A 276076-nucleotide genomic window follows, 5' to 3' on the forward strand; every position below is an offset into this window, starting at 1 on the left:
TCTTTGCCCAAAAAAAACAGACTTCTTCAGCAAAAATTTCTTTTAATGATTGAGAAATATGCTTTTTAATACTCTTTGCATTTATTGTCTTTTTATCACACATTCATATGCGTGTATTTTATATACCAGCGTTTGTAGCCGGGTCCCGGTTTCTTATTTTCTAATTTTAGACTTACCTTTTGCAGGGAAATTTATATTAAGACATACGTCTCATATGACATAGATAGAAATAAATTTGCTAAACATTTATCGAATGAGCACTTAAAGAAGCGACTTGCCAAATTCGTTTATAATTCCTGAAGATAACATATAATTCAAGCCAATCGACTGAAATTTAAAATTTCAACCACACGCCCTTATTTCACAATTTTCCACCCAACGAGCTATACATACATTAATTTTGAGTTAGCCGACAATCAATTATCCTAACAGGCAGTCCAATCAGTCGGGGCATACGCCTAGTACACAGTTCAAATCTTTAACTTGCTGAGAGTTGCAAGCGTCATTTTTATATATATTCTTGCTCAGTATCAACAGCCGAGTGAATGCAGCTTTTTGAATCTGTTCGTCTGTCTGTTTCCTTAGGTTAAGTTCGTCTCTTCTCTGTTTGTTATCCAAGATATGATATAGCGCAACAACAAGCTCAGCTTTTACGAGCTCTTAACATAGCTGCTAAGCCGTGTCGACCCGGACTTACTATATAATTTAACACCTATAGGAACAATATGTTGGAACTAAAGCTTATGTATGAAAGTACTTCCAAGCATCATGTTTGCAAGGGTATTTAATTTTCACAATAATTTAAGAGCTTTTCTCTCTGGTTTTGCTAGACTTGAAGCATCATATAAACTAGATTTATTTAAAATTTGCATGGACACAAGGCCTGGCCACGCCTGCAACAGCTACTCTTCAACCAAATGCAACACAAAATGCTGTGTGCGTATGCGTGTGCGTGTCTGTGTGTGTGTGTGTATGTATGCACTTGACATTTTCAATTTGCTGGCCATCAAGCGGCAACTATGGATTGCAACGTTAACGCGCCCAACAAACTCGGCAATGGACTTTTTGACCTGCCAAAAAAATACACATTGAAATCACTTTTGTTCCCTTTTACCATTTGTCAGCGCAGAACGAATGGAATGGGCAAGCGGCGAGCTCATATTATTAATGGCCATTTGTGTTAGCTGCATTTAAAGCTCACTTTCTGAGCTGGTTGTTGCCTTAAAGCAGGCACAATTGGATTTTTGCAAAAGGAGTTAGGCATAATGGCCGCTGGGCTGCAGCGTATCAACCAATACACACACACACACACACACACACACACACACACACACGCACACACACACGGCGCAAACAAACAAATAAATAAATAAACTGGCTTTGTGCACATTGTGCGCATTGTTGTTGCTGTTTGTTGCATATTCATGTGCGCTAAAAAGTATGCAGCATTTGTGTGCCGCACGCGTCGCATTCATATTTCTGCAGCACACACACACACAAACACACACACACATATATATACAATATATGTATATATAAATAAATAAGCAAATGCCGCATTCGGCCGACAAGCAGCAATGGAATTTTGCTGCGGATTTAACTGGGCGTATGAGTAATATTTTTTTTGTTTTTGTTATTTATTTATTTTTCATTTTTATTTTGTTATTGTGCCTCCCGGCCCGCTGGCGTCTGCCACAAAACTTGTGCAGCCACAACATGTGGCAAGCTTAGAGACGGTTTTGCGCCTTGAAAACTTCACAGTTTTCGTGCATTGCAATTTTCTAGTGGCCATTTGGCAACTTCAGTGTTGGCTGTTGCTACTTTTGTTGTTGTTGTTGTTGTTGTTGTTGTTAACGCCTACGCAACCGAAAGCTGCATTTGAATGTTGCAGTTGCAGCATTTTTATTGCCTCTACTGCTGCTGCTGCTGCCAGTCACGCTTATTGCAGCTAAAGCGCAAGACGTGCGAGCCCCAAAAAGCAGACAACGCAAATTCCCATTAGCGCTTTGCCATTTGACTGCCGCAGCTACCTTAAGCACCCTTACCAACTGCAACCACCCTGCCCCACCCCTCTGCACATACACACACACACACACGAATACACGCACACAGCATGCAACCATGGCAGCGCCGTCGACTACTTTGTGGGATAAAGTTGAGGCGAACATATGGCAAACTTCGACTTTGACTATTCATATTTTCACAACTATCGCTGAGTGTCTGCGAGCGTGTGTGTGTGTGCGCGTGTGTGTGCCCGTGTGTGTGTGTGTTATTGCCTGGTTAAGTCTGTCTGTGTACGTGTTTGCATAACAAAACTAACATTTAACAATAACATTTCCTACGCAGCGATGTCGACGCCAAAGCTGAAAGGATAAACATTTTGCGCTCATCGCCTGTTATGCGCTTACCAACACTGGCCGGCCTTGTTTGTTTTGTCTAGCTCTTTGTGCACACTGTGCACTTAACTAAACTCCCATTATACTAAACTTGTTATTTGATATGATTAACTAATATATGTGCTTCAAATTTTAGACTTCAGTTTTCCACCCATTTTCCGCACGTGAATAACTTAAATCTTCCATATACTATCTAGAATTGCAAGATAAAGCCGAGATTAATCCATCGGACTTACTGCCGAATGTTAGAATCAACATTATCCGGAAAACAAACTTTCGCTCATACAACCTTTTTCACTTATTTTCCAGCCAGAAGGCGTGGATTTTGCAAAAAGTATGAAACCGTCTCAAATGAACTTTTTCAAAAATCTCTCAAAACAAATTTACAACCGAATCCCACCATATTTTCACAGTTGCATGTGGAATTTCCAAAATCGCTGAAATACGTAATCATTAACCTCTTATGTAGAGTTTTAATAAAAAATTTCCCTACGAAGGAGGATATTTCGAAAAGTATGAAACATATCTCAAATAGATATTCATAAAGATCATTGGATATACGTTCACCCAGTTACACCAAGAAGGGGTGAATTTTACGAAAAGGGGGAAACAACAGTGAAATCAATTTGAACACAAATCTTTGAAAATTATATTGCCCTTCTATAGCTTTGATAATAGCTAAGTTTGACATTCCGGATCAAAATATTGCGATTTAGATTCTCTAGTTTAGCTGTTTAGAGTGTATTTAAGCTTCGGTGTGACGCCCAATTGACATGCTACTCTTGTTATTTGCTTTCTGGGTGAGCTTTGATTATCATATTTCTTGCTACGCTTCTGCATTCCACACAGCCCGCATACCCTGGCCGCAAACTCTTACAATCCGGCAATTCCTTGGAGTTTTGCGCTACTTGAAATGCATTTTCTATATTTTATTTCATTTTTTTTTTTTTTATTTCAATGCCTGCGGCTGTGGCAGCCTGTGAATAAAGTTTAGCGCAACATTTTGATGCGTTTTGATATCTGTCTGTGCAACTCTGCTGGTTGCTTTCTATGAGTGTGTGTGCGTGTGTATGAGGGGATGGGGATGTGTGTGTGAGTGGCTCGACTGGCGCTTACGGTGGCGTATGCGTAATATGATTTTTATTGGCTTAGAAATAGTGCAAAGCGGTATTCGGCATCTGAAGAGTGGCTGCTGCAGCGGAATGCATATTTGGCAATTTACTAGCGAGACGCGCACAAATTACCAAGGCAAGGAGAGAGAGAGAGAGAAGGGGGGAGAGTAAGGAAACAAACTAAGCTTGATTGAATTGGGTCTTTGTTGCACAACTGTCCATCGCCCGACAGGACAAAGCATCTTGCATGAGAAGGATATTCAAGTATATGAGGTATATATAATTATCGAACAAATAATCTCAATTATGAATTCAATACGGGAAGTAGTTTGAATAGTAAAGCATGCGATTTATCCCTTTTCATTTGTTGTGGCAACAATTGAATACGAAGCTGAGTGAGTACTTGAGCCCATCGATTCGAGTTGTAAATAACACAAGTAACTTTATTTATCGATTTAACAAGTATTGAGGATATTGTTGGAGTCTATATCAATTGTTCACCTATATAGAACACATGTAGCTTACAAAATTTAAATCGATTGAATACCGAAAGTTAGTAATTTATTTTTATTAATTTATTTATTGGCAACTCTCTGATAAGCAGGAGCTATACCTTGTCAGTCGTATATGTGACCTTTCATTTTAAGTTCAAGCAGCCCTCGTCCCGAGACCAACTTTCCCCCTTCTGAGACCAACTTAACTTATGAATGTTTCATTAAAATTGCCAAAATATATTTTATGTGCAACTCAAACAAGGAAAACGAGTGGAAATGTTGGCTACGAGTGAAGCTGGGACGGCGGAGGGCGACGCTAAGGTCGGCAGCTGTCAAATTATGACCAAGAGGAGATAGAGAGTGGCGTTCAGATAGAGAGAGAGAGAGAGCATCATAAAAAACATATTGTTCTGGGATCCAAAAGTGACGTCCATTCGCCCTCTCGACGTTCACGCCCATTGTCCGGTGCCGAAGGCTGCTGCTTCTGCTGCTTGTCAATAATGTCAACAATGTTGCTTGTTGGTCCATAAATTACAAACTCTCTACCTTCTGTTCACGCTTTTCCCCATGAACTTCGTTTTGGCAGCGTGTCCAGCGTTTTATGAGTTCAGCTGGTGCCGCCACTGAAGCTGAAGTAACAGCATGAATCGAATAACAATTTATGGCTAGCCGATGTGTTAATACCCTAACTAACTTAGTTAACTAAAGCTTAGGCTGAAGCTGAAGTAACAACCTAATGCAACCGAATGCTAGCAGTACATGTTAAAGTTCATGTTAGTTACAGACCATCACATTTGTCTAGGTAGCATGTAAAATATATTAGCCTGCAGTTAAATTTGCCTGAATTAACAGATATAGGCTTTATCCTCTTCACATTAATTTGTAATATATTAACTTCAATCGTTTCTTTCCGGATTTTTAATAGAACATCATATCTAGATACTACATATATGTATTCATTTTAAACTTTAAGCTTATATCTTTATTTGTTTGCCATTATTTTGAATGCCCAATTTGGGAAGAGTAATACTTAGAATCCATACAAAATATGTGAACTCTAGCCGCACATTTTATACGTGTTTTTAGCCCTATAACTATGCAATGGAAAAATTGTTGTTAACTTTATTTGTGCGCTCTACAAAGCTCTACAAACCATTTGCAAACGAATTCAATACCTTACCAAATTATGTTATACTAGAAAAATATAATATATAGTCAAAGCAGAAGAAGAAAAAGCGGCAATTATTTTTGAGTCAACTTTTGGCAACTTTGTTAAGTTTGTCGTCATTGTGTGCTTGGGACTGGCATAAAATGTTTATGATGCGCCTAATTAGAAGCGAAAACTTTCCTTGGAGTCGGTGCCAAGTCATAAAAAAACGAGCTCAACCAAATGCTCGGGCGGCATATTGAATTAAATATTCAATCATAAGAACAAAAGGCAAAAGTTGCTACGCAGCTGGAAATCCGCCCCCGCCCTCCTCCCCTCCATCAAATCCACTCATACCCCCAACCACCATCGAACATTCGCCCCATCCAGCTGCTCCACTTGCTTCAAGTGACATTTTATGGCCTGTTCCGACAGCGACGTCGCGACATCTCCAGCTGAACTTGATAGACAATTTTGAGTACGTCATAAACATTTACCGTTCGACGTGAGCCCAGGCCCAAGTGGGGCAGGAGGCAGGCTCGAGTAACATTTCCATGGCAATCAGAGTGCGTCTATCGCGGCATGTGAGTTCAGCATGAATAAGCCGACAACCGCCTGTATGTATATCTCTAAAGAAAACAGTTTTTGCTCACTGATTGACTGACTGAATGATTGAGTTACAGAATTACTGATTGACTAACAGACTGCCTGACTGAGTGACTGACATATACATACATACACATATATATAACACTGATTGTCTTGACTGATTAACTGACTGACGTTATACATATATATAAACCACCCTGTCCTGACTAATTGACTGATTGATGATCAACACGCTTTCTTTTATATACATATACGAAATACATAAAATATATATATAGATATATATGCTTGTCCTGACTGATTGATTGACTAATTGACTGACTGAAAGAATAACAGAATGACTGACTGATTAACTGACTGACTGATTGAGTGACTGATTGATAATCATGACTGTTTGATTACTGACTGATGGAGTGATTGACTGACTAACTGAATGACTTACTCAACACACATCTTTATATATATATATATATATATATATATATATATTTAAACCTGCATGTCCTGACTGATTGATTAAGTGATTGGCTGAGTGAAAGAATAGCTGAATGATTGACTGACTGACTTAATGCGAGATTGATGATCAACACGCATCTGTATTCATACATATATAGAACTGTTTCCCTTGACTGATTGACTGACTGACCTAATAACTGATTGGATATCATCTATATATAAATACACATTCAAAACTTCTGATCTCGACTGATTCAGTGACTATATGTGACTATATATATATATATATATATATATATATATATATATATATATTTAAACCTGCATGTCCTGACTGATTGATTGAGTGATTGGCTGAGTGAAAGAATAGCTGAATGATTGACTGACTGACTTAATGCGAGATTGATGATCAACACGCATCTGTATTCATACATATATAGAACTGTTTCCCTTGACTGATTGACTGACTGACCTAATAACTGATTGGATATCATCTATATATAAATACACATTCAAAACTTCTGATCTCGACTGATTCAGTGACTATATGTGACTATATATATATATATATATATATATATATATATATATATTTAAACATGCATGTCCTGACTGATTGATTGAGTGATTGGCTGAGTGAAAGAATAGCTGAATGATTGACTGACTGACTTAATGCGAGATTGATGATCAACACGCATCTGTATTCATACATATATTGAACTGTTTCCCTTGACTGATTGACTGACTGACCTAATAACTGATTGGATATCATCTATATATAAATACACATTCGAAACTTCTGATCTCGACTGATTCAGTGACTGATTAATAACTGACTGATTGACTGAATTATTGATTAATAATCAGCACGCATTTGTATACATTCATAAATAAAACTGTTTGCCTTGACTGATTGATGATCAACAGGCATCTTTGTACTTCCTTATACATAAAGGAGTTTATTCTTGACTGACTGGCGTTTTATTAAATTAAAGTATACCCCTTATTATGTTCCCAAAATCGATTCTTAGACCATGCCCACCGCATCGGTCGCAAATGCAGTTGATATTCGTATGCTTTTGTTTACTGCTTTGAACAGGCAAATCCCTTTGAAGCCCTTAAGCTGCTTTTCCGCTAATACCAGGAGGTGGCTGGTGGGTGCGGCATAGATGGAGGCTTTTCTATATTTTGTGTATTGGCCTTATGCCATGCCATAGTATGTGCATTATGGTTGCAATTTGGAAAGTGCCTGCAACGCACTCGCAGTTTAGTGAAACGGAAATCTTGCGGCACTCGAGCGACTATTCTCGACTCCCAACGCCCCACATCCAATCCGGCCGGCATCCTGTGCATATGCATGGCATGTAATTATTATTTTATGGCATACAATTAGTCGCTGGGCGGAAATGCTGCCAGCCACGTGGCACGGCACGGTGCGAGCTACGTGAGCCGAGCTAACAGCCAGCTTTACCGCTTGTCCCGCCGTTCTCGCTACAGCCGGGCTCTGAGTGGCTTTGTGAGCTTTGCTCCTGCTGTTGCAGTTGTTATTAGTTATGTCAGAGGCAATTAGCCAAAATAATTTGTAATCTTATTAGGCGCGCACACACACACACTCGAGCACTCGCACACACTCGAAGAGTTTGCTTGAAGCTACACACCTCACACAACTGGTTGAGTGTGTGTGTGTGGTTGTGCGATAATTACATGCATGAAAATTACGGTTTAATTTTGTGCTTTGTGCACATCATGCATGTATTTGCAATTGAGTTGGGGCAAAAGAAACTATTGCATAACCAAAGGCGCACATTTGCCTCACCCACACACACACACACACACACACACACACACACACACACACACGCCCACACCTGCGGCCACAGACAGTTTTATTTGATAGCTTAACATTATTAATTTAGAATCAATTGACAAACAGGACACACATCAAATTTCGTATGTGCTTAAGTAAATATTTATGCTGCTCACAATTGACATGCCATAACATGCATACACACACACACACACGCACACATAAGCACACACACGAGCACACTCAACACTTAATGCATTCTGTTAATCCGATGGACAGGAATGTTTTACATTTGCCGAAACATTTAATTGAATTTAATTTATTGCTTACTCCGAATCAACTGTGCATTTTACACATGATTAATGCTCGTATCTTATGTGCTTCATTGGAGGACTTACACACTTTTTAAAGCCGAGAAATCGTTTGGTTAAGGTAACCATAATAACAAAACATAACACATAAGACTCGAGGTTTGGTCGTCAAATGTTTTCATCTTTGACAGCTAATCTGCTAAACTGTATTTCTCGTTAACTTTCAATTCTTTCGACTTCTTCCAAAATCTTTCTAATTTTTTCTGAATTTTTACATGTTTTCTTTTCAATTGTTCAAATTGTATCCCCAAAGTGCGCAGGTTTTCTGTATATCTCACATTTGGACTTTGGTTTTGTTCTCTTTGTTGTTTTTCTTGTAATTCTCAAAGAGTTATAACGGCGACTAGATGGAAAGGTGGTTAATAAGCTAGAACCCTAACTCTAGCTACACAGACAACCTACTAGAGCCAGTCAACCTTAATATATATTAAAAGTTTATATTTTTATTATATTTTATTTTAACAACAACAAAAAAACACAAATTTAAAGCTAAACAAAGTTCCTTTCATATAGAACATATTATTATATTTTATTATATATTATTTTAACAAAAACCCACAAATTGAGAGGAAAATCAATCGTTTTTCGCATAGAACAAAAAGTCTTTAGTTAATTTTCTCACAACGGCAATGGTAAGGAGCAACTTGGGTGCTCAAGAGGCTCAATTAGTCGCACCTAACCTAACATTATGTATAAAGTTGAAAGCCGAGTTGATAAAAGCATGTTACAAGCGCACATCGTATATATATATACATATATATACAATACGTGGCAGCCAGCCGAAAGCCTACCCGAGAGCCCTACTTATTAGCAAGAGTATCTCATATATGAGTCCCTTACACACACACACACACGCACACACACATACACGTATATCTATTTAGATGGAAAGAGAGCTCGTGTTTTTACCGTTAGCTGTCATCGTCATGCGGAATCCACTGAGCCCCTGAGCAGGCAATCATTTGGTCCATAAAGCACACGATGCGCCCAAATGTCATGTGCCAAACGGATTACATGTTACAACACGTGGGAGCCGGTGGTGCGGGGGGGGGGGGGGGGGGGGGTATGTGGGGGTGGACGAAAGGTGGCTAGATCTCATATAAAAGTTAAACGGCAGAAAAGGAAGCGTTGACGTCGCGTCCGGAAATCAGTTGAGGCATAGAGCGCAAATTCAGGAGCACTCTGCCTCAAGCCTGGCCTGGCTACGGTAATCGTACTTATGTGTGCGTAATAGTAGAACCTTAACCTTTTGAAACACACACACATACAACACTCTCGTTGTGTGCGCTATAAACTAAATGAAAACTATCGCTGGCCATAAAGCTGATAGGAGCGGTTCGCACAATACCAAACCCGAGCAGCCTGCCGCGATAGATGCCAAATATCCTTCAGCGAATGTCACAGCATTTACTTAACCTGCAAATGGGCCGTTCAATGTTTTGCGCCTGACTGTACCCCGCTCCGCGGTCACGCTGTCACGGGCGCGACTGTACCCTGTTATCGGGCATTGGATAACGGTTAAGGCCTTGCCGTGGCTGCATGCAAAACGTAATTACTTTATATTGCATTTCTCTCTGTGTCTGCCCAATTAAACTTCAATTGCCAGGTGTTGTTTTAATGCACCTACGCAGCCTTTGCTGGGGTATCTTAGTTGAGAGCAACAGTTTGTAACGTGTCCAAGCACGGCTGCTAAATGTTTGTTTAGTTTCTTTGAAAAACATATATAATACTCTTCTCACAAAGCGAAACGGGGCATATTGGCTTAAGCTAATTTTGTTTGCCACCTTTCAAGTTAATGACCTCAAACTTAAACATGAACTCAGACAAGATTTAGCCCTTTTTTTAGATGATGGGTAAACCAAGGATATCTTTATCACTCACAATTTCAGAGCTGCAGGTGGAATACAGATGTTGTCACGCCCCCAAAATAATCGATATTTCTATAAGTTACAGATTTCAGTCGTCTTTTAATTAAAGTTAACACTCGTAGAGCCAGCAACCTAATTATCATAAAGACTCTGTTAGTCTGATTGCAGTTACAGGATCTACAAAGTATTGCCCAGTCCGTTGCACCCTTACATGCTTAACAGCTGTTAAATAATTAACATATATTTGACATACATAACATTACACTGTTAAAATGTTAAAATATTTAAATGTAAATAAAATTAAACAAGTTTTAAATCTATTTCGCAAATTATTCTTTCATTTTCCTATTTTATTCGATACAAGAAATCGCATCAACAGAATTTTTCAAACCAAAATCTCTCACTGAAAAGCTGCAAAAGTGTTTTTGATTGACCCATATATATAATAAATGCAGAATTATAGCATCAAATTAAAAGATTCGATTCAAATAGAAGTAGAACAAATCTAGATATATTCTCAACAAGTCCCCAACAAAACGCTTTCGTAATGCGGTGGGCTCTGCGACAGCACACAGAGCAGGTATCGAACACCTTATACATATATTTTCTAATAGAGACGATTGAGTTTTGGTACCACTTGCATGTTAGGTCTTATTCATTTGACCCGGGCGACGCCGAGTAATTTCTTCGAGTACAATATACAGCTATTAGGTATTTATGTTATTAAGCAGCCAGGTGTCCGCCACGAATTACTCTTTTGAAACCTCGTGCAGGGTATTTTATAGATGCTCTCATGTGCACATACAGTGGCGGATGGGGGTTTGGGGGCATGCCTGGGGCGCAGTTTTTTAATTAAACTTCTCTCTGGGAATACGATGCAATGGCAAATGGTAGAATTGAGTTGTGCCGGAATGGCCCCAAAATTGATGCCTTTAATCAGGCAGCCACTTTAATGACACTTTATGAGACCCATACCATGGGGGGGGGGATGCGACGGCGCAAATCCTTATCCCAATAAATTAATCGAAGTTGGTCAGCGGAATAATGTGGAGGGGCAGCAAAAAGAGAAAAACTTTGAAAAATGCCACAAGTCAATTTAAGTTAAGTTCCCGCAGCCTCACAGCCGGCAACCATTACAAGTTAACCCTTTGTCAGCTATGGGGATTGGGGACAAGAGATTGGGTATTCGGACGTCGGACGTCGGAGGTCGGGGGGCTGCTGTTGCTGTAGTTCTTTTTGGCGTGCTTCAATTGCCATGAAATTTATGTGTTGGCGCTCAGCGTGAACTTGAAGCGCATAAATCCACATGAAACGGATATTAAAAAGCATCATGAAACGAGAGCCGAAGCAAACCCAACCCCAAAAACCTCATCCGTTTCGGGCCTATTACCAAAATGCCTGCATATAGACATATTATATAGCTGATTGACTTCGATCGCATTGGCTTTGTTGCCTTTGAATTATGAACATAGAAATTGACAGGCGGCAAACGGAATTTCTTTTCATTTTTCTTTCCTGCGTTCGCCGAGGGGAAAGTGTTCAACAGCCGGGCATAGCTGACAGTGGCAGGGTATTAGATAGATGATATGAGATTGGCTAAAACTAAATGGATGTACACGTTGTGAGTTTCAAGGACAGGAGTTAAGGGTGCACTTGAGCTGATTTTGTTAGTATATTTTTCAGATTAATTGAAATCTTACAGCAAGCATTTGAAGAGCTGTTAAGTTCCTTTTTTGTTTCTCACTTGCAATATTTGTAATTTATTGAATAAAAACTTAAGTCGGAATTTTTCCACCCTCAGGGGTGAAACATGTGTGGAAAACTGTTTGCTAGCTAGTTTGATTGCTTTCTCAGCTTCAAACTCTCTTTAAAACTGCAACAAACTAATGAAATCGCCACAAATTACAACGTCTTTCCAAAATTCACGCACAAATGCGGAAAGTGCTTGAATGTATCTCGAGTTGTAAATTGGCCACGCAACTAATTCATTCCGATCAAGTAAACAAGCGCACTAAAACAAGGCGACACCCATAAATATTTACGGGGAAAACTTCCACAAAATTGTGAAAACACAGCTCAGAGATTTAAATATATAAATTTGCCCATAAGCCGTTGCAATCGCATCGTTGTCGCACTTGCCCTAGAGTCCCTCAATTCAGATGATAGTTTTCAAATAATTTAGCATGTTTCCATGCCAGCAAATTGAATTGAAGTGCATGCAATTGTATACCTCCATCTGTAGCTGTAGCTGTAACTGTATTTGTATCTCTATCTGCATAGCTGTATCTATATCTGAAAGTTTGACATGCACAAGGCCAAAGCATATTCATTCTTCTACTCGACAGAGATGAGCGCGTGTCGAGTTTCTTAACACGATTCATCGCTTTCGGAATTTAATTTAAGAGACATTTTTGACAGAACGAGTGTTGCCTGAATGCGGGTTTGTATGGAATATGTATCGCCTAGGGGACAAATTCACGTTACGAACAAATATTCAATGCATATAATCAAAGCATAAAATAATATATTTTTACTTTTTAGTTTAATACAAAAACAAACTGTTTACAAGAATGACTTGTGTTTTCTTCTGGGCCGCATAAATAACTGTAGATGGTTGACGGCTCGAATCCACTTTATGTCAGGTTTGGTTCACAATTCAAATCCGCCAGCTACCTTTTTATTGGCCCTATTACAATTACATTTGTCTTTTCACTTCCACGGCTCGAATTGACGACCTGACTTTGATTTCGGTTTGTAAAGCTGGCATTCTATATATATATATATTTTACAAATTTCAAATTTCAGTTAAACAATTTAATATATTTTTTTAAATACTATCCGTAGTACTGATAATATTGCAAGCCTTACACATTTTCATATTCAAAATGCGGGCCACATTTGATCTTAGTCCAAAATTTTCAACTATCAAATATGGAACCCAAGTTAAGGCTGAATCATACGTAAAAGTTTTCTAAATTTTGATTTGGTTCAGATTTGGAATTGGCTTATTTTTGGTAAGTTCATGGTAAACATCAATTGGAATTCAGAGCATGAACCGCATCGGCTCAAGCCCAGGTTGCAGGCTTGTTTAACGTAATGTACATTAGCTTAATTTTAAATATCTTCCTATTGACAATATTTGCCGGGCATGCATAATAGATCGTGTTAGTTTATTTGTCAAGCTTTTGTCACGACACGCAGCCAGCTCTGCGATATTCGTACTGTTGCCAAAAAATGTCTGCCTGCTTGCTTCAGTCAGCTCCAGGCCTGGAGGCAGCTCCGACTCTCTGGTCCTGGCATATTTGATTTTGTAATTTGCATTTGATAAGCAAGCAGCTAACCGAGCCAAGGCGAGTCGAGTCGAGTCGAGTCGAGTCGAGGCGTAGCTCAGCACGATTTGGCTCTGTCCTTGGCAGCCTTTTGTTTTGTTTTAATTCCATTGAGCTATGCTATCTAACATTATCCATCTGAGAAGCTGCCATCATCTCTAGCTCAATGTGCTGCCGCCAGTTTGTTTATCTACAATTTTATTAGGTATTTGTATTTCCATTCTCGTTCTCATTTTTGTTGTCACTTCAGCTTTGCCCCGGCCAATGCCAACTTACATTAGCACATACTCTCTGCCGAGTGTGTGTGTGTAGATGGGTGTCAAAGTTTCCTTTGGCAAATTGTGCAGCTTTTGAACTGACAAAAATTAAAAATACCCAGGGGCGTCGTTTGACAATTGTATCCATATTATGCCCAGGGATTCCCTGCGGACACGTTCCCAGCCGCTAGTTGCCCAAAAATTCCAATTTATTGAAAAACATCATTTGTTTTTGTTTTGGCTTTTATTTTGAATACCAATTGTATATTTGACTTGTTTATTGTATATAAACTACGCTTAGTCAATAATATTTATTCGTGTTAATACTTTAATTTTGAGATTTTTCCTGATTTTTCCTATTCCATTTAAGATGCAATTTTAGACAAGAATGAAAATGAATGAGCTTACCGAGATATTGAGTAATTTTATATATGTAAAGGCATGAAATGGTAATTATGTGATAGAAAAATAAGAAGGGAATTTATTGAAATATATTTGAAAATAGCAAAATGCCAAATTTCCTCAACAAAAATACAAATTCTGAACAAGTACTGAGACATGAGCTAAGAAAGTATAAAAAGCTCAAGAGTGTAAATAATGAATTATTTGTTTAATAAAATAAATCGCCATTGAAACATATATTAACGCATATTTAAAATACAATCTTTGTGAGTTTTATTTTTGTTAATCAGAAAAGAACACATTTATCTGTGAGCCAATATAGAAAATCGAAAAATAATCATAAAGAGGTTATATTAATAAAAAATCAATAAGTAGGGCATGATAAAAGAATGATGACGATTCCTGAGAAATGTGTATGCCGAAAAGTGATTAGGGACAGGATGAGATAATGTTACGACAGGACTGTCTTAGCAAGTATTATATAGTTCAAATATATGAGACACTTGTTTGTTCACACAGGTGTCATTTATATGGTAACTAACGATACTCGCTGCAAGTCTAACTTATACAAAGCTTATACTGTCAAAAAGTAAAAGCAAAAATAATGAATGTATTTGTTGAACAAGAGCTTCATTTGAGTAAATGATGAATGCATTTGGTAAACAAGAGCTTCAATTGAATAAATTTAGAATGCATTAGTTAAACAAGAGCTTCAATTGTTTGATGAGTGAATGTTGTTTGCATTGAATGAAATACAACCACTGCAGATCAAAAAACATTGGTCAACAAATTGCACGTTATAATGCACACAAGTGTTGTATAATCTTAGTCAACACTGGTAATCTAAAGTCTAACTAACAACGGTATATCCATTAATAATATCTAGTTATGTTATATCCTTAATACATATTTGTCCAAAATGAACAACAAATTTATTTTCAAGAATAAATCATATAAATAATAGCACATACACATCAAATAGACAAAGTTAAAAGAAAAATAAGAAATAAAATATTGCTTATTTAAGAATACATAAAACTGAAGCATAATTACAAATTACTTATACTCCATAAACATTACAAACTAAACATTTAAACAGAAACAGCTATCACAACTCTGTCCTAATATACTTTTCTGGCAAGACTGAAGCAAATCAAATTTCTTACAATTAACAATAACATAAAAAACGTTATAAAAAAAAAAAAAGGATTAAATATAACGTTGCAATTGACATTCAAAATTTGATTTTCAATTTCTTTATAAATATTTGTAAAACGTTAACTGTTTGTTATTTTGTTCTTTCTCATCTATTGCTTATGTTGACTTGAGTGCATTGAAAATTGTTTGTTCATAGACCCAATTGAAAAAGGTTAGATCGGATAGGTAGAGTATGTGCTATATAGACGAGAGGCTGGAATTCAATGCGAACATAACTTTGTTGGTTAGTTTTAAACGGCATTTGTAAACAATTACGCACGCAGTTTACAAATGCTTTGTATTTGTGTTGTTGTTGTATATATATGTATATCTTAGTATGTATTTATATTTGTTTGTTTGTGTTAGCTTTGAGCTTGGACATTAAGTTAAAACTAGTTAAGATATTGTTAAATCGAATTGCAGCGTCAAGTATGTAAGTATAGTAAGTAAACGATAAACCATATACCCATTAAACATGCATGAGGACCTTTAACTTCTAGGTACATATTGTGTGTATCCATATACATATATAGATGTACATATCTATATATACATATTTATAGTGGCTATAGCATAGAGTTTGTGTATATATATAGATACATTAAAAATTATATCAAACAATATTTATATTTTTATACTCATTCAGCACATAAATAATACGACTATTTACTGTCTCCTTAAGCACAATTCGAATTACCAAAATTGCATTTTATAGCCTTCAATTCAACGATTTCCATGGTGCATGTATTGATGCCTCCAAGAATCCAATATATATGCGTCTGTTCTTTATAAATAAATCTTGGCCGTGTCAATTATATCTTTGTTTCCAGCTTGTACTGTAATGACTTTAAACCGAATTGATCAGCATTTGATATCTATTTCCTAGAATAAAGAAATCTCAGATCTCAGATCAATTCATCTATGTTCCTTACAGAATCCTACTAACATATTTTGGCTCATACATTAACAATTGATTGTTTATTTTTTGTATATTCCCCCGATTGGGTTTGTCACATCCGAAAAGTACATCAAGTCAATTAAATATTCATATAGTCCAGATTTGGTTTGATAGGTATTAAAAGACCACATTTGAAACTTAACCTTCCCGTTCTTTGAAAGACTGGGGAATGCGCACAGTTTTTATATGATGCTATAGCATCCTTATAAGTAGAATTTGAAATATGAAAAGGTACCAATATCAAGGTACCAAGGTATCAATAGACTTGGAGTTCGGTTATCAGGTTTAAATATTGCAATAGTTTCATTCGAATTTAATCTGGACAATTCATTGTCTTGCCAAGCATTTATATTCTGAATCGACAATTTCGACTCAGCAATTTCTTGCTGAGAACACGTTGAGGAAGTTCTTGAGTTTATTCCAGACGAAATTGATGACAAGACAAATGCTAATATAACGATTTTTGGAGCAATCAACACAACATAGAACTCATGAGCTCTTGACTATCAATTATCGAACCCCTTGCGACTAACTTTTATCTGGAACTGACATCCCAACGACCCTATTTAATCTAACTTCTGAAGGTTTCAACCGTTGACCAACAACGATTAGTATTCAATATACATATCAACACATAGATACAGCGAATATGTTTTTACACATAGATATATATGGATATTTTGAGATATATATAAATAGAGATTAGACAACTGTTCAACATACTGTATAGATACTATTGTGCTATGGTATAGATACTGTGGTAATTAGAATTCTTTGTATTGGAAGATATTGATATTGAAATTGCCTTTATTTCAGTTTACCCCAATAATATTGGAGCAAAACACTAAAGTACCTTCAGTTCCAGGAGCACTAAACATATAGATTATATGCATACCTATAAACCATCCTTATCATAGCAATATTAACTTACAGCTCCGCTTACAACCTACACAAAAGACGATCTAAGATATCAAGATTTCTGACTCTCTCTCTCTCTCTCTCTCGCTCTTTCTGTATCTCTCTGTCTCTATCTATATTGTGCTTACATCGCTGTCTCCATCATATTCATTTCTTTGGATTTTTGATTATCGTGAGTATATGGGCGTGTTTGTATGTTTTGTATACGTTTGTTTTGTTTTTGTTTTAAATTATGCAAAAGCATTATAGTTTGAGATTATTATGTCAGTTAGAGATTAGGTTAGGGTTTAGGAACAGAAGGGAAGCAAGGTGTGGCTTGGGTGGATTCGTTGCGCTACCAACCGCTACTGCTGCTCTACGTGCTACGTCCGATTTGCAACCAGGCGAGCAACAACTGCAAAGCCGGCTGTAGCAGCACTATTTTTCAGATATCGGTATTGATATTGATGCGGGTCAGAAACTCGCCTTGCGAATCGGCCACAGCGCGTATTATCTCCAGCAACAGTTCGCGCGACAAACCTCCAAGTTTGGGCAGCCTGGCCACTTTGGCAAAATCTTTGACAATTAATTTCAATGCATAATCCTTTATGTCATAGATTTTTGTTATATCGGACGCCTCCAATGTCTGCAGCACATTCTCTGATGTTATATTATGCTCCAATGAGTATTTGCAGAAGGCATGCAAACGATTGTTGGACAGGCCATAAAAACAGGGTGCCTGAAACAAGTAGAGTGCATCCTGTGGCGGCATCTTGGTCTCCCCATAATATATATAGCGTAACAGCGAGTGGAAAGCCTCCAGCGAGGGTGAAATTTCGCCAATTTGTATCTGATGGATTAATAGATTAACAGACTGATATATAATTGATAACAATCGATGGCATTTACATTGACGGTATTATCCGGTGGCATGAACGAGCGAAACATGCCCTGGAAATAGGTACAACGTGCTGATAACACAGATTTATGGGCCGGTATCACATGATCCTCCAGTATGAGGCTTATATCGCAAAAGTCCTTGCCCGTTGTCTCCAAGAACATGGACAAATCCAGCTCCAACGTGGTGCCTAAATGCATGCATGGATATGGATTTGTTAATATATATAGATATATCTGTATTGGCGTTAGCCGGCCATTTCCGTGCCGAGTACTTTACTTCCGTCGCGCTGGATTATTCAAATTAAGGAAAACGAGCATCGATTCTAAGTTTTATGCGGAGCTTAATGAGCTTAACTCCAGACAGACGGAAACTAACATTCGACTATTGGCCTCTTATTTGCCAAACGAGGAGCAAATTAATTTTCACGTTTTCTTAATAAGAAAGAATACCATTATATATTATACCTATTATGAACGCCTTCTTTGGTACGGCTTTGCACAGGCTTGTGACTGCTGAGTTTGGTAAAGATTATTTGAAAAACGGAAAACTTTTCCCTACAAAAACCCAGTTTACGACCAATTCTTCCCGTAGAGCTATATAGTATAATACTCCATAGCTTGGTCAAGAAATCTTGAAAATCAAAATGTTTTTCATACCAGAACTAAAAATTGGACTTATTCCTATGGCATATTTACATGGACACATGTACTGCCTGCTATACACTGAGCGAATAGCTTGCATTGGTTCGGAAACGTCTTTTTCAATGCGTTACAAGGGTATTTAAATAAGTTTGAGGCTTAAAAAAAGGTTGAAAACAGAAGAAACTACATTCCATGCATGTGGGTGGAGTTTTTGCTTATACATACATATATAATATTTCAAATAAGTACTCACCAATATTGGACTCAAAGCTGATGTCCAAGACCAGTTTGCTGGGATGCAAACGTTTGCGTATAATCTCGACAAGCAACGGCTTGTCAAGATCGCTGAACTCACTGGACATGACCACTTCGGTGAAGTTCTCCTCCTTGATAATGAATTGCATGCAGTGATCCTTAATGATTTTGATGCTGAGACGTAAATCAACGAAATTGAATTGAATTGAAGTGGATTGTAGACGGCCAGAAACTCACTTGTTTTTGTCCGCATTGTAGAGGGCTTCGAGCACATTTATCTTGTTGATCTTATAGTCCAGATACTGTATGCAGCCGTGCGCCAGGCGCGGCATGGTGAACAGACCAGCCAGCTGATAGATGTCCGTGATGAGTATGATTATGTTCTTGCTGTAGGAGTCCTTCAAATCAATGCGATCCGTATAAATGTAGTTAAGTATGATCTCGAACGCTTCGGGTGAGGCATGCGACAGTCGCACCTCCAGCATGGGCACACGATCCGCACCGACTCCCGTATTTAATACCAATGCATCGACCTGACCAACACCGTAGACCTTCTCCATTTGCTGTTGGCGCGCCTCACGCGCCGACAAGATCTTGTTGCGCAAATACTTGGAGCGTGCCGCTACAAAGGCAATGTGCGCCAGAATGCGTATCTCTTCAGCGCCCACCACAAACTGAATGTCACAGAATTCCTTCTCGTGAATGAAATTGCCAAAGTCGTCGCGCAGCGTACACTTGGGATAGCTGGAGAACTGAAAGCGATACGTATCGCCACGTCGGACGCTGTTGTCAACGGTGCCGCCAAAGATATACATTGCATCGCTAATTACGGCCGATGCATGGAACACACGACCGGATGGCACATCTGAGTTCTGTTCCGGATGTATTACAGACCACACCTGCGAGTCCAGATCGTAACAGTGCAAATCATTCGGCAGCGTGGAATCTGCCGAGCCGCCAAACACATACAGGAAACGATCATGATGCACCATGGTGTGACCATAGCGGCGTGATGGTGGCGCCGACGTAGCGCCACGCAGCACCGGCTCATTGGAGATGCGACGCCAGGTGCGCGTCTTAAAGTGAAACTCAAACAGCGAATTTGTTATCTGCAAGCCACTCTGGCCAGAGAAGACATACATGGCATCGCGTGCAACGGCAACGGGAAAATTGCAGCAAGTGGGCGGACGATCACCCTGCTGTTCAACCTCCTCCCATTGATGATTCTCGCCGGTCAAATTCAGCGTCCACATATCATTAAGTCGTGCATTGCCATCGTAGCCAGCATAAATCCACATTTTGTTATCATAAACTGCAGCACCATGCGCCGAGCGTGGCACGGGTTGCCTGTGAAATTTACAGGGAGAGAGAGGAGCAGTTTTTAGTTGTGATTCCGGCCTCACGACTGGTGATTCGTATTACCTGCCCGAGAATTTCCACTCCACCCACATGGCGCTGAGAAATTTGTACTCAAACAAATCATTCTTATTGGTCAGATTCGAGTTGGAATGTATGTCGCCCGTATAGCCGCCAAAGATGAACATTGAGCTGCCCGCGACAACAGCCGAATGATGATAGCGCGGTGCTGGTGGTGTGCCCGTCGCGCATGCCCGTCCCCATGACTTGTCCTTGACCCCAAACCTAATCAGATCGTTGAGCATGTTCTTGCCATTGTCCCCGCCGAACACAAACATGGCATCCTTGTAGGCAACCACCGTGTGCTTGCTGCGCCTGTAAGAAAAACAACAAGAACCACGTTTAAACATGCTGCTGCTTTGCGCACCAGGCTGTACTTACTTGGCGCCCACAAACTCGGCACACTCCAGCATGCGTGTCCATTGATGCGTAGCCGTATAGGAGGTGAAGTCCACATTGAGCGCATTGCAGCTGTAGCTGCCCGGCGAGTTGTCTTTGCCATTGACGCTGCTGCTGCAGCTGCCATTGCTGCTGCCATCGTATGGCACCACAGCGGAAGCCGTGCTGCTACTGCTGCTGCTGCCAGCGCCATTGCCGCGTGTGCTCCGCATTGAGCTCGATGTGGACATCTTCAGGTTGTTGCGTATATGCTGTGCGTCTAAGCAGCCAGCCGTTGATGCACTTTTACGCGCCTTAATCCGTTTGCCCGATTTTGATTCTCGCAACTGGATCGCCTCAGTCCCAGAGGCAAATGCCAACTGCTGCTGCTGTGAGCTGTTTGCTACGCATGCGGGGCAAAAGACGGAGGCTGGTGTGCTGCCACCGCTTGTACTCCTACTCGCACTCCCACTCCCACTTGCGACCAGGCCACAGACAGCACTTAGGCCACTGGATATTGAGCTGGAGCCAAGGCCGTAACTGGCTCGGCTTAGTGCTCCACCGCTGGTGCTGCTACCACTGCCACTCCCGCCACTGCTGCCGTTGGCCACGCCAACGCCTCCGCTTGGTATATCTTCCGCAGAACCATTCGTGTCCGCGCCAAGTATGGACTTTAGCATTAAAGCATTACAGGTGTAGAATCTCCTTCGTTGGCTTATCTTGATGGAAATTACGCTGCAGGGCCAATGCCTTGCTCAACTCTGACGCTATTTTCAAGATCACTTTTCACAACCCCTGCAGGTCAAGAACTAGCGATGGACAAGCAAAGAATTTCCCTGTATCGATATTTAAAACGAATCAATCGATAGTTTATATCGGTAAAATATGACTGAACCATCCCAGGAATAGTGCGTTACAAGAGATTACGCCATAAATAGCAAACGATTGTTTCCATATATGGTGACGTCAACGCTTACTGTATTCTTGACTAAGCAATGCGAATGTGGGTCTCAATATTTTGAATGCGTAGCATCTATATAAATCTATATGGGGTCAAATGATAAATGCAATTACCGAATTAATAATTCTAATGGACTTGAACTTCGTTAGCAATCATGACGTCAGACATGCCAAATGAAATAATAAATCAAAAACCGCGGCGTTATCTTGTACTTGCCATAATTTCTGGCACCATGCTTGCGTATGAGCAACCCTGCTTGGTAGCCAAAACCGCGGCAAAGACCACAAATAAATTATAAATAAAGCGAAATAAATTTAATAACAAACTGTTAATTAAAAAAAAACTATAGCCCTGCAGCAGCCGTGTGGTTGATTGCTGCGCTCACCAAATGGCAAGCAGCTCACGGACCACTATACTGCCGCAATCGAAAGAGGCGCTGCTGAAGTCCTACAATGCGCGCCTCAAAGATGATGTGCGCAGCATGTTGGAAAACTTTGAAGGTAATAACATATACATTTATGCTACATATATATGTATATAAGCTGGGAGCTGGAAATGGCGCGAACGCTGAAGCTGGATCTGCCAATGGGGCTAGAAAAATGATTTGAAACGACGCTCGGTACGGACACGTTGACGACGCTGTCGTATCATGCGATAGAGCAGTTCCATGCCCTCAAGAACGCCATGCCCGTTGGCGGCGCTGACGCCGTGCACCTTCCAGCGCTGGTGTAGCTCATCCAAGCGCAATCGCAAGGCTAGATCAGCCGGTGCAATGGCATGCGGCAGATCCTGCTTGTTGGCGAAAACCAGTACGACACTGTCCTTTAGCTCGTTCACTCGCAGAACCGAATGCAGCTCGGTCATGGCCTCTGGAAAACGTTCAACATCGGCGGCATCCACCACAAATATAACGCCAGCTGCATTATTGTAGTAATAGCGCCACATGGAGCGCACACGCTTCTGGCCGCCAATATCCCAAACAGTTAGACGGAGGCGCTTGTATTCCAATAATTCCACATTGAATCCAATGGTCGGTATGTTGGTTAGAGTGGCGCCCAGCTTAAGTTGATACAGAGTTGTGGTCTTGCCGGCTGCGTCCAGTCCAATCATCAACACACGCACATCCTCCTTGGCAGCAAACCGATCGAAGAAAAATGAAAATGATGTGCCCATTGCGTATGCGAATGCGAATTTTGTTGTATTTTATAAATGAGAACTGAGCAAATATTTTTGCATGTAACTGTATGTAAATGACAAGATCCACACGCGTTCTGGCTCCAACTGTAGCGCTGCCTGGCTGCCACAAGGCAACCATAGCCTCTCTTTAGGCCCAGAGGCATTTGTTTATGCCACCCGATACGAGCAGAGTGTGTGTTCTGTGTGTTTTCTCTCTTTTGCACTCCGCTCTCACACAATAACTGACTCCGTTGTTTATGCATTTGTTTACAGAAATACTGAAGCTGGCGCGGCGCGAAAGTCACAGTCAAATTTCAAAGATAACACAGTGCGAGCAGGATGCACTAGAGATGCAAGTGAGAGCCGCCAATATGGGTAAGCGGACAACTAAATACATATAGAGGCCACAGATATCAGTTAGCTTTTTATGGTGGCGATTAAATACCCTGCCAAACATACCATGACAGTTGTACGATATACTATCCTGATCTTAGCCATACAACATCGTTGTTTATATGACAAACAACAAATACACACGTATTATACAGGATATCGATATCAACGGATAGTTCCCATGGCAGCTTAATTATATTGTAATACTATGTTGATAAGTTTTATCTAGAACTATTTGGGATATTTTAAAAATCTTACAAGATAAATTGAACCCTAAAGCAAATATTTCTTCATCTTTACAAACTAAGAATGTTTTCTTTGAATAACTCTATTACTACTTATAGTGCCGATATATATATATATACATATATATATATATATATATATATATATATATATATATATCGACGACAAATACCCTACCTACAACAAAGCGTATTTGGGGCTGGCTCCTTAAATGACTGAACGCCCATTTTAGGACCCATTTAAAATACCTTCGAAGAGAGTATGTTGACAGCCCTTTCTCTGTCTTGCAGTACGAGCTGGTGAATCGCTGATGAAGCTAGTTGCAGATCTCAAGCAATATCTTATACTCAATGACTTTCATTCGGTGAATGAGGCAATCACAAACAACTCACAGCTGTTTCGGGCCACGCAAATTGAGTGCGACAAAAAGTTGATGAAGCTGCGCGACGAGATGGCCATGGACCTGTACGATCTGGAGGAGGAGTACTACACTAGCATATTTAAATAGCTCTTAATTAGAATATAGTTAGCTACACATCTTTATATATATATATGTATATATATTATACATGTATGTATATGTATATGTATATGTGTATACCTTGTGTATATGTATGTAGAGATTATGAAAGAATGAAAATGCATGCATGATTAATGAAAATCTTAAAACTTCTATTTAGGATTAACACTGCTAATGCTGGGGCGTTCCTTTGAGTTCCTTTGATTATCTTGATCACCATGCGACAGAGAGGACAACGATGCCGATGTATTGTCCGCTGTGCAGAGCTCATCGTTGACGTTATCCACAATGTCGCCGGTATAGAAGAGTATCGCCTTGGGCACAATTTGGGTGCGCAGCAAATAGCCCACCTCAAAGTCGGCGCCAAGTACCATTTTTGTCTTCTCATCGGCCAAAGATAGATCCATCGCCTGCGGCGGTGAGAAGAATCGAAAGAATGACTCACGTGGCATCACCTTTGGTATATTGCGTGCACCTTTTCGGGGACGTTTCTGTTTGACCGTCTGTAAAGTCAAATTAGAGCCATCCCGCCAGTGGATGTGACAGCCCTCGCAGCGCACAATTTCCGGACCCTCGAACATAAATGGATAGTCCTTGTCCGCCTCGTGGCGCAGTATATATTTTTTGGTTAGCTGCAGAGAGGATGTGTGCAAATACCCATTGGGCCGAAACTGAAAATGAACTGTATAACTATCTGGCTCGTAACTAATGCGCACATCGATCAGGCACTCGAGCAATGGCTCATCGTGGTCCTGCACCAGATCTGAGATAAGGGCCACATTGCGGAAGACCGTTAACCAGAAACTAGGCACGCCCATCGCATTGGATGGCAAGTGATGCAGCTGTTCGGTCAGCTGCTTAAATTCCTCCGTGGTCTTAATCTCCTCGAGCAATTCATCGGGCTCCTCGCGCCAATAGCGCTCTATCACCGGCGGCTCCACATCACCGGCGACAATATCACGCCGGACATCAAAGAGCGTACAGCTCTGCAAATAGAAACGCTTCTCCAGATCATAGACCTCGCGAAAGAACTGCTCCGATATCTTAATCTGCTGCAATTGATTGTGCTTCAGCGCCAACACACGATTGCGCACCGTCTTTGGCAAATTATCAACCATGTGCTGTAGAAAGGCTCTGCGACTGTTCGACGGCATCTCCGCCGGGCTCAACTTAAAGCTGTCGGAGATGGCACCGGGACTCCGACTGCGACTGCGACTGCGACTACGACTACGACTCCTACTACGATGGCAATTACGAATTGGGGCAGTTGGCGTATTCATCGCATCCTTCACATTTACAATTGTCGCCGTTGAGCTGACTTCCGAGCTGGTGCCAATGTTGAACATCTTAAAACCTATGAATTTTGATATTGAATTTTGAATGGAAGCCTGACAAAATTCTTTTATATTTCTTTTTTTACTTCTATATATTTTGAAAGCAAAATGAAAACTGTTTCTATAAACAGCAAAAAAAAATGTCAGACAAAAATTCAAGTCGTCAACTCGCAAATCAAAATCATGTCAAGCAACAAAGTGCAGTAGGGCTTAAAGCACATTATAATCTACAAGAAAATACAAATAAGAAATAATTTAAGAACAAGACAATGCGACCGATAATTAGATAACCTTATAGGCCTTATGGCAAACGTTTTTTGCATAACTCTATTTCCGATTGTAGTCCGAAAACAACTTAAGATTGTGAAATATTCTATACATGTCGAGTTTGTTTTATCAAGCTCTTTGCAATTAAGAATTTAATACTAGAGCGCATTGACTGTTCGTTTTTTTTGGTCAAGAATATATGTATACATATTCTTCACTATAATATCCGTTAGCTTTATCATCGTCTTCTAACTATTGCATATGAACAGAAATGCGAACGTGGCTATATCTTCACGTCTGTTGATACTGATCCTTATGGGATCCCTTTAAGCGTTACACACTTCTTGATATAATCATAATACGCTCTACGAGGGTGTTAATTATATACCCTAGGGTATACAACGCCGCCAAGATAGAGCTTTCAGGAATTCTACGAATAAGCACTTCAAGCGATATGCTCGGCAATCTAAATACTGCAATGATGACAGTTCTGTCAATGTTTAAACAAAAACCAAACCCTAAATGTGGACTTAGTAATCTCTAATTGATTGATTTAGAGGGACATTCGCTCTGGAATTTGAACTTCGTTAGTATCATTGATATAGCCATAGAGCGCTGCCCTATTGAAATATGAATTCGATGAAATGTCCAGAACCGTACTTATAGAATGTTATCCAATTTAATGCTTCCATGGTTGGGTAATCGTGGGCGTAAACCGATATTTGTCGTAGGTCAGTCAATCATAAAACAGCATGAATACTGATTACCTTCCCCCGTCCCTTCCCCCGCATAACCAATTTACAAAGGTCTTAATAGTTCTTGAGTTTTACCTTATCGCTGGAACACGGTTCGACGCAGCTGCACTGGATCGTTACTAATCCCAGGCATAAGACCGCGTTCGATAACACAAGTCATTGTCTTTGCCTTCATAAATCAGGGGTATATAAAATACGTAACCGCCTTCCTTGTTTTATTTATTGATAGAAAATCCCAAATAATTTCTTATCTTATCCCAGATTGCTTACGGCTGTGGCTCGGTTAGTTGATGTATTTTTAAATATTTAAAGTACTTGTCGGTGATCCAAATTTAATATATGTTATTTGCTATAATTCGATGCCATTTAATGGGTAAAAGAAGACGAAGTTTCTTCTCGCTAAAGTCAAGCAAATGTTTTTTAATTTCGGATATACCTTTTACACGCCAAGTTTTTATATTCTTGTTATATATGTTATACCATATGCATTTTATATACATATATACCATATGCATATATTCTTGATCAGCATCAACAGGCGAGTAGATATAGCCATGCCCGGCTCTTCGTTTATCTATTTCCATGCCAAACTAGTTTCTCAGACATATGTAAGAATCGGCCAGATCGGAGCGATTCTTCGAAAATTAAGTTCTTGTATGAACAAGTTTTTTGTTTCAATCGATATCTTGACCAAACTTGGGATTTAAGGACTTCTATATGCTTCCTACATATGAACAATCTAATCCATTTATTATATTACTAGCGGGTATAACCCGGCCTTGCCCGTGGCACGTATGTTATAAAATCAAAAAAGCTTTGAAAATGATTTTGAAACTGATCGGACGGGAATCAAACGAACTCTTAAAATTCACCAAAAAAATCTTAAAAATGCATTTTCCACCGAAGGAGTTTAGATTTTGCGAGAAATGTGAAACACGTCTCTAATGATTTTTCTTATAGATCTTTGGAAATAAATTTGAACACAAAACGTCATCCACCAAATCTTCGACCCCCATTTGCACCAAGGAGGGATGGATTTTTCAAAAAGTGTGAAACACCCCTCAAATGAATTTGAATATAGATCTTTGAAAATGAGTTTGGGGCCGATCGGATGGTAAACAAAAAACTTTCATACAACCGTTTTCCGCCAATTTACCACTGTTGCGGGTGGAATTTTCCAAATCGCTGAAATACGTACTTCTTAAGTTCTTATGAAGAGCTTTGAAAATAAGTTTGAAGCAAATCGGACACAACTTAAAACTTCGCACAAAAAATCTTTAAATCGCATTCCCCACGAAGAAGTTTGAATTCTGCGAAAAGTGTGAAACACGTCTCAAATGATTTTTCTAATAGATCTCTGAAAATGAATTTGAGTGCGAAACGTCACCCACCAAATCTTTGACCTCCATTTCCACCAAGGAGGAATGGATTTTTCAAAAAGTGTGAAACACCCCTCAAATGAATTTGAATATAGATCTTTGAAAATGAGTTTGGGGCCGATCGGATGGTAAACAAAAAACTTTCATACAACCGTTTTCCGCCAATTTACCACTGTTGCGGGTGGAATTTTCCAAATCGCTGAAATACGTACTTTTTAAGTTCTTATGAAGAGCTTTAAAAATAAGTTTGAAGCAAATCGGACACAACTTAAAACGCCGCCCAAAAAATCTTTAAATCGCATTCCCCCCGAAGAAGTTTGAATTCTGCGAAAAGTGAGAAACACGTCTCAAATGATTTTTCATATGGATCACTGGAAATGAATTTGAGCGCGAAACGTCACCCACCAAATCTTTGACCTCCATTTCCACCAAGGAGGGATGGGTTTTCCGAAAAGTGCGAAACACCCCTCAAATGAATTTGAACAAAGATCTTTGCTATTTTCGCTTCGCTATTTTTCCACACTTGCGAGTGGAATTTCCCGAAACCCCGTCTTAACGTGCACCTACATCACATAAGGTAACTACAGTGAAAATTTCAGCTTCCTAGCTCTTACGGTTTGGGCTGTGCGCTGATCACCAATCAGTCAGTCAGTCAGGACAAACAGTTTTATATATAGAGATATAGCAGCTATATTATAGTATACTACATCATATATCTGTATATCGCAGTTATATTATAGTATATATATCTGTATATATTAGCTCTATTATAGTATAGTATACTATATCATATATCTGTCTTTGAAACAATAGGTGGGTAATAAAACTTTCGTTTTATGGCTCTTAATAAAGAGTTTTCCAAAAATCCAAGAACACTAGGTCTTAGCTTCCTTAAGGGCTAAGAGCTGTTAAAAGAAAGTCGTCGAAGACGTCTTGAATTAAGTTTTAGAGCGTCTCTTTTTAGTGTTTGTCTTCCAGCGTTGTCTTATTTTAGACATAAGCATTGATTTGTTCTAACATGTATTATACTTATATCATAAAGCACGACATACCTGAGGACATGTCCTTGAGTATGTCATCGAGCAAGACAAAATTGCTGGCCTAAAAAATCCTTTGAGTTTTGATAACTATATACTTTTATTTACTCACTACTGTCAAAGAATAACATTATTTATCACATAGGTATGCATCAAGTTGTATATATATGTATCCAATTTAGGATGTCCTAGAATATAAAATCCTCATCGCAGACAAGCTCCATATTGCTCAGACTGCGCTCGAAGCACTTAATGCGCTGATACCACTGCGGATCCTGGGAGTTGATCGACTCGGGCCGCCCCATGTTGTGCCTGTAGAGATATTCGGCATGTCCCTGGCCGCTGATGCCATTAACGGTACAGGCCACAAACTGATTGTACACCTTGGACTCCCAGTCGCCGCCCACATAGCGTACAGCGCTGTGTTCCACACGTATTTGGACCAGATAGGCGCGCTCCGCGGTATGCACTATGAAATTCTGATGCTGGGGCGGCGTGCCCTTCTCCCCGTAGGAGTACAGCTCAAAATTGCTAGCGGTGATCGGCTGATAGACTCCTTGGGGCGTGCACACATAGCCCACCTTGAGCGAGGATAGAAAGAAGGAGGGCTGGCTAAGATTGCCAACGACCATGCTGCTGCCATCGTCTAGCAGCAGGGCAAAGTAGACATAGCGATTGATGGAGCTGAGGCAGCGTTCAGTGCCAAAGCTATGATCCCGAAAGCCGCGCAGCTCCAGCTGCAGCCGGCTCTGGCCGAGCACAATGCTGCCGGAAAGCTGGCCATTCTGCTCATAGTGCGTACGCTTCTCCACAATGTGACCGACGCTCTTGAGCATGCCGTAGAAGCTATCGTTCCAGGCCTCGCGCGCTATAGAGTCGGCAATCAGCGATGAGCTAAGATCCCGATTGTAGTTAAAATGTTCCGCCGTGCTTGTGAATTTCATATCCAGCTGCACATCCACCAGCTGCTCATCGTTCGTCTCCGGCTCGTTGATCATGGAGCGTCGCAGCTGTCCCACATATTCGAGTCGCCAGAAGCGCATCGATTCCTCCGGATAGAGATGGAAGCCGGCACCACGAAATTCGGTGCTCTCCTCGTTGCCATCGCTGGTAAAGTGCACCATGTCCGGCAGCTTGGGCAGCGAGTACAAATGGCCATCGGGCAGCCATAGATATAGGGCCGCCTTCAGCACGCCGCGTCTGCGACGCTCCAGCGACACCATCAGCTTCTGGCCAGCTGCATTGGCAGCCATAAAGCTAACCACATCATAGCTTTTCGGATCGTTGGTCAGCGGCTGCGGACGGTCCAGCGTGGCCAGATGCGCCGCCGAGCTGAGCTGCTCCTCGTTGCGTTTGTAGATGCGATAGCGCAGCTGGCGCAGCACAAGCAACGCAATGCCATACTTGATCCTGTAGAATATGCCCTTGCACGGATATTTGCCAAAGATTAGCGCCGACTTGCGGCTGAGCAGCAGCAGCGACAGGCCAAGCAGCACCGCCAATAAGCCAAGCAGGGGCAGCACCACCATTAAGCCAAGGCTAAGTAGCGCCGCCATCAAGCCAAGGCCAAGACAGATTATCAGGAGCATGTTGCTCGCACTCGACTAGCGTTTACGTGACTGAGCTGTTTCAGGCGACGGCAGGCCAATGCATTCAAAAATTGTCGGCGATAAGCAGTCAACTTCCCCCCACAACTCCCTTCAGCCTGTGCACGCAATCAAGCCACTTGGTCAGGGCTCTTATCAAAATGGGCCTTATCAGTCGGCCACATTCAGGCAACCTTTCCCTTACTATGCCAGCAAAACTGTTAGCCATTGAAACCGATCGATTGCTCAATTAATGCTGCATTTGCTTTTGGCCATAAATCAGTTAACAATTTGTTTGTTTAATTTATGTGTGTATCATAAACCCAACCCGTCCGTCGTCAACGATAAACACTAAATTCTTTTCCCGCTTCTTTTGTCAGCGCAGCCAGAGACCTAGGCACAGTTATGCTATTCTTGTATACACACATATTATTGTTGTATATCAACGAGCTTTTGCCATGGGCAGCAACAATATCCTTGCTTATACTCGTTCACAATTTGAAATGAGTATATTCGTTCTGCCCGTCTCTCTGCTTCAGCGCGTTTCTACGTCGCAATTAACGTTAGAGACTTAAAATTTGGAATATATATAGTCGTGTATGTACTCGTGTCAGATAATGTCCAGATTATATGGTGCCGTCCAATAGGGAGTGTCAGAGGTACAATAACTCAATTTAGAACGCAGGCTACTGATATGGTGCTTTAAAGATCGATCCAAACAAATTTGTAAAAGCACAAGGAACTTTAAGGAACTTTAAACTTTACGCTCTATACATGTGCATATTGTATGATTGTATTCGAATAAATTTAAATTAATTTCTAATATTAAATCAAAAATTCGATAGACTTGTTTCGCATTTATTCACTACTCCTTGAAGTATACACATGAATAGATGCGTGCATGGATTGCGTTTTCCAGCACTGCCAATAATTATTATTAACCGTTAAGAGCGTTGCCAACAGCAAAGCCGTATGCGATTTGCGACTGCGCCAAAACTTTTGCAGTTTTTCGAGCTGCTGTTGCCTGCGCTCGTCTCTCTTCGACTGGCAAAACAACCAAGCTAAATCAATAAAAACATAAAATTAGTGTGTAAGGGGCATGCAACAGCAACAGCAACAGCAACAACAACAACAACAATTGGCACAACAGCGTTTGGCGTGAAGCACAATTTAGAAGCAGGAAGCGCGGAGCTCAAAGCAGCAAAAGTGTCCCGTAGTGTCCTTGCTTCCCGTTACAGATTCGCAACATTTACAGTTACACACAAAAAACGAGAGCAAAGGGCAAAGGAAGAAAACGGAAAACCAAAAACAACAACAACAGCAAAGAAAGTTATCTGAAAGTAAGTTACAAAAGCAAAAGAACGAAATTAAAATGTACAAAACAATACGGCACGGCGAGAACAGTTTGCAATATACAATTTTGCCGCAAAACGACGATTTTCGGATTGAGGGCAAACTGACAAACGCCAGCTGCTTGGCAGCAACTACTTCCGCATCCACGTCGAATACGTCCGCCACGTCCTGCACGTCCGGGTCGGGCGCCAAGCGCAGCTCGTCGGCGGCGCCGCGCAGACGTCGCACATTCTTTGCATATCTGGGCCTGATCTTTGTCTGCACGGTCATCATTGGCGCCGTGCTAATACCGTTTCTGGTGTCCGCCGAGTGCTTGCCCAGTCCCGCGGAATGGTTCCTCAAGACGAAGGCGGCGTTCACGCACAGCGCCAGCGGCGGCGAGAGGCAGCTGCCACATATTGCTGCCGGAAAAGGAGCAACAGCTGCGGCTCCAGCTCCGCCAGTGGCTGCCATGTTGGGCCAGAATGTGGGCAAAACTGTGCAGATTGTCAATCACAATGGCATTGAGCAGTTCGTATTGAAGCTTGACAAAACTCAGCCAGCAACAACAACAACAACAACAACCACAACAACGGCAGCAACAACAACAACAACAACTCCTAGCATGCAGACAACTGAACAACAGCTTCCGGCCAGCACCGTACGCTCAGCCTTGCCAGCAACATATTCAACACTGGCAACAGTTGCCACCAGCACCGCCGCCGTTGCCGCCGCCGCCGCCGCCGTCCCACCGCTTAGCAATCGCCTGGCCGCAACAATAACCACGCGCATTATACAAGTACCGCTGCTCAAGTCGGCAGCCAAGAAGCCCATCATGCCGCCCGTGCTGGCCAAGACGCAGAGCACACAGCTGCAGCAGCAGCTGCAGCAGCAACAGCAGCAGCAGCAGCAGACACAACAACAACAATCTCAAGAGGAAGAACAACAACAGAACAGAAGCAACATCGCTTGGATGAACACACGCTGGGCCTACATAGATCCATCCACATACGTCCAGTGGTCGGTAAGTATCCAGCCTGTGTGTGGTTGGCACCTGTGGCCTCGGCCTGACACCCACTCCTCACTCACTTTCATTCGCAGGGCTACAAGGCTGAGGATAGCGTGCTGCTGCCCGCATTACTTGGATTTGCACTTATTGGCATGATTTTAATTATAACGGTCTGCCTGGTGGCACGCAACAAGCGCACCATTGTGTCCTCTGTGCGCAAGCGGAATCGTAACGTGAGTACAAATGCATTTAATTACCATTAAATGCTTTTAAAATTCGACACAATTGACCAATATTTGTAATCCATCCCTCAGACTACACACTTTGTTAGGGGGAGCTCTAATCCCAGGCTACCTGTTCGCAGGCTATAATTGCTTAGTCAAAGGCCATTAAAGGCAGTAGTTTTTTTAAATAATGTCGATTTGATAGATTAAAACCAATGTGGTCTCTGTCTCTTCTTAAAGTTTAGTTCGCAAGCCTGGTTCGAGCCGAGAATAAACCATTTTATTATAAAATAAATTTGTTACATCTCCAGGCTGGCCTTTATCGACATTAGTCAATTTTTCATTTTCAGAAAACATAAAACTTAGATTTTAAATATAAAATATTTCATCTTGAACCATATAGTCGTAACAAATTTATTAAATTACGTTAAAAATGACATGATCTTAGAAAAATTATTGAAAAGAAGCCCGATTTGGTCACGTTGTGGGCATGGAAAATCGAGCATATGTTTTGGACAATCATAAACATCCATTTTAATTATTATTAACGTTAGACTTGCTACAACTTTAACATTAACACAACGAAATAAATTTCCTCAAAGGTTAAATAATGAATAAAAAATACGCCCAACTGCTGTCTTAAGTAATAGTAATTAACTCATAATTGTCGTTAAGGATATAGATACAATTTTAGTATCAATTTCCCTGTTAAATATAGCATTAGTTTATCAATACCCTACGTGCGCGTTTAGTGAATTAAAATATATTTGAATTTCAACCGTTATGTTCGAGTAGTGCAATGAGCGCGTATTAATGTGAATGGCAAAAATGAAAGAGAACATTCGGTTAGACATTTGTCTTCTCTGCGCATGACGTCAACATGAAAGCGTGAATAGGTTGTGCTAACAAAAATGTGTATTTCAAGTTACATAGATGGCGTATCCTAGCATAAGCCTTGCCGTACATCCGAGTATGTGACATCACGCGTGTAACGTCGCCGTGGCCGACCTTTTTTTTCGTGCTTGTTGGCAGAGTTGCAAAATCGGTTATGACGCCTTTTGTGTCTATCGATAAGCCAAACAGACAACGAATTCCACGTCACTGTCGGCTGGCACACGAAGCAAACAAAAATCAAAAACGGACATCGTGGCCAAACATCGTGACATCGACGATTGGGTGCCCCAACATAATATTGTGGCGCTCTGGGCGTGTGGAAGCGAGAGAGCATATCATTAGCCGGCAATACGTAAGCGCTACGCTCTGTGTGCGCAAGTGAGCAGGCAATAAATAACAACGTGAACAAGTGGTAGTGAGCAGAAACAACAACAACAATACGACGGATACACTATTGCCCGTTGGAGCCGAGAGTCGTTTGCGTGGCAGTTTTTTTTTCTGTGTTGCTGTTGTTGCTACCGCTGGCTGTATGTTTTGTTGTACTGCTGCGGCTGGTGGCAGCGCCGTTGTTGTTGCTTCTTGGCTCTGTTTGCCAGTAGGCCGCCTTGGCATTCACACACACAGCGTTTTCGGTGAAACGTAGCCACACATTCATTCAGTCAGTCAGTCAGTCAGTTAGTCAGTCACTCACTTACAGGTGAGCAGCAGCAGCAGAAGCAGCAGCAGCAGCAGCAGCAGCAGCTAAACTAAAAGCAGGCAGGCAGCAGAGGCGGCTGGACCACAGGCGCACTGGAATAAAAAAATAAATAAATTTAAATTAAATTAAAAAATAAAAGTGTTTAACAAGAATAACAAAAAGAAGAAGAAAGACAATCACTAGAAATACACAACTGGAAGACGCCTACGTCAGCAAATTGCAGCACAAATTCCAATCCTGTAAGCAACAACAATAACAACAACAAACTCGCTTGTCTAGTGAAAAGCAAAAAGAAATTTGCTTGCGTGTGGCGCTAGCAGCGCTGCCTCTCTCTTGTGTATGTGTGTGCCAACAGGGCAAATTTGTATTGTGTGTTTTGTTAGTGTGTGTGCATGTGTGTGCGTGTGCGTGTGTGTGTGCTGCTGTTGCATGGGCTGCACAGGCTACACAATTGGCATTTGCATGCACATGGCCATAATTCCGCGGCCGATGTCAGCTGCTGCTGACGTTGCAACAGCCACGCGCACACACCCGCACCGATAGCGTGTGTGCGAGAGAGACAGGGCGAGTGAACAAGCGAGAGAGAGGCAGTCCGTTGATTGCATTCACCGAACACTAATTCAACTTGCAACATTGCAGCAACTAGCCAGAAGAAACAACAACAACAACAACAAGAATAACTATGGCCATCAAACCGGGAATCGGCCGCAAGACGAGCAACAAAAATCCACCGATATTGAGCCATGAGTTTGTCATACAAAACCATGCGGACATCATCTCCTGTGTGGCAATGGTATTTGTTGTCGGACTGATGAACGAATCGACGGCATCGTTTGCCAGCGCCTTCATATCGCTGCACCACAATGTGAGTGGCGAGGAGGCTAGCCGGGAGCAGCCGTATGGCAAGCCGTACACGTATATGGCCGGCATTAAGGACTATTGTGCGATATTCTTTTATACGCTCACCTGCATCATTATGCACGCCATCATACAGGAGTTTGTGCTGGACAAGATTAGCAAGAAGCTGCACTTGTCGAAATTCAAGCTGGCACGTTTCAACGAATCCGGCCAGCTGGTCGCCTTCTATCTGCTCTCATTCGTTTGGGGCACGCAGGTGGCGCTGCGCGAGGGCTACCTGGGCCAAGTGGCCCAACTGTGGGAGGGCTATCCGGCGCATCCGATGAGTTTCCTGCACAAATTCTACTTTATCATCCAGCTGGCATACTATCTGCACATGCTGCCCGAACTCTATTTCCAAAAGGTGCGCGCCAAGGAGGAGCAACAGCCCAAGATCATACATTCCATAAGCGGATTCACGCTCATTGTATTGGCCTATACGCTCAGCTTCCAGCGTCTGGCGCTTGTGCTGCTCACGCTGCACTACTTCAGCGAGCTGCTCGCCCACATATTCCAGCTGATTGGCGTCTTTGATCGCGAGGAGCGTCTGGCACGTGCCAACATTGTGAACAATGTATGCTTTGTCCTGGTGCGCTTTGCCACCTCGGTGATTGGTGTGCTGACGCTCTACTATGGCATTGGCAGATCTGGCGGCAGCTATAAGGCGCGTGCGGTAATTGCCATGATTGGCCTGATCGCCCTGCAGGGCTATCTGGTGTACTCGTTTATCACCGAACAGTTGCGCGCCAAGCGGGAGGCGAAGCGTGAGGCTAAGCTGCTGGCGGCGCAGACCAAGAAGGCGAAGGCCCCCAACAAGGACAAGGTGAAGCGCAAGAAGGAGAGCGATCTGCCCGAGGCCGACCAGGCGTCGCCCAGTCCCGTCAAGCAGAAGCTCAAGTGAATCCAGCTATGCACAGCTGCAGCTGTGCAACAACAAAATCTTCCGCACACTTCCAGACGCTCAAGCAACAAACAACAACAACAAACACAAACGAACCGAACGGACTTTCAGCGAACTCCAGCATTTGCTACACTAGACAACACAACACATGAAACATTTTTATACTGTCGCGCTGCATTTACAATATTCTCTCAGAGCGGAAGCTATTTGTAAACCTAAATGTTTTGTTTCATTTTAAGTTTATTTTTTTTTTTAAAACATTATTATTACAAATTACAAATATTTTTTATTTGAAATAAACAAATTTTTTATTTTTATACATGAATGCGAAAAAGAAATCAAAATTATATGAACAAATGTGTTTTCCGTCTCTCTCTCTCTCTCTCTCTGTGTGTGTGTGCGTGTAAATGTAAATGAGAACTACAAAAGCAATGTAACATATATGTATGCATATGTATGTGCGCATTGCTTATATGTATGTATGTATGTGCATATGTTTGTGTGTACATATATCAAATACTTTTAATGTTAGTTTATCATTTTGATCGTGTGGTTTTATACGTCCTAATGAATGTAACGAAAAAAAAAGAAAACAAAAACAAATTGCTAAATATATTTTGTATAAGAAAAATAACAAAGATTACAACTTTTTTATCCAGGCTTGCGGGGTAGGGGTTGACATAAAACTTGAGTTTTATTACTCGAAACAATGAAACTCGGATTCTATTGAATACAACACTAAGATTTACTTAAGAACGCTTCTCTCTCCTTTTCTCATGCAGGATATTGAAGAGCAAGGCGCCGAAGATAATGCCACGCTGCTAACAACAACAAATCTGTCCGACGATGATTAATTTAAATGTATATTCCAAAACAAAAGCAGAAAGTAAAAACCAAAACTTCATCCGTACGTGTGCCCCTTTTTTTCGGTCGCTTATTCATGTCTTTTTGTTTTTCTTATTTTTATTTAATATTTGTATCTACATATTTTTATGATATATACATATATATATATACAAGAACATACAGGCATATTAAGATAACAAATTTTTGATCAAAACAAAAATTTAATTATTAAAGAAAAAGAAAAACAAAGGAAAGCTTGATACCAACACAAAAGTAAAGTTATATACAGCGTATTTTAATCAAATGTACCTTCTACAAATAAACAAGTATGTGCGCCATTTATGCAGCTTAAATTCTTAAGCAACAAATAGAATTTCCTTGAAATATATACACACATATATAGATATAAACTGTTTGAAATGGGCGCACATAGTTGTCTATTTGTATTTGGGCTATACCTAAGAGCATATTTAGTCTATTAAGTATTTAAAAAACTTTTCAAAAAAAAAACTGCTGTCCAAGCTAAGCTATGCATAAGAAACGCAGCTCGCATAATGTAATGCAAAGTTGACAAATTTATTGGCACTCAAGCAATTTTCATTGTTATGTTTCCAAAGTAAACAAAAACCCGAACAAAAATCCAAAAAAAAAAAAAAAAACCTAGAAGACTGTTTCTTGAAAACACATATTAAGGATTCTTTAAATAAGCTGTTACCATATATCATATTATTATTTTTTATTTTTTGCACTGAACTCTCCGTTTTGAAATAATATTTTTTCATTTATGCTCGATTGTATGTGTGTGCGTGTATGCCTGTTTACATAAACAATTTGCATACACTTATTAACTTATACAAATATTTATATGTATACATAATTTTTAGCACAAATATTAAACGATCTTTAAGCTTAAAATGCATTTAAGATGGCAAATTTTGAGTGTTGCAAAAAAAAAACAAACTTATCAAAAACCTTTGTCACGCACATTTCGGAAAGGGTGGTGGTTGCTAGAGGGTGGGGCAGGGGTAGGGGCATGAGATGGACGTAATTCTGTAATCATTAAGTCGCAGTCTATATAACTCTCGAGCACAAATATATTGCAGCAAATGTTTTTGAAACATAAGTATTAAGTTTTCTTCTCGGATCGGAGCAGAAATTAGATGTGGGAAAATTAGAAATGGGTTAGCTTCTAGATCATAGTTCGATTGATAAGAAAAGTAATACTATGTACACTGTATACACTGTATACACTATATATATTTATGAATATGTATGTATAACTGTATAACTTATATGTCGATCTATATAACTGTGTATAACTATGTAAAAATCATTGAGAGCTGTAATTTGAGATGATCTGTATTTTTGTAAGCATAATATTTAACAAAAACAAAAGAAAAACCTGTGTGCTATAAGGCGAGCTGGGCGTGGCATGGCGCACTCACAATTGATTTGCTCATTATACCATGTACTATATACATATATATATATATTTGTGTGGTACATATAAAGAGTATTTGCTATAATATAGGACAATTCCACGACGGCTTGCATTTACATATATACACAAGCACGCATGCATAGGTGCATATGTGCATTATCCAATAAATCAAATCAAAGATTCCAAAATGGATAATATATCCTTCATATATCACTGTAATTGTTATCAATAATTTGCAAAGCTAAACAATTAAGTCCATATATACCAGAGAACTACGCAAACATTATATACATACACACACAATTATAAATATACACACATACATATACAAAAAATATATTAAACAAAAAAAAAAAGAAACACAAACACTATATTGAATGTTTTTGCTTGTTAAAGTGAATAAAATAATAAAGAACAAACTAACTGCATAAAGTATAAAGATTTCATTACGAATTTCAAAGAGTTACATACGTGTGTATATCTATATATATATATATATAAATATAGCTACAAACTTTGTTTTTCTTTCAGCTTAAAAACTAGAATTACTGACGAGCTTAATCTATCGCTTAAGATTTCTGTTCCTGCTGCGCCCGCTGCTGTTTGTCGCGTTTGTTTTGCTGCGCCGTCAAATGATCTTGAACGAAACTCTGAAAATTTTGCTCCTCTGTTGTATTCTTGGCATCGGCTTCTGACTCCTCTGTATCTGCATCCATTTGTACCGGCACCAGACTGGGCGCCATGAGGAATACACTGTTGTCCGCATTGGTTGTAGGATCCTGCAAATAGGTATGTACAAGTAATTAGGTAGGTCTTTCTTATATTATTTATAACTAACGCTCAGATTTAGGCCCATGGGCACTGCTGTGCCCGCCCCATCGACGACTGTCGCTGGGAATGCAATGGCCTGTTGGTCGGCCAGGCGCTGTAGACGCATCTTCTCATACACCGGCTTGTAATCGCGCTCGTATTCGTTAACACAGTCGAGGATGTGCTTTATCAAGGTGGCAAAGCCAATGCCCGTTTTGGCTGAGACACCGCATGAGATTAGATTCTCGTAAAATGTGTCAAGTGTAAGCGACATAGTGCGCGTCAGATTGTTGACGTAGCTGTGCTCCTGTTCCAGTGCATCCTGGAACACCTCGAAGTCGGTCATCCATTCCTGCACAAAGCTGCAGTCCTTCAGGTCAATCTGTTTCAACGACAACATTATTAGCCTTTTAAGAATCTGTTTTACTCATTTCTATTGCACTCACCTTGTTGAGCGCTATCAGAAAGGGCAGCCGCGTCTTGTACAATATGGAACAGGCGTACAGCATATTCGACATGAATGTGGTGGGGCAACTGGAGCGCACAACATCCATAACATAGACAACTATTGTGGGAAACATGGTGGCCAGGCCCTCAGTGATAATGCTGCCCGATGCCGACCAGGTGAACACCTCAATTTGACCGGGCGTATCGATGATGCACCATTTGTGGCCACGCTCGCCGGCGCGACGCACTAGCTCCGCAAATTTGGGCATCTTGGTGGTGAACATGTTCAGCGCAGTCACAATGCCGCCATTGGGGCCCAGCTGATATTGTTTCATCACCTCTCTGTAGTTCACCGTGTCGCGTATGTCAATATGCGCTGCATAAGGAACTTCACGGCATGCGGGATCGAGGTTGACCACATACGGATTAAACTGCGCCTGGGCGTGCTGGATGAGACTGCGCGTAAACGTTGTCTTGCCGGAACCGGCCATGCCAAGCACAATAATGCAAACGGGCGAGTCCCGTATGCCCTCGCTGAGTGTCAGCGCCTCCAGATTGATGTCATCAATGCCAGGATTAGCATTGCCACGACTGGTGCTGCCATTGCTGCTGCTGCTGGATGGTTTCGTAGTCATTCTTACTGCAGCTTGCGGCAAAACAAAGTTGCACGTTTAAGAATTTGTAAACATTCACACTGCGACGTAATTTTGCAAAGGCTGGCAGCACTGCCATGTATCATTTTCGTCGATGTGGTGGCTCAGAGCAACCAGTTGACAATAGATAACGGACCATTAAGTGCTGATGCACATGCGCTTTTTAACACGAAAGGCTTCATTAAAAGTGTGCTCGCCGAAAATATATAACTGAGTAGCTACCTGACAATAGATGGTGACACATTCTTCACATGCGCACAAATCTCACATAAACTTTTTTAAGATATCTGGCATTTAAAATTCAAGTAATGACAACAGATGGCGGCACACAAACCAGGTCAATTTTAAAAAAAAAAGTGGGCATTAAAAGTTTTTACGCCAAAAATATAATATGTTTTATAACATCGGCTTTACTGCAAAAATTAGTTGCAGTGCTGCCAATGGACAATAGATGGCGGCACAATGCTTGGCAAGCGCATGCGCTCTATACTCATCAATATTTTCTAAATGTCTGGCACTTTAAACGTAAATATGGACTATAGATGGCGGCGCACAGCTTTTTCAAGAAAAGTCAGCTTGCGCGAGAATTTAAATTTAATTTATTTAGATAAATAATATTAATTTTAAGATCAGCTGTTACTACAGAAATTATCTAGTTGCTTTTGCCATTCACACTAAGACGTCCATTGTTTCAACTATGTGGCAGCCTCTCTTTGCTTTTTTCCGCGATTATAGAAGCACGTTTCGCAATTAGGCTGCAGAAAAAATATCAAATTTTCACGCGCTAGCTCTATGAACCCGAGCGGCGCAATCGCAAGTCGCAGCACAGGCTGTGGCAGGCGCTACATGCATTGTGCAACTATTCGCTGCCACTCCCCAGCGGTCCCGAGTGTGCCGATCATGAGCTGTGGCAGCACCGGGTGCTGGAGAGTCAAGGAACGCTGCCAATGGCTGCCACTGTAACACAGGAGCAGGTTCAACAGGTAGTCAAAGTGGTGCAAAAGAAACACTAAGAACCGCATTATATGCACATGGCCAAGTCACTGCACAGCTTCGGCAAGGCGCAGCGGGAGGCACAGTCTGCCGACAGCTCCCGTGTGGGTTTGTTCAAGTGCTGCTGCGCTCACTTGGCCAAAAGGTAAGCCAGTGCATCCATCAATTTTATATGGCATTAATGCCAGGATTAGCATCCCCACGACTGATACCGCAATTGCTGCTACTGGGTAGGGATCCGTAGTCATTCTTACTACAGCGTGCGCCAAAGCAAAGTTGCACGTTTAAGAATATTCGCATTGGTAAAGGCTGGCCACTCTGCCATGTACCGTTTGAAGCGATGTAGTAGCTCAGGGCTACGCATTATGCAAGTCATGTCAACAGATGGAGGCACAAAAACATAGTCAGTTTTTAAAACAATAAATGTGCACGCTGAAAGAATAATATGTGCAAAACACCGGCCTCATTGCACAAATTAGTTGGTTGCAGTGTGGCCATCTGACAAAAACATGACATGCGCATGCGCGCAATACTCCCCAATCTTTTTCAATGTATCGACAATAGATGGCAGCACACAAACCTAGTCAGCTAAAATATGCATGCAGAACAATAATATGACATCAGCTGTTACTGCAAAAATCATCAAGTTGCCTTTGCCATTCACACTTAGGCGCAAATTTTGTTCAACTAGGTGGCATCCTCTATTTGCATCATTTTGGCGGGGTTATGGAAGCACGTTTAGAAATAAAGCTGCTGGAACCAAATCCACTGTTTACGCGCTGGCTGGAACGCTGGCTCCACGAGGCCGAGCGTCGTAATCGCAAGTCCCAGCACAAGGTGCGGCAGGCGCTGGAGGCGTTGCGCAACTACCCGCTGCCACTCTACAGCGGGCGCGAGTGCGCCGTTCTGCGTGGATTTGGCTCAACGCTCTGTCAGCTTATCGATGATGAGCTGCGGCAGCACCAGATGCTGGCAGGCAAAGGAACGCTGCCAATGGCTGCCACTGCAACACAGTACCAGGATCAGGTTCAACAGGTGGTTAAAGTGGTGCAAAAGAAACAACAAAAACAGCAGCAACTGCTGAAGCAGCCCAAGAAATTGACAAAAAAAGCACAACTGGAGCTGGCAGCAGCTGAAGAACGGGAGCGCATCGTCCACATGAGCGCGGGCAGCTATCGCATTGTGCTGCTCGTCGACACGCAAGAGACAAGCGGCAAAAACAAGCGCATATTAGACCAAACGCGCAGCTATCTGCAGACTCTGAACGTGGAGCACGAAGTGCGCCGCCTAACCGTCGGCGACTTCCTGTGGATAGCACGCGATGCCGCCGGCAATGAGCTGGTGCTGCCCTTCATCGTGGAGCGCAAGCGCATGGACGATTTGGCCAGCAGCATACGCGATGGCCGATTTCACGAGCAGAAGCATCGCTTGGGCCAGTGCGGTCTGCCGCACATTATCTACCTGATCGAGGACTATGGCGACAATGAGCAGCTCGGTCTGCCGCTAGACTCCTTGCAGCAGGCGCTGACCAACGCGCGCGTCCAGTCCGTAAACATCCAAGTTGTACGTTCTGACAATCACTATCGCTCCATGTGCTATCTGAGAGGCGTGAGTAGCGCCTTGGAGCAGCTCTATGTGCACGCAGCCAAGTCGCTGCACAGCGTCGACAAGACGCAGCTGGAGGCACAGTCTGCCGACAGCTCCAGGAGCAAAAGTCATGTGGGTTTGCTCAAGTTTCGTGCCCTCTATGAGGATTCTGCGCGCAATGCGCAGCTAACGGTGCGCGAGGTGTTTGTGCAGCAGCTGCTCCAGCTGCACTCTCTCTCCCTCGATCGTGCCTTAGCAATTGTGGAGCGCTATGCTACGCCGCGCCAGCTGCTGGATGCCTACGGGAAGTGCCAAAACGAGGCCGAGGCACGTCTACTGCTGGCCGGTCTGTGCTGTGGTCCGCTACAGCGTCCATTGGGTAAAAAGGTGAGCCAGTGTATCCATCAGTTTTATATGAGCGAATTTTAGGGATTAGGTTTAGTAATTGTATTTAGTAGGTATTAGTTAATTGGACATATCTAAAGTTATATACACATATTTATACATTAAGATTTATGACTTGGACTAGCTTTGAAGGGAGAACAAAAATTACGAGTTGCCATAGTCGATCGATCGATCCAATCAGTTTAGATATTGCGAAAATGCCGTATGGCCAGATCCACGGGCAAATCGAAATCAAACTTGGACAGCGCATCAATAGAGCGCAGCGAGTCGCGGAATCCCGTGCATGCCACATAGCTATTCGACGTATAGTATGTATCAATAAGCTCGTTGCAGCTGAGTATCAGATTGAGCCACTCCACCAGAAGATGTGCGCTGCGAACAAGAAACATAGATGTGAATATATTTTTATATAAGTTAAACAAAAATAAGTTAAATGCTTAAGCAAGAGGGGTTCTAGGCGGGAGTGTCCGTCTGTTCCAAATTGCCTTACTTATCGATCTCCTTAAAATTTGGTTTATTTTCTATTTATTGAAACACACTTGATCTATTTTGATCTATATATTGCCTCTACAATATATCAATATATATCTATTCTGTACTATAAGCTTCAAAAGCGTTCGCTCTTGATCGATATTTATCGATTCGGAATAATTTGTTTATCATATGGCATGCGGGAGCCCAGACTAGAATCTAATCGGGAATATAAGCTTCATGGAGCGGAAGGTGCTGCATTCTGTCTGCAACTGTGCACAACTGCAATATACCCCGATTGCAAAGTCTAGAGGGTATTCAAATGTAAGATTGCGCACTCACTTAAGTCCGGCACAGATTAATGCTTTGAAATGGGCGTTGTAGCTGCGTTTGTAGGGCCGATGCATGGCCAGGATCATGCCAATGGCGCTCAGCAGGCTCTGCTTGGCCGTTACCACTTGTGCATCCACAATATCCAATTGGAAGCTTTGGGATAGCTTTCGGGCCGGAGTATTGTTGTACTCCTCGCCATGCTTTAGATTATAGTACTCGAGTATCAGCTCCCAGGCGTGCATGTCACGACCTATGCCAAGAAATTGCATCTCTGGCGCCGCGCCCGCCGCCACACGCTGTGCGCCCGGCTGCAGGCAGCGCATGAAGGGCACCATCAGGCTGGTGGCCGCCGATTCGGCCGGTATGCGCAGTCCGTGCTGGATGAGCTGCTGCAATGTGCGCGCAAAGTTCTTGCGCACCACGCTGGTCAGTTCGCGTCCGATGGTGGCTATGGAATCGCCGCGCATATGCACAATGCGTCGGCCCATAGACTTGTCCTTGTCCCAGTCATACCGATCGTAAATATCCTCATCCGAGTCAGATGAGGCGGCAGCCGCTGCGCTTGCCGCATAAGGCGCCAGCTCGTGGCCGGCGGCGTTGGCAACTGCACGCCTGCATCGCGGCGGCAAAGTGGTTAATGCCCCATTTTGTGCATTAATCGAACCGCTTGCATTGTTGGCATTGGTCGCCGCCAGCTGCTGTTGCTGGCGCAGCGCACGCTTGATATTGGCCAACTTCTGGCGATCGCAGCTTAGTGTGGCGGCCAATGCGGCTACCTCCTGGATGTCCACCTCCAGCTGTGCGCGCAGATCCCTAAAAAACAAATATCTATTAGAAAGTTCATTGATTCGATTTGTTTCTCTGTTTTTTTTTTTTTCATCATAGAATATTGTCAGTTAAATTTGATTTCAATAGCTTATCGATCTGTGCTGCCAGCTTGTCGTTGAGCGATATTGCCAGCTTTTGCAACATGGCGTTGCCACAGTCGAACGATAAATTCTAGTATATTACAATTAATCGATTAGGCATTTTCGGCGACGTTGCCACCGTGGCATGCAACAGTAACGCATTTTCGAATGATCTCGCAACTGTTCCAATTCCCATTATATATGTATTACAATATAATTGCCCATTATTGGATAGGTACTCACCCCCAGTGGTTGCCCTTGTGCGTTTTCTTCAGCGAGTTCTGCTGAAAGTGCGCTTGTCGCTTGGCGAAATGGGTTGTGGCAAACATTTGCATCAGCAGCGATGCCTTGTCAAGCAGTCCGTGCGCCTTGCTGTGCAGGCTTTCGCGTCGAGGTTCATGCTCCGTGCCGGATGCTCCGGCTGCTGCAGTCATGCGGCTGCTGCTGTTGGCTGCCGCTGCTGTTGCTGCGGATGTGGTCGCCATCACGGGCAGCTGGGCGGGGATCTGGCGGGCTGTCTGCTTGGCCGCATAGCTATTGTAGGCACCACTAAGTAGCTTTAGCTTGTCGCTGGCGCTGGTGGTGCCGCTGCCGCCGGCGGTGTCGCACTGCAGAAAGGCAATGAAACGCTCCAGATCGGTGATTTGCGTTTTGAGCTGTGCCACCAGCTGTTCCTTCATTTTGAGCGGGCCCACAAACTCGCCAATGGCATTGTCCACCTGATGGCGCAGCTGTTCGGTGCTTAGTGCGGGCAGCTGATGCTGCTCCACCTGCAAATTGAGCTTGGTGCGCAGCTCGTCCAGTATGAACTTTTGCTTCTCGAGCAGCACATGCTGCGGCAATACGCCCGGCGCACCAGAATCATACGCCAATTGCTCCAGCTCCGTTAGCTGTGACTTTAGCTGCTCGATCAGCTGGCCATCGGGTGGTGCCGTCTTCCCCTGCATTTCATCAGTGCCATTGTCGTTATTGGGCTGCGCCACCTCCGGTATGCCCTGAAAGGCGAAATCCTCTAGATCACGCAACAATTGATCTCGCTCATCTGTGGGCGCCTCAACAATTTGTCGCACGCGCAGCTGGACGTGCGCAAACTGTGAGGTCAATGCCAACAGTGAGCTGGTTAGCAGCTCCTGCTCCTCCTCAATGCTGCGCAAACGTGCCAATTCGCTGGCATTATCCGCGCCAGCTGTGACCACTGTCGCCATCGGCGGCGGCGGCGGCTTGTCCAGTGTCTGGCATCCAAGCAACTGTGGCTCATCCAGCTCGGCACAGTCGCCGCCACTCGTCATCAGCTCTGAGCTGGCGGTGTTGGCATCATCATAGTTGGCGCCCAATGGTGACCAGCGTTCGCTCAATGGCTGCGCCTCATCCTCGGCGTCCGCCTCCGGATCTGTTTCTGGATATGCTTGACTCTCAACGATTGCTTCCTTCACATTGACAACGACAATTGTTGATGCTGTTGTTGTTGTTGTTGTTGTTTGTTGCACATTGTCACAGCTGTTGCCACTGGCACTGCTGCTGCTGCTGCTGGTGCTGGTGCTGGTGCTCGCTGGCTGCTGACCTTCGGCCAGCGTGTCATTCATTTCCATATGTGTGCCACTTGCCACACTTTCACCACCCAACTGCAACTTTCGCCTCAAGATTCAATTGCGAAAAATCAATCGGTCGCTACTTCAATTCCAACAGCTGTGCAATCCTCACGCATATATGTATGTGGGCGGGTGTGGGTGGGTCTCTCGAGTGCTCAGTTATGGCCACAATATAACCAGGCGAACCAGACTGTTGGGTATTGCAGTCACGATGCGCACGCTGCGACTGCTTTTGACGCACTGACAATTTTCACACCAACATTTTCCATGGCAGAGCTTTTATCAATGGGGTTGCTTTCAGCTTTAAGCTCGACACTTTTAGGGGTTGCAAGGTGCACGTCATGTCAAAAGCTCGCCACATTTCGCTACCTTCTGGCTATCAAGCTTTTATAACACAAAACTTTGCCCACGGGTTGATTGTCTACCATCAGCTGGGCTAGTTAGTTAAAAATAGACGCTAGCTTTAAGTGTTAACTGAACTTACCCTGCCGAAAGTTTGACAATTACTAGAATCCGAACTTGCAAATTGTCGAAGCTTAGCCAAAGCTGGCTATGTGTACTCTTCTTGCTCAAGATATCAGTGCTGCTCCAACAGTGCTTCTTTGTACTGGACTTTGTTGAAACTAAGGTAAGGTTGTAAGCAAATTGTTCAAAAATCAACTTCAATTCGAGAATTGCGGAACAAATTAACAAATCAACAAACTAATAAATTGCAGCAAATTTGAAAGAACAAACATGAAATTATAAAAAATAATGTGGCACATTTTGAAAAAATCTTTGAAATTAAAACTTGAATCAAATGCCACAGTAAAAAAAAAGAACATTAATATTTCAAACAAATATTTCAAATTGTGAAAGTTGTGAAAAAAATTAACTATATAATTCAAATTTCGTTTATCTACTAGAAAAAATATTAAATAATGCAGTAAGGTGTAACCGACTGCGCAATACTCTATTCACATTGTAATTGTAAGTGTTTAAATGCATTTATTTATTATTGTAACTTGTGGAGGTGGCCATAAAAACTTAGCTTCATCTTAAGAGAAGCTCCTCAGTTAACTGCTTGCTAGTAATCTGGCTTTAGAACGTGGTATGTATGTATCAGTTGTGAGGCGTTAAAATTCGCAACAAGTTCAAGCTTCGAAAGAGTGACAAAGTGTTTCACAAAAAAGTCAGCTGTTGAGCCGGAAGGTTCTTAAATTAGCTATGTTTATTATATATATACAATAACCAGTCTATTATTGGGCTTAGATCAGTTAAGGCAAGTGTCATAATTGTCATAACAATAGTTATAGCTATTTACCTGTATCATATTTTCTACTCAAAAAGGAACCATACATTTATTGAGCTCCCTGAGCTCACTTCAATATGGTGCCCCGCTCCGAAAACTTGTTGAATAATGCTTAGTATATCGAGCATTCAGAAGCACTGTTGGAGCAGCTCTAATATCTTTTAAAAGGCAAATTGAATTTCGTTTCTTACTCTGTTTTGTAATTTAGACACGTGCAGTGAACATTTTTCTAAAAGTTTAGAATGTTGTGTCAGCAATTTAAAAGATTGCTTTGCATTTCAGCATTTTGCATAGAATTTCTGTACCATTAGCCTACTTATAAACCAGTTAGATTGTTTACGTCGGGAGTGTACGACACGAAGATGGAAAGTGCTTATGGTGTGTGCATTTGCCAAGGGCTGAGGTTAATTTCCCAAATTTGGTACTCATTGAAGATGTTTTTCGGAAAGGAAACTTAGCTTTAGCTGGTCTAAGTGGCAGCTCCAGAAGCTGAAGGCCTTATAGTCTGCGGATATCCTGAGCATATCGCCGATGGTTTTTCTTTTGCTTTGGATGGTTGAAAAGCTTAGAAACTGCTGATTAGAATCTCCTTTCACCATATTTTTCAAATATCCATTTAAAATTATGACTTAGCGAGCGCGAACAATTCACGCGACTGGGTGAAAATGGGGTTTAAAGATAGTACGTGTGAATTTAAACATTCTCATGGATAAAAAATGGGTGGAAAAGTAAATCGATGGAAAAAACATTGACTGAGCCGTGAAGTAACCGCTATTCTTAAATATTGACCAAATAAGTTTGAATACAATTACGTAAAACGCAACCGATTTTATGTTAAAACTTTATTTGTGCCCATGCATAAACTGACAGCTTTCAAGCTTGGTTCAGTGCACGGCTAAAGCTTTACGCGAGCTTTCCCAACTCTTAAATCCACCATAGCTTGGCGTAAGTGTATCCCAAAGTTGTCCCAAAGGCAAATTCCCGACATTGTTTACCCATTTTACCCAGGGAAATAATGACCTACACATTGCGAGTTTCTCCTTCAAAGAAAAAGAAGCTAAAAAAAACCCAATATTTGTGAGTGGCTGATAAGTGCAGACTTAAGATTAGGAAAGCCCAAACGCATGTACGTATGAGGTCTGAGATAACCAATGTGTCAGCTGTGTCTGGAGGCATTACATATATGATGGACATGGTCTGGTCGGCGGTTAGGTTAACTTAACTGAAATGCTTGTGTGCGGCTGCTCGTGATAAGCTGATAAGCTCGAGGCGAGTCCGAGTGGAGGGCAAACCATGACGGTCATTTTGGGGTCGTTTGGTCTGGAGACACGACGACCCACAAATTGAAGCCACACGTTTTAAATTTCGAATAGAATTCGCTTTTAGCATGTATTTTCGCTTAAAAATAGGAAAAAAACAAAATTATAATAATAATATTGAAAGTGTGACCTCGGGGCAACTGGGAATACTTGGTGTCACTTAACGTGGCGTAAAATTATGCTTGCCACCATCGACGGGCAGCAGGGCGCCGGTGGTGAAGCTGGCCTTCGAGCTGGCCAGAAACGCAACGGCCTCGGCCACTTCAAAGACATCGCCGACACGGCCCAATGGATGGGAATTGACGGCACGTTCATGCACCTTTTTATATTCCTCATCCACAATGCCAATGCGATTGTGTATATTGGTGACCACAAAACCGGGATTTACCGAATTCACACGCACACCCTGCGGCGCCAGCTCCAATGAGACAATTTTTGTAAATTGATCCAGTGCCGCCTTCGATATGCCATAGGTGAGTGAGTCAGCGAAGTGACAAATGCCAGCACAGCTGCTCACATTGACCACAGCGCCCTTCGTCTTGAGCAGATGCGGCACTGCCGCCTTGGTTAGCAGCACAATGGCGCGCAGATTCGTATTGAGTACCGTATCGAATTCATCAATGTCCAGATCGATGAGCGGACCGGTGCTCAGGATGCCAGCATTATTGACCAGGACATCGATGCGTCCGAATTGCTTCAGTGTCTGCTGTATAATCGCATCCGTATCCTTGGTAACATCAGCGACGACAGTCAGTGCCTGGATGCCCTTGTGCTGCTGCTGCAGTGTGGCGCGCGTTGCCTCCAAATTGGTCACGTTGCGTCCAACCAGCGACAGATGCGCTCTCTCACGGGCCATCACCTGTGCAATGGCCGCACCAATGCCACTGCTGGCGCCCGTCACAATCACCACCTTGTCGCTGAGGCTCATCTTCTCGACTGTGCCCGTCGTGCGCTGCCCTCCGCTCATTTATGGCTGGCTCAACTACTACCTGGCCCAGCTGTGCGCTCCCATTCCTCATGCTCGCTGATAAGATTAAACTGACGACGGCGAACGTGACGCAAATCGCTGCATTTTGTGCTCGAGTGCAACCTGTTGCGTTAATGCATGTCCCGGGTTCAGCTGATGCACACGGATTGACAGTTCTATTGGTGAACTGCTTCAATCTGTCCCAACCCCCTCCGGACCACTCAAAATACCCCTTCTATTTTTTTGCGCAAGTCAAGCGACAAGTTTTTAATTAAAAGTTTGTTGCGGCTTCTCTGAATTCAAACATTTGTGAAATCACGCTCCAAGCTGACGTCGTATCCGTCGCACATCTAGAAGCTCCTCCCGTTTCATGCAGCTGGAATCTTTGGTTTGGAGCTCGCCGCCAGACAGGGGCCTTCTAAATGCCAGCGGCCTGCTGCCAGCTCACATTAACTTAAAGCGTTTCCGTTGTCAGATAATTAACATTTCCATTTAGCTAGCGTTGCGCTGGCGAGCTGGCGGGCTGACGTCCACGAATCGGCTCATATATCACCCAAAGCAGCCAAGAGAGCGTGCTCAAGATATATGAGCAGGGAGAGAGAGCGAGAGCGAGAGCGAGAGAGAGAGACAGAGACAGACATAAAGGGAGAGAGAGTGAGACAGCTGATGACGATAACAATAGTTGCAAATTATCGCAGCACTTATTATGTGGAATGTAGAGCAAGCGGTTGGAATCTGTTGGATTTACTAAAAATATTCCATTCGTTAACTAGCCAACTACTTATCTGACCGAGACCGTTATAAATTGCAACAGTTGCTTTGAGCATCTCATAAATTTTAAAATTTTAAAAAGTTACGGAGTCATTAGGGCTACCGAGCAATGGGAATTGCGGGTTCAAATCCCACTCGAATGTAACAGTAGTGTATTTTGTTTGACTGACTGACTGATTGATTGTTGATCAATTACCTTATGTGAAATATTCCATCATCGAATTCAAATGCATTTTCCAAGGCTTTCATACTCAAAACTTTAGAGCTCCACATAAAAAATGATTAAAGACGTTTTTTAAAGATTTTTGAAACAGCTTTATGAAAATATATCGTTTTATTCTATTCTAAGGTCTGCATGAAAATATCTTGCATTTAATATTAACGGAAAATTCAGCTACCTGGCTGGCAAATTGTAGGGGAAAGTAGGGGAAAAACTGTTTAGAATTTACAGATGAAAGCTTGACCTGTGCAGACCAAATTTAATCAACTTGTTTGATAACTTCATTTTGAATAGAACTCTTCTATGCGATTCTCATAAACTAAATATTTACAGATTTTCATGCTTTGATTAGAAGTGTTAAAATAATATGCTATGCTGGCAATCAGAGAAACTGTTTTTTTGTTTCCATGTGTAAATCTATGTCTACATGCATGTATGTATGTAATATGCACATCTGCATGTATGTATGTATATATGTATGTAGGTATGTATGTATGTATGTATGTATGTATGTATGTATGTATGTATGTATGTATGTATGTATGTATGTATGTATGCATGTATGCATGTATGTATGTATGTATGTACGAATGTATGTATATTTTGTATATATATTTATGGATGTGTATACACATACGTATAGTGTATGTATGTTCCCCTTTATCAGACGCAAACCTAGTTTACTGTTCACTGACCTACTATGCGATTCTCATGACTTGTAGTAAGACTTACAGCTGTTCATGCTTTGATTATAAGCGTTACATTAAGTTGTGTTGCCAATTTAAAAAAAAATTAAAAAAAATGATATCTTTGCGAAACCGGTTCGTAGCCTTGTTTGTTTTTTGCTCAGATTAATGCCCTCTCATTCGTTGTATAAATTACAAATGTGTATTACATTGTATTCAAAAAAGCACTTAAGCTAGAGAGGGATCTAACAGATACGAGTCGAAAATGTTTTCACAAAAGCTGATTAAAATTCTTTGCTAGTCGCAGTTATCAACTCAATTACACGGCTATCGTCGTTTTTTGCCATTTCTTGAACAACGTTGGAAAACTTTCTTTTTCCTGTTTGTTTTCGTTTCACCAGTCTCCTGGCTTGCCGCCTGTTCACACTAATGTATGCGTAGCATAACAGGAATTAATAAGTGACTGCAATTAAGGAGTGTCAGGCACAAAGTTTATGGAAATTGACAAGCAGTTGCAAGATTCATTTTGTAATAAATTAAGTTTTAATAAGAGCAGGACAAAAAACAAAAAAAAAAATTTAGGAGAAAAACTCTGAAATAAGACTAAAAACTAACTATATATATAGAGCAATCCGTTAGCAAATTGATTGTGGGACATTGTGTTAATGAATATGGATATCGGGTTACTTCAGTACGGCTTTGTTTTTCACGGGCAGAAATGAGGCCAAGAGGCAGGCACCTGAAAGACAAGTGTGAGAATTAATGGAATTGGAGCAACAACAATTAACAACTTACAGAACATAAAGGCGCTGACCATGAGGAATGGCGGCAAGCAGCCCATCGACATCAATGCCGGAAAAAAGATGTTGCCCGCCAAGGAGCCCATGCGACCTACCATCATGCTCAGCGATACGATCATTGTGCTGTCGGAAGATAAATTTCTAGGTCAGAAAAGGTGGGGAAAACGAGAGGAAAGATAGCATGAGAGGGAATGAGAGAGAGAATGCGGGAGAGAGAGTGAGGACGTGAATGGGAAAGATTAAGAGAAAATAGGAAAGCGGAGAGAGGTTGAATGAGGAAGAGAGAGAAACTGAATGAGAGAGAGAGAATAAAAGAGAGAATGACACAGAGCTAGAAAGTAGCAGAGAGAGGAGGGGGAGAGAGCATTTAAGACAATGAGAAGAAGAATGGGAAAGTTAGCATGAAAGAGAATGAGAAAGAAAATGAGAAAGAAAATGAGAAAACGAATGAGAGAGAAAAAAAAATGAAAGAGATAGGATGAGAATGAGAGAGTCTCTCTATTTATTGAGAGAAAGATAGAATAAGAGAGATGGATAGAATGAGATAGAGATAGAACGAGAAAGCGAGAATGAGAGAGATAGAATGAGAGACGGAGAATGGTTAAGAACATATTAAAGTAAGAATGAAAAATCCGAGAAGGAGAGAATGAACGTGATAGAACGAGAATGAGTGAGGGATATAGAATGAGAGAGAATAGATAGAATGAGATAGAGATAGAGTGTGTAAAAGAGCATAAGAGAGACAGGGAGAATGAGGGACAGCGAGAGAGCGAGAGAATGGCGATCTTACACCTACCGCAATGAGGTGGGAAACATGCTGAGGGAGGCGCTTATAATTGATGTGGCCGAAATGCTGCCCATGCTAACAAACACAGAGGCAAGCGCCACGGTGGTCACAGATGAGCTCGACCAGTACATGCCCAGGGCACAGGAGCCGGCGGCAAAGAGACACATGGCTACAAATAAAAGTTAAATAAATAACTAGAGAAAAATCGAGATGATTTTGCTACGCACACATGATCCGCTTGAAGCCCACCAGATTGACCAGGACACCGGCCAGGGTATAGGATACCAAGCCAGCGGCGGCCACAATTAAATTGTTGGTGTAACTGGCGGCGCTTACATTGACCGTGCACACGGCCAATGGATCATCATCAAGGGCAGCTGCCGCCAGTTGTCGCTGTGTGCGATTCACGCTGTACTCAACAATGTTGCAGATGCTTGTGCCACCGGACTCCGGCTGCTGGCTGCTGGCCAGCTGCTCGTACTCGTTGATGGAGGCAAACAGCTGTGGGAGCCACAAGCGCATCGTGTTCTGGCTGCCAATTGGTTGGGATTAGCTAAGTTCATGTGAAATTGTCTGACGCTTACCCCAGGAGAACGCAAAAATTCAACAGATACACCCAAAGGGAGAGACCCAAATAGGGCTTGACAAACAGCGGTCGCAGCTGCAGTAGACCCGAATGCAGCGAACTCCTTGGCCGGCTGGCCAGCTCTGCGTCTGCTTCGGCAGCGACTTCCTTGGGCTGCGATTTATCGACAACGTCTAGCTTCGGTTCTAATTTAGCGGGCACTTCATTGGCCAGCTGTTTGATCTGCAAACAGTTGTTTAGTTTTTATTATATTTGAGGTTTTCCATTCGATTCACTCACGGGAAACGCGTCGCGCGGCTGACGTGTGTTCAAGGCATAGATGAACTTGAAGGCTTCCAGTGCCTCCTTGTTGCGTCCACGTGACATCAAAAACTTGGGACTCTCGGGAAAGAAGGGGAACAGTGCACAGCTCAAAATGCTGGGCAATGCACTGACAGCCACAAATACCTGCCAAGCATGCACTGCAAGCGGAAAATTAAAGTTCTTGTTAAATATTTAATTATATTTGGCGTAGAGAAAGCAACTCAATTGTTACTTTAAATGATTTTCTTATCATTTAGTATATAAGATAAAATCTTGTTTTTTTTTTCTTCATGTGAACCTGTTATTTATTTAACATGCGTGCTGCTGCCTTACATGAGCGTTAATATAAGTGCTGCCACCTAGAAATGCTTATCACACTGAGAATAATATTCATGACTAACAAATATAACTTTAATATGTCACTAAGTTGATTTAGTTTTTGCACATCTTTTGACAAGAAGATGACGAATATGCTGGATAAATTTGATCTCTACCCGAAATTGGCATTTACCAAATATGCTTAAACAAATAGAATGATTAGGGCTGAGAATATTTATGCTTCAAGATTTTACTTTAAAAGCCTTAAGCAAAACATTTGGTATAGAATTGTTGGGTTCGGCTTTGGTTCGACTGCCTTTTAGGCATATACATATGAGATTCGATGTTAAAAGTAGCTAAAAATGGCTGAATAAGCTATATGAACACAATTTGGCAATAAGCATGTCATTGAGATGCTTAAAAATAGCTGAAACAGTTTGCAATTTTAGCTGCTAAGTCAACATAAGCTAGAAATTTTAGCTTTTATTCAATCTTGAGATAACTTATTTTCAAATAGGTTATAAATTTGTTATGAATGTTTATTATGCTACCGCTTTATGGGATTTGTAAAGTGTGTAAACAAACCACTTGCTAACCCAACCAAAACAAGCAGCTGTAGCTATATCAGCTGTTTGGGTTATGTACGTCCAGTTATATCAGATAAAAGTGGCTGCTATCAGTAGCATTATCAGATAGTATGTAAGTACATACAACTATACTGTGTGCAACTAGCTTAGCTGACAAAACAAGGTGAAATGCCCTCAACGGATATTCGTCAAGGGCAGGCATGGGGGGGTTAAATTTACTTACATGACAGGCCCAAAATGTTAATATCCCAGGATTGGGGCAATATGCCCATGGCCAGGCCGGGCAAGCTGAGCGTTGCTATCGAAAACATAATGCCAACTGCCATCATAATCCGCTGACGATATTGTCGTCCATGCAGCTCCGTTAAATAGGTCATCAGCACCGCAAAGGGTCCGCTCATACTAGGAGGATGTACATCAAAGTACATCGTATTTGGGGCGTATTTAGTTAATTGGCACTTACATGAAGCCGCCCAAATACTTGAAGATCATTAGCTGCACCACATTCTGGCTGATGGCACCGCCCAGCACACAAATCGTATCCGCCAAATAGCCATAGACGAGCAGCTTTTTGCGTCCCTTCGTATCGGCCACATAGCCCCAAAAGATGGCCGATGATATCATGCCCGCATATGTGATCGCATTCAGTACACCCTTATCGATGAGACTCAAATGCAGATCACATTCGGCACTGGGCAGTATATACGACATGGTCGATGTTTCATAAACTGTGCCCATGGCAGCCGGCACGGCCACCAGGAGCAGCAATATATTGAACATGCCAAAGCCGGCCGCATCGATGGCTGTCTCAAAGTCCGCTGGTTGATCTGTTGCTTTTGTGGGGGGTGTGTCTGCGGATGATTTAACACTTTCCTGCTCTTCCTCTGGCTTGGTCATTTTGTTTGCTGTTGTTGTTGTTGTTATTGTTGTTGAGATTGCTGTTGTTATTGTTGTTGCCACTGGCAGGCCTCCAAGCTGTCCTCCAGTTTGGCTTATACCGTGTGCTCTCGCAGTCGTTGGCCTACTAAACGTCTACGTCGCAGTTACGCCGTATCTTGTAGATGCGTTCATCTTAAATCCGTCCAAGTGCGAAAGTTTACATAGCGCCTACTTTTGTTTAACCAGTGCTCGTGGCCCCCAACGTCTCCCCGCTTCAGCGACCATCTTGATGGACGGGTAAGCTAAGCAAAGCTAAGATCACGCCTGTTCACACGGCCGGGTCTGGCACGATCACGGCACTGATTGTACGGCCATCATAAATCCGATGACGACATGGTTGTTTTGGCGCCACATTTTGATTGAGGGGAGTGTCCACAATTGGCAACGCACCTGGCAACCCAACAGAGAGCTGACGAATTCTCTGCGTAAATAAACGCTAAGCGGACTAATTTGCCATGATTACATGCCGGTTCCCAGGGCAATTGAAACCATTTGGGATTAGTCATGGACATGGCATTACTGAATGGATGCGGCACCTGTGTGTGGCGTGTGCTCGTGTTTGTTTCGATTAGCTGCTTTACAGTGGGCCAAATGCGCCCAATACTGGGCATAATTAAGTAGTTATGCTGAAGAGGGAGAAGCTAAAAATTCAGCTAAAATATACCATAAAATTTGGCGTCTCATGTGAGAAGCGATGACAGAAGTGAATGCTAAAAATTGGAAAAGTTCTCGAAAGCCATATGAGAAGCTAGAAATTGAAAAAAAAAAAAAGTAACTCTCGACGCGTGTCCAGAGCGAAAAATGATGAGAGTGTGAGAAAAAAAAATGCTAAACATTTTCTCAAACGCTTTCTTATGCAACTGCCTGACATGTGTCCAAAGTGAGAAGCGTTGAAGGGAGCGCAAAAAGTGCTGTAAATGTTTTCCATGTGAGAGGCGAAGCGAGAAACGAGCAAAATAAAAATAGAAAGAACAAAAAAAAAAATGGAATTCCTGTCGCATGAATTTGGTATCTTTTGTGCTTTTGAGTTGATTATATTTCTGCAGGTGTCTAAAAATTTGATTTGATTGCGACACTTTTCGCCTTGCAACTTCACAGTGAGTCGGTTCGGTGCCAAAGAGTCGCGAATAATTTAATGCAAATCAGACAGGGTTCTATTAAAGGCTGCCGCTCCTTTCAAATGGGCTTAAAGGCAGACACAGGCACACAATGCCCAATCCTGTGTGTGTGTGTGAATATTGTCACAGGATTGTTGTTATCTAGTGGGCTGGTAATTGTTATAATTTCAAGCGCTTTTATTCCTAATCTGCCCAAAAGTGGCTGGGATTAGTGATGGAGCCGCATAATTTGCCTGCTGCCGCATGCGCCACAGCTTTGTGCTTGCCGCACTGTGGCACTGTGGCACCCTGGCAACCGAGGGGCAACTACATTTACGTCATTTAATATGGCTTAAATGTGTATCATTCAATGGGTTAGTTTGAATATAAAATGGCTTTCAATATTCTGGCTTGAATACCGATGTGTTGCAATCAAAATTCCAAACACTCGACAAAATGTTGTTGCATATGCGTTAGAATTTTATTTATTTTGTTGACAAGCCACCAATTAAATGCATATTATAAAAAAGAGGAATGCTTTAATCGGGTTTGAACGAGTAGCAAATACCCAGCTTTAAATTGTCGCCATACTGATTTCATTGCCCGAGCGTTGGTAGAAATTAGAGGGTTTATATGTATATCTGACAATCAAATGAGTACATCTACTAAAAATTTAGCCCAAAAAAGAAATTTGTGTTTTGGGAAAGTGTTAAAGTCCTCAAAGGGCGATATATTTGTATACTTGACGAGCATCTAAATAGATTGATATTTCTCTTTATGCTCGACATATGCCGTTTGAGCCAATCTCCATGGCTACAGGTTATATAAAAAGTCATATTCGATTTTTTTTATGAGTGGAGCACACAAACATTTATACTCGAATAACAAATAGACAAAACAACATTTATTTAGTTAATTGATAGCTAACGACGGTTTTATTTGCTTAATGTACTGAGTTAGTAGTTGCTGTATATATATATATAAATTTATTTTTTTCTTATTTTCTTTGTGCTTCTCATCTAAAATGCGTCTTAACTAGTTTTGGTTGTCGCTGTTGCTGGTTGGGCGTTGTTTGGTCTGGCCAAAAGCCAGCCATAAAATATATGACGTAGCTAAATCTTAAATGAAATTTTTCCACGCTTCAAATTTGTAAAATTTCATCAGCATCAGCAAAAATCTAGCGCCTTCCGTTATCAAAGTCAAACAGAGCACGAATGAATGGCTAACTTTCGCGCGCCGAAAATTAACTACTCTTCTTTGGTCAAAGTTTCTTGAAAACAAAAATTCTTTTCCTTATAAAATCTGATTATACGAGGGATTCTGTCTATGGAGCCATATGATATGGTAATCCGATGTTGTTAAGATCCTGCTGATATCTAAGCAGATTGAAAAACTCATAAATACCAGCTTGTATCAAGCTATGTATCTTGAAAAACAAAAGAGTTTTTCATACAAGAACATAATTTAAATCGATATTTTCTATAAAAGAGATCGAGCTATTTCAAAGTTTCATGACTGAATGAATAGTTGCCGTACGGACATATCTTTATAGACTTATTTTCTGATCAGGAATATATATGCATTGCGGAGACGTTCCCTTCTACGCGTTACACATTTCACGGGCAATGTTTTATACACTTTAGAAGGGTATAACGAGCTACTGCAGAGGTAGAGACAGTGGCTAAAAGCAATATATATAGATATACATATATAGTAGTTATATAGGGATACATAGACAGTGGTGGCGTTGCTTCTTGGAAACTTTTGGCAAGCCGAAAAGTGTCAAGTTGTGGACGGAGACGAGGGGTGAGGGGTTAGCGCTAAAAGGCGTGGAATGCGCGAGCACTTCTGAAGGCGTTGGCCAGTTAACGGCTTTGGCATTTTGGACAGCATCGCAACTTGGCAACAAATTGGACTTTTGTTTGTGTTTGCTAAAAGGCTTAATTTGTTGTGCTACGGGCCCCACGCAGCGCAAACATTATGAAAGAGGCTAAAACCCAAACCAACCACTCGAGACTGCACGCACCTAAGCCAAGCATGGAAGCAGGTTTGTGCCATCTTAGGATGCAAACCAGGCAAAAGTGCTTCAAATAACTTGTCGCCACCACGGCTAGCTAAATATGCTTGAGGTACATATATGTGTGCGTGCGTGTGTGTGTGTGTGCGTGTGAGTGTGTGTGTGTGTGTGCGTGCGTGTGTGTGTCTAGCAAAGTATGTGCTGCTCGCCTAAATCAAGCTTAAACAATTTCAACTATTTGAATTGCCGAGCAGGCACTCTAATGTGCCACAAACGCACACACACACACGCACACGCACACATTGACAGTGGGTGGAGTGAAATGGTGAAATGGTGGGCTGGTGACTCGCACATGCCACTCGGCTAACGACGTGCCAAAGTAAATGTCAAACTAATGCCAACAACCAAAGTGCCACCACAATGCGGCCACCAAATGGAGCTGGAACGGAAGTCAATGCAGGACACAATCAGGTGCAGCATGGAGCATGGAATGATGGGAGTGCAGGCAGCTGGGCGGTCAGCTGCTAGTCAGCCGTCAACGGCCAGCAATGGCCCCTCATTGACGTTTAAGGTTGATTTATGCATTGGGCTGTGCCGTGGGCAGAGTATTGAGGCGACGGAAGCCGTCAAGTTAAACGCCGTTTATTGCACTTAGCTGCTCAGCGGATCGGGGCAAAAAAAAAAAAAACGACAAAAACAGACGTCTGTCACACACATTTGACCGCGGGTTGCCGCTTTTGCTTATTAGTTAAGAGTTCTAGTCAAGGGCTGGCTGTTGCAAGCTCAACTTAACGCACTAAAACGTGATCGAGCTGTAAATGGGCATTAAATTGTTGCCCGCATGCATCTCAGTTATTCAATCAATCAATCAGTCAGTCAGCCAGGCAGTCAGCCAGGCAGTCAATCAAGGCAGTCCATCAAGCCATTTATTATGCCGCTTAATGCATCAGTGTGGCGGCAGCTGTTGCTACGTGATGCTGAATTATGTGTAGCAATAATATATTGACTCGAAATTCAATTAATTACACATTATTATCGATAATCATTGCTATCGATAACAATGGACAGCAGCAGTAATGCGTCAATGTGTACAAGCTGAATGTTTGTTGTCATTTAAATATTGTTTAAATCTCTAGAAATCTTAAGCCTCTAGCATTGGCACATAGCGCCAGCTTTTATAAAATTTATGTACAGGGCTTTTCATAAATATATTTGCGATTCGAATTTATGAATCGAGCAGAGCTTACAAACATGTCATCAATTTCAGCGTTTATTTAAAGCATCTTTTCAATATGTGACCGCTCGCTGAGCTTCAATACAGACGCTCAATCTTTAAGGACAAATAGTTGGCCATCGCCACATGTCCTTACGTTGGCTGGCAGCTGAGTTGAACGATGGCATTTGGAAAATTTGAAAATGCGCACAATTTGAGAGTAAGTGCTGCACAACGATTTCTCTGAATGCATTTAAATAACTTAAAATTCTTGAATTTAATTTATCGATCCCCCCCGCCGACACGTCACAAAGATGGGGGAAACAATTTTTGAATTTTGTTAAGAATAACGAAACACAATTTCGTTGACAGGGATTTGAGCAAACCCGATTTACAATTTAACTTCTGGTCAACTAACATGAACTTTGACCGGAGCACGAGTAAACTGGTCTTATAGTTGAGTAATTACACTGCCTTAAAGTTTGACAAATGAGTTGCTCCTCCACCTAAACTTTCAGTTACTCTAGGTGTGTGCATGTATGTGCGTATACCCTGTATACACTGAAAAAGGGTATGACAGCTTGCATGTAACAGGCAGAGGGAGGGATATCCCCATTGGGTATAATGCGTGTTCTTGATCAGGACGACGAGATGAGTCTATCTAGGCGTGTCCGTCCGACTGTACGACTGTTTGTCTATCCGTCTGTCTATCCGTCTGTCTATCCGTCTCTCTATCCGTCTGTCTGCCCGTCCGCCTGCCCGTCTGTGTGTCCGTCTATCAACCTGTCCTGTCTGTTTAATCGAGTCTCTCTCGAAACTGCAACTTCTAGACCTCAAATTTATCATATCTTATATGCAGAATGCGTTAATTATTTCTCGTTTCGATGTCTTCTCGCATTTCCATAATATCGATAAATATCGATTTTGAGAGTTGGTTTTTAGGCACAGCTAGAGAATTAGAAGCTTATGAGCATTTCAATTGTTTTGGAAATTCCCTCTTTCTCCAAAAAAAAACACATTCTTAATATAATAAAGTTCAAAAACTCGCATGTTTGGTGACGTCAGCTCGGCGCTGAATACACGGTACCTTATTATCGAGCACACCCCGACTGCTCTACTCGTACTTGCTGTATATGTAGGTATTATCCTTGGGAGTAGCAACCCAGCTCGTTCAGTCCATTGCCACCTTGGACTTTCGTTTAATTTTCACAGTGTGTACGCTGTCATCGCTGTTGCTTTTGTTATTGCCGCTCTGCTCGTAACTTTCCGCTTAAAGAAGCTTAGGAAATTTGCGCGCGCTGGGGATGCGAAAGCGTTTTGGACTCCCACACACATATGTATATACACATACGTATTCCCAACGACCTAGAGGCACATGGCTAGATCCAAACCCAAAGCCTGACCCAGACCCATATACCGCTCCATTGTAACTCTTCCGGCTAGTGCTTGTTTTTGCTCAGCAACTAACGGGGTAATAGCGGGTAATGCCCGCTTTAAGTTGAATACTTGGGAGAGGCTATGCTTCGCTGTGTTGCACGCAGTTCCGGGCCTGGGACGCAATTTGCACGCATAAACAACAGCAACAACGCGTCCAGCGAGGGAATGATAAGCACCGGGAAGGGGGGGGGGGCGGGGTCAGTTAAGGGGGGTTAAATGGAGTTCGGGTAGGGACTTGGTTGGAGCGTTGCCTGCAGGCACAACCGCAGAGCTAAGCCATGGCACATGCTAAATCCTTTGTGCCTCTAATTTGTTATTGTATTTGCGTGCCAGAGCTTTCTGTATGTGTGTGTGTCTGTGTGTTCAGCACACTCAAATTTGAATGCTGTTGTTGTCGTACGGCCAACCACACGCGACGCTGCGCTGGTCACCCATCCAAAACAAGAAACTGTGAAATTTTTTAGAGGGCTGCAAAACACAAAATGCAACAACAAGAACAGCGCGAACAATAACAAAACAACAAACAGTAACAAAAACAGAAACAAAAACAGAAACAAAAACAAAAACCACGCAAACTGCCAACGACAAAACAGCAATTGCTAACACACACACAGACACTCTCACGCGCGAGATCGCGCACACACACCACACGCAACATTTACATTTACACATGTAAGCACAAATGCATGCACATACACACACAAACATGCACGCATTTAAATGGTTTTGTGTGTGTGTGTGTGTGTACAGGACAGCTCTGGGCAGGCGACAAGCGACGGCAGCTCCTTTTTGGCGATTCAAAAAAGAAACAACGAAAATAAAACGAAAAAGAAAAAATAAAGAAAAGATACCAACAAAATGTACAAAGGCTGCTGCAATCATGAATTTTACTTTAAGCCGACACACACACACTCATGATAATTACAATCAGCTCTGTCCCCTGCTCTAGGCATATATATATATGTATATGTATGTGTGTGTGTATAAAATGTAACAATGCATCAATTCAGCTCCAAGGCAGATGTCATTTGCAGTGTTACCGTTTCCTTTTTTTGTACTTAATATGCTTGTTTTGTGCATATTCTCTTTGGTCATGTTTTAATTATAAAAAAAATGAATAAATGTTTATATTCATGGATAAATTTCAAATGCAGCATACGACATGTTTTTCGTTAAGACCATATTCTCATGTTTTATGATTTTTTTATGTAATAAATTACAACATTTTTTTATTATTATTAAAAAACAGTGCTGCAAGCCCAAAATTATGGCTAGTTAGTTAGTTTTCCAGGTCCAAGAAACCCAGTTTTGGGCTTTAATCTTGTTTTGTTTCATTCTCAAAACTGTAATAAAAGAACTGAATACTATATATATTTTATATTATATTTTGTTTTTATATTATATTTATATATATATTTTGAATTACCCGATCTACTGAAAATATATATTTTCATATCTTATTCGGGGGCTACATATGATCTTTCCCCAAAGTTGGCTTCTATCGAATATGGTTAGATTAAGATATCAAGATATTAAAACTTTGGGACTGAGTCTCTATCAAAGATATTTTCTATTTAAAGCCAAACCATTTTTGAAAATAGTCATGTTAAAGTTTCGATTTGGATAGCAGTAAATACATTAGAATTCCAAGCTGCAATAAGATTGACTATGAACAGCTATTCGCGTCATCTTACTAGCCAAACAACTGTTATCAAAATCGTATCAAAATGATATTAAAATCAAATCAAGACATGCTTTTAGCTTATTTTCTACTTAACTAGTGACGTGCTTATCTATAATAAAAATTAAATTAAATGTGGGAGTACCCGTATTGTGTCAGCGCAATATTAAAAAAAAGTGTGTTGTGCTATTCTCAAATCTATTAACGTTCAGTGTTGAGTAACTTACAAATGTGTAAATAATTATATGGTAGAATTTAATCTATAATGAAAACTAAGTCAAATTTGGCTCTTATTGTAAACGCAATTTGCTATGCTTTTTTTTTTAAAAATTTTGTACTAGTGTTGTATAACTCACAAATGAGTTAAAAATCTTTTTTTTTTTTACTCTATTTTAAAATTCAATAAAATGTGGTAAATGAGCTTTGTTAGTGCAATTTTGAAATGTTATACAGTTTAGTGTTGTGTAACTCGCCAATGAGTAAATATATAGTTAGAAAATATTCAATACAAATTACATATATACAATGCAGGGAGTCTCCATATTATATGTATGTTATGTGCAATATTTAGAAATTGGGATGAGTGTTTTTTTAATCTATTACCATTTAGTGTTGAGTAACTCACAAATGTATTTGATTTATTTTTGTCGCCTGACTGCTGTGGTTGGCTGGCTGTTGTCCTAGCCACTCCTTCTGCTGGATGCATGTTTATCAGCTCATCTCTAATGGAACGTTATGTTTTGGCGTTGGCTTCGACGTCGGCGTCGCTCTGCTTGGCTAACTTTTGCGACGCGACGGCAGCCACAGCCACAGAAGCAGCCACAGTCGTTAACCGCCCACGCACATTTGCAGCGCTCAGCTTCATTAGATGCGCAAATGAACAGCAGCATTCACACAAACACAAACACACACACACACACACATACACAAACCCAGCCACACTGATAGACACATGCATGCAGTGGAGGGGATGGCTAAAAAGCTGTGTGTGTGAACTTTAACAGCTGGCAGCAGTTGCGCTCTGCTCCAGCATTACCAACAATGTTGCTGATACCTCCCACACATCCGATGACTCCACAGCCAGCCTCGGGCGCCCGCTGCAGTCCTTCCATTTTGGCTGACAGCATTTGGTGTTTGGTGGTTTCAACGTTTTGTTTTTGTTGCAATTGCAGCTGCAGCTGCACAGAGTCCGGCAGGGTTCCGTAGGAACTGGGCACAGCTCAGCGATGCTTAGCCAGTTACCACAACAAGCAGCTGGCCACGGCATGGGGCATGCGGCATTAGGAATGATGCACGGGGCTTGGCTAAATCGTGTGGCCTGGTGTGGGCGTCAGCAGCCACAGCTCATAGGCTTAAAAACAACTTTGCGCCATTTCGCCATTGGGCAATAAGGCTGCCGTTTTGTGGTATTTTCTAGCCGGCTTACTTCCCATCAATTTTTAGCTTTTAATCTTAAAAACAAGTGCATCGAAGTTAACACTCAGCTGATTAGTTTGCCGTTGGAGTTTCTAATTGGTTTGCGCAACAACCAGAGCCCATCGGCCAAATACCTAATTTATACTCGGTCTACATGTACAGCCCCATCAGGTATGCTTAGCGAGCATGCTCTAGTATATTCTTGTATTCTTAACGTTTAATTTGTGTAGATAGCGCAATGAAGCTTAAGACGATTGCAGCTTTTCTTAATTGCGTTTATAATTGGGATAGTTCCGAAAGCAAAGGCATCCTTTTATACGCCGAATCCATTGAATACGCTTAGAAATGTGGAAATGTTTGTGCAAATCCAAATGAAAGATGGAAGGAAGCAACCCCGGTTCCATAAAGTATATACTATATTTTGGACTCTTCTTGAGTTAAATCGATCTAGTTCTCCTGATGTCGTTTTGCCTTATCTTTACCCCTTTTTGGTGATTCGATAAAAATCGATTTTGTGGTATGGTTTTTTAAGCATATCTCGAAAACTATAAATGCTGCGTGCCCCACATTTGGCATGTGGGTAGATATATAGTATATACATTTACTTTTAAGATACGCTTGCCAAAATTTAAAAATCTCATTCCGAAAAATAGACCCTTGTGCTTTTGGTAGACACTTCTGATGCCATATTATGGCCTGCGTTCTTGTAGAAAATAGCTGTAATGTTTGTAAGGGTTAAGGTATCTTCTAGTCGAGCACTTTCGACTAGAGCACTCCCACTTGTTCTTTATGACTTTTATGTTCAAGTTTTGTGTATATTAATTGTAGTAGCATTATTATTTTGGTCTGATACCATTTGTTCGATTATGGTATCAAGCTTTTGACAGCCTCTGTGTGGTGTATGTTCAGATGGTAATACCCTTGGCAAGGGTATACAGAAAAACTGTAGCACAAATGTTTTCAATGTGTTGTTGTTGACGTCATCAAACTCAATTGTATTTTATTTATTTTTTTTGTTACCTTCCGAGTGATGAATCGTTCTGCGTATTGATAAAAATATTCGCAATTTATTTCAATAAAAATTTAAATGTTCTAACATACTGTCGAATTTAGGATCTTAAATCGACATGTGAAATGCTTGGATTTTGTTATTCTTGTGGATGTGCCAAACGCTGCCAAACGCTGCCAAACGCCAAACGCCATGTGGCATCTGGCATGTGGCATGCGGCGTGTAGCATGTAGCATGTGGCATTAGCCCTCACAGCGGCAGTCTGGCCATACAAAATTTCAATGCGGATACGTTTTGTTTGCATTCTTTAAAATTGAAATTTGACGCTTGCTGTTTTCGGATTTTTCGCTTTTTGACCATTTGGCTAAAGCAATAAAATATTTGATTTGTTATGGTAATTGCATTTGCTGCGATGCCATTTTTGCCGAATTGTTTTTTTTTTTCTTTGGGGTTTCGAGCTCGTATGTTTGTATGTACATATATTTGGAATTCGCGCGCATTGCACAATGCAATCAATGTGCACAAGCGTAGATGGGAGCAGGGAACTGCAGCGGCATGTCCGGTCGCTAGGCAATGGGTTTCAATAAAATTACAATCCATCTGAAAAACGTAGCTCAAACATTTGCGCACCGCATTGCAAAATGCTGTTTGTTGGTTTTTGGGCAAAATGACCCATCAGAATTTCACATTTTATGCGAAATAGTTTCATGAAAACGCAACCGAAATTGCAGAAAAACTCTATGCCAATAGTTTCTTTACCTAGTTCTAAATAGGTATGTTCGCGGGGCAACACAATTTTTAATACACTAAACCCTTTGAAAAGGTGTAAGAAGGGAATCATGAAAATTTTGGAGGTTGCTTTGAAAGATTTTTAATTTGAAATATGTAAATAATCTCGTATTCCTTATGTAGAACGAGCTTCCATTTTATTAAATTATTATTAAATATTATTAAATATTATTAAATATTATTAAATATTATTAAATATTATTAAATATTATTAAATATTATTAAATATTATTAAATATTATTAAATATTATAAAATATTAATTTACAAGTGTAGATTTTTTAGCATTACTCGAAAACTACAGGGGTTATTTACACCAGATTTGGTGTGTAGATTTTCGAATAGTTTATATAGATGGAAAATATTTGACTTTTGGTATATCTGCCTCCCATTTCTCCAAAATTTTAAACAGCTTATTCTTAAAGGTAGTCTTGCGCTAAGGTATTTAAACATATCTTTTATGCCATATTTATGCGCAACAAATGTCACTAAGATCGGACTATAAATACCGAAGTTAATCGGGAATCGAAAGAAAGACGAAATTCTTGTAACGACCGCTTTCTTCAGGGTATCTCCTAGTCGGAAACTTTCGACTTGTTTACTTCACAATATTCGATACAAATGTACACAAGGTCCTGCGCGTGGCCAGCTCAAGGTGAATATTATTATACCAAAATACTAAAATAAGGACTTAAGGAGGTCTCAACTCGATAAGCTTTAAAAGGCAACATATAATCTTGTTACTACAAAATACTGAGCACATATATCGGTAAAAATGTGATAAAAATGTTGAAAGGTCTTTTGTTTTTTTCTTCTTCTTTCCTCTTTTGTTTTTTTTTTTTTTTGCTTGGAATTGTTATTTTTATAAGGGTCACGCACGAAACTAAATTTTGTTTTTGATTAACATTGTGTTGAGGTAATGTTGTAAAAAAATAAACGACACGTGCTCACAGCTAGCTCCCAACTGCTGTGCTTGAGTATGAGTGTGTGTGTGTGTGCGTTTGTGTATGGGCGTGTGTGTTTGTGTTAGTGTGAGCAGCAATTGCATATGTTCCGTGCTGGTCAAGTTCAACATTCAATTAGAATACATTACAGGCTCGGTGACATGGGAACCCAGGCCCAGGCCCAGGCACAGGCTCAGTCCCGCAACCTAGTCCGTAAATAGAAACCCCAACATGGTAACTGAAACTAAAACTGGTGTGCCCTGCCCTTGGCACATGACCTGCTGGTCGGGTGCTGCTAAAAGATTGGCCAGTAAACCTGCTGCTGCAGTCAGTCCGGTGTTCGACCCTGTCCGGCCCACTATCTATGTGTTTTGGGAAAGTTTTTCTCTGCTCTGGCAAATGCCCGAATAGTTTTATATTCATATGCATATTTGGGCAGCAGCATATGAACGAGTGAGCAATCGCCGGATGTGGAATATGGTCAACAAATGTAGGCGGTCGGACGTGCAACGTGCGCGGCAATATGCACTTGTTTAAAGAGACGGCAATTCCACCTACCTATCACCTAGTTACTTGGCTTTCCATTTTTGCTTTTAGCCAGGCACTTTGCTGCCATTTTCCGGTTTCGTTTGCCGCCTGTGAAGCTTATGTACATTTTTATGGCCTATGTGGATATTGTAGTGGAGGCTGTGTATGTGTGTGTGTGTGTGTGTGTGGGGTCTGAAGGGTTTTTATGACTTTGTTATGAAGTTTGTTAGGTGTAAATTTGATGTGGCAAGCGGCTGTTACCCCTCCATAACCCAGTATTAGTAACCTCGGCCTTTTTCGGCACGCTTCTGTCGAGTAGATGATGATGATGATGTCCAGTGGCCACCCTCCCCCCCCCCCCACCCCCCTTCCCAGCCTGTCAGCCAAGAGTCCGGGCGAGCACGTTGCTTGCCTGGCAGCATAATTTATGGCCTGACCATGACATGTTATGAAATGGAAAATGCTGCCAACGGTTGCCAGCGCAATTGAATACAAATTCGCTTGCAACTAATTAAACAGATGGCCTGGGAAAGCAAGGGGCAGCACGCAGAGAGAGAGAGAGCGTGTGGCGTGTGGCATGTGGCAGCAAACTCTAGCACACATTATATGATTTGATTTGGTTACAAACTAAGCTTCGACTCAGTTTGCAATTGCAGTTGCCGTGCATGCCGCTCAAGTTGGTAACCCCCAAAAGGCATGTGGCACGCAACGCGAGTGCGTGTATAACAAGCTGCCACAAAGCGTTGCATACATTTTGGGGCCCGTCTTGTGTTGCCTGCAACTAATGCCCTGCACATAGTCTGTTGACGACTATTCACCGAGCCGGCAACACACCCATATCCAATGCACGCCGAATGTCCAATCCAGCTTAGACTCGGCCATATGTACACATACATATGCAAATGCAGGTGCCTCGCACAGTGCCTCAATGGCAAAAACTGACAGCAATCAACATCCAATAGCCCGCAACGTCAACTTCCAAGTCCAACTTTCAGCCCTCAACGCATCAACTCGAGATTTGGCAATGGGCCTTCTTTTTTTTTTGCGTGAAAGGGATTTTGTTTCTATTTATAACCCAGGTGTGGATTTACTTGTTTAATGAAATGTTTTTTCGTTTTATTAATTTTTTTTGTAGTTTTGATACATTTTGAATAGGTTAAATATTTATTAATAAGGAATAAAAAAAAAGTACATTTATGAAGGTTCTCAGAAAAACAAAGTTTCGCGAACTTTGGCAGAGCTCAAATATTGCCTCAAAAAAGTATATTTCAACTATTATGATTATTATTATTTATTTTCCAATCAGTTGAACATCTGTTTTTTTTTCAAAAATAGTTTGTTTTTAAGGTTTCGCCACAATAAACCGCTTTCAATGCCAATTCACATCAGTCGAATTGTGGTAAATAATACCAATGCCACAATCCACAATTTTTATTGATTTCTGATGATTTCCATAAAACCTTGTACAGCATCCAGCAGGCCAGCTGTGACTGTCAATGTTAAGCGGTCAATTAAAAGGGTTTTGATACCCATTGGCAATGGGTAGACTAGGGTATAGTAGGGTTGGGCACATGTATGTAACAGGCAGAAGGCAGAGTCTTCGAGTCAATCTAGCCGTGTCCGTCTCGGATATTTAAAGAGCTAAAGAAATGAAAAATATTTCTTTTGCAATTGACATAATATCGATAAATATCGATTTTTAAATATGAGTTTTTTTAGCATTACTCGAAAACTATAAGAGCTGTTTACAGCATCTGCAAGTTTGCCATTATCTCGATATATTTTCCAATTTTCATATTATCGATTAATATCGATATTGAGATATGGGCTTTTTTGCATAGCTCGAAAACTATAAGAGCTATTTAGCTATTAATTATTAACGGTCGAGTTTCGTATGGAAAATATAGAACTCCCTCATTCCCTCCAAAATTGAAAAAAACAAGTTCATTTTTAAAGGTACCTGTCATATGTACAGATTGAGGCGAGCGTGCTTGTGCATCTGTCTGTGAGTTTTTGTGTGTTTGTGTATGTATAGAAGGAAGCTAGAACTTTGGTAACGATAGCTTGGCGCAAGGCTTAGGGTATCTCGCCAGGCACTCCCAACTGGAGAACTGTTACTAGTTGTGACTAAAACTATGCCACTAAAGCGAACGTCCACTAAGAGATACTCTGTAAAGTTGTAGAGCTTTAACTTGTGCTGAAATTTAACTGTGCTTATAAAAACGTGGTCTTATCACTCTACCTGCTTCTTTCTTAACAACTCTCTCTCTCTATTTTTTGCCTTTTCCCCTTTCTTTTGTAATACTTTGTCAGTCAGCTATTTCTATAAAGTTTCAGATCCTTTAATACTCTCCCTCGTAATCTGCTTACCCCTTACTCCCTCTCCATCTCCCTCCCTCTCTCTCTCTCTCTCTCTCTGTCTCACTCTCTCTCTCTCTTTATCGATTGGGTAATCTAGTATCTGCTTTTAGCATACATTACTTTTTGTCAAACATTTTTTTTTTTTTGCTATTTTAAAGCCATTTTAGTGTTATAGGGTATTAAAACTCGGTGTTGTCGTGAGTGCTAAGCTCGTAAGCTCCACTATATACAGGAATAGTATGTGCTGTAAATGCGCATGTATGTATGTGTACACATGTTTGCCACAAGCGTCGCGACGTTACGTTCAATTTTTAAGCTGTTTGTAAACGTTTCGACTTTTGTGCCCCATAAGAGCGGGTGTGGCTTATCATTTGTTGTTGTTGGCAGCGTGTTGCATGCATCGCTTTTATGGCCGCTTTACCGTGTGTCTCCAATAATAATGACAAATCGGTTCACACGGCTACAACAGCATGCCAGTGTCCGGGTGCCATATAGTTGGCCGTAGCTTTCATGTCACGTTCTGGCACGGAATGGACTCCATAAAGTCAAAGGCCCAGCCACAAACGTGAATCCCGGCGAGGCTATAAAATCAACAGATTTATTGGGTCTTATCATATACTATATATATGTATACATATATATCTTTATTTATATATATATATGTTCTTGTATTTATTTATTATATATATAAGGAAATTAGGTGTATGTTGTTGTGTATAGAAATTGCCATGTGACAAACATTTGTTTAACTGAAAAGTGTCCATGGTTACGCCTTTGTCCGCTTTAGCATAAGTTTTGGAAAAACAAGTGAAATTGTTTGATCTGTGAATACCCTGTAGAACAGTCACTTTTTGTGGGTGGGTGCTAAAGGTCGTGAGTGTGAGAACTTCTGGTGAATGATTCAAGCTACAAGATATTTATGTTTATATTGCTTAACAAAAAAAAAGTATCGTTGATTGGGTTCACGATTTGAAACAACGCCCTATCTATAGGTTCGGCTCGTCAGCCTGGTTTGCCACATCCATGAAAAGGGTTAAGCTGAATTATGATTTGGTTCTGGTTTCGATTTGCTTGAAAGATTTTGTTCCGAGGTGGTAACAAACTGAAATTAATGCCTCGAACCAGTTCAGTTCTTGAAATTAATACAAGATAATTTAATTTTATTTGTATTGTCTAAATTGTGCAAAATCCACTCGACTTGAGCCCACAGACAACATACAAACACATACAATAAATTAGCTTTTGCTTATCACTGAGGTCAAAGGTTGTCAGCCTTTTGCCCATTTGTTGCGGAATACAGGGTATTCCGAGACTCGTAACGTAAGCATGAGGCGCAACTATTCATGCATTTGTCGCAATGAGCAGATAACGTTTATGGCTGGCTGGACAAGCCGTGAGCGGCAAACAAAGCTGACACACACACACACGTACACACACATGCGCACACACAGCATGGAGTGGGTGTGCGTGGCCGAGGCAGTCAGGCAGTCAAGCATTAGCATGTGTCTTGGGCCCTGACAATGTCAAAAACTGTTTATGCTCCAACGCCTTCACACTGTTTGCCATGTGCGTACACAATGGCCAAAAGCCGCACCCCCTGTTACCCTGGCCCACTGTCCGGGGCCGCAACGCCCATGCCGAACCGATTGGCCCGACTGTGTTGCTGTGTTATTTTCGCATCACTTTGTTTGGGTGTTGGCTTAAACACGATATTTATTGGCTCACCACATGGATGTTGCCGGGACCCGGTCGCACTTTTCACAGTTGACATCTCAATGACGCTTTTTTACGCTTGACAACAGCATCAGCAGCCACAGTCACAGTCCCAGTCCCAGTCCACAGTCCACAGTGCCCCCTTCCGTTGTATCCAATTCGGCCCAGTCTCCTGCTACATGGTCTCACTAGACAGCACCAGTATTCGCACGATGGGAATACCAATTGACAAAAGCCACCGATTTCTTTTTTTTTCTTGTTGTTTTTTTGTTTACATACACATACATACTCGAGCGTACACACGCATGTATGTGTGTTTGTGTATGTAGCATACGAGTAGGTATTTGCAAATGGGTTCTGTGTCGCCATATTTGTATCTGACTCTGTTTTTTGGATGATGAATGCCAAGCATGTAGATTGATGGCCAACACCCACCAGCTAGCACCACTAATGGCAGACCTAGCACCACTAGACCAGCTGCGACATATGTATGTACAGACATGCATATATACTTACATACTTACGTAACTACATACATATGTGCGTATGCCCAGGCAGCTGTCACATAGTATAGTGCAGTTTGTCATTCGCTTGATGCGCGGACCAATCTGTATTGGCAGTCAGCTTAAATCAAGTTATCGATAAATGTGTCCAAAAAAGGAAAAGAAAGCTGGAATAAATTCAATTATTACGGCTATTGGATGCTGCTCCATGATGATGGGATGTGCTTGCCTGAGCCTTGGATAATTGATGGGCTTATCATGATAATATATCGATAAGTCAATTTGATATGTCGATATCCGGCTCAAATATAGCTATTGAGAAATGTGTCAACAAACTGTTATCAATAGATGTGGCTCAAAAGATATTCCTACTGCTTAGATAAGCGATTTGTTAATTGTGTTCTTATATCGATAAATAAAAGCGGCAATAAATGTACTCAAATGGAAAGAGATATAGTATATAAATCAGTTAATCATAAAGGCGACGAAGAGCAGTTGAATCTTTCTAATTTTGGTATAATTGACCGATATATATCGATAACATAGGAGAGTTATTTATAGGAATGCATCAATAGTTTAAATATAAGTATTATTTTATAATTTATTAAGGGCAGTCCATTTTTTAAACCAATCAATCATGTGGGCAATAAATTGCAGTTTAATCTTTTGGCATTAGTAGATGGGATCATATTATTCAATTGTGGTTAGCAGACTTCTGGTCTCGCCCATCGTGAGGAAAGCCCCTACCCATACACGCACAAATATATATACGCATATACCCCATTCCAGATGCCGTAACCGTTCATCATTCCCCTTGAACTTTTGTCGCCTGCTTTTCACAGTATTTATGCGTTTTGCTCTTTAGTCATGGCTCGGAAAATATGGCGATAAACATGTCACTCGTTTGCCGTTACTTCTGACTTGTTCTGGCTGCTTGTTGTTGTTGCTCAGTCATGGGACTAGCAACAGAAACTGAATGGGGATTGGGGACTGGGAACTTGGAGCTGAAACTGGCAACAGGATCAGTAGAAATCAGACTAGAACAGGACCAAAACCTGGTACCAGCCACAGGACCACAGCACGCACTTCGGTTGCCCTACCACGACTGGAGCGGTAGAGGGATGGGGGTGGGTTTGTGGGACACAATATGGCGATGCTGATAATACATACTCGTAGTTACTAACATAATACATACTTGTCATACTTGCACTCGCATATCATTTGATTTACGCTTTGTGTCGCACTTGTGATATATGCGTTGGCACGCCCCCGCTCCTAAAGGGCCCCAAGCCCCTCATCATTCCTTTGCAGCTGCCCCTGTCGTGGACTAAATGGCAATGTATTCAAACATTTCAGTTTCGGGCTTGATGGCAGCCATAATTGAAAGCACAGCGCGCGCTCAGCAGGACCGGGAATCCAATAGACCCACACCCACACACACGCACGCATACGCAAACACATTCAAACAAAGCGACATGTGTAGCCAGCCATTTTGAGTTTAAGTGGCAATACGATTTGAATTCTTTATGTGGACGATTGGGCGTGGCAGCGGGAGCGGTGTGGGCTAGCTGTTAGTTAGTGTGTCCTCGTGTTGAGAGCCTGGGCGCGCGCCATGTACAGCCCCAAGTTCTGTTTTTTTTTTTTTTGGGGTCCAAGTTCGGGAGCTGATACGCCAGTCCCTTGGGTTGTATTGGATTTGCTTGTTGATTGGTTTGCATATATATATGTATATATATATATATATATTTGTTGTTTTATTTATTTATTTTATTTTTTGTTGGAAACGCGCTGATTATTCATGTCTTCGACCCGGCTCAGCCACGAGCTGCTCCGCCCCGCCCCGCCCCGCCCAACCACCTACCCCCAACCTACGCACTTTTCAATGACACTCGTTTTGGCCAGCTGGCATTTAAGTGTAGTTTTTATTTTATTGCATATTTCGAGGAGCAGGCACATGAATGTTATGGCCATGGCTCTAATTTGTGTGTCAGGAACAGCAACAGCAGCAGTCGAGCAGCAAATTATGTAACTACATTTGAGCACAACAACACAATTCCCAGATACATATACATACATATACATATATATAAATATATATCTACACTATTTGCACAAAAGTGTATGTGTATATATGTATATGTGTATATATCAGTTATGTGTACATTATGGCCAACAATGAATGGCTCTAGTTTCAATGTGTGTGTGTGTGTGTGTTGGTGTGTGTGTATTGCATGCACATTATATTACTTATACGCGCCTTTGTTGCTTAAACACAACAGCACAAAGCAGAAAACCAAACAAAGAGTTATCTTAGGATAACCGAAGATTTAACACACTTGCCGACAGTTGCCAATGTGCAATAAATTCAATAGTTTTTTAAAATATAATATAATAATATATAATACATATATGCGATTCCATCGAAAACTTTGAAAGAGAAATGAGTTGAAAAACTCAAGACTGCAAACCCAAAAATACATTTTGTGCTCAAGGTTCGTTTTGTACAGCTTTTCACATATTTGATTAGAGGTTTAATTTTGAACCTAGGTTCGCATATTTTTTAAAGTTTTGATTAAAATATCTGCATATATTTCTTTAGCGAAATGAGTTTATTTTTCATACTCCTAAAACTGACCTTAGCTTTATTTCAAAAACTACAAAATAAACTTATTTTACTTATTTTAAATGGATCGGTTCAGGCCCAGAGATTCGGTCTTAGATTCAGTTTAAAGTTTGGACTAATGTTACATCAAAATATTGGATTTAAGTCTTGGATACCATAGAAACAGATAGATAGATAGACAAACGGATATGTTCCAAGCAAACGAAAGGAGTAAAGAATAATCCCATATATGTTCATCAAGTCCTAACGCATTTCGTGATTAAGGAATTGGACTGCCCGCTGATAGGGTATAAAGCAGACAAGAAATGAAACAGGAAAGAAGAAAAACCAACTGAGAGCTCTGTGAAACCCGCATATGTTTGAGTAGCACATCACAGCGTGAGTGAAGAGACGTTGTGTTGTGGTATGGCGGGAGGTGTCAGAGTAGCGGGTAGATTGTGGGAGTGAGCGGTGCGGGAAAATTGGCCTGCTGGGGCAGAAGCAGGGGCAGCGCAGCGCCAACAGCTTGCATAAATTTGTATATTGAGAGACTATGGAATGGAATAACTGCTTAGTTCCATTCACCACATTCGCTTTCACAAATCGCATTCGTCATTCCGCTTGCCTGATGTCTTTGTCAAATATGCGAGTAACTGTAGCTGTCGAAGGCGACTTCAATCTCAATGGGCCTTCGGGCCACGTGTAAGCCAGCGGCAGAGCCAGAGCCAGCCCAAATGCCTTACTTTCAATACCAATGCCCAAAACTCAAACTCAAACCCAGTCCTAATCCCCAACTCAAGCCCCCAAAACCCAAACCCAAGCCCAATCCCAGTCGCAGCCTTTTTGTCGTTTCGAGCAATGATTTGTCGTCATGCGGCATGTGAAATGGGCGTCAAAAGTGGGCTGGGCAAACCAACGGTTAAATATGCGTAGGTATGCCACAAACTCGACAGTATCTGCCACCTGGCGAGCGCAGGTGATGGAGCGTCTACTTAAACAATTTTCTTCACTGCGCGCAAACCAGGCCAAATCACACGCCTGAGCGGCAATTTTAGTCGCTTGATTGAGTTTTTGCTTGAATTCTATATGACGGACTACCACACATATACACATATACACATGTACACACATATATGCTTGCCAAGCATTTTATAAAAATAATGCCATTTGGCAGATTCACTTGAATATGTTCACTGGTATGCCTTTATGTAAGGCAAAATGAAACAAAATAAGTTGTTTTTATTACAAAAATTTCAAAGCGCTTATTTCTTAGTTTTCTTTTAGGGGAATAGCTCTAACGAAAATGGTTTGCCACACAAATGTTGACAGTTCAGGCAGTGCAGTTGGCAAGAATTTAAGATTCCAAAATGCAATTTTTCCGTTCTTAAATTCAACAATTTATCTTACTAATAAATCAAATAATTTCAAAAAGAAAATATATGTCAAAAAAAAAAAGAAATTGGTTTAATTATATTTAGCAAGAAACACTTTTAATATTTTATCCATGACAGTTTGACAGTATAGCAAATGCAGTTTTATGCTTAAAAGGGTAAAAATGGTATAAGAGTTTTGGGCAAATGCATGTAACAGGCGAAGGCAAGCATCTTTAGTACCATATAGTATATATATTCTCGATCAGGACGATCAGCTGAGTCGATGTAATCATGCCCATCTGCATCCACGTATATCATATTTTCGATATCAGTTTATATCGGGAACACTCCACATCTCCATAATATCGATAAATTTGTATATTTATAGAAGGCACAAGTCGAAGTTTATAAAAGCTTACGACTCCAAATTTGGTATGTGTCTTCTTGTATAGCATATATACATTTGAAAATAATAAACTGTTTGATACTTTTCCCTGTTCGTGCCAAAATGGCAAAAATCTTGTTTTCTAAGCAAAGGCCTTGTAATTTATTTTACAATCGAACATTTTATTAGAATCGAAAACTCCTATAGAACTCATGGCCTGTGTTCAGGGTATCTTCCAGTCGGTTATCATATTTAAAGCCTGTGATTTCCATGCTTTTTTGCAATAAAGATTCAATCTTTGCATTTGCTTAAAGGCATTTCGATATTTATCTTGTACTTTGGGCATGTCAAGATAGATGCCATGCACATGTGCATGTGTCTGCATGCGTATGCGTATCTAATTGGTTAAAAGACTTACGAACCCATAAAGTGATACCATACGTGTGCTAATGATTACTCTGCAGCTTAGCTCGACCTTTTGGTTAGTTGAACTGAATAGCGTGTGTATTGTGTAGTATTTGCCCAGCGTGCAAAAATTTTCCGAGCAAACAATGCGTGCAACTGCTGCTGCTGTTGCTTTTGCTGCTGCTCTAATGTCAGTATTCGCAAAACGCATACGCCACGTTGTATCTGCTGCATGGAGCCCGCACCAATGTAATACAAACGTTGCCAGCTGCCGCATCATTATGGTTAGGCAAACTGAGAGGCAAGTAGAACAGCATACTAAGATGCTTCACAAATATTGTGATTTCATTTAGGGGTCTCTGCGCTTGGCTGGGACAACGCGGCGGATGCGCTACATTTTAAAGAGCCAGGCCATAAAATTAATGCACGCGTGCAAAACTTATTCAAAAATCTATGTTTATATATATACACATACATTTATTTTTTATAGTATAAATCGCGTGTATATATTTCATATTCACTTAACATGCTTAAGTACACAAAGTGAAAAAGGCGAATTTAAACCGATTGCAAATTAAATCCATTGAAATCATTTTTCATAGTTTTCAGGCCGTGAAATCCAAACAAAATGAAGCCTTAAACAGCAGAGCGCGGCTCGCACACAAATCAAAACTACCAAATAGCGAGGGCTGCGGCAGAAAAATGCATAGCTAAAGCTTATGCGGAAGCTCTAGTCGACAATGCTTGACCAGCAGATACCCTATAAACTACAGGCTACACTTGAAGTGCGTAACAACGTAACCAGCTATATTTACGGTAAGTACATTCTTTTGCTACATCAAAGCACTTGTAAACTGTAGGATTTTATTTAAATGTACATGCATACATCATGATGTATGGCTATTGTTTGATTTACGTTGGCAATTGCACAAGAGTGCTTGTCTGTCCCTGCCCTCAAATTATAATGCTTACTTTTTGAATATATTTCAAAAGATTCATTTTAGCCTGTTAGCAAATCTTTGTCTTCAAAAAAATTTTAATTTCAATTGACTGATTGGCTGATTGATCAAACCATAAGTGCTGGGTAGACGACATTTGTCTATATCTAATGCAGGGCTTTTGTTAATTTCACCCGCAAGTGTGAAAAAATTTACTGCAATAAATTCATGGTCATATGAAAATGACATCCAACTCATTTCTCATAGATCAATCTGTAAATTCGTTTGAGATGGGTTTCACTCCTTTCGCAAAATTCCCACTCCAAGGTGGAAAATGTTGGTCAAAGCTTAGGTGGGCGAGGTTACCAGCTTAAACCCATTTCCAAGGACATTTATGACAACTCCTATGAGATATGTTTCCCTTGCGTTTGTTGGGGATGAAAATGTGTCATAAATAAAACAGATTAAAAAACGAAAGTAATAAAAATCATAAAATACAGCAAAGCAACATAAAATATATTTTCAATTATAATTATTCACAAACTAAAATTTAAAAGACTGCCGAGCAGCTATTTAGACAAGCAACTAAATCGAATATATGTATGGCAAAAACTTCTAATTGATCTCCCTATAGAGGGTCAAGTCTGCCGGCAGCTATCTTCTGGCCAAGCCCTCTTTTGACACATTTAATTGTGCACAGGGTGTGCGAATAAATGGATTTATAAAAAAAAAGCGGAAGAAAAATACTTATCAATAATACCAATTTATTTGCATAAATAAAAATTGTTTATTTTTCATAATTTAAATGACAGTTGACCATCAATCGTTGCGCATTGTCTGCTGTATTATTATTATTATTGTACACTCTTGCTGTGCGATTGTGTGTGTGTGTGCGATTGTGTGTGTGTGTGTGTGCGCGTGTTAAATGTAAATGAAAATTCTCAATTGGCCATCCATGCTAAAACAATTACGCGCTTAAATGGCAGAAAATTTCTAAATAAATAAGTTGCTTGCATTGGCACGAGCATTGCATAAATAAATAAGTACGCAGCTCGCGGTGAATCATCGTGTGGAGAGGGGCTAAGGGGGTGTGGTTTGTATGAGCTTCTCTGATCCCAACAAGGCTAAAGCCGCATTCAATGCCAGACCAGAAGTGTTTGCCGCCAAATCGATTGGCGCCCATTCACGAGGCGCACACGCGCCCCTTTGACAGAACACCGTTCGAGTGGGGAGGGTCGTTTTTATTTTCCAGTGCTGTAAAACTAATTTTGTGCATCATAAAGTTTTATGACAAATATTACGGTACTTTTTGACACTGTGTCAAACGCACATTCACACAGATACGCACTCACGCTCTCCCACACACACACACACACACACGCATACACGCATACACGAGCGCATGCACATACAGTTATCAAAATTGCTGTTAAAGCGTATTTTTGTTCGCCACGTACCCCAACCACCTACCCGCCCCTCAGACGACCCTAACCAGCTATCTATCTGACTGCATGCTCGTCTTTTTGTGGCCTTATTTAAAGCGAGTGTGTGTGTGAGCGTGTGCGTTTGTGTGAGAGTGAGCGTGTGTATGCTTTAATAAAGTAGCATTAAGCAGAGCTGACAAACCGAAATTGAAATGCGAGCCAAACAAAACCAATACGAAATGAAAAAAATACCAAACGAATGATATATAAAAATAATGGCCGGAAAATGAAAATATATATTAATATTTGTTCACGCCCACTGGCAAAGTGCCAAAATCGGCTCATTAAATTTAATGCCACAATTGGTAACGCCAAATGGAGTACGCAAGAAGTGCATTCGAAATCGTATTTGCATTAACCCACACATTTTACAATATTCAATTAAGCAGCAATAACACTGGCTGAAGGTGTCAGAGGGAAAGAGAGAGAGAGAGAAAAAGGGAGAGGGAAAGCGGGAGCAGCGAATTGAATACATTTCGATGAGCTTTCCGTTCTAAGTGAGCTTATTAATTTTTATTTATTTTAAAAAGCGTAAGCTTGCACGGAGTTAAGTTCAGTGTGGTAAAACTTGCCAAAAATATCAAATACAATTTTCTTTACGCCTATATAACACTAGTTTTTGATAAAATTTTTTTTTATTATATATATTTTCAAGACAAGTTGAAAAAAGCTTATAATTTTCATTTTAATTTGAAGAAGCTTAAGCTGGCACGCAGTTTAGTTCAGTGTTGTGAAACATGCAAAAACATAAAATTTCAAGTTTTAAAATACCAATTTTTAAATGAGCTTATTTATTTGTAATTTAGCTTGAAAAGTCTTAAGCTTTTACACAGTTAAGTTCAGTGTGGTAAAGTTTGCAAAAAAATCAAATGCAATTTTTTATCTCTACACAACACTTATTTTTGATAAAAAAACTATTTTTTTTATGATTATTGCCGGAAAAAACGACTTTGTTAATTAAGTGTTGAAGTATTTACAAAGAAAACACTTGATTAAAATGTCATATGGAGTGCTTTTTGATATTGTAAAATATTATAAATTGTCTACAAAGCTGAGCCTTGTTGCATTTTTTCGTTAATAACAATAAAGTTTCAGCTGCCCGGCAGTTATTTGATGGTGTTTCTGTAAATTAAATCATGCTGCATACCACAGTAATTAAAATGAAATATTAAATTCGACGTTTGAAGTTAATCAAATTTGAAACAAAAATGTCAAATATTGCAAATATGCGACGCTTGATGAACAAAATAATAAAAAAGGCACAAATAAAACATATTCAAAAAAAATGTATATAAAATAAAACAATCACAATTAACAAAGTAAACAAAGAGAAAAATTGCCGATAACCGCAGAATGTTGCGGCTTGCGATGTTGTTGTATATTTTAATTTCTGTTTCTTTTGTTCACAATACTGAGAATATTTTTTCCGGCTTATTACGCAAACACATAATATGCATTTGCTCTGGCATGGGGGAAGGGGGTCGCGTGGTGGGCGGGTCAATTTGATTGTTCAAGTATCAATGTCTATGGGAATTTAAATGAAGCTACTTGAAGCTATCAGCCCCCATACCCTGGGAGACCTCGTGTCTCAATTCATGCAATTTCCTGTTGCCTTAGCCCAAGTCTGAATGTCACATTTGCATCAGATCGCACAAACTTTACATTACATTTTATTCAATTTGCTGTTTTTCTTTTCAATTTATATTCATCTGTTTTTTCTTCTTTTTTTTTTGAATTTTCTTTCTGGAGTCTTGCTCCTATAATACTTTATGGCCGTGGCGAGGGCGAGCTGGGTGTTGGGCAATTTGCTGGGGACACGCGCACAGTGTTGTGCAGCGCATCTGGCGATTCGAGCTGGCTGAATGCGGCCCTTAATGAATAGCGCAAATAATTGCGAATATATGAGAGTGTCATATTTCACTTGAATAACATCAACTTTTTTTTTTTTTTTATAGTCCGATATAATGTATATAATTTTGTTGTATTTTTTTTTTCACATTATCTGCATGGCATGTATACAGCAGCTGTGCGTATGCATGTGTGTATGTGTGTGTGTGTGTATGTGTGTGAGTGTGTGTCTTGTATGTGCAAATGTAATGAGCGGATGAGCAAAAAGTTTATGGGCGGCAGGAAGCGACAGCCGCGCCGACACTCGCAAGCAGCAGCCAGTAACAGCCAACCGGGAGGGGTAGCCAGGGAGGGCGTGGCACACAGAGACTGAAAGAGAGCAAGAGTGGAAGAGATAGGCGTCGGAAGAGCTGCCGGACAGTCAAACTGGCAGCTATGTGGCAGGGTAAGCAGAACTTGGGTTGGGCGCCGACCAATGTGGTCGGTCAGTTGGTCAGTTCGAGGATGTTGCGACGCTGCAATTCATGTCCGCTAATTAAATTGTAATTATATATGTTAATGTGTGTATGTGTTTATGTGTGTGTGTGGGTGGGTGTGTGTGCAGCATTATATGTATGTATGCCATGTCGACGGCAGCGGCACGCGGTTATAAGCAATGTTCTTAATTTAATGAAAGATTTCGATTATAAATGGGATTACATTTACAGGGTCCTTAACTAAGTGTGCTCGTATGTGTGTGCTTGTGTATGCGTGCTTGTGTGTGTGTGCTTGTGTGTATGTGCGAGTAATTTTTATTTTGTGCTGGCGCCTCTAAAATCCAATTTCAACTAGAACTTACCACCATGAAATATTTCTTGATACGTGCCGAAATTTATGGAAAATTATGTTCAAATGAACTCTTGCGCTGCATGAGAATTCGCTGGAATTATTGAGCGGACGGATTTTGGGTCAAATTAAAGCTATTCGTTGTACATGAACTTTGGTTTCCAACATTTAATTTTATTTATAGCACAGTATCTAGTGTCTTTTATATCTTGCCGTATCATATGGCCGTATCGCCGCGGAGCTACATTTACGATAGAAACAAAAATTTTTATTGTTAGAATCATGATAAAGCATCAAAGCATTTCGAACTGTTTTCGCTTTAGAAGTTCACAGGCAGATATCAATGCTTCTTTATACGATTATGTATATAAACCTACTAGGTGCCTAGCTTAAGGCCCGACTTTCTTTCTGGCAGTGTAAAATATTGGCAGAATACTTTAAAAACTCCCAGCTAGAAAAGAGTTCAAGCTGTGTTGCCGATACATATATTGCTGAAAGAAAGTTTAAAGCAACTGTAAGTTCGATAGAAAACAAGTTCTAAATCCAGGAAAAGTCCATTACTGAATGTGTTTATTAAAGTTAACAAGAGTTCAGAGCAACTTGTGCTGTGGGCGACAACAAACTTGAAGTATAGAAACTTAAAGTGACTGCGCGTGTATAGAATAAGTTTGGCTCAAATATATATTTTGTGTAACACGATACTTTATACAATTAAGGCAAAAGATCAAGTTAAAAAAAAATAAATAAATAAAAAGGAGAATGTGCGGATTAACGGCACGCCAAACATTTAATACCCTTTAAGACATATTATGAATATTTTGAAAAACAAAATTTGTTTTCATATAAAACTCATTTTTCGAGTTTGGTCAAGGTCAAAGAATGCAATAGAAATAATGATCTATGCTAAGTTTCAAGACAGACAGCCAACAAGAAAAAGAAAATTTATTTTCAACACGCCGCAGATTAAATACCCTTTCCAAGCGATTGTTCCTATAGAAGTCATATATTATAGTTGTCCGATTTGAAATGATGTCAACAGAATAAAGTAATATGATCTTGAGGTGAATAAGATATATTTATAATATACACAGGAAGTAAATGTTTAGTCCATTCTATGGCAACTATATGGTATACCATATATGTTCCGATCCGGTGCACGAATCTATCAAAAGTTTTGCGAAGCGAGCTTCAAAACTGAAGGACAATTTTGCAATGACATATATTGACTCGATCACGAATATATATGCGTTACATATTTTCCAATAAAATCATAGTACCCACAATGAGTGTATCAGAAGAGATTTCGTAGAGCTGAAGCGCGTGGTTGTATTTAAGAGGCCACTCGAATGAGCTGTGAAGTGTCGTCTGCTCTCAGAGAGCGGGCAAGCTGAGCATCCTGCTGAGGTCTGCCTGGTCTGTACCAGTGTCCCGGCGTCCCGATGTCCCGATGTCCCGGTGTCCCAGTGTCCGGTGAGTGCTGGCAATGCATTGTTAATAACCGTCCAGACCGAGTGCCAGTTGGTCGTCGTTGGCGTGAGAATTTTGTTCAAATTTAATTAAACTGCCTGGGCAGTCGAGCCAAAAATGTTGTGGTGCGCTGCTTAGACTTGCCGAGCACCACTTATAATTTAATGACGCTTAATAATTGATGCTGGCAGGCCGACAAAAGCGCCTTATTGAAAGCGCGCGCCCGAAAAGTAGGCAATAAAAACTTTTATGACAACAGAATGGGCCACTTGACTGGATGCGCCAACACGTCGAGATGGCCAACATTTTGGAGCGGGTTAACGCAGTTAACTAACTTTAATGACCTGACCGACTCGGACCGGGCCAAAATTTGCTTCAACTGTGCCAGGCCTCAACTGTCAGCCCTTTGGGCTGTTTATATTATAGTTTCATTCGGTAGCTTTCACAAAAGTCGTGCACTTTTTCTTTGATTTAGTATTTAAATTTTTTATATATTTTGTTCCTAAAAAATTCTGTTATAATTAATTGCATGTTTTGAGCAATCGTTTTGGACCACCGTTATCTCGATTCGTATATAGAAAATCTTATAAAAAACGCCAAACGACCAAATTTCTAGAATATTCAATATTATGCCGCTAGCTAAACGGTTTCTGGCCAAGCTGGCCCGTTTTTATCGACGCCTCAAGCAGCGCCCCATTGCCAAAAAACTGAGCGATAGCAAGAAATGTGTTAAAAAATGCCATAAGAGCTGTGGCACCATTCCGGATGAAATAGAGCTCGATGATCTCCATACTAATACGTTGGCGTATGACATGCAGGATACAAATTCTGCCCTAATATTGTCTGCCAAAAAGGCAATCATTGTCAAGACAAAGGCTGAAATAGTTCCAGAGCCAAGATCCCAAACGGTATCACATACAATTATCAAGGAACGTATGGCGGCTGGCAATGAGACCAGCGCTGATGTCGGCACCCAGGCTGATGGCGGGCCAATATTGGAGAATGGCATCTCGAAGAGGGCATTCTGCCGCCAGCTGGATAGCTTGTTACAACGCAGCCTGGGCGCCGATTGCAGTCGTGCACGTGTTTGGACCCGGCCCGACTCCACTTTCTGTTAAAGCCAACAAAATTTCAAATAAGTCCATATATGATATGCCCCATGTGGCTAATAAAAGGTAAACCCTACTACAAACCAACATGCACATGACCTTGTCAATTCGCAGCGCCTGCCGCCAGTCGAAAGGCAACAGTTAAGGGCCATACACAGTCGCAACAACCCTGCCCAACCATCAACAAATTGGCGGCAGCTCATTAAATAAACATAAACCGCCTGTAATTATGACAGGGTCTTGCGTCTATATTAACGTGTGTACGGGTAAGTGCAAGCCAAAGCACACAAAACGCCACCGACCGTAAACTGAAAGGCCGTACAGCAGCCAGTCAGTCAGTCAGTCAGTCAGTCAGCCTTTCAGTCAGTCGGCCTGTCAGTCAGACTGTCACTCGCTCTGTCACGTGCTCGGTTTGGGTGCGGGTGCGTCAATTTATGAACAAGCGCTGCCTAAAAGCATGCAACATTTTACATTCGCTGAGGTCGCGCTCGCATGCCACAGTGGGCCAAATTGGCGCATCATGTAGCAAAAATTCATATGCTGCCAGCTAAATTTGGCTAAAACATACATAAAACTAATTGGACAAGTGTGGCATTCGACATTTGTATTTACCATGAAGCGCAATTCAAGGCTGGAATCAGAAATAGCCGAATCTGAACCTGAACACAAGCTTGGAGAGGGTATTAAAATGTTGTCCGACCCCATAAAGTATATAGATTCTTGATCAGCATCAACAGCCGAGTTGATATAGCCATGTCCGTCTGTCTGTTTCTATACATACTAATCTCTCAGTTGTAAAGCTATCGTCTTGAAACATTACATAGGTCATTATATCTATTGCAGGCAGTACACATGTCGAAACTGGCCAAATCGGAACAAAATATCAAATAGTTGCCTTAGGAAAGATCGGTCAAAATGTAGCTTCTTGTATGAAAAACTTTGTAGTTTATCAAAATACCTCGACCAAGCTCAGAATTTATAAGGTGAATATCATAAGGTTAGCCTGCTTAGATATAAGTGAAATCCTTTTCAGATAGCACTCATAGGAAGAATCGGCAAAATGGTCGGTTTTTAAGATATTTTCGCCAAACTCAGCATTTACAAGTTTCACTCTTCTCACATATCTGCAAAACCGTATGGCAACTACAAGGGTATCAAATCTTCGGCGTGATGATGATATCCGTACTCTCTGGTTATATATTTTAGTTTCTGAATACATTTTTGCATAATTTCTAAGCTTTTGACTTAGCGTGCAATAAGTGCAAGTGTAAAAGTAATCAATCCATTTTCTGATAAATAAGTTCTCTTGTTAATTAAACAAAACCGAAACCTAATGCGCGGCTTTGGTTTAAGCCGTGAACCGAACCGACGAATAAGTTTGTTGGGCTTGCAGCCGTGATTTTCACACAAACTGCTAAAAACTTTGTATATTTTATAGTGTTTCAATTAAGCTCAAGTTTCAGACAAAACCTAACTTAATTATTTATTAGAAGTGCCATGAACTTTCATAGTTGTTGCTTTAAAAATCAAAGTTGTTCGTTTTTGTTTCTTTGTTGCAACAAAATAAAGAAAATTGATTAAAAATTCATCCAATGTTATGTTTTGTAATTGAAATGCAAACATTGGCCAGATTGTATGGCGAACAGCTGCTGGGATTTTATATTTATATTTGATGTTAATAGCTTTAAGCTTTTAAGAAAACAAATGCCGCAGCCATGTCTTTCGCCACAAATTACAAATTTGATTTAATTAATAAAAACGTGCTAAGTTAAATCTACGCTTCATGTGGAGGTCAGTTTGTATTCGAGCACATTTATATTTTTCATTTTCATTGTTTATTTTATTCACACTTTCGCTTTGAGAATTTATTTGCATTGTGGCCAATAAACTGTGGAACGAAAATCAATTTTTGATTGCTTTAATGTGCTTATCGACTGAAAACACATGTGATTTTGGCCAGTGAATTTATCTTCCTCTTCTTAAATCAATGCTGTGCTCATAAACCGATTTGTATGAACTTATTTAAATAGCATGTTTGGCTTTTATATCCCTGCAGATGGTTTTATAATTTCACGCAGACATCTCGACATCTCTCTCGTTTCCATATAGTATATGTATTATATATAATGTGGACAGCTGGGTCGATTCAGTCATATCCATTCAAACTCTTAGCTAACGTTTAGTTGTGGGAGTCGTTCGGAATTAGACTAACGTTCTTCTAAGAACAAGAATTTTGTTCTTTTAAATATCTTAACCAATTCCCATGCGAGCAAAATCTTATCATAGCTCCATGTAAGAAATCGATGCAAAAGTTAGTTTTTGGATTTTCCAGATATTTTGACCAATTCCTAAATCACGAGCTTGCCCTATATATCTGCAATACGCTACCAAATCGGACTTCCATATTATAATGATAAGTATTTTCTTACTCATTCAGCTTTAAACCAAATTTAAAGGATCTTAAAAGATCTCTATACAGATTGTTCGATATTTTAAAAGTTTTATGCAATGTGCATAACAAATGTAGATATATCTAAAGATTTGAGTTTATTAAAGCGAAGTGATATATATATATTGATAGAGTAGGGCTAAATGACACAGACAGATAACCGATCGCGTTCCAAAAGCATATAGCCATTATACATACATATATACCAGGAGCTGGCTACTCCTTTCAAAATCTGATCTCAATATCTTTAACAGTTTGATTGGCGTAGTTGGAAAGTCACTTCATGCGAGTTGCAGTTTGAGGAGCACTTAACTTTATAGCTAAAACAGCTCTTTTTAGCTACTTATAGCTACGTTTTTAAGGCGGCAGTAGACAACACTGGTTCTGATCTGTTTTAATTTGTACCAATAATGATTTATTTTTTCCATGGTGCATTTGTGTGTGTGGGTATGTGCGTGTGTGTGGTTATGTTTGTGGCTGTTTATATTATTCAATTTGGCGCATTGCTTTTGTTTTCATTTTTTATTTATAATTAATTGCATTGCTTACGCCTGCCTGAGCCTGAGCTGCGGGTTACGTTGACGAGTTGCGGATCCGGGACCCATTCCGTGATGTGATTATTGGATCAAATGCTGAGCCCACACTCTCGCGCGCGCACACACACACACACACACACACGCCCGCAGACACGCGTACACCCACTAGCACACATGGAGGCATAAACAAGGTTATTTCGATCAAAGTGACATTTAATTAAATCACAAAAATGCAGAGCGCATTAAGGCGCGCCGTTGTTGTTGCCGCCGATATTGCTGACGAGGATGTGCAACAGTTGGCTCAGCCAGACATTTACCCTGCATGCAGTCATGTATGTGTGCGCGTGAGTGTGTGTGTTTGTGTGTGTATGTGTGCAAATAGTTTGAGGCTCGTGTGTGCGGTTTATGCAATGGCTGGGAGCATTGATTAAATGTCGCTTAAATGTGCAAGCAAATCAAGAGAAACAAACAATGCATAAGAAGCGGAGTCACGACAGCAAGTGGCATGTGAAAATCCTACACCTAATGCTGATGTCCATGATGATAATGGCGATGGCGATGTTTATGTCGATGATAATGATGATGATGGTGACAGCGATGTGTAGCTGCAACCGTCGTGCTGGCCGTGGCGCTGGCAGTTCCCGCATGTGGCAACAGGCCCCCAAATGAGCGCTGCGGGTGCAATGGAACGTGACGTAAGCTGTGCACAGGAAGCAGCGGGCGCTGGTAAAACAACAGCAACAACAACAGCAAAGCCATGGGCTGAGAAGCAATTTGAGCGCATTGAATGTGATGCGATTGATAGAATTGCTGTGCACACACACAAACACACACACACACAAACGGGCATAGACAGAGCCACAGCTGGTGGCATTGGTTAAACAACAGACTGACTGGCTGGGCAAACAAAGGAACTCTCAACACAATGCGAGCGGAAAAAAATAACTGGAACCAAATAATAGAAAAATTGCCCTGTCATAGCTTAAAGCTTAATACAGTTGTTTAGTATATAAAATCGAAAGTTATCGGTAACACACATGCGCATATCGATAACATATCGATACTTAGAGAAAAGTTCAAAAATTACTGTTGGCTGCATGAATACTTAGCTTACTTTTAAATGTAAACTTTTAGTTAATCGATAACATATCGATACTTAAGCATAACCCATTTATATATCGATATATAAGCTGAAATTGAATAGTTTCAGTGAATTTATATATATCGACACTTGGCGTCTATCTATCAAAATGACCATTTATTGAGCTTCTATCTTTTAGAATAATAGATTTATATCTATCAGGTATAATTCCAGCCAAATTAACATGATATCATGATATTCATAACATTAATCCATGCTTTTCGTAAATATATCGATAATATATCGATTCTTAGCAATAACTGTCTATATTAATGTTCCTTGAATTCATGAATGCAAACTTTGAGTTAATCGATAACATATCGAAATGACTGTCAATTGTGTTAATTGAATTCATGAATACCTATCTATTATCTATTTAAACTCTCTTGTTATCGATAAACTATTGATACACAACGATAAATGTCAAAAGTGCCGTTAATTGTTTACTTGAGCACATAATTTATTAATGAAGGCAAACTTTTAGTTCAGCGATAATCAATCGATACGTGTTCAATTCAGTCATGTATATAAAATTTATTTATGTACCCAAACTTTCAGCTATCGATAACTGTCAAGCTTTGTATTTAGGGCATAATTGTATTTTTATTGTCCAAAGAAGCGCACAACACCATATTACAAACGTCAAGCTCCGAGTACAAACAGTTCAAATTCGTAAAGCTTACATCGTTAGCTTAGATAACACCATAATTGCCAAAGCGATAAGCAATTTCGATAATTGCAAGCGATTAACTGAGCGCTGCGTACAACAGAGCTGGGCCACACAAAATTGGGGCAGCAACGGATGCTTCTGCTCCTGCTGCTGCTGCTGCTGCTGCTGCTGCTGCTGCTGCTGCTGCTGCCGCTGCCGCCATCGCACCTCTCCAGCGTGTGGATGTCAATTAACCGATAAACGCCTTAAGGCGCTGGCTCTGCCACGTGCCGCTTGACGCTGCCCCAAAACAGTTGCGCGTTGCGTGCAAAAAAGTTTCAGCAATTTGTTGGACATTTTGAACCACGGTGCACGAAACTGGTGACCAGCTGCGAGCGCTAACCAACGCGCACACACACAGACACACACACACACCCACCGAATATTGGCAAATGCTCAGGAGCGCAAATTTAATTAAAGTCGGAACAACAGTATTGACTCGAACGGTAAATTATGCAGCATGCCACACGCAGACAAAGCAAGATAGATGAAATGTAAGAACGAGATGGCCAAGCGGTTGAAAGGGCAAACAAATCCAAAGGTGTGTGTGGCATCCCATAGACAATCGCAATAGATGTAGATAGATTGCTGCCAGCCAGCGAAGTGCAATCAAAGGAAGCCAAAAAAAAAATCAAAAAAAAAAAAATGTTGCCCCAAAACCTAAAGGAGCCCCAAACATCGAAACCGAAACCGAAACCAAATATTCCATGGGCATGCACAAGCCCCAATGCCGGCAACAGGCTTTAGCAGCGGGCAAACATTTGCTCGTCTTTTGGCTCCAGCTGCCAGTTTTGTTAACAGCAGCAGCAGCAACAGCGGCGCTTGCATTGGAAATCAGTTTTGTATGATGGCGCAGCGCTCTATTGAAATGCCAAATGAATCTCAGCAACAAAAGTGGCAACAGCAACAACAATAGCAACAACAACAACAACAACAACCACAAGAGCAGCCACAATAAATGCCACCAAAATACTACGTGTAGCAAGGTTTTATGGCCAAAACGTTGCGAGATGCCAGACGTTTTGGCAGAAGGCAGCATTGCTCGTTGCAAGCTGGGTATTTGGCGCCAAACCGGTCCCTCGCCCAGAGCTGAGCAGCATTCACATTTTACGACTCCACACTCTCTATTACTTTACCCAGCTTCCCCCGGTGCCCCCGCTGCCACTCACGTGGGTCGCCTGTGCAGCTAAATTGCATCGCAAGTTGATTTCGCTTTTTATTGCATTTACGTTTTGTTCTCTGATAAAAATGAATGACTGCATCACCACACGATGTCAACCTGGTGGCAACTGCCGGCAGCCATTGCAACAGCGTATATGTGTATGTGTATGTGTATGTGAGCTGAAATCAATGCGCGTGGCAACGTGCCACACACGCACACACATAAGTGCTGTCAGGCGTGGGACGACCCTTGCTCATTTGCAACGTTTAGGGGCTAAAGAGGCAGGAAGCGCGTAGCCAGATGCTGCAGGATGCTGCTGCTGATGCTGCTGCTGATGCTGCTGCTGCTGCTGCTGCTGCCCGGCCCTGGTAACTCTCGAAGTCAACAAGTTGACCGGCGCCCCCCACACCTGGCTATGCCCTGACTGCCTGTAAATCAGATGCTTAGAGAATCACATTATGCTAATATTGTAGCATTTTGTGTGTGCGTGCATGCATGTGTGTGTGTTCGAAAGGGGTCTCGCATCGCTGCCTCAGCATGCAGCCAAAGTGCAGGATGGTCTGGCCAAAAAGGCAGCTTGTAATTATACACGCTCAGACACACACATGAAGCTAGACAAGAGAGCGCCAGTTACGAAATTTGTATTTGATCAAAGCAAGTGCCGAAGAGAATAACTAAAATATAGTTGGCAGCTCTGGTCGGTTTTGCCAGGCCGAGATTATTGCATCGCTGCCAAACTGTTTTGCACTGTTTTCTCCCCCAGGTGGAATAACATTGTAATTTTCACAATAACTTAATTTCGTATTTTGGAGAATTGCGTTCATTTAATTTTTGCCATTTGAATCTCTTTATCCTTAACATGTTTCAATATGCATAAATTTTGTTCAAACAGTTTAACAAAATTGCAAATGCTGCAACTGTTTTGGGTCGATGTTGTTGAAAGCAAAATGCTTTTATGTTTTCCGCTTGATGGAAATGGTGTTTATGACAGGGGGGCACATGGGCACATGTCTTTGGAATTGGCCAGCCCCTTACATACAAAGGAAATAAAAACACAAGGTGCAGTTGGCAGAGTTTTGCAATTTTGTTTATTTTTTGTTTTGTTTTTGTTTTTGAATTGCAACTTTTCATAATTGTCATCGGAACAAAGCAAAGAACATCTGCTATTGGTTAGCTGTTATGATATTAACAAGAAGAAATGAAAATTTTTATTCAACTGAATGAAAATGAAGCAGAATTTTAAATCAATATATATCAAAAAACTATGATTCTCTTGTTCAAGACTAAGACTTACTTTACTTATAAATCGGAAGACTATTTACAGTAATTTTGTATTACGTATACGTAAAATATAATTATTTCTAAACAAATTCAAAATCATCTGAATATTAGCTTAAAATCAATTCGACAAACATTCTCTAACCACCTTCTGCTTGATACGCAAATAAATATTTACAAGCTGCTTGTAATATTTGCACTGAGTTGTTGATGGGCCAACATTTTGTTATCGATTGATGTTATCAACGCACTTTATCGATTTATGCGCACTCATTTAGTTCGCCATTCAGCGAATGTCTGGCCATCAATTCGTGGCCGCAGACGCAGCCGCAGCCGCATTTGGCAGTCCGCCATTTGGCAATTCCCCTGTTGAACTTTTCAGAGAAAATCCCCAACGAAATCCAACACCCACTTAACGCACACACACACACACCCCCCTCCTCCACTTATTCCGCAACGCGTTCCGCAACGCATTCCCTTAGACCCGACGGGAGGGACACGTGGCGCAGATTCAATGATAACGCGCTATGAAAATCTCATGGCATATAATCAGTGCCGCATTCAAGCAAATCTCCAGGTGGCACCGCCGCCCAGCCCCCCCTTGGGCACTGCGTTCCTGTGAGTCCTAAAGCGCCATCTAGGAGCCGCCGCTTGAACCACCACCAGCACCAGCACCGCCCATTGCAAGTTACGCCCCAGCAAACGCATTACATATGCCAATTTATTCATTTTATTCATATTGTGCCATCATGTGCCACCCGCTTGCCCCTACACGCCCCCCCCCCCCCCCTTCCACCTACCGGCTGCGGGCTTGGTTTTTGGGCCGCGACTTCGTCAACATCTTCCGCTTCCATGTGCGAACTTTGGCCATTTGTTTTTCCCTTCACTTTGTTTGCCAGTTTGTGTGTCGTTTGTTTGCAACTCTCTCTTACCCTCTCTCCCCCCTTTTCTGTCTCCTCGTTTTTCTGTCTTTCCGTCTGGTTCTCTTTTTGTTTGCTTATTTTGTTTGCTTTGTTTGTTTTGCGCTTGACGATGGGCGTCCCGCGAAAATGAAACAAAAGTATCTCGCCTCAACTCTAAGTAGCTGTCAATTTTGATGCACACACAAACCCACACAGGCAGACACAAGCATAGGCCGCCCTTTGGCACGCCCCTAACCCCAGACAGGTATACACAACGTGTCGATCATAAGCCCAATGAGCGGCAACCGCGCTCCAGTTGCGTCCATTTCTGTCAGTATTTTTCAATTAAGGATGTTTTATGTTCTCCAAAAGGAAATTAGCATTTATTGTTGGGCCAAGCACACACACTCACACACACACACACACACTCACACGCACACACACACACACACACACACATACACATACACACACACACACACACACACACACACACACACACACACACACACACACACACGCCCATACAAGGAAACTCGATTATTTTTGCAGGCACTCCTCGACTGCCTTCCGACAGCGTCGACGGCATTTTCAAGAAATGGCTGCAGGAACCGCCGGCAGCCGCGGTGGCAGCTTGCGGAAATGGCATTTTGCGATTGAAACTGCCGCATGACCACACACCCCACTTAACCCCTCGCCATCAGCCTCACCCACCCCTCCGACAGCGAGGCCACCCAACAGTCCCCTACTTGAGCAAAGAGTGCAAATAAAATTGCAATAAAAAGACGCAGCAGAAATCAACGCAATGCACACTTTGAATTACAAATGTCGCCTGTAATCCATTCGCCGCAACTGGCAACTGTCGTCTGGCAACTCTGGCAACAGCCGTCTGGCAACTGTGCGCACTCAATATCAAACGAGGCTGGGCCACTGCCACGCCCATCATTTGTAAAGCGCTGCGGTAGCGGGTATGTGTGTGTCTGTGTGTGTGTGTGTGTGTAAAATGTGCTAATTTGGAATGCGAACGCGAATGCGCTTCGAAAATGTTTGTCCAATTTGGTTGGGCAACATTTAAAACATGACTTGACAATCACGCACCGGTTGGCAGTGCTTGGCTTACGGCATGGGCGTCAGCATGGGCGCTGGGCGTGGCCATTGGCAGTGCGGGCCGTGGAGGAGCACGGCTCCTCGCTCGACGTGACTACTGTGCAAAAGTTTTTAGTCATCAACTAGATAGCGTTGAGCGTTGTTTAACAGCAGGACGACAACAGCCAGCTAAAATAGCAGCGACATAGAATGGGCGGGGGGCGGGCGCATGGCACACAGCGCGAAACAGAACGAAAGAGACGGCGTTAGAGCGTAAGACAGAGACAGAGTGGGCGGTTTAAGAGCAAGGCCAACCGTAGATGTTCAATCTGCGCAATACATTTAACTCAGTTGTATATCTTAATTTGTAGATCGATGGGATTTATGTAAATACAGACTAGCGTTTGCTCAATCTGGGATGCTAATCTGTAAATTTCCAAATGCATTTAATTAAGTGAGTATTTGGCCTTAAGCCCAAACTAAATTGACGATGGTTCGGTTCACGGTTCGACTCCAAATTCTTTGTCTTTAGTCTCAATAAGTGAACCAGGCCTTGCACATACCCTTCACCCTGGTTCGGGTACAAACCCCTGGCTTATATATTTTTTCATTTTTTAATTAAGCAATTATATTTTTAATTTATAATTCAAACTTTGGGGCCCTTTGAAAAGTGTTTTATACTGAGAAAAAAAGGTTTTGGTTTTGGCCTTAGGTTGGTCTGTTTTTATTGGACATCTGATTGGGGTAAAGCCCGTCGATTCATGGATAAGCAGACAACAAATTGTTTTGATATTTTGCTTAACAATATATGATTATACTATGTAGAGTCTTTTCAGTTAAGCTACTAGTATCAAACAGCACTGCATTTCTGTAATTGCTTCTTGTTAGATAAGTAAATGTATTGGCTACTTCAACGATCTGGCAACACTAAACTCGTATATTAACTTAACTGAGGTTAAAACTGTACCTTGCCAATTGCCAAGAGCAGAACGAGAGTCAAAGGGCCGCCTTTCACTAGATATATCCTTTGAATAAACCAAACATATGTATACCAGAAGGCAAAGTCTTCAATGGAAGCAGTTCCAAATAGCAGATGAATAAGCAACTTTTATTTGTAGCTTTAATTTTTAATTGAACTTTTTTTGCACTTCTTTTCAATTAGCTCAAGCTGTCAATTCATTAGTTAAGTACATACGTGTGTCTGTTTTTCTCACAGTGTAGTCGGATATAATTCTGTAACTAAAGTTGGCTTCGCGCTGCGCGGCACGTTGATATAAATTGCAACTAGCTGCGGCCCACACGGCTGCCTGAGAGACAGACAATTTAAAAAGAGAAAGAATGGCTGGGACAGACAGACAGACAGACGGACAGAATTTACGCTTTAAAGTTTTGCTGTTCAGATATTGTTGAGGCTATAATTTTAATTAAATCTGGATGCTATTGCACAACGTTAACAATTTTTAACATAGTTTTAGTGAAGGCCTTTCTGTACACTGTAGGAAACGTTGAAAGTGTGAAGTGTATGCCCTCCTTGTTGTTGTTCTTGTTGTTGTTGTTGTTGCCTGGCGCGCTCTGTTGTGCCAACTCATCTTAAACTTTAATTAAATGTATTGTTTTTTACCCTGAACGCATGTGAGTGCTGCATGTGGGTTGTATGCGTGTCAATGTGTGTGTGCGCGCGCGTGTGTGTCTGTCTCTCTGTGTGTGTGCATTCCTTCTTACGCTTCATTTGCCCCGGCAGTAGGATAGCCGAAGCCCCCCTCCTGGCATGTACATATATGTAGACATATACTGGCATGCCCCAACATTCCCCAGCATTCGCAGCCAGAGATCGCCGCAAAAGTTTGTACAACTTTTGCGTTTTGTTCTGGCCACATCGCTGGTTGCGAGAGACACTGTATGAGAGAGGGAGACAGAATGAGTGAGAGAGAGTGAGAGACAAGTTGAAGGCAGCGGGTAAGATAGAGTGAATATGATGTGTGCGTGGCATGCATGTGTGGCAGCGAGTTTTATAGCATTCAGCATGCAATTGTGTGAGTAGCATACAAAAGAGCCTCTTCTTAGTCCCTCTCTCAATCTCTCTCTCTCTCTCTCGTTCGCTCTCTCTCTCTCACACACACTCAAAGATGCCGCGCTACTGATTCGAAGTGCATTTTTAAGCCGTACGTTCCACAACGCCGGCATTCACAAGACTTTTGCCAAAGTTTTCCACTTTTCTAATGAGCAAATTCTTTTCTCCAATGCAAGTCAGTTGAGGCTTTCGGCCTTTGTTCCACTTGTGTTTATTCATCACGGGATCGTTGTATAGCGCTCATTGATTTTATTTCGAGATTGTTGCGTTAAACACAATGGTCTTTTTGTTTTTGTTTTTTTTTTTTGCCCGGGCTACGGGCTAAATTGTGGTTAATAAGGTCTGTAAAAGGCAGACGTAGCCAGCTCCGGGTAACTTAAAGAATTAATGATCAAAAACTGATTTAATAACTTAAAAATAAAAGTTTTTTTCTCGAATTCAATTGAAATATTCTTAATTAAAATAAAACTTAATAATAATTATTATTATAATAATACAATAAATAAAAAAGTAAAATTATAAATAATAAAATATACATAATGTAGCACGATAAGCACACATATCAACATAGATATACATTCATACATACATCACTCAGTCCCATATAACATTGTCATTCACACACTTTAACATAAGCATTAACATTATCACGCTATATAACATTATTGTGCACGAGAGAGTTCAGCTCTGTATCGCACGACGAACAATAAAGAAGTAAAAATAACTACGCTGTGTCTGATTTGCTATTCGGTAGAATAACAGTACAGCCTTCCACAATAATATATTATTAATAATAAGATAAATATATGAGTACTTATCTGTGTACGCATGTGTATCTGTGTCATGGGTATCTGTTGGTCGAGCTAGCACCCTTACTTGTACTCAAAATATATTTTATTTGATATACTTCAAATTGAACTGGAAACATAAGACTTGCAAACATTTTCACATTTAATTTATTCAATTTACCTTTAGACCATTTCTTTCATCATCTTAAACACGTAAACTCTATGAGTTATTCCCAAAAGTTTGCTCTTCACTCCATTACGTGCATAGCTTTTAGAGCTCTGCCTTTTTATTTACGCACAACTCTAATGTCCAAAACGGCAAAGAGATCCATTCCTCTTGTTTAAATGAAAGCGGATTATATTTTACAGTTTTGTGCATTGCAAATGTTTCTATATACATATATATTTTACTGAAACTTTGTAACTTTATTCATCTATTTGAGGTTTTTCATCCTTTAGGGCTTATTTATATTGAACTGACAGCCAGTGCTACCCATTTAGGTAATTTTTTTTCATTTAGTTACATTTGAGCTTATTTTTTGGGAAAATTAAAATATATACATAGGCGTGGGGCGGGCTGAGCCTTGGTGTTCTTTGTTAAACTGCACTAACGATAATAATCGTAATAAAAATGCAATTCGTATTTTGTTGCTCTTTCAAATGAAACTTTGCAAAGAGGCTTGCAACTTTGCTCCCAATTATGAGGAGTAGTTAATCAGCTATGTGCTTCTGCATCTTATACACTTGTAGGGAGTGTTAAATTGGGGCACAGAGATACGAGCCTGTATAGCATATATATGCTTGATCAACAGCCGAGTCAATATACTGGGCATGCTAAGCAATCTTTCGACTCTTCCCAACAGCGGACACCAAATACGTCTAAGTAATTCGGTTCGGAACACTGCATCATATAGGAGTAATCGGTGAAAAGTTGTTCATTTTCATATACGGGTTTCAAAATGAGATGTACTTGGTTTTTACTGAGCTCCTTTTATGCATAAGAGCTATATGCTGGAAATGTCGGCAGACTACATAATCAAAAAATCACTTTCTGCATCAAACACAAGATATGTAAACAAAACTTTGGATTTGTGATACTCACTAAGCTCCTAACAAAGCTGCGAGGCCGTATAGAATCGAATTACTTTATCATTTGGCTCATATAGCAATAAAAAGGAAGCACTACAAGGGCATTTAATTTACGGCTTAAGAAATATTTACGTTTCTTACTTGTTTTTCAATCAACTTTTTTGTGAACTTGTCTGCCTATAAGTCTTAACAGATTTTTCCTGCAAACTAGCTTTAATTTTTTATGTTTTTACTCCTCAAGAGCTGCCAACACTGTACTGCACTATCCAGCATTGCCTGCCATTGTGCTGGAGCAACTGCTGTTCCTGCTGCTGCTGTTGCTGCTGGTGTCTTCCTCTTTTGCGTTTGCTTTTGCCTCGGCTGCTGCTTCTGCTTCTGCACTTCATGGCCTTTTATTCGCCTTCATTTCAGCCTGTCTAGCAGCAATCCACTTGAAGCCAGCCACAATTTTTGCTCACTCTCATTCTTGGCCGCAAGCAAGAACCACAGCCGCAGCCATCTTCCTTTCAGCCCCTGTCTCAGTCTCCGTCTCCGTCTCAGTCTCAGTCTCAGCTTCAGTCGTGGCATCAACATCAGCCGCACAACAACAAATTGCAAAAACATTTTCATGCGACTTACTTACATTTCTTTGTGGTGCCTCTTCAAGCTGTCGTCTGTTCGTTGCCTTCTGGCTGCAGCCCTGCCCCAGCTCTCACTATTTGCCCCGCACCGACCCCCTTTGGTGTTTGCCCACTTAATGCCTATTTATTGCCCCGTTTAATCCATGCGCAGGCATTCCAACCCGAACCGAACAACTTATGCATCCCAAAAAATGATACCAAAATTTCAGCCAAGCATTTACCAAAATCTTGGCCAAAATCGCCTGCCAATTAAATAGATGTCCATACGCAATTACTTAATTGATTCAAATAATATTTACATTAACAATTCAAATACCACTGCCAGTTGCAGCAGGCAGCCAGTTTAAAGCCTAGTTTCAGATGTTGCAGCTGCAGTTGCAGCAACAGAAACACCTCACTGATTATAGTTATTATAAAACGTGTCATTAATAAATTTATTTAAACGTTTTATTACAATTATGATGCACTTCGAGCTGCTGCTGCTGCTGCTGCTACTCCTGCTGATGCTGATGAACACAGACAATTTCATTAAAATGTTGCACAGAGCTTTTGTTGCATTTGCTGCTGCTGCTGCTGCGACGACAGGCAAAGCCAACCCAATATCAAATATTTAAGCACTTCAAATTGCTCGTTTGCACTTACGAAAATAACTACGCAAAATTGAAGAAGGCAAAGTCGACGGCAAAGGCAAAGGCGATGAAGTTGCTGCTGCTGCCAGTTGCAGTGGCAGTGACAGTGGCAGATGCTGCTGCTGCTACTGCTTAGATAGATGGCATAGATAGAGATAGATGGGCATGCATATACTACATACATGCCGCACACTTTATATATCTTACATCTAACATATATGCATGTATTAGATAAGAGTTGCAGCTGCATTTAACCTTTTGTATTTGGCTTCTGCTCTTGCTGCCGCTTCTGCTGCTGTTGGCATAATCAAAATTTAAAGTTTGCCATCATTACTTGTACTTCCTTAAGTTGCAAATGAAATTCCCACGAGTATCGAAGCTGTCGCTGTCTCTAGCCAAACATATATATATACATATATAAATGTACATGGCATATACTATACTACAGCAGTTGTACTGAGCATGGTTTATTAACCAAAAACAACAGACAGACGGGCACACGCACACGCACACTCAGACTGCCTTTCAACGTTCCACTGGCGACGACGGCACGTAAATTGACCCACTTTTGGTCTTTGGCATGAGCCATAAGCGCCCAATGCAGTCGCTGCTGCTGCTACTAAAAAAAGAATCAAAGAAATCAAATGGAAGAGTTGCCGCTGAAGAGCAGCTAAAAAAACACACGCACCCACACAGACACACACACACAAACACACACAGACAAGCACACACAGCAGCAGCAAATGACCAGTTTCGCAATTGGTTCTAAGCCGCGGCTCAGGCAGCGAATTGCACTCAAATAAAAAAAGCGCTCAAATGTAGGCAACACTTTTTGCAGCGAAAGCTTACGCCGACCGTTGAGTGCGTTTAAGCTCGCTCTCACGCTGTTTCGCTCTCAGAGCGTAAAGCTGACAGCTTGACTGACTGCGGCAAACAACTCAAATGCTTGGTAGGGGGAAACGTGCAACGGGTGGGGAAATCGCTTCGACTTGAGCTTCAGCTTTGACGCGCCAACTTGAGGTCGCTTTCGTCGCGTTGCGAGTGTTTTGATACGGCTTGACTGCGATTGGGATTGGACTAGGAGACTAACGGTGGGTTTACGTATATGTAGGTATAGGGATTGGTTGTCTAAACTTTTGCGTATGCCCTGCCAACGGAGCATTATCTGAATGTCATAACCTGTGTAAAGAATTAATGAATATATATATGGGGTCTTCTATGAAGAAATTTTTTACTTTTCAAGACATTTTATCAGCAATTACATGTTTTGTTTTTACTTTTATAATAATTGTTACTTATTATATATCATTATCATTACCATTACCATTACCATTACCATTACAATTACCATTACCATTACCATTACCATTACCATTACCATTACCATTACCACTACCATTACCATTATCATTATCATTATCATTATCATTATCATTATCATTATCATTATCATTATCATTATCATTATCATTATCATTATCATTATCATTATCATTATCATTATCATTATCATTATCATTATCATTATCATTATCATTATCATTATCATTATCATTATCATTATCATTATCATTATCATTATCATTATCATTATCATTATCATTATCATTATCATTATCATTATCATTATCATTATCATTATCATTATCATTATCATTATCATTATCATTATCATTATCATTATCATTATCATTATCATTATCATTATCATTATCATTATCATTATCATTATCATTATCATTATCATTATCATTATCATTATCATTATCATTATCATTATCATTATCATTATCATTATCATTATCATTATCATTATCATTATCATTATCATTATCATTATCATTATCATTATCATTATCATTATCATTATCATTATCATTATCATTATCATTATCATTATCATTATCATTATCATTATCATTATCATTATCATTATCATTATCATTATCATTATCATTATCATTATCATTATCATTATCATTATCCTTACTTGTTCTCTACTTTATATGGAGCATTGCAATATTGCTTGCAAGGGTATTCATTTTTCGACGTACTGCCAATAACTGTTCTTCCCTCTTTCTCTTTTTTGGGGTAGGTAAGGGAACATTATAATATGTGTAAGCGTGTGCGTGTGTGTGTGTGTGTGGCGCGTGTTTGTGTTCCTAAGTTCGTTTGCCGTCGATGCTGCTGCTGCTGCTAACAGCTCGGCGTTAAAGTTTTGCGGTAATGGCGTTCAGGGACAGCGCGACGGCTGTCAGCCGCTGATGGACTGTCCCGGAGTCAACATCGTTGTCGTCTTGCTGGTGGGCGTTAGTATCTAGCCCCCTAAACCCCTCTTCTAGCTTGGCCATGAGTGCAGTCCAGCCAGTGCCGGACCATTAGGCGACGAGTGCGTATTACTTAGCTGTATACTTGCCACTCGATAGCTGGCTTTCACAGTTTTCGCTGGTCTCGCAGCTCAGCTCGAACCACCCACCGCCTGCTCCGCCTGACGGCCGCGCCGGATTTGTGGTTGTGGCACCGCCTACTACTCTACGCGTTGTATTTACAAACCATGCGCATGTAATGCGACTAGAATAATTTTAATTGAAATTACAAGAAGGCAAAAAAGAGCAGCTAAATTATATCCAGTCGGGCGCTGTGAATTGGTGTCGGTTTTGGGGCTTGCATTTTTTATGCTTCCTCTTCATGTTGCTGGTTGTTTTATTTTAAGGTTTTTGTTTTTTATTATTATATTTGTTTTTGTTTTATTTTTTTTTTTTTTGTGTGTGTATGTACAACGAAATTATCATTTTAAATCATTTTGTGTGCGCACACAAAAGTATGCAAATAAATGTCGTAATACATTTGTGTTTCGCATTGGTTGTTGTTGGCTCTTGTAGTTGTGGTTGTTGTTGTTGCAATTGCTTTGTTTTAATACCCTTGCAAAAAAGTTTTTTAATTTTGTCACCATATGTGTAACATTTTGAAGCAGACATGATTTGAACTGAGAACTTTTTATTCGATTTGACTTTTTAATATGTGTTGATAACATCAATTTGAGTTCATTTTCAAATTTCACCTTTAAATTAAATTTAGTTTCCTTTAATATTCATTATTTTTTCTTTTTTCTTCACTTTGTTTTATTGCTTTATTCTTTGTGCAAACAAAGTTAAATATTGGCAATTGCCGCTGGAATTGAACCAGCGACCAGCCGCTTGCTTGTCTGACGCTCAAAAACCTAAACCAGAAAGGCCTTTGTCGTCGCGTTTGGTTTGACCTTCAGGTTATTCATATAAACAGTATAGATATATATGTATGTATATAGATATATATTGTATTCAAGCAGTTTGGTATTGTCCAAAGGCGCCTACTAAATGCTACTTGAAAGCTTAATATGAAATTCGAATCGATGTCTTTTACGCTACAAAGCATTCAAGAAGCGGAAGAAGACAACATCTTATCAAAGAAAATATTTCTTATATAAAGGCATTTCGATTCTGATCGAACTTTCCAATGTTAGCTATATTAAAAACCTAGATAAATTGTGTAAAATAAAGCAAGGACAGAGCTTTCAATAACTGCAGCTAGTCTTATCTATGCACATGTTAGGGTATTTGGGTGTCATCGTAGCGTGACGTTAGCTATTTCCACTTGTTGTTTTATCCGTGTAGGAGTCGGGTTTTGTGGCAGTCTATGCCGTAGTTCCGCTGTGTGCTAGTGCTTGTTTTGTGTTTTTATACCCTTGCAGAGGGTATTATAATTTTGTCGTGAAATGTGTAACGCATAGAAGGAGACATCTCCGACCCCATAAAGTATATATATTCTTGATCAGTATCAACAGCCGAGTTGATATAGCCATGTCCGTCTGTCCGTCTGTCCGTCTGTCTGTTTCTATGCGAACTAGTCTCTCAGTTTTAAAGCTATCTTTATGAAACTTTGCAGAAGTCCCTCTTTCTGTTGCACGCAGCTCATATGTCAAAACCAGCTGGATCGGACTACTATATCATATAGCTGCCATAGGAACGATCGGTCGAAAAGTAGGTTCTTGTATGAAAAACATTTTTGTTTATAAAGTTATCTTTACTAAACTTGGTATTTATTAGTTTTACTACGTTCCCCATAAATATGCAAAATCCTATTAAGATCGGACAACTATATCATATAGCTGCCATAGGAACGATCGGTCGAAAATTAAGTTTTTGTATGGAAAATTTTTATGTTTTTCAAGATATCTTGACCAAACTCGGTACTTATTAGTTTTACTAAGCTCCCCATATATATGCAAAATTCTATTCAGATCGGGCAACTATATCATATAGCTGCCATAGGAACAATCGGTCGAAAATTAAGTTTTTGTATGGAAAATTTTTATGTTTTTCAAGATATCTTGACCAAACTCGGTATTTATTAGTTTTACTACGCTCCCCATATATATGCAAAATCCTATTAAGTTCGGACAACTATATCATATAGCTGCCATAGGAAAGATCGGTCGAAAATTATGCTGTTGTATGGAATTTTTTTTTGTTTTTCAAGATATCTTGACCAAACTCGGCATTTATTAGTTTTACTATGCTCCCTCCACTTATGCAAAATCTTATTCACATCGGGCTACTATATCATATAGCTGCCATAGGAACGATCGGTCGAAAATTAAGTTGTTGTACGGAAACCTGTTTTGTTTTTCATGGTATCTTAACCATACTCGGCATTAACTATTTTCCCTGTGCTTCTTAGAATCGGGCAAAGCACTATAAGCATTTTGAAAAGGTTGGGTCTGCAAGGGTATTAAATCTTCGGTGTGCCGAAGATAGCACTTCTTTCTCGTTATTTTTCAGTTTTGGTTTTTTATTTTATTTTTTATTATAAAAATTGTACTATGCATTTGGCCTATAAAGAAGAGCGGAGCCGTAAAACCAGCGCTTAAAATAAAAATCGCATAGCAACCGTCAAGTGGAGCAACAATAATAAAATAAAATTAAAAAAATAAAATAAAAATAAGCAACACAGAACAGAAAAAGAAGAAAAAAATTGAAGAACAAAACGGAACAGCGTGGACCAGCGAAAAAAACTGTATTATAAAATGAAAAGCTAAAATAAAAAATAACAAAAACAAAAATATTTTTAATAAAGTCAAAAACAGCAGGAAGCCAAGCGAGCAGGACAAGTGAGGTACACAATGGGCCTACAATTTCACAAACAAATGCATAACAAGATAAACTAAATGAAATTTGATAAAAATAATCTTTAATATCATTCAAATTGAGACCAAACGCTGCTATTCAGTCAATTATAAATCGATAGAAAAACTTGATACCACAGCCATTCGAAAAAAAAAAAAAATGACATGCTGCATACGAAATTTATCATTCGATGGGAAGGACAAAAAAATCATTAAAGCAGCCCCAGGCTACCAAATAATATACTTTATGTGTTGGAAGGTTGTTGAATTTAGTTATGTTTTCAAAAAGCAGTGTTGCAAAACTAACCAAATCGATGTCAATATCGATACCAGGGACTTAGTTAATGATTCATTTCATCACAGCGGTTTGGCTTTTGCTTACAAAAACATTTAAGCCGTCAGCGAAAAGCCATTTGCAATTAAGATTTTCTTTGGGTTAGATTAAAGTAAAATAAACCAAGATATTAACCCGATGTGGTTTTTAATATATTGTGTAAGTCAAGAATGGTTTTTGTTATGTTGAATAAGTTAAGATTTGTAGTTAGGCATTAACAGTGTTGTAAAGCAAACGACCGCAGCATCGATACTTACAGCTATAATTCCCAAGTGGTTTTTGTATCAACTAATAGCCACCATAGTCAATTTGCATGTGGGGCTTGATATGTTGAATAAGTTAAGATTTGTGGAAAATATGTTTAGCTCGGCTAATAGCCAGCATTGTCTGTTGGAAGTTGAACTATTTAATTGGTTCAATAACGATGAAAGCTAACTTAACAATTGGCAAACTTTGGCGCATTATCTGTTTGCAGCAGGCTTGCTATTAGTGGATTTGTGTATACAATATGGCATTCAATCTGTCAATTCCCATAACACTCGAATCGGCCCGACTGGCTAGACTCGGACTCTCCCCCCCTACCCCCCCCCCCCCCTCCCCTCTCTCTCTCTCGCTCTTCAATGCCTCTGCTTTGACTTGCCGACATGAACCCAAGCGGGTTGCATTTCTGGTCAGCCACTTGTGCACATATTTGTATATAACTAACTAACTTTACATATATGGGGCATGTGTGTGTGTGTGTGGCTGTATCTGTGCGTGTGTGTATGTGTATATAAAGTGCTCTGCACACATGGAAGCTAACGTTGACTCTTGTTGCCTTTGTTTCTTGTTGTGGCACTCGTTTTTGTTGTTGTTGTTGCTTGTTTACTTAAACTATTTGCTGACTATCATGTGTGTGTGTGCTTGTGTCTCTGTGAGTGCGTGTCTGTGTGTGTGTGTGTGTGTACATTGTCAATCTTTACATTTTTTTGGCATTTGTTGTCTATTGTGCAAATTGATTGGTGCCATTGGCCCAGCTCAGAATCGACCCAGTGTCACAGAGCCACAGCCAGCTCCAGTTACAGCTACAGCTACAGCTACAGCTACAGCTACGGCTACGGCTACAGCTACAGCTACAGCTTCAACTTCAGCTTCAGCTAGAGCCAAGCCCATTGCCTTTGATAGTGCCACACTTAGGGGCACTTAGGTGAGTTAGCTTAATAAGACATAACTGCTGCAACAACGACGGCAACAAACAACAACAGCTTTTATCAAAAGCATTCACAGTTGCCCGTTAACTGTTATTCCCACTTAGCCGCCAACTCCACCCACCCACACCGCTCACACCGCCACGCTCCCCTTTGGGCGTTGCTCCCCTCCTTATCCCATGCACTTGCTGTACAACTGCATCTCTGCGCTCCTCAATGGGTGCTTGGCATTTATGGGGCTTTGGCCGTTGCAAAAGTTTTGTGCAACATTTCTGCAGCCAAGGCAGCTCGGCTCTTCTTCAGTCCGCATTCTGACCATTTTGACTGCGGCAAGCTGGGCTGGTTGCAATTGTTGCCGGATTTAGCACGGTTCGCTTTATGGCCCGGCAGCTGCCCAGGTGCAGGTTGCAGTTTCCGGAACCGGTCGTGGAAGCAGCACACGATTGCGCTGGGACAAGGACAACGATCGAATCGGATGTGTTTAAGTTGAAGCGGATATCCCCCCACCCACCTTCCACTAGCCAATCCCCAATTTACCCAATTTCCAGTTTCTCTGGCACTTGCATACAATTTTTTCATAATTAAAACAATTCTTTTAAATACGAATCAAATATATATATAATATTTATTCATAGCACTCGCATATATATATATATATATATATATATATGTATATATAAATAGTCACGTATATGGGCTCAAAGACTTGTGTCCTTGTGCATTGTTATAGCCCCTAAGTACAAACGGAAGACGACGCCACATAAAATATATATATCAATGCTTAAGTATTTATTTAAGGCCTCTTTCGCATTCCGTTTTGGCCTGCATACATTAAAGACCAAATAAAATAATATTTCGATTTTGGGTTCATACTTGGACACAGTTTCAAATAAAACGAAAAATACATTTTCTATGTTTTGTTTGTTTTATACTTTGTCAGTGTGTGAGTAGTATTTAGACCCAATGCCAGTAATTCGTAAATATTACATGCCATTTTTATATTTTTTGTTTTATTTATTTATTTCGCATTGTCAAACAAACTGTGTTTGTTTTCAGGCCAAAGTTTCATTTCCAGGGCTCTGCGCAGCAAATTTAATTTGTCTAGCACTTAAATAACCCCCGATAAGCCTATTGAGGCTCTGTTTGAAATGGTCAAGAGTTTATATGCCCCATTATGGGATTACAGCTGTTGTCTTCTGCTCTGCGTCTTCTTATGCACAACCTTAGCATACCCTTTCTTGCAGCTGAGCCTATTCAAATGCTGCCTTTTTTTGTATGCTTAGCGATCTGTTTACTGACCGAAGTATAAATATTTAAGAAAAATGTTAAGTTCAAGCGTGCCAGCTAACTTAAATAGTCTGTGCACAAAGAGCAAACGAGTATATTGGGCGAGAGTGAGGGAGAGAGAGAGAGAGAGAGAGAGAGAGAGCGGGAGAGAGAGTAAAAGTGAGAAAGAGAGAGAGCGAGAGAGAGTATTGCCCAGTCAGCTAATTGTTCTAATAGATAAATTTTAGATATGTATATATATTGATATATATATATGTATATCTATGTCTATTTTTTTTTAATCAGTTTTCCATCCCGTTTTTGTATCCATGGCATTTTCCGACAGCCCCACAATTCTCGTCAGTTGGAATTTGCATGGCAAATTCTTTTCAAAATGTCAACTAAGCTGATTATACTTTTCATTAGGTTAACAAGTTAGCATACTAAATAGAATATGAGCTAAGTCATGAATGCTATACTAAGCGCTACCCTGTTATAAGCTGGAAATGTTGTGCGTTTTAAAAAGAGACGGCAGAGAAAATATAGCTAGTTTGATATACACTTAACTCGAGGATTATGTGAAAATTCAGCAATTACTTTTCTGCATTTAATGAGAATCGGCAAAAATTAACAGATATTTTCAGTATATAAAGGATTCTGTGACCACTGAGCGAATCGCTTTATTAAATTCTTTGAGAATTGCCAGAAATTAATACATTTTTTTCAAATTAATTTCACGAAAAGTTTTCTTAAACTTTGAATTTATGTTAAATTAGTATCAAGCAAATATTTTTAAAAATATTTTAAATTTAACATTTTTCATTTAATGGGAATTTTTTTACTATTTTTACAAATGTGCCATATGAAAGTTGGAAATCGGTTTTGAACCGAACCGGTTCGCAGCCGGAATTTCAATCAATATTTGTATTATGAACCGAACCTTAGAAAAAAAAAACAGTTTTCCAAAACAATAACCGCATTGAAACCCGAAACGGGCTGTGTAATTTATCGAAAAATGTTTCTGTTCAACCTGGCTGGTTCAAACCGTGAATCGAACCACCAACAATTTCTATGGCCGAACCGAATTAACAGCTAATTTGCACACAATTTACAGAGCACACGAAATGTAACTCGGATTGACTAATATACATGAAACGAATTTCGGCTTCAGGTGGAGGCCGGATCCGGGAGGGCATATCGATAATATTCAAAGTTTGATATGCTCGTGTTTGTCATATCTCACATTATTTGGTTGATTAATTATAATTAATGTAGTTGACGAACAACTAGCGTAAATATTGTATTTTAATTATGTTGCACAGACATTCAATACACATTCGGAAGCAAGAGTTGCGTCTAATTAATGTTTGCTTCAAGCAATTTAATTGCTGTATTTAGTTCATAAAAATAATTGTTTTTTTTTTTTCGTTTCTTGTGGATGTGTCTTGCTGCATAGCAATTGTGTGCCTTGTGGCAAGTGTGTGTGTATGTGTGTGTTTGTGTGTGTGTGTGTGTGTGTGTGTGTGTGTGTGTGTGTGTGTGTGTGTGTGTGTGTGTGTGTGTGTGTGTGTGTGTGTGTGTGTGTGTGTGTGTGTGTGTGTGTGTGTGTGTGTGTGTGTGTGTGTGTGTGTGTGTGTGTGTGTGTGTGTGTGTGTGTGTGTGTGTGTGTGTGTGTGTGTGTGTGTGTGTGTGTGTGTGTGTGTGTGTGTGTGTGTGTGTGTGTGTGTGTGTGTGTGTGTGTGTGTGTGTGTGTGTGTGTGTGTGTGTGTGTGTGTGTGTGTGTGTGTGTGTGTGTGTGTGTGTGTGTGTGTGTGTGTGTGTGTGTGTGTGTGTGTGTGTGTGTGTGTGTGTGTGTGTGTGTGTGTGTGTGTGTGTGTGTGTGTGTGTGTGTGTGTGTGTGTGTGTGTGTGTGTGTGTGTGTGCCACACGTTTGAGGCGCCAACTGCTAAGGGCAATTGCTCTCAACCTGCCCTCGCTGCTCAGCCATTTAAATATATTAGCACATTGTGAGACGAGCGCTAACAACAAAGAGGAGGAATGCTAATGTGCCAGGTGGCAGGCTGTGTGTGGCAGCTATTGACCCTATTACGGTTACACATTGTGGCATTTAAAGCTTAATCTATTTCCGAAATACCAGAGGCAACAAGCGGCGAGCAGGATGGAATATCAAATGGAAAAGTGCTTGCCATTTGGGTCGCTATCTCTGATCTATGAGCATCTTGGGGGCCACGAACCTTTGGGCCATTTTTTGTTTTTTTATTTTTTAGGCCATTTTATTTTGCTATTTGAACTTTGCGCCAACTCGCATTATTATAACAGCCATATAATTATGTATTTTGTGCCTGGCCAGGAGCGCAATGCAATGCGAGCTGCGGCGTGTGGCAACCAGCTCAAGCTGGGGTCAGGGTGTCGCAGTCTTTTAAGCTAAAATGCTTATAATATTTGCCGTAGTTTTTAAGTGTAACACACACACACACCCACACACACACACCCACACACACACACCCACACACACACACCCACACACACACACACACACACACGTATACATGGTTGGCCTGTGCTGCGCCAAGGTGCCACCCACTTGCTACGTGCTCTGTGCAATGGAATTTTTGCCGCTTTGCCGGGCTTTTGGACGCGTATCGAAACTTTAGCTGCAATGCTGTCGAGTGCTGGGCGCACACAGGACACGGGTTACGACAGTTTAAGGAAGCCCGGCAAAATGGCCAAGCTTGGGCAAATGGGCAAATGGGTGCGTAGACTGCCTGGCGCTTAATGCCGCTTGTGTATATGGCTTGGCTATTAAATTTCCAGTTCAATGATTAACGAAATTTATGTTTCGGCTTAAGCTCGCATGTGTGTGTGTGCCTGTGCGTGTGCGTGTGCGTGTGCCTGTGTGTGTGTGTGCGTGAGTGCGTGCCGCTGCCAAGGTGGAATTGCGAGTGCGGCAATCGCTAACGATGCCGCACGCAGCCTGAAGCGCATAAGCCAGCGCCAAGCCGAGCCGGCCCAAGCAACTGAGACCAGTTGCCTCCGGTTCGCAACGACTGCTTCTTCTTCTACTTCTTTCACTCGGAGCAGCAGCAGCAGCAACACGGCGAGCTGTGGCTGCCTGTCGCGCATGACGTGTCGAGGCTCATTAAATATGTATGTCTTGTGCTGAGCAGCTGCCGGCTGCTTGGGCCTGGGCCTAGGCCTGGGCCTGGACGGCGTGTGGCATTCAATTAAGGCGCATTTTGTTGCTCTCTAATCTGTTTGAAATATTGACCAAGCGCAAAATGGTGTCAGGCAGGCGCCGAAAAGTAGGCAACGCCGGCTAAAGGCTAAAGCCACGCCGGCATGCTCAGGCATGCAAAATAATGAAGTTGAAGCGCAATTAATTTGAAGTTGAGGCAACCAACAAACCGAGCACGAGCCCGAGCCCGAGCCCGAACCCATGCACAAACCCAAGTCAAGTCAACAGCAACTTAAACGTAAACGTTAACGTCAACGTCAACGTCAACGTCGACCTGCTGCCAGGCACAAGCCGCTCAATCTCGGCCTGCAACTGCTCCGTAGGCCACACAGCTACCCTCCCCTCCCCTTTCCCTGCCTCAGCTGTTGGCGGCTTCCAACTGGCCAGCACGGCTGGCCCGTTCAGAGGACCATGATGTGATGCCTTTGGCCAGTCAACTGACTTACTTTACTTTGCTCAAATGGCAAAAAGAATTTTCTTGGCAGTCTTTCGTATACCCTGCAGTCATTGCAAAGGGGGTATAATGATTTTGTGCGCATGTATGTAACAGGCAGCAGGAGGCAACAGTCGAGGCGATTGAACCGTGCCCGTCTGCCAATCTTTTTTTCTCTTTATGCGACCCCACCCTTTCCTCCCAAAAAGCCAAAAATCTCATTTTTAAGTCCAGCGCCTTGTACTTTGGTATGTACACAAATTTTGGTCTCATAAGAAAGAACGGTAAATATCGTAAAGATCGGAGTATAAAGTATAAAGCTAAGTGAAGAACACACAGCGTGTGTATGTATGTATGCGTATATATTTGTGCTTGTGTGTGTGCATGTGTATATTTGTTTATAAGGCTAGTTCGAATACTTGTGCGGGCACAGGGTATCGTCTAGTCGGACACTAGTCCCCACTAAAGCTCTTTTACTGGTATTCCTCTTCTTATTCTGCCTATTGTTGTTTTTGTTGCTGCTGCATTGTGTGCAAAAAAGCTAAGCAAAACGGAGCCGGGGACTTTATATTGAGCTGAAACCAGCTCGGGCTCACTTGGTCTATATGTAGCTACATATAAAAACACACACATTTATATACATATATGTGTATATATAGATATAGATATAAATGTGTGTGTGTGTGTGTGTGGCCATATAAAAAGCCGTTTTTCTATGTCAGCTGCATTTTTGTGCTACGCCTCAGTTACATTTTTGTGTGTGCTGTGTGAGTGTGTGTATGTTGTGTGTGTGTGTGTGTGTGTGTGAGGGGGGGTCGCCATTTGGTTGGGGCTTGTCCCTGCTCCTGCTGCTTGCCCCCCCCCCCCCCCCTCCCCACCCCCCTTCTCCGCACATACAGCCTGCTGCCGGCAATGTCGCCGCTTGCAGCAGCCGCAACGCGATGGGAAAAGCTTTTTTCAATTGTTTCCGTTTCGAGGTCATGACAAATGCATTCATTTCTCTTTATTCTGGTTTTTGTGTGTGTATGGACGTGTTCTGTGTGTGTGGATTTTGGAGCAAACAAGCAACTGGCGGCAATGAACTGTTGCCCCCGTGCCGCCCATTCACAAGCCCCAACACCAACACCAACACCAATACCAACAACAACAACACCACCAGTTCCGTCTTGCCCCCTCGACCGCCCCTGCTCCCTTCCCCCAGCATACCCACACACTGTAAGCTGTATGTCATTTTTGCGTTTAATGTCGAGAGCACAACAAAAATTGCTTACCTTCGGTAGGGTGAGACGATAACAGCGCCAAAAAAAAAAAAATAAAATAAAACAAACAGCAGGAAAAACAACAACAACAACAATATGTAATAAAAACAATAAGCAGGCCGAAAAAAAGCAAAAACACAGCAAGCAAAAGTGAGAACGCACAACCATCCGATACTCTGTAAGCCCTACAAAAACTACTAAAAGCTTAACCCTTAATTAAGACCGTAAGAAGTCAAACATTTTCGAATGAAGTACTTTAATGCTCAAAATAAGTGAAGCTGATGAACAGCACAAGGAAACAAGTCTTTCGGGCATTTTCCAACACTCCAAATAGCTCAAACTTAAGACTTAGGTTCAAATTTATTCTTCAAATGTTATTTGACATTTATGATATTTAAACACTTCAAATATAAGTAGTACTGTCACAGTATCTACAAAGGTTTCCAAGTTCATTGGGAATTTACCAACACTTAAATTACATTTAAACGTACTGTACGGGAAGCACGCCTAGTCGGTGTTTACCTGTCTGCTCTTTAACTACAGAGTGTACAACAATAGCTGAGGGCACTCGTCAGCAGGTCGACAGCGAAATGCTCTATAAATCTTTTTTTTTTATAATTAATTTAGCCACAAACAAAATTTGCTGCGAAGTGCAAAACAAAAGAAAAAGGAAATTGATAAACTGATGGGTCACTCTGCCAACTGATGGGTCACACTGACAAAGCAATTAGCTACGGCCTGTCAATGGACAAAAGCTGCACACTTTGGTGCATAAGTGTTGAACAGTTTGTTCAGAAAGTTGACAAACTACGTTAATGTTTAAGCAATTCGAGTGGTTTTCAGTGAATGTGCGCCCAACTGCATTACCCAGCTGTCATGGCCGGTTCTCCAGGCTCCTGATGGGGCCCTCTGTAACAAAATCAGGCGAGCTGCTGCCGGCGACGGAGACGGCGACGGCAACGGTGACGGTGACTATTTCAAAGTGCTTTGACTTTGGCTGCTGCTGGTTGTTGCTGCTGCTGCTGCTTTCTGGCTGTTGGCAGTCGTAAAAAATGTAGTTTATATTCAAAATAAATGAGGTTGACTTTATTTACGCGCTTATGCTTTTTATGCGCCTTGCAACAAATACTCGTAACGGCGACAACAAAAATCATCAACGTGGCTGTCGCTGCCGTCGCCGCTGCTGCTGCTTCTGCTTCTGTTGTTGACTGCAACCGGGCGGACGGTAGAAATCAGCAAATGCCTGCGGCACGGGCAGAGGGGGCGGGGGTAAGCGCTTTAGTATTGAGCAGGATTTGGGAGGTGCTGTTGGGCGAGTGTGTTTTTCTCCTTTTTTTGATAAACGTAGCGTAAGTAAGTGATTTACCATTGTTGTTGTTGTTATTGTCGCTGCTGCCGCTGCTGTTGCTGCTGTTGCTGCTGTGCACGCAAATCAGAACGCTGATAATTATTTTTGTGTGCTTTCAATGCAGAGATACGGTACCTGCAATAGTTCCACAGTCACCACAGCGACCGCAGTCATCCCCAAAAGAATAGTCAAATAACATTTGTATAGCCAAAATGCTGCTGTTGTTGTTGCTGCTGCTGTTGTTGTTGTTTTTGCTGGGAAAACAGACGCAACCAAAACTTTCGCTGTTTGGTTTTTGAATATTTTTCGAAAATTAATAGCGGGATAAAATGTGTAACGGTTTGTCATTGTCCGGATTGTGGCAGGCGTGGCAATTGTTACTGTTGTTGTTGGGTGATGATTGGGTGGCGGTGTGGGGGGGGTCCGCTTTATTGTTGTTGCTGGAACTCTGTCAGTGGCCGGACGCATTTGTTTGTGATTAAACCGAGCATCAGGAGCCTGTTTAGTTTCTGCGGTGCGGGCGTGCCAGGCGGTTTTTGTCACCAAAACGTATCAATGTCGCGTTGTTGCCCAATGAATTGTTGTAGCTTTAGCAGTAACAGTTATTCTGCTGATGCTGCTGCTGCAGCTGCCGTTGCCGCCGTCGCCGCTGTTGGCTGCGGTTCGAGGCGACTGAAAGGATTGCTCTGCGCTTGTTCCTGCGTAATACAATTAGCAATGGTTGCTATGGGCAGCGAGTGGAGTAGGAGGAGCAGGCGGTGCCAGGGCCATGGCATGAGCTGGGCATGCTGGGTTGTGGCTTTAGCTTTATTGAATTGTGACTGGGCGCCTGCCTGTGATGGTGATGGATGGTTAAGTGGATAAGTGGACAAGCGGGCAGCCAGGGCGTGTAGATTGTCCGGGAAGAATCCAATCAATCATTCGGCAGGGTTGGGCCAACAAGCATATACACTCCGCGTCTGTCTGTCTGTGTGGTCTGCAAAATGCTAATCACGGTTAAAATTGGATTAGTGACGGAGAATCAGCATTTTATGAAGCGTTCTTATCTTATCAATTGATAAGCGGCGCGCACAACCAATTGACATACATCAGTCAGCCGCAGTGAGATTAATCATTTTAATCAAGTCACGCTTCAATCATTGCATCAATCAACGGCATGCCAATGGCTGGAAGTACACAACAGATAAATTAAACGAGCATACGTCAAGAACGAGTAACTGTTTATTTAATGAATGTGATAAGATATTAAATGGCCACTTTAAAGCCAAAGTCAAATGTTTAAAACTCCTTTGCGCAAAACAAAGATCAATAACATAGATGAATACAATGTGTGAATTCAGGTATTCTTTTTGAATGCTTAAGCACCTGGCATAAACATTTAAATATAAATTAAAATTATAAATTAAAAAGTTGTAAAACGATTCGACTGTTCAATTTAAGATACTTGCACTGAACAAGTATTAAATGAATTATGAATATATATATATATATATATATATATAAATCTGTTTGGAATACTGTCAATTAGTTGCCTGAATTCTTCAATTTATCGAAATCATCAGTTTCCTGGGGCGAGGGGCGCACAATTGTAGTGTTGGCATTTCCATAACCGAACCGATTCTTCTTCATCTGCAAAAGACAAAAAAAAAAAGACATAATTACAAACGAATATTGAAGGTAGCATATTTAATGTATCGAAACACACCAACTTGGACTTTGGCGGTTCCCAATCTGGCCCGTTATCGTTATCATCAGTGTCAGTGTTAAAATCAGAAGTGTAATGATTGACTAAAGGACGCTTAGGTGCCATACGGCGTCTCTTGGTCACAGAAGTATTTGCAGTCATTGCAGATATTTCAGCTGCTATTTTTGCAATACTCTCTCCAGAAGTGTCAGCATCATAAGCCGGAGCTGCTGGTCGCAATGGTGCTGCAGTTTTGTGTACGCTTACCGATATGGTTGCTTCATTTGTCTTCTTCTGTCCAACGTGATGGTTGCTCATGGCACCGACAGTGCCCACTGGCTGCCCGAAGACGTTGCTAATTTGATTTATTTTGTATGTGAGCTCTGCTATGGTGGCCTGCACGAAAAAGAGCTTTAAATGTGACTGCGCTTTGTAGTTGGCAATTTAGTGGCACAACTCACATTCTTCTGACGCTCCAGCTCGGCAAATTGCTGTTGGTCATCAATATGGGCTGCACATTTCTGATTTAGCTCCTCCTCGAGTGAATTCATCTTCGTCTGTAAATAGTTGAGAATTTATTCCTTTTATTTTTTATTCTATGCTGATTCTCACTTACCTCATACAGTTGCTTGAGAGCCTCCAGCTGTTGGGTCAGCCCGGCATTTTCAGCCGACAATGCCTTGGTTATTTTCAAGTGCTCTTCCTGTAGCTCTTCCATGTTCTTCTTTAGCTTGAGTTCGTGACTTTCAACCTTGCCAAGCTCAGATTTAGCTAAGGCAGCTGCTTCCTCCTTTGAAGCCTCTAGCTGTTCTTTGGCTTCCTCAAGCAACTCGATTTCGTCTTGATAACGCTGTTCATCAGACTTTAACTTCTGAATCTGGCTGTTGAGATCTTCTATCTTCAGCTTTTGCTGCTCTATTTCTGCGTTCAGGCGTGTCTCTACCTCGGATACCTCAAGCGTTAATTGTTGATTGAGTTGTTGTAGCTTCAAGCCACGTTTCTCAACATCCTTCAGCGTAGTCAATGTCGCCTGCAGCTCAGCCTCGCGCTTCACGCTATTCTCAATCTGCTTAGAAAGTTCAGCTGCCTGCTGTTGCAGCTCGACAGTTAGCTTGGCTTGCACAGCCTAAAAAACGCATGAATTTGTTATTATTGTGTTGACTGTTGATTATTATGCACATAAGTACGCACCTCGTTCTGCTCAACAGATTTCAGCTTGTACTGCTCAAAGGCGGCCTCCACTTCACTAATCTGCAACTGCAACTGAGCATTTTTAATTTGCAATTCGGCCATCTCGTCAGCCTTCTGCTGTGCCATAGTCTCCAGTCTGGCCACCATCTGCTGTTTCTCCAGCTGCAGTGCCTTAAGCTAAGTACATAGGATTGGATATTTGATTGTTTGTTGGTCAACTGGGCGCCTGCTCACCTCCTCCAAGAGCTTATCGTTTTGCTTTAGCTCGGCCTTCTGCTTGGCCAAGGTGGCCTTAAGATGAGCAAACTCCTTGTCGTAGGCAGTCTCCAATGAGACATACTTTTCTTCGACAGCAGTGCACTTCTCCTTAAGGTTACTATTTTCCTGGCCCAGCGCGTCCGACATTTTATTCAGCTCCTCCACTTTCAGCTCAATGTTGTGCAACCTGATTAATAAAAATAAAACAGATGTGTCCAAATACCTAAACTACAAGATATTGTTGTTAAAGTTTTACTGTTTTCTTAGTAAAGCATTCTCCTGGTTCCTCTCCGCTATGGCCATGTTGGTTTTAAGCATCTTCTCGCTGATCTCATTGGACTTCTTCTTGACTGACTCAATGGATGCCTTGTGATATTTAATATAGCACTTTAGCACATTCTCTGTACTAATCGGATCAAAAACCGCCTTCTTCTGAGACCCGTTGCCGTTTGAATGTCCCTCGCCGTTAGCTTTTTTCTTGCCCTGCTGCTGCTGTTGGCCACCATTGCCATAGGGATGGGGCTTCAAGAACAGATTCGAATCGTCCTCTTTGAGGTCTTGACGTACTGCTTTGGGCATGTTCATAGAACGTGTATAATAGTTCTCAGTATTTATCTACGCTGCAGACTGATTTAAGTACAACAATTTTATTAGTTTTGTGCGAGCACAAATGGCGTAATAAGAACGCGTCGGTCTGCAAAATTCAACGGTAAACGTAGCAACGTTGCCAACACACAGCAGAGAGCAAATAATATTAGCTAGTATTTTTTGTGTGTGTAGCTTTGCATTTAATGAGTTCTCTGTTTTGCACAATAGAGGGCGAAACACAACTCAAAAGCCTAGTAAATAAAAATGTTTTTGCCTATTGCCAATTTAAGAGAAATTGCCGGTATCGATAAATACGCGTGGCAAATGAGGTCAGCAATGCAATAATCTGGCAACGCTGGCCGCCAAGAAGCGTTCTAATTATAATTAATTGTTAATTTACAACTGAAATGTCTAAATCAAAATTTCCCTTCAATATAGAGCATAAAATGCAGCAACCTCAAGCGAGTACTTGACGCAATATTATTGAAATCAATCAATTTAATGCAAAATAATGCAATTGCAAATCTATGAAGAATCAATCAAAATTGTATTTCAATTAATAACTATGCGAACTTATTAAATTGATTGCATTTTACATGCAATATGTGCATTATAAGCTTGTTTTGGTCGTTATTAATACGATTATGCACTCAATTGGGCTGTCAATCGATCAATTAATCTCAAGGCCATTCAGTGACTGACAAAGCAATTAAAATTAATCAACAATCAATCAAAATGTCACCGAACAAACCCGAGGTGCAGCTATTTATGTGTATGTGCCGACGCTAACAATCCTTGTCAGGCAATCAATTAGTTCCTGCACGGGCCCCACTCCCAGCCTCAAATCATCAACATCAACAATCAACAGCATCATTAAATGTATGTACATATATGTACATATGTACATACATATTTTCAATTTGGCGACCTCGATGTCTGGGCTGATTTGCGGCACACACTTTTTGGCCAATGCCATTGCCAATATGTGATCGTATAATCAGAGAAAACAAAAAAAAAACACACACACACACACCCAATCAGCGCCATTAGCCATATAACCTATAAGCTCATACAGCCCATAACCCGTAACCCCTAAGCTGTAACCCAGTTTCAATTGAACGCGTTTTCACATGCCACTGCACCAGCTCCCCCTCCCCCTCCCCCACATACACCCCATCATCAGCAATTGGCATGCAATGTGTGACCGAGACCGAGTCTAGGCAAAATGCTTGCCGAAACGTGGCGTTGTTTTTTTTTCTTTTTTTGGGTGGGATTGTGAATTTGTTGGGTAATTTGGTGTGGCGAAGCGACAAGTGAGGGGATGTACTCGTTCTACTTTATGGCTATTTGGCTTATTATTTTTTGTGGCCGGCCGAGCAAGGCAATAACCCAACTAAATTGAAATCAAACCCAGACGTATGCCCATACCCATTACCTACCACACAGCACACACACACACACATACCCATACGCACGTGTCACGAGTGGAACATTGAGTCTGGGCTTTACGAGGCCACTTTAATTGCTGAGGTCAGAGTACAGCAATCAAAATGCGCAGCCAAAAGCGCTATCAAATCGCGCGGAAAACGCGCGTTTCAAGCGTCACTCGCCAAAAACGCCATCAACTCAAACGCTGAGTGTGCGAGGCGCGTCTGCGTGTGTGAGTTTGATGGGGCGCCCCCTGTGGAGTAAGCTGAGTGTTAAGTGTGCCGCCATTGCGTTAACAAATGTTCGCTACTCTCGCTTTAACCCGCCCGCTCACGCTATTTATTCTCTTTGTGTGCGTGTGCGCTTTTGTGTGCGTGTGTGTATGAGCTGCACTTTGTAAAAGTGTTTTGCCCATTTACGACCCAGCGAACTCGTCGAGCGCCGGCGTTGATTTTTATGCCATGTTTGATGTTGACTGTCAAGCAAGCGCCTGCCAGCCGCCAGACGCCACCTAGCGGCAGCAGCAGTCCCTTTCTTGCCGTCCCTCACCAACTCTCGTTTGCCTTTGTCAATCAGCGCTGTCTGTGCATGTGTATATATGTATGTGTGTGTAAGTGCGTGTGGGGGCTGGGCGTGGCCATGGCATGAGCGCACTTTCCACAAGCCTTGTTTGCCGTTTGTTGTTGCCACTACTGCTTCTAACTGCAACAGTGTTGCCAGAAATGTGCACGCAGCAGCAGTGTGCAGTCAGCGCCACCTACACACACACACACACCCCTCCCCGCCCAGCAACAAGATATATGTTGACAGCTTGTGAAAATATGAGCAGCATTTTGCTGCTGCCAGCCAAATGTGTTGAAAAATTGAAAAATATTTCGCCGTCGATGCACTAAAATATGGTCCAGAGTTCGCAGTACGGACGCACAAGACAAGGCAAACGCCAAATCGCTGGCAAAATGCAAAACAACAACAACAGCAACAACAATAATAATAATAACAAAAGCAAACTAATAAAAACCAACACAGCCAAAAGGCAAGAAGCAGAACGTGTTGTGTTTTCTATGCCAAAAATGTATTTGGCGGCGCGCCAGACTATAACAAAAACGCCAACAACAACCACGCCTACATCCTAAGCCTGCGCCATAGTCCTGATCGAGTCCTGTGAATGTCTTCTGGCTGCGTCTACTCTTTTGTTATTTACATCTTTTTTTTTGTTTTTTTTTTTATTTTAAATATTCCTTTCTTTTTATACCCTTGCAGAGGATATTATAATTTTGTCGTGAAATGTGTAACGCCTAGAAAGAGACATCTCCGACCCCATAAAGTATATATATTCTTGATCAGTATCAACAGCCGAGTCGATATAGCCATGTCCGTCTGTCTGTCTAGTCTCTCAGTTTTAAAGCTATATTTATGAAACTTTGCAGAAGTCCCCTTTTCTGTTGCACGCTGTACATATGTCAAAACCAGCTGGATCGGACCACTATATCATATAGCTGCCATAGGAACGATCGGTGGAAAAGAAGGTTCTTGTATGAAAAATATTTTTGTTTAGTAAGATATCTTGATCAAACTCGGCATTTATTAGTTTTACTATGCTCCTCATATATATGCAAAATCCTATTAGGATCAGACCCCTATATCATATAGCTGCCATAGGAACGATCGGTAAAAATTTAAGTTGTTGTATGGACTTTTTTTTTGTTTTTCAAGATATCTTGACCAAACTCGGTATTTATTAGTTTTACTATGCTCCCTCCACTTATGCAAAATCCTTTTTACATCGGACTACTATATCATATAGCTGCCATAGGAACAATCGGTCGAAAATTAAGTTGTTGTATAGAATTTTTTTTTGTTTTCAAGATATCTTAACCATACTCGGCATTAACTATTTTCCCTGTGCTTCTTAGATACGGGCAAAGTACTATGAGCATTATGAAAAGGTTGGGTCTGCAAGGGTATTAAATCTTCGGTGTGCCGAAGATAGCACTTCTTTCTCGTTTTTTCTTTCTTTTTTTTTTTGGTTAGCGGGCGAGCTTTTATTTTGATTAACTGACAAGCGGCAGGCAATTGGCACAATTGCAGGCGACTCCTTGGTCCTTAGTCCTTGTTGCAGGCATTGTTGATTTAGGATAACGCCAGCCAGCTGCCAAAAGGTTAACGTTAACGAATTTATATTAAGGCCGCCGCCAACAAAATGCCTCCAAATAAAAAGACAAAATACGCGCCTAAAAGAAATCCGAGGGCTGTGGCGAAAAGGATAGCGTGGGGGGGTGGGGGGGGGGAGGGGGTAGGAGAAATTGGTGCTGTAAAGAAAAAGATGAGCACCAAAATTTGCTTGCTCGCCATTTACCGGTGCGGCAACAAAGAGATAACAGAAATCTGCACATCGACCCATAACTCTAAAGCCACATTGAAATGTATATAGCGAGTACACGCGCACACACACACACACACACACACACACACACACACACGCACGCACGCATACAAACGCGCACACACCCAACTGTACGTACTTTATGTGTAGCACAAAAGGCAACAACTTGTTAACTTCGCTTTTTATTTTAGGGCGAATCTAAGTAAGGGCTGCCCCTGGCCTGCAAAATTTGCGTTTGCTTTCATTTGGGTTTCATACCCTGTACGCAAAGTGTGAAAGAGTATATTCGCTTGCTGCAATAACATGCCGATTTGCAGCTATAGCAACGCAATTAGTGCTCAGCATATATATCGAGTGCCTTTCGCAAAAAACTTTTGAACAGAGTATTGGGCAGTCGGTTGCAGCCGACTTTAGCCGTGGGGCTATAAAATTGGCGTCGCCGCCGCGTGATTAGGTGCCGCGACGCGTTTCATTTGGCTCGTCCCACCCACACACACACACACACACACACACATAGGCATGTTAAAGAATACCCGAGTACTTACATATTGTATAAATAACGTAAATTGTTGAGGCTCTGCGCCAAATTGAGAGGCATTCTTAAAAGCCAATCTCAGGAGACGGCCATTTTGTGGATGTGAAACGATACCCGTCGGAATTGCTCATTGAATGCCGCTGCCTCCGGCTCTGCAGGCCCCTGCCCATCACCATCCCCCCCTCCCCCTCCACCCGCTCGCTTCACTACAATTTTTTTCCGCTCATTTGGCCCTAATTCTTGGAAATAGTTCCCAGCGCTGTATATTAAAAATTAGTCTGCTTTTTGTTGAAACAAATTTTACTAATTTGTGAAATGGAAGCTTCTAAGGGGCCTTCTATTCCATTAAATTCATCCCAAGTAGTTCAATTACTCTAAGACACTACCAGCTATGAATGTTCTTTGGCAACGTTTTTTATTACCCAAAACAATTATACTTGTAAACAAACAAAAACATTGCCTGGAAAAGAATGGGACGTTGCCAACTTTGAGCAGGTATCACAAGCCAAATGCAACGCTATGAGAGCTAATGCATATCTCGCTCAATAACGGGACGATGACAACATAACGATAATTCTCCTGAATATTATGTACTTCTCGGCGATCTGACAATTAATTTACAACAACTAAGGCTACCCTAGCTTTTGCCTAAAAGCCGTTTGGCAGTTTGCATAGACAGTATGCAAATGTATTTCATCACAATTATGCATAAAACATGAGCGTTCGCTAGGTAAGGTGAGGAGGGGCCGACCCCCCTAAATGACTCAAATATTAGTGGAAAAAAAGTCTGACAAATGATTGATTTTATTGTACATATTGCCTTGGGGCAGAGCTAAAGCTTGTCGCAGTAAAAAACTAAGTTCAAATACATGTACATACACGCACATATGTATATGTGTGTGTGTGTGTATATTGGCAAGCTTCTACTACTCAAAATTCTGCATACGCTTTTCATTAAACGTGTATGTATGTATGTGTGTACATGCATATGTATGTACATCTTTCTCGCAGATGTATTAAATATCATTCCAGGATATCTTAGAAATTCATATGCTTGTTTCTGGTTCTTCACAAATTGGGCAAACAGCCTCAAAATGTTTTTATATAAACTTCGCTTTCCACAAGCCACATACGTGAATATTGCCCCTACTTATCTTATTGAGGAACTTTTATTTTCTTTGAAATTGGATAATAAACCGAAAAATGAACGCTTTGCTTTGATGTTCGAATGTCAGTATATTAAAGATGCTTGTGTGCATATATACATACATACATAAATATATACATATATATATATATATATATATATGTACATATGTATATATACAGCGTAATTTATTATTTTTCCAATCAGGTTGCCTGGCGCCACCTGTTGTCGAGCTGATTATTATGATATTATTATGATTATTATGCTCGGGCAGGATTTGCTTATTTAAGTAAATCTAAGAATATCATCCGCTCGGATTGCCAATATATTCATCCAACGTCTGGCAGCCGTCGTGATTGGCCTGCCTGGGGCTTCATTTGTCCTGGCAGTACTTAAAGCCCTAAGTTTTGTATTTAAACATTTAAGTGTTAATAGCAAACTTGAAGCTCAACTTGGGCTTAAGAGTTTCCTTCCAGGAAGCAGCTGCAGCAGCAGCAGCAGCAGCAGCTGGAGGAGTACTCCGTTAATGGTTTGCAGTTTGTTTTTATTGATAGATTCGCATCTGGGTGGGCTGGGCTGGTCTGGGCTGGTCTGGGCTGGGTTGACTGGGCTGCTATGGCGACAACTAAAATTCAAATATTAAGCTAAATATAAGCTGAATTTCGCTTGAGAGCTTCGAGATTGAGATGGAGACTGATACGGCATCTTAGCTGGCGCCTGCGAACAACAACAACAACAACAACAAAAACAAGCAAGTCAGAATGCTCGAGACGGGTATGCTTGGCTAGGAGATACCTTAAGCACAGCATATATGAATAAATTTCGTTGTGCAGCTACGTTTAAAATCCTTAAGGCCTGAATTCGGTACCAATATGTGTGCATACGCCAACGGACTGGGCGCTAACTTCTTTAAGTTTTTAAAAAGAATAGGGATGGGTATTAGGAAAGTGATATATTATTTGTGTATACTATAGAAGAATCTACATACCAAGTTAGCTATGTCTAGCTCTTATAGTCTTCGAGTTATAGCCAAGAAATCATGTCTGAAAATCGATTCTTATCGATATTTTGAAAATGGGAAAAGTTATCGATAAACATTTTAGCTATCGATATTGAGACGTTGATTCAGACTGATGACATGACTAACTCGACTCAGCTCGTCAACCTGATCATGAATATACATATATTTTTGAGATGCATTTGCAACTAAACATGACACCCGATTTAGTTACATTCAATAGGTTCAGGGTATAATGAGAAACCCGAAACTAACTAATTGCCACATTTTTGTCTCAAGTTCTTTGGAAACATTTTTGCTCCGCTGTCCGTCCATGGCGACGCCTGCTTGAGCAAATGCTGCTGCATCTGGCTGCTGCTGCCTCCTCTTGTGGGTCGCTGCGCCTGCTGCTTCTCTTTGGGTGTCATGTGCACAAATTGCTGCTTATTAATGTCAGAAATTTCTAATTGCCACGCTGCATACAAATTGTTTTGCCGCCCGACTCCAGTACCCCCCCTCTGCTGGCCACAATCCACCCGTTTCGGCCTCCCATGACGCTTCTATCTGAAGCTCTCTGCACTTGCCTGTGAAATATTTGCACTAATTTGAACAATAAATTTTGATTATTTGTGCGGTGTTGTGCGCTATGCGTGTGTGTGGGTGTGTGTGTGTGTGTATGGGTGTGTGTGTGTGTATGGGTGTGTATGGGTGTGTGTGAATGTGGGTGCATGTGTCTGCCTTGCCTGGCTGGCCATAACGAGGCAACCAAAACCAAAACTCAACTTAGCGTTTAGCATGACAGACTCTGATTGAGACTGACTCTGAAACGGAACCCGAAGTCCCAATTGAAATTCAAGCCGTGCCAAAATGTTCACTCCCTCCCTCCCGCCATTCAACTCAAACCGAACCCGAGCAAGTCAACCCAAAAATACTTATAATCAAAGCAAAAATTTGCATAGTTTTGCACACTTTTGTTAGCCGAAATGTGAATTATGCGCGCAGTGCTCAGATATTATACGCCCACCGCACGCCTATGTTGAAAATAAAAAATGTACCAGGTTTAAAGGCATGACCAGAAGCTGTCAATGAAAGCTGATTTATTACAGTTCGGTCCAGCAAGGAAGACAATTAAAAGGCCAATTTTATGGGGCCAATTCTCCCGTGTATATTTGGACAGGCAGGCGCAGGTACAGTAAATACAAATACACGCGTGTGCGCCTGTGTGTGTGTGTGTGTGTGCGTCTCTGTATGTGTGTGTGTATACGTGTACGTTCATATAAAATATGTGAAAAAGCATAAAGCCCGTGTTACAGTCACAGCAGCGAAAATAGCAAAAATAAAATGAAATAAATAAAAAATTATATTAAGAGGGAATTGCAGGCAGGCAACGAACCAAACAACGAGCCGGCAGCCAGCCAGCAGCCAGCAGCCAGTTGAACGTAACCAGAACCCAATTTTGTGGCCGTTGCCAATGCGAAGTTGGCGCCGGCGAGCATCATCGAGTCACAGTGGAGCCCCAAATACAACAGCAGCAGCCAGCAGCCATCTGCCAGCATCAGCAGCAGCAGCAGCAGCAGTACAGTAGACAAAAGTGTGGGCCACTTTTGCATAATATTACAAATATCCCATGGATACATAGTGGCTGCTCAATAGGCAATACACAAAGCTCAACAAATAAAGAAGAAATAATAAAATACATTCAATTGTCATCATATCAGATGCTGGGCATTATTTGCCATTGATGGAAGATTATGACAAATATATTTGGATTTGGTTTTTGTGTATTCTGCATGGGCACACACACACACACACACATGCATAAGACGATCAGCTGTTTTCCATTAACATGTTCAGAGACAACATTTTAGTTAACAGTGAACAGCAATATTGATTAACAGCAGTGTTGAAAGCACACACGGGCAAGCTCATTAAAAACTAATGTAATTTTCACTGTTATCTGCTTTTACTGTTAGCTCTTAACTGTTAGCTCTTAACTGTTACTGTGTTTTAAGTGTTAGCTCTTTAAGTAGCTTTAAGTAGCAGTAGGCATTAGAAAGCTGTTTCAAGTTAACAGTGTGACCACACATGTTTTTGGTATTTTATTTGATCAAGTCAAAGGCTAATTAAAAGACAATTGTTTTCAAGCACAAATCTATTGAAAATTGAACCAACTAACATGCCACTCAATACCCATTGTGCATTGTGCTGCCAAAATATATATTCCAGCTGCATTCTACCTGCTGATATTTTGTGCATTGGCTTTGCCTGTCGCTTCTCGTCGACATCATCCACAGTCACATTCACATTCACATTCAAGTCCTGCGCCCACACCAACTACAGTTCGTTTCGTTTTTGTCGTTGTTGTGCATGTTATTGCAATTGTTGTTGTTGGCAGCTCTGGCTTTCGTGTTGTTGTTATTTTTATTGTTGCTTTCTTTCATATATTTAACAATCTTTGTGTGTGTGCGGACATTTGTTTTTTCTTTTTTTTTGGTTTTTGGTTTGCCATTTGGCGTCGTCCTTTCACCCTTGCCAAGTGTATTAAGCTTCTGTCTCGAGCTGTGTAATATACGTTATATAGCTAAGGTTGCAATTATAGGTGTCCATAATTAACTTTATTCCAATTCCGTTTTGCACATATTTAAGAGAAGCAATCTAATTATTTGTGTATATATTTTTTTGTAATTTGTACAAAATTGAATTGTTAAAATTTTGCAGGCCAATTTCAATTTAAATGTAGAACATTTTTTAATAACTATATTGGTTTAATTTATAATGGTTCTAAAATTTTAACCTGATAACAATATATGTATGTTCATAAAAGTTCATATTGAAAAGTTGAAAGTATACAAGTTTATTTGCTTAGATTTTAACTTAAGTTGTTGTAAAATTAAGGTATAATATCGCTTCACACAATCAAAGTCGATTCATTAACTCATAAATTGTTTTATTTATCACAATACAATAAATAGTTTTCAATCTTTTGAAAATAGTTTTCAATCCAACTGAAAGTTAGACGGAATTTAATATATCTGCATTTTACAACACTTTTTGTTGAAAAAAAATTTAGATCTTATGCCTGTTAGGGTATCCAGTGTGCGACTATTTGCATTTGGCTGTTGCTTCTCGTTATTTGCTAGCTTCTGTTTTTACTGTTTGCTGTCAGTAGGTAAAAATTCCAATAAATAATTGAAACCCGTTGGTTGTTGTTGGTTTTTCCCTTTTGACCGTTTTGCACGTTTTGGCTGCCATGATTATTATTTTACTTTATTTTATTTCACTTCAATTCTTTTTTCCCAGCGACGCTTTTGGCATTTGAATTGCATTGGGCCAAGCGGCGTGCCCCTTTAACGCACCCCCCCTTCCACTCAACTCGCTGGTTGTTCATTTTTGGCATTATCTGAATGCAACCGCAGAAAATTATGGAAATAACAGTGTGCTAGCCAGCACATTTTTTTGGCGAATCCCCTCATTTTTGCACTTTTCATTTAGTTTATTAATAATGCCAGCATTTTTGCAAATGCCCACAGCTGACAGACCTTCAACGCCTCAGCTTTGGCCGGGCACATGCAAACATATGCCCATACATAGTTGCCAACTGCTACGGGCTGAATGCGTTCGTTGTTTGTTAATTACGCAAAAAACTGGCCAAACAATGGCCAACAGCAACAATAACAAACAGCCTTGTCGAGGTCAGGTTGACCGGAGAGAAATGTGCTGCATTTTGTTGCCTACTTTGTGGCGCTGCAAACACCTGCGGCTGAGTCAGCACGCAAATGTGATATATCTGAATGTCAGAGCAGCGGATGACAACCCACAATTCAACATTCAACACCCGACAACACTGAACGAACTGTAAACTACAAACTGTAAACTGCAAACTGTAAACTGCGAACTGTAAACAACAAACTGCGATCAACATACTGAATGCTCTTCGTAGCATTCATTCTACTTTCTATACCCTGTAGTTAGAAATGGCAAAAAACGGGTGCAACAACTCATCTGAAGTATTAGACAAGACGCTAATCTAAGTCTGCACGAATTTGTGAGCAATTATAACGTATAGCCTAATGCTTTTAATGGAAATAAACTACCTTTAACATTGAGGGAGGCCATCTAAAAGCTCAGATCTCTCTGAAAAAAGTCTTCATACTTCAGAACCTATTTACTGGCCAATATTTTGCAGAACAAACGGCTTTTAAGAAAAGAATTATCGATAGTTAAGTGGGCGGCTGCTATCAACTATCGAACGCTTACAGGTTGTCAACTATCGAAAGTATTGGTGGAACGAATATCTCTATATCCGTGACAATGTGGGCTTTTGGCCTACAGGGTATATGTCAGTCGATCACTCTGCATTGTGGCAACAACTAACAAGCTGATGCCATAAGGACAATAAGTATTTTTGATAGTCATGACCCCAAAGACTGCGTAAAGTTAAAAATGAAGAGCCATAAAATGGGGCGACCGCGTTTTTAGTGCATAACTTGCAACGGCAATGATAAGTCGAAATGAAGCGGACGAAGGCAATGGCAATGGCAAAGGCAAAGGCGAAAACCAGAGCTGAAGGATAAGTAGAAGGAGAAGGAAAAGCAGAAGGCGAAAGGAGAAGCTGAATCCGAAAGCAGCAGCCGTTGATTTATGATAGCATCCGTGAAAGTTTTCGACCAAAACTTGGAGTTTAGCGCCCGGCAAGTGATAAACTGCAATGTCTTCCACTCTGTTTTGCAAAATCAAGCTGAAATGCGAGCGGGTTCGTCTTGCGTACTGCAACCGGGTCAAACGGCAGCCCGGGGTCGAGCGACGAGCTCGGATGCCAGGCTAAGCAGACCAAATGTATTCGCAAGTTATCCGATTTCATCCTTAACATTCCGTTGCACTCACAGCAAAAGTGGGGCGAAAAAAAAGAAGGAAAACAATTAGAGAACTTTCTGAAAAACACAACAGAATCAAAATAACCCTTTTGAAAGTTAGCTTCAAAGAGTTTTGGGAATGTGGAATATAGCTTAAAAGGTAGTACCTAGAGAAAGTGAGTGCGATAAGCAAGGGGAATAACTCAAAGACTTACAAAAGCCCCAAAAGTACTACAATGTATCTGGCTAAAAATATCTGTATGATATAGCTATTTACTGTACAGTTAGATAGCAAAGCAAAAAGAGAGAAAATAAGCCGCAGAGATATACTTATATTTGTAAAATAGGATAACGAATAGATGGAGTTCCCATTAGGTAGGTGCTCCAAGGAATGTATACGATATAGGTAATCAATTGAGATGAGATCTATTTATATCTACAATTTCTAGATGTTCCAAGGAAACACCGAAAAAATCTATAGCCTCAAGGCTATACATAATTATAACATCCTAATCACATCCCAGTTTTGCTGAATCATCTGATTACAACTTTTAAATTTTCCAAGATATCTTAAAAACGCAGCAATTACGTGTCTTAAAATTCTCCAAATATGGTTGCAAAACCCTAAGTCAAATGTCGATAAGGGTATTTAATATTCGGCGAGGATAGCAGTATTTTCTTGTTTTTCTTTCCCTCTTTTATAATATGGTAGCAACTGATTATAGGGAACTAGAGCAGGAAAATTGACTACTTATCATTTTTGTCGTTTTCCTCGTTGCTTATAATTCTCAGGTGGTTCTAGCCTCGGACTTGGAACAAGCGCTTGCAAATACAGACAACCTGTTCGCTGCCTGTTGTTTATACCTTTTGTTGTTGTTGGTCGTTACGACCAGCATTGACCTCGAGCCGGGCAGCTTAAAATTCAGATGACTTGAAATGCTGATTTCAATATAACAATCCGATTTAAAGCGAACCTAATGAACTTCTGCAAGGAAGCAAAGTATAAAGGATACTTAAAGTATTCCAGCTGTGAATCGAACAAAAATAAGCTACTTAAACAGCGAACGTATCGAGCTCCTTGCTGCTTTAAGCTACAGATTCGGAGCAAGCAACTGTCGCCGTCTCGACAGTCTATGAATTTCATTAATTTAGTCATTCCGGGCTGGAGGCTGGGTGCTGGGAGCCTGAAGCTGGGAGCGCTCTCAAAATCAAATGAGGCACGGCCGCAAAGTTAACGATGTCTCTGCCTAAAAGTGTTGCGTGGCAGCGAGTGCTCCGCCAGCTCTTCGGGGACCTTTTTTTTCCACATTTCCATAGTGCTGCCCAAGGGCGTTGTGAACACACACACACACACACAGACACACACGCATAGGAGTGTGGCACGCAATCCTGACCCATGCCGACCCTGAGCTTGAGTTCAATGTACTCCCGTTGCAGCTTCACTGGCTTCACTTCGCCAGTGTCAAAGTCCGGTTCGTGCGGATAGTTGTTTTAGCTCCCGTCACCCGTCACCCGGCTCCCGATTCCTAGTTTCTCCTCCTCAGCCTTATAACAATTCTCTACATTCCGCATGGCTGCGTTTTGGGCTGCAGCAGGGACTGCGTTGCGCCTGCTGCTCGTTTATGGCCGCTGTCAAATTAATTGGCTTTTCCGGCGCTGGGCCGCCTCCGTTCGCTTGACAACTCATTTCCTCGGATCTCGAGCCTGCCATCTTATCGTTGGCCCCGCCCCACTGCCGCGTCCTATTTCTACCATGAATCTTTAAGTTCGCAGCTGATGGCGGCCAATATCGCAAGTGCTTGGTTCCAGACAAAAACATCATTATGAGCTGGATATCCCGCCATGTACAGCGCCCGATCGGATCAGTCCTCGCTTAAGGCTGTGACAAGCTCTTGAGCTGCTTGCGATTTGCCACTCGAAGTGGACCAATAACTGAGTGAGTTTTCTCCCAAATCTAGAGTAATCGTTATTCACTCAAAACTCGCTCGATTCCCCTAACTTCCCCTTGCTTTGGGACGTTTTGGTGAGTTTGGTGAGTCTGCACATTTTGCCGCGAGAGCTGATGCACTGCATCCGGACACAGCGACTGAGCTTTTGCTGCGGCGTTAAGCTTTCGTCTATTTTATAGCAAACATTAACGATATAAATCGTATATCGTATGGGACTTATTGCATATTTCCTTTTGGATAAGACATAATTTACGACCTACAATTATTCATTGCGGAATTTATGGCAAATTTTCATAAAAATCGCTTGGGAAATTTGTGAAACTAAGCTAAACGCGTATATTTTTACGATAAGAGCAAAAAATCCCTACCCTGTTTTGTAACCCTTAGCGAAGGCAACGCCACAATTAAAGTTTATCTATATTTCAACTTATTTTTAGCTTAAGCCGACAATTAATACAAATATTTCTTTTAATAATATCTTTCTGTTGAAAATGTCTGAATTTAGACGAAAGCTTAGTTTCTTTTCTGCAAATATTTGACCTAAGTGAAACGAACATATGGGTTCTGTGCAAAGTTTCTTTTATTGAAGATAAAGCTTTCATAAAACGTAACGGCTATATATCGAAAACTTCCTCTATCTTTCTGTACTTTTTAATAACTATGGCAAACAATTAGGTCTAGTCGAGAGTGCCCGACTAGGCTATACTCACTATACAAACAAAAAACCAAATTCAATCCAGTTTGCATTTTTTTTAAGCTTCAAGCGAAATTCCCATATCAAGAATTTGTAAAGGTTTGTCTTACTTTTCTTAATACGAACTTAAATAAAGTGATGAAATTCTTGCAATGAGCATGACAGACAATTTCGACACGAAAGTTTAAGTTCTTAAAGAATATTCAAATAAGGATAAATGCCTCAAATCGTAGCTATAAAACGGAGTTCTGTTCCGTTTATACCTGAAGCACGGCATATTTTTTTGGTGGACACCATCTGCTGCTGAATTTAAAGAGTTCACTTCGTTCACAAAAGTTGACAATTATGCGATGTTCTTTATTATCTTTTATATTTTCTTAAATATATATACACATATATATTTTTTTCATAAATTCACGACGCAGTCAGCGGCATCTTGTGGCTGCATTCTCTGCTTCTGATTGCCAGTGTGCAGGCAATTATGACTGCCTCATTAGGAGCTCTTTCACTCACACACACGCACACACACACACACATACGCACACACACACACACACTCACATGCGCATGCACATTTCCTGTTAACAACATGAAATTGTGGTAAATACGTTGGGCTAATTGATTATTAGACATGTGAGTTATGAAGCTGCAGAGATTTTGGTCGTTGATTTAATTCCTAATGCCTAATGCCTGGCCAGATTTTGGGCTGCTTCAGCCGTGCATCAACATTTCAGATGTTGCCTGCTCGCAAGTGTTAAATACTTTGGCCTAAAATTGATGCATTTGGTTAATCTGATTATTCCAAATGTGGTTTGATTTAACATTTGGGTAATGCTCGAATGGAACTATTCCTAACATTGTTCAGTGCTTCAATCAGTCTAGATATCTCTATGTATAAAACTGTTTGTCCTGACTGACTGACTGACTGACTGACTGACTGGCTGACTGACTGATTGGCGATCAACGCACAGCTTAAACCGCAAGAGCTAATGAGCTGAAGTTTTCACTGTAGTTACCGCTGTAGCTTCGCTTAATTAATTCTGACAACAGCAGCGTTTGCTTTATCCAAATTCTTATTAATAAGAGGTTTTTCCCGCTCAATTTCACTGCTTTTGTGTGAGCTTTTCTCTAGTTTTCGCTGGCACTTGTGGGCTCGCCGCAAAGTAGGCAGCACTTTAGGTAATTTAAGCTGCAAGTCTAGTGGCTAAGCGGCCAGACAGCACCGACTGCTAACCTTCAAGTGCGTGTGCCTGTGTGTGTGTTTGTGTGTTTGAGCCAAACTTCCGTTGCCAGTATGCGATGTCCTGGCAAGCGTGTCCTTGCCTGAGCCTGCCTAAGCGACTATGTAACTTAATATTTTCCGTTTGCCAACTGACAACTGCAACGGCAGCCAGTCGTGGTTTGCTATAGCTTTTGTTGCCAGCCATTTTGTTTTTGCACGGAAACGGAAACGGCATACACCCACACACAGGCACACACAGGCACTCACAAGCACCCTGACACACATGCGCGCAACTGAGTGTGTGTTGCCTGTGCATAAGGTGTGGATTAATCATTTGTATTGGCATTGAATGCGTTGCGCCAAAAACTGTTTGCGAAACGTCGCTTATCCCATTTTATGCGGCCTGCTTACAAATTAATTAGCAGCCCATTAACGGGCAAACAAACGGCTTAATTGGCCTACGGACAAAAAATGGAATAATCAAAAAAGTATTAACATATTTGCCAGCAAACATATATTCGACTTTTAAATACGTTTAAATTTCAAAAGCTCAGCACAAAAATAAATATTTTAAAAAACCTTGAAAACTATTTAAAAGAGTTCGACAGTGATTTGAATGAACCATATTAATATGAAAATTTAATTAAATTAATTCCTTATAGATTGGATCGGTTTTGACAAAGTTTTTGACAGTCGATGAATTGAACATTTTTTGTAATTTTTTTTTTTTTATACAAGATAACTTTTTATTTTATTTTTCAATCGTTTAATAATAATATTAATAATGTTATCTTTATAGGCCTCTATACAAAGCAGCTAAACTCAAAAATGACAAGGAGCTAAGCTTTAAGCTGCGAAGGATGAACTGATTCCATGAGTCCATCCTTAAGCCTTTAATGACATATGGCATAGAGCCTGCCTTTACATTCACTGTGCATATTCTATAAAGATTCGAGAAACAAGTTCTCCCTAACGCAAGCAAAACTGAGTCCATAGGCACCTTGGAGCTAACGCTTCCGCAGCCAGGTCTAGAGTCTCAGCTATGATAGCCTAAAAGTCCGCCGACTCTAGAGGAGTCAGTGAAGAGGACCTGCCCCTTAGGCCTCTCCTGGAGGCGTGAAGCACTATTAACAGTCACCCAGCCGTCTATTTGACACTAAGTTCTGGCAACACGACGAAATAAACGCAAAAGCACGAAAAACAAGGGCACGATTCCGACTAAAAAAATAGGTAAGTCAAATAATGAGCCATATCTATAACAATCGATGACTATTCTAAGCAAACTATTCTGAGACTTTGCTAAGGTCCGTCTTTCAACAGAAAGACAGGCAGTACAAATGTTAGAACCGGCCGAATCGGACTACTATATCATATAGCTATGACAGCTACGATCGGTCAAAAAGTAGGTATTTGAATAGACAACTTTTTAGTTAATCAAGATGAACCAAATCGTATGCATATTGCATTATTATAATATATAGTTCCATAGGAAGAATCGGTCGAAAGTAGGTTCTGTCCGTCCGTCCGTCCGTCTGTCCGTATGTATGAACGCAAGGATCTCAGAACCTATAAGAGCTAGAGACTTGAAATTGTAGCTATAGGTCCTCCTAGTCCCCGCGCAGATCGAGTTTGTTCCGATATTCGATAACTTGCCCCGTTTCCAAGTAATCGATAAAAATCGATATCGAAATCCTGTTTTTGAGCAATTTTGGTAAATAATATGAGCTAGAGTCACCAAACTTGACATGTAGCTACTATATATATATCAAGTATCTTTCCTTTTTTAGCTATCGCCTGTTGGAAGAAGAGGGTTCAGGGTATCCCCTAGTCGGGAGCTCTCGACTAGAACCTCGTACTTGTTTTTACTAATTTTGCATTTGCGAGCTTCGCTATTCTGATTGGGCAAATGTCTACAAGGGTATTAAATCTTCGGCGTGCCAAACATATGCTTACTTAAAATGCATTAAACAATTAAACAAATTTAACAATAATGAAAATTGTGGAGCATTAGCATTTTCTTAGAGCTGGCAGCTTTATTTTATAAAATTTAAATCAAGAAATTTTTAGTTAGATGAAATCTTGATCTGAAATTTGTTTAAGATGCTTGTGGCGTTTTCTCTTATGTTTTTTCTGTGCGTGCCACCGTCTCAGTTTCAGTGTCTGTTTTGTTTTGTCTTGTGCAGCGCTCAATTTCCATAGCATCGTGCAGCAATTTAATTTGAAATATGCAAATTGGCGCAAAAGTCTTCGACTCCGGTAGCTCCTGTGCAGCGTGTAAATAATGAATAACAAGATGAGCATGATAAACGCGTTAAGATACACAAACAACACACATAAAACATAACTAACAGATAGAGGATAAGCCCCGGCAGGTCTGGGCCCAAATGGAGCTACAGCTAGCTATATGCAGGTTCGGTAAGATCAGATCGTCTTGTTGCTCGCCCAGCTGTCTGTCAATGTCAGCTGCTTCGGCTGTTAAGTGGCTTTGTGGGTTTGGGGCCATGCCCACACTGTCATTTCCCTGTTGGCAGCCAAGAGAGCCACATAATGGCAACGCCCCCCGCTCTACGCCCACGCCCATGCCCACGCCCATGCCCATGCCCATGCCAATGCCTATCTGCCATCTTTATGCCATAGTCAAAGGCAAAGCCAAGCCAAGCCAAGCCAAGCCAAGCCAAGAGGCAACAGTCTTAAGGCGGCGGATGCGGCTCCTCTAAGTGAAATATTAAGTGTGAACGGCAAGTCAAGTGGAAGCCAGCGACACACACAGCGCAAAACTTTTTCAATTATAAACGCTTTGAGATAAGCAAAGCAACAAATACATATACGTATATATACATATATATAGCAGCAGCATCTGCTTGGAGTATCTTTTGGCCGCAATCCCTTTCTTTGCCCGCAACTACAACTTGACGCAGTTTTGTTATGTATTATATTATGTGAGCGTGGTGATTCATTGAATATTATTGTTTACTTTTATGCCACACACATGCACACACGTGTGCCACATGCGGTGGCAAATTAGATTTGTTGCCTTGTTGGTGGCCCCTTTTGTATCCGTATTCTCTTTATTCTGTTCTATTCGTGAAGCTTGCCTGTAATTAGTTCTTGTTCCAGTTGCATTTGAAACTTAAATAAGTATATTGGGCTTTTGCTTGAACTAGTTCCAGTTGCATTTATGGAATCGATTTCAGCCAAAAGAAAATAATTGAATATTGTCAGAATCCTGATACATGAATTTTGACCCAGAATAGTGTTGTCAGATTTAGATGCCAAATTGATCTAAAGACAAAGCCACGAACAAAGACCAAAACCTCATGAAAATCGGTTGAGTTTTGATCGAGTTATAGGAGTATGCCATTTTGACCTATGTCACATAAATTTGGACCCAATATATTGTTGTCAGATTTGGATAAGATATTTGAGGGTATAATTTGTACATGAATTTTGAAAACTGCCAAAAAAGTCGTGAAAAATGTGAGGTTTGGGAATCGTTTCAGCTTTTATATAGCCAAATAATGAAGAAATCGAAATTCCCGGCTTAAGCTGGTTAATAACTGTTTGAATATGGCTCAAACTGGCCAAGACTCATATATATGTATATAGGAAACTGTCGACTCGAAAATAATAATTAAAAGTATATTTAAATGGTTAAGTTCTTAAACTCAATGTTTGCTATCTCTCTAACAGCAATCAGAAGTTTTTCAAAGCCTTTCTTAAAGTTGCAATCGTGTCATTTATCTGTGTAGATTTAGTCGGATGAGGGAGGGGCGGCGGAGGTGTTGTTGGGTTGGTTGCACTTGCAACTGTCGCTGCATAGCTTGAAAGTGCCATGTCATTCAGGGGTCACACACAAATACACACGCACACACATTAAGCGCATAATGCCCGGCGACAAATCAAGCAGCAGGACGCAACATGCGGCACACAGGATGCAGCATGCAGCATCCAGTATGCAGCATGCAGGACAGCATAAGCAGCAGGAGCGGCACGTACGAACCGCAATGGCATAGCTGCTGTGATCTATCAGCACGTACCTACACACACACACACACACACACATATATTATGTATATATATATATATACGATTATTAATGAGTATTACCCGGCTTTGCCCGTACCAAGTGTTTTTGCTTCTCTAAATTTGTATGCATCCCCTTTCCATTTGACTCCATGAATTTATTTATTCTGCTTCGAGCTAAGCGAAGTGGATTTTCCGCAAACGATGCAACAACAGTTTTTCATCAATTTTTTCACACTTGCATTTGGAATTTTCGAAAATCTCAGCAACTTTCGTTATGGATATCTACTATCAATTTGCATTAAGGAAAGCAAATTTGTAGTTTTGATAAAATTGCACAATAATGGCAAGGAATTACAGATCACGACTACCGAATGACATTTGTATACATTTTGAATGGCAACCAAAACTGCAATGGAACTGAGTTTAGTTCTGATATCAACGAATTTTGAACAGATTATAGAGAGCAAATTTAATACAAATTCGGATTGTTAATAGATAATATGATAATACTTAGCGATGGATGACCACCGATAACTTGGTTAATCAGTCAAACAGGACAAACTCTTCTACATATATAGAGTATATATATATACATACTAGCGGGTATAACCCGGCCTTGCCCGTGGCGAGTATGTTAAAAATCAACGTTCTCAAAAAGCTTTGAAAATGATTTTGAAACTTATCGGACGGCAAACAAACATACAAACGTTTGCCGCCAATTTACCAATGTTGCGAGTGGAATATCCCAAATTGCTGAAACACGTATTCATTATATTCCTATGTAGAGCTTTGAAAATAAGTTTGAAGCAAATCGGACACAACTTAAAACTTCGCACAAAAAATCTTTGAGTCGCATTCCACCCGAAAAAGTTTGGATTCTGCGAAAAGTGTGAAACACGTCTCAAATGATTTTTCTTATAGTATTTTGGAAACGAATTTGAGCGCGAAACGTCACCCACCAAATCTTTGACCTCCATTTCCACCAAGGAGGAACGGATTTTTCGAAAAGTGTGAAACACCCCTAAAATGAATTTGAACAAAGATCTTTGAAAATAAGTTTGGGGCCGATCGGAACGTAAACATAAAACTTTCATACAACCGTTTTCCGCCAATTTACCACTATTGCGGGTGGAATTTCCCAAATCGCTGAAATACGTATTTGTTAAGTTCTTATGTAGAGCTTTGAAAGTAAGTTTGAAGCAAATCGGACACAACTTGAAACGCCGCCCAAAAAATCTTTAAATTGCATTCCCCCGAAGAAGTTTGAATTCTGCGAAAAGTGTGAAACACGTATCAAATGATTTTTCTTATAGATCTCTGGAAATGAATTTGAGCGCGAAACGTCACCCACCAAATCTTTGACCTCCATTTCCACCAAGGAGGACCGGATTTTCCTAAAAGTGTGAAACACCCCTCAAATGAATTTGAACAAAGATCTTTGAAAATAAGTTTGAGGCAGATCGGATGGTAAACAAAAAAGTTACATACGAACGTTTTTCGCGATTTTTGCACACTTGCGGGTGGAATTTCCCGAAACGCCGTCTTAACGTGCACCTACATCACATAAGGTAGCTACAGTGAAAATTTCAGCTTCCTATCTCTTACGGTTTTGGCTGTGCGTTGATCACCAATCAGTCAGTCAGTCAGTCAGTCAGTCAGTCAGGACAAACAGTTTTATATATAGAGATATATATCCATACATACACACACACACACACACTGGCACAGTCACAATCAGGCTGCCCTGGGTGGGCTCTGTCAATGCCGAAACTTGGAGCTGGCCGAAATGTTTGAATTCTCATTTTTTGTAATTGGGTCAGCACAATAAGAATTATTTCAGAAAATACAACCCCAAAAAATACTTCAATGCCGAACCAGATGTCACGCCGCAGCAGCAGCCGCACAAGCAACATGGTCGGGCAGCAGGAGATGAGACCGGACTGCGGGCTCGCGCAGACCAATAGTGCTGCCGGAAGCAGCAGCAGCAGCAGCGCGAGCAGCAGCAGCAGCAGCAGCAGCGCGAGCAGCAGCAGCAGCAGCAGTGGTAGCGGGAGTGGCAGCAGCAACAGCAGCGGCGGCGTTGATATAATCAACGGCAGCAGCAGCGTGTCCAAGCTGCGACCCCTGGCCAGACTGGATCGTCTGCTGCGCCGCTGGCTTCCGGGCTACAACTATTTGCGTGGTGCTGGTGGCGGCATTATCGGCAGCAGCGGTGGTAGGCAATCGCCTGGGACGGGTGCGGTGACGCCACCATTGAATGCTGTGGAACAGCAGCGGTCCGGGCGGCAGACACCGCTCACCGTTGATCCACCGCTGACGGTCAGGAGGCGACGGGATGGGGAAGTGTTATTGGATACGGGCATTGCCAAATCTGAGTTCTGCTTGAAGTTGGAAAAGCTGCTGCGGGCCAAGCTAATTGTCAAGGATTAGCGGCTAAACTCAGCAGCTGCAACAACAACAGCCAAGAGCACACACACACACACACACACACACACACACATACACACGCACGCACACAACAAAAAACAAAAAAAAATCGATGATGGTGATTAAAGAAAAGAAGAATTAAACAGTGTTGCAGTCGTTGTCATAGATATGAATATATATTATATATAAAACAAAACTCTTTTCCCGATAATCACACACCATAAATTACAGTTAATAAATTTGATTTGATAAATTTTAAAATACAACCCGGACCACCCGAGCTGCCAAATAACTGATTATACTTATATAACTCATATAGAAAGATTTAATTTTGATTAGCCAGCATCCTTCCTACCACATCGCAGTGTCCTGTGTGCGCTCAAGAAACTTACCCACTTACTTTTCGCCCCATTTCGCACTGATACTTATCTGATTTATGGCCGTTTAGCCAGCGACAATGCTTCCAATATTATCGTAATTATGTATTTATTATGACAATGCATCCAATATAAGTACAATATAATACAAAAAAAAAAAACAAGAAACTAAGAATATTTTCGGCATGCGGAAGACTCAATACCCTTGTAGACATTTGATGTGTGAGAAGAGCGAAGCTAGGAAGTGTTGAGTTTAATGAAAATACCTTAGAGAATAGAAATCTTCACGAATCATCCTATATAGCTATATAATATAGTAATGCAATCTGAATAAGACTTGACTCATTTATGAGCAGCATATGGGCATGGCTGTATAAACTCGGCAGTTAAAGCTGATCAAGAATATATACATATATACTTTAAGGTTTCGGAGATGTTTCCCTCTATGCGTTGCACATTTTATGACAAAATTAGAATACCCTCTATAAGGTTAAAAAACGGAGCTGAAGTCGGGCATGCCCGACGGGCAGATACCCTCCTAACATGGACCAAAGCCCAAAGCTCGACCTTTAAGAAAGAGTTCTTATATATATAATACAATACAATATAATGCGTTAAACGTCATTGCTCTAGTCAAGTCTCGGCATATATTGATAATTTGGAAGGATCTGCCTTAAACAATCGGTTTACTTACCATTTTATGGAGGAATGGGGTTGGAATCAAAAAAGTGATATATGCTTAATCTGTATTTTTATAAATTTTTAAATTATCGAATTATGCTTTAATAAACCATGTCTATAAATCGAAATGCGACCAAAAAATGGCGCTGTAATTCGACTGTGATCGTAATCACGAGGACTGTAACATTAATGTTACATTAATGTTTTGTCTTGTTATAGTTGGAGAGAGTGTTCGAGTTAATAAAAAAATTTTTAAAAAAACCAATTCCATTTTGCAGCCATTTTTCGCAGACCTCTCTTTAGAATTGACCATATGAAGGGCACTGCAAAAAGTCGAAATAACTTAACAAAGTTAGGGTATTTGAGTGGCTGCAACGAAATGGGCCAGAAATTATGGTGGCACAGTTTGTGATTTATGTGGTCTAGAGATGGGCGCGGGTCTCACGAGGTCTCTCGATGCCCGGCCTGGCACGAGCACAAGCAGGAAACAAGCCCAGCCTTGCACGAAATCCAAAAATCATACTACCTTTGTGTTTATTTGGGAGAGAGATTTGAGTTTAACAAATTCTTGACTTTTATTGGGCTTTGGCTAGTAGATTTGTACGAATTGATAGTTAGAGAAAGGATTGCGATATTCAAACCGTGCTTTAACTTTTTGCCTTATCGTGCCTGTATTTTTCGTGCTTTTGAGGACAGGCACGGGCTCACACGAAGCACGAAAATCACGTGCCGCGCCCAACTCGAATGTGGCACCACTCGCACTTGCAGCGTTTCAATATATCAATATGAAAATATAAGCAATATATCAATCAGCCCGATGACAAACACAGACACACGCACAGAGCCAACAAAGGGGAGTTCTGGGTGGGCGGCGACGGGGGCCGGGCCGCCATTGGGGGGGCGCTCATTAAAATTAATTAGAAATAATAGCCGTAAATGCGTAAATTTATAGACATCAAAAACAGATATTAGCTGTGGCAACATCAAAATTGTTGGGTAATAAAATAAATATATGCCTGTTTGTCAGTTAAATAGCCGCGAAAATTGCCCAAAAATGAGTTAACAAAGTGCCCCCAATGGCCAAGTTGTTAATCAGTCAAAAGCCAGCAACAATTTCAGCGCTTAATTAAAAGCAAAAAAACAAAAATGAAGAAAACTTTTGCCAGCCTCTGGGGAGAGCAGCTCGCAGCACGGCAACAAATTGACAGCCCAGGCCAGGCCTTGAGGGGGGAATCGGTCTGACAAGTGGAAGCTATTGATTTGGTCGCTCGTCAAATGTCAGCCAAGTAACTCGAAACAGTAGCTTTTAAGAAAATGAGTGTAACCCAAAACTAAGCTATTGTTTACGATATTGTGCTTAAATTTTATGCGCTGGCTTGAAAACAAGAAACCATTTTCGCTCTTGACAACAACTGAAAACAATATTACGCATACGCCACGCCAGACGAAGAACCACAAAACAGCTCGTTAAGAGGCTGCTTAACTTCTGTGTGTGTGTGTGTGTGTGTGTGTGTGTGTGTGTGTGTGTGGTTAACTCTGCATGGGGTGTGTGTGTGTGTGTGTGTGTGTGTGTGTGTGTGTGTGTGTGTGTGTGTGTGTGTGTGTGTGTGTGTGTGTGTGTGTGTGTGTGTGTGTGTGTGTGTGTGTGTGTGTGTGTGTGTGTGTGTGTTGTTATCTCCCTCTCACTCTGTGTGTGTCTGAAGACCTCTTACAATTTGCTGGCTGAGCACTTGACTTGCGTCGTTTACATGAACATTAATGTGAGTTTTGCTAACGCAGCTGCCGGTTGTTGCCGCTGCCGCTGGCTGAATGTGCGCCTTGGGTAGAAGCCGCTGCTGACCGCAGCACGGCCAGCTGGCAGAGCACACAGTGTGGCAAGTATTTCATAAAGGAAGCTGCTGCGCCTGTTTGTCACTCTCAACGAATGTGGCAACAAAACTGTAGCCCCATTTTTTTTTTTTTTGCCATGCGTCCACTCGACAGCCAAATATTTATACAAGCACATATGCATGCATGAGTATATATGTTACGTACATATATACATATATATATATATATATGTATATTAATTTATTTTTGAATTACGACAAATTAAGGGTCACTGAAATGGTGAGTTCAAAGTTTGTCGTTTACCCTGATTCTGCATTGATTTGCTGGCAAACAATGTGCACTCGGTCTGTCAATTGTGCAGGTCAATTGGCATTTAAGCCTTGGCTTGGCTTCTTCCATATGAAGAGCTTATTGTGCACGCTTGGATTGCGCTGATTAGTCGGGTATTCATTTGTGCTGCATTCCGGCATTCAGCTGTGAAACATTCCCATAGAACACAAGCTGCATTTGTTTATATTCTGTTTATTTGGCATTTATTTTGTTTGATTTTGATTTCGTTATCGATTGAATTAAAAAGTTTACATTAAATATTAATTAAAGTTTTGCCATTTGTAGACGCTATTCATAAGTATTATTAATCTAAATAAATTTGTCGTATTACATATATATTCGTATTCGTATTCGTACTCGTATTCGTACTCGTATTCGTAATTGTATTCGTATTCGTATTCAGTATTATTTATATGCATTTATTTAATTTAATGTTGAATTTGGAAGAAAATAATTGCTTAAATACATTATTGTAAGTCTTAGCCCAAAGAGGATAAACGTTAAATTTTTATTGCTATTTTGAATATCTGTAAAAGCGCCGCAAAACTGGGCAACAATTTTGTTATTTTTATTATTCGTTACTTTTTTTTTTTTCAAGTTTTCGATGTGGTTACGTTTTTTGTTTTGGTGGGTGATTGAATGATTGGTGGTGATTGACTGAATGGCTGTTGATGTTGTTTCTGTAGCTACAGTGAAAATACTTAATCAGAGGCGACTTTGATATGTTTATGTATGTTCTTCCGATTTCGTATGATCCAAACAACATTTTCAATATGATAATTTAGTTAGTAAAAGAGTCAAGTTAAGATATCATATTGGTTAAGTTTTTACGGTTGGATACGTGTTCGGTTTGTCTCGATTTATAAATACTTTTGATTCAATGTTCAATTTTAAAAGAGCGAGATAGAGAGAGGAGAACTTTAATTAATTTATTTATCGCTTTGTAATTACTATAATTAAATTTATGTGAGCTGGCTTGGCATCTGTATAATATTTATATTATTAATGCTGTGGCCCAATGCACATAAAGTAAAGTATTTTTTTTTTGAGTGTTTTCTATTAATTATTATTGAAATTACTTGTGTATTATTGGAATTCGTTTAGCTGTGCGTAAGGAGCAAATGGCATTTGATATCTGAAAAGTTGTTCTCCCCAATTGTTATCGGTATGAATATGGCTGTGGAGCTCAATCGTAGCTCAGCGAGACCGTCGACTTTGGCGTGGGCAGCGGCGATGTGGTGTTCTCCTCCTCGTCATCGTTCTCCTGCGAGTCCTCCGGCTCGCCCAGTGCGTGTACAAACTCATAAAAATCAATGCGTCCATCCCCATCCACATCCACCTCCTTGATCATGTCCTCAACTAGAGAAAGTAATGCAAGTAAAGTAAGCTACAGATATGGCCTACATTCAGCACGATGCATAAAGTAGGTAAAGTGGGTGGCTCCAGTCGGGTATGCCCGAACAGGAGATACCCTTCTGCCTTTAGAAACATTCTTCTTCCTGCTTTTACATACACAGACAGTTTATGGCTGTGCAGGCTGTGCTGCTCCCCTTTGCTGCTTACTAATACATACAAATGTATTCGGTGCTTATAGTCCGATCTTAATAAAATTTTCAGCACAAGCGCAAAGTTTTACTAAACAAAAACCTATAAAGCAAGTTTGGTGTATCTGGCGCCCATAATTTTGGCGTTCTGCATGTATCAAAATCGATTTTTATCGATATAATGAGATATCGATAAATAAAACGGTTATACGTATGGTATTTGGAAATATATATGTATTTCAAATTTCAAGATCCTATCTATACCTATTTGTTTTGACCGACTTGAAAATTGACGACTTAGTTCGTCATCCGGAACCTGCGATACTTTCTACTCACATTCGCAGAAAAAAATATTGTACACTTTTTGGCGCATGTTCAATGATTTGAAAAATATACGTACTATCCTCCTCGTCGAGATCCTCGCCCAGGCACTGCAGCACAGCACGTAAATCGGAGGCGGTTATGTAGCCACGATTGTGCTTGTCAAAGACACGAAAGGCGTCGCGCAGTTCGCGCTCCTCCTGGTCGGCCGAGGATAGGCCCGACTTGTCCTCGTAGGTCATGTTGGAGAGTATGTCGACGAACTCCTCGAAGCTGACATTGCCGTCACCTGCAAGGCAGTCGATAGAGATAGAGAGGAAGAGAAAGAGAAGAAGCGCCGCAGTTGGGGCGCTAGTTAGTTGGGTCTACCCACCATCCACATCAATCTCCTGCAGCATCTCCTGCAGCTCCTCGACACGCGCAAATTGTCCCAGCGAGCGCATAACTGTGCCCAGCTCCTCCTTAGTTATGCAGCCGTCGCCATCCTTGTCGAACAGACGGAATGCCTCACGGAACTCTGTACGGCATATGGGAAATGCACATTGACAGTCGGTCGGTTGGTCGGTCAAGCCTGATATAAACTGCAACTTACCACGCATTTGTCCTTTCGAGATGCACCGACGCTTGTCCAGCGCATCCGCATCCGCCTCGCCATGGCCGGCATCTACCGCATAGGAGCTGGCCCGCTGCGAGAATTGGCGTGTTTTCGCTTTGCGCTTGCTCCGCAATATTCCAGTCTCAGTGCCCATATCTACTACGGCTTTGCCAGCTGGTGCAGCTGTTCGCACGCTCAGCGCTGCTTTCAAGGGTGCACGCTGCGTGGCCAGCTGCTCGTAGTCATCGTACTCCTCCCCATCCTCCTCCTCGTCGTCGTAGTCATCTGCATCATCGTCGTTATACTGCTCGTAGACCACATGCTCGCCGAGATTCCGCTGCGCATAGCTGACTCGAGTGCTGTGCCGCGTTGCGGCCGAAGTCGTGCCGCCGCTGGCCGCCTCGCACGAGCTGGAGTCCGTATCCGCATCGGAAGCGGCATTGCTGGCGCCACGTGGTTGTTGTTCTTGCTGCTGTTGTTGTTGTTTCTGTTGGGTTATCACTTTCTTGCGTTGTCTTTGGCGACGATGCGGCGGCTTTGCCGCTGCCTGCTGTCCCTGCAGCTCGTTTTTGTGCCGTTCTGGGCCAACAGCCGGCTGCTGCTCCTGCTGCTCCTGCTCGTCATCTGTGCCCGCCGCCAACTGCTCCTCGTCGGGTTCATCGCCACTAAGCGGCGCGTTTCTCGTCTATCGAAAGATTAAGCGACTTTTTAATGTTAAGCAGCCGAAGATCAAATTCCCTGACATGCAGACATGTCACAGCGGTCTGATATAACTATTTCCCTCATAGTTCTATCTGTGCTTTCCTGTGCCGACATTCGTCTACTCAAATGATATGTAATATGCCAATTGACCTGAACTAAGTAAGAAACTGCTTCAAATACTCAGATATGTTACCTTGTGTCCAAAAGGGAACCAAGCATTTCGTTGGCATCAACACAAATAAGATTAACAATTTTTAAGATCATCAAACTTTTGTCCTTTAAAGAGAGCTGTTTCAAACCAGTTAGCGGAACATCCGGTCAGAGGAATGCATTTTTTATGGAATCAATGACTTGCATCGCCTAACTTCTCCGGCTATGGAAGCTGTCCATAATGGGGACTTTCACATATGTGATGTCATGTATATGACATAGTCTGATATCAAACCAAAATATCTCATCATTTGAGAGATTGAAGATTACATTTAAAAGACTTGGTCAGACTTCGTTCGTCTTTAGGCGATCGGAGTTAATAATATTCTTTAGTGGGGCCTTACCATTAGCTGCCTCAGCTCACGGGCAATGGTTGAACCAGTTAAAAACTTGTTAACTGCCGTGAAAAGGCGTTTTCCTTCCAATTTGACGGCCTTGGTTGCGACTGCTTTGGACTTTAAGTATTGCTCCCGCTATTGAATGTCCACCAGCTGGGGCCAATTATGGGTTCCCTCTCTGTCTCTTTCTCTGTCTGCACTCTAGTTAACCCGTATCACGCTCAGCGGTTGCGGCAAACATTCGATTTTGTTGATTAGACGCATTTGTGCCAAACCTCTGTTTGTCCTGCTGCCCGGCGTTGCGCGTCCTGCTGCACCCCGTTCGGAGCACGCTGCAAATACAATTGGAAAGAGCAAAATGATAATTAAACAATTTACTCGTTGAATGCAATTCAATTGGATGCATCCAATTGATGCCAGCCATGTGGCCCGATCAATGCCGTTAACGTTCGCATTCGCATTCAAATTGGCACGTTTCTAATTTTTGTTGCTGGCTAACGGCCTCGACGTGCCCGTCTCTGAATGGGCCTCGGCCTGGGGGGCTGGGCCAGAAGGAAGGCAATGGGTTTACGAAACAATAGATGGACACACACAGGCTCACACACATACTGGCTGCTGCCTGTCAGCTAATCAAGCAGATGCTGGAAATCATCATGCAAATTGTATGACAGGCAGTTTACCAGTTAACTGGGGACACGGACGGAATTGGCTGTTCGGATGGAAGTGTGGTTTAGGGTTTGTGCAACTGGCAGCCACAAGCTCAATGCGACATTGTGTTGCAGTTAATTCAACAGCCGATGGTTTCGCTTTAACCATTTATATTCTCTGCTACGCACTTACTATGTAAATTCTTGCTACGGTTCAGAGTCCTCCATGTTCAGTTTATTGCATAATGCCATTTAGTTTTGTTACTACTATTATATTTCTAACATTTTTGCATCTTTTACACTACAACAAATAAACCAACACACCCTCCATGGTCACTTTATTACAACAATCCAAGGTATGTAAAAGAACTTTAAGAAGAACAATTCGCAATATGATTAAATATTCTACCCTTAACCCTTTGTCCATGCTTTTACTCTTGTCCTCCATGCTCAGTTTATTGCATAACGTTATATATATATATTGTTTTTTTTTTCTACTTTCAGGTAAGTACGACTTTCAAAACTATAATAATCGAATTTAATTAATTCATACGTCCTCCATGGTCACTTTATGACAATAATCAACGCAGACAATGGTATGTCAATGAATTATTAATAGCAACTACAATACTTCTATACTATATATTTACTTCCTACATCTATACTTTCATACTTGTACTCTTGTCCTCCATGTTCAGTTTATTGCACTTATTTAATTGACTTTTGCTAAATGCTGCTATTTATATTTTATATGCATACAACACTTGAGGCTAAAGCACCATTAAATGACGTACCCGTCCTCTATGGTCACTTTATCAGAACAATCAACCCAGCTTTATGTATGCTTAAATATGTTGCTAAACTCTTAGTCTTTACTCATTCTCTTGCTTCTTTTACAATTGAATACATTTAAGTAGTTTTTAAATGGCAGTTACATAAACCCGCGCGTGTCCATGTTCACTTTGTTACAACAATCAACTGTGTCAATGGCATTTCAACAAAGTTCTAGCAAACTGCAACTGCAACAATATGCTTAAATATATTGTCTACTGTCTCCACTTGTGCCTTTGTCCTCCATGTTCGTGTCTTGTTGAACCGCTGACCTCCATGGTCACTCTATAACAATAGTCGATGCTTTTGCAGAGTAACTGATGGACGACTAGCCGGCAGAAAGCCACTTAGCTACCGCTGTGGAATGTGCATTTCATTGGCTAAATGATAATCAACATTCAAATGAAGAAGTTGTGGATACTCGAGTCATCCAACAAGTTGGACGGCGATTATCTCTGGCTGTTTGGTAAGCCGCTGCTGCTTAGGAGCCTTACGCGATGACTTGGCACGTCTTGTTAATGTGTTTAATCTACGTGACACGAGAGACTCTTGTCTTGCACGCAAACGTTCCTGCACTCTGCCCTCTGCCCTCTGGCTGTCATCGAGGCGCACAGGGCGTATGTGTAATATGCCAAGACTGACAGCCAACAAGCAGCCATAAATGTTGGCACAGTGATTGTGATTGATGTGCTGGCAGGACAACTCAAGACAGACAACACACACAGAGCGAGAGAGAGAGCGAGAGAGAGAGAGAGAGGGCAACTCAGTATGCTGACAGTGAGTCAAGCAGGCTGTGACTGACTTTCTGTTTATGGCATTTGTTGTTTAGTAGCCAAACATTTCACATATCCAATATTTAGTTTTCACATTTCGACACTTTTTTTTTTGTTTTGTTTTATTTTTCTGTTTTTTTTTTTTGTGTTGTGTGAGCTTTTCTTTTTTACTTGCGATGGATAAGAAACATGCCTCCTGCATGAACATGCATACTAATCGGAACGTGAAGCTGCTCATCGAGAAATTCGAAGGTATGGGCGAGCGCAAGGTGGAGCTGGTAGCGGGCAAGAAATCGGACTTGAATATACATTCGCTGACTGGACGTGTCGCCGAGACTGTGGCCAAATTTGAGCATTGCAGTTTCTTGGGGCATTCGCGGATCCAGCTAACATGTGGAGATCAAGCCACCGAGCGCTGGCTGGCCGAACTGAAACAAAAGATGCTCGGCCCAGTAGCTCAGTCGTCTCAGGTTGCGGTGGTGATTGAGGAGCAGCAAAAGGAAAGTCAAAAGATTCACAATGAATGCTTCGAGTTGGATGTGGAGAAATCCAAACACAAGCTATCCTTGGATTGCTCTAGCACAAGCATTTTCAATCCCAACTTTGATCTATCGGGAATACCCAGCTTCAATGGCTTTGAGTTCTGTAAATATCATGTGTTCTGCAAAACTGGACTCTACTTTATAAACACTTCTCCTATATTAAGCTAGCCCATTGATGCTCTGTTCCCTATCTCGCCAGGTGATGCGGAGTGTCTATTCGTGCGGCCGAGCCTTAGTTGCACTTGGTAAATGGCTCGCACACGTCTTGTGTCGCTTCCTCCCATCGATTGGACGCAGCGACAGTTCCTTAAAAATGCTCTATCAAAATTAGACCCTAACCAGTAGTTCGCAATTTAGTTAGCTTTTACGATTGGATGCCAAACCAAGGTCACGGCTGGGACGATAACACAATATCTATGTACGTCTCGTGAGACCATTAAAAATTCTAGTGTATGTTGGAAAATTTTCGATATCGTTAAATGTTGCCGTGTTTTTAAATGGGAACCGGAGCATGTCGATACCTGGGGGTGGGTAAAAGGGAGATGGGTATGGTTGTTGTAAATGAGGCGACAGCAAGAGAAAATGTTGAGGCATCTCGCCATCTGGGCTTGGCTAAATAGAAGCAAAGATGAGATAAATGAAAGGAAATTAAGTGCCAATAGGCCACCTACTCTCCGCCCATGCTGGCCAGGAAAAGTAATCGAGATGTTCAAAGTGAAATATCAAAAGCAAAGCTGAGATAAATGAAATGAAATTAAAGGCCAATTGGATGTAATTAGCAGAAATATACCAAGAGAGCTGGAGGAGGCCAGAAATGAGTCTGGCATCAAACAAATCCAAGAATCAATAAAGTCATCTGCTCGCAACAATTTCAAGATAAATCATAAAAAAAAAACCATGGAAAATTGCTCGGAAATCCCACAAAATTAATGTGGGAATAAAGTCAGAACAAACGCAAGACACCAAAATAAGACCAAGAGGCAGAGGGAGAAAGAGAGAAAAGTTAAAGGTGCGCTAGAGAGACAGGGGTAAGAACCATCAAGAGATTTTGAGAACGGGGCAAAGCGCAATTGAGTTCATTCCAGGCAAAAGATTTATTTGCCTCTTCTTCTTTTCTTCATTTGGTCAAAATTTAAATTGGATTTCAATTGCTTGTGCGCACAATGTTGCAACATATTTCATTTCGCGCACATTTAGCCACCTCGCAAGGATGCCCCAGGACATCATCATCATCAAGAACATCATTACGAGCAACATCAGCGGCTGCAGGGCTGCCCGCACAATAAAATGCCTGCGTGCGTCCAGTGCGGAAGGATGTGACGGACATGGCCCACATGCAGCTGCCGGCTCTCTCTCTCTCTCTCTCTCTCGCTCTCTTCCTGGCCAGCTGGCTGGCTGGCTGGTTGGCTGGCAGACCGCAAAATAAATGGCCAAAAGGAAGTGCCAAGGCGACAACAAGGACGAGGTCATTGGACAGCCAGCATGCCCAAGCATTAAATCCTTCTCTGTGCCAAGCAATTTCCATCGCCCGCTCGCTTTCCCTTACTTGCCCCTCTTTGCCACAACATGCAAAATGGCCACGAATACGTAAAGCTGCACACTGATGGATTTACATGCCAGCAAAACCACACACAAACACACACTCACACACACAAACACACACATGTACACGCACACACACACACGCGCCCTCATATAATTACCGTTAACCTGGTCGTTAAGCGGTTAAAATATGCCATCAACTGAATTTCTGGGGCTTGGCATTTGCATTTAAGTAGTTCGAGTTCCTGCCTTCAAATCATCATCATCGCCAGCGCCATCTTCATCATCATCATCATCTTCATTTTGATGTGCAAAAACTTTTTACTCATTCTGCAATTCCAATTTGCATTCCACACACACACACACACACACACACACACACACACACACACACACACACACACACACACACACACACACACAGACACACACACACACAGACACACACACACACAGACACACACACACACAGACACACACACAGACACACACACACACACACACACACACACACACACACACACACACACACACACACACACACACACACACACACACGCACACGCACACGCACACGCACACGCACACGCACACGCACACGCACACGCACACACACGCACAGGGACACCTTTTGCAAGTTTTATGACATCGCCGCGAAAAAAACAACGAAAATGTAAACTGTCTGTTTGTCGGGGGCCATGCACACAGCCAACCCATCAAAATTGTCAGCAACTGACATGAAATAAATGAAGACACCGCTGACACGCCCACGCCCACGCCGCCCACCTTGCCCCGCTATGCGGCGCGTCACTAACGCGCTTTGCATAACTTTGTCAGCCGGCAGTTGATTTGTTTATTAGCAGCAGCAGGAGCAGGAGCAGCTCAGAAACTGAGGCGCCACCGCATCAAGTTGCAAGTTAAAAGTTGAAGCCAGCTGCTCCAGCAGTGAGTGGCAGGAAGACAAACAGAATCTGAAAACGGGAATGGCTACTTTAAGTGATGAGCATTTGATAAATGAATTGAAGTTAATGTGCAAAGTTTTTAATAGAACCTCAACGAACAGCAAAAACAGCTGGCAGCAGCTCAACCTGACTTGCGCGTAACGATCCTCCAAAATCTGTGGATACTGGAGCATTTACTTAGACTGCTTTAACTCGAACAATACAGCATCAATTTGCAGGCGAACAAAATCTTATCATCCCACATGGAACAAAAATACGTGAATGTGACATTTCCACAGAGCATAAAGTGTGCTAAAATGAATACCTCTTCAAATTTAAACAAAAAATCGCGTCAAAGAGCTTCGTAACATGTTCAAAGTTTTCGAAACAAGTTTTAAAAACAAACATAAAATACCAAAGTATTTTTTCCTTGGCTAACAAATGGCAAAGCTTTTGATCGACAGTTGCGCTTCCTTGAAGAATTCTCAGTTAAGTGCACTGGAACTTGACTAACAATTAGGCGATCTGGCAACTCTCAACAGCATTGCTAACTAAATATGTCCTGTCCAACTATTACTATTTACCCAACACTCTCTCGCTTCGTTCAAATTTGGCTAATGATTATGTGAGCTGGCAACTCTCAACAGCATTGCCAACTATGCTTTGTCTAACTAATACTATTTAGTTAACACTCTCTCATTTCATATGTTTAAAGGTTTGCGGTCCCTTGAGAAATTCTCAGTTGAATGCACTTGAACTTGACTTATCTAACAATTATTCGAGCTGGCAACTCTCAACAGCATTGCCAACTATGTCTTGTCTAACTTTTACTACTCATTCAACACTCTCCCGCTACATTCGAGCTTGGCTAATGATTTTGTAAGCTGGCGACGCTCAACAGAATTGCCAACTATGTCTTGTCTAACTATAACTACTCACTCAACACTCTCTCATTTCATATGCTTAAAGGCTTGCGGTCCATTAAGGAATTCTCAGTTAAACGCATTTGAACTGTGCTAATAATCATGCGAGCTGGCAACTCTCAACAGCGTTAACTATTAATATTTACTCAACGCACTCTCCTCTCATAAACTTAAGTTGCGCTTTTGTTGATTTGCTTGCAATTCTGGATATTGTTAACTCCAATATTCAACTATTGATAACAAAACATTAGCCCAATGCAGTTTGATTATATTTTAAACTGAATGTCAATTTTAGGATGCTAAAGTTGATTTTCTTTTAGTTTTGATAGCTTAGTTTTAGCCCAAAACTTTTAATCATAAATTGCTGTTGTCTAGAATGGGCTGCAAATCAGTTTTAACGTTTTAACAAGAGCTGCCCCACAAGAGGTCCCCTGTTAGCGGCGCACCACCAAATCTCATTGACGCGCCCAAAATGTGGATACACAATTGGCATGCGGTTGACCGCACAAAGTACGAATGAACCACATGAATATTGTTAAAACCGTAAAAGCACCAAACGAGCGGCGAAAACAACAAAAGCCGCAACTGTTTTTGGCGCCCATTTTATTGTTTGATTTGAATTGTTGCTGCCGAGCGTGGGGCGGCGGCAGGCGCAGGGGCAGGGGCAGGCTTTATGTTGTGGGCGTGACCGCAAAGTAGTAAATCAGTTGTGTTTCATTTTATTTGATTACTTTTTTTTCTGATATTTAACTGCGAGACAAACTCTGACGCTGCGCTGGCCGTCAAACATGCCGTATGCGTAATGTGCCAGCAAGTAGAGAACCGAGCTGAACAAGAAGAAGACCGGCACAAAAACAGCAATGGAAATATGAACGCTGCAAAAGTTTACACATTGCCAACGCATAAATCACATGGCGCCAACCAACAAAACAAACAAATAAATGAATAAACAAACAAACAGAGAAAAACAAACAAACACATGCATACGCATACAAATTGTGGGTGGCACGCCCAGGCCGCCCAGCCCGCCCATACTGTATGCAACACGTACAATTTGGGACATAAAATTGTAGGAACTCAAGCGTAACGCAAAATAAAACAATGTTCACATGTCCACATGTGTTTAAGTGTGCGTGTGTATGAGTGTGTGTGTGCGCTTGCAATATTTGACTAGATTTTTATGAGCATTGAGAGTACTTCTCTGAAAGGGTTGCAGTCAGCAGAGGAAGCATGGCAAAAATAAAATTAAATAAAAACACGTACAAACACATCTTAGAAACTGCTAAGAACGCTGATTAAAAATGGCTCAAGCAAGAGTGCTCGACCCTGAGTTACCCTGCACGAAATATTGCAAGTAATATAAAACCTAACAAGTAAGAGGCTCTAGTCGAGAGCTCCCGACTAGGAGATGCTTCCTTCTGCCTGTTGCATACATTTGCACAAATATATTATACCCCCTTTTTACCCAATTTTAATGGGTTCAGGGTATACAAAAACAGGGGAGGGGGGTCGGCTATAGTTATAAAATGATACGATATATCATCAAGTTATCAAAATGTTTATCGATTGCTTGAAAACGGGGAAAGCTATCGAATATCGAAAACAAACTCATACTGCGCGGGCACTAGGAGGATCTACGCTAGCACTTAAAGGTTCTTAGATCGACACGTTCATACGTATGGACAGACGGACATGGCTAAATCGACTCGGCTGTTGATGCTGATCGAGAATATATGTACTTTATGTAGTCGGAGATGCTTCCTTCTGCCTGTTACAGAGACTTGCACAAAAACATAATACCCTTTCAACCCATTTTCAATGAGTTCAGGGTATAAACATATGAAGACTATTAATTTTGACATCTTCAAAGCAGCTACAATTGACTGCAAAAGTCGCTTAGCAAAAGTGCACATAAATAAAGATGATTAGCTGGAAAATACCCTGTACATGTAGAACGATTTCAATCAATTATCAAATATATTTCTCGAGCGAGCTTAGACCATAGAGGACTGGTAATTGCTTTGTTGATTATGAATTTTGATTATTTGAAAAAAAAAAAAATAAAAAAAAAAAATAAAATAAAAAAATAAATAAATAAATAAATAAAAAAAACATAAATGATATACTCAAATATGTAAGTTTGATCGAAAAGCAAAAGATTATTCTGTACGATGTTTATTATTTATCTTTGATCTGAAATCAATAGATAATTCGCTACAAATTTACATCCATCAAAATAATATGGAAATCTTAAATAGTTAGCCAAAGACCTGCATAACACCAATTTGCATTAAATGTGCCATGAAAATTTATATATCTATATTTAAAGAAATAAAAAATGAATATATTTTCTACTGATTCTAAAGAACTATATAATATATTTCAGATAATGCTCTATATACATTTTTGCTACGTTTTTTTCTTAAGCATGCCAATTGCATTATAACCCTACTTCAAGCCTTTGCCCAGGGCATACAAAATCATAGCCTACTTAAATGGGCATTCAATGAATGCAAGCGTGTCCGTGTGTGTGTGTGTGTGTGTGTGTGTGTATGTATGTATGTATGTGTGTGTTACATGTTGTTGCCATTATTGCTGGTGTCGTCTTTTATTGAGCTAATTTGATGTAAATGCAAAACCAAAAAAACACAGCAATGCGTTTTGCATTTATCTGTTTCTGACAGCAGCCCGCATGACGACATTTCGCTACGGTGGGGGCAGCTATGTGGTTAATTGAGTTTCAAAGAAATTCAAATTGATAATAAACAAAACGAGAATAAAATATGCAAATTTTTAGGGCATAGTATTTATCTCTCTCTCTCTATCTCTCTGTCTCTGTGTGAGTGTGTGTTTGCGGACTGAACGTAGCGACAAATTCACGCAGGGCCATCAAAAGGCAGTTGACAATCGGGGCACGCATGTGAAAACCTATTGGGCAAAGAGTTTTACTCGAGCGGAATACACAAACAATTAGCCAATGGAAAAGTTTGGCCAACTTGGCCAACCATAACCAAGAACATGAGCTCTACACGTTCTGAATGCAACTTGAATGTGCAATCAGCATTGGCCTTGTGCGGCACTTGCAACCGAATTCAGTCACAAAGGAGTCGGAGTGGGCCACTTGAGTGGACACTGGTTACACAACGTGTATTGACACTCAAGAATATGGCAAAGTTTTGAGCGAATTATCGCAAGGGAGCAAGGTCTATTTACGTTTATCGATAACACATCGAGATTGTATGCAATCGAATCATTTATATTTATCGCTTGTCGATACAATTGGGATCCTGAGATCATGAGTTCAATAACAGATCAAAGTAAGTTAATGCAATACTTGACTGTCGTCAACCCCATATAAATCATATATCAGGCGTTTGTATATAGTATATATTATAGCCCAAATACATAATCAGATACCAAATCGATTTTCGAATTATCGATTTCACTACACAATAAGTCTTAAGTAATTCACTGGTAATTTATATGTTGCAACACTTTATGAGCTTGTATCCAGCCCCTTTGGCCGCTCGCCACCCTCTCGCTTATGTGGAATTGTCTGGGCAACGCGACGCCCGTTCACCAGCAAAGTGATTGCCTTTGCCGTTGAGGACGTTTGTTCCGGCAGTTCGGTGACACTGGCCGCCACACTCTCCGCGCGGACAACTGTTGGCGGGGCACTCTGAACGCCATATATGGTTAGCTGCTCAAACATCTGAATTAGCTGCCGCACATTGCTGGGGCGCGGTGAAGGGCTGGACTCGGCACATGATTCGACATTTACATTTGCATTGGACATGGTTTCACTATGAAATTTTGGGCAATAATTCTTTTTGAGAACTATGTGTAAAAAAATACTTGAAAATTTCGTGTTGCACTCTTGACAGAAGTATAAAAATTTATGATAATTTTGTTACCGAATACAATTCAGTACAATGTGAACTAAATGAATGAAACGAAAACTAACCCAAAGCCCGGGCACGCGACAACAAAGGGTTCGCCTGCCCAGTTCTGTGTCCAAATCCAGAAAAGGGTCATGTGCAAGTTCTCTTATGTAAATACAATTTAAATGGACCATTGTTAAAGGGTGTGTGGCTGTCGGTGTGTGTGTGGGAGTGGGTGTGTAGTGTGGGTGTGTGGGTGTTTAGTTGTGCCCTGAAAAAGCCAAACTTCTAGCAAATGGGAATGCTGGGATGTTACGACTGTGCATGTTACTTCAGATGCTTTAAGAGTAAAGTATCTAAATTGTTGCCTACTTCTTTGCAGCAATACTTTATTTTGTGTGAATGCCTCTGACGCTTTTTGAATATTTATTCAATTATCTATAATAATTATTCAATTAATTATTATAATTGCAATTATTGCAAATTATATTCTTTGATATCTGACTAATTGCTTTAATATCCAATGTATGTTTAAATCTTAGAAAGATCTCAGAAAATTATTGTGGATTAGCAATGTTAACTCTTTTATATCGCGATAAGCAATAGTAACTATTTATCTCTTATCAGTTCATCTCAAATTATATTAACCCCACAAACTTTGCTACAATACTATCAATATTGCGGCAATAAACTTTAACTAGACCTGATACATATATATTATATATATATATAATTCATATTGTTTGTAAACATTATTTACGTAACATATGATTTTTTATACACAACATTGATTGATAAAGTCGTATGTATGTATATATATATATACATGTTAAGTAAAAAATGTTAGCAAACAATGTGAATTTTATGCGCTTAATTTCATTTCAGCATGCCACAGAGTATAATTGATAGGGAATAAAAATAAAGAAATACAATACAAATAAAATATATTCGGGCTGCCAAAGTTAAAAAACAAAACCCTTGCAGATATAAGTTGTATGCACAAAATATTTATAATTAAAAAAGGGAAAGGTCGCACAAACCAGCATTGAATATTTATAATTAACTTAAAAATCTGTTGCGACGACTTACAACTTGTTAGCTCGTTATCTGTTTTTTAAAAATATTTTAAATTGCTTTAAGAGCAATTAAACAAATAAAAAACAATTTACCAGCATTTGGTGGAGGATGCGTCTGGCTAGCAAGTCTGAAATACCATATATTGTTAAATTTATATTTCAGATACGTTTTTGACAAAATATTAAGTGCTGATATTGATGAAGATAAGTTAACCCTCATACGTTGTTGAGATTTGATTTTATTTAAAAGAAGAGACAACGACAAATGTGGGCTAAAACTTCATCAAGTTAGTTAAAAAGCTAAGCTGGGCTTTGGAAGCTGACCAGCAATAAGTACTTTATATATGAAATGTTCATGTAGATGACATTAGACACCTGCTAACAGAATCACAATGCTCTCTGCAAGGGCATAAATAGAAATACATAAAAAATAAATAAATAAAAGTAACATGTATTAAACAGGAAACAGAAACACGCAGAATTTGACTGGTAACTGCTTATAGCAAAGTTTATTATCGAATTAAGCGACAGCTCTTGACAGTTTTATTTTGCTGCCAGTGACTGAACATAATTCGATCGAATGCAATTGAAATTCAATTAAATTTACAATTTTATAAAATTACATAAATAAATGCAATAAAATCTACGTCAGCTTTTAGTTTTTTGTTCGTTTTCGTTAGTCGATTTAGTTACAAATCTACAGCCTCGTGCGGCGTTAGGAACTTGGAAGTGTGTGCGTGTGTGCGTGTGGGTGTGGTTATGATATGGAGACTTTTATGATATGGACGTGTAATTAGCGCTCTTTCAGACCTCTTTCAGAGCTTGTTCACAATGTTAGCCAAGCCTTCACATCGCTTGAAAAGGGCACACACAAAAAATCGTTAAGACCAAAGGCAAAATGATACAAAATAAATAAAATAAAATAAAAACAATAATAAGAAGAACAATTGACATAATTGCATAGTGAACACTTACTACCGCCTGCGATGTGCTATTGCGATAAATAAACATGTTTGCATCCTCAATGCCCGCATTCAGTACTATCGTAGCAAGCGGGTTCCCAAGCCGCGGCGCCACCAGGTCGGGCGGATAGAGGGGCTGAATGGCGATATTGTCGAGTGCACGGCACGTTGATGCGCTTGATGATGGTTTTAGCCTTTTGGCATTGCCACTGACTAGATTATCGGACGGTCGTTCAATTGGCTGCAGTTGCGGCAGGCCGAGCACTTGGTATTGTGGCGCCACCACATTTAGCACCCTGCCGCAAACGCACTTTCGATATGTGTTCGACATTGGCTGCCTCCGATTGGAATTTGGGGCAGCTGTTATTGACCACAGCGGATGATATTTCATTGTCTTCCGTTGGGCATCGGCTTGCTGTCGCTGTTGCGATTGTTGTTGTTGCATCCACAGTGGCTGCCCCTTTAGTTTGTTGCACGCCTGGGCATATAGACGTCCGTGTGGTTCAGTTCTTGCCACGGGCCAGAACTGATATATAACCGGATCAGCGGTATTCAACTTTAACTGCTGACTGAATGTGTATGGCCCAAAGCATGATATCTCCAGCGATGCATAAAAGGATGTGGGTGAGCACAGATCATATGATGATAATAAACTCACAGACTCTACTCCTATATCGTAATCCAAGTCTGTGTCCGAGTGGCTCCATCCGTCGTTTGGCATTTTCTTTCAAAAGCTGACCGGAGAAAATTGTTGGAAAAATTAAATGAAAACCAAACAGAGCACCATCGGAAAGGGGGCAAATATTTGCAAAAGAAAATACTAACTAAATGTAATGGAAAGGCAAATAATAATGAGATAGTCGAGAGTGTTCGACTAGGAGATGTTTTACACACACAAAAAAAAACAGCATTAATATATTTGGAAATACACAAAAATATATTTGGAAACAGACAGACTTGTTAGCTTACACTTTATATACATTATCTTGGATACATTCTTTTATCCGCCTAGGGTATATTTTTACTTAAATTTTCCCCTGTGCCAAAAACCAACTCGGAGAACTTATGTAAATTATAATCAAGTCCCAACAAGTCTCAGCAAAATTATAATTCTACACACTTGGGGCTTCGATTACTCTTTTGCCTGGCAGTCAAAAACACTTTTGTAGCCAGGCCTTAGTTTCAAATAAATTATAATTAAACGTTAATTTAAAACTGCCAACAAATGCCAGGGCTGAGGTGGGGCAGTCAAAAAACCAGTTAATACACGAATACACACAGTTGCAAGCACACACGAAAGCTGCTTAAAGGGCTTACAAAAAAAGGCAACAGAAAATGCGAAAACTAAACGAAAACTTTGTACCGCACACTCTCTCAGCTCAATATGCTCGACTGCCAGATACTCTACAAAAATTGCATATTCTTTAAGTGCAGTAAAATGCAGGTTTTGTGGAAATTGATTGTTTACCTGTATCTTAGTTTTAAGTTAGCTAATTGTGTAAGCTGTTGGCTACAATTCTCAAGTGGTTATGGCTTCGGCCTGAGCTCAAGCGCTTGCATATCTAGCTATAAATAGCTATACAGACAAGCTGCTCACTCTTGGTGTTTATATCTTGACCTTGAGCTCGAGTCAGCCTCAAGCTAAGTTTTGGTTACAACTTATTTAAACAGTTTTTACTCATTTTCTATATTTTATATAAAATATTACAGTTAGGAGTCGTAGAACCCTATCGAAAATAACCCAAAGCTTGATCTTAAATAAGAAACGAACAAATCCTGCATTGCAGGGTATACAAGAAAGTCAATCTATTAAAACTGTTCGTTGCTGTAAAGGTGTTTTTACATATGTTAGGACATACGTATGCATATGCCAAATTTGCCTCTGAGTGAATTTTGTGTGTGTGTGTTTTTGGAATTTAAATGTGTGTCTGTGTGTTTGTTGTGCTTGTTGTCCCTTTTATGGTTGCCTCGCGCTGCCTTTAAGCCTTTTATTTGTTGACTTCATCTTGTGCCCAAGGGCTGCTTGCTCCTTACAATCTACGTTCACTACCTCTTCACACACACACATGCACACACACACACGCACACACTCACACACTCACACACATAAGCAGAAGTCGTCTGTAGATTTGCATTTTCCGTGCCTCATCTATTTTACGTATTCATCGCCTTTTTTGCATGCGTTTTATTTTTCTGCTCGTTATTTGTTGTGCACACACACACACCCACACACACACCCACACACACACACACACATATATTTTGGCTCCCAGCTCCTTTTATTACAAGTGGATTTGTCGCATCGCAACACCGAAAAAACTCTGAACAAATATGCATGTGCGTAAATGCTCCTGAGCTTATTTTGATGTGTACTTGTTGAGGTCCCCGCTAAAAGGACAAACAAAGAATATAAGAAAACCCCAGAGATCAAAAGGGGCGGTTGCTGCTTGTTGGCTTTGCATGTCAACAAATTGAACATGTTAAATCTAACCGCCAGTTGATGATCTTCCAGCTGCGTAGAATATTTTTTAATAAACGCATTTCACACTTTAATTCGCTTCAAGACTAGTTAACAAGTTAAGAACCTCTCAAAAGCTAAAAATATATATTTTCATTTTATGACAAATTTCAATTCTAAGCCAGGGCTGCAGGCCCAACAAATATTAGTGTCAAGGCTTTGATATATTCAAACATAAATGAAATGCTTTATGTTTTTACTGAAATTATTGAAAACCGACTTATTAGCCCCATAAAATCCACCGAACCACCTTTTAACCACATAAGAACTAGCGCCATGAACTTTACAATATATCTGGAATCTTCCGTTCTCCCAATCATTCAAAGCAATCGGGAAATATGCCCTACGGCCAGAGCACTTGCAAAAAGTTGAAAAGATATGCGAGGGAACTAATTTGGAACCAGTTCCAAATGCAATCACGTTAAGCCGAAGCTAATCCCAGCATTAAAAGAGAACAAAATAATATTCGTTTAGCACTTGAACTTTTAACACGTTAATGCGTTAATAAAGGATTTATTGGTTGACCCCGTTCAGGAGGGTTTCATTTACGCTCCTGCACCAGTCGCCTGCTGTAGGTCAGGGACACCACCTTCAGGGAGTCCATAAAACGATCCATGCACTGCAGCAGGCAGCGCTCCTCGGCCCTGGCCAGCGATTTGCCCGGCTTGTCGATACATTTCCTGAAACAGCTCATAGTTATCTTGCCCAGCATCTGCTGTGCATTGGCCAGAGCGATCTGTTGGCGCATATTCCGCAGTGTTTCGGTGCAGTTATGTGGCGTTGTTTGTTCCATACCTCACATCTCTTTACACTCCTGTCGCCTCTCCTTCTCAATGTATTGTATGTCTTTCTCTCTCTCTAGTGGGAGTTCTTTAAAAATTTGCTTGATTTGTTCTGCAGCCAAAAATTGTTGTATTGTTGTGTGTATTTGGAGTGAAATCTCTGGGGAGAAGGCTTAACATTCATATTAGGCATGCCTTGAGTTTAATACAAAAATTCCACTCTGCTGGGAGAATCGGGGAGGGCTGAATAAAGCAGCTTGAGCTAGCATTGTGCCATTGCGTACGGCAAATGGATTAGACAGCAGTCAGGATGCAGTTAACTGTTGCCCCATCTCAATCCCGGCCAGTGTCAATCATATTTTATGCATGCAAATCTGAAAAGCCCAAAGTGCAGGCACTTGCACTAAACCTTCGCATGCCACCGCCCACCCAATCGATTTGCTGCCAATACAGTGGGCAGGATTTACAGAAATATGCATATGTAAATAGTGCAAATCTTGTGCAGGGTATTGCATAGTCGAGCATTTCGTATCCATTGGTGTCGTTTATGTTGCTGATAAATTATAGACAGAAATTTTCCATTTTCTAGACGTTAGCTGACGCCAACTGACAGCTGGCTTGACATTGGACTCCCTGGCACCCAGCGCAATGGCACGTAAAATGGCGAGTCAGGAGCGTGGGCGAGGGCCCAGAAGTCACAGATGGAGTAAGAGACAGATAGACACAGAGTGGAAGAGGAAGAGCGTACTGTCACATTGACATAGATGGACTCATTGACTGAGTGTGCTGCTTTTGTTGCAATAATGGAAGATGACGCCAACTAACCCAACTATTAAATGTCAATGGCTAAGTTCAATTGACACACACACCTCGCGTCTACTGAAGGACATGAGCCCATAGGCATACAATGGTCATAGTCATCATCTGCATACTGCATATTTAATAAGAGGCTAATTTATTTTGTCACGTTAATGCAATTTTGCAAAGACACGCATTTAACGTAACGGTAAACATCGATATCGATTATCGATAAATATCATCAATTATCGAGAACTTAAGATTTACTTATCCATCTGCGCTGCATATACATATGTATAAGTTGAGTTGGTAGCTATTTTTACACACTTTCAACTGAAATCCATAATTAATCGAATGGTTGAAAATGGTGTAGCCAAATATCGTCATGAAATCGATAACTGGTCGATAAATAAAACCACATAAAGTAAGAATATAATGTGTAAACAATTATAGTGATACAAAGAGTTGTATGGTATTTGCTATCGATAATATATCGATAGGTTGACAGACTTTATATGACATGCAGCAAACTTAAATTGATCTATCGATTAAACATGCAATATTTATCGATTTTTGTCGTTTGGAGCCAAACAAAATGGGCCATAAGCTCGTGGTCGTCCATGAGCCAGTTCCGCTTCCGCTTCCGTTAATCGAGTCATGTCCTTGAATCATAGCACGTGCTGCTACCGCTGGCTGGGCTGGTTACAGGGCCAGGCGTTCGTTAGCCACTTGGATTAAACTTGGCCAAAATTTTTCGTATGTTTCTCTTTCACTTTTGCTGGATGCAGTTCGTTTTTGTTGTTCTTGCTGTTATTTTTATTTTTATATTTTTTTTTGTGTACTTTTATTTGCTGTTGCTGTTGATGCTGTTCTTGTTCCCAAACGACGCACAAACAATGGCGGGCGACATTGCGGCACACGGGGGGCGTTGGAGGATGGGTTTTGGGGTGGCATGCAACACGGACATGCAAGGCCATCCCCATTTCCAGCACCGCCGCTTGACTCTTTGCCCGCAGGTCGCCATTGTGTTGCAGTTTTTGCTCTTTTGTATACGTAACTGCCTGCCGCACCAGCTGCTCACCTGGACGGACGACAGGCGACAGCCAACGGCCGACGGGCGATGGGCTATAGGTTGTGTGGTATATGGGACTGGTGGGGCGACAGTTGACAGCCACTGTATTGCATAATCAGTAGCCATAAGCCGAGCTTGGCAGCAGGGGGCACGGGATTAGCCCGAGCCCTGCTCGATCACGAGTATATGAATATTGCTGCAGCAGAAGCTTTTAAGCTTTTTTACGGAAACTTGCTATCTTTAGCATTAGCAGATACCAGCTATTCATATATTCCATAACAAACATCAATGCAAAGTTGTGCACTTAATCAAGTTGATGATGCCAAAAGTAGCGAGCGTGCTAGTTGCGGGTTTAGGGGGGAGAGGTGGGGGCATGGCAAATGGGTTTAGTGTGTGGGGTGCGAAAGTTTCTCATGTGAAAAGTTTTGCAGTCATTTGTTGTTGCTGCTTTACAAAATTTTTCATCTTTGCTGCCTTTGAGTCATTCATGTAAAATATTTGTTGCACGTCAGAGATGCCACCAGACGGCGGCTGCAAGTGTCCACATGTGTGAGTGTGTGTGTGTGCGTGTATCTTATGCAGTGAAGAGCGCACACATGCAGGCACATACACTCGGGCATCTCAAGGAACTTGCTGCATGATCCAATTCATTAAATGAAAATTATATTTATGATTTAAATTACATTTTAGCCAGCTTGACAGCCCAATGACAGGCAAATTGTACCATGTGTGTGTGCGAGTGTGTGCATGTGTGTGTTTATGCCTGTGCGTGTATGTGTGCGTGCTTTTTTGCACTGCAACAATGCAAATACTCTGATTCGTTGCAATTCTGGCTATAATTGAAATTTTCCTCCCACAAACTTTCTTTTCAACCAAGTTTTATCTACATTTTTTCTTAAGCTAAAAGAAAATTAAAATAAAAGTCGTCACTGCTTTACTTTTAAATACCCCGCATCCCATTTTTAATATTAATAAATACAACGAGAAAAATTAATTTGACAAAAAGCGTTTGCTTGCATGACTCTTGTATTATGCACAAAACGTGAGTTCTTTTTACCAATAAAATGTATGCATTTTTTTTTATATATTATTTTGCTACCATAACCACGCCCACTCGGCCAACCGTTCACAATTTTGATGTTATAGTTGCCGGACTCAATTTGTTAAATTACTGATGATAATTGATTGTTGTTACATTCTTTTAAAAAGATCCTGCCACGCCCACTAACAGTTATGCAAATACCAAGATAATGCTTTGGTTCAAGAGGTGGTTACTGCGTGCAAGGCAGGGCTACAAATCGGTTTTAAACCGAACCGGTTCGAAGTTTCTTTTTACACCCTGAAAATGGTTAAACAGGGTATAATGGGTTTGTGCAAATGTATGTAACAGGCAGAAGGAAGCATCTTCATGGGGTCGAAAGTATATATGTATATTCTTGGTCAGCATCAATAACCGAGTCGACCTAGCGATGTATGTATGTCGGTCTATCCATCGCTCCGTCCGTCCGTCCGTCTGTCTGTCTGTCTGTCCATCCGTCCGTCTGTCTGTCCGCCCGTCCGTCTGCCTGTCTGTCAATCTGTCCATCCGTCTGTCTGTCCGCCCGTCCGTCCGTCTGCCTGTCTGTCCGTCTGTCTGTCTGTCTGTCTGTCTGCCTGTCCGTCCTTCCGTCGGTCGATAATCAATATCCAAATCTCTGAACTGGAGTCATTAAATTTGACATGTAGCTTCTAAAATAGTATATACAGATAAAGTATTTTTTTCTTTTTAAAGCTAACTTCTATATGAAAATATAGACACATATGAAAATATCACTAGAATTAAATATTCAAGCTTAAAATGTGTGAAAAACCAGCTTCATGCACCGAACCGTACGGTAAGGAGGTTCGAGTTGTGAAATGAACCACCATATTTTTTTGTGGGGGTTCAAAGACCTGGTGCGGATCATTTTGAACAACTCATAATCTTTAAGGACTGAGCCCGTCATTGGATGCCCCGCGACTGACGATAACCTGATGTTAGGCAATTAAGCGTAATCAAAGCTAAAAAGCTTAACTGTATGCATAAGAGATTAAATGAAAACAAACTCAAGAATCGAGCATGTGGCTGCCTGCCAAGCGCCGAGCGCCTGTTTTCAGGTTGAAAGCATTTGTATGGGACACAATTTCGCTTTAAGATACTAACCAAAAGTTCACGCTCGGAGTGGGAGTGGGTGAAGGAGCTGCTGTGGGAGCTGTTGTCTTCAGCTTTACAATAAGCAGCCCCCCTCCCAAAAAAAATAAAAAAAGAACACAGCAAACAAATTTAATAAGCGTAGCCAGCTACAAACGACAACAAACAGCAGCAGCAGCAGCAGCAGCAGCAACAAGCACAAGAACAAGAGTTGGTAAAGTTTCAAGTGCGACCACGCCCAGCGCTTTGAGTGCACAGTGCACACCCGCTATCCGCAACCCGCAACCCGAGCCGGCCGCCACGTGCGTCATTTCATAAACAAAATACATTCGCAAATTTGGCGGAAATTGTTTTTGTTTTCTTTGTTACACAAAGTCGCGCAAAAGGCGACCTAGAAGCCACAAAATCAACTCAACAAAAAGAAAAAAAGGAAGGTTGCCAGGCCAAAGGATGTGCTGTGCCCAAAATGGGCTGAGCGATTCAATTTTCCATGTTCTTATGTCTGGCAAATTGCTAAATGAATCAAGCAAAGTGGCCTCAAAACCTTAAAACCCGTTTTCCTGCAAAACAGTTTGACATGCCCCTTTTTGAGGGGGTAACCACTTTGCCGTTTCCGTTTCCATTCTTTTTGGGTTAAGGTTTCCATTTAACTGATGAAACTGACGAGAAGGACCCCAATTGTTGTAGTAGCTTTGAATGACCTGCAGCTACGCCTATTTGTCACTTGCGTTTCCCCCAACCCCCATTCCCCACCACTCCACTCTACCCTCTATATCCTGGGCATGCTCTTGATTAATGTGTCGTCCGTTTCGAGTCTCGTTTAATTGTTGTGGCCAAAAGAACTGTCATACATACACCTGTTCAGCTCTACACCCACACACACACATACTTATGTATATACATGCCCGGATTTTTAGGCTAATAACTCTTAAGCCCCCCTCTCTACACCCCCTTCTGTGTCGACTGTAGCCAGCTTGCTGCTTACATTTCCGGTCGCTGTTTCTATTTCCTAATTGTTTCCGTTTCCCTTGCAAATTGCAGCCATCTATTATTATGCATTTGCACCTAGCCACATCCCCCTCCCCCGCACTTTATGTATATAACTTTTGTGCAGTATTTTGGTCCATATATTTTTTCATTTGGGTTTTTTTTCGAGCTCTGCTATAAAACAACAACAGTTCACGGCTCAAAGTGTCAGCATTCCTTTTTTTTTTTTTCTTTCATGAAGGACATTTTTATATATTATGTATGATACATATATATATGACAAGAGTATACGCAGACAGCCAAAAAAAAAAAAAGAACATATATGTATACATATATAAAATAAATTGCTGGACAACCTTGGCAAATGTTTTTGGCCTTCTTTCAAGCCTAGACAAAGTTCAAGCACAACTTGAATTGCACTAAAATAAATACCAAAAAATAAAAGGGAAAGGAAAGAAACCCCAGAGGCAGACCCAAAATGCAGAGGCTAGAAACTTCAAGATAAAATGTGTTTATTTTACTTAAAGGATTTGCCCGCAGTTTATGGCTGCTTTGGTCCAATCAGGCCCACTTTTAAAAGTTAAGTTCTTGGCTAACACAATTAACACGACCCCAGCTTGGATTTTGGCTCGCTGTTTCCACTTTTAATCCCCATGTCTACCGCACTGGGCAATTGTGTTCTTTTTTTTTGTTATTATTGTATTTGTATTTAATTCTTAATTAAGGACTTTGTGGCCATTCTTGACTGTTCTTTGTCCAAGCTGCTTAAATAACCTTTTAGAAAATATTTTCTTTTGTACGCATTCGCCTTTTAGACAACTCAAGACACGTGGTTTTGACAGCTCGGTTGGGTACCGCAAGAAAAAGTTTTCAATTAAATAAGCCTGTGCAAAACGCTGCAAATAATTAACTTTTAGCATCGAGTGAAAACCTTTTGAAATCCCAAAAAGTATGTATGTACATATATACATACATATATTAAAAATTATAACTATATTTACTTAGGTCCCGCTCTTTCCGACTTGCACATGCTGCAACGTCCTGTCGGGGCGCGCTTTGATTAAATTTGAATTTCTAAATATGCACGTGCAAACAAAATGAAATCCCCCAATTATAACCTTAAAAACCGTAAGCACAGCGAGTTGATCAACGCTGCAAACATAACCTCAATTCGTGTGCAGACTATTGTACGGGAATTTAAAAATGCGCTTACCTTTTTAACTGATGCTCGACGCAGCTTATACGCTTTCAATTGAAGTTTACGGTTCCAACAGCTGTACGATAGAAACTCTAAAAGGAATTATAAACATTAAATATAAGTCAACAGTTCGTAGAATCAAAAAATCAAAAAAAAAAAAATGCCGCACAGAACTGCAGATACTGCAATTAACTTATGTTTTACACGGTTATTAAACCCAATCACATACCCAAGCACTTTAAAAAAAATATTTGGTAACGTTTTTTTGTTTATGTACGTGTGCAAGCACTTCGAAAAATCAGAAATTCGTTGAACTTCTAAAAACACAAAAATAAACTCCACACGAAAGCTCGCAACCGAACGCGACGAAGACGACGAACAAACTAACTGTAAATACGGCATATGTAGCCAGAGACAGCAGCAGTGTGACCAGTCGACTCAAAGCGAGCAAATGCCAAAAGTAACGGTATTTTACACAAATACAAGGGGCGTTCTGAAACAAAAATTTCGTTTCTCGTATACGTGATGGAGACCTATACGAGGACATTATTAATTTTTTTGATTTTTCGACGAATTTCTTGATCTAACAAGTAATGTGTTCAGAAAAATAAAAGGTTCATAAACTCGTAAAATTAACTAGCCAAGTTTTTTAGAAAACGTTTTATACCAAACTCACTGATCCATCGTTCTCCATCGTCTGCTTCAGTAACGAGGATAGTAATGCTCTTAGCTGATTTGCTGATGTTGGGAATAAAACGATGTTCATACAATATCTAATATTTCGACCAATAGCTTATATGGAAACTGTATGAAATATCGGTTAATTCTGGTCAACTTCAGACTATTTACTGTTTCAAGCCGTCAAGTTTCATAAGAATATCTAAGAATATCTTTTGTACACTCAATTCGTCATCCTGATCAATCTATAGACTAAGGTGCTTAGGTACAATTTTTTTTAAGAAAATGTTAGTACAATGAAGTTCTAAATCCGATTTTAAAAGTGTATAATTGTTGATTTTTTTGATAAGATTTCGTGAATTCCAATCAATTTTGCGCGCGCGCTTTTAAAGCATTTTCAAAGCCAACCAGTATTTGGGAATACCCTAAGAAATACTAGCACATATACGCATTCCATTTTGACTCCGAAAAATATAGCATTGGCTAACGTGGTCACACCTTAAACCAAAACAGTCCAATGTTAAAATACGTTTGTGATAGATAACAGGCTGGCTAAATGTGGGAAACATTATCATGATACGAAATGTTGTGGTGGGCATGTCGGGGGGCGTGGACAGTGCTGTCAGCGCCCATCTGCTCAAGGAGCGCGGCTACAATGTGCTCGGCGTGTTTATGCGCAACTGGGACGAGCACGACGAAGCCGGCCGCTGCAGCGGAGAGCAGGATTTAAAGGATGCGGAACTGGCTTGCCGGCACCTGCAAATCGAGCTGCGCCAAGTGAACTATGTGAAGCAATACTGGACAGCGGTGTTTAGCCAGTTTCTAGATGACTATCAGCAGGGCCTGACGCCCAATCCGGATATATTGTGTAACAAGCATATAAAGTTCGATCTGTTCCATCGGCACGCCCTGCATACCTTGCAATATGATGCCGTCGCCACTGGCCATTATGCCCGCAACAGTCTGGGAGACTTTTTGGAGCATGGCTCCAGCCAGACCCCAGAAGATGTACGCCTGCTCATACCTGCCGACACATTTAAGGATCAGACCTTCTTTCTATCTGGCATAGCACATGCAGCACTGCAGCGCACAATGTTCCCGCTGGGTGGATTGAAGAAGACAGAGGTTAAGCAGCTGGCGCGCCGCATCGGCCTGCATCGGTTGGCCGAAAAGCGGGAGAGCACCGGCATCTGCTTTGTGGGCAAGCGCGACTTCAAGGCCTTTATACAGGAGGTAATCCAATAGTCGCACAAATATTGTCAAATAACTTTAAATCGGAAATATCACCTTTGACAGTACATCAGCTCCAAACCGGGACACTTTGTGGATGTCGATAGCGGCGTCGTTGTGGGCACACACGAGGGCATTCACCAGTGGACCGTGGGACAGCGCTGCCGGCTAAGCTCTCATTTGCAGCCGTACTTTGTGGCACGAAAAGATGCAGCCAGCAATATCATTTACGTGGCCTCCGGCCACGAACATCCCGCGCTGCTAAGCACCCGCATTCACATTGGCGAACTCAACTGGCTGTGCAACCGGGCACGTCAGCAATTGGCCACAAAAGGCCGCCTGCGTTGCCGCTTTCGCTTTCAGCACACAAAGCCACTGGTCGAATGCCAGCTGCGTCCCTTCGAAGTACAGCTGGATGCACCACTGCGCGCCATCACACCGGGGCAGTATGCTGTCTTCTATGACGATGCGGCGTGCTTGGGTGCTGCGCGCATTTTGCATGGAGAACCATTGCAATGCCTGCAGCAACAAGTGGCCGTGGAGCGGTAGTAGTTAAGCACGGAGTTATTTTGTTTTGTAGTCTCATTTGAAATAAGTCCTGTTCGCAATGTACATATCTACATATCTGAAAAAATTGAGATGCATATAGAGCAACACTTTTTTTTTGTTTGTTTCCGCACAACACCCTAAAGAATAAATATTATAGTTTAATATAAGTATATAAAAGGCAGGATTGATTTCAATCTCAAATTATATATACTCTTGACCGGAACGACGAGCTGATTGGTTCCATGTCCGTTTTTATGAACCCGTCCTGCCAAGAGAATTAGAGGTAGAGGTTCTAAAATGAATTCGATATTCTGCCATTTTGCAGCACGTCTCGTCAATAACAAAGGTCATATTCATCTAATATAACATTCAGTCTCATTTAAGGCATTTACTTATTAAAATGATAAAAAAAAAACACCAAACTTGCAGAGGTTATTTTTTGTAAATACTTCAATTTGGAACTGAGTCGGGCATTCTCGACTAGAGCATTTTTGCTTGGCTTAAAGAGAGAGATATCGTGAAGAAAAACCAAATAGTTCTATTCACCGTTTTTCCACCAATTTTCCACACTTGCGCATGGAAATTTATCATTAGACCAAAACTGTGGTTCTATGGTAAACACATGTATCGTATATTTAAAGTCTGCTTTACACAATTTCAAATCGAATGCAACAAACACATGACTTAATCTATTTCGAAATATTCAATTCTAAAGTCCGTTTTACATAGTTTGAAGTCTTATGGCTATATATATATATATTAATTTTCTATCGGTAGTCCTAAGCGCGTTGGCGAAAAAAAAGGCTATCATACTAAAAACAATTGTCGTTATAAATTAGATTATATTAAATAAAATTGGCTGGATTAGCAAAGGTCGTTGCATCAATAAACTGTCTTAACGGCTAAACTAGAGACTACATCTAGAAAACACAGGGGAGTGCGCAATGAGCTTATGTGAGGAGCACGGTCAACGCATCTAGAAATCGGGTCAGGTCGCTCTGACGCAGCTGGACGATAGACGGCTCAAAGAAGTCTTGCAGCAGGCTGGTCTTGCTCTTCTGTGCCGCCTGGTCGAACGCCTTGCCAAAGAAGTTCTTTGGCGAGTCCTCGCGCACTGGCGCTATGCCCACCAGCAGGCACATACCCTGCGTCGCATCTAGCGGGCAGGTGGCAATAAGCGGTAGATCCGGTGCCTGACGCACTCTCGTCGTTGCCACATGACCATGCAACACGAATTTCGCGAGCAGCGCCAGCGCATATGGATAGGAGAAGAAGGCGTGCTCCTCCTGTAGCACATAATAGAAAAAGGATCCAGTCGAATGTACCTGATGTGCCTCCAGACAGCTTTGCACCTGCCGAAAGATAGCCGCATGCAGCAGCTTGGCATTATCAATTCCCACATTAAGTAGCTGCCTATGCTGGCGGGTCAGCGCATCCGACGCTTCCATAAAACAATCCTCAGGTGTTTTATGCTTCTTAACCGACTGCAGTATTGCCAACAGAGCATAGACATAGTCGGCGGCAGCATAACGGCTGCGATAGCCATAGCTGAGCGTGAAGGTGCCATAGACAATATCTGGTATGCCATACTTCTCGGCCAGCTGCTCCACCATAGAATAGAATTCTTTGCGCAGAACCAGATCCATGGCGCTGTATGTTTGGCGCGCATGCACCAGTGGCAGGCCCATTTCGACGAGCAGCTCATGTAGACGCTTCTCGCCCCTCAAGGTCCACAGCTTCATCTGACAGGCGGAGTAGCGCGAGTAGCTGACAATAAAATATACAAATAAGCCGAACAATTAGATATCCCTTGTCTTCACTTACCGCATTGACTCGGTTACGGTCCAGTGTCTATACAGGACTAGGTGTAGATCGTTCTCAAAGCTGATCTTCGAGGCACTCATTGTGTTTTGATCATTAGTCTTGTTGGTCAGACGCGACACGTGCGACTGTATGTGCTCCAGCTCGAGTGTGTAGGCGCCGCTCTCGATCTTGCCCAGCAGCAGCTGCTCGCTAATGCCTACAATGGCCCACCACAGCAGATCCATGTTGTCCTTGGACAGCTTCCAGGCTAGCTCGAAGATGTACAATGCCGTTGATCGGCCATAGTAGCTGAATTGTGTATAGTCGAACATGATGCGATCCCGTTCCGATTCCCATTGCCGTCTTGCCCTCTGACGCATGACCCGCTGCTCGTGCCGCTGCATCCGGCTTAGCTTGGGCGCGCGCTCCCTCTCGACGCTGTCGCCGTCACCTTGACCGTCATCCGAATCGCCAGCACCGCTGTCTCCATCCTCCCCATCCCCATCTTCATTGTCGTCCTCATCCTCGCCATCCGAGTCATAGAATATAGTTTCAAATGCTGGTATGTTCTCCTCTAGGGCTGGATCGCCTAAAATGCAAACCTGTCGATCGCTGTAAACATTGCAGACGTCCAGCGGCCGATGGGAATCGCATATGTAAAATGTGACATCCTCTGCCGGCTGCAGCAGCTCCACAATGTCAACACATCCGCCGCAATTGACCAGCAGCACATATTTAACATCGCCCTGGTGCTCCGAATAGGCACGTCGCAATCCAGTTACGCCCATAATGGGCACCACAGTGTACAGCATGTGATCGTACTTAAAGAGCGATTGCAGAATTTTGCTGGCGCAGATCGCGTCGACGTCATAGTTTACTATGATCAAAATCCGTTTGCCAATCAGTTGTCTGTAAAAGTCATTCTTTAGGTCCTGTATGAACATTTTCGCCGCACGCACAGTTAATTCCGCTGCGTGAAGAGTCACAAATCGGTACAAAGACACACAAAAAACAATATTTTAAATACAAGTATGAGTTATATAGGTCAGGTTGCGACACTTGTGGTCTTTAAGCGTCAATTAACTTAATCAATGCAATTGTTGCTGTTGCGGCACTTAAATGGCCCTATTTGCGCGTTGCATTTTGTTATATTCGCTTTTGATTGCACTTTCTAACAGGGCTCTCCGCTCTTTGTGGCCTACATGCTCCACAGCTGCGGGATCGAATTAAGGCGGGAAACGGACAGCTGTTCGGCGAGGCCGTGTGGCACTGTGAACGGCAATTGCTCAGTGTGGCTCAGTGATTGCTACATGTGGCTGGCATCAATGTACCAAAATTGGTACATTACTTAGCTACGTGTTGATACACATATTGGTACATTTTTTTATTAACTTTACCGAATATGGAAAACATTAAGTAATTGATTAAACTGAAAAAAAAATGGAGTAAAAAAATCATGTTGCTTTATCAGCGAAAATGAGCCTAAACCTAAATTCTATAATTATTGGTACAAATTATTTGTTTCAAGCGGCAAACTGGGATCTATCGTTTAAACTATCGATTACACCATGCATATCGAAATTGCAAGCGATTATTAGTTCGAATATGAAATACCGACTACATGTGTCCTACGTTTATTGTTAAATATTAAGCTAACGTATTTAAAACGCATCTCATATACGAAAACAAGTTTCAATCATGGGCAACAATAAGGGCAAGCGCAAAGCCCTCACACAGCGTCAAGTTTGCTCCAGAATGAACTTCCTTTATCAGGCGTCAAACTTGATGGCGCACAGCAACAACAACACCCTTGCCGCCTACTACGGCAAGCTCTGTCGCAACGTGGGCACAAAGGCGCTGATGCACATGTGAGCTCTGAGTTGATTCTGTGTCTTTTATTATAGCTAATTCTTGTCAATGCTTGAGGCAGGTCGCCGGCGCTGAAACGCACGCTGTGCAAACGCTGCTCCTTGCCGTTGCTGCCGGGCGTTAATACGTCGCTAAAGCTGGCCCAGAAGCAAAAACAGCTGCAGCAGCAGCAGCAGCAGGTGATTCCCGTGGAGGCAGCCACTGCGACGGCAACAAGCACAACCGGCAAACGCCGCCATCGCCGTTTGCGTGGCAAGCGCAACAAGGGCCACCATGAGACTGACGACGCTGTCCAAAAAGATGCCGCATCCAGTGCCAACATTGACGAACACGCTCGCCTACACTTGCAGTGTGCTTTGTGCGGGTCGAAACGACGCTTCCAAGTCGACACACAAAACGAGTGCTGGCCAGAGCGCTCTGAGGCGATTGTGCAGGTGATAAGACTGGACGGACAAAGAAACGAAGACGAAGACGATAGAGGCGGAGAAGGAGGAGGAGGAGGAGGAGGAAGAGTAGAAGGAGTAGGAACAGCACAAGAGCAGTGATAAGCGTATTTGGATGGCAATGACTTATCGCACGTGCGGCTGGTTACACTTGTTGATAAGCAAAATTAATTATCGGCCATCGACTGTTCCCCGATCACAGTTCAGTATTTGAACATATGCTGAGCTGTAAACACATGATTGGCCAGCTGCTGGGCCGGCAGCTTAAGCGCCACGCCAGCCATGGCATTACGGCCAGACTGTTGGAGCAGCGTTACGTGGAGCTAACACAGCCAGACGGACGGCAACTCAAGTACCCGAGCATTTGGCTGCGTGACAATTGCCAGTGCTCGGAGTGTTTCCATGCGGCGACTAGAGCACGCAAGAGCCACTGGGATCGCAGCCCGCTGCACGTACAACCGGAGCGCGTCAGCTACGATGAGCAGCGTCAGCAGCTCATTGTCAGCTGGCAGGATGCTCACAACTCTAGCTATGACCTCGACTGGTTGCAGCAGCGGGACTTCGGCGCAGAGGCCAGGCAACGATATCTGGACGAGGTTTACAAGCAACCGGCTCAGCTCTGGGGCAAGCCGCAGTTTGGTGCAGTTTCTCGTGAATTCGCTTACCAGGATGTGATCAAGAAGGATGCAGTTCTGCGCGCCTGGCTCGAGGCGCTGGCTGTGCATGGCTTTGCGCTTCTGCGTGAGGCGCCCCACGATACCCAAGTCGTGTGCCATCTGGCCGAACGCATTGGGTACATCAAGCACACCACCTACGGGTAAATCCAAATCAGATTTCCTTTGAGCGCATAATATATGCAATCGGTTTTTATTCTGGAGCAGGGATGTGTTTGAGGTCAAGTCGAAGCCCAATGCTGGAAACTATGCGTACTTGATGACGCCGCTGCCGCTGCACACAGACATGCCCTACTATGAGTACAAGGCGGGCATTAACATTTTGCATACGCTGGTGCAATCGGAGTCGCCGGGTGGCGCCAATACAATGACCGATGGCTTCTTTATAGCCGATAAGATGCGTCGAGAGCATCCGGAGTATTACGAACTGCTGCGCACCATACCTGTTAACTGGTATGACATTGGACACGATGGAGACGCCGGCAAACCGTTCCACAGTCTGTGGCGTGCGCCTGTCATTTGCCTGGACATCGATGGACACTTTGCACGCATCAATCAGAACACCACCAAACGTGACAGTCGCTTCACAGTGCCTTTGGAGCATGCATTAGCCTGGTATGAGGCGTACGATAAGTTCCTTCAGCTGGCCCAGGCCGAAGCTGTGGAGTTCAAGACGCGCCCTGGTGATGTATTTGTTTTTAACAATCTTCGAATGCTGCACGGACGTACCGCATACGAGGATTCAGCGCAAAACAAGCGGCATCTCATAGGAGCCTATGTTGACTGGGATACCATCTACTCCAAGATACGCACACTAAAGTTCCCGAATGTAAAGACTTAGCCCTTCCGTGTGCATTGAAAGTGAAAATCAAAATCTGCGTATTAAGTTAAATACTCGATTATAAAAATTGTATTACAATTTTACCATCTTTTTTATATTTGAAGACAACCGCCAAAAAATGACCGACAAACAATATTTTGTTATCGACATCGATTTATTGTGTCCGTTTTGCTAGCGTGATCAGCATACTGGCCATATATCGCCAGTGGTAGGAAATGAAAGTATCGATAAGGTTGATACATCGATACCATTCTATTCAACCCTAGTCTGGTCTTTGCACATGCATATCAACATCAACAAGAAAAACGCATTTGATAGCAGAAAATGCGAACTGATTTCAATATATAAAAGTGCTTAAACCTAACGTAGTGTGTGTGTGTGTGTGTATGTGTTTTAATGCGCATTGCGAATAAATAAATGATGCCCTATAATATGCGTACCTGCGGCAGCAACGCCATGGTACGTGAGTACGCTGGCGGCAGCCTCAATGGCATTTTGCGCAAAACAGGAGCCGCCGCAGGAGGCGCAGCAACAGCTTCCGGCGTGGGCGCCAATGGGTTACCGTATGGCGCTGCATCAACGGATCCGCGACAGCCTCCACTGGAGCTGCTCGTTTTTGGCTATGCGTGCAAGATATTCCGTGACGATGAGAAGGCGCGCGAGATGGATCATGGCAAACAGCTGATACCCTGGATGGGCGATGTAAATCTCAAAATAGACAGGTTAATAATTGTTGCCTGCCACCGGCACTAAACTTAATTATACTATAATACGCTATACCCACATACATAATGTACTTGTATGTGTATACACATATGTATGTAACACCTTGGATCCCATATGTTTATGTGCCAGAAGAAGAAAAACCGAACAACTGGTACATTTGCCAGTCCCATAACTATCATATTTATCCTAGAATATATGTAGTTATGTTTGAGGAAACCAAACTACAAAACCTACCGGAAATTAACCCGAACTGAACGAGACTCGAACTGTACTATATTTCCAGAAGCTTAACTTAAAAAACTCCCTACTGGAAACTCGACTAGAGTCAAAACCATATTGAAAGTTGTCAAGTATTTCATTAGGTCCTATCCTACGAACACAAGTTAACTGACTTATGGACTGGCCGGGTGGTAAGGGGGCAGCGAAACAGACCCAACTGACGTTGACTCTGCAACTGTAAAAGCTATCGTTTTCTCATTGTAATAACAGCTCTTTTCAGTGCTTCGCAAACTGTAATATATTTTTAAACAAAAATTTAAACTGTAATCGTAAAACAATTAACTTTTTTTTAGCAACCGGAGCGGTATGTATGAATGATTAAGACATAATAATTGATATATTTATATGCAAATATATATATATATATATATTTATACATATATACATAATTATAGACATTTAATTTAACAAAAATACAATTTATTTAACAACTGTGTGAAGCTATTTGATCGAGATGCATATACTTCTTTTCGGTTTTAATAGATCGAAAGATCTATTTTAATTTGATTTGATTTGTGTGTGTGTGTGCGAGTGAGTGTGTGTGTGTGTGTGAGTGTTTGTTTGTGTGCGTGGCTCTCACAAGCAGCATCACAATTTTGATTTTGTTAACTAACAACGTTCTCTTTCCTGTTTATATTTCTCTTATTCTTTTCTTTGGAACACACACACACACACACACACACACCCACACACGTATTTATACAGATATGACGTGCGTGGAGCGCTGTGCGAACTTTCTACCTATGAGGCACCACCTGGTGGCTATGGAAATCGTCTTGAATATCTCAGCGCCGAGGAGCAGCGGGCGGAGCAGCTGTGCGAAGAGGAGCGCTATCTGTTCCTATACAACAACGAAGAAGAGCTACGGCTGCAGCAAGGTAAGTGCAGTTGCCGGTATGCCGTATGCACCGCCTACTCAATGCGAATTGTATGTACTACTATTTAAATTCTAAGTGCCAAGAAATACCGATTTCATAACGAAAAGTCAAGCTCAAATTGAACAAAAAAAATATATACATATATCAAGACCAAAATTCAAGACAAAATATTAACGAGAACAGAAACAAGAACAAGAAACAAGCACAAATAGAAGCGTAGAAATCAAGTCAAATGCAAGTAGCAGCAAAAAAAAAATGATCAAAAACCAACCCAAACCAACAACAGCAGCAACAACAACAATGATAATGAATGTAAGTTTCATCCAATGCCTTGTGGTGGGTGCCGCCGTGGTTCAGGTAAATAAAAACCACTTGACATTTAACAATTCAACAATTTTTTGCAGATGCTGCTGCTGCGGCACATTGGGGAGTCCTTTCTCTCTGTAACTTTCCCTAATAATCTCTTGAAGACTGCACATAGAACTGAGCTCCAACGAAAGCTAAAAATGAAAAGAAAAAAAAAAACAACAGAAATTGAAGCTTTTAACAAATCAAAACTCAATGTCAAGAATATTTATTCTACGGTTCTTTTATGTGTATTCAACTATTCTTTTTTTTGTGCCGTGCGGCATTTGTTGCTGTTGTTTTTGTACTAAAGTCGCGCCGTTTGTCTTGTTTTCTTATTTTTGCCAACACTACATACGCACAAACTTTCACACACTCACACACACACACATACACATATATAAACGTACAGAGGAGGATCTGAAGCGTCTGCAACAGGAGACATCCGGTGGCAACTATAGCCAAGTCGATTTCCATTACGATGGCCAATCAACATGTAGCTCATCTGGTGCAGATGCTGTCACCTCACCAACGTCGGAGTCATCGACACCGGCCGAGGAATCCGAGCTACCGTACACACTGCCACCCAGTCTTCTCGTGGCGCCCGCTCCGGGCATGCAGTTGGTAAGGAGTCAATTGCAATTGCCAAAATATAATAACAAATCCAAATGGAAATTCCCGCATTTCATCATCATGTAGCCGGAGACAATGAAGCAGCATGCAATTATTGAGAAGACGGCACGTTTCATTGCCACCCAGGGCGCCCAGATGGAGATCCTGATCAAAGCCAAGCAAGCCAACAATGCACAGTTTGATTTTCTGTCGCAGGGCGGCCAGTTGCAACCATATTATCGCCATCTGCTGTCTGCCATTAAGCAAGGCAAGTATGCGGCCTCAGCGCCGCCGGCGACAACGGACACGGCCAATGGGGCAGGCGAGGGGAGCGCATCTTTGAGCAGTCCGAAGCGTAGCCAGCAGATCATAACGGTGCCCACCATCAAGTACAAACCGTCGGCCAATTGCGCCTACACCCAGCTCATCAGTAAAATCAAAGGTGTTCCGCTGCAGACAGTATTGGACGATGAGAACGCTTCACAGCATTCCAACGGAACCGCCTCGCCGACGCCCAGCTGCAAGTCCGAGGGCCAGAGTCAAAGCAGCATTGCCGCCCCAGCATCCAACGGCGAATTTACGCCCGTCCTGTTGCAGTACAATGGCAGCACATTTGCCCACGAGGCGGAGGAGGACAACGCCAACGATGCGCCGCCTAAGGTTGAGCTATTAAAAAACACCAGTGCTCTGGCGCTTGCCCAAAATTATAGCTCCGATAGCGACGATGAGCAGGACGCGGACGATGACAACAGTAAACAAGGCTCCCAGGAAGCCACGCAAACAGTCACCGCCACTGCCACTCCGACCACCGCCACGAAGAAAACCACTGCGGTGCTAGCACCGCCACCGCTTTTAACTTTTCCTCTGCCAGAGGAGACGCTGCGCCACATCATCGACAAGACGGCCACGTATGTAATTAAGAACGGTCGCCAGTTTGAGGAGACTCTGCGCACCAAGAGCGTCGAACGTTTCAATTTTTTGCTGCCGGACCACAAGTTCTATGCGTATTACATGTACAAAATAACCGGCGATGTGGACGCCGCTTCTAAGGAGGAGAAAACGCGCAAAGCGGCTGCCGTTGCTGCTGCACTGATAAGCAAAAAGGGTCTTGGTGGCGCAAATGCAACTGCTGGAGCTGGTGCGACTGAAAAGGGTGCGTGTAGCCAGCACATGCTGTAGAAAGCAGAGACCTCATTTCCATAATCTTTTGCAGCGCACGTGAGCTTCGCTATACGCGCACGCGATGAGAACGCGTCGCTGCAGCCGGTACTGCCACTGGAGGCGAGCGATGATGATGAACTGAAGGCCAAATCAAGTGCCGAGCAAGCGCGTCCTGGCATGCCAGATAGCGTGCAACGCGCCATCAAGCAAGTGGAGACGCAGCTGCTGGCCAGAACTGGCGCCCCAAAAGCCACTCCGGCAACGACAGCGTCTTCACCACTCAAAGAGCAACGACAGGGTGCGTATCGATTAGAGTGAGAGAGCCAGAAGGAAAGAGAGGGCTATAGAGCAACACATCTGTTCTAACTTGTGACTTTCTTCCCTCCGCTATAGCCGAGGAGCGTGTCAAGGATAAACTGGCACAGATCGCACGTGATAAGCTTAACGGCATAATGTCGCGCGAGAAGCAGCTGCAGCTGGAACGCAAGCGCAAGGCCATGGCCTTTCTCAATCAAATTAAGTGTAAGTTTTCGCCCAAAGTGTTTGCACTCAACGGAAAAAAAAAATTCTTCTTTCTGCTTAGATTAAGCACAAACCAAAAAGGTGTTAAACAGCAGCCAAGTTCGAAATTGCATCAACTGAAACGAATTGCCTAAGAACTTTGATTCTTTTCCGTTTCCATGTAGTTAGCAGGTTTTTAGAATAAGTATTTGTCCCTCTACCTATATGCGTCACAAAATATTCAGTTATGAAAAAGCCCGTTTCGTACTTAGTTTAAAAATATTCAAGAATGAATTTGAAATTCAACGACATGTTCATATTAGAATTTCGATAGACATTTTTCTCTATTTGATTTTCTATTCCCATTTGCAAAGCTCAGGCTCGCCTTCGAACGGAATAATCAATGCAGGTCTTGGAGCTCGATTCTCCGTGATCGGAAAATGGGTGGAAAATGATGGAATTGAAAGGGTTGCGAACATATTTTCAAAGATCTCGTTGACGAGTCATTTGCGAGGTATATTTCGTTCCGATCTGCTTTAATGGCAGAAAATATCTAGGAAAAGATATATTTAGGATTTGGAGTGTAAGACACAGTCGAAAATGCCGTATAAAATCTGTTAATAACATAACATACTAAAAAATATAATTGTTTATTGGACTTAAGGTGAAGGTACGGCTATTGGCACTGGATTGGATGCGTTAACCACGGAAACAGCTGCGGCAAATGCGGATTCGGTAGCGGCGGCAGCTAACATCAATGGTGATTCGAATGATTCGGTGCGCTCCATACCCATCACTTACTTTGGACCTGATGATGATGAGGATGACGACGATGAAGACGACGACGACGAGGACAATGATGTGGGCGTGCGGACGGCAGCAGCTCCACCGCCGATCAGAACGGCTTATGCAGAGGATGACGAAGATGAAGACGGCGATCTGGAAAAATACAATTTACTTAACGATGATAGTACCAATACATTTACCAGCAAGGTGGCGGCGGCATCGGCAGCAGCAGCAGCAGCAGCGCCCGTCCTGCTCTCCGATGACGACGATGTGCAGTTGGTATCCGCCGCGGCCGCACCACAGTCAGTGTCGGCCGCTTCATCAGCTGGGCGCCATCGTAAGACTGGGCGTCGAAGTCGCAGTCACAGCAGCAGCAGCTGCTGCTCCATAACGCAAGATGCTTCAGTGACCTCATCCAGCAGTAGTCCCAGTTGCCGACGCAGTCGTAGTCGGAGTCGCAGTGCCCATAGGCAGCGACGCAAGCGCAAGTCCAGCGCCATTGCCAAACATAGACACCGCCGTCGCAGTCGCAGTGCATCGCGCAGTTCGCGCCACAAGCAGCGCAGTCGCAGTCGTAGCAGCAGCCATTCTTGCTTGCGCCGCCATCGCGACCATAAGGAGGAGACCTTGTCGCGCAGAAGGAATCACCAGCGCCAGCCGAGCAAAAAGAGTCACAAGCGCCACAAGCGACGTCGACGCAGCAGCGGAGGATCTGCCTCGCAATGAACCGTGTCTTTGTATCTAAAGCATTTTAGATTCTAGGTTTAAGAATTGTACATTTCCCTCTTTTTTTTTTTAATGTTGAGCAATGTTTTGAATGCGACCCATTGAGCATGGTCGTCAGTAATAAAATTTAGGTGTACAAATATTTACAAGCTGTTCATCACATCAAGGTTGTTAACGAACCAGATCATCGTATATTGCCGTGTCAAGGCATAGATATAAGAGAAAAGAGAACTTGTTAGAGTTGTAATTGTATTATATTATATTATAATCATGTTTACAAGTCTAGTATGTAAGCCGAACCAGATTTAACCAGGAATTCGCATCAGGCAAACCGAACCCGATTCGAAACATAAATTTTTTAGAAACGATTTAGTTTTTAAAACAAGAAACTTTTGAGGAGGACTCCAGGAGGAGGAGGCACAGAGCATAATAAACTTCATCTCCAATCCTTGGAATTATTCAATCCTAAATATTTGTTAATGCCAATTTTGGGCAGAGATCAAAATTGGCAATTCAATTGGATCATTAATATTGCAAAACCAAGATATGAACACAAGTCTGGGTTCAAGGATGTGTAAAACCAGGTTCACCCACCGAACGTTAAGGCAGGGAGTTGGTTCGAACCGTAAGCCAAACCACCGACTACATACTTTATACTTGACATAGTCTTAAAACCACACGAATGAAACTGATCTTAACAAACAAAATATTTATTTCGGAGGGGTATATAAAAGAATTCGGACCGCTCCATAAGGTCTTTGGTGTGTTGACGGTCACGGCGCAAATCCACCGACACACAAGTCTATACAATAATTGGCACGTTCCAGTTTTTTGGAGCGCATTTTATTTCGTTTATTGCAGTAAACACTTTTCTTTGGTAAATTTCTGCATTTAAGTATATTATTAATGGACTTTCTAAGCCATACAAATATTTGAACTATTCGATGTTGCTAAAGTCAAGAAATAACGATTTCTCAATATAAAAAAAGGGACATATTGTATATAAGCTACAAAGTCGTGTAGCTTAGATTTATTATATTTATTATATGCAAAGTTTATATATATAAGTTTGGTTTCAAAGAAGTGTGTAGCATACAGTTGCTTTCTTATGGTCGCAGTGGGTGTATTTAGATCAATATAAGTTAGTTAATAATAAATATAGGTTTATGGTTAGTATATATATATATATGTGCGTATATGGTTATATGATTTAATGCATTCTAGACTAGACCAGGTCTAGAATTCCAAGACGCCAGGCAAATATTTGTCGATAAGCGTTTGATAGTATGGCCATAGAGCGTCAATATCGGGCACCACCTCGCTTTTTGTGTATAGATCGTAGCGGCTGTAGGGAGAGTTATTGTTATAGATATATACATATTTATAGATGTGGGTTTAACGGTTCAACTCACTTGAATATTAGAACCCATTTCTTGGTCACAGTATCCTTAGGCGCCTCCAGGTGCTTGTAGTCGCCGCCATTATGCCAGGGATAGAACGAATGGAAGCGTATTATATTGCAGGCCACCTCGGGCAACTTGGTATTGTTGTGCTTGAGCACTGCGAACATGTACTCGTCGTGGCCCCAGGACATGAGCAGATTGTCGATGCCACAGTGTGGCTTGTAAATGCCGTATTTGGTATTATATTTGGGATTATCCCCATCGGGATTACCCACAAAGCTTTCGTCACGATAAACTATGCTATCGCCCCAACGACAGCCCACGGCAAAGGTATCGCCCACAACGGCCCATTGTGGCTCATCGTAGAAGGCCATAATCTTGCCGAGATCGTGTATGAGGGCTATCAGATGTAGCCAATCATGCTCTGGAAATTCGGCGCGTGCACGCTCAGCTGCCTGGAAGGCGTGTATAATGTTGGGCAAATCCAGATCGGGATCGGACTCATCAATTAAATCGTTGAGTTTTTCCAACGCTTCGCGCACCGTCATCTTAATGGTGTTGAACTTCAGCCAGCGTTTGCGACGATCTGTGAACGGGAGCGATTATTAAATCTAAACGCAAAGGCAATTTGGTCAAGGATAGTTCTTACCGTTGACAAAGTCCACAGTTTGATTTAGGTGCATCTGGCGATAGGTGCGACGCACGCGTTCCTTTAGCGGATCCTCCACATCAATGCTATAGTCACGAAACTTGGAAGGATTTTTATCGGCAAATGAGGGCTCCGGACGCAACAGCTCCGAAGGATCCATCAAATGGATTTGGTGCTACACAAATTATAAAAAAACACACATTGCTTAAAAAAAGTCACTTAAGTTTTTCAGTTATATTCTCACCTCCTGTAAGATTCTCATGTTACGCGATTTGAATTATAACAAGTATGGAAAAAGAAATATATTGAAATTCGAATTGTTCGCCTTAACTACTGCACGATTGGTCGGACAAGATGCTTTTGAATCGCGAGCTTCTCCGGGCGCTCACTTTTATAGATCGCCGAGCAATATCACATCTAGGCTACATATAGTATTCATATAGTATTATATTTTGATTTATAGCATTTTTGTTGTTTAATAGCCACCTAATCAGTTATCAATGTGGGACCCCACTCAAGTCATTGCTCATATACATAGATGTAGGAAATGCGGCCGATTCGGGCCCACACTACGGTTCGGCTATATAAAATCTCGTAAGTGCTTTATCTAAGGGCTACATCCGCGCCTCGGGAATCAAGGCGTTGCCCACAAGCACGTGCTAGCCGCTGCTTATCTATATACATACAATATGTATGCATATATCATTGTAAATGTACATATATATAAATATATTCTACATATGCAACTAAAGGCTGCACTTGACCGATAACGGCTGAGCATAGTGCTTTTAACTGGAGCAAGTGCAAGTCCACTGATTGCCACATATGACTCGATCGGATCGAGTTTATAAGGCGAGCATCCTTAAGATGCTCTCAAATTTCTTGTTTCTTGTTGTCTTTGGAGGATTCGTTAGCAATTTGCACAAACAATTATTTGCACACTTATAGAATCAATTAAGGAATATTTACGTAAATACTTAGATACTTACATCATCTATACTAGAAATATTAATGAGTTTTTTTTAATATATTATTTACTTTTTTATTTGTTTGTTTGCTTGTTTGTGAGCCTTTGAATTGCGTCCAATTCTATAGCGAGCTAACGCTAACGGTCGGAATATTATATATAAGCTCGGAAACTTGTGTTATGAGTAACTGAGCAAATTGCATAAGCCTTGACACTGTTTGGCATTACTAAGTTCAAGGTCGTCCTAAACGTGACGCCCGCCTTGTTGTAATCACAACTTTAATCTTAAGAATAGTATTAAGTTCATAGTATTTATGTTCTTATATATTTATATATTGTGTTATGTGTGGGAGTTTGTCTCTATTCTTATATCGTGAAGCAATGGGAAATGGATAATAATGGTTTTATTCAATAGACATCCCATAGAGTATATACATTGTTGATCAGAACAAGGACCTGATCAGAATGCTTTGCTCAATACGTTTGTCCGTTTGTGTTTACGCATCGATTTCGCAGAACAAGTATATCTCGATATCCTACCCCATTTTAAAAACAACCCAACAATTATAAGACCTTAATACAAAATATATGGTTTATAGGCTCTCGTATACTATGCACTGATTAAATTATTTCGTTTTTTTTTTACATATCTTCCCCCATTCCTAATAAAATTTAAAACAAATCTTATATTTTAAGGTAAAACCAGGCGCTTTTTAAAAGGATCGGACTTTAAAGACCGAAGCTATATGTATATCAATACTGCATTTTTAAAAAGTCTGTTGCTGAAAGAAGAAGAACAGTCGGTAAGTCTGTCCTTTTATGTATGTATATAAATATGAATAGAAGAAGGCTCGCGATACGCGATACGACGAAACGGCAGCTCGTCGCTTGGTTCAGTGTATCTCATAGTCGGGCATTAAATGCGGGCAATAAGCTATTTTATTTTTATCTGCTTGCGAGCCATTGGGTGGGTGATGGGTCACGTAAGCACAAAGTAGTATAATCAAGCTACGATTACTAAATGTCTATAAGTAGAATTCCTGAAGAATTGGAATATATGTATGGTTTATGCGCTGTTTTGAAGTCGCTCGCGTCTGTTTTGTTGGAAAGCTATGCTATGATCTTCGATAGCGTTCGGCGTCACCTTGAACAAATCTGACGCAAGGGCAAGCGCTCCAGATTCCTGCGTACAGGCGTACAGACGTACCTCCAAAATCGCAATAATCTAAGTACATCGTCATCAAGCGCTGAATTAATGTGCCATCAAGGGGGGGATCGCCTCGAGAAAAGTTATCAGTCGGCGCGGCAGCATCGCCACATACATGACGTCGGTCCCCTTCTCCGTCGCCGGACTCTGACGCCGTCGGGCATCGCACACGCTGCCAGTGAGCACTGGGAATGCAATGCGCGATTGCGCCCACGAAGGGACGGGCTAATCGAACCGGCAGCAGGCGATATTTAGACGGTTGTTAGGCCGAGGGGCTGGCTTCTCTGCGACGCAGTACCGGTACTAGCGACGTTGTCATAATCATAAAAAAGGTCAATTTGTAATGATCGAGTGCAGGGTGGCAATAAATCTTATCATTTAATAGGCACGTGCCCCCAGTCCATTACATTACACTATGCCGCAAAAGGGGCAAAATCTAGTGAATCTAATCTGCAACAACTAAATGCTCCGAAAATCTATAATTATTATTGCGAGTCATTTTATTTTTGACATTTTTTATAACAACCAAAAGTAATATCACTACATTGAGTAAATATCTGTATTGAATATATGGAATATACATAAAAAAAAGACTTGTCAAAATGTTGGGATTTCCCAATTTATGACTGTATATAGATTGTGGCATAGTAACCAGTCCATTTTCAAGTGTTTTGTTGCATAGTGTTGGAGCAAACGATACGAACTGCTCACTAGAATTTTTATATTTGGGGTGTCAAAGTCAATGGAAATGTTTTATAATATTTATATATGATGTTGTTGTCTGTTAATAGAAGGCAATGTCAGTGAAAACGGCTCTGGATGCGAATTCGAATAGCAAATGGAAAATGCCCAAGTACGGGCAATTAATATAAACGGCCGTCTCAATAATAGTATACAAATATGATTTTCCATTATAGAACTTTGCAATTAGTAGACTTTCTAGATGCAAAAGATGACACATATGGTGTGTACATATATATATATATATATATATATATATATATATATATATATGCAAAGTCTAAACAATTTCTTTATTACTATAAATTAAGTGCAATCCTCGGTAGATAAGTTATCTAAATGACCCAGTCATTTGGCCAATTGAGCAACGGGGATCCGGGTTCGAATCCCAAGTTACTTAGTTTGTGGATGCTACATTGCCCTAGTCCAAGGCCATAAGTGCTCATACTATTTAAAAACTTAGGTTGACAGTTTGTTGCTATAGTTTATAACTATATATAAACTACACTCAAACCATAAACATATTATATATTATAGATATAATACATATATAATATATATATATATATATATATATATATATATATATATATATATATATATAATAATAATAATAATAATAATAATAAAAATAATAAAAATTATAATAAAAATGATAAAAATAATAATAAAAATAAAAATTATAATAATAATTATAAAAATAAATAATAATAACATGGATAATAAAAAAATTTAAACATTAATAACAAAAATAATTATTAAGTGAATAATACTTTTGCAAGAGTTCGAGGCCATTTGGTCCCACAATCCCATATCAATCACTTTAATGAACACGGCCCGCTAATTAAATGATCATAAATATAATGCGCTGATATAAACGAGAGATCACACGTTAGGTTCATAGGCCAGGATGACAGGTCACTCGCGTTTGGACTTAGCCGCAAAAGCGCAAACATACAAGCGACAAATAAACCACAATCATGATGTTGATGCAGTTTCAATCGTCAATCGGTTTGCCAGTAGTGAAAAAGACAGTCTACGCCAAAGAAGCACAGTGTGTTCTGGCTTTGATGACATTTCATAAACTGACTACAAATTTTAGCATACAAGTCAGAGTTGGTTGGGTCTACAAGATCCCGAAATGCGCCAAAAACTTTTTGTTTCGTTTCTGATTTTATGTCGGTGCTTTGGTGTGTCATATAGTCGCCTCACTGTGCTAACCAAGGCTCAAGCTCATATATAATTATCAATAAATCATATTCGTCTGCTTGTCGCTGGTCGAACTCTTCGACTCTGGGTATTTGTGTATAATGTATTTTTAATTTTTGATATTTTCTTAATAGATTTTTGCACATGTTTGCAATAATTCATGCCTTGTTCAAGTCTGACAGCTGGGGTCGCTGATAGTTGAATGCAATCGAAAGTTAGATCACACTTTTGCCATTTCATTGTCTGTGCTCTAAAGATTAATGTATTTCCGTTGTATAACAGTTGTATAAAAGTTGTATAACAGCTGTATAACAGTCCTTAAATTATATTTGGGGATTTAGCAGAGCTTACTGTACTTTCTTTGTATAAAAGTTGTACGTCAGTTGTAAAACAGATTTAGAACAGTTGGGTACTTCGTGATATAGCTGTCTACTAAGCGATTTACTATAGTTTTGCTGTATAACAATTATATCCAAATTGTATAACAGCTGTATAGCAGTTGCACAAAAGTTCCATATAACAGTTTCAAGCACCATTTTTTATTTGTGCTAAATTCTAGATATAATATAAAAAAAGAACGAATGTTCACATTGTAAATGCATAAAATTTAATCAGTGGCTTTGTTTAAACATTACAAATAGGCAAATGCAAGTGTAGGTGTATGTGTGTGTGTGTGTGTGTGTGTATTCTAAATTAAAGTTGACGCAAAGTGCATAAATAAATAAATAAAATGCAAATAACTAATGCTAGGATGATCAGTACAGGGTGTCTCCGATTAAGACCTAAAACATGAAACTAAAACTAGATTCTATGCTAAATGCTAATATCAATAGAAAAACGGCAAGTGGGTGGGAAGGAGGGGGGGGGGGCGAGCTGGGCGCTTGGTTACTGTCTAGACAAGACGAGCGGCCGAGCATGTGGCTGCGGATGTGGCATTCTGCGCCTCCGAATCAGCAGCACCAATGCCAACCACCAGGCTAACGGCGCCCGCGGTGGCCAGCACCCGCTTGTAGTTGCTGCTGCATTGCGAGTCGGCCACGGATCGTCCGTCGCCCTCGTCGCGGCGACACAGCTCGGCCGCAAAGGGTGCACTGGGGAGCGCAGTCTCCAGGCGTCGCTCCAGTATATCCGCTGTGGTCAGCTCGCTGGCCTGGACCAGGCTGCTGGCGGGCACATTGCTCAGCCAGGGCTTAAGTGTGGCCTTTTTCTGGATGGTGGCCGCCTTGCAGCGGCAGACGACATCCGCGTGCTCGCCGCAAATGGAGCAGATCGGTTCGCTGACGACAGGATTAGAGACTGTGTGGTTGGTTTCTGGTTCACCGCCGACCACAGTTGGTATGGTGGCGCCGGAGGAGCTGCCGCTAAGCTCCAGCTCGTTGACAGCATCGACGAGCGTCTTAATAGCAGCCGCATTTCCCGGCCCGGACGATGTGCTGTTCTCGCCCATGGCGGTCACCTCCTGCTCCTCGTAGTTGGGACTGAGCAGCAGCTTGGAGAGCGGCGGCGCCAGACCCAGGCCCAGACTGCGCTCATGGTACAGCTCCGAGATGCTGGGCGTCAGTTCGCGGTTCATGTGCCGCATTATGCTGTCCTGTATGCACTTGACGCTCGGCTTAACCGGCGTCTCCTCCAGCGGCTGTTTGGGCTCGCCCAACAGCTCGCTGTCTGCCGGCGAGAAGTAAAGGCTGGCCGGATTGAAGGTCACACTGGCAGCCGCCTCCTCCTCCGTCAATGTCAGCGCCTTGCGTTGCCCTCCACTGGCCACGCCGGCAGCAGGGCCAGCGCCCGTTGCTGATCCATTCGCTGACGCTGGCGCGTTTAGTTCCGTGCGCACGCTCAGTCTGTCCATGAAGAGGGCATGCTCTTTGTTGACCCGTGCCGCCAGTGAGCTCTGTGCGCTGCCCAGCTTTATCTTCGGCTTGCTGCGTCCGCCCGCGCCCAAATTGTGATAGACAGGCGGACGGGGTGGCGGTAGCGGCGGCTGTTGCTGCTGTTGCGCCTGCTGCAGTTGCTGCTGCTGAGCGCCGGCCGCTGCTCCACGTCGCAGCACAGTCGCATGGCCGGAGCCCTCCCAATCTGTTGTCGTGCTGCTGGCCGAGCTGGAGCTATCGGGCCGTCGCCCAGTGTTTGCCGTTGGCGCCACCGAGGAGGCCACTGTGCCCGGCTGCGCGTAGAGGCAGCGTATGCGCGTCTGGTGGGCCAGTGCCAGCGACAGGCTGGGATCGGTAACCGGTGGGCTGGGCGTGAATGCCGCATCACTCTCGCCGCCACCACCAGGCCGGGAGACACGCACCGGGCCACGCAGGCTGGCGTAGCCTAGGCGCGGAGCCGGCTGACCGCTGCCCGCCTGTGTGGCATAGCCATCGGAGAGGGAGTGCTCGCTGTCCGTGGTGTTGGCCAGGCTGGAGTCGAGGCCGCCGCCGCCGTCGGGTTCGCCACGACGACGCACGTACGAAATGAAGGCGCTGCGCGGATGCAGCGCTAGCGGAGGCGATTGTGTGCAATTTGCAGCTGTCGCGGCTGTGGAGTTGCCGCTGCTGGCAGCCGGCTGCACAGGAGTGGCATCCAAATCGGGCTCGGCCAGAGATTCGCAGCTGCTGCTGCTGCTGTGTGCCGCAGAGTCGAGGCTTAGGCTCTTCGGCGCCTCGTGCGTGTCTGCAAGAAAATTTGAAAGGGGTTTTAAAATGCCAGTTCTTCGATTTTTGGCCAGTATCAGGAGCCCTTACCAAAGAGCGCGAGCAGCGCTTGCAGCACAAACTGACAGTGTCGGCGATTGGCCTGCTTCCCGGTGCGTAGTATCACTTGATCCGCGCCCACCTCAGTCAGATCGAAGCCAACGGAGGCCAACAGCTCATGGCAGCCGGCGACGCGCCAGAGGCGCACGCTCAACGGCATCTCGATGCAGGCCTCAGCCTCCGGCTTGGCGGGGAACTGGGCCAATATGTTGCGCACCACTGCGATTATATCGTCCGCATGCTCCGCACTGTTCACCAGCTTGGCAAGCGCCTGGAGCGTGGCGGGCGTCAGTGCCAGCAGCGCCTGCAGGCTGGCCGAGCACTGCGATAGACGTTCCTCGGGATCGGTTTGAGGGAAAAATACACTCGAGGGTATACCATTCGCAGCCGGCTCAAAGCGAAAGCCCACTGCCATCAGCAGATCCTTCCAGCCAGCCACAGGTCCGGCCTTGTTCTCAATGCTCTGCTGGGTCGTATACATGGCGTTCTTCTGGCCGCGATGTATCCGCTGCAGACTTTTCTCCACCAGATGCAGGCACACGCGCAGCGCATCCCGACAACGCTCCGGCGTCCGCAGCAGCTCGCACAGCGCATGGGCCAGCAGTGCCACCTTGTTCGATAGCCGCACATTGGCGCCAACGAGCAGGAAGCCAGCCCAGTTGGCGGGATGGGCAAAATGCTTTGTGTGCTGCACCGTTTGCATGGCCTCCGCCAGGGCGCTGCAAAGGAGGGCAGAGTCAAAGATTAGATTGGATTCATATGTTACCTTAACATAAACAGCTAAGAGCAGAGGGCTCCAGTCGGGAGTGCCTACTTACCGTGCCGCCCGTGCACCTTGCAGCAGGGCCGAGTAGAAGGCGCGTAATAGAATTTTGGCTGCCGTCTCCGGCACGGGCCAGAGCGAGATGAGCACCGCGCCGGCGCCGGCTAACAGCCAGCCGCCGGCCAGTTGGGCAACGCCGCTGCCCGTTATGGGCTCCACCGAGTGATAGGAGCTGAGGACGACGAGGCGTGCGCCGAGTCGCAGCTGACGCAGCTCCGCGGCGGCCAGCGTGAAGTCGGATAGTTGTGGCTCGTGGGGCTCCTTTTGTTGCTGCTGCTCGGCGGTGACCACATCGCCCGGACTGAGCACCACGGCGCCGAGCTTCCAGCTGAGATTCGCGGCAAAGTGCACACACTCCGCCCCAGGCAGCTCGGCCAGCACCGATTCCTTGGTGGCATTGCAGCCAGCCAAGGCATTCGCCTGCAGCATGTCCGCTACCATGGCGGCCTCCTGCAATGCCGCCGGCGATTCAGCGGCTGCCCAGCCCCAGCGCTCGGCGAGAGCGGCTGGCACACGCGGTCCACCGACTACCAAGGCTGTGGGTGGGCGTCCGCGATCCCGACGACTCCTCGAGCGGCCCCGCAGTGCCTGGAGCGAGGGCGCCGTTAGCAGTGCACAGCGCTCCGATAGATACTCGCCATCGTCTCCGGCTGCACGCAATATGGCAAATGGCACAAGATAGAGGGCACTATCCAACACCAGGATGAGCTCTCGTCGACCCTGCCGCGAGACGCTGGCGCCGCTGGGCAGCAGATCATCGAATGGCGCCAGCAGCAGATTGTAGAGCGTGTGCAGGCAGGCGGGTCCACGCCAGGCAGGTGGAGCTGGCGCCCGGCGCGAACTGCGACTGCCCACGGAACGTGTAGAGCCCTGCAGGCTGGCCACGGAGCCCAATGAGAAGAGCGAGCTGAGCGAGTAGTTCGATGAGTTCAACAGCTGATTGCGGCTGACCATGCGCAAAAAGCCGCCGCCACCGGCGCCAGCGCCGGGCAGATCCTCCAGCAGCTGCTCGCTGCTTGCCCGCCAGCCGCTGCCATCGCCCTCGTGCAGCAGATTCTGTGAGTTGACGCCAAGATTATCGCGCACCATATTGACATAGCGCTCCAGCAGCACATGACCAGTTGGTTCAGGTTCACTCTCGCACTGCTGCGAGTGCAGCTGCTGCTGCTCCTCCTCCTCCTCCTCCTCGTGGCACTCGCTGAGCGACAGCGGCAGCTGCAGGGTTTGCGGATCAATGCGCGCCGCATGGAAGCGCACAATGCCCGACTGCGGCTGCAGCAGCCAGGCGTAGAGCTGCTCGCCGGCCAGACTGTAGTAGAGCACGGGCATTCGGCCGCGATTCACTGCCTCCAGTATGGCCTCAATGTCCGCCAGTGTTCCTCCCGTTGTTGTTGTTGTTGTTCCTGTTGCTGATGTTGATGTTGTTGCTGTGCCCTTGAAATCGCCGGCAGTAGCATCGGCGCCACTGCGCGCCTTGCAACGCTCCGCGGCGACGAGCGCATCCTCGCTGCGCTGCAGAGCGACCAGCAGCTGCTGGAGCAGATGATAGCAGCTGGTCTGCAGCTCGTATAGAGCCAGGCGCGCTTCCGGACTACGCTGTTCCTGGCGCACCGACTCCAGCAGCTGAGCAGCCGTTTCGAGTTGTATGCGAGCGCCCTCAGCGTCGCCAGAGGAGCGCAGAGCAAGACCTGTTTGGAGTAGTTAGGATTAGGCTTGGACACAAATGGGCGTAATATCCTGCACAGCTTGGCTACTTACCCAGTTGATGTCTTATCTTGGCCTCCTCCTCGGACTTGCCAATGGACTGAGCGCTGGCCAAGCCCTGACGCAAATACTCCACCGCCTGTGCGTGCTGCTCCAGCTGATGATGCACACGACCCAGGGCACCGCAGGCCAGTGCCTTGCCTAGCCGGTCGGTGCTGAGCGCCAGCTGACGTTCGTAGCATTTGAGCGCCTCCTGCTGCTGACCCAACGCCTCGTGGACGGCGCCCAGATTGCCAACGGCGCGTGCTTGCAGTGCCGGCGCCGACAGCTCCGTGCAGAGCTGCAGATCCTGTTCGTGCAGCTGGAGCGCCTCGGCATGATGGCCCATGCGCTGCTGCACCTGGCCCAGTGCACACATCGCATCCGATTCGAGGGCGCGATCCTGCAGGCCGCGTGCCAGTTCCCGCTGATGCTCCAGACAGTTGAGCGCCTGGGCGTGATTGCCCAGCGCGGCGTGCACATGACCCAAATCACCATAGGCCAGCGCCTTGACCTCGGCACTGTGCAGCTCGTGGGCGACGACCAGCCGCTTCTCCAGGCAGACCAGCGCCGCCGCCAGCTGACCGAGGGCACGTCGCGCCTGGCCCAGGCCACGATAGGCGCGCTCCTGATCCCGATGGCTGGCTAGGCCCAGCGCCAGCTGCAGTTGCCGTTCGTGGCACTTCAGTGCCTCCTCATAGTCGCCCAAGGCGGCATAGCAATCGCCCAGATGTCCCAGTGCACGGGCGCGATCCGCTTGCGTCGAGGGCAGTGAGACGCGCTCCAATGTGCCCAGCTGGGCCTCCAGGCAGCCAATCGCAGCCTCGTAGTGCGCCATATTGAGCCGGGCAATGCCGAGATTACCGTGCGCCTGCGCCTCTACGGCCGCGTCTCGCTGCTCCTGGGCGCGCTCCAATTGCTCCTGATAGCATTTGACCGCATGCGTCCAGCTGCACAGCGCCATATGCACCGCGCCCAAATGGCCATGGGCCCGACACTCGCCAGCCAGATCGCCCAGCTCCTGGCGCAGTGTCAGCTCCTGCGTGTGATGCCCCAGCGCCTTATCCCAGCGCCGCAGCAGTCGATGCGCCAGGCCCAATGCCCCACAGGCGGCCGCTTCCATAGCCCGCTCACCGGCCGCCCTGGCCAGCACCAGCTGGCGTTGAAACAGCTTAATGGCCTCCTCGTGGGCGCCCGTGCGGATGAGTATGTCGCCGATGTTGCCCAGCGCCCGAAACTTGGCCGGCAGCTGGCCCGTCGCATGCGCCACGGCCAGAAAGAGCTGCTGGCACTCCAGCGCGGCGGCAGTGTGACCCAATGCCAGATGGGCCAGGCCCAGATTGCAATAGGCGCGTCCCATATGCGGCCGATGCTGTGCGTCCTTGGCCAGCGCCAGATCCTGATCGTAGTAGCGCACGGCAGCGCGATAATTGCCCAAACAATAGTGTGCATAGCCCAGCAGATGGCACGCCTTGCCCTCGGCGGCCACGTCGCCCAGCTCTTGGGCGAGCATCAGATAGCTCTCATAATGCGGCACCGCTTCGCCGTACAGCTGCCGGGCGCTGAGACAGTTGCCCAAATTGAGCAGCGCGCACGCCTCGCCCGCCGCATCTTTCAACGATCTGGCGGTTGCCAGATGGGCGCGATAGTGCGCCAGTGCGGCATCGTGGGCGCCCAGTGCCTGGTAGGCCACAGCCAGATTGCCATGCGTGGCGGCCTCGGCGCTGCGATCGTTCACCGCCTGGCTGATGGCCAGCTCCTGTTTGTGATATTTGACGGCCGCCTCGTAGGCCCCGGCAGCGGCATGGGCATTGCCCATATTGCCGTAGGCACGTCCCATGCCCGCCCGGTCGCCCAGGGCGCGCGCAATTCCCAGATGCGCCTGGTGCAACTTCAGCGCCGCATCGTGGGCGCCCAACAGCTGGTACACAATTCCCAGATTGGAGCAGGCGCGTCCCTCGCCGAGCTTGTCGCGCGCCGCCAGCGCCATGGCCAGCTGGCGTTCGTGCCAGCGCTTGGAGGCGGCCGCATCGCCGGCACAGCGCGCCGCATGGCCCAGGCCCGCATAGGCGCGCGCCTCGATGCTGCGATCGCCCAGTGTCTGGGCAATGCGCAGCACCTGCTCATGACAGGCGGCCGCCTGGCCGAACTGACGTCGCTGATGATGGGCGGAGCCCAGATTGGAATAGGCGCGTGCCTCCTCGACCTGATCGTGCAGCTTGCGCGCCAGACGCAGATGCTGCGTGTGGCAATCCAGGGCCGCCTCGCACTCACCCAACGCCAAATAGACGGCGCCCACGTTGCCAATTTCGCGGGCCTCCTGCAGCCGATCGCCGAGCTGCTTGAAAAGCTGCACGCACTGCTTGTGCGAAGCCAGGGCATTGGGATAGTCACCGCTGGCGGTGTACACATGGCCGAGCGATGTTAGCGCCGAGGCGGCTGCCTGTGTGTCCTTGCATTTCATGGCCAGCACCAGTTGGTAGCGATGCGCGGTCAGCGCCTCCTTGTAGGCTCCTTGACTGAAGTAGGCGGAGCCGAGATTGCCATGGGCGCGACACTCGCCGGCCGTGTCGCCCAGCGACTTGGCCACGGCCAAATCTTGCTGCATATAGCCAATCGCCTGGTCCAGCTGATTGAGCGCCCAATGCGCCGAGCTGAGCGCACTGAAGACGGAGCCGCGCAGCTTTAGCGAGCAGCTGCCAATGCGCAGTGCAGCCTCCAGCACGGCGACAGCCGCCTGATACTGTGAGGCCTGCAGCAGCTCCTGACCCACCACGGAGCTGACCACAAACGGTGACTCGTGCAGCTGCATGGCGCGCAGCTGCTGCAGCGTTGGCTCGAGAGCCGCTCGCAGCGGACTCTTCAGTGAGGCCTCGACGAGGCCAGCCAGCAGCTGCTTATGGCTGGGCTCCTGGGCCAGGCCGGCGGCAAAGGAAGCCAGCGCCTCACCGTACCGGCCCAAGCACTGCAGGGCGACGCCTTGGCGAAAGTATGCCTTGGGCCACTGGGGGCACAGCTCGCGCGCCTGTGTCGCATCCTGCAGCGCCGCCGCAAACTGGCCCTGCTTGAGTCGTGCCGCCGACCGATTGCTGTACAGTATGTGATTGCCCGGATCCAGTTGCAGTGCGTCCGTATAGAGCAGCACAGCGGTGGCAAAATCGCCGCTCTGGCAGGCAGCATTCGATTGACGCACCTTCTCCAGGAAGAGCGCGCGATTCGCGGCGGGCAGCTCCGGCGTGCATTCCGGTTCGTTCTGCAAAAATAACACAATTAACAAACTTGCATTAACAATTGCTCAGCTGGGAAAGTGATATCAATTTGGCAAACTTTATCTGTTTGATTTCGGACAAACAAAAAAGGAAAATTGATTGAAACAGAGGAACACATCAAACTAAAATACATGTTATAGAACAGATAGTCAAAAAAGCTACAATTTTGCTGCAGATGACAAATAATTTGCAAGCAGCAGACAGCACAGTAATTCTTATTTATCTTAAAAGTTTCAGTCAAACACCTTCGAAAATATGCCCAGCAATATCTTGATTTGTTCAATTTCCATGAGACATCAATAACGAGACGCTTTGCCCCACTGTGAATGTGGAGCCTCAACGCTGCGCTATAATTATGTTAAATTGCCGCCGCGCTCGATGCTACAACTGCAGTCGCAGTCGCAGTTGCTGTTGCAGTCACAGTCCCAGTTCAAGTCCATGCTACAGGTATGCGGCGACTGAGTCACGTTTCTACCGGCGAACTGCCAACTGCCAACTGGCGACTGGCAACTGCCTCCAATTGCTGTTCCGCCAGCAGTTGTGCTCGTCAAATGCGGAAGCAATTCCACGAATTCGTGGCCCAAGAACTGAGCCACGACGGGCAGCAGCAAACAGCCAACAGGAGGCAGACAGTGGCAAGGAGAAGTGTTGAAGTCTGAGCCTTTTTTGGCATAAGCTACGCCATGGAAGGCTAACCCGAACGAAAACGAGATCGGGAACGGGAACGGGAACGTAACCAAGGCTGAGGTTGAGGACGAGGACGAGGACGAAGACGAGGCCGTGACAAGAGCGTAGAATTTTTACATATTTTTGAGGCAATTAAATGGAATGAGTATGCAAATGCATTAGCCCCAGCTTCAAGACACAAAAGCCAAAGCCAAAAACCGAATCCAAAACCAAGACCAAAGCGATGAGCTCTTTCCTAGAAAACGTGCACAGCAAGTGCCAAATGCCAAGTGCCAAGTGCCGTTGTCAAAGAGTGGCACCAAGGAGAGGCGAGGGGATAGATGGCCAGTTGGGGCGTGGGTTACGGATAACGTGCTTAGATTAGCCCGCTGGCTCGCTGTCGCTGTTGTTGTTTCTCTTGTTGGGTTTTTTTCGGGTCCAGCCAATGCGAATAAATCAACTCGTCGATACATGCAGCACTCATACGTGCGCATAGATACTCGCACAAGTGGCAGCCACGAAATGTATCTGACAGATGCAGAACGAAATTTATGTTTTATGCAACCATTAAGCGCACCCGTGCCCCCACCGTCCAGCGGCCGTCCACTCGCGCCCGATAAGCCAAATGAAGTGGGCGTTACAATGGCAGAACAAGAAGAACAACAAGAAGAAGAAGTGGAATATAACAAAACAATCAAAAATAAAAACAAAAGCAAATACTCACGCACACTCAAACACACACACACACACAGTCACACAGGGAACCGTCGAACAACTTTAAAAACCACTCGCATAACTTGGCAAAATGAAATTTTTGCACAGCGTTGGCGTTGCTGGCTCAGATCACAGCCTACAGATTGGCCCAAGACAGTCAGCCGATGGTCAAAGTTAAATAAACACGCACCAAACATGCCCATGCTAACCCAAAGACAGACAGATAGACGCACCAACAACGGCCAGATCAACCGTCTAAGGCCAAGCCGAGCGGAAGGGAGCGCCGTTTCATATTAGGAGATATTATCGTTCCAGCTAAAAGTAATAATAACTGACAGCGAACTACGAGCGTACCGAAATGCCAAGAGCTTGACCTTAGAGTTAATCTGAGTCAAGCGGTGAGCCACGGATAAGTCTGGATAAACTGCAACTGTTTCGGATTCAAACAATATTTGCACGAAAACATAAACTAGAGCGATAAAATAGCTCTGCTATCAATTAATGCCGGATTCTATGCAGAAATTTAGCTTTCCGAGTAAAAGACTGCGCTACGGATAAGTTTGGATAAGCTGCATATGCTGCTGATTCGAATATTTGTATACAAACATAAACTAAAGTCATAAACTAGCTCATCAGTTAATGCAGAATGGGATAAGGCACGGATTAGTTTGGATTGCCTTGCCTATAAATGCTAAGCGGATAGCAGAAAACTAACTCTTACACGATTTTTATGCAGCTAAATAATTTGGATGTTTATCCGAGCTAAGCATATATCCACGGATAAGTTTCAAATACCTGTGATTGCAATTTTTCTGCCTATAAGCATTAACTAGAAAGGTAAACAAACTGGAATTTCAACTAATGTTTTTATGCAGAAAGTTAACCAACCAAAGGACATAGCCACGGAATAGTTTTGAATAGCTGCTTTATTGCGATTGCAATCGTATACTATAAATAATTTTTCCCAAATTTAAATTTAAAGGAGGTAAGTATTTGACGTTAATATAAGGCACGGGTTTTGTCCCGGATAAGTTTGAATCAGCCTTTTCAATACCTTTTCCCTATTGAAATCGCTCTATTTATATATCTTGAGATTTTCTTTGAAACTGTTTAAGAGCTGCAGACAAATGCATTTCAGCGTGTATTATATCAATGCGCAGTATTAACCAAGCGACAGTCGACTCGGTAATTTTCTGGCTCAAACGGTTTACTTGTCAGAGAGGCTGTTGGGACCCTTACGCTGCGCGTTGCATGCTTCGTGCTGTGTATCAATTTAGGGATTGGCGCCCAAATGCCACATAGAGAAGTCATGTAAGCTGATACGTCTGCTATCCTGCTTCAACAATTCCAACAAAAACAAAAACAACGCCAGTCAAAGAGCTTCTATTTAGAAAAATTGGCAAAGACGAGCAAGAATCTTGTAGCAAGAGGCTGGCAGTTAAACAGAGAGAGAGAGAGAGAGCGGAAAAGCTAGAGAGAGGGATAGAGCGCGCAGAGATCGGGGCGGCCAGGAATGTGTAAGAAAGAAAAAAATCAGCCAGCGATTCGAGAACTGGTCGCGCTTCGGCTGCCGCCTGCCTGTGCCTGGGCGGACAACAGCGCAAAAGCTAAAAAAGAAAAGAGAAAAAAAAGTGGCACCCAAAGATGCAACCAGGCAGCAGCCGGAGCAGCCGCAGCAGCCGCAGCAGCAGTTGGCTTCAAGTTGTTGCCTGCCATGCCACATGCAACATGTTGAACTGTGTGTGCGTGTGGAGTGGTGGGGCGGGGCGGGTACCGATCGGTGGCAAGTGGCAAGTGGCCAGTGACCATATGTGAGCCAGATGCACACCGCAAGCGTCCCGACGGCCCATCGATAAAGTCGCCGCATTGGAATGCTAACAATTTCACGATTGCTTGTGGCGCACATTGGCATGTTTTGCGCTTAAGTCAAGAATTTTGTTGCAATTTAACGCGTAATAAAATAATTAGCTGTTGCTTTTCGTTCACGGTCTCGTGTATAGGTCCCCCCCACTAACACACAAATATCCGTGCTCTTCTATCCGGCTGCTGATGAATGTGCTTAGCCCAGCCGGATAACAAACAAACAAACAGATATTATCCACAAGCCAAACTAAGCTGCCTAAAAATTTCACAGAGAACCAATTTGCTGGCATCTAGTTGCCCAGACGAATGCCCAAGCTCAAGCCTAAGCCCAGGCGGATCAGTCAGTCAGTCAGTCAGCCCGTCAGCCCGAGAGACAGACCAATCGACCGACCGAAGGACAGAGGGACAGATAGTCAGACAGCAGCGGGATGCTTCTGAACATGCGCCAGAAACTTATCCAACAACGTTGACGTTGTCGTTCTCAGACTCTGTTTTAGTCCCGGCCTCAGTCTTAGGCTAAGTCCCAGCCTCGACGTTGTCGTTGTTGTCGTCGTTGTTGACCATGACATGACAGCGCGGAATATGATGAAAGGGCCTAGGGTGTAGTCAGAGCTGGAAAAGGGTTTGTGTGTTTGGCGTTTTTATCTCTCTGCGCTTTGTTTAATTTGGCGTGTGTTTCATTGTCGTTGTTGTTGATGTTGTTGCTGTTGCTTAGCCCTTTTGTTGTCTCGCCGCTCAGTTAATCAACATTGAAATCATTTTGCCATCTTTTTGATTATTAGCGCTTGCTTCGTTGATTGTTTTTGTTTTTTTTTTTCGTTTTCTTTAGCTGGTTGTAGTTGTTATCTGTCTTAATTTTCAAGCGCACTGGATGATTAAGTTTCTGTGAAGGCCATAAATAATTGTCATGGTGTATAAATTGGGAACTTGAAATGCATGCATGATCAACAACGGCAACAGACATGATCAGCGCACGGCCAGTGCAGATAGAGATAAACTCAAGGCGACGATCATTTGATTTCAAGCTGCAGCTGTTGACTGATCGCATTGTAGGGACTGGCAGCTATGAAAATTAAAGCCAGCGAGCATAAATTGCACTTATACGGGTTTATCCGTTTTTATCCAACACTATGCATGTACAAAAATTAACTAAAACGATTTAAATTATTTTTTAACCCATTTAAATACAAAATTACTCGCTTAAAGTCAGCAAGCTTAAACTATGGAAGCATTAAAATTGCACTTATCCGGCCTTATCCGTTTAATCAGACACTATTAGCAGCTTATCAAAAATGTGCTAAAATGAATTATAACAATTGAAATTCTGCTTCTGAATAGCATACAAATTCACATTTAACTTCTGTAAACAGAGTCTCTCAACAGAGTCGCCTTGCTATTATATGAAGCGCCCTAAAACCTGTTATTTCAGCATTTTCCATTTCCATTCACACTCAATGCGAATTCCCATTGCCTACACAATACCCATTACGATTCCCATTCTCAGGCTTACCTCGGAGAAATCCCGCTGCGACATTTTATTCAATAGCTGCTCGCCAACAGCAATTTTGCCATTGTTCTCATTATTATTTGCATGATTATTTGCATTAAAATTTAATGGCAAATTTATAAGATTCTCATAATTCGTCATTTGTATGCAAGAACCATCAAAGCGCCTCCAGCATGCCGGTCTGTAAGAAAACAAAGAAAAGAATCAGAGAATTGAAAATAAATGAAACAACGATTTTGAGAGAATGTGCGAATTGAGAGACGTAGATATTGTGCTGTAAGCCTGGTAATGGGAGAATCAAACCAAACTTTCAAATGCCCCAACGAGAGAATTCTAGAGAAGTTCGCCTGCTGCTGACCAAACGACGTCAACGGCGAACGACGAACGGCGATCGACGAACGGCTCTTATGCAAATTCAGGCCCTGCCGCAGTCACATAAACTTGACAATTGAATGTGGCCATAAATTTCTCGGAGCTCAGACGTGTCGTCCACGCCAGCGGCACAGTGGCCATAACTGTGTGCGAATTCTGCCGCTTACTGGCCAGCGGCGCCTCAGTATCATGACCATCGGCCCAGTCCCAGTCTCCGACTCCGGCACCGACTCGATCGCAGTGCCAGTCCCTCATTCATTCTCAATGCTAGTCGCTAAGCAGCTGAGCGGCTGCTGTGGCTTCTTGTGAAAACACATTGTATATTTAATTTGTTATCATTTAATTGGGCTTGGCGGTAGCTGTCGACGTTTTAAGAGAAAGTTCACATTAGCCAATTTAATTAAAAGCCAAATGGCCGCAATGTAAAATTGGCCAAATCACTTTAATCTCCATTTCATCAGCACCGGGAATGGTATTGACGACTCTGAAGAGTGTTAAAACTGTTTGTCTTTTGATGTACATCAAATGGGTGCTGCTGCGGTCCCCGGTCCGTGGTCCGTGGTTGCTGGATGTTGGCTTTGGTTTCACGGAAGCCATAGCTGTGTGCATATACCTTAGTATCTAGTCTAGTTTTGCATGTTAATTGAAATGTTAGGCACAATGACAAAAGACTTAAGCGACAAACCTGAAATGCCGCACACCGAAACAGATGACTTAGGACACAAACTTGTTGCGGTTTCTTAATGATATGCAACGTTCGATAAAGAAGGGCTTTGCAAGCATTATTTCTTGCTCTATTAATATAATAATTTAATATTATTTCATAAGAGCATTCATTTGCATGCACATTCACATATTTATTCATTTCTCTTAATATTATCTAATATTCTTTTGTTTGGGCTTTGGAGCTCGGACTATTTCCGTCAGAGAGTTGATTCATTGAGCGCCAAGCCATAAAACAATCTTTGCTTTTCTGTTTATTCTACCCTTATGGGATTGACGTAAAATGCTTATCGATTGCGTTGCCGTCTGCTTTTTTTACTTTGATTGTTTTTCGTGCTTTTGCGGCTGCCTTTTGCGCTGAGTTTATGTATTTTTCATACTCATTTTTTTTTTAACGATTCGAAGCCAGGTTTCATTACAAATGAGCTAATTTAGCTACATTAATGGCTTTATAATTGTACTTTGCCTGCTCGCTTTTATGGCCGATCATGTGCGAGCGGAAAAAGCGGAAAGAGCGTCGAGCAACTGAACCTATTGTATAGCACTCTTTGATTGTGTCGGCAAAAGTTGATCAAGTTGATTTTTTATTTTAATTTTATTTTTTTGCTCAGCTGTACATATTTTCAACTACGTTCGTGCTTTGACTGTTTTTTGTTCGCTGAACGCGCAAAAATGAAGTCATACGGGAAATGAATCCCCTTAAACACACAACTTTGCAATAAATCTCACTTTTAATACTTAATTTTTTGTTCTTTGCTAAATGAAGCGAAATCGTAAAACCTGTGGCTAACAAAGAAGATTATTATACGCCTGATTGTCGCTAAAATCTAAGCACTTGACCCCATTTTTTGTGGGGCAAATGTAACCTTGACTTACAGAGACATTCTTTCATCATCTGGCACCTCTGAATTAAGTTTTCTACGAGTTCTAGTAAGAAAATCATATCCTGGGCTGCCAACCCGTTCAGTCTTGGCAACAGCCACAAATGGACTCTTGGGTCTTCGCTGTTGTTGCAGCTCTCCACCCTCGTATCTTTTACCTGCGCCTGAGACCAAATTGTGGCAACATTGTTGCGCGTTGGCGACTTCGTTGGCGGTCGTTCAACGAACACAAAACACAGCCCTGGGCAGGAGCAACAGCAACAACAATCTGTCGGACTGAGAAGAAGATACCCAAAACTTGGCGGGAGCAGAGGAGCGGACGAACTGAGTCTTTATTACAACATCTATAAATGATTTCCGCTATTAAAATAAAACACTTTTGCATAATTTTTCACTTAGAGAGGACGACAACAACAACAACAGCAGCAGCTCACAGCGATTGAGGCAGCGAGGCAACAGAACAGAACAGAAACGACAAAAAAGAAATTCCTCACGCTTCAGACGGCCGTGAGGCATGCCCGAAAATTCCGCAAGACAATACGCCTACCCCGACCAAGACTGTGAGCCATCATCCAGATTCGGTGCCCCGGTCCAAGCTGGGGCTAAGACACATATTCACTGTCCCAGGCCGCCAGTTGAGGAGGCTCGTTGATCGTCATCGTCATCAGCCCCATCGTCGTTCGCTTTTTGATGATGCCTCCTGCTTGCAACCTGTTGAAATGTGTGACAAATTGGGCGTAAACAGCCGATGTGAAAAGGGTGCCCCAACCCTCCTGCCCCTCCCCCTCTGCCTTTCTGCCTAACTCTTGCTCATTTAGTCAGAAACGTGGGCGTGACGTGAAGCGATTTCGTTACGTTCTTTTTTTTTCCTCTGTACCAAACGATTTTTTCAAGGCAAAAATTTGCTTAAGCACTGCCAAAAAATTGAGCCATAAATTTAAAGTTGATTAACATGCAGCCCACTTTTTATGCACCAAGGCGGGCTGAGACGAGGGCGAGCAAATTATTCATGCTGTTCAAAATGTGCTGCCATATGTGAGTGCTCAAGTATTTGGTGATATTTTTTTATAGCACTTTATTTGATAAGCACTTGAATAAAGAAACTCTAACAAAGCAATCAATTTGTTGAGCATCTCTCTGTGTGTGTGTGTGTGTGTGTGTGCTGTCCTGGGCAACTGAAAGTGTAGCTTAGTTGGAGCTCATTTCGAGTTGAGTTGGTTCTGATTTTTCAAATAGCATCGAATTCGTTCAAGTTTGTTGCCTAAGTCTTTTGTTTGCATGAAGAGTGAACCAAAATGTAATGATATGTGTGCTTGCGGTTATTGCTACGATTGGCTGCTGTGGCCTTTACTTGGCAACTTGTCTATGACTAGTAGAGACACTCGTACAATTTCATTAAAACTCATTAAAATTTTTTGGCTATTTTGTTGCTACAGTGAAAAGCGAACAAACCGTGCACGAAAAGCCAAGCTGTATATATGTATATGTGTGTGTGTGTGTGTGTGTGTGTGTGTGCTTATATATGAAAGACATGGACCAAAATGAAAAGCAATTTTAATGAAGCCAAAGTCGAAGTTGTTGCCGAGTCCGAGACACTTGTTGCTAGTTGTGGCTGCCGCTGCCGCTGCTTCTGCTGCTGCTGTTGGCCACATTGTTGCTGCCTTATAAGCTGGCATGCATTTGTTGTTGCCCACAATGCGAGTGGCACGATGTAATTGACATCATTAGACTAAAGCGCGAGCAGCAAACAGCTAGCAGAGAGTTGCGACCGAGTCGACTAAAAGGAGCGCTAGAAAGTGGCCTGCCAGAGACCCGTTATCAACGTTAACTGTTCTCGTATCCCATGCTATGGCAATGACCCACCGCAGCGAAACGGCTAGCAATGTTACCCCTCACCCCCCCCCTCACCTTCTCTTAGCAGCACTGCAACCCTACGATTTTGAATTCTAAATTCCCCGAGCCCTTAATCAATGCAAATTGTTCAAATAAAAAGCCCAATAGAAGATCCATTATGGTAATATAATGTATGTATGTATGTATGTTCATATATGCTATGCTGTGCCTCTGTTTTCTCTCATTTGATTTATGCACCATATACATATGCATACATAAGCGCATATTAAAATTTTTTAATTTCCTTGGTTTTGTCTAATAAATTTCATGTTTAAGCATTTTCGGGCCACGAAATTTTCACTGAAAATTTATGGCCGCCACTTACCATGGAATGTGGCGACAGCGTCCGAACTGGAGTCGCCGACGCCTCGACGCAGTCGTCGTAAATTTTGTGCGCCTTTCAGTTGTTCATACACACAAATATGTGTGTATGTGTATGTGAATGTATTTGAATTTGTATATGTATTTTCATATAATTTGTTTAGGTTTCTGTATTGCGAACGGCTTCTGATTGTACGTGAGATTTTTCTGTTGGTAATTAAATTTTTTTTATTAAATTTCAAACACTTGCATTGTATAGATGGATTATGTGGATGGAAAAGATAGAGTTGATAGAGGAGTGTGAAGCATAGTTTGCAGTTTCATATACTTCTATACACTAACTGTACTATAGATTTGTATGATCACAGCTGATGGTTTCTTAATGTCTCTTAGCCAGTTTTCTTTTGTAGGTCTACTGTACTGAAAGTTGCCTGAGGATTAGGTTTGATAAACTGCAATCGTTGCTGCTTGGCTCATTATCATACAAATGACTTAGGCAACGAACTTGTTGTATATACATACAGACGCACGCACTCACACGCACACACGCACACACGCAAAGAGACGCTCTTAATGGCCGCATTCATTTCACTAATTTCAAATATTTGATTGGCTTTTAAGAGTTTTGCGTAATAATAAATAATTGCTTAAAATTGTTATTGTCTGTTTGTTGTTGTTGCCGTTGCCGTAATTTAAATTGTTTATTGTTGTTATTTGTTGGTATTTAACTGTGTTATTTACTTATGTAAAATTTACTGCTGGCCGCTGCAGCAGCCTTTGAGTTGGCCAGAAAGGCATTTGGGCATGCCCAGAGCCAACCGCCTTAAAGCAATGCACACACACACACAAAAAAACTCTTTTACTCTCTCGACACACACACACGTTCAGACACAATCGTGGCTGAAACAAGTCAGGCAACTTTTTTATTTTTCCTCATTTTATTGGAAGCGGCCGCCGCTTTGGATTGCCTTCCTTTTTCTCTTTACTATAACTACTACCACTATATTGTTGTTGTTGTTGCCTTTTTGTTATTAGTAGCATTTACTTTGGAATGCAACAAAGCGAGAACGTTTCGAAAAATGACGACGACGGCGGCGGCGGCGGCGGCGACGGCGACGGCGACGACGATGTTGGCAGCGCCTTTGGCCATTGACGTCTTGTTGCGAAAACAGAAAAATGCATGGCCTGGTTAGCACTCCACCGAGTGACAGAGAAGGAGTTAGCGAGAGCGAAAGAGAGAGAGGGGAAGAGAGCGAGCAAGCGAGCGAGCGAGCGAGAGGGGCGCGTGTGAATGAGCAGCATTAAAGAAGTGCGAGATGCAAAGAGTGGGCGACCAGAGCTCCAAACAGATGTCAAAAGCTTTCAGAGTTCAAAGGCCGCGGCCTGTTGATCGCCTCCTTAACACAATTTGCCATTTTACATGGGCCAAAACCAAAACAGAACTTGACACAAAACAACTCACGCATCAGCACAAAACACAGCCAACAAAAATTAAATAAGCACTTTAATCGCCGTTGTGGTTGTTGTTGCTGGGGGCCCGTTGCGGCCAGTGAAAAAAACAAAATGAAAAAAATAACATAAAAAAAAAAGAACTAAAAACCGTATCGCGTTGCGTTTTTTGCTTCGTTGTTGAACGCGCCGCATGCAAAACTCAACTAAGACAAACACGAAGAAGGAGACGAAGACGGCGGCTCGCAGCGTGAGAGCGCGGCAGAGAAAAAGAAGAAAAAAAACAGGTACACAACTATAACAAGTATTGCGACCCGTTTACCTGTTTGAGCCGCTCGTCGGCGCTGCCAGATGTGCGCGATATGCCACTGATCTGGCAGCATGCAATGTGGCCAGACAGCCAAACAATCGACAGACATGCGACAATCGATAACGTTCGATTACCTCTTATAAATGGAAAAGCACCGAGACAGAGTTTTTATTTGTATCGGTTGCTGAAGATTTAATACTCTTTCAGAAATATTCTCTGATGCTGTACTACATCATTTTTGATTGAATTATTGTATGCCAATTTTCCTTAAGATTACTCCTGAGCGGCTATTTAGCCTGTAAGCCGTTTTTGAACAGAACCGATTTCAAATTTATTTTTCACTCGAAACCGAACCATTAACTTAAAAACAGCCATGTCGAAACTCGAACCAAACCACTTTTTTCAAATTAGCTTACGACCCAATACCAAAAGTACAATTAACATTGTCCCAAGCCATTAAATGTATTTTGAATATCTATTAAATTTCGCCCGAAACCCTAAATATGAAAATATGTACGGCTTGCCGAGTTTTCAGTACAACGGAAAATTGTAAATTAAGAATTCAATTGTTTCATCAAATTTTAAAATTATGTCATCTGTTTTTAAAGATGTCGAAAACTAGCTGGGAGCTGGGAGCGAGGCTTGCAGACCTGATAGAATCAGGTAGACGGGCATTTCATTATCATGATTTTTTACATCACGCGACAAGATTAGAATTTGGTCAGATTAATTGAAACCAATTAGGCAATCGAGAATATTATTTATAGAAATTAACAATGATATATTTTTACATATATATATTGTTAACTATTTCATATTCATTATTTTTTTTATTTTGCTTTAAAGATTTATTATTTAATGTATTATTACAATAGAGCCCCCCTAGGCCCCCGGCTCTGACTCTCTCTGTCTCTCTCTCTCGCGATCCCTCTCTCATAAAAGTACGATCTTGCTTGTTTTTTTTAAATTCCGTAACATACTTTGCGGCTGTCCCACGAATGTCTATATATATGTGTGATTATTGCGTGTGCAGGTGCTTCCCCAGTGAGAATCACATCCAATATTTTCGGGCACATATAAAAACATGCCTGATTCATGCAAATCAATTTAGTAGTCGGCAAGTTCTAGAACTGAAACCACAACAGAAATATCAAAAGTTGAAGATGTCTGCTTGCAAATTGTTTAATCTCTGGCTGTTGCTCGGCTGTCTGTTGGCTTTGGTGTCTGCCCAGCCACCCATTAGTAAGTAATTGTTGTGAATTTGCAGTCCCAGCAATTGCAATCCTTTTCCAAACCCTTGCAGCGCCACGCGACTGTCCACGCAATGAGGTGTTCCTGCCGTGCGGTCCCAGCTGCCAGACGGAGTGCGCCACCTTGGGTGAGCCCTGTCTAATTAGGCACATTCGCTGCCCCGATGGCTGCTACTGCGTCGAGGGCTATGCCCGCAATGCGGCTGGCTCGTGCATACCCCAGGCTCAGTGCCGCAGACGTGGCTCCTATTCCACTTAAGCATTGCAAATATGATGACAAAAGATTGAATGAAGATTGATAAACAGCTGTTGAGTTTTTTAAACCTTAGCTTGTTATTATTTTAGCACATGACGAGTTTTAATTATTAATCTACCCTGTAGCCAGAAGTATGTTTAAGTGGGGTATATATTGTGGCTATACAAAGAGAGCACACAAAAGACGCTTGTCTTAAAAACGTAAATAGCTTCTGTAATGCCACATAGATATAGGTCAAGTGTCAACGAAATTATATATTATATGCTTTGTATACTAAGCATTTTTGTTTCAATGAACTTCTGCTGAGATGGCAGCTAGTTTTGAAGGCCTCAGTGCTACTTAAACTGCGGAGAGTACAATCGGAGATAAGTAAACAAATTAATAAACCGAGACTCACTAAATACGAAAGCAGTTTGAGATGCTCTGTGTCCAGTACTAAGTAGTAGGTCTTGCTTTTGTTGATCAGTAGGTTCGTGTCTTCGCTGGGCCTGTGGTCTACAATTTGAATGAAATGGTAAGTGTATTGGATAATGTTTTGACAAGCTTTGCCGATTTACAGATCAGGCTATCGATAATTCAAAACAATATAAACCTTCGCTTGTAGAATTTATTCTACTATTGTAGAGGATAATAGTTTTGTAGCGGAATATGTAACGATTAGAAGAAGAAGCGCCCTCGACCCCATAAAGCATATATATTCTTGATCAATATCAACAGACGATTCGACATAGCCATTTCCGTCGTCTGTCTGCCTGTCGGCATCGGAATTGCCCGGATCTGATCACTATATCATATAGTTGTTATGGGAAAGATCGGTCGAAAACTAGTTCTTGTAAGAACAACTTCTTTGTTTCTTAAGAAATCTTCACCAAATGAGTTTTACTATCTCTACGATGTATTTCATATAGCTCTAAAGAACGAATCTGTTGGAAAATAGTTATGTTTTTCAAGATATCTTAACTAATTGCAACAATTTCGAACTTTATTATTCTTCTTAAATATCAAATCGGACTAATATATTATATGGCTTCAGTATGAACAATTGGTTGTTTGTATAAAAGCTTTTCTACAAGGCATATAGTCTTCGGTATGCTGAAGAGAGTTGCTCTTGTTTTAACAATTTCAAATAATAAATTTAATATCATTAGTCACAAATATATTAAAATCGGATACCGGTGCAAATGATATTAGAAGCTGATTATTATATATATTTATTTTTTAAATGTATTTTTGTTAAGTCGCCGCTTGACTAAGTATTGACTGGATTATATGTATGCATATATCAAATCCTATCAATTGACAGGCCAGGAAGAAGAAGGTGCAAAGCAACAAAGAACTTGCTGCCAAGTAAATTCGTATTCTCAACCACAAAGCTGCTGCGTACAAAGGCGAAAGGCTTGGCTTGAGAGGAGGAGGAGGAGGGCGGAGGGGATTGAATCGAGCTCTGACAACATGCAAAATGTAAATGTTTGCTGTCATTGAGTCAATAATGTTGGCTGGAGCCCAAACCAAACGTTAATAAACTAACGTCAACCCTGCCCTCTGCGAAGGAAGGGGGGGGTGGGTTCTCAATTTACAGGAGCAAACAGGCTGACATTCAGTCAGTCAGTCAGTTGGTCTATCTATATTTTTCTTTGTGAGTGATTTTCGCTTGGCCCCTTTCTCTATTCGCATCCGTATGAAGCCCGCAATTTCGTTCGGCGTCCATGGATGGAATGAATAGAACTGGCACGCTCGAATTTGAAATGCAAACATGATAGTAGGAGCATGGGCTGCCCATATACCATATACCATACACCATATAGCATTCGCGCCCAGCTCTCGCCTGGCAACGTCCATGATTTGCTTGTTAGTGTATTTTGCTTGACTGTGTCAAAGACGCAGCCAGGCTCCGCTCTTCAGATTTGTGTATTCCTCAAATTCATTGAATTTCGAAAAAAAATCCCGATGAATGGCAAGCTAGCAGGGTGCATGCATGGCTCATAGCCATATCGGAACAACCAGCGGAAATTTAAACGCAATCAACATGAAAAACTCAAGGGAGTGGCAAAAAAAAAGAAAATAAAACCTCACATGGGCAAACAAAAGTTTAGCCAAAAACAGTGAACCGAAAACAATTCACTATTGTCAAGTGGCTCGCTATGATATACTCTGGCACGCTTACATAACTTCTAGTTGTTCCAGTTTTTCTCATATCTACTGTTAAATCAGATGTTATCATCCTTAAAATATCCAGCATTTTTTGGGAGGTAATCGTGAATTAGTGGGAATACTTTAAGGTTTATCATTGGAATATTTCTACTGGGATATTTTGGTTGTAGTGGTCTATAAGGGAATCCATTAAATTGATGTCATATTCGATTATTTCTCAGTTATGTCATATGTGCTCATATATATATTTAGCATGTTTAAATATTTATTTCGAGGATATTAAAAAACCTTAAATGGATACTACGGAGTCCATTAGTCAAATCCAAATCAAATGACCAGTTCAGACCTGCCGTTACAAGCATTACAACTTTCTGTAATAAACATCCATCTTCAAGATATCCATTGATGGATACCAAATTTGGTGTTCTAGCTCGAAATATCTCCGAAAAATGTTTAATAAAATTGCTTTCAAATCAATATATATTGTTATTAAGAAAATTGGGGTAGATATCGAGAAAAGAAATCAACTGATTCTGCATATGATACCCAATAATATATTGCGAATTTCAAGTCTTTAGCTTGTGTAGTTTCCGAGATCAACGGGCTTACATAGACGGACAGACGAGCATGGGCCATCAGACGGACATGGCTAGATCGCCTCAGCTCGTCGAGCCGATCGAGAATAATTAAAGTTTTGGTTGATCCCATAGATATTAAGGATCTAGGATCCATTGTGGATTGATTTGTTGTCCGTATTGAGCGGGCCTCAGTCGGTTCGTTAAGAAATTTAACTGAAAATTGAAGAAGTTAAAAATAAAATAGCACAAAACGGTTTAAAAATAAATATATTTAGATAGTGTAAGCTTACGCGAATACCAAACTGAATTTCAAGTGGGTGCTAGGTCGTGCACGCGTATTCAGTATACAAACTCATTCACACACACGAAGTGCCCTTTTGTGGACGTCGCACAGTGGGACCTCTGCTCGGAAAATGTTGCGAAAATTCCAAATGCTATGGTAGGGAACTGTAAATAGGTCTTGAAGGTATGCAATGGGGTTTTATTTTAAATTCTCCCTTTTGTATCGTGTACTTTGAAAATGGGTTGAAAAGGATAATTTGTGCGAATGCATTGAACAGGCAGAAGGAAGCATCTCCGATTCCACTAGGTCTGTCTGTCCATCTATATGAATGCGTCAATCTAGAAAACTCGAAGAGCTGTATACTTGAAATTTGATAAAGATGCATTCATTTTATCTTATATAGATTTTCCCCTATTTTTTAAAACTTTAAACAAGTTTTTTAAGCCATTTTCGGTGATTATAAGAGCTTAGAAAATTTGGTAGTCAAAAAATAATACTTAACTTTTTAGTTATTTCCATTCTACCCAATTCTTAAATTTGGATTTTTCAATGCAAAAGGTCAGATGGCCCCACTGTGCTTCTTACCGAGCACACACAGGTATACAAAGCACACACAGCCAGATACACTCCCCCACACACACATACCCAAACACACACACACACGCAAATACACACATGTCCGCATCAAACGTATCATATTGAATTCATCGACAGCCAGTCCTTGAGCTCTTGCGATTGCTGTGCGGCATAAAAAGCCAACCTGTTCCTGTGCGAAGTGATGGCAGCTTTGAGGGGTCCGTTGAACGTTTCAATTCACAACTGAATGATTTCTGGGGTACGGCCATAAAATGCACATATAATTTGACTTTATCTGTGCGGCCGGCAGTCAAACGATTGGCATTGAAATGGGTACAAAATGTGCTTAATGCTAAGTTTTTAGTACAATGCGAAAGTTGATTTATGGCCAAAACACACACACACATACTCATACACACAAAGGCCAACAGATGTTGACCCCTTTTTTGTGCCGAATGTTGTACCGCAGCGATATCTGTTTAAACAAATTCAATGCATTTGATAATATGTTCGGTTTCTATTCCGATTTGATTTCGTAACTTGTTATTTGGTATGCCGAACAGCTCTGAAGTTCTGAAGAACAAGGATTTAGTGAGCTTATGTTAGGGTTTGCTAGGGTACATAGCTACAAACGGTCCAGTTATTTTAGAGAATGACAAAGCTTTAAAGGTTTATATATTCCTGAATGAGCTTTACAGCATGCGAAAACATTGTTACAACCTATGCGAGGGTATAAAACGTCGAAATTGGAATCACTCTTGTGGGAGTAAGAGAGGCCCATGATAAAACGTTTTCATATTGTCCTTATATATAAAACTGTTTGTTTTGACTGACTAACTGACTCACTGATTTTTTATTAACACACAGCCCAGACCGAATGAGCTAGGAAGCTGAAATTTTCACTGTAGTTACCGCATGTGATGGAGGTGCACTCTAAGACGGCGTTTTGGGAAATTCCACCCGTTGTATGTATGCATGCATATATGTATGTATGTTTGTATGTATTGTATGTATGCATGTGTGTATGTATGTATGTATGTTGGTTTGTATGTATTTTATCATGTGTGTATTTGAATATGAGGCTAAGTTGAGCTGAGCTGAAAATTAACAAGAAACGTATTTATAAATATTGCTGTTCTACGCGATTCTCAAGTAATTCAAGTAAGGCTTTAGCAAGTAAACTTTATTTTTAAGCTAATAAACATTATCTCTGCTTTTATGTTCTTTCAGTGATGTGTTTATATAAAAGTTTATCTCCCGCCTACTAAAAGATGACGATAAAATAATAGTGCGTGTGGTTTACAGGTGAGTGCGTAATTACAAATATCTCTATATATAAAACTGTTTGTCCTTACGCACAGCCCGTACCGTAAGAGCTAGGAAGCTGCAATTATCAATGTATTCTATATAGGCATAGGTCAAAATTTCACGAGGTTTGACTTTTTGTTCATTGTTTGGCCACTAGATCAATTTGGCACCTAAATCTGGCAATATTTTTCTTGTTTAGAACTCATGTAAAAATTGTACCCACAAATATTCTATATCCCACCCCTATAACTTTGTCAAATCTCATCCGTTCAGGTTCACGAGCCGAACCCAAAAGTTGGTTCAAACGGTGCAACGATCCACCGATGAATTATTTAATATTATTTTTAATGCGAATATCGTACTTATATTGGTTGAAAAGCATCAGAGAGTCGAATTCGGTCGATCTGCTTATCTTTATATTTTTCTATATTCTTAAAGCTAGCGAAGTTGTCTCTTGCTGTCGGCATAAATTAATTATGGTTGCTCTCTCTCTGTCTATTGGGTATATGGTTATCAAAATCAATTACCTCGATAATATGTCCGTAAGGAGATACCGGAAAATAACTGTTCCTGCTACTGTCTCATGTGCTGAGAAGTTGCATTTCCCTGCAAGTCTGTTAAGGACTTAAAATCTGTGCTCATGTCATTTTGCTGCTTCTCTGCACAGAGATGTTCAACTTTATAGTTTCGTCTGGCATTGCATACTTTTGGGCTGATTCGAGGAAAAATCAATGTCATTTATGTTGATGGAACAGCACCTGGAAGTGGAAGTGCAGGTATGTGATACAATGTTTGTGTAGCTAACGCTGTGGATGGCATCAGCAACACCATAATCATTGATTGGGTCAATATGCTTGTGCCAAACACCTCTCACCGGATCAACAAATCGTGTAAAACAGGCGGAATCAATGTCCCAGCCATGATGATCAGCCGGCGGCGACCAAAACGTCCATCGATGTCGACAGTGACATCAAAGTGACGATGGTATCGTTATAATGATTGCCATTCACAGCAGCTTTTGTTCCAGGTTATAGCCATTTAGAGGGTATTATAACCTTGTCACGAAATGTGTAACGCATAGAAGAAGACGTCCTATACATAATCTTAATGCTCATCAACAACTGAGTCGATAAAGACATGTCCGTTTGTTTGATTCTATGCAAAATATAATCTCTCAGTGTTAAAGCTTCCGTTTCCTTGTGTCTGAATGGGCCTGATCGGACCGCTATATATCTTTATATTTTTCTATTTCTATCGGCATAAATTCCGTTGTATATATATATATATATACATATTGCCCCCAAAGGAGAGCTGCCAATGATCTGTCGAAAATTAATTATAAATTATTGCCAAAAAACTCTCCTTTGGGGGCAATTGCTCGGAAATTAAGCAAACATTTCTAAGCCACATGTCTACAAGGGTATTTAGTCTTCAGCGTGAACCGAAGACAATTGTTATTACTTGTTGTTGTTGCTGCTGCTGTTGCTGTTGGGTAACAGCATCAGCTAAAAATCCATGCAATTTGACAGATATCAAGTTGTATGGCATTTGACACACGCGTTGCGATTGTTGCCATTGCCGCCATTGTTGCGCGCCGCATGCACAGAGCACAAAGACTTGAACACGGATCCAAACATGCATATGGACAGGGAGATTGTAGCTTGAAGGTTGTGTGTGTATGTGTGTGTGTGTGTGGGGGGGGGGGGGGCGCTAGAGGGGTCGCCCCTTTGATTCTCTCATGTTGCGAGCGATTTTCAAGCTGCTGCCTGTCAGTAAAATGCAATTGTTTTCTGCATAGCTGTTGGCACCCAGCCTCTTGACACAATGTTCGGCAGTTTATTGATTTTGATTTTGATCCCTTTTCGTGTCACGCGCACTCAACTATTGCGAGCGCAGGGCCATTTTACCCAGCTCCGCCAACCCAATCGCCTCTCACAATGTTGCTCGACGCTGTCATCTCTGACGCGTGTTATGAATTTACTTTTCTCTTTTTGCGCGTCCTGTAGTCAAAGGATGCCTTGAATAAGGTATTTTAGCTGACACTTACTATGTGTCTCTCTAAAAGTAACGAAAACTTGGGCTACAACTATCTATAATAACGAAACAATATTTTATACCTCGATTATTTTCTTCGACTTATTAGTAAGCTTACGATATGCTACCCGCCAAATAGTCTTCGTTCCCAAATTAGTTTAATCAAGCTCTACGGCAAATTTAGAGGTTCCTGATATGCCACGCACCAGTGATAACATAGAAAGCCAAGTGGACATACTCTTTTCAATTGTTAAAGGACATGCAAACATTCATTTTCCTCTACAGGGTATCTGTCTAGTCGAGTACGCGCGGTCAGAACATATTGGCTTGTTTTCCATACAACGTGTTTCTTTTTTTTTATGACAAAAAGTTTGTTGCGGTTTGGTTTTAGCTATTGCACTTCGCTCCACAATGTTTTTGTTTATGTTGCAGTCGAGGCGACGAAAGTCCCACCCGCTACTCGGCTCCAGTTGCAGCCCCTTGCTCTGACATGCGACAATTTGTGGCGAGAGCCAAGCAGATTTTCAATCCATTTGCCGAATTCGGCATTTGGCATTTGGCATTTGCCATTTGGAATTTGTGTTTGTGGTTTGCATTCAATGTAATTGCAATGCGTTCCTTAATGGATTTTAGCTGTACCAGTTTCCATTGCGCATTGATTACTGGATTAACAAAGGCTGTCACGCCCAGGAATCAACTAGCAAAAACTAACTTTCCAAGTGCGTTCAAAAATGTAATTAAGCTTTCAACTTTGCATGTTGAAAATAAAAATTAAAGTTTTTCATTTTCTTTGTGAAATCAACTGTCAAAGGAAGGCAGAATTCTCGATACTTTGCGCTGTGCCCAGTACTTAATAGAAAAACACGTGCAATACATACTTATATCGTATGTATGTGTGTCATGTGTTTGCGAAATTGTTCTCAACTTGGGTTAATTAATTGCGCAGAGTTTGCGCTTTTGTTATTAGGCCGGAGACCTTTAGAATCTCTGTTTAAGTGGTCTAATATTAGGCATTTGTGTGAGTGTATGCACATTTAATTATGTATGTATATATATGGATATACTTATATGGGAGAATTCCTGCATGCACTTCAATTTGTCGCTCAGGCGACGCTTGATTATGAGAATGAAATATTTGCGTTGAAATGCACACATATACATATGAATACGGGTGCCATTTACTCGCTGCAAACACACACACACACGCACACACAGACACGCACACAATTGCAAGTACAAGCAAACAGGCTGCTGCTGAAATTGTGTGCGTAACAATAAAACAACATCATTTGCCAAATGCTCATCGACAGCATCATCATCATCTAAATAGCATCACACGCACTGCAAAAGCGGAAACGGAAACGTTGAAAAAGCAATTGGCAAATGGCGCCGCTAACGTCGACGTCGATGTCGACGCCGACGCCGAAGCCGGGCCAAACAGTTGCAATTTATTGGCAGCTGCAATTAGTTGGCCGTGCTTCCGATTTGGGCAGTCAAGGGATTTGGCAAACTTGCTTCATGCCAATTATGTTGCAAGTTGAGCATTAAAATTATGACATTACCCAAACGCAAAGTACGTGGCAAAACTGTGCTCAAAGCGCATTGGAGGGCCACCAAATGTGCGTACATCGGAATGGCCAGCTGTCCATATGGGCGGATACATGCCTTCTATATTGCGTGCCTGTAAAGGAACAAAATTCAATCATTAAAATGTACTTTATTTTTACGTAATGCAGATAAATACGCTTTCTTTGAGCAATCTCACAGTAGGTCACAACGATCCGAGAATATTCATTGAATCGCGGCATCAACTGTTTTTTCTTTCTTTCTCTCGAGATGCATTTTGCAAGTTACAATAAACTAAGTTTATTTTAGTCGAGCGTAGTCGCCTAGGAGATACCACGATCCGAGCATCAAGCAGCTCAACCTCTCTGCATTCAGGGGGAGGCATAATTAAAAGTGAAATATTATTGATATGTATATAATAGGAGAGCCTGCATACCAAATTTGATGTGAATAGGTTTTATATTCATTGAGATATGATGAAAAAAAATGTCTCAAAATCGATATTTATCGATATTATAAAAATGCAACCTGCGATTTGCATATTCTCTTATATCTCTCAAATTCGCAATTCTATGCCATCTAGTTTTTGTAGTGGCTAAAACCGCGAAGTACAGGGTCACATCGACTAAGTTCATTTTTCTCATAAAGAGCATGCATACCTTACGGGGTTACATACTTTTGCCATTTTCAATGGGTTCCGGGCATAAAAAGCGCTGAAAAATGTCAAAGAAATATGGCCAAGTCTCGTTTAAAATATCTAGGGCTACAACTGTATGGGGCAGCCCTCGTATTGAACTCGACTGTTGCAATAAGTTACCAAATATGGGTAGCTTAAAGATAGTTTACAGTTAATTTTGGCAGAGACAAATTGCGCAGTGAATCAAGGCTAAGCTTTGACGAAATGCAAGGTCTGGCGAATAACAGATGCCCGATATGGCAACGCCTGCGCCATTGTTGCCAACTATTGTGTGGGTGCTGTTTCAGCTTTGATAAATGCAAATTTGCGCTTTCTGTGGAAATGCAAGCGCACTAATTGCTGGCAACTAGCTTAAGCGCCGCCACCCAAACCGCTGGCAAAGGACTCGCTGAAACCAATCCTTTGTGCGCTGCCACGCCCACTGCAACATCAGCAACAGAAACAGCAGCAGCAGCAGCAGCAGCAGGAGCAGCAACAATTAATTGCCATCATTTTTTAGAATCCTTTCGTACGCTTCATTTCAGTTGGCCCCGCTCGCAGCCAGTTTCAGTTCTTACCAGTTCGTCTCGAGGCGCAGTTAGATGTAATTTTCTGTAGTATTATTTCTAGCCAAAAATTCTTTGTGTAATGCACCTACCCCCTTCTCCATCCACACCCACCAGACACGCCTCCTGGTCTACGCCTCCCATTTGCTGTGTTGTTTATTGCGTTGCAACTTCCGTTGCAAACGAAGATAAATTGTCGAAATTCTTTTTTTTTTGTTTTGCTGTTTTTTGTTGTTGTTAGTTGTTAGTTGTGTTGCGTTTTTCTATTTGAGTTTTGCCAGCAGCTGTTGCTGCTGAAATTTCACCTCATTTCGCGGCCGCACAGTGGCAGCCCGCTATCATAAAACGTATCAAAAATTGTTGGCATTGTTAAACAATTGCTGCAACTGCATGCTGATAATCGTGCGAGCATTAGGTAAAGCACACATGATCTCAGAATTGAAAATTAACTATGGATCAAGTTCGATCCGCAAATAATAGAGGCTCAAAATGACGCGTATTCGTGACAGATTGTTATCATTGTGCACAAACAAGTTGGGGTCATAGTCTCGTTCCCTGGCTGATTACGTGAGCTACTTTATGGAACTGCATTTTAATCTGCTTCAATGACCTTTATGTAGAGGGTATATAGAGTATAGAGTATATATCTACAGGCGAAGCCAATCTAGAATATTGTTATCTCTTAATAAATTTGTAGTTTCAAGTTTAAAGCCGTGACTGTGAACGAGTATTAAGTTGTTTATTAAAAGTCGATTTATTCAAAAAATATAAAATAAATATTCAAAGATATTTATATATTTTAATTCATACAAATTCAATACTCAAATACGGAAATTGTTAATTCGTTTCAAAAGCTTATAAAACATTAATTCTTAAAAATATATTAAATAAATACATTGTTATATAATTGAAATATATTTCTATATATAAGAGGAACAGAAAAATTAATTTTTAATGTAATCAAATTATTTTCCCATATACATAAATTTCATAATCAATTGGCGCCAACATTTTGTGGCACAAAATTCCGAATTTGACCGACTGTAGGTGACTACCAATTCAGAAGTCTTATGAAAGTTGCAACTATTTCCGCCCTGACGATTTATGCGAGCATCCCTTCCCATTCCCCCCCTAGCCGTTTACCCTTCTCAGCAAGCCCAGTGAAAGGTCTTAGCTGAATCGTTTTAAAAATGTTGGCTTTGCGGAGCCGTCTGTTTTGATCAATTGTTCTTTGGTTACACACAAACACACACACACACACACACAGAAATGCCTGTGAAGCAATGCTTTGCGGCCGTTCAGCAGGAAATCCACGCTACCTAATCATCACGTATCCGCCAACAACATTCTAAGCGTAAAATTTAATATATTTATTATACTATATCTTGTAAATAAACAGAATACAAAACACAGAGCCACATGCACACACGTACACACGCACACATACACATACACACTAACAGAATAAATACATATTTAATGCTATGGATTATTATGGAAGTTTTATTCGAGCTGGCAGCGCTTTAATCTGGTACATTGACCGCAGCGCTTTGTTTCGCGCTAATCGCTAGACGCAGTCGCATTAGGGCGAGGCCCATATAACGAATTGACGCTGGCTGCTGATAAGATAAGGCCGTGTCGTTGGCTAGCCAGCGATAGCTGCAGCTGGGGCAGAGTGAATGTAGCTGGCAGTCATGGATCCAACGCGGAACGGTACGTGTCAACTGGTCGCAGTGTGCGTGGCACTGATTGCCTGCTGTTGCTGCCTGAGCGCAGCGCAGCTGTTGCAAGTTCCATCCAAGGATCTGAATGAGCTGGGCGCCCAGTATCTGCCCGCTGGCTTTGTGCAGCCGAACATTACGATGGCGGATGTGCAGCGTATTCTACAGCAAAAGTGCCAGAAGGCGATCGAAGAGCGGCCGGCCAGTGAGACAAATGCAACGAAACTAAGTGAGGATCTTCAGCTGGGCGCCAGCCGTTTGGGTGAGTGCTTCAGCGGGCTGGCCAATATCACCGTTGTGCTCGACGAGGTGGAGAAGGCACGGCCACGTGGCGATCTCGATGTTGTCTTCGAGAAGTACTGCCTGCGCATGCCGCAAGCTCGCGCTTGCATCGCCGAATTCAATGAGGCTCTGCTGCCCTGCCTGACGCGCGAAGAACGCCAGCACAATGCCATGGTGCACCGCATCATTGGCAAGCTGCTGGACTTTGTGTGCTACAAGAACGGCGATCAGATAGCGCTCTTCATAGCCGAACAGGGACCCGAGTGCCTGGAGCAGAACAGGGATCATGTGAGCAGCTGCTTTCAGAAGACCTTTGGCCATTATATCCCCAGCCAGCTGAACATAACGTTGACAGATCTGCCCGAGCTGGTGCTGGGGCCCCGCCAGTGTGCCGAGCTGCATGAGTTCGAGGGCTGCGTGGTGCGCCACTTGGAGACGTGTACCAACATCACGCCCAGCAACATTGTCGAGTCTATGTTTCGCTATGTGCGCAAGGAGTCCAACTGCCAGCAGGTCATCGATCGCGTGACCAGGGAGCGCAGCGAGGCTCTGGGCCTGCGATCTAGCGCAGCGACGGCTACGTCGGCGACGATCGCCTTGCTGCTGGGCTTAGCCGTAATTACTGTTTAGTTAGTATTTGGCCTAAACTAACCACAAACTGTATACATATTAGCTATAGTGTAAGAGTATCTCAAGTTCGATGCCCTGTTTTTTTTTCTGTTTTTTTTTTTTTGCTCTCTTAGTGTAGTGTGTATTTTATAATTATGTTTAATAAAGTCCACGCTGCGTATGCGCAATGTGTTCTTAAGCCGCTTAACGGCTCCGCTTTTAATGCCCGCCAGCAAGCTGAAAGTCCCAAAGTGTTAAGTTCCAAGCTGCATAAACACGAGTCTGAAATATGGACAGCAGGCAGCCAGCAGTAGCCAGCAGCAGCCAGCAGCAGCCACACTGCAGCGCTTATCGGCCAGTTAGCAGCCGGGTCAGTCGTCCGTCCACCCTGCCCTGCGTTGTTCCTTGTCCGTTGAGTTTGCTGACTGGGCCGGTGTCTTATCAGCGAGTCGCTAGCAAAACAATGAGAATGGGTCGAGGTCATAGACATGGGCAGGGATATGACAGAGGCAGCAGCAGTAGCTGCAGCAGCTGCGAACAGCTTGGGAAATTTGAAAAGGTTTAGCCAAGCGAGCCGCACTTTGGACTTTGACCAGCTCATCAGTCTGGCAGGCAAATTGATTTGGCAGCTAAGCCAAGCCCTAACTACCCGGCCCAAAGATTACCTCAAATGACGTTGTTCCGCTTCCCTTCCCACTCGTAAATCATAAAAAAATGCGTATAAATCTAAGCGAAAGCGGCAAAAAGAAAAGAAAAGAAAAGAAAAGCGCAACTGTCATCGTTTCTCCAGGCGACAAAAAGACAACTGCTGTACAGAAAAGTTCAATACTTGCGGCTGGTCGATGACATCTTTGGGTCTTGGGCATTTGGGAGCAGTCGAAGCGTGAAATGAATGGAGTTTTCCTTGGCTTAGTTCAGTTTATGGACGCCCAGTTTTACTCATTTGACTGGAACGGGAATTAAATGGTTTGGTACAGCATGAAATGAAATGAAATGTTTTGCTATTGATGAGAAATTTCTGCTTAAGTTTATTGTTGGCACAACTTTTGAGCTTTAGAATGCAATGGAATGAAACAGTTTTAAATCAGATTTTTGTGTAAAAGATAAGCTCATGGATGAACTGGAGTTGTATGAATAAATGGAATAGATGTCTTTTACTTCATTGTTTAATACAACTTTTCAGCTTGAAAATGGTAAAGGCTGGAATGGAATGGAATGTGGATTGCCACAATTAGTTAAGGTTTTTTATTTTTATTTGACTTACGATAGGCGCTTCTGCTGCTGTTGATATGCTATTTTTGTTTGGGCATATTGTTGGCATATCTTTTGAGCTTTAAATTGCAAAGTTTTGAGATGAAAATTGATATGGACTGAAATGGAACGGAATCGAATGAAGGAATTATTGGGGAGCAATTAGTTAAGATTACAATATTTGTATTTGGCTTACAATAGGTGGTCTCAAGTGGAATGAAATGAAATGGAATGGCTCAAAATATAATTATTAAAAGTCAAATAATCATTTCCTAAATCGAGTGAAATGGCGTGGAATAATATAAATTAGTTGCGATTAATTAGTTAGAATGACAGATTTTCCGCTTGCTTTATGATGGGTGCAAGCTTTGTGACTGCAGATTATTAGCGGGCGAAATGGAATGGAATTAAATGGAATTGTTAAAGTGACAAATGGCACTGCTGAAGTGAATTCAGTTTATTTAGTCATATTCTATATATTTCATTTCCCATTAGCTTAGAACTTGGAGCGTCAGCAATCAGCAATCGCAATCAGGAAAGGTTGGTGGAGCGGAAGTTGGGTGGGGCCAAGCTGCAACTGTTTCCTCAGTTGGTTAGTTAGTCAACTGTTTGGAGTCCAGCTAACAAGTCATAAATGTTGCAAACTTAATTAGGCTTGTCTGTGTCAGTTCTCAGTTCTTAGTTCTCATTTGCCAGCTCCCAGCTCACAGCTCTTAGTTCGCAGCTCTCTGTGGCCAGTTGGAGCAGCTGGCAGGGCCATTCATGTTTTCCCAATGGCCATTGGCAGTGGGTAACGGGTGCAGGCACTTTATTATTGATGTGAAAAATGCGGAAAATGAATGCGTTTCCGGTACTTTTGGCGAGTTGGCAGCTAAATTGCAGCGGCCATGAATCATTCGACTTCGACTACGACTTCAACTTCTACTTCTACTTCTACTTCAACTTCAACTCCGCACTCACCGAGCAGACAAACTTTGTACGTGCCACGCGAGCAGTTGCCAGCCAAAATTCAAGTACACTAAGGAAAAAGCTGAGAAGAAGGCAGACTGTGCCTGCTGTTAGCAGCTGCAAGGAGTGGGGTCAGAGGCTGAGTTGTCCCAAAACTTGGCTGCGCAAATAATTGCACTTCATTGGCAAAATTATTGGGTCTGCATGGCGATAGGGCAGAAGACAAGCCGAGAAGTGAGATTTAAGTGCAGCGAAAAGAAACAACATATGATTTAAATGAATAAACGAATGCCATTCTTACGGGTGTTGCCAAAATTTAATTAAATATTACACTTTGCCTGCAAAAGCAGCTGCAACTAACTCTAATTGTGCACGCATTAGAGAGACCCACACAGCCAGAGCGAGAAGAGAGAGTGTGCAGTCGAAACTGCGGACATGAAATGGGAACGGGAATGGGAATGGGAATGGGACATGCACTTCAACTGGGACTAAGCTGATGGCACCTGAGGCGTTTGCGGCGTCTGGTGTCCCACGCTTGAACGCTCATTTGCAAATGTTTGTCTACGTGTGCGGTGTGAAATGCGCGGTACGCTGGCTGCGGCACCATGTTTGCGTCTCCATGTGTGTGTGTGTGTGTGTGTGTGTGCCTGTGCCTGCCCAGACTGGGTGCGAAAATGGGGAAAGTCCCCGCCCGCTGGGAAATTTCAGCAAATGCGCGACTGGCAAATTGACAGTTTCTTAACCTACGTTTTGCGCCCAACGCCAGACGATGGCAACTATCTGTAATTGTTAGATGAAAATAACCTGATACCTACATAAGATAATGAAGCTGTATTCGATATGTTGTCAAGGCGTATATAGTCTTTAATTAAGAATCTCTATATATAAAACTGTTTGTGCTGACTGACTGACTGACTGACTGATTGGTGATCAACGGACAGCCCAAACCGTAAGAGCTGGGAAGCTGAAATTTTCACTGTAGTTACCTTATGTGATGTATGCACGTTAAGACGGGGTTTCGGGAAATTCCACCCGCAAGTGTGGAAAAATCGCGAAAAACGTTTGTATGTAACTTTTTTGTTTACCATCCGATCGGCCTCAAACTTATTTTCAAAGATCTTTGTTCAAATTCACTTGAGGGGTGTTTCACACTTTTAGGAACATCCTCCTTGGTGGAAATGGAGGTCAAAGATTTGGTGGGTGACGTTTCGCGCTCAAATTCATGTCGAAAGATCTATAAGAAAAATCATTTGAGACGTGTTTCACACTTTTCGCAGAATCTAAACTTTTTCGGGTGGAATGCGACTCAAAGATTTTTTGTGCGAAGTTTTAAGTTGTGTCCGATTTGCTTCAAACTTATTTTCAAAGCTCTACATAAGAATGCAATAAATACGTGTTTCAGCGATTTGGGAAATTCCACTCGCAACAGTGGTAAATTGGCGGAAAACGTTAGTTTACCGTCCGATCAGTTTCAAAATCATTTCAAATTTTTTTGAGAACATTGATTTTATAACATACGTGCCACGGGCAAGGCCGGGTTATACCCGCTAGTATATATATATATAACTTAATAGGACTGAATTGAAATGAACAGTTTTAAATATTTCTAATTAACTAAAGAGCTCCCAGTCTGTGTGATTGAACGAATTAAAATCTGCTTATACTGCTGCAGCATTGTGTTATCTCATATTTAGTTAAAATGGAAATTAAGTGGCATTTATGTTTTTATGGCAGATATCAAATATTTCGTATACGCTGTGCAGGCAAATAAGATAGTGGATATTAATATTGAAAAACTTATCGCATTCACTTGTGTAAGTCAATAATTGCCATGATATTCGAGTGCCTAATTATTCTAATTATAGTTATAATTTTGTTTTTTTTTTAAATTATTGTTACAAATATTATGTTTGCTGGCAAAACTATTTCTATTGTACTACTATGTATAGCATATTTTATAGCTGTAAATAGCAGTGACAACAATTGTCTGCGGCTTAAACAATAACACATCCATACACTCGCCTAGAATTGGGACACACTGAATCATTGTTATTTACTTGCCTGAATGACTGGTTCAATCAGACAGGTCAACCGAGAGCTTATTCTATATCATAAATTAAACTTAAAAACTTCTATCAAAATTCAAGGCTGGCATCTCAGTGCATACAATGGACACATCAAAGCTGTTAGTGATCAGAATCCAAACTCAATTTACGTATTTTATTGGTCAATTCAATTCATGCTTTGCGTTCTGGGTGTCCCATGTGCCACTTGCCACGACTTGCCTTTCGCCTCGATGCACGTCGCACCCTTCAACTTTGCTACATTTAGAGTGTGTGTGCGTGTGTGTGTGTGTGTGTGCTTTAGCGCTTTTGTCTGTGTTCGTGTCCGTGTGAACCGACATGCGTGCACATGTTGGTTTTACACATGAGTGTGTACATTGTGTGTGTGTGTGTGTGCTGTGCCAGAGTGCTTGTGTGTAAGCTGATGTCTCTGTGTGTGTGTGCCTGTATGTGTGTGTGTGCGGCCATATTTGGCATCCACAAAGTACGTATACTTTGGGGTCTAATTTGCGGTTGCTGGCGCAGCTCAATTTACAAGTGAGAAATTAAGATGTCGACAAAACTTTCGCCCAAACACCTCAACAGCGACGCGCACACACACACGCACCCACCCACGCGCATAGTTCTCGCTTAGTTTTTTTTTGGATAGCGCTTTTAGTGGAGCATAAAAACCGCAAAGTCTCAGCTTGCCACAAAGTCTGAGTGTTATTGCCACAGCAACCAATGCACTTTGCAACTTCTGCTGTTTCTCGTGTTGTCGTGTTGTCGAATCGCGATGAAACAGAAAAAGGCAGCGGTCAGTTTGCCATGCTCCACATACATGCACACACATACATGCACACACATATATGCCCACACACATGCTCACACATACATGGACACACACTTTCACACATTAAAATTGCATCTGCTTGTAGTTTCAAAAAACATTTAATTGCGTTAAGTTTACAATAGTATTTCAAAAGCAAAGTTGCCTCTAATGAAATGTTGCCAGGCCAACGCGCAGTCAAGAAATCCTGGAGCCAGCCACTCAATGGCAACGTGGCAACTGCAATATGAAGGTGGAGGAAGCTATCAAGTCATTACCACAATACAAGCCATTACAGCACTCCACTTTAACTGTTTACTACGTTGTGCATGAACAATTAGCCGCCATTTTTCTATAGTAATTGTACATACATACTCATAAGTGGGTTGAATGCGATACTAAATTTCCTAATTATAATTATCTTTAACAACCATGAGCTCATTTAGAGGGATCTAAATATGCTATTTCGTATTAACCGACCTTGCCCGGATTAATCTTTTTTTTCTTTAAGTTCACTTTTACACCCATTTTCCACACGTAGAACATATAGCAACATTTCATGCGTTTTCCGACCCTGCGAGTGGATTTTTCAAAATCGCTGAAACAAGTCATTTTGGTTCTCTGTTTTTTTTTAGAGCAATACGAATTCAGCAAGTTCGACGGAAATTTAATTTGTGCTCTGACAATCCTTGAGCATCCATTTTCCTTTCCAATCTAATTTCCCAAAGATCTTCGAAATGAAGCTAGAAAAACGACCCAATTTCAGTCGGAATTTTGTACAAATCCTTGCACTGTTTATTCCATGTTAGCTTTCAGCTTGCGCCATTTGGTCCAAGCGAGCTGCTCTTTATTTGATTAAAGCAGCATAATTAATCTGTTGACAGCAGTCAGACATAGCCACTGTGAGCACCACATAGTGTAGTGAAAAAATAAAACAAACAACTAATAAAACACTCGTGATGATATTAAAGTCATCCCCTTGTGGGTTGGGTGGGTTGTCTAAAAATTATGCATACTAGATACTTGACGTGCCGGGTCTGAAATGGTTTGCTGTCACATGCGGTGTATACGCAATGTCAGCAATTTTCCCACAAATTGCTAAAATTTTATACTCGAAACGCGCCACTGCTGTTATTGTTGTTGCTTAACGCTTTTTTTGTGTGTTTTGTTATTTCAATGGGTTTTTGTTCGACACAAACTTTATTAATTGCGACAGTGAAGTTTGCAGCCGCAAGCGTCCCTAATCCAATCCCAACAACCCTGAAAACTATTAAAACGCGCAATGTTTAATTTTCCCTTTTTTTTTTTTTTTAAATATACCCCGTACAGTTTAAAATGTTTATAATAGAGGATAAAAACAATTTGAGAGAGGTTGCAGTTGCCCCAAGCGTGATTTAGATTTTTCTATATTTTTCTGAAACAAACCGAGCAGATTCTAAGCAGTTTTCACTTTTTAGTTAATTAAGTTAGTTAAGTAAGTTAATTTTGCGAGAATAATATTTGCAAAATCTCAGGCAGATTAATATTTAATTTATTTTTTTATTTTTTGTTATATGTTACATTGGAACTAGTTACACAGTATTTACTCGCTTCGACTTTATTTATTAACGCTTCATTTTTTTAATATAAATTTTAGTTTTGCATATTTAATTGAATTCCTCTCACACATGAAGCTGTTGTTGTTGTTGTCTATATGTGGGCTTGTGGCTTTTTAGCCAACAGTCAACGAACTTTTCTAATTATTTGCGCGCTAAGCATAAAAGTTGACAGCTTTTAACCATGTGCTGGCAAATTTGCATAGTTTGCAGACTAACATTCAGCTGAAAAGAGTAGAATTTAAGGGCCTGCGAAGTCGGGTCGGTTGGCTAGGTCGTCGCCTGCTGAGGGTGTTTGTCTAAAATAGTTGTATGAGCGCTTTTAATCCTTATAATAAATTAAACTTATCTATCTATTATCTGGTGAGAAATATGCAGTATATGCCATTTGAATATGCCAATGAATATGTGCAAATAAATAACTAAATGCCACAAGGGCAACAGCAATAATTTTGCCATCTATTCATTGTGTACAAATTTCCTTTCAAATGTCAAGTGTCAATTAATGTGAACACAATAAAAAACATTCATTGCACAAACCAAATATTCAAAACCCAAATATGCACAACAAAAGAGATGTTAATTGCGGTAAAGTTGATGGCGTAACATTTTTGGAATCATTAGTAATCATTGAATACATTGGTAATCACATCCAATCGAAACTTTGTCCAATAAAATCTCAATTGTCGTAATTGTCAATTCTGTGACAGCTGTGAGCCGACCGAGCCCAACAACTCCACGGAACAGGCCGTGCCACCCAGTTTCTGTGGGTCTGTGGCACGTCTGCGGCAGGGCGCGGCGTTGATACTTGCAGCATTTCATTTGTTTGCATTTGACAAAAATGATATATAAAACAAGTAAAAGTGTTCTAGTCGGGAGTGCCGAATCAGAATATACCCTGAATCCATACATATACGGCCAAAGCTACTCACATAAAGCCCATTAACTTATTTCCTGTGCCTCACACTATTTGTAGGAGATGCATTCACGGCTTCCTTGGGTCTTTATGGTCAGATCTCTAAATTATTTACAGGACTTAAATATGACATTGAAAAATATGTACATACAAAGGCTCTACTAATCAATTTTGGGGGAATGGAGGAGGTATCCACAAGAGGTGTAATATTTGTAATGTGTATATACTAAACGAGAAGCTTGGTGTATTAAGCTCTAAGAATTTTCGGGTTATGCTTATAAAATCAAGTATCCGAATCTATTTTTATGGATTTTATGAAAATGAAGGGTATCTTGAAGGGATGAGATCTAGTTATACTAGATATACTAGTTTTAGCAGTTTTCGAGAACATAGAGTTCACGTCGACAAAAAGACGGGACACTCAAGATCGACTTAGTTTGTCGCCTTGATCAAGAATAAAATATAGTATATACATTAAGAGGTGCAAAATGCTTACATCTGCAACATGCATTTTCAAAGGAGCATTATACCCTTTTTAGCCATTTTCAATGGGTTCAACGTAAAGCAATGCAAACGGTGTTTGGTCTATTGAGGACCGGGTGCTCAAAATGCGATGCTTGCTGCTCGTGGGGTAGGGGCGAACGGGGTCTCGTAAATGGTCTCGGTTTTTGGCAATTGGGAACGAGGCCAAGACCGAGCTTCGTTGCATGCTCTGCATAAATTGACAAATTCGTTGTGACTTGTTGAGGATGAATTCCTTGCATGCACTTTTCTATTTCCAATTGCAGCAAGCGTGTGGCTGCCCCCACCATCGTCCTCCGGCCGCCCGCCCGCTCCATTACTCTGCCCCTATCTATGCTGGCGTTGTCAAACGTGCTGCGAGAATTTGGCAAGAAAATAAACCAATTTGGCTTTACGAACAAAAATGCGGTGGCAATTGTTATAGCATCAGTAGCAGGACGATGAAGCGGTAAAACTTTCCAATAGTTGCAATTAAATGCAACATTTTGGGGTTTTGTTTGCATTTGGTAACTTCGATATACGGCCCGAATACGGTCACCCTCCCTCTCTCTCTCCCTCTCCCTTTGTGTGTGCGTGTGTGTGTGTGTGTGGGTCTTTATGGGTCTCTACTGTGGTCTCGTTCGACGCGTTTTTCCTGATAGCTCAGCTCAAAAGGCTTAGTTTTTCAATTAGTTTGATGTGTGGCAGCCTTGTAAGTGGATGCTAAATTGTGGTTGCTTTTACTTGTTCCATCTCGTGTTGGAAAAGCATAAAGGACATTATTTTATTTAATGGGAAAGCAGGAGCTGGTGAGTCTTGTAAAAGCCAAGCCAAGCTGCTGTAGCTGCTAACGAGCGTTGATTGAATCAATGTTTTCAAATATGTCTAGCTTATCGACAATATCAGCTCTTTAAGGCAACCGTACGAGCACTTCAATTATAACATAAAGGCGTATTGTGAGAGCTTTGTCGAATTTTCCTCATCTGATAAAAAAGCTTTGAATTTGAAGCAGAGTTTTTATTTTCTATTTTGTTTCTTTAATAAACCATTTTTTTCCAACTTATTCGCATATAAATGAATATCAAATCTTTATACACACATGCAAACATGGAAATTTAAAAATCATCGGAAATCATGACCTTTTATTTACTATTTCATTTGCGTTTTTGTTGCTTAAGAGAAGAGCTCTGGAAAATAAGTACATAAAAAAAAGAAATATCAAATAGCTATTCAATATTTTATACGAAAATCTTTATGTCCGGCTATATTGAATATTTTATAAATATTATATACACAGAGAGCACAATTTTATACTCTGCAATTCAACGCATATCTAAAATGTGTGATAAGAGTTCTACAGTTATTTATTTTAATTTTGGCAACATTTTCGCTGTCTGAAACATCAAGACGTTGACTCTACAAACGGATGAGTGTTTCAGCACGCGGCAAATTAATACGTTAAATTCGTAAGTCAACTGCCAAGCCCAGCTGGATAAATGCTTACTAACCACTGTAGCCGCAAGCAGCAGTTGTTACCTGATGCAGCACCACTCGCACCTGTTTAAATCAAAAATCAAACTGCACTTGGGATAAGAATTGCGTCTTCCTCCTACTCGGAGGGTTCCTTTGTGCTCAGTTGCAGTTTTGCTTGACTTGTCTTATTTTAATTGCTTTTCACTGTACCTGCGGTCGAGTGGCTGTCACATTGTCTCACCTCGCCACACCTCATGGAAGCACTCACAGCTCCTGAATGGCATTATCAGGCGAAATGATTTTTGCAGCTTGAAACCCGTTTCTTTCTTCTTCTTTTTTTTTGAGTACACTGCAAACAGTTTTCCAATTGAGTTTCGACCTTTGGCGAGTGGAGCAGGATGTTAAATGAAAAGTATTTTACTCTGACCACATAGTACTATTTAATTTACTTACACACATAGGTTTTTTAATAAGGAAAATGCATTTGTGCTGCACACTCGTCCTCAGAAGTGCGCCACTTGTTGGGAACTCAGCTGCTATACGATTCCACAGCTGTCTGTCCTCTCTGTTTTTCTGTCTGTCTGCCCTGTCTGTCTGTCTGTTTCTCTGTCTGTGCTGTGCTTCACTCTGGGATTTGGTAAAAAGCTTGAAAAGGAATAACTCACTGAAATACACGTTGCCCAAGTGCAGCGTTGACACCTAAGCAGCTGGGCAAAGAAACCAGGCAAATACTTTAAAGCCATAGAAAGAGACAGCGACAACAAGTAAGAATGTTGCAGTCGAGTGTAGCCGACTGCGTAATACTCTAGCACGCCCATTTTACTAAGAGATAGTTTTGTATCGATCTTTAGAGGGGTCTTGATTCCAAATTTGGTCAAGCTAGCTCTTGAACTACGGAAGATGTAGATTTTACTTATTTGACACGCCCTCAGCGCGCATATATATTTATATTCTGAAAACTGTGTTTAAGTAATAAGACAAGTTGGAAGTCCAGGCAATATGGTCTTTTCACTTTATGCATAAGTATGAAAATGGGCGCCAAGAACTTTTTACCGTATCTTTTCAAGTGTGTGCTTGCGTGTGTGTGTGTGCCCACTCGTGTGTCTCACTCGAGGGGGCGTGGCTACGACATGGCTGCTGGCATTTAGCAGTTGTTGAAGCCTGGCTACACTTGGCTTCACTTTGTGCTGCTGTAGCTGAGCTGCCTTTTTGAATTGCTTTTAGTTAAATTATGCGCCAGTTCGGTGAGAGAAATGCTTGCCACACACACACACACACACACACACACACACACACTCTCATGCACAGGCAGACCTGACTTTTGTCTGACAGCAAATGATTTAAATATTTGTCAAGTAGATGGCCAGGTAGCTAGCTGGTAAGTAGGCTAACAGAGAGCAGATGCCTTGCTGCAGCTGCAAATGTTGCGCATACGCCACATACGCCGCATACTGTCGACCCGCCAACGCCAATTATCAACATAATCGTTGGCAGATGCAGTTTGCAGACAACACGAAAGCAACACCTCAATGAAACAACAACAACAACAGGAACAAACAACAAAGAACAAAAAAGCACTACAAAAAATGTGCGGTAATTAGTTTATAGCCGGCAGTTAGGCAAAACACGGAAAAATAGCACCGCGACATGACATGCAGCACCAGCACCAGCAGCCCCAGCAGCAACAGCAACAATAGCAGCAGGATTCAAAAAAACAAAACCACCCACAACAACAAGAACAAGCAACAACAAAACAGACAACGTAACAAAATTAGCTTTTTGGCGTACAAGCATAACACCAAAAGTTGACTGAATTTGGCGCTAAAGCAAATGAAACTCGTGTAATTGTTGGCCCCCAAGGACCAGGTCGGGCCATCAATGCGGAGTTGTTGCCCCAACAACACCCCGCGGACACGCTGCACAATGTTGACCCACAAAACTGGGGCAACCAAATGCTGCGGCTTTTGCCATAGCTCCACTGTCGATAGCTCAAACTCTAAAACAGGCAACTCAACAGAAAACAACATTTTGTTCTGTTTTCATATGTTTTTTAGAAAAAGAGTCCCAGCGCGGAGTATGCAACACATTAAAATGTTAATGGGTTCAAAATCGTCACAATACAGAAAATGTTTCTAAATTGAACATTTATTTTTAATGTAAAAAAGATAAATTTTTTGATATACAGATAATAAGAATATTTTAATTGTTATAAAACTTTCCTCGCTCCCTTCAAAGGATTTAAGGATTTTATCTTTTTTTGCTTGAATAACTTCCCAATGCGCGGCAAGTATAGTTTATACAGCGTATTTATAACTAAATCGAATGCATGTGGTGGAACTGGGTACAGGGTGTCTTCTAGTCAGCCAAACTCTCCAGAGCAGGCCCACGTGTTTTGTGTACATATTGATTGATGCACCCAATACGCACGTTTGTTTTTTCAGTATCGGTCTATTAGAAAAAGCTCAATGAATCTTGCTTAATTTCATATTCTCTACTTTAGCTGTTGGAATCTGCAGCTATCGTCTTGAGTTTTCATCAATTAAGAGCAGGCTCTTATTTATTTGATATATCTCATTCTGTTCTCAAAAATGTAATTTTATTGAATTTGTTGTTGTTTTGTTGAAATACTAATTTGTTTGACGAAATACTAATTTGATGATTTTGCTTGAAAATGTTGAATGAATAAATATAAATTGTGTCCAGAGTCGCGAATCTTGAATGGCATTAATTCGTACATGAAGGCTCAGTTCTTACCCTTCTTCTCTTTCTTTTCGCTGGGGCTGACCAAATTTTTGCGCACCATTTCCTTGTGGAGCAGCGTGCCGATGTGGCAAGGATTCAGAGCAATTATCACACCCGCCTCTTTGAGGGCCTTCAGCTTTTCGGAAGCAGTACCCTTGCCGCCGGATATGATGGCACCCGCATGACCCATGCGACGTCCCGGTGGAGCCGTCATGCCCGCTATGAAGGCCACCACTGGCTTCGCATCACAGCCGGCGTTGTGCTTCTTGAGATACTCAGCTGCGTCCTCCTCAGCGGTGCCGCCAATTTCGCCAATCAGAACAATGGCTTTTGTGTCCTTGTCGGGCAGGAAGACTTTTAAAGCATCAATGAAATTTGTGCCATTAAAGGGATCACCGCCGACGCCGATGCATAGGGTCTGGCCCAAGCCAACGAGCGTAGTTTGATGCACTGCCTCATAGGTGAGGGTGCCGGAACGGGATACGATGCCCACAAGTCCGCGCTTGTGTATGTGGCCAGGCATGATGCCGATCTTGCACTGCTCCGGCGATATAATTCCCGGACAGTTGGGGCCCAATAGACGTGATTTCTCCTGGCAATTGAGCATCTCTAAAATGCGCACCATGTCCACTTGCGGAACGCCCTCTGTGATGGCCACAATAAGACCAATCTCATTCTCGATGGCAGCGCAAATGCCCTCGGCCGCGGTGGCTGGCGGAATAAAGATGACTGTTGCGTCCGGCTTTAGTTCTTTGACTGCCTCCTTAACGTCCTTGAACACTGGCTTCTCCAGATGTGTTGTGCCGCCCTTTTTGGGCGATACACCGCCAACAATCTGAGTGCCATACTTCTTTGATTCCTCGGAGTGGAAGGTGGCCTGCTTGCCAGTAAAGCCCTGCACCATTACCTTCGTGTCCTTATTGACCTTCAGATTGCAAATGGTCTTTGAGTAGTCCGCCTTGCAGCGGATCAGCTGGCGAGAAAAGACCCCCATGCGCTTGGCCGTCAGGCAGCATCGAGTCCAGTTGCAAAAGGACATTTTTATAATTTCAATGTCTTACTGTATATTTTGTTTTCAGATTTTGTTCCGAGCTATCGAAATGTGTGTATTCTTTTGAATGAGCTGCTAAACTAACTTGCCCGAGCTTGACATTTCTAGCTCAATATTCCAAAGCCCACTTTGTGACTTCTCACAATACCCGTTGTTTAACAAGTCCACTTAATAAAAGTCTAAAATACCATACTCCTTACCCACTTTCAATTGTAGAAGATAGATAATGCTTTAAGTGTGCAAATTGACTTAAAATTTAAAAAAAAATACAATTTCTGAAGAAAACCCGCTTCTCTAAAGATCCTACAGAGTTCCTTTGACTCTGTGTGTTCCTGCCTTGTGTCTTTTTGCATATACGTATATGAGTATATTTGAATGTGATTAGGTGTGTGGTGTGTGCACGTTTATGTGTGTGTGTGTGTGTGTGGAGCATGCATAACTTAGTGCTGAGACGTCAGAATAAATCATTCGCCAAGGTTCAGTGGTTATCCTGCTGGCCGAGATGCAGTTGCAGTTGCCGTTGCCGTTGTCGTTGCCGTTGCAGTTGCACTAAATGACTTCATCGCACACAAATAAAATATCAATAATGTCAAAAGTGTAATAAATCATCGGCTTGTTGTTTGTGGATTTGAGTCGAGGCTCGTGCACAGTGGCCGCACCCAGGCCGACTCATCTTCTGGCGTGGACCTGGACCGCCTCCCGTGCATTCATTGACTGGCGCTGGGAGGCCAACTGTATTTGGCCAGGGTGGGGGCAGCTCTGGCGGTTTTCATTTGACGCGAACGCCTGCCGTGAAATGGAAAATGCAAATTTTTTATGTGCCCCGCACAAAAGTATGCAAAACTGACCCAACAAGCCAAAAACCCAAACCGAAAACGCAATGCGCCAAGCAACGCGCCCCCCTACCGCGGCTCCAGCATGCCAGTTACCCCATCTGTGGCTTCATGGTGCCCGCTAGGAATGCGGCTCTTATTTCTTAATCTTTTACACACTTTTTTTTGTAGGATGCCCAAGTATTTTGTGATTAACTCTTGCCTCATCAGAGGAGATTTCTCGACTCATTCACGGGCTTTTTTTTTTGGCTTCTGTTTGCGTTATTTCTCGCTTTAATTTATTGCAAAGTAAGGGAAGCTTTTAACCATTTAATTAATATTTTTTTTTTAATTGTAAGCATCTCGGTCGATGTGAAATGGAGAGGCCAAATTTATGTTGCACAAGCATATTTCCTATAATAATTAAAATATAGTAAATACAAGAATATACAGCTAATTAGGGTTCCGAAAGAGCTTTAATGTATTCAGCACAGTTTTGAAACTAAATGCAAAGTGTTTATTCTGCATTTTGTTGAGAAGAAAAATATTTAACTTGATGCAATATGAAATTATCATATATCGAATTATGTCAGCTCAATTGGAATGCCTGTGGAAACAGACGCCTACAGCTATAATTTCTGTTTATATTTTGTCTGCGTACACCTAATCTACTTCAAATTATTCCTATTATTATTAAATTATTTTATGCATGGATTTTCATATAGAGGAGCAATTGGATTTTCCATTGGGTCAATACTTTGTGCCCATTCACCCTCCGGCTGCGCTCCATTTGTTATGCATTTCGTTTCGATGAGTTTTTCGGTTTCATTTTTGATTGCAAATACCGTAATAAGCGTTGTTGTTGCTTTTCTTGTTGTAACATTCGCGTAAATTTGTCTATGTGCATAAAGTAGATGGCATACACTATATCCATATACCATATCCATGCCATACACAATCATAGATTAGAGGTGGACTTGTGTTCAATTTATTCAAATTAAATCCAAAGTAAATTAACTTAAATTCCAATTTGCAAGAACGCCTAAATTCAAAACTCTGAAAATATTCAAGTCTATCTAAAGTCTATCTAAACGTGTTGAGTTTGATATCCGAGTTGTAATCAAGCCTGCGAACCGATTTTGAAGCGAACCAGCTCCAACTGAAAAAACGAACCTTGAACCACAAAATAGGCTAACCGAATCATATATGTATTTATCTAAAATGGGTTTATTTCGATAGTACCATTTGTGCGTAAATAACTCAGACTCTAATTTAGCCCGGATCTTCTACCCACTTCCTAGGTCTACGGACTATAAAATTCACGAACCGAACCGCAAGGCAGGAAGCTGGTGCGAACCGTGATCCGAACCAGTGGCAACTTTTTGCTAATCGGCCTGGGAGACAGGCATCTAATAGGCCCATCTCTAATGCTAAATAATGGAACTGTGGTTGTTGTTGCTGCTGGCATTGCCCATTAGCCATTGGCCGATGACAATTGGCATTTATAAATTTTGTTTTCAATTTTGGCGCCTGGCTAAGTTGCCAAACGAGCAGCTCGCACAATGATTGTTGATTTTAATTTATTATTGTTTATTGATAAAATGTACGCAGAAATTTGCATAAATCGATGAACAATGGCACAAACAGAGCCCGGCCAGCAGCCGCAGAGAATGCAAATGCGAATGCCATGCGCCAATTTAGATATTTATTGCATTTTGGGCAACGGAGGCGCTGCACGGGATCACAGGCATTTCCGCTCCAAAACGGTAATGTCAAATGCAACTGGTTCCAACTTTTGGTGGCGCCTCTGCTCCTGTTGCCACTGCCACTGCCAGAGCGGCTGACTCTGTGTGTGTCGCTGTTTGTGCTTTTGCTTTCAATTTCCGCACAGCATTTTACCCAATTAACTAGATTTTGCTTTTGTTTGTTTTGATGCCAGTCCCGCAGCACGTCCAGAAGAGGGGCGTGGCGGGTAGAGGGGCGTGCGTCGGGTGTCTGGGCTGGGCGTTGACACAACAATGGTCAAAAGGGATAGCTGTTGTTGCCTTGCCTGTCGAATGGAAGCATCCATTTTCTAGTTGGCATTTAGCGCAAATCGTGTGGTTGCTGTAGCCCAAAATGTGCAGAGCCGAGGGCTGAACTGGGCGATTATGGTTATTGTAACTGGCGCAAACCATGGGCTATGCGTATAGATAAATGGTCTTAAATCTGCGCTTGGCAAGGATCATGTAAAGGGCGTGATTGGCGTTTTATGACTTTAGCTACCTGTTTGCCAAACGACATCAGCTGAAATTGACGCGGAATATTAATATATTAATATTTGATTCTACGTCGAGCATAAACTCAAACTCAAGACGTCAACTCAAACCCAACTTCAGACTATGCTTATCCCATTGTAAGATGGCATCGCTTCCACAGTGCAGTTGCTCCATTGTGACGCCTTCTTTGTGCTTTTGCCCGTTTAAATGCATTCTGGCTGATGGTGTTTCAGCGATACGGATACAATTTAAACTTCTGTAAGAGTATTCGCAGAATGTACTCTGCCTCTGCGAACTGTGCCACCTTGCCCTGCCTCGTCCTAGCGTTCGATGGCACCAAAACTTTTGTTTATCTCTTAACAGTGTCGCTAAGCACCGAATGCCAAGCCCAGTCCCAGCCTCAGTCCCAATCCAAACGATGTTCCAGCGGCATCCACTTGCCCCGCTCCCATGTTCAAGTCCAAACAAATGGCCGACACCAAACTGCTTTTTCCCGATATCCGTTTGGGATTTGTTTTGGTCTAAGGGAAACTTGGACGCCAGCTCCGTTTCATAAAAATATGTATGTGGTTGCCTTCTCGCCCCTTATATAGAGACTTTCATACACACATGCCCATATACAGGTATTGCTGCTCTGAGCACACAAAGAGCTCAGCCGCACACCTTGCCTTCGGAAACACTGCAGCATATTCCATGGCTGTGCTACATATGTATATATCTATATCTATATCTATATCTATATCTATATCTATATCTATATCTATATCTATATCTATATCTATATCTATATCTATATCTATATCTATATCTATATCTATATCTATATCTATATCTATATCTATATCTATATCTATATCTATATCTATATCTATATCTATATCTATATCTATATCTATATCTATATCTATATCTATATCTATATCTATATCTATATCTATATCTATATCTATATCTATATCTATATCTATATCTATATCTATATCTATATCTATATCTATATCTATATCTATATCTATATCTATATCTATATCTATATCTATATCTATATCTATATCTATATCTATATCTATATCTATATCTATATCTATATCTATATCTATATCTATATCTATATCTATATCTATATCTATATCTATATCTATACCTATATCTATACGACTTTTCCTTTTTGCAACGACTGTTACTCTGCTTCATTTATTTATGGACTTTTCCGTTATACCTGTTTTAAATTTTTCTGTGTTTTGTGGTTTCCGTTTTGTGCTTTTCACTCCATTGTGCCCCAGGGTGTCTTGCCTTTCGGGCTGCTTGCTTTTTGTGTGTGTGTGTGCCCCGCTGCTTATGCATAATTCTTTTATCTCGTCCACGCCGCTCGCTCCAGCTGGCGTTGGGGGCATTTCCCGTTTCTCCGTTTGCCATTGTGCCGTTTCTCTGTTTCTGAGGACACCGCAGTTCACTCCTTTTTGCTATTGATGGCTTGTTTACATTGCGCCGCGCGCAACTCCCAGGCCATTTGTCTATAATTGACTAATCGACGGCAGGAGCAGAACGTGGCAGACCTCGCACTCGCTCTCGTCCTGGCAGCGGCAACTGTGAATGGCGACTGGTAAATGAGCAAAAAAAGGAGCAAAACGGAGCGAAAACTGTGTCACTGCCTGTACCGGCAAAAGGGAAATGTGGCTTTAACCCTGCTCTGTTAAGAGCAGATCTTTAAATGCACTAAACAGGCAAATGCCTGGCCACAAGTGCCACCGGCTGAACGAGGGTCCGCTGCCTATCCAATCCTGCGAGCATAAAGGCAGCCGAAACGAATTGAATTACCGCTGAATTCCGTTCTCAATTAAGCATATAGCTTCAACTATGCGTGTGTGCTACGTGTGTGTGTAGTTGCGTATGTGTGCCTGGCATATGGATGCACACCAGGCATGTGGCTATACTTTAAGCTTGAGCTGGCAAACACAGCAGCCAATTGAGGGCTGCCAAAACGAGAAGCAAATATTGGCAGCAAGGATTAGAACTGGAGAATTGAAGATGCGAAGGAATGCAGGGGCAGAGCGATGGCATCCGGTCTCCTGCCTTCTCCTTCTCTCCGTGCGGCTAATTAGATTGTGGGCAATAATATTGTATGACTGTGTCGGGTTAGCCAGTTAGATGATGCAGGTTGGCAGTGGGGGTGCGACTGCAATCCAGCAACGATTGAGACCGCGACTTGCATATACATTGCCTGTTACACACACACACTCACACACATACACTGACGCACACCCACACATTCGCACAGCCACACAAATACATGTCCTTGGGCGTCCACACTTCCATGCAATTAGCATTTCCTGTTTGGTCTCACACACACACTCACTCACACTCACACTCACACAAACATATTTACAATTACATTCTAAAGCGCATAACACGCAGCCCAAAATCATATGCATATGCGAGTGAGTGCGCGCGTGTGTGTGTGTGTGTGTGTGTGTGTGTGTGTGTGTTTGTACGTATGCTGTGTGTGCGCCATAATTATAAACTGGTGATATCCTTACGTCCGATATGCGAATATCTGACAGCTGGCTTACTACCTATGCAACACTTTGGAATATGAGTATGAAAATAAATCTCTGTTTATAAAACAATTTGTCCTGACAGACTGACTGACTAGTGATCAAGGCACATTCCAAGCCGAAAGCTCAAAATTTTTACTGTAGTTAAGTTTTTACTGTAGTCTCACTGACTCAAGTAATGTTTAGAAAGCATGCTGCATTTTTAAGCTAATAAAGATTATCTCTGTTCTTTCAGTGATGTGTTTATATAAAAGTTCGTGTCCCGCCTGCTGATTTACAGGTAAGTACGTAATTACGGCGGCATGAACTATGGAGGAGATACCGGCTATCGTTATGGCGGAGGCAGTTGAAAAAACTGGTATGTATTATAAACAAAACTATGTCATATTATATTTAGAACAAATAAGAACAATTACAATCGTATGTATGCATGTTGGTTTGTATGAATGTATTAATATATGTGTGTATGTTTACCTGAGCAACAAATGAAGAAGAATCGTATTTATAAATATTGCTCTTCTACGCGACTCTCACTAATTTAAATAAGCAAGCAAGCTGCCTTTTTAAACTAATAAACAATACCTCTGATTTTCTGTTCTTTCAGTGTTGTGTATATTTAAAAGTTCTCATCCCCCTATTGAAAGACGGCGATAAATAATGTGTTTGTGTGGATTTACAGGTGAGTAAGTTATTTTGAATATATATTTATCTCTATATATAACTGTTTGGTTTGAATGATTGACTAACTAACTGACTGACTGAATGGGCGAAGTTTTAAGTTTTTCTCCGATTTCCTTCAAAAATATTTTCAAAGCTCTACATAAATACTTATCACCAATATTGAAAATTCCACCCGCAACTGTGGAAATTTAATAGAAATTTTGCATGTTTTTTGTTTACCAACTCACTTCCAAAGTTCTTTGTGAGATATAATGTTATACCTTTTCAGCAAAGTTGAATGCGTTGAATAATAATTTATAAAATAATGATAGTGGATTCACTCTCAATCCCCTATTCGTTACGTTTTGTATTTAAAGCAATGCATCATAAATTAACACTCACACACGTGCGTTCAGAATAGATATGAATATATGTGTACATATGTTTTAAACCTGTAACACAGTCCCAACCGCAATAGGTTCTATTCGCATCAACCGACAAATCAACCAAATGACCAAATGCATGGATTTCATGTGGTTCTAGTTTATAACGCCAAAAGCCAAATGCTTGAAAACAAAACTACGCTAATACCACTATGTGATCCCAGCGGGAAACATTTCGCTGGCTTTGTGGTTGAACACCTGAAATGAAAACACATTTTTGAGTAGCTAGGCAGGCTTTTGCATACCTTAATTTAAAACGATCCAAAAGTATGCCTTCGACATTTTGGCGGAATTAAGATATTGGGTAATTCAGTTAAATTTAATTCATATATGATTTTATAATGTATATTTCCTGACTTCTAATTTAATGATGATCGCTCAAATCCGATTTTTCTCAGCCTTTTAAGAGTATCTTCACTTATTGCTTTTTAAAAGCAGACAAAATTGTGGCGCAAATTCGTTGAAAAAACTTTTTATAGCTTCGTGCATTAAAAAGTGGAACCCTCGAAGAACTCGAACAAATTCCCGCTGGGTAATTGACTTAATTAAAATGACTCTCTATACACATACACACACAAACACACAGACACACACTTGGCAACTGCATCGTAATTGCACATTTTAATTTTGCATGCTTTTTAAGCCGAAGCGCTTAATTTCAGGATTTATGTGCATGCATTATAAATATGCTGCTCGGCGATCCTATAGTAGATTTTAATTAGTTTGCCAGTATTTGCATTGTCGGCCCCATACAATTTAAGCCAAACTTGCGCTCTAAATTGTCTGATTAATTATTTATAAGTCCTTCTTGCTATACCCAATGCGTTTCATGTGAAAGATATGATGGAGGGCGGCAGATCCGCATCGAGAAGCTGGACCAAATACTCAAAAGACTTACCTGTGCGTTTTTAAGTTATTCGCTGCTGCGAGTGTGCACTATATGAGGCCCTATACTATATACTTTGACCCAACGGCGAATGCATTAGTACCTAATTTTGGGCATGGGCCCAGAGGAGCCAGCTTCTATGCCGTTTAATGGGCAAATATTCATAAAAGGATATATAGACTTACTTAAAGTTGCCTCATCATGCAGCCATGAGATTTCACTTAACGGCCAACGCACATGCAAAACCAAAAAGGGGTTTTCATCTCAGACGCCTCACAGCTTGTTGTGTGTGTGTGTGTGAGTGTGCGCCTTGCTGCAGCTTCTCCTGCTCCTGCAACCATATAAATAAACATAATCGTGAAACAAGGCAAAGGCAACTTAAATGCTGCGGAATTTTAATAGTTCACGTAAATGGTTTTTGTGGCGTTGGTAATGTTTATTAACCAAGTTAAGCGCCACCGTTCCGAAAGGGACCCCGTCGGCCGGAGTCCTTCAGTGGAGCGTGTTTAATGCTCACTTAAGTTGCGTTTATACAAATTTCTTTGGCTCCAGTTACCAGCCCCAGTTACCACACCAACAACGCCGACACGCTGCCTGGCTCTGCCAACCCCAGAATACCCTGTAACTTCATCTCTTCCTTTTTTGTTTTTGGTTTTATTTTATTTTTTTTTGTAGTTTTTATCCTTCCGTCGCTTCCAGGCGCACAACTTTCTTTGTGCAGCGGCTCTAGGTATGCCTTGTTTCTTGTCTTGGCTGGCTTCTATGCCTGCACGCCCGAACTATGCTGGGCTGTGTGTGCCTGGCTTCTGCGATTGCTGTGGCATCTCTGGCTGCTGCGCGTTCGTAGCCAAGTTGTGCGTAAGTGGATTCATTTATGCCTGAGAATAAATGCTTTGTTGTTTACATTCTTAGAAGTTTTGTATCTCACGTCTTGCCACGCTGGACACGCTGTAAGCAACGATGCCACGTTCCTGCCAAGGTGGTGCCCGGGTAGCTAACCACTCAACTGGAAAAGACTTGGGTTCTGTCTCTATTCAAGTGTGCGAGTGTGTGTGTGTTCGTGTGTGTATCTGTGTGTAAGTGTGTGTGCGAACATTTGGGCTTGCATGCCCCAAAATTTGGCTATCATGAATAGACTAAATAGTATACTTGTGCTTAACTGAAGCCCCAAAACCATTTGACCTAGAGTTAGGTTTAAGCTAAAGGCGGCAATTACTCTGCCATGGCATAAGCAAAGAATTATCCACGAACGGCTTAGCCGGTTGCTTAAACAAGTGAGAAGCTAAGAATTTTAACGCATCTACTGCTTATGCAGCCATGAAAGAATGTTTTGCGATTTGGCTTTCAGCTGGCATCTGAAAGATGCAAAGGTCAAAAGTATCTGTAAGATACAAAAGTATTTCGTATCTAAGATACAAAAGTATTATTATTTTACTTAAATTTATAATTAAATAAAAGCATTTGTGTTGAGCTACAAAACAAAACTTTTCATGTAAAACACACAAAAATGCAAATGTATCTGTCAGATACATAAAAGTTACTAATGTTCCCAATAAAATGCTCACAATGCCAGTTGTCAAAAAACTTTGCTGAATGTACAATTTTTTAAATTTTATTCATCAATCACTTGTTTTCATATCAATTGTTATTATTAGCTAGGCAAAAAAAAAGTTTGGGTCTCATCATATAATTATCAACTAACATTAATACATTTATTTATGTATATATATATATATATATATATATATATATATTAATATATGTGTGTATGTATTTATGCATATCTATGTATGTATATATTTAAATTTACTTGTAGATCGATGTGATCTAGTGCAATAGTTTAAGTACATATCTGCAACCTGGTAAATATATATATAGTTATATATATATATATATTTATTTTTACTTTATTTATATATAAAGTATGTTCCATACAAATCAACGCTTATGCAAAATGCAAACAACTTTTGTTTTAGTTCCAACAATTTGACTAAGCTGCTAAATTAATGTCGAGTAATATAAAATAATAGGTTTTGATAAGGAAACAATAGTAAAAATATAAATCAAAATCCGTAATGTGCCAATTTTATGTACAATTGAGTAAAACAATTATAAAGAAACAAATTGTGTGCTTACAATTTATAGGATAGAAATGGTTTGACACAAAAATAATTAAAAAAAAAAACAAAAAAAAAACGTCCTTAAAAATACAAAAGCAACTTTGTTCATTTGAGCAGCTTGCTACTAGAAGTAGATGCGACTGTTTAATAATTATATGATTATTAATATAATTATTTTCTTTTTTTTTTGTATTTTTGTTCTTTTTTTCTATGCTTGATTTTTTGTTTTTTTGTTCGCTTTCGCACGTGCTTGTGTTTAACATGTATATTTATTTTTTTTAAACAATTAAACTATGTACAACTTATGTTTTTGTTCAGATGTTCTGCTTAGCATTTAGTGATATTTCATGTTCAGTGGCTAAGTACAGATAGCTGTGGCTGGCAGCCACAACAAATACTAACTAGTTAGTTAATGCATAATATCAATTGAAATGTTCTTTGCTTACGCAAGCGAATTTGAAATAAATTTTTGAAATTTCTTTCCATTTCACATAATTTTGTTTTCGTTTTTCAAGGGCTTTTCGCAATTGTATCTAATTATTAATAAACATCATCAGTCTTGAACTTAGTATAGGTTTCTTTTTTGTTTTAGTTGTTAGTTTGTTGGTTTATGTGTATTTTCTTGTTTAGTTTGTTTGCCTTTGTCATCAACTCAAGCTTCTATTTTGTAACGTCTTTTGTGAATACAGTAAAAACAATTGCATTTTTGTTTTTGTTGGGCCACATCCCAATAAGCAGTTAAATATGTGCATACATATACTTGGGTATAGGTTAACATATATACTTATATACATATGTATGTATGGTATGTATGTATTTATGTGTTGTCAAGTGCTTAGCTCGCGCAGCCAGACACATAGAGAGTCGCTGCTCTAAAACCCTATACACTACAATTTAAAGTTGAAGGCACAATTTCAAGTGTTTTCATTCGCTTTTTTTACACTAGCCATACGAAAGTGTGTGTATACATATATATGTATGTGTGTGTGTATATATATGATAGATAGTACTTAGGTATAAAAGTAGGTTGATAAGGGCATACATATATCAAAAATAAATTTATAATATGAACTAACTAACTAAATATACATACATATAAAGGGAACTATCAAATACAGAAGTTAAATCAGTAAAAAAATAAAAATAAAATAAAATAAAAACTTTTCTATAATACAGAAAATAAACAAATCGAGCTCTAGGCTAGGAGTTGGGGGACGGGACGGGTTCAAGTTATGGATTTGAGTTCAGTTGCGGGTTCGGTAGCGTTTACGGTTTCTGCTGCGGCAAGGAACTCTCCCTCTCTCTCTGTCTCTCTCTCGTTCTCTATCTGTCTCTCATGCTAAATTACTCTTTATCTCTTTTACGCTCTCACTAAACAAAAAACTCCTCGTTGCCCATTGCGCCAGCTGCCGCTGGTTCCATATAGGGCGCTACTGGCAGCCAGGGCCACGACCAGCCGCCAAGTAGCTCGAATCACCGCTCCGTGGAGTGCGTTGTGGCGCCACCTCCGAGGCCGCTGCTGCTGCCGCCAAATCCAGCGCCGCCGCCGCCACCGCTGCGCCTAAAGAAGCCCAGCGTTTCGAGCGTCTTAATGGTGCGTCTAATGAGCTCGTCCTTGTATTTCCATATGGTCTTGTCCTCAACCGAATTCTCGCGATACTCCTCGCAACTCTTCTTCAGCGTCTTCACGCAGTCGGCGCGATAATGCTGCAGCTGTGCATCCTGCGTATCCACCGGATACGATTTGCAAACGCCACCCAAACAGCTCAGTGGAAAATGATTGTGCAGGGTGAGCACACGCTCCGGATCGTGAAAGCATTTCACATACTGATTGGGCTTCGTGTAGTTCTTGGCACGATGCACATGCTGCAGCATATGCATATACTTGGGTATATCCTTGTGCCAGCCGTGCTCGTGCTGCTGGTCGTCCAGGAAGTAAACATTCCGGAAATTGTAGCTATGATAGCCGTCGGGCTTGAATTTCAGCGACTCGGGACGCACCTTGGCCATCAGCTCGGACCACAGAATCGAATTGCCCTTGGGCATGATCACCTCGTCAATGTCGAGGAGCGCTATATAATCGTACAGATAGAGGTTCTTGTACAGGCAATCATTGTATGGTATGACCTCGTTCTGTCGCTTGTGGTTGGTCTTCTTTGTCAGATAGAGATGCTGGAAGCCGGGCACATTGGGCTGGCCGCCGGGCAGGGTTAATGGTATCACTTGCACCTTGCCCTCCTGCTCATAATGGCTGAGCACCTTGGAAATGTTCGGATGCACTTGCAAATTGTAAAAGTAGATCTTGTCGGCGCCCAAGATGTTAAGCATTTCGATCCATTCAATTAGCCGCACGCTAAGATCATCGTACAAAAAGTCCAGACCCTTCACACAGACGGCGAAACCCTTCTTCTGATCATCGGGCGGCCGATTGTAGATGACCCGCAAATTGTTGGTGGCCGTGTCGCACTCCTTCTCCACCATCGACACGGAGCTGGGGACCACGCCGTGAAAGGGCTTGGGTATCTGGCAGGCAATCAGATAGGGCTGATAAATGCCCTGCTTGTAGTTGCCCCACTTGTTGTACCATATATATTTGTACTCGAACGTCTTCACAATGAACGGCTCCTTCTGGCCATCAAACCAGAATTGACAGTAGGTCTTAACTTTTGGCTCGATGCGATCGATCATGCCCAGAATGCGCACTGTCGGACCCAGGAGCGAGGTGCGCCGAATGTCATAGTAGGCCCCAAACAGCTGAAATGTTCCATTCGATGTGCGCAGCGTCTGCCAATAGATGTTGTTGAACTCCAGCTCGAAGATCGATGGGTATTTGGCACATGTCGCAGATTTCTGCTGCAGAAAGTTTTTGTTCTTGCTCCAGTAGGCGATCGGCAGGGATGGTATTCGTGACTCCACGTCTCGCACCAGCTGATCATCGTCCATGGCTGCAGCAACAAAGAACAAAGCATAGTTAAATAAACAAATTCAGTGGGAATGCATGTTGCAAGCTGGAGCTACTGCAGCTGCTGCTGGCAGCAAACTCACCTGTGCGATTGTCGACGAGTATCTCGCTGGGATCAAAATGATCGGTTGTGGTCGATGTGGTCTCTGCATAGCGCAGCATATCCTTTTGCAGCAGACTCCGGCCGTTGAGTGGCAGCTGCTGATAGTCCTGCGGCACCTGCCGATAATCCTGTGGCACCAGATTCGTGCCGTGCATCTTGAACAGTCCAATGATAATAAAAGACCACACGCACAGCGAGAACAGAATCTTTAGTATGACCTTCGAGTGCGCCATTGTTGCAATTATGTTGTTGTTGTTTATCTCTGTCTGGTTAGTTATTTCTCTCTCTCTCTCTCTTTCTCGCTCTGTCTTTCTCCCTCTCTCTCACTCTTTGTCTGTGTTTGCGTTTGCTTTAGCTTCTTGTGTGTTTTCTCTGCAATAAAAGAATAAAATGAAGAAGTTAGGCGCCAGGCAATATATAAATTGTTGCCTACTTACCGCGTGCCTACAACAAAAATTGTTGCCACGCGGTGTCACTGCCAAATTACTTTGCATTTCTCATCAAAATCGACCCCTCTCCGCTGCCCTCCACCCACCATCATCATCACCACCACCACCCGACCGCTCACTAATGAAATGCCGTCATTCATTTTTAATATGTCGGCCAGCCGCGCAGCCATTTCCGTTTCCCCCCATCCAGCACAGAGCATCAGACGCAAAATGTCAACTTGAAAATTGCGTGTAATATTTCTCACAGCGCACACAAACATACCCCGGGCAGACAGGCGGCTGTCCATCCGGCCGGAGAAGAACTACAGCGCCGGGCAAGGATAAGGATGAGGCCTTTGCCTAATGGAAAACAATCTAAAAGTGTCCACACAGTGGGGAGTGTGGGTTTAGCAGTTGGTTACAAAGTGCATTTGGTGATTTATCGATAAGTGTGGGAAGCCCATGCGACAAGTTATCGATAAAATGGATGTTGATCTAACAATAAGTTTAAAGACATAAAAATAACAATTCGAACGGTTCGAACTTAAATTCCAAACTATTTTATGTTTTTTACGAAAAAGCGAAACCTAAACCAAATCGGTTGCCCAAAAAACCACCAAACCGTTCTACGAATATTATTATTATAAAAGATGCCAGCTCAAATAAAAAACTTTGCGAATTATACTTCATTTAGGAGGGTTCAAAATCACGCAATTAAATTAATTTTAGTTTTTGGATCTTGGACGAAGACAGATTTTAAAGACAGCGCATTACTTGAACTGAGAATAAGGAATCGTAGATAACTTATCAATCGATAATATAATATATCGCTTTCTTATCCGATAAACTAAACACATTAAATAGGCCCTTTGCCACACCCATTCTGACCAAAACTATATTTGCCTGTTGTCATGAACACTGGACAGCTAGCAACCAGCTCCAGCTCCAGCTCGGTGCGGCGTGCTAGAACGGGCTGTGGCTTAGTGAAGCGGTTGCAGTCTCCAACAAATGACAGCAGCGCATTGCCATCTCCATTTCCATCTGCGCTCTGGACACACGACACCTCAGGCGACAATCTGTTTGTCTATCTGGGCTTGTGTATCTTTGTATGCGCCGCACGAAGGCTGCGCTGGCGTTGGCTTTGGCTTTCACGTTGGCGTTTGAGTTAGCGTTTGAGTTGGCGTCGGCGTCGGCGTTGGCGTTGGCGTTATGTCTAACGGCGGACTTCTAATATTTATGACACTGCAAGGGGAACTCCATGCTGGACCCAAATGCGGCACTGTCGGCGTGCCGACGCTTGACCTGCCTCGAGGCGTTTTGCGAAGCGATAAACAAAAGGCGTGCCCCTGGATTGCAGCAGCTGGTTGGCCATTCATAGCTCAATTTTGTCTACAAATTGCACGTGATGGCAGTGTCTGTGGCAAATGGATGACAATGGCCACTGTCGGACATTCGAGTTGGGCCACAGTGCCAGACAAACGGGCGACACTTTTAACTCGATCCAGTTCCCGTTCCCTCTTCCCGTTTTCCGTTTCCCGTTTTTCGTTTCCGTTCCGTGCCGTCTGCGCTTTCAATTGACAGACAGGAGCTGTGACTGTGTATCCGCATGTCCTCTGTATGGGCCATGTCTTTGGCCAGCAAATTGCATGTCCTGTTCATTCTTTTCCTCGCCCACACTCACTCCCCCCTTGGGCCACTAAACAGTTTGTTGGCCCTGCTGCTTAAGCAGCTCTCACCTCTCTCGCTCTCTGTCTCTTTCTATGCAAACCGTCTGCCGAGAGTTCCGGCACACCTGAGACTCCATTATGATTGCCTGCCCGTGGGATTGGCCATTTGAAAGGCAGCTGCAGCAGCAGCAGCATCAGGCACTTAAAACCCTTTACAAAGCCCCGACCGCCCGCAGCTTTAATGCAATTTTTACATAATCAAAAACTTTGTGCAACATTTGCTGCAGCCCAAAATCAGGCAAATGCAAAGCACACACAAACAAACAAACAAACACACACACACGCAGACACACAGACACACACAATCACACAAACACACACGCAGAAACGGTCCCTGAGCCAGGTCGCATCCTGGCAGCTTAGAGTTTTTGCTCAAGTGTTTTCCATTTCATTTGCATGCGCCGCAAAAACTTTGCCCAGCAAACACACACATACACAGACAGACACAAACACACACAAGCCCACACACACACAGACAGACAGTTGAAGAGTTAGCGAACATTATACAAAATATTTTGCAACATGCTTTCAACAAGCTGTTTTTTTTGTTGTATTTTTCATTTTTTATTGCTTCTTTTTTTTTGGCAACAAGCACATCCTCGAGCTAGTCGGCTGCAGGGCTCGTGAAATATGCAGGCACTACCTATCTGAAACTCTATCTGTGCCAGTGAAAATCTAGAAATACATACAAACAAACCTACATGCATATACATACATACATAATCGTATATATATATATATATATATATATGTGTGAGTGTATAAATGCATATGTACGTACGTGTGCTTGCGCCCGAAGTTGTTATAAATCTCTGATGATTTGCACTCAACTCATCTCAGCTGCACTCAGAGTTTAAAGTCAACAGTTGTTATACCCTGTAGACACTAGTGCATACACTAGGGTATACGAGTTACAATTACATTGAAGTCCTAAGCGGAGCAAGCGAATTTACATATTGGTGAATAAGGTCTACGCAAAATATAGTCAGCGTATAAAGCTAAATACTTGGCAAACAAAGTCTGCCACATTGCAAGCTCTAAGACCCAGATATCTCAAGTCAGCAGGTACATATATCATATCCATGGCTAAAAAGGGTATCATCTTACAGGCAGCGTGAAGCATCAGTAATGCCCCGCCCGTCTGTTTGTCTGGTTGCACGTGTCGAACTTCGCAGTTAGACAAGCTAAATACTTGAAATAATATAAAACTGAAGAATATTATCATTTCTATTCGATATTCCTTCCCGTTTCCATAATATTGATAAAAATCGATTTTGAGACTTTTATAACTAGAGGGTTATATGAGCTAAATGCATCAAATTTGGTATGTGGGCTTTCTTTTAATACACACTATTTGAGTATATTTAATTTTTTTTAAAATTCCTCCCATTTCCCACACTTACATGCATTTGCCTGTTTGGACTGTATTTGTGCAGCTTCCGATTGTCTTTTGTTTAATATTTTTGACAAGAAAGCAATGTGAAATAGAATATTCCTGCAATCGCAAGCCAGTTGATTTACTTAACACCAAAAAATGTCCACTTCCTCTAACAAACTAACAGAATAGCAAGTTTTATGAATATATGTGTGCTGTGACCAAAAAGCAACTGACAGTCGGCAGAGCTTGCGTCTGGCATATTTTTATCTTGCATTGCATTTGAAAGACATTTCACAAATTTGGCTCAAAATGGGATCAGTGGCATTGGCATGAACAGCAAATACTAAGCGGCGGCTCATTAATCAGGGCCTCTCTCTGCGCACTTAACCCAAATCCATATCGAGCAACATGCCAGGCATTAGCATTTACAAGGTAGAGTCGGGCTCCCGATTCTAGCTATTCGGTACTTTCTCGTGTTGTTCTGTAAGTCTCTTTGATATTTCAGGCACAATGTTAACACCCAAACAATTTGGGTCAATTCGCTATTTAATACTCGTTACGGCTATGCGAGTTTTTGTTTGTTTGTTATTTTTTTTTTTGGCTACAACAAAATATTTGCCGCAGCAGCAGCAGCAGCTGTTGTTGTTGTTGTTGTTGCTAATTTGCTAGGCAAAACAGGTTCGATCTTGAATGTGGCTTCTGGCCATGCTGCGGGCGTTGTGTCGCGCCCAAAAGTCCAAAAACTTGTCGCTTGAGCATTGAGAACATATATGTATATAAGGCTGTGTATATATTTTAATGATGCCCAGCTATTCAACTACCTATTCAACTATTCAATCGGGCAGACAACAAGCTGCTTTCGAAATGGGTCAATGAGCCTCAATGACTTTTACAATTTCTAGACGCGTTCTCCGCGAACTCCGGACAAGAGTCCAACAATTAAAAAAAAAAAAAAATGCTTAACTTGCTTTGCTCTCAGATTCGATAAGCGGCAGCTGCCGCTGGCGCGTCCATTGATCTCCACTTGGTAGCTGTTGAGCTAACGGAAATGTGTGTTGCGCACGCGCAAAAGCCACCAAACAAGTTCTAAGCGTCTGTGTGCGAGTGTGTTGTGTGTGTGTGTGTGTATCTGGAAGATATTCTATAGCCTGTCTGCCCGCTGCACAGCCAGGAAATGCGTGTCACAAGGCATTGTTGCTGCAAATTTCTTGGAAGCAGCTCGCCAAGTTTCCCATTGCTGCACCATGCCACATGCACCATGCACCATGCACCATGCGGCAACCCCGCACCACGGCACCAACATATGCCCACCCCAGCACGACCCCAAACTGCAATTTGCAAACAATATTTATAGAATTTTTGCCTTCTGCTCGTCTGCTACTCTTCGTCTTTGCCATTTCATTTGCAGTGCAACATTGGCCCCACTCACTGGGGCTGATCGGTTGCTGTCTGGCATGTAATCAAAGCTTATCATGCCGCAAATGTCGAGTGTTGTCCGTGCAGGGGCTAAGGATGGGTGGGGTTAGCAACCAGCAGCAGGGCACTCTCTGACAGGCATTCTGCCGTACCACAGCCAACACAGAGGCGTGTCATTGTTTATTTTGAGACAAAGCTGTGCCCGAGGCCAAATGCAGGATGGCTGCAAAAAGAGCTGCAACATCAACTCGACTCGTCTCTGCCTGTTCAGATCGTGTGAAACTAATGTCTCGCCACAAGCACTTGCAGTTCACAGCCAAGGAGTTGTTTGAGTTTTTAGCTGACACTATATTACATCTTAGGCAAACATTTATGGCTGACCAATTGCTTCTATTGGAGGCATGTAATATTCGAGTTCGATTTGATATGCCTTTGCAGGCCTTCAAGGCGAATAGCTAGGCTCGTAATTGCTGAGCTTGGCTAGGATAGCGTGGGCAACAAAAAAATCTTTAAATAAGGAAATTAATTTCGATTGATCTTTCGTATGACAGCTATATGGTTTAGTCTTCCAACATATTTGCAACTGAGAGACTAGTTTGCATAGGTTTCTACCACTAACTTAACGCTTTAAAAGCGCATGCTTAAAATGATAGAAATTTATAAACAAACAAAAAACTACTCATTTATTTCACAACACTGCCTGTGGTTCATACGCTGCTAAGCAACACTGTTTTTTGTTTGTGATTTTCGTATTCATGCTCATTATAATTTTATTAATTTATCGCAGTTATCTAAGAGCTTTACAATGTCTCATTCCGAATTCTATGAATACGTCGTGTGTGTGTGTGTGTGTGAGCTGACTCATTAGTGTTGGGTTAGTTGTTAAGTGCCTTTATAGAACAATTCCCATTGCCATGTGTACAACAGCAGCGCAACTTTATGGCCGCCATTGATTGAGTTTTATGACAGCAGCTTTCTCGTCAGCCAACCAAATGAGGTGCTTATAGGGTTTATAGAACTCCCGGACAGCGCTATAATTACCTACTGCTGTTCGCATTATCGATGAAGCCGATCTCTCTCTTACATTCTGTCTGTTTCAATACTCAAATTTCAGACAGATTCCGTAAGCTTTTTGGGGGCATTGTTTCTGGCCATGAGCAATGACCGCCTCAATATGTATGTTATGTATATATTTATATATGTATGTATGTCCATTTATCTACTTGTATCTGCATATTCATCATTTATGCGACCAAGAATCAGAACCAGAGTAAATAGAAAATAGAAATGAAATGGAATCGCTAAACTGGCACACAGAACCGTTCGATTCTCTGTTTGAAAAGCGCAGCAGCCGTTTAACCTCGAAATACATTTGTATCTGACAGCTACAGATATAACTTTCTATTTATTAAAAATGAAAATAAATAAACAAGTCGGGTATAAGCCACTGCGCAATACTCGTTCGTAGTCCAATAACTGCTGAGCAAAGGCTTAAGGCCAGCTTAATTAAGAGATATTGATCTTTTGTAGCTGCGAGATACCTTAAGCTTGATTTTGGGCGGAGGTCATCAAGTTCTATCTGTTGAAGCTAGCCAGAAAGCTGAGGCAGATATAGACTTTCGGCATGTACGCGAGCATTTATTTGAAGCTTCAAGTCTTTAGCTACACGAACATTGCACAAAATCAATAGACTCTTTTCAACATTGTGAGCGAGCATAAAAAAGTCGCACGCACTTAAAATTCACAGGCGCAAAGTGGCGCAAATGAACTTAAGTATCGTGCGTGCCAACGTTTGCTATGCGTATCTGGCGGATGCGTCTACGCATAGCGCGCAGGCAGACGTACATGTGTGCATATCCTACTGGCTGCCGATTGTATCTGTATCTGTGTCTGTATCTTTAGCTATATCTGTATCTGTATCTGTATCTGTATCTGTATCTTTAGCTGTATCTGTATCCGCTGCTTGAGTTTTTAATTCGCATCACATCCTTCTATTTGCGTACGTGTGTGCGTGCCACAGTCATGATTCGGAGTTGGAGATGAAGGGCGACGTTTTTAAACATCTAACGCCTGTCGATATCTTTCTCTGTGCCCCTCGGCTGCCGTTCGATTGATAGCAAAATGATTTTTTCGTTATGTCGCCCAAAAAAGTTGATTTTCGTTTCTTGTCAAATGATATTTTGTATCTTTATCTTGTACACGACTTGTGTGCCTGGCGGATACATTACGCACACATTGCTAAATTTAATTAGAAGCAATGCATTTACACAGAGTGAGCGACATAGCAAGAGAACGTGAGTGTGTGACAGAGAGAGATACAAAAGGGAGCAAACGTCAAAGCGCTGATGTCGTTTGCATTCGACAACATTTTCGATACTCGATTCTCAATTTCCAATTAAAATTGTCCCTACAAGCTGATTAACGATTTATGAGTTGTAGCTGAGAGCTACTCCATTTCCAATTTCCTCTGTTTTCAGCGTACTTTTTATATACCCTAAGCCCACTGAAATCGGGTAGAAAGTATTGGTGAGAATTTTTATTGCAGGCAGAAGGAAGAAGTTGACCAAGTTGTTGATGAGCTGTCCGTCAAAACGAACGAGTCATTAACTTTTTTTTTTTGTCGAAATCTCCTTCCATTTTCTTAATATCGATTTGGAGCGCGGATAAAAGAAATAAAATTAAAGAGATATGGTAAGAGCATACAAAAATTAAGCTCTGACTAGCTCATAAATAACGGACTCTAAGCAGCGAAGCTAAACAAAATTGCATTTCAAAGGGTCATCTTTTAGTCGGGCAGGCCCGACTAAAGCACCCTTGCTTGTTTTTCTTTTTGCCGAGTATCTGATGATATCGCATTTGAGTACAAGTACATCTGCTGCTGCCGCACATTTCCATATTGTGACTCTTAATTCGAATGATGCCAAAATTGTGCAAAAAATGAAAATGTGGTACAAACTCGTCATCGATTATCGTAGCTGTTTAAGGAGCGAAACTTTTACAAAAAAAAAAAAAAAAACAAAAATAGACACAATGACAAGTGAGAATTATGTACAAGTATATCATAAATTTAACAGCGACTGCAATCGCTGTCAGTGATTTAAAATGTTTAACAATTAACAAACAATGCGGTCAAAAGACATGAAACGGGCGTCGGTCGTTGAATATTTGGTTGTTGGCCGACAACGGCCGCCAAAATGCAAATTGAAAACTGCACAAAATGTCGCAATATAAATTGCGCATACTGTGACCCGCCCCAAAAACGTCCCAGCCCAGCCGACCCATAGCCAGCCATCAAACAGAATATATATTGTTAATACAAATGTTTGGGCGAGTCAGCTCGTTGTCTTGTATCTGTAGCTGTGTCTGTATCTGTATCTGTATCTGTATCTCTGTCTGTATTTGTATCCGCAGTATTTGCATCTGCGATTGCAACTGTATCTGTAAATGTGTGTGTGTGCTTATTTTGTACATACAAGCCAGTCGCCTCTCATGCAAATGTGACGGAAGTGCTTGTCAATGAAAAAATGTTTAATATTGTCAGCGAAGTTGCGAGTAAAATTCACAAAATACCAAATAGTACGCAAGCATTTGAGTTACGCGCACTGCTAACAATTACGTTACGTTTTCCGCGTGCAGCTGCATGACTTACGTTTCCCTCGTTTAAGTTAAAAAAACATCAGTGTATTATTTATTAAGTATTTATTTGCAAGCTGGTTGCATACGCTATGCTTTGTTCCGTTTTCAGGAATGGGAATTGCAGCAAAGGCATCGAGAGCTTTCAAACATAACTGCGTCACGTTACCCATTTACGGCATTGCCTGTCTTACGCTAGTAAACGGCATTCAAATTTTTTTTTAAATTTCTCTAACAGAGAACCTACATTTGAACAGTTATTTTCGTTTTTTAATATTAATAATTTTGTTATTTGCATTAACGTTACATAGATGGTATATTACGTTTTTCCATAACGTCGTTACGTATATTGTGTGGCTTTTGACCAGTTTGTCAGTTCTGAGGGCAGGAAAATGTTACGTCACTTTATCAAGTACTGACGCAAGTTATATATAAAGATGACTGAAAATAGCCCCAAGTTCAAATTGTGTTTTCGTGGTAGTATTTTTGGTATTTGGATTGTGTTTTGCGACACCATTACGTGGCCACTTCACTCTCAATACGTCACATCGTAACTTCCCGTCACGACGTTAAACTCATTTCGTTACGAGGTAACTCGCAACACACCTTGCAAGGGAAAGCTCTATCTTACCCCCGATTAAGTTTTAGAAATTCAAATCGTGTTACGTTCCTCCATTACGCCATGACGTAAGTCAGAAAACGTAATTGCGCATGGTGTGATAATTGAACATTAAGCTGAAGCTTGAAGTGTGTATTATTAAAATGCACTTTATAAATCTTTAGCCACCTATGTTAGGTAATATAGTTACGTCAATGCTCAGGTTTGTTATACTAACTAGCTGAGGAGCTGCGGGACCAATTGCGCCTGACCGATCGAACGACCGACCGACCGACCGACCGACCGACCGACCACAAGGGGCAGCACATCAATCAGCATCATCAGCAACAGCTACAACATCGGCATCTGCATTTCACAAGCATCGCAGCTTGCCTGTTTTGCTCATCCTGCAACCTGGCAAGAGCGACTGCCAGCTTATTATGGCAATTTACAGATGGCACACCAAAACACAACACACACACAACACACACAACACACACACACACACAAACATTGTATATGATGACTCGCCAACGAGCTGGGCAACGAATTGAGAAACAATTTTACGAAAAGCAAATCAACGTTTAGCCCCAGCTAAAACGAGTAAAATAAAACAAGAAAGAAGGGCTATCCTCGGCACGCCGCAGATTAAATACCCTTCTAGATATATAACTTAAAAGTGGCTTATAGGAAAGCTTTATTGCCGATCGATTGTTGCTATAGTAGCCAGCAGATATGGTAGTCCGATTTGGTTTCACAGATATGCTGAAGGTCGTAGCTGCTGACTTTACTCAATATATTTGGAGAAACAGAAAAGTTTTTCAAACAAACCAAAAATGATTTTCATGCCAGTCTTGGCTGTTGATACTGATTAAGAATGTGAAAATATATATATATATACCTCGTCGATGTCTTCTCTGTTACATTTTTCCTTCCACAACCTTAATACCCTTTACTAGGGTATATAAAGCTAGAAAAAAAAACTTGCGGCACGTTGTCTATAAATGCGACACGAAATGTTTAGCTTTGGGTTTAGCTGCATGCCACAGAAATCAGCGCAGCGAACATGCAGCTAACTAACTGCAAGACATGTCTCCCTCTCTCTCTCTCTCTGTCTTTCTCTGTGTGTCTCTCTCTCACTCTCTAGGCGCCCGTTTCTTTTTATGTGGTTGTGCCTGTGGTTCACTGTGTGGTTGCGCTGTGTGCTGCCTAGTCCTATAGTGTTATCGTGGGCACAAGGCAGTTAATGTGGTTGTTGCTGCTGCTGTTGTAGTCGCAGATTTTTGCGTGTTTGATTTTCTTGTCACGTTTCTGCTAACAACATAAGGAAGCAGTCAAAAGCTGACTGCCATCCCCAAAGCGGCAGTCACTCAGCGCTGGTTGCAGCCGGAGTCAGAAGCGGCCACAGAAGCCGAGGTAGATGCAGATGCAGATGCGGAGGCTGCAGGAGCAAGTTGCAGTTGTGGGACGGGTTCTTGGAGTTGTCAACAGCATTTGAATGACATGCAGAGAGAGGCAGAGAGACTGTGAAACAGACAGACAGAGAGAGAGAGAGAGAGAGAGAGAGAGGGGAGAAAGAGAGACAGACGGAACGTAAACGTAAACGTAAAGCGGCGTATCTGCAAGTTCGTCCCGCTGTCAGTCACTTCGCTGACTTTGATTGCAATGCGCCAAGGATGCTGCATGACAGACAGTGCAGCAGCAGCATCAGCAGCAGCGGCAACGTTAACGTCCACATTGGTGGCATCGTGCAATGCTTCAACGCACATTGCCGAAATTGTCAAGACGTTGAAGACGAGAACTTGGCAACTCTGAAAGACAGTCGAACAGACAGGCTGACGGCTTAGAGTAGAGAGATTTTCGTTGCAGCAACTGCAGCAGCTCAACTCATTGCCGAGAGATCCTGTAAATTGTGGCACATCAATTTCTGATAGAAGACAAGCGCGTGGCAATACTTCCCGCGCCGTCCCCACAATCGCTTACCGCCTAATGGGGCGGCAAAGAGTCAACAGTTTGGTGCTAAGCTGCCATTTTCCATTGTGCATTGCTTAAGGTTCAAATTTAATGTCTCTTGAAGCGAATTAATGCAAAGCCAATGTGTGTTCAATGCATTGACGCAAGCCAATGACGTAAGAAATGTAGCTTTTATAATGATGTACGTAAGCGAATGCGTCTCACGAACTCACCTGCAAACGTGAACAGATATAAATAAATATTAAACTTTTTTTTGTATTGCGTTACATTGTTAATAAGAACTTTTGAACACAATAGAAATGAAGAGTGCGAAGCTGTCAGTTGCAGCCAAACAAAACAGGCGAACTTGTTCGCGGTTAAGATCTTCGACTCACAGATTCTCTCCAGATTACAACTTGAACATTCCAAAAATATAAACTGATGATGGTTAAGGCTCAATTAAATGCGCCAAAGAATTAGAAAAAAAATATTATTATAAATAGTTTATGTTGTTCCCAGACTAAAGTTGGAAGTTTCACATACTTTGCGTTTTAAAAAGTTTTACGGAATTGCTGGAAATATATGAAGTGAAAAAAAATACATATACATATACGACATTGTTTGTCTGCTTTCGTATACCCTATTGCACATTGGGCTGCAGGGTATATTGACCATGAACAAACTCAAAGAAAACATCAAAAGCTGGCTAAGAAAAAGAATACACCATTTACATAATGCGTGTGTATGCATGCGCATGTATGTCTGTATGCTGGTACATTGTAGGCTGCCGCCATGGGTGGCCATTTTGTTTGCCTACAGCTGATGTTGAGGCTGCTGTTGCTACCCTACTCGGCACAGTTGGCTATTTGACATCGGTGCTTTTCTTTTTGTATTTACCCTGTAACCTCAGGCAGTATAAAGTAGGTATGTAGTTTATTAACTTCTGTCTGTGCGTCTGCATAAGTCTTAGTAAATAAATACATATATTAGAACACTTTAATATTTTGAGTTTTTGCTAAAAATATGAAACTCGTATTTTGCAAATATTCAAAATAATAATAATAGTCTTAGCAAAGCGAAAGCCTGATTACAGGATATTATTAAATCGTAAACTTCTTATTAGAGCAGAGCGCTGCTTGTTCAAGAATTTTAATTTGGAAAAAAAATGAAGAGAAGCAACGCTTGAAAAAAAAATCTGGACACAAAGCGTGGCTCGGCATCACCACGGGCCCGGCCCAACAAACCAAGCACCACCCACATTGTGCTCTGCGATTTGCATGTGAAATTTATGCTTTTGATGGTCGTCGTCGTCAGCGTCGGCGTCGTCCTCGTCGCTGTTGCCGTCGCACTGCATGTTAATGAAAGGCAACTGCAGATGCAACACTGTGCTCTCTGCAAGCGGCTGCCGTGGCACGGCCGAGTTGTCATGAGTTGCTAAGGCAGCAGCCGCCAGCCGCCAGCAACAGCAGCAACAGCAGCAACTGCAGCAACAGCAGCATCAACACAGAGCAGCGGATTTTGCATGCCTGTATGAATATTGGAAATGCGAACAGTTCAAGGATTGTAGCTGTTCGCCGACGTCGTGAGCTTAGATGCTGTGCAGATTGTGCTGCGGCAGTCATTTGTTGGTTTGCTGTTGGCCAGGTAACCCAAATGAAATCCAACAAAAAAGCAGCAGCAACAAATGCCACGGCCTAGGGCCAAATGTGGCACATGAGCGAGCAATGTGCATTGCTTGGGTAAGTACGTACACACACACACACACACACACATGCATTTTTATGTTTATATAAATACATGGTTAAAAGCCAAGGGAGCTGTGTGCTGCGTGTACTTGCCACAATAGGAGCCATAGCTACATTGGCAAGCGTCAAAAGAGTTTGTGTTCTGAGAAGCGCATAGAAAGGACTGCACTAGCTCATAAGAGCGTAACAAAGACTGTGGGAGAGCCACAAAAAAAAAGAAGGGAACGAAGAAAAAACACAAACAAAAAGAGTAGGTTAATTAAAAGCTGCATGAAATTTAATTAAATGCGAGTCCTTAGAAATTGAAATTAATTGGTTTTCTACAACTGTTTAAGGAAAATATGAAAAAAATTATGTTTATTGCATTTGTGAACTTGGTCTGCATTTGGTATGAGAGAACTTATATACTTATATACATACTTACATACAGGCATATATATACATACATCAAAATGAAGTTTGGTGGTGAAGTAGGGCTTTAAGTAGGTGGAGTTTTTCAATTTGGAGTCACCTTTAAAATCGAAAAGTTCTAATTAGCCCTATAATAGGAGACTATCGATAGTATTAATAATAGCAACTGCCCTGCCTCCATATTCAGAGGGCTTTATTTATGCCCACACACGCATACATTATATATAAAAGGTATCCAGTGCGCGCTAATTGCCTCAAGTGGCATGGAGAAATGTAATAACGGTCTGAAGCCTAATAACAGTCGTCCGTCCGGTGCTCAAGACTTTGATTCGCATTAACGTCAAGTCAATTAACAATGTTTGATAGGTTTGGCCAATGACTAGGCCAGTCCAGGCCAGGCCAAGCCAGGGCAGGCCAAGACCCTGCCACCCCCACGGCGTCCATTGCTGGCTGCACAAGACTTGTTGCCTTTCACTTGGCGTTTTGCTGCTTTGGCTGTTGTGGCAAGTTGCTTGTTGCAAGTTGCAAGTTGCAAGTTGCAAATGTAACTGGCTCGGCTGGCCGGCTGGCTGGCTGGCTAGCTGGCAGGCAAGCAAGCAGTCATTCATCAGGTTACTACGCTCGGCGCCCGACAGCCATCCAATTAAGCTATAAAAATCTTAATTTAATTATTTGCCACACGAACAAAGCCAGAACACACATTCATTCAACACACACTCACACACGCACACAACATTTGCCATTCACATTTGCAGTCGCAGTCGCATTCACATTCGTATTTGATGCAGTGCACCAATGTCGTCGACAACGGAGCAGGCGACGGAGACGTGGACGACGATTTATGGTGGCCAGTTTTTCTTCATTTGATGGTGGCACGCGGAACCGGCAGCGGGCTTGGGGGGTTGGCCGGATGGCGGGCATACAAGCGGCATGCATTTTTCATGAATTAGTTCATATAAAAGTCAAATGCACAAAACGTACGCATGCAACTTTGCAGCCAGCAAGGGGCAGGCGCAGCCAGGAGCCAGGCCAGTAGAATTTTGGACTGTGGACGAAGGGTTAACCCAAGCGAGGGGTAGTTGTTTAAGGGGCTGCGGCTGCTGTTGTGGCGACGGCAGCACATAAACAGATTTGTGGCCGCAAAACAAAACATGCCAAAAAATCAAATACAAAAACCTAGCAAAATGTAAAGCGACCGACGGGCATATACCCTGTTGAGGGTCAAGCTGGAAATATTGAGCTGAGATATAGCTCAATATTTATGCACCCATGAAACATGATTATGAAAGTGTATTTTGATGTTATGTAAGTGTATGCAACAGTCAGATAGTGCATATTCGACCCCATAAAGTATATTTATTCTTGATTAGTCTGCGTGAATGTTTCGATCGAAGTATCCATAAAAGCTAGGAACTTCAAATTTGAAACGTAGGTCCTTATACTATTGCCCACGCAGATTAAGTTTATTCAAATTATTGAAAGTATCGATAAGTATCGATTTTCAGATTGTGTTTTTTTGAACATATCTAGAGAGCTAGAGACACTAAAACTGATGTGTGATTGTACATCCCAAAAGTTAAATATAATTACTCTTAAAATGGTTAAAAGACAGATTAGCAGGAGCTTTTCTTTGTTAAATAACTAAAAATAATAATTCCCCACATTCTTATTCACGTTTGTAGGTGTGAATAGTTTGGATAGGTCCCACGCCTGAAAATTTCGAAATCCAACTCTGTGATTCACTTTAGTTACTCGGAAGTTGATGTGCCCACTTTTAATCAATTTAAGGACCTAATAGTGCAGGGTATAAGGGCTTACGTTGCCATTTATGTTCCCATGTGGAGATTTGAAAGGAGTTTGCTGTGTAGGACATCTGCTCCAAATCCGCATAGCTAAGTGCGTCTTTCTTGTTGATTTTCGCTGCATAATTAATGAAATGAAAGCATTTGGCGGCGCTTCGGCTCCTCCGCCTGCTCCATCTCCAACGCCATCATCTTCTGCTTCAACTTCAAGTCCAGAGCCCGAGTCCAACTTCACATTCGCTTCTGTTTCTGACTATTGCTCTCTGGCTTGGGCTCTGGCTCTGGCTTTGTTGATGTGTATTGTGGGTCGGGCAGATAAATTAGATGCATGAAAGGCCGAGGCCAGAGATAATACGCCCGATTATGCGAAAGCGTGCCGACCTCTACGGTCTCTTGGCCGTTTTCAACATGGCCAACGGAATCAAAATCAAAGGCAACGGCAACGGCAACGGCAATAGCTTCCATGCGAGGAATGCAGTCGAAAGCTCTTTTGGGGGGAGGCGCTGCCTGAGCTCAAGGCCCAGTCAGCAGGATAAAACGAGTCGTTTCATCTTAAAAATGGTTGTTGTTCTTGTGGTTGTTGTTGTTGCTGTTGTTGTTGTTGTTGTTGCTGTTGTTCTTGTTTTCATGGCTGCTGGTGTGGGTTGGGCCTGGGCACTTGATACAAAAGCAGAGCAACGGAGAGGGGGCGGGAAAAATAGAGCATCAGAGAGCGAGAGGGTTGCGAAGTGGAGTTGGTTGGATTAACGTGCTGGCAAAATGACCAAGAGGAAGAAAAGAACAACAACAATAACAACAACAATTGGCACGGCACATTGAACAGGTTAAAAAATAATAAGTACATAGGCTCCAATGTGTGTGTGTGTGTGTGTGAGTGTGCGTCGGTTGTTTTTCTTATTGAACACTGAAACTGGCATGCAACGAAAAGAACAGTAATTTATTTTCAATAGAAAATGGCTGAAGGCTGAAAAGCAACAAAAGAAAAACACGCCTGCAAACAGGGAAAACGTGAAAACAAGCTAAGCAAATTAAATGGCAATGGATTTGGGAAATGTTGAAGGAAAAAACAAAATACAAATCCACTGGAAAAGCCGAAACACAAAATTGTTAACAGGCCTTGTTTGGCTCTAGTTGGCAAAATTAAAAAGAAAGGAACCGCCCAAAACTGAACATTTGCGAATCCCAGCTGAGTGCACAAATATCTTAAACAGCAAAGTTGACTATAGATCTAACAAGTAAAACAGCTGAGCGATGGTTTTTCGATTAGTTGCGGCATTTCGAATATTTAAATATAATTAATTAACTTACTCTCTTAATACAAAAAAAGTTTTTGCGAAGCAATAACAATGCTCGCTCAGCGTTAACGCGATTGACTGATGCTTATTTGCCTAGCTTATGGAAGTTGCGAATTCTTATGGAGATCGGCATATTCATAGGTTATAATACTGAGGAATTTCACCTTGGCATGTTTAATCTACCTCGGCATTCTTCTATTTAATTAATTTATTCCCCAAACTGAATGGAAATCAATATAAAATATAGCTTCTTACCTAACAAATGCTCTTCACAAATGCCAATTGTTCACCAAAGACGTCTGTTGCTGTTGTTGTATTTGCTGCAAAGGGAACAGAAGAGACAAAAAACAAGTGGTTAGATTTAAAAATATCTTTTTTCTTTCGTTCTAAAGGTCGTCACCGGAAAACAACACACAATTTAAAATTATAAAACAAACATGTATATTCCAGTCGAGTGTAGCCGACTAGGAGTTACCCTGCTCCAGGTGTCGCGCCGCCATTCGAACTTATTTTTATAGGTAACAGACTGAGGCATTAAAAAAGTGAAATATTCTTTATATGCGTATACTCAATATATCCTACATATCAAATTTGACGTCACTAGCTCTTAAATTCTACCAGATATGTTGGGAAAGCCTTTCCAATAAATCGATAGTTATCGATTTTATGGAAATTGAGCGATAGTAAAAAATATAAATGCTTTAATTCTTCAAATTTCAAGTCTTCAGCCCTTATAATCTGCAAGAGGTTAAGACGAGCAGGCAGACAGACAAACATGGCCGGGTCCAAAACCGTTATAGCCTTTTTTCTTACCCACTTTCAGTGGCTACAGGATACAAAAAGTAAACAAAAAATAAATGGAATAGAAAAAATCTACTCTAAAGTCGGCTTTTGGCTTTAGCTTTACCTCTAAGCTCATTAATTTTATTTGGCTTTTGCGGTGGCTACTGGGAAGCTGCTGTTGCCATGTTTCAAGTGCGCGACTCTAAAAATTGAAAACAAAAAAAGGGAGATATACAGCACAGTCACACAGACACACACAGACACACACACAATGTGTTTCAGTTGGCTATTCGCATGCAAAAAGCCAAAGTCAAGTGGCAACAGGCCACCGAGGCCGGAGCTAAGCCCAGTTCCAATCGCAGTCCCAATCCCAAGCGCTGGCCCACAGCTTTGGTCTGCAACACTCGACACGAGTGGGGCGCAGAGCCAGCTCCATGCCCCGACAGCAGTTGCCAGTTGCCAGGTGAGAAAACAGAAATGCGGTTCAAGGTTTTTTGGGTGTGTGTCGTCGACGGTGTGTGTGTGCGTGTGTGTGCTGCGGGCACAAAAGTGAAAGTGAATTATTAAAAACAATTGCAATTGGCGCTGATAAGTGCACTCACTGGCTCACCGAAGGGGGTTGAAGGAGCTGCTGGTTGCCGTTGTGTGGCGGCAAGCCCCATAACCAGGCCATGCTCGAGTGCTTTTTGTGCTTGTCGCCATTGCACGCTTCAAGCGGGCGGTGCCCCACACAAAAAACTGGCACAAGCCGCACGCCGAATGTCAATAACTGGCCTTATTAAAGGCCGAAATCGGCTATTGGGTGACAGCAGGCATTCGTTTGATAAGGTGGGGGGAAGACGGCCACAAAGTGCATTTGGTATTAATAAGAACTTTTAATTGACAGGGAAAAACGCTGAAATTTAATATTATAATGAACTGTTACTTTTGTGATTATTCTAATATTGTTGTTATATCTATCTTTAATTTTAAGATAACCTGCACCTAATTAATCCACCTGCACCTGTGGAAAATTGGTGAAAACTGGTTGCATCTAAATTTGTTGTTTACATTCCGAACTTGTTTTCAAAGATCTGGGTAGAAAAAAAGAGATCATAGGATGAATAAAAGTTAAAGTTAAATCCGATTAGCTTCAAACAATTCCATAGTTCTACATTATAAAAATAACGAATAAAAGTTTTACGTTTTGTAAAGCTCAACCCATGCGCCGAAGATGGGCGACATACTGTAAATTGTAGCTTTGTCTTTTTCAAGCGATAGAATTCAAAACTCATTTTTAAATGTTTGGGTAATAATTAAGAAGGCGCAGAGTTTTTGTCGCATGGATGGAACTCTGAAACATTTTGCAACAATGAAAGAAACATTGAAAGCTTTCTGACATTCAACCGGGTCAAACAAACCTAAAACCCTTATTGGTGCAATGAAAATATTAAGAATTTGCGGCACAAACATATTTTTTTAAGGCTTAATAATGTTGTATACGCTTTAGAACAAATAATTGAAGTGGACTTTAAGGTGATGCGTTTTGTCAAATTGACATTTATTGATTTGTTATTTGACCAGACAACAAGCATGTACATATTGTATTATTTATTGTGGTACTTCTGTATCAAAGAAATTAAAATAAATTCGTATTTTCAGCACATTCACAAGTCCTTTTTGTGGTTTGCCTTTGCTTTTCTTGGCCAACTGAGCTGAACGATTTTGTTTTTGATTAATGTCTGTGCCAAGTGCAGCTGGAGTTCAGCAGCTTTCATTTCTGCCATACCCAGAGCTGCCGCCCTGTTCCAATAATCCGGCATAGAATTACGCTATGCATGCACAAGGCAACGTTTCTAGACCCAACAGCTCCCAATCCCTGTCCGAATCCCGTTCCAGTTCTCAATGCATGCAAATGTCAGTCAGCTGGAGACTGTAAATTGCTTGAATGAGGATGCGGATGCTCAGTTTCAGTGTTGTTGAGTGTCGAGTGTTGACTGTGGCTCGGCACTCGACATTGCTCATACGCAGCGTTTGGCTCAAGCCAAATGAAGTTACTTGCGGTTGCTGTTTTAGTTTTTAAACAGTTTTTTTGCTGCTGCTGCTGCTGCTGCTGCAGTTGTTGCTGCTGCTGTCAGACATCGTTTTTATATATACATATGTGTGCGAGAGAGACTTGATTTATGTCGCTTTATTTCATTTTAATTGAAAAACTTGCAAACTGAGCGACCAAAGCCAAGTGGAATTTACGCCCAGCCAACGCACAAAAGAACAAATATAATTAAAATGGCATTTAAAATGTTTTTGGCCACCGGCAGTAGCAACAGCAACAGTTACAGTTACAATATCAGCAGCAAAAGCAAATATGCAAGCTCCAAATATATGTAATGGTATAAAAAAGTAAATAAATTACTAAACAAAAGCACAAATGTAAATAAAATGACTTTATTAAAAAGCTGGGCGCACCAACAACAACACGAAAAGAGAGATACAGAGAGCGAGAGAGAGAAAAGGATAGGCGTGTTTATAAACTTTCAGTGTGCAAATAATAAAGACATTCGCAAGCCCCATGGCTGGCCTGGGCTGGGTTGGGCGCAGTAGGTAAAAGTAAATCTGCCTGACAGTGCAGCAACCGACCCACAGTTAACCAAAATAAAGGCAACAACATGTGCCCTTTTCACCCTTCTCCCACAGCGCCTAGCCATGGTCGACCTTTTTTTTTTTGCCATGACAAATGCAAATGACGCACGCGAAGCAGCTTTTGGCTTTGGCAACGAGTAGAATAAAAAAATACTATTTAAAATATATGATAAATAAATCTATGCAAAATTATTGTGTGTGTGCACAGTGGTACCAAAACAACGGCAACTCGCAAATGGCAACTGACAACAGCTGCAGCTGCAGACACGACAGCGAAGAGCAAACATCAGATCACAAATTTAAGCAGAGCAGACAGTTGGTGACGGCGTTGCCAGACTGTTGCATTCTCATCTCTATTTTTTAATACATTAAATAAAATTAGAAGCAGTTTTACATAAATGCGATAGCTGCTTAACTACACATACCATGTAAAACTCGCTAAACAAAATATATACATGTATAAGTTGTCATTAAGAATGCCGTCTATGGGATTATAAGAGTCCTGACTACGTATTCTAATTGCAAAAACATGCAAATTCTAATAGATTATGCTCTGTACATATTCACATTTACAATCTTGTTGGGTCAGTTTGATTTGATTTTGCGTTATTCTCTACGACTTATTGCGTGGTATTTTATAGTCGAGCAGTCTGCTCAACAGCTCCTCTTATGTTATTTGGTTGCAACTAACGACCCATTTCGACACAACTTACAAATGCACTGCTACAAAATGCCGAACGAGCAAACAGACACAAACACTTGGCATTACCACAGCGAAGCGGCAACAACAACAATAAGAACGACAACAACCTCGACAGCAGCAGCAGCAACGGCAGCAGCAGAAAAAACTGCCGCCAACAACGTAAATCATGCGACCAGCATAAAATGGTAACAGCAACAACAAGAACTAACCCGACAACCAGCACGAAAAACGCCAACGCAAAACGGTAACAGAAACAGCAACAACAACAATAGACACAGCAGCGACAGCAACAACAACAACAACAACAACAGCAAAACTGCGACAGCAACAGCAACAGCAGCAGCAGCAGCAACAGCAACAATAACAGTGAACGCTAACAAAAAAGTGAAATTAAATAACAATAACAAGGTTAGCTGTGTTTTTATGTTGCTGCTGCTGCTGCTGTTGCGATAACGTCGCCAATATGCGATGTTTGCCCAGCGAGTGCAAGAGCAACAACAACGACAAGAAAATATTTCGAATGTGCAGCCGCAAATTGAGTGTTTTTATTGCATTAACATAAATAAATTAGAATGCCAACGCGCGCGCGCTCTCATGTTGCTGACTCACTAGTTGGACAGCAGCAGCAGCAGCAGCAACTAGCAGCAACATGCAAAAGTTGGCCCGGCAGCAGCAGCAGCAGCAACAACAGCTGACGCGTGTTGGCTGTCAAGGCAGTGTGTGTAGGTGTGTGTATGTGTATATTTCTCCCTTTCTCTCCTCCCACGCTGCAACAGGCAGCGCACCTTGCAATGTCAGCAACATGCGCATATTGCTGCCAACGCCTGCGAGACAAATGTGTTGCTGTTGCTGCTGCTGCCGCAACGTTGCTTCGTAGCACGTATGCTGCATGTTGCTGTTGCGTGTCCTTCGCAACACAGCAACAAGAGCACGTTGCCACGTGCGGCCATCAAGTGATTTGCTGGCAAATCATAGGCAAATTCTATATTTAACTGCCATTGCCGTTAGCCAGGGGCTGTCAAAAATGTGGCTGATTACAAGTAAGCCAATGTTAACTGGAAACGGGCCACATTGCTGGATTCGAGTCGTGATGTTTGATATGCCTGCAAATATCGCATTGACTGCCGTTGACTGCCTTTGGCTGTGGCCTGCTGTAAGGGTTTCGCCAGGAAATTGTTCCCCTTTGTGGGCAACTGTCAACAACAGCAACAGCCGCAGCAACTGCAGCAGCAGCAGCAGAGACAATGGCAACTATAATGGCAAAAACTTGCTTCAGCGGCAATTCTTACAGCCTGTAGCGCTGGCCAGCGTTGTCAGCCAGTGTCAATAAAATGAAATTAAAAACTTTAAATAACAGTGAGCGAACGGACCGGCCAAGACAATTTAATCAAGCAACTGCAAATGAATGCCCCAAGCAACAGCTCTGAGAGGCCCCACAGAACAGAGACCATAGACCGGAGAGCAGAGAACGGAGAGGCCGCAGCACAAAGATGAGAATTCAAGACCAAGAAGACGCCATGGCGCCAGAGCGTAAGCGCACATTTGCATGCCGGCAACAACAGCAACAGCGAAACAATCAAAAAGTTTTTAAAACAAATTAAAAGTTGACAGCAGGCGGCTGCGGCGGCAGCGTCGGCGGCGGCATCGTCAAAGGGAGCAACTAAACTGCAACGGCCTCTCGGAATGACTGGCAAATTTATGATGCGGTCAAGTGCAATGCACTCAAGCGGTTAAGCGTGGGGGAGAGGGATCAGGGGTTGCGGATTATTCGTAGCGGCCGCTATGTGTTACCAACTTTATTAGCCCAAATGTCAAACAGGAACTGAAACGTTTTATGGCCCAAGGTGTCGTTGACTCATTCGGCCTAAAGCCGCAACATCAGTAGGCGACAATAACGAAGGCAAATGACAGCTCGGATTAATGTCAAGCTGACTGACAAACAAAGCGCTTGAATGTTTCAATTAATTACAAATTGTGCAAAAGCGCATTTGAAGTATTTGCTTTTATGTGTTTAGCCAGGAAATGATATTAAAGCTTCGCTTAAAACGATCACATTTCATAAAATTGAGTGCTCTCATTCTCGCTCTGATACTTTTTTAATTTCTTTAACAATTTTATACATTTTTAAAGCAAACCGTTTCGCAAGCTCGTAAAAATATCTTAAGTGAGTTCTCTTGTTTAAGCAATCGGATTTTACAATAATTCGAGTTCTCATTCTTACTCGCATTGTCAATTGTTTTACATTTTAAAAATAAATTCACGCAACTTTCACTTGACAAAGCAAGCAGCTGGGCAAACACGTGTTAGCTTTTAACTGAGATATCATCTATAAAAGAAGCACATTAAAGCTCCTCTTTAAACGTTTTGATTTAATAAAAGCTTATAAAAGTTCTCACTTTCAATTCGTGTTTTTTAATGATTAAAAAGTTTTAAGAAAGCTTCTCACCACTTCTCACAACAAACCGCTTTGCAAGCACATTAAAGCTTTAAAGTAGGCTCTCTTCTATTAAGCAAATATATTAAAGCTCCTCTTTAAGAGATCAGACTTTATAAAACTGCGGGTTCTCATATCTATTTTATGTACATTTTCAACAAAAATGTTATCACTTGTCACAGAAAACAGTTTTTAAAAGCATATGAATGTTTTCATTGAACTTTTATTTATAAAAACCAAAACTAACCATTCTATATAACGAAAATCAGTTGTTAGTTAGAGAAATTGCATAAAAGTTTCTTGCTTTTAACATATTCATACCAAAGCAAAAGCCTTAAAAGCACATGCATGTATAAAATGTGTGTGGAATATGGAATTCAACTCACAAAAATGCCGAAAGCTTGGCAAATTGTGTTTTTTATAACAGTCTTCGTGCTATGAAGTTCCAAAAGAAAAAATCAGAGTGGAATCCTTTACCAAATTAATTGAAAATGGATTGATGAGCAGCAATTAAAGTAGATTTGATGCCAAAGGTCGCACACGATATATTTGTGTTTATTGAATGCGCCTTAAGCTTGCGACACTGACGGAAACTTCTGGACCAACTGTTGGCCAACTGCTGTGATGTGGAAGGCTCAAAAGTCGACGAGAGTCTGGTGCAAAGGAAAAGTTGCAGGAAGAAGGATCAACGCAATTGCAACAGAAACTGCAACTGTTCAATTGAAATTGGAATTAAACTTAAATCGAATACATGACAAACGATGCACGAATGGACGAATAGGCGTGCCGCTGCCCACCTGACGGGGCATTATATCCGGGATGGAGCGTTGCCCAAAATATCCAGCGAAAGTTGAGCAAAAAGGAAGCGAAGCGGCAACGAGTTGCAAAATTCCTTGGTTAAGTCAAGGTTATATGCCATGGTTCAATTATCTCAACATTTGGGGCTCGTTTCAGTGTACCATTTACTATTTGCTCTCGTGTTTTTTTGCGCCTAATGGATAATGGGAGTCGGAGCTGGGCTCTTTGGCAAAGGTTAAAGCCAAATTAAAAAACAAACTCTTATGCTTGAGCGCACAGGCAAGATACTTTGGTCTAGAGTTGAGCCCCCTTTGCATTGCTCAAGTATGCAGCAATCATCATGATGTTGCTTTTGCTGCTGATGATGATCTTGATGATGATGAGCATGTTGATAAGTTTGCTCGCTTTGGATGGCCAATGGCCACACTTCAAATGTAATTAGAGTGCAGCCAAATGCATCCGAAAAAGAATGTTGCAAAAAATTGAAGGGCGTCCGCTTTTCAAGTCCTCTGCCAAGTGGCGTTTGGTTTTGTTGTAGTTGATTTTCTTGTTGTACTTCTAGTTTTTGATGTCTGCCATGAACTTGGCAGAGTGCTCACACATACATACATACATACAAAATAACACCCAACAGCATCAACTGAACTAACTTTAAAGGCGGTATTTAGAAAACATTCGACATGCATTTTTGTAAGCAATATATATTATGAGTATATCAAGGTTCAAGCATAAATATGAAAATGTAAAAAATATAAATTTTGTCTTCAAAGAAATCAATTTTTGACCAATCTTTCTTTAAGGAGCATTATGATAGAGTAACCTTATATTTTAAGAACTTGTACTCATAGTTTACGCCCAATGCTTCTGAGCTTAAATAATTTGAAATTCTACTTTCGCACAAGCCTTTTAATAGATACAGTGGTCCGAAAGGCTGACAGACGGAAATACACATAGATGAAGAACAAAAAATACTACGGACTACGAATACATATACTTAATCCGGTCGCAGTTGTGTTCTTTTATGCGTTAGACATATCGTGACAATATTATTCCCTTGAAGGGACTTAAATGTACGGAACCAACGTCAAAGTTATAACATGAGTAAAACACAAGCAAGCAAAAAAATCAGTTAGATTTGATAAACAGATGACAGTTTGAGAGAATTTAAATGTTGCCATTTCGTCCATGATTTTCTTTAAAAATCTCCGACAATAAAGTGCAATAAGTTAAGTGAGAAAAAATATTAAAATATTAATACAAAATGTAAAGTTCCTTAAGCTCTTAAAACTGAGCTGGTCAAAGATTTGCAAACTGCTCATCATGAATATTAATGGCTTAACTTTGCTTTCGCTACAAAAATGACAAACGCCCACACATGACACACGCACACACACACACACACGCACACACATCATTCGCGTGCATTTAAAGTTGCCGTTGGTGTCAATTGTATAAGAGACAAAGCGGACAATATGCCGAAACAATGCTAAATATATAAAAAAGACATGAAAGTCATGTGTAAAAAAAACAGAGTCCATTGATTTTTCTTGCGAAATCCAGATAAATGTAGGTTTGCGGTCGCTGTCTCTTTGTTTAGTTTCCATTTCAAGTTGAATTTTTTAAACAATTAATCAAACAGTTTGTGTTCAGTTTTAGTTCAGCTCAGCTACAACTTCAGCTACGGTCATTCAACGCTTTGGCTCGGAAGAAAGTCTTTTGGCCAACGCCAGTGCAAATGATCATCGATCAGCGACCGATCCGACAATCTTTTGTCTTTTGGCCGGGCTGCTGGCCAATGCTAACGGGTTTTGATGAGTCCGGTCAAAATGGCTTAAAATGGCAAAGTTTTTCGCCGCACTAAATCGTTGTCGTTTATGCTTTCGCATAACCTGACCAAAATTGACAAAAGCCAGAGCGTATTCAACTTTCGCTCTTCTGTGTGGGACAACAACATCAACGACAACAACTACGGCCACATGATATCCACATAGTGTCAAAGATTTGAGTTCATTCCACTTTGCCACGCAGTGGTCAGACATCGGGGAACACTCGGTTAATTGCTAATCAAAAAACAAATAAAAGTTCAGTACTCGGAAGCGCCCGGCTTCGAGATACTCCGTACTCAGCGACGGGCATATGAGATTCCATTTATGCATTTTTAAACAAAAAGACAATAGGGACAAGGACACAGGCACACACAGTATGAAATTTAATTCTTGAATAACTTTGGTTTTTACTGTCCAAATTTAATTACATTTTCGGGCCTTACGTATGCCATACAAGTGCGAATTGACAAATTTGGAACAAGGTTTTTTTTTTCTTAATTTTTGGGCATCGGAAGGCATCGGAAAATCTTTGTTTTCTGTGTATCGGCTACCAAATTTGATGATTCTCTCAAGATTTACCCAAGACATGCCCTAAAATATTTGTATTAACATCGATATTTATCGATGCTATGAACAATTTTTGACATATCATTCGATCTGTTATTCTTTTTAATTACTTTCTATCTTTACTCTTTTTATTCTATCACGTTGATTCCTTCTTTCTCTCTCTCTCTCACTCGTTCTCTTTTTCTCTTATACACACTTTTTCTTTCTCATACTCCACTCATTATTTTATTTCTGCATTTTATTCTCAGGGAGAGCCCTTGTACTCTTCTTCTTGTTAGTAAAACCTTTGCTTGCAGATCTTCTAGAATTTCCATAGGTCTGGAAGTTTTGTTTTCGTTTAAGGCAGTATATTATTATTTGCATTATTAGTATTGACTTAAATTGAATTTTATTAAAGACGTAATCCATCCGGTTTTTTGCCTGAGTAAATTAATCTCTTTGGCCACATAATGCTTGACATTTTGCCTGCTTGGACTTAGTGCAGACAAACTCTAAGGCATTTCTGCTCATTGTATCAAAATGAATTTTAAATGTAAGCTGATAACATTTGCCCAACAGTTGCAGGCATAAGCTGAATTGAATGGCTGGCGGTGACGTTTATTGCCAAATATTTCATGAGCAACTTAAGCTGCTGGTCTCCTTAAGCTATGGCATGTCTTCAATGTCAACATTTATGATAGGACTTTGAACAGTTCAAGCAGGGTCTGGCACGAAAAACCCTCGAGCAGCACTAAGCCAGCCAAGTAAATCTAACGAATCCGTTTGCAAGTTTTGCCCAGGCTCAAAACCTACAGAGCATGTCAAGTTTTGCAGCTGCACTTGAAAGTTTTCAACTGAACTGAACTTTCACAAGACTGGCCAGAGCCATGAGTATCAACTACCAAAACCAAACTACCCACTGGCAACTGGCAACTGGCAACTGGCAACTGACACCTGAGAAAAGCCGTTGCATCTATCCTCACTTTAATCCACATATGCAGATAGGCGTAGCAGAGTTTTGGTTTTCGTTTTGGCCTGGCCAATGGGTCAGTTAACTATGGTCAACGCGTCTCCGCCACCTCCTTTCTCCCACGGCATTAAGCTACTTGGCCTGTTGCCTACAAACTGTTACACAGAAGCTGTGGCTACGCATCGCCTGGCAAGTTCAAGTTTAACTAAACGCCACGCTGTAAAAGTCGCCTGCGAAACGCGTCAGCCATTGGCATTTGAAAAAAAAAATAAGAAACAAAAACAAAACGGCGATTGGCAAGCCGAAGTTTAATTGCCCTTGCAAGGGTTTAGGAGAGGAAAGTTGTGAATTGCTGAGTTTGGCCGAGATATCTTGAAAAAACAAAAAAGAATATTTAACCAAAAATTAAATTTTCGGTCGATCGTACCTATGGCAGCTATACCATGTAGTGGTCCAATGCTATAAGAAGACTTAGCATGATAAATCTCGTAAATTCAAAGTCTCATCAAGATAACTATATAATATGGTCGACATATATATACTGCTAGCTGGCTTTATGATTAAAAGACTAGTTTGCTTGGAATCAGGCAGTTGCGACTGAGCAAGAGTATATGTGCATTATGGTAGCTCCTACAAAGCGTTACACATTTGATGACAAAACTATAATACCCTAAGTAAGGGCATAACAACACAAAACTAACTTTGGCAACGTGTCAAGCCGGTTTCTTGCTCCGCGCTCAGCGGCACATGGCCGACACGCCGGTCAGCGTATTTGAGTCGACGCACGATCCAATCCGGTCTGGGCTTAAGAAATAAAAAAAAATAAAAAAATAAATAAAGAAAAAAGTCGATTGAGACTATAACAAGGCGACGGACATTGGTGGCAGTGGCAACTGGTGAAACTGCAGCTAGATAATTGAATGCCAAACATATTTACAGCTACTTAATGCGAGCGCCCGCGTTCGCGTGTATTCAGATTTGCATCGAGAATAACCTTGTCCCCAATTGGAAAGCTCTCTCCGCATGTGGAGTTCAAATCTTGCGTGAACCGTGGAAATGAATAACAAGTTCAACATAGAGGAAGCGCAAATGTGGCAAGACGAGACGAATGAATGAATGTATGA

The 276076-nt window shown here is 41.9% G+C and overlaps 28 protein-coding genes and 3 long non-coding RNA genes across 39 annotated transcripts; 14 read left to right on the plus strand and 17 right to left on the minus strand.

Annotated features, from left to right (window-relative positions):
- Window positions 1-16419: 16419 nt before the first annotated feature.
- On the minus strand, window positions 16420-21715 carry Lztr1 (Leucine zipper like transcription regulator 1). Its single transcript, XM_064682261.1, has 6 exons — window positions 20895-21715; window positions 20520-20828; window positions 19335-20444; window positions 19096-19271; window positions 18210-18388; window positions 16420-18150 (listed from the first exon to the last, which is right to left on the minus strand). The coding sequence occupies exons 1-6, from the start codon at window positions 21569-21571 to the stop codon at window positions 17746-17748; spliced, it is 2856 nt and encodes a 951-aa protein (XP_064538331.1). The 5' UTR covers window positions 21572-21715; the 3' UTR covers window positions 16420-17745.
- Window positions 21716-22108: 393 nt separating this feature from the next.
- On the plus strand, window positions 22109-24328 carry MED22 (Mediator complex subunit 22). The gene is made up of 3 exons (XM_064682264.1): window positions 22109-22352; window positions 23302-23403; window positions 23958-24328. The coding sequence occupies exons 1-3, from the start codon at window positions 22241-22243 to the stop codon at window positions 24173-24175; spliced, it is 432 nt and encodes a 143-aa protein (XP_064538334.1). The 5' UTR covers window positions 22109-22240; the 3' UTR covers window positions 24176-24328.
- LOC135428333 (uncharacterized) lies at window positions 22346-23488 on the minus strand. Its single transcript, XM_064682263.1, has one exon. The coding sequence runs from the start codon at window positions 23023-23025 to the stop codon at window positions 22444-22446; it is 582 nt and encodes a 193-aa protein (XP_064538333.1). The 5' UTR covers window positions 23026-23488; the 3' UTR covers window positions 22346-22443.
- LOC135428332 (nucleosome assembly protein 1-like 4) lies at window positions 24319-25625 on the minus strand. The gene has a single exon (XM_064682262.1). The coding sequence runs from the start codon at window positions 25531-25533 to the stop codon at window positions 24340-24342; it is 1194 nt and encodes a 397-aa protein (XP_064538332.1). The 5' UTR covers window positions 25534-25625; the 3' UTR covers window positions 24319-24339.
- Window positions 25626-29040: 3415 nt separating this feature from the next.
- Window positions 29041-30587, minus strand: LOC135428458 (uncharacterized). The gene has a single exon (XM_064682452.1). The coding sequence runs from the start codon at window positions 30546-30548 to the stop codon at window positions 29148-29150; it is 1401 nt and encodes a 466-aa protein (XP_064538522.1). The 5' UTR covers window positions 30549-30587; the 3' UTR covers window positions 29041-29147.
- Window positions 30588-31548: 961 nt separating this feature from the next.
- LOC135428545 (mucin-5AC) lies at window positions 31549-38052 on the plus strand. Its single transcript, XM_064682612.1, has 3 exons — window positions 31549-32901; window positions 32979-33119; window positions 37282-38052. Exons 1-3 carry the CDS (start codon window positions 31918-31920, stop codon window positions 37351-37353), a joined length of 1197 nt encoding a protein of 398 aa, XP_064538682.1. The 5' UTR covers window positions 31549-31917; the 3' UTR covers window positions 37354-38052.
- On the plus strand, window positions 34192-37137 carry TRAM (translocating chain-associated membrane protein 1). The gene is made up of 2 exons (XM_064682613.1): window positions 34192-34940; window positions 35341-37137. The coding sequence occupies exon 2, from the start codon at window positions 35384-35386 to the stop codon at window positions 36497-36499; it is 1116 nt and encodes a 371-aa protein (XP_064538683.1). The 5' UTR covers window positions 34192-34940; window positions 35341-35383; the 3' UTR covers window positions 36500-37137.
- A 1162-nt stretch (window positions 38053-39214) lies between the features above and the next one.
- Window positions 39215-40743, minus strand: LOC135428544 (GPN-loop GTPase 1). Its single transcript, XM_064682611.1, has 3 exons — window positions 40043-40743; window positions 39625-39978; window positions 39215-39565 (listed from the first exon to the last, which is right to left on the minus strand). The coding sequence occupies exons 1-3, from the start codon at window positions 40676-40678 to the stop codon at window positions 39356-39358; spliced, it is 1200 nt and encodes a 399-aa protein (XP_064538681.1). The 5' UTR covers window positions 40679-40743; the 3' UTR covers window positions 39215-39355.
- Window positions 40744-42121: 1378 nt separating this feature from the next.
- mus81 (mus81 structure-specific endonuclease subunit) lies at window positions 42122-43786 on the plus strand. The gene has a single exon (XM_064682610.1). It carries the CDS (start codon window positions 42416-42418, stop codon window positions 43703-43705), a length of 1290 nt encoding a protein of 429 aa, XP_064538680.1. The 5' UTR covers window positions 42122-42415; the 3' UTR covers window positions 43706-43786.
- Window positions 43709-46985, minus strand: LOC135428542 (RUN domain-containing protein 1). The gene is made up of 3 exons (XM_064682609.1): window positions 45637-46985; window positions 44495-45298; window positions 43709-44053 (listed from the first exon to the last, which is right to left on the minus strand). The coding sequence occupies exons 1-3, from the start codon at window positions 46980-46982 to the stop codon at window positions 43864-43866; spliced, it is 2340 nt and encodes a 779-aa protein (XP_064538679.1). The 5' UTR covers window positions 46983-46985; the 3' UTR covers window positions 43709-43863.
- An 11-nt stretch (window positions 46986-46996) lies between these two features.
- On the minus strand, window positions 46997-48527 carry LOC135428548 (uncharacterized). 3 transcript variants are annotated; one of them, XR_010436269.1, is made up of 3 exons: window positions 48286-48527; window positions 47467-47605; window positions 46997-47413 (listed from the first exon to the last, which is right to left on the minus strand). It is a non-coding gene; the product is annotated as an uncharacterized LOC135428548 (long non-coding RNA). The 3 variants fall into 3 exon arrangements; XR_010436268.1 differs by having other exon boundaries at window positions 46997-47403; window positions 48321-48517; XR_010436267.1 differs by having other exon boundaries at window positions 46997-47403; window positions 48286-48512.
- Window positions 47810-134541, plus strand: LOC135428549 (uncharacterized). The gene is made up of 3 exons (XR_010436270.1): window positions 47810-47951; window positions 78631-78844; window positions 134114-134541. It is a non-coding gene; the product is annotated as an uncharacterized LOC135428549 (long non-coding RNA).
- On the minus strand, window positions 49630-50551 carry LOC135428399 (3-oxoacyl-[acyl-carrier-protein] reductase FabG). Its single transcript, XM_064682368.1, has one exon. It carries the CDS (start codon window positions 50518-50520, stop codon window positions 49753-49755), a length of 768 nt encoding a protein of 255 aa, XP_064538438.1. The 5' UTR covers window positions 50521-50551; the 3' UTR covers window positions 49630-49752.
- Window positions 52706-56650, minus strand: LOC135428400 (synaptic vesicle glycoprotein 2C). The gene is made up of 8 exons (XM_064682369.1): window positions 56081-56650; window positions 55841-56019; window positions 54689-54870; window positions 54408-54631; window positions 54051-54355; window positions 53833-53992; window positions 53032-53159; window positions 52706-52975 (listed from the first exon to the last, which is right to left on the minus strand). Exons 1-8 carry the CDS (start codon window positions 56512-56514, stop codon window positions 52920-52922), a joined length of 1668 nt encoding a protein of 555 aa, XP_064538439.1. The 5' UTR covers window positions 56515-56650; the 3' UTR covers window positions 52706-52919.
- Window positions 115797-118250, minus strand: c(3)G (crossover suppressor on 3 of Gowen). 2 transcript variants are annotated; one of them, XM_064682378.1, is made up of 7 exons: window positions 117775-118250; window positions 117495-117705; window positions 117261-117437; window positions 116686-117195; window positions 116531-116626; window positions 116091-116465; window positions 115797-116014 (listed from the first exon to the last, which is right to left on the minus strand). In XM_064682378.1, exons 1-7 carry the CDS (start codon window positions 118101-118103, stop codon window positions 115910-115912), a joined length of 1803 nt encoding a protein of 600 aa, XP_064538448.1. In that variant the 5' UTR covers window positions 118104-118250; the 3' UTR covers window positions 115797-115909. The 2 variants fall into 2 exon arrangements, with proteins under 2 accessions (XP_064538448.1, XP_064538449.1); XM_064682379.1 differs by having other exon boundaries at window positions 115800-116014; window positions 116337-116465; window positions 117775-118248.
- Window positions 134542-139092: 4551 nt separating the features above from the next.
- LOC135428411 (uncharacterized) lies at window positions 139093-139844 on the plus strand. Its single transcript, XM_064682382.1, has one exon. It carries the CDS (start codon window positions 139207-139209, stop codon window positions 139768-139770), a length of 564 nt encoding a protein of 187 aa, XP_064538452.1. The 5' UTR covers window positions 139093-139206; the 3' UTR covers window positions 139771-139844.
- Window positions 139845-143500: 3656 nt separating this feature from the next.
- On the minus strand, window positions 143501-168716 carry LOC135428490 (myosin regulatory light chain 2). 2 transcript variants are annotated; one of them, XM_064682532.1, is made up of 7 exons: window positions 168568-168716; window positions 168354-168430; window positions 146702-147027; window positions 145443-146130; window positions 145224-145367; window positions 144930-145139; window positions 143501-144344 (listed from the first exon to the last, which is right to left on the minus strand). In XM_064682532.1, exons 3-7 carry the CDS (start codon window positions 146702-146704, stop codon window positions 144172-144174), a joined length of 1218 nt encoding a protein of 405 aa, XP_064538602.1. In that variant the 5' UTR covers window positions 146705-147027; window positions 168354-168430; window positions 168568-168716; the 3' UTR covers window positions 143501-144171. The 2 variants fall into 2 exon arrangements, with proteins under 2 accessions (XP_064538602.1, XP_064538604.1); XM_064682534.1 differs by lacking the exons at window positions 143501-144344; window positions 144930-145139; window positions 145224-145367; window positions 145443-146130; window positions 146702-147027 and adding exons at window positions 158333-158705; window positions 158827-159547.
- LOC135428403 (uncharacterized) lies at window positions 149077-149968 on the plus strand. 3 transcript variants are annotated; one of them, XM_064682372.1, is made up of 2 exons: window positions 149077-149591; window positions 149653-149968. In XM_064682372.1, exons 1-2 carry the CDS (start codon window positions 149123-149125, stop codon window positions 149817-149819), a joined length of 636 nt encoding a protein of 211 aa, XP_064538442.1. In that variant the 5' UTR covers window positions 149077-149122; the 3' UTR covers window positions 149820-149968. The 3 variants fall into 3 exon arrangements, with proteins under 3 accessions (XP_064538442.1, XP_064538445.1, XP_064538444.1); XM_064682375.1 differs by having other exon boundaries at window positions 149657-149968; XM_064682374.1 differs by having other exon boundaries at window positions 149079-149591; window positions 149688-149968.
- On the minus strand, window positions 161797-162275 carry LOC135428440 (mitochondrial import inner membrane translocase subunit Tim13-like). The gene has a single exon (XM_064682432.1). It carries the CDS (start codon window positions 162122-162124, stop codon window positions 161873-161875), a length of 252 nt encoding a protein of 83 aa, XP_064538502.1. The 5' UTR covers window positions 162125-162275; the 3' UTR covers window positions 161797-161872.
- An 811-nt stretch (window positions 168717-169527) lies between the features above and the next one.
- On the plus strand, window positions 169528-170900 carry LOC135428367 (mitochondrial tRNA-specific 2-thiouridylase 1). Its single transcript, XM_064682320.1, has 2 exons — window positions 169528-170249; window positions 170313-170900. The coding sequence occupies exons 1-2, from the start codon at window positions 169590-169592 to the stop codon at window positions 170793-170795; spliced, it is 1143 nt and encodes a 380-aa protein (XP_064538390.1). The 5' UTR covers window positions 169528-169589; the 3' UTR covers window positions 170796-170900.
- A 502-nt stretch (window positions 170901-171402) lies between these two features.
- Cdc45 (cell division cycle protein 45) lies at window positions 171403-173818 on the minus strand. Its single transcript, XM_064682434.1, has 2 exons — window positions 172620-173818; window positions 171403-172562 (listed from the first exon to the last, which is right to left on the minus strand). Exons 1-2 carry the CDS (start codon window positions 173540-173542, stop codon window positions 171746-171748), a joined length of 1740 nt encoding a protein of 579 aa, XP_064538504.1. The 5' UTR covers window positions 173543-173818; the 3' UTR covers window positions 171403-171745.
- Window positions 173819-174197: 379 nt separating this feature from the next.
- Rpp21 (ribonuclease P protein subunit Rpp21) lies at window positions 174198-175012 on the plus strand. The gene is made up of 2 exons (XM_064682565.1): window positions 174198-174466; window positions 174529-175012. Exons 1-2 carry the CDS (start codon window positions 174297-174299, stop codon window positions 175010-175012), a joined length of 654 nt encoding a protein of 217 aa, XP_064538635.1. The 5' UTR covers window positions 174198-174296.
- A 21-nt stretch (window positions 175013-175033) lies between these two features.
- Window positions 175034-176503, plus strand: LOC135428512 (gamma-butyrobetaine dioxygenase). The gene is made up of 2 exons (XM_064682561.1): window positions 175034-175727; window positions 175792-176503. Exons 1-2 carry the CDS (start codon window positions 175129-175131, stop codon window positions 176423-176425), a joined length of 1233 nt encoding a protein of 410 aa, XP_064538631.1. The 5' UTR covers window positions 175034-175128; the 3' UTR covers window positions 176426-176503.
- Window positions 176504-176685: 182 nt separating this feature from the next.
- su(w[a]) (suppressor of white-apricot) lies at window positions 176686-183776 on the plus strand. Of its 3 annotated transcripts, XM_064682557.1 has the most exons (7): window positions 176686-177147; window positions 178136-178308; window positions 179066-179277; window positions 179353-180418; window positions 180479-180724; window positions 180820-180948; window positions 181592-183776. In XM_064682557.1, the coding sequence occupies exons 1-7, from the start codon at window positions 176843-176845 to the stop codon at window positions 182437-182439; spliced, it is 2979 nt and encodes a 992-aa protein (XP_064538627.1). In that variant the 5' UTR covers window positions 176686-176842; the 3' UTR covers window positions 182440-183776. The 3 variants fall into 3 exon arrangements, with proteins under 3 accessions (XP_064538627.1, XP_064538628.1, XP_064538629.1); XM_064682558.1 differs by lacking the exons at window positions 176686-177147; window positions 178136-178308 and adding an exon at window positions 178493-178620 and having other exon boundaries at window positions 178713-179277; XM_064682559.1 differs by lacking the exons at window positions 176686-177147; window positions 178136-178308 and adding an exon at window positions 178506-178665.
- Window positions 183434-184892, minus strand: Miox (Myo-inositol oxygenase). The gene is made up of 4 exons (XM_064682564.1): window positions 184736-184892; window positions 184492-184666; window positions 183852-184428; window positions 183434-183784 (listed from the first exon to the last, which is right to left on the minus strand). Exons 1-4 carry the CDS (start codon window positions 184751-184753, stop codon window positions 183676-183678), a joined length of 879 nt encoding a protein of 292 aa, XP_064538634.1. The 5' UTR covers window positions 184754-184892; the 3' UTR covers window positions 183434-183675.
- Window positions 184893-185288: 396 nt separating this feature from the next.
- Window positions 185289-204479, plus strand: LOC135428518 (uncharacterized). Its single transcript, XR_010436265.1, has 3 exons — window positions 185289-185460; window positions 186155-186261; window positions 204311-204479. It is a non-coding gene; the product is annotated as an uncharacterized LOC135428518 (long non-coding RNA).
- On the minus strand, window positions 189482-206292 carry LOC135428509 (tetratricopeptide repeat protein 28). Its single transcript, XM_064682556.1, has 6 exons — window positions 206130-206292; window positions 201939-202116; window positions 193932-197169; window positions 192169-193861; window positions 191342-192069; window positions 189482-191270 (listed from the first exon to the last, which is right to left on the minus strand). The coding sequence occupies exons 2-6, from the start codon at window positions 202074-202076 to the stop codon at window positions 189508-189510; spliced, it is 7560 nt and encodes a 2519-aa protein (XP_064538626.1). The 5' UTR covers window positions 202077-202116; window positions 206130-206292; the 3' UTR covers window positions 189482-189507.
- A 2677-nt stretch (window positions 206293-208969) lies between these two features.
- LOC135428436 (venom serine protease inhibitor) lies at window positions 208970-209481 on the plus strand. Its single transcript, XM_064682428.1, has 2 exons — window positions 208970-209126; window positions 209188-209481. Exons 1-2 carry the CDS (start codon window positions 209048-209050, stop codon window positions 209391-209393), a joined length of 285 nt encoding a protein of 94 aa, XP_064538498.1. The 5' UTR covers window positions 208970-209047; the 3' UTR covers window positions 209394-209481.
- Window positions 209482-220800: 11319 nt separating this feature from the next.
- Window positions 220801-221948, plus strand: LOC135428446 (27 kDa glycoprotein). Its single transcript, XM_064682438.1, has one exon. It carries the CDS (start codon window positions 220823-220825, stop codon window positions 221759-221761), a length of 939 nt encoding a protein of 312 aa, XP_064538508.1. The 5' UTR covers window positions 220801-220822; the 3' UTR covers window positions 221762-221948.
- An 11474-nt stretch (window positions 221949-233422) lies between these two features.
- Window positions 233423-235169, minus strand: Scsalpha2 (Succinyl-coenzyme A synthetase alpha subunit 2). The gene has a single exon (XM_064682524.1). It carries the CDS (start codon window positions 235074-235076, stop codon window positions 234039-234041), a length of 1038 nt encoding a protein of 345 aa, XP_064538594.1. The 5' UTR covers window positions 235077-235169; the 3' UTR covers window positions 233423-234038.
- Window positions 235170-245072: 9903 nt separating this feature from the next.
- Window positions 245073-248193, minus strand: LOC135428435 (uncharacterized). Its single transcript, XM_064682427.1, has 2 exons — window positions 247868-248193; window positions 245073-247767 (listed from the first exon to the last, which is right to left on the minus strand). The coding sequence occupies exons 1-2, from the start codon at window positions 248118-248120 to the stop codon at window positions 246296-246298; spliced, it is 1725 nt and encodes a 574-aa protein (XP_064538497.1). The 5' UTR covers window positions 248121-248193; the 3' UTR covers window positions 245073-246295.
- Window positions 248194-276076: the final 27883 nt, after the last annotated feature.

This window comes from Drosophila montana, unplaced genomic scaffold (genome assembly GCF_035044405.1).
Source record: "Drosophila montana isolate Dmon_TW-CO22-7 unplaced genomic scaffold, ASM3504440v1 contig_2481_1, whole genome shotgun sequence".
In the NCBI taxonomy this organism is placed as follows: Eukaryota; Metazoa; Arthropoda; class Insecta; order Diptera; family Drosophilidae; genus Drosophila; species Drosophila montana.

What these genes read in the sequence shown, in the direction of transcription:
- LOC135428542 (XM_064682609.1), bottom strand. Translation starts at nt 46,982, where the DNA reads ATGGAAATGAATGACACGCTGGCCGAAGGTCAGCAGCCAGCGAGCACC. An exon ending in CACAAGGGCAACCACTGGGG is followed by an intron (nt 45,299 to 45,636) that starts GTGAGTACCTAT and finishes TTTGTTTTTTAG; the next exon opens with GGATCTGCGCGCACAGCTGG. An exon ending in TTAATCTGTGCCGGACTTAA is followed by an intron (nt 44,054 to 44,494) that starts GTGAGTGCGCAA and finishes TCTTGTTCGCAG; the next exon opens with CGCACATCTTCTGGTGGAGT.
- mus81 (XM_064682610.1), top strand. Translation starts at nt 42,416, where the DNA reads ATGGAAGCACGTTTAGAAATAAAGCTGCTGGAACCAAATCCACTGTTT.
- Scsalpha2 (XM_064682524.1), bottom strand. Translation starts at nt 235,076, where the DNA reads ATGTCCTTTTGCAACTGGACTCGATGCTGCCTGACGGCCAAGCGCATG.
- Rpp21 (XM_064682565.1), top strand. Translation starts at nt 174,297, where the DNA reads ATGGGCAACAATAAGGGCAAGCGCAAAGCCCTCACACAGCGTCAAGTT. An exon ending in ACAAAGGCGCTGATGCACAT is followed by an intron (nt 174,467 to 174,528) that starts GTGAGCTCTGAG and finishes TGCTTGAGGCAG; the next exon opens with GTCGCCGGCGCTGAAACGCA.
- LOC135428440 (XM_064682432.1), bottom strand. Translation starts at nt 162,124, where the DNA reads ATGGAACAAACAACGCCACATAACTGCACCGAAACACTGCGGAATATG.
- LOC135428458 (XM_064682452.1), bottom strand. Translation starts at nt 30,548, where the DNA reads ATGCTCCTGATAATCTGTCTTGGCCTTGGCTTGATGGCGGCGCTACTT.
- LOC135428446 (XM_064682438.1), top strand. Translation starts at nt 220,823, where the DNA reads ATGGATCCAACGCGGAACGGTACGTGTCAACTGGTCGCAGTGTGCGTG.
- Lztr1 (XM_064682261.1), bottom strand. Translation starts at nt 21,571, where the DNA reads ATGCTAAAGTCCATACTTGGCGCGGACACGAATGGTTCTGCGGAAGAT. An exon ending in GCCGAGTTTGTGGGCGCCAA is followed by an intron (nt 20,829 to 20,894) that starts GTAAGTACAGCC and finishes TTTTTCTTACAG; the next exon opens with GCGCAGCAAGCACACGGTGG. An exon ending in GAGTGGAAATTCTCGGGCAG is followed by an intron (nt 20,445 to 20,519) that starts GTAATACGAATC and finishes TAAATTTCACAG; the next exon opens with GCAACCCGTGCCACGCTCGG.
- LOC135428403 (XM_064682372.1), top strand. Translation starts at nt 149,123, where the DNA reads ATGGATAAGAAACATGCCTCCTGCATGAACATGCATACTAATCGGAAC. An exon ending in CTTCAATGGCTTTGAGTTCT is followed by an intron (nt 149,592 to 149,652) that starts GTAAATATCATG and finishes TCCTATATTAAG; the next exon opens with CTAGCCCATTGATGCTCTGT.
- LOC135428333 (XM_064682263.1), bottom strand. Translation starts at nt 23,025, where the DNA reads ATGGGCACATCATTTTCATTTTTCTTCGATCGGTTTGCTGCCAAGGAG.
- LOC135428509 (XM_064682556.1), bottom strand. Translation starts at nt 202,076, where the DNA reads ATGACGAATTATGAGAATCTTATAAATTTGCCATTAAATTTTAATGCA. An exon ending in CGCAGCGGGATTTCTCCGAG is followed by an intron (nt 197,170 to 201,938) that starts GTAAGCCTGAGA and finishes TTATTTTTGCAG; the next exon opens with AACGAACCGGAATGCACGCC. An exon ending in AGCGCTGCTCGCGCTCTTTG is followed by an intron (nt 191,271 to 191,341) that starts GTAAGGGCTCCT and finishes ATTTTCTTGCAG; the next exon opens with ACACGCACGAGGCGCCGAAG.
- LOC135428400 (XM_064682369.1), bottom strand. Translation starts at nt 56,514, where the DNA reads ATGACCAAGCCAGAGGAAGAGCAGGAAAGTGTTAAATCATCCGCAGAC. An exon ending in AAGTATTTGGGCGGCTTCAT is followed by an intron (nt 56,020 to 56,080) that starts GTAAGTGCCAAT and finishes ACATCCTCCTAG; the next exon opens with TATGAGCGGACCCTTTGCGG. An exon ending in ATGTTTCCCACCTCATTGCG is followed by an intron (nt 53,160 to 53,832) that starts GTAGGTGTAAGA and finishes ATCTTCCGACAG; the next exon opens with CACAATGATCGTATCGCTGA.
- LOC135428367 (XM_064682320.1), top strand. Translation starts at nt 169,590, where the DNA reads ATGATACGAAATGTTGTGGTGGGCATGTCGGGGGGCGTGGACAGTGCT. An exon ending in TCAAGGCCTTTATACAGGAG is followed by an intron (nt 170,250 to 170,312) that starts GTAATCCAATAG and finishes CACCTTTGACAG; the next exon opens with TACATCAGCTCCAAACCGGG.
- LOC135428411 (XM_064682382.1), top strand. Translation starts at nt 139,207, where the DNA reads ATGCCGAACCAGATGTCACGCCGCAGCAGCAGCCGCACAAGCAACATG.
- Miox (XM_064682564.1), bottom strand. An exon ending in AACTGTGGACTTTGTCAACG is followed by an intron (nt 184,429 to 184,491) that starts GTAAGAACTATC and finishes TCCCGTTCACAG; the next exon opens with ATCGTCGCAAACGCTGGCTG. An exon ending in AAATGGGTTCTAATATTCAA is followed by an intron (nt 183,785 to 183,851) that starts GTGAGTTGAACC and finishes CTCTCCCTACAG; the next exon opens with CCGCTACGATCTATACACAA.
- LOC135428436 (XM_064682428.1), top strand. Translation starts at nt 209,048, where the DNA reads ATGTCTGCTTGCAAATTGTTTAATCTCTGGCTGTTGCTCGGCTGTCTG. An exon ending in GTCTGCCCAGCCACCCATTA is followed by an intron (nt 209,127 to 209,187) that starts GTAAGTAATTGT and finishes AAACCCTTGCAG; the next exon opens with CGCCACGCGACTGTCCACGC.
- TRAM (XM_064682613.1), top strand. Translation starts at nt 35,384, where the DNA reads ATGGCCATCAAACCGGGAATCGGCCGCAAGACGAGCAACAAAAATCCA.
- LOC135428332 (XM_064682262.1), bottom strand. Translation starts at nt 25,533, where the DNA reads ATGTTCAACATTGGCACCAGCTCGGAAGTCAGCTCAACGGCGACAATT.
- LOC135428490 (XM_064682532.1), bottom strand. An exon ending in CTCGAAAGGACAAATGCGTG is followed by an intron (nt 145,368 to 145,442) that starts GTAAGTTGCAGT and finishes TATGCCGTACAG; the next exon opens with AGTTCCGTGAGGCATTCCGT. An exon ending in GGATCTCGACGAGGAGGATA is followed by an intron (nt 144,345 to 144,929) that starts GTACGTATATTT and finishes TACTTTCTCTAG; the next exon opens with TTGAGGACATGATCAAGGAG.
- LOC135428545 (XM_064682612.1), top strand. Translation starts at nt 31,918, where the DNA reads ATGTACAAAACAATACGGCACGGCGAGAACAGTTTGCAATATACAATT. An exon ending in CCACATACGTCCAGTGGTCG is followed by an intron (nt 32,902 to 32,978) that starts GTAAGTATCCAG and finishes TTTCATTCGCAG; the next exon opens with GGCTACAAGGCTGAGGATAG. An exon ending in TGCGCAAGCGGAATCGTAAC is followed by an intron (nt 33,120 to 37,281) that starts GTGAGTACAAAT and finishes TTTCTCATGCAG; the next exon opens with GATATTGAAGAGCAAGGCGC.
- MED22 (XM_064682264.1), top strand. Translation starts at nt 22,241, where the DNA reads ATGGCAAGCAGCTCACGGACCACTATACTGCCGCAATCGAAAGAGGCG. An exon ending in CATGTTGGAAAACTTTGAAG is followed by an intron (nt 22,353 to 23,301) that starts GTAATAACATAT and finishes ATTTGTTTACAG; the next exon opens with AAATACTGAAGCTGGCGCGG. An exon ending in AGTGAGAGCCGCCAATATGG is followed by an intron (nt 23,404 to 23,957) that starts GTAAGCGGACAA and finishes TCTGTCTTGCAG; the next exon opens with TACGAGCTGGTGAATCGCTG.
- Cdc45 (XM_064682434.1), bottom strand. Translation starts at nt 173,542, where the DNA reads ATGTTCATACAGGACCTAAAGAATGACTTTTACAGACAACTGATTGGC. An exon ending in ACCGTAACCGAGTCAATGCG is followed by an intron (nt 172,563 to 172,619) that starts GTAAGTGAAGAC and finishes TTTTATTGTCAG; the next exon opens with CTACTCGCGCTACTCCGCCT.
- LOC135428435 (XM_064682427.1), bottom strand. Translation starts at nt 248,120, where the DNA reads ATGGCGCACTCGAAGGTCATACTAAAGATTCTGTTCTCGCTGTGCGTG. An exon ending in ACTCGTCGACAATCGCACAG is followed by an intron (nt 247,768 to 247,867) that starts GTGAGTTTGCTG and finishes TTGTTGCTGCAG; the next exon opens with CCATGGACGATGATCAGCTG.
- LOC135428512 (XM_064682561.1), top strand. Translation starts at nt 175,129, where the DNA reads ATGCTGAGCTGTAAACACATGATTGGCCAGCTGCTGGGCCGGCAGCTT. An exon ending in ATCAAGCACACCACCTACGG is followed by an intron (nt 175,728 to 175,791) that starts GTAAATCCAAAT and finishes ATTCTGGAGCAG; the next exon opens with GGATGTGTTTGAGGTCAAGT.
- LOC135428544 (XM_064682611.1), bottom strand. Translation starts at nt 40,678, where the DNA reads ATGACTACGAAACCATCCAGCAGCAGCAGCAATGGCAGCACCAGTCGT. An exon ending in TTCTGATAGCGCTCAACAAG is followed by an intron (nt 39,979 to 40,042) that starts GTGAGTGCAATA and finishes TCGTTGAAACAG; the next exon opens with ATTGACCTGAAGGACTGCAG. An exon ending in CCATGGGCCTAAATCTGAGC is followed by an intron (nt 39,566 to 39,624) that starts GTTAGTTATAAA and finishes ACCTATTTGCAG; the next exon opens with GATCCTACAACCAATGCGGA.
- LOC135428399 (XM_064682368.1), bottom strand. Translation starts at nt 50,520, where the DNA reads ATGAGCCTCAGCGACAAGGTGGTGATTGTGACGGGCGCCAGCAGTGGC.